General features: G+C 44.5%; 2 long non-coding RNA genes and 1 pseudogene across 2 annotated transcripts; 1 reads left to right on the forward strand and 2 right to left on the reverse strand.

Annotated features, from left to right (window-relative positions):
* Nucleotides 1-22149: 22149 nt before the first annotated feature.
* Nucleotides 22150-127796, reverse strand: LOC146177221 (uncharacterized; annotated as a pseudogene).
* Nucleotides 127797-183867: 56071 nt separating this feature from the next.
* Nucleotides 183868-189371, forward strand: LOC146177222 (uncharacterized). Its single transcript, XR_014701280.1, has 4 exons — nt 183868-184192; nt 185499-185608; nt 187637-187855; nt 189252-189371. It is a non-coding gene; the product is annotated as an uncharacterized LOC146177222 (long non-coding RNA).
* A 55654-nt stretch (nt 189372-245025) lies between these two features.
* LOC146177223 (uncharacterized) lies at nt 245026-262015 on the reverse strand. The gene is made up of 5 exons (XR_014701008.1): nt 261734-262015; nt 259787-259902; nt 255418-255533; nt 250570-250715; nt 245026-245096 (listed from the first exon to the last, which is right to left on the reverse strand). It is a non-coding gene; the product is annotated as an uncharacterized LOC146177223 (long non-coding RNA).
* Between the last annotated feature and the right edge of the window lie 26343 nt (nt 262016-288358).

Genomic DNA, 288358 nt, shown 5'->3' on the forward strand with positions numbered 1-288358 from the left:
ACAGTTCATCGTACAGGAAACACATTGTGGCTTTGGGCAAGACTGCGATAAAGAGAATCCCCATTGTGGGCAAATTCATTTCAAATAAATATTTATATACTCACCGGCGCAGCAAGGTTGGCCCATGTTTCTACCGATAACCAAGCTCTCATTTCAACTGCAAGCTTTCGATCCTGCTGTTTTCCACGCCCCCCTTGGGAAACTGAAATCAACCAGTTATGCAACCATAGCGCCGCGTATTGCAATTTTTTCGTTCCGCCATAAGTCGGTTATGTCTTTTTCCCTCGCATCTGTGCACGGCGTATCTTAGTAACCAATAGTGTCATGCGGGAAACTGGTGTGCCGCGAACAACCTTGCATCAATACAAACCAGCTGTGTTCATAGGCTGCTTGTAACAACAAAATATATTTTGTCCTATACGCAAAAAATTTGCGGATGGAAAATGTACAGCGCCGACAATACATGAGCGCTGTCAAGAGCTCAATCTTAATTTCGGTTATAGCAAATTTACAGTGTGGGTGCTTAGGAGTGATACACACACATATATATATATATATATATATATATATATATATATATATATATATATATATATATATATATATATATATATAGAGAGAGAGAGAGAGAGAGAGAGAGAGAGAGGGAAAGAGGGCTTAGCAGGAGGAAAGTAAAATGATATTGTCGGGGTAAAAGGCAGATGCAGATGGGGACTGATGAAACGTGCAAGTGGAGAGTAGAAAAAAAAAAGACGGCACAAGGGAGTAAGTACAGTAACAGGTAACAGAATACTGTACACGAAATCCACGAAAGCAGGCATTGTGTGGCCTTCATTGTGTGTATGGTGTAGGAGGCTGACATTCCTTTGAGCTTCTTGCAGTAAGCTTGACCTGGCATTTTAGGTGTGTTTGAGGAAGGAATTTAGGGGCTAACTGAACTTTTAACTGGAGAAATGGTGCCAGCGCTCTCATTCTGTAGGACATTAAATTTAAAAATAAAGTAAAAAATTAAAATAAAAAGGCCGGTATAGATTAGAGCCCTGGCATCCTTTTTCCGCTTTCATTCCTCCCCATCTGCACCTGCTTTTTACCCCAAGAATACCATTGTACTTCCCTCTTGCTAAGCCCTCTTTCCCTCTTTGTCTCTCCGCCACCTGTTTCTTTTCCGCTCTTCGCCTTTAAATCTACCCGCATCATTTACATTCGCACTCCTGATGAAGGCCAGCATCTGGTCGAAACGTCGAGTCCTATAAATGCTTCTTTAAATGAAGCATACACTTCGCTTTATAGTGTCTTAAAGCGGCCTAGTACGTTAAATGTTCTCGCATCCTACCTTCTTCAGGGGCCGCCACTAACGCTTCAAAGAACATCCTCCGAAACATTCCGCTCAACGCACCAACATGGGCTCTAATTGGCGATTCCCAGACGAAACATCTCTACAAGCACTTCGACGCATCTAGCATCCACTGGTAAGAACGTGGATGGTAAGAACGTTTTTGCGTCTGGTAAAGCCTTTCCTAATTCAAATGCCACGAAATATGTTCGAAAGGTTTGATGCAAAAGGGGAGAATGTAAGAGAAGTGTACTTCTAAGGTGTGATTATGCTCGATCCTTTATTTCAAAAATAGTCGCACACCAATGAACACATTGTCAAATGTGTATAAAGATGATTCGTGAAAAACACTAAGGAAATGGCAATTAAAGGCAACGTGTCTGAGGCGAACTTTCGCTGCTGCGCGCACCTCGCAATACTTTTCCAAAACGAACGACGAACGTTCTGTGAGCAAGTATTTCTATGCTCATCTGTTTGCGATTTCACGAAAATAATTAAACATTTCGAATTGGCTCTAGATTTTTTTTACAGAATTAGCGGTTGTATTAAGCATGCTATTCCATACGTGTCAGTCCGCTGAACCTTCGAGGGATTGCAACTAGTTTACCAGAATTTCAGCACAGGCGAAACTCTGCAAAAGGCGGGATAAAACCACTCGGAAGAGCGCACGCCAGCAGGCATAGATGCACATGTAAGACTGATCTACTGACAATGTTCCTTTTCAGAGATTAAAATAATTTACCATGTAGGTAGTTCGCGCATCCTGTTTAAGCTTGAACAAGTTATGAGCTCTGAGCTTGGGAAAAATGGTGCTTCCTTCCATACAAAAGTAAAAAAATACAAAACGAACATTAGTTAAATGCCGACCATCCTCTTGCCTTTTCCATGTTTCAGAGCGGCCACATTGCTATTCACCATTTTTTTACCTTACGTTTTGTTAATTACCTGCTTGCACGTCTCAATTTTGAGCAAGTCTTCCGCAATATTCAAAAAGGAATGATGTTCTCATCGGTTTATCATTTTATCATTCAAACGATAAACGATCTCCATCAGTGCATAAAGAACAACATTCTTCCTTTTGCTGATGACTGCGTTATTTAAACTCACAATTCTGAAGATAGTCTTAGCTTCCAACGGGACTTATCAGCTGCTTAAAACTGGTGCAAAATGACAAATGCCCAGAAACACTGCCAAATGTAAAGTGGTGCACTTTAATAGGCGCTTCAATTTAACTGAACATAGCTGCCTTCTCTGCGGGGCTCAATTACAGGATACGAAAACATATAAATATCTCGGAATACATATTTCCAACGATCTTTCATACTAAACCCACATTAAGCACATCACTTTAGCATCGAGCCGTTCCCTGGGCTATCCTCAACTTTCCATTATGCTCGCTTCAGTACAAGCAAAGTTATTGGCCTACAACACATTAATACGCCCTAAGTTATGATTGATATGCAGCCGCCGTTTGGAACCCACACCAAAAGTACTTTCCTGATAGTTTAGAAAATATCCAAAATCGAATCGTTAGATTTATCCATCCCGAGTTTTCATTGTGCACTAGTGTAACCGAATTAAAGAACCGTGCCGGATTACCCCTCTAAAGTGCTGACGAAATTTAGCAGGTTTGACTTTTTATTGATTCTGCAAATCCCTTCAGTCAAGCACCTACGTCAAAAACACTCACCATTTTCAGCTCGTCACAAAAATAGTCAAAAGGTGTCATACAGCCTTGTCTAAAAACCAAAATTTGTGCAGTCTTTATTCATACGGATAGCAAACGATTTTAACAAGCTTTCCAACATCGCTGAAACAATTTAAGATTTTACTAAACTTAAAGACACTCTGGAATCTATTTACGCACCTTAGTTTCCGGTGTCTCTACTGAAACATTTTCTATTGTACCTCGCTTTAAGTTTCCAGCTTGTTAAGGTTAAAGAAGAACAGAGCGAAAACGAAGACGAGACCACACAACACAGGCGCTGACTATGGCAAATAACATTTAACGTACTAGGCCGCTTTAAGACACTATAAAGCGAAGTGTATGCTTCATTTAAAGAAGCATTTATAGGACTCGACGTTTCGACCAGATGCTGGCCTTCATCAGGAGTGCGAATGTAAATGATGCGGGTAGATTTAAAGGCGAAGAGCGGAAAAGAAACAGGTGGCGGAGAGACAAAGAGGGAAAGAGGGCTTAGCAAGAGGGAAGTACAATGGTATTCTTGGGGTAAAAAGCAGGTGCAGATGGGGAGGAATGAAAGCGGAAAAACTCACTCGTTTTGTGACTAATAATTCCCTCTGTTCATAAATAAACGTCAGTTGCTAGCCAGCGCCTGTGTTGTTTGGTCTCGTCTTCATTTTAGCGCTGTTTTTCTTTAACTTCAACAAGCTGGAAACCAACTAGCCCGCCAAAATGCTCTCTTGGTTTCCAGCTTGTCCTTGTTTTCAAATGAAGACGAGACCAAACAACACAGGCGCTGGCTAGCAACTGACATTTATTTACGAACAGAGGGAGCAAAATGAGACAAGCTTCATTTTGCTGATAGTTTTAAATCTTGTCACACGTGCCTATTCTGCGTTAAGGAATCGTAGCCTTGTATCACTCTGATAACAACCTCACTCGTTTTGTGACTAATAATTCCCTCTGTTCATAAATAAACGTCAGTTGCTAGCCAGCGCCTGTGTTGTTTGGTCTCGTCTTCATTTTAGCGCTGTTTTTCTTTAACTTCAACAAGCTGGAAACCAACTAGCCCGCCAAAATGCTCTCTTGGTTTCCAGCTTGTCCTTGTTTTCAAATTGGTTACGTAGTTTTCCACCCATTCGCAGGGGTACCTTGTGTAACGAGGTGTTGGTGCTTGGCGCCATCACGGACCCTTAGCCCCATACCGCAGCTGTCTTCCGTACCGTGGCGAAAGGTTGAGAGGTGGAGGGAGGAAACCATGAACGGTGGCGGTCGAGGCCATGGTCGTCTCGGCCGATGGGCTCCTCGCCTGTCTACCAGGTGAGGGGCTCCGGGACCTTCCTCTGCGTATAAGGGTGAACCAGACGAGACATATATTAGGACCCCTTAGACTATCCATACTGTATGGAAAAACTATGTTGAAAAAACATGCTCGACCTCCGAAAAGGAGTCGCACCGAAGTTACGCAACAAATCATGGCACCAACTGATAACCTCCCGAAATTTCTTGTTCTGCGCTTTATAACAGAGTCTAAGCCTATACACGAGCTATCAGTTTTTGTGATTGCCAACTCGCTGAAGGCCATCATTGGGGCAAACTATGAAGCTAAAACACTCGGATCTGGTGACCTACTAATAGAGATATCAGACGAAAGCCAGTCAGACAAGCTCCTCATAACAAGACATTTGCTCACCTTGACGTTCAAGTATCACCGCACCGCAGTCTGAACAGTTGCCAGGGAGTGATTTCTGAATGAGACCTCCTAAACTAAACAGAATCAGATCTCCTTGAGGGCCTCCAGAACCAAGGTGCAACTGCAGTTCGAAGGATAACAATCAGATGAAAGAATGAGGAAATAAGACGAAACATATTGTTCTCACTTTCAACCGGAGCACACTCCCTGAATTCATCAACGTGGAATTCATCCGCTGCAATATTAGCCCGTACATTAGCCCCCGCAGGTGTTTCAAGTGCCAGAGGTACGGGCATGGCAACCAGACATGCCGAGGACGCCTTACCTGTGCAAATTGCAGCGCACACGACCACACAACAGATAACTGCAGTGCAACTGACTACAAAAGTGTGAACTGTGAGGGCGCTCATCTTGCATACTCACGGTCCTGTGCGGTCTTTCAGGCCGAAAAGGAAGTAATCAATATAAAGGTAACGGAGAAAATAACATACGAAGGGGCGCGAAAAAAGCACCAAATGTTTTCAATCGCTCCCTATGTGACGCAGCCCGCAGAGGGGCCAGGCCGCGTCTTGTAACGGTGGGCACACAGTGCAATACGGCTGACGTATTCCCACCACGGCTCCTCACTAAGCAGCTACCGGCTGTACCAATCTTTGCAATCCCGGAGGTCACTTTCTCCCAGACGTCGGGGACACCGAAGACATCTGAGAGGAACTTGGTTCCTCTAGAAAAACCTCCTGCCTCCATGCCTTCACCAGAGGCGATGGAGGTTAGCGTGGACTCCGCAGCGTCAGTGGCGCCTAGGGAGTTCGCCAACGAGAGGCGGAGCCTGTTGGACTGCTTCAAATAAAAAAACATACACCAGTTAATCCACCCGATAAGGGCGGCGAGTCTTATTCCTACTCTATATTCTTTCCACACCTACCAAAGTGCCTACCGAGAGCATCATTTATTGGAACTGTCGAGGACTCCTAAAAATCTGGATGACGTATATTAAATCCTCGCCGTACAACAACCAAACATAGTTTGTCTGCAAGAAACGCATATGAAACCAACAGACCCAAGGTTTCTCAGCAGTATTATGTATTTAGGAAAGATAGGTAAGGCAGTGCACACCCCTTCGGTGGCGTTGCCATTGTAACTCAAAAGTCAATTGCTTGTCGAAACACCTCGCTTAACACAGACTTAGAGGCAGTGGCAATACAAGCCTTATTATTCGGTAAGATAACAACAGTATGTTCGCTGTATGCTCCACCATATCACAGACTATGTAACAAAACTTTTGAAAACCTGATTGACCAACTACCAGAACCATGGCTGCTGGTTGGAGACTTTAATGCCTACCACCCATTATGGGAATGTACAAGAACGGACTTCCGAGGTGCACTATTTGAAAAGTTCTTGTTCTCCTCAGGATCATGTTTGCACAACACGTAAGCTCAGCGCATAATACGTACACAGCCATTGATTTAGCCATTGGCTCTCCGATGCTCTTGGCAGCTACAGAGTAGGTTGTTATTGACAATCTAAATGGAAGCGACCATTTGCCCATCTGTGTTAAGTAGACAGGCAATAAAAATGTAAATGTGTCTAGTCCCAGGAAATTTACAGAATATGCAGCCAACTGGGAGATGTTCAGGAAACACTCAGCTCTGCCCTGTTCATCAGTTACTGCCTTAGGCGTGGACGAATCTCAACTCTTGATCATACTGCACATTATAGATGCTGCAGAAAAATACATTCCACAAACATCAAGTAAGCCACAAAACAAACGAAGGCCCTGGTGTAATGCAGAATGTAAGACTGCCCGTGAGACACAAAACAGGGCATGATCGAAGTTACGCCGATCCGTCACGGCAGAAAACCTAATAGGATTGAAGCGCGCAAAGGCAAATGGCAGGCGTGTTCGACGCATCTCCAAGCGAGATAGCTGGTCATCATTCCTTTCTTCCGTGAACTCTTATTCTGATGCACACAGAGTATTCAACAGGATAAGAGCACTCAAAGGATATAACACTCTCCTAACACACATTGGCAGCACTAGTGGTGACTTTCTTGAACATCAAGCAGACACACTAGGGCAACACTTTGAATACGTATTCAGCTCAGCGCACTATACAGATTCCCTTTTGCGACACAAGGTAACTGAGGAGAGGAAGCCCATATGTGATAAGAGACCATGCACAGGAGGGTACACTAGCCCTTTCACCATGCAGGAACTGAAGATTGCACTAGGCACATGTGGGAACACAGCACCAGGTCCTGACAGGATTACATACGGAATGCTAAGGCACCTGCATGTGGACATGCTTGAAACCCGACTTTGCCTGTATAATAAAATATGGGCCACAGGATGCTTTCCTAAAGCATGGAAGGAAGCGATCATTATTCCGATATTAAAACCCGGAAAAGAACCCACTCTTGCTGCCATTTATCGGCCTATTGCTCTAATCATCTTCATCAAAACCAAGCTGGTTTTTAGAGTTGGGCGATCAACAGCTGATCAGCTCATTGCGTTTGAGTCGTATGCAAGGGATGCGTTTGTACACAAACAACATTGTTTATCTGCCTTTTTCGATTTTGAAAAAGCATATGGTACCACTTGGCGCTATAGTATTTTTCGCGACCTCTTCTCTGTTGGTATCACAGGCAACTTGTTGAATACAATACGAAGTTACTTGTCTGAACGGACCTTCAAAGTTTGTGTTGGCAATGCATACTCAAAGCAGTACATACAGGAAAATGGTGTCCCTGAAGGTGGTGTTCTCAGTTGCACACTTTTCATAGTCAAAATGAACACGCTAAGCAGCGTGCTGCCAAAATCCATTTCTTGCTCTGTTTATGTTGATGACGTCCAGATAAGCTTCAACTGTTGCAACCTGGCCATCTGTGAATGACAGATTCAACTATGTGTTAACAAACTGTCCAGGTGGGCTGATGACAATGGGCTTAAATTTAACTCTGAAAAGAGCCATTGTGTACTTTTGTCTAAGCAGCATGGCATCAGACCTGACCCTAACTTTACACTGAATGGTCAGAGCCTTGATTTTAAAAAGGAACATAAATTTCTTGGGCGTAATAGTTGACGAAAAATTGTGTTTCATTCTCCACATAAAACAGTTGCGACTGAAGTGTCTCAAAGCAATGAATCTGCTAAACATTATCTGTCACCGGTCATGGGGCACAGACCGCGATTGCCTTCTCAGCCTTCTGAAGAGTGTAGTTCTATCACGCTTTGACTATGGCTCGATGGTCTATGGTCAGCATCGTCCTCTGCTTTAACATTGCTCGATCCCGTGCACCACCTCGGCCTTCGCCTCGCCACGGGCGCTTTTCGAACTAGCCCAATTGCTAGTCTTTATGTTGAGGCGAACCGATAGTCACTGCAACGAAGAGAGTTTTCTTGTGTAATTTATGCTACGAAGGTACTATGCCAACTGGATCATCCATGTCGCCGGCTCCTGGTTGACACAACTAGCACATAACTCTTCTCAAGAAAACCATTACTAACGCCACCATAGCCAATCAGAGTTGCCACCCATATTCAACATCTGGACATTCCGGTTACCAGCCTTCATACAACTTCCATGAAACATCCATTTCCTTCTTGGGAAATACTCGCTGTTAATTGTGACCTATCATTCCTTAAAGTCGGGAAACATGCGTCACATATTGCCATACAGCAGCACTTCATGTCAATTCAGGCAAAGTACATATGCAATGAGTATTACACTGATGCTTCAAAGTCTGCTCAAGTCTCTTGTGCAGCACATGGACCACAGTTGTCACAGTCACAAACAGTGAACAGACATACAAGTATATTTACCGCTGAATGCCATAGTATCCTTTTAGCTGTGAGACACATTATAAAAAATAAAATACAGACATCGATCATCTACACAGGCTCCCTCATTGTTTTAACGGCCCTATCCTTTTGGAGGTGGCATAATAAGAGCTCAGTCCTGAATTCTCTTTATAACACCCTTATGTCTGCCCATAAACTAGAACGTATAATACACTGTGTTGGGTGCCAGGCCACCGCTGTATACCAGGTAACGAGGCTGCTGATAGGCTTGCTGCATCATCTGCCCTTCGAAACACTACATACATTGACAACATATCATATCAGGACCTCAAGCCACACATCAAAAACATAATTTGACAACAATGGCAAGAGGCATGGGACACAACAACTGAGAATAAACTACACACACTGAAACCAAGAATAGGCAGGCACACTGCAAAAAAAACGAAACAGATTAAAAGGAGTAGCTCTGTGCAGGCTGAGGATAGGTCACACATATATAACACATTCATACCTTTTAACAAACTCTCCTGCACCGCATTGTTCAAGATGCGGTGACCGGCTAACAGTGCTCTATGTTTTAATTGAATGTCCGAGACTTGAGCAGCATAGGAGATGTCATTTTCCCGAATTACACTTCAAACAAATACCCACACATCATCGATCATCCAATGTTCCCTGCAGAAAGAGTTTTTGAATATTTATTAAGAGTAGGCTTTTTATATGGCATCATTTATCAATGTTGGCGTCCGCCCGTTTCTTTTACTTAAATGGCTTTCTTTTAAAGAAATTGCTGCTCAGGCAGCTTAGCCTTTTAACACGTACATGTCTCCTTTTAATTTTTACTTAGACCACTATACACCGCAATTCAATGTTTTAGGCCCTATACAAACTGTTTTTAGACTATACACTCCGAAAAACCTTTTAGGCCCTATACACCACCATTTTTAAGTATATCATTAAACACCACACCTCGGACGTTTTATTAACTTCAGTTCACACCTCACCTTGTGTTTGGCGCTCTTTGGCCTAAGATGCGCTTGCGCCATAAAAATCAGTTCATCACCATCACATAGTTTTCCACCCAATGATCGTCGCCTGTTTATTTTTTTTTCTGTTATCGTTTTGTAACGGAAGATGTCCTACCCTACCCTTCGCGCCTTTCGCGATGCCTGAAAATGAGCGGCAGTGTCCATGCGTCAAGATCTATTTTCTCCACAGGGGCGCCGCGTGTTCAGCCCCTGGTGTCGCTCGCTACAGGGGACCGGGGGGAGGATAGCGATATCTCAAGATGCACAGGGTAGTTTCCTTACTGCGCATGCGCGCACCGCCGCGTAGAGCTGACCTAGTTGAGCAGGAAAGTGTCAGCTGGCATGCATGCATGCTCGCGGCATAGAAGTGGATTCTGCCTAGACTGCTGATGAACTTTGATGCGTTCAATGGAACGCTGGTTGTGTTCGATGCAGCGCTCGGTCGCCCGCAGCCAAAGCTTTCGTTCCACTTTCGATTGAGCAGCATTGAACTCATATAGTGGTAACTGTAACTGTTTGCCTATGTCCAATCTTTATTCAAACCCTTTTATACGCATTCTACATAATATGGTCTACATTCTGTTGTTGTTTTTGTTGTCAGCACCCACGCGTCATTTCATGCCCCTTATGAAGGTTTTGAGGTTACAAAAATAAATAAACGTAAGATTGCCGGAAAGCTGACAGAAATGTTTTGAAACAGTCAATAATATTTTCTGTGTGTGAAAATGGGGTTGCTCTTTGTTTTGTGCGTCTTTTACTATTTGAGAAAAGGGAAACGAACTATATAAAAATGTTAAGGGGTGCTCATGCTTCGCCCTATGAGCAGAAGCGAAGCCGCTGCAACTCCGTCTTTTAAGGCGAAAGCCTTTAATCGCTCATTCTCCCGTCCTTCGGTCCGTCCGACCGTCCATCCGTAATTACATCCAGCGCCTGGGGTGACTCATCGACGAGTAAAGCTGCCAAAAGGCGTCGTCATCTTCGGCGATAGATGGAGCTGCCGGTACGGTGACGTCGCGCGCTACTCCGTCGTCAGTTTCTGTGCGGCAGCAATGTCTCTCAAGTATGCAGCGATTTCGCGCCAGGTGATTCGGCTCAGCAGAGAACTCTCCAAACACGAAACGGCGAAAGATCAACCAACGCATGCGTGAGCGGCAGCTGAACGCCTAGCCGGCCGCAAAGCTAAGGAGGCTTAAAGAATGTATGAACAGCGTCAAGCCGCTTCGCCTGGTATCAAAGATGCATTAACACTTCTTTTTGGGCAATTTAGTTCCTTTTGACAATAAGAAAATTTTAAACAGGGCTACCATACAGAACCACAAAATATAGATGACCTACAAGACACGACCAAAGCTCAGGGCAATAAACATAGCGCTTACAAAGAAACGGTGTGGTCTCAGTGCTAACAAACCTATGCCGTCAGTGGCATTCGAAGTAGCCTGACAAAGGCTTTCGCATAGCTTAGTTTGGGCTGCCAAAGTGCCCTGTAGGTATTTTTTACATTGCTTGATTTGTTTTAATATTCCGTATTTAAACTGGTTTTTGGCGAAATGTGCGCGCCGTATCTATTTCTATTCTTGGTTTACTGATCATGAATCATAAGTGGCACGCGAAATGCTATGTCAGCCCCCTGAACGCTAGACAAAGCGTGGTTGCGCCACAACGTTGATACGAAGTCGGGTGCTTACTTCGTCGTTAGAACGCCAACGCTGTCTTTTCGGTCACATGGGAACCTTAACGCGAGCGGGTTAATATCTAACACCTGGATTAAGTTAGATATAGAAGCGTAGCTTGCAGCCAGAATATTACAATCTGTTTGTCCTCTTCACAACCAAAGCGTTGCAGGCATGAAAAAGAAGGAACTCTCCAGCCTAGCTTCACTACTGTCGTATACGAGACCCGCTCACTGAAGGTGGCCTTCTTTTGTGCGGTAAACGAGCCAACAGAAAAATCCAGAACAATGAACACAAGTATAAATAGTAGTTAACTATCATTGTTAATTGCCATACGGCATCGTCGAAAGTGAAAACTTGGGCAGTTAGGCGGGACAGAAGCACTAGAAAAAGTTCCCAAGCTGTGAAGAACCCAAATAACATCAAGACACGGGTTCCAAACACCACTGGCGGCGCCAACTTGACTGCAAAATTTCAGAGACGACTTCCCTCCGATGTCCTCCGCTTTAGAGTTACTTTTTAAGACTGGAAGCTGCCTAGTAAAGTGCATAATTGAGCACATATGCATCAAGAACCAAACAAACCACCCTCGACAACTAACAGCCGTTTGTATCTTAATTACGGCAGTTAAAGATAACTGTTTTTCAGAAAAAAATAAGAGTCAAGATGCACATAGGCGAGCTGTAGTGCAAGTGAAAATAGCTCAACATGGACATATCAGCACGGTATGGGCTGCATGAGCAGTCATGCTTCCCGTATCTGCCATTTCAAGAAAGTGGATACAGTTTCACTAGAACCGTATATATGCGAATGCAACATTCTGAAAGGCGAGCAGCAAGAAATGAGTGCAAGTTATACTGAGGTAGTTGGAAGTAAATGACGTGGTGTGTGTCTGGTTACGTTTTTCCAGCAGTTTCAGCTGTCTCTTTTACTGCATTTATACTTTTGGATGATTGGATTCATTGATAATAATAATAATAATAACAAATCATAATACAAATTGGAGGACGTTCTGAATTCGCCTTACGAGTCCTACACAATAGCGTTATTGGGCCCCATTCGCAACACATTCTCATGCTCTAAAGCCTCACAATGACATACTTCTCATGAGGCACCACTCCTTTTTGTGTCCTTAGGGCAGGGTGAAATTTCGCTGCTGCCTTGATTTTAACCTCCAATTAGATAATTTGGGCTTTATTACATATTCCTACCCAAAGTCTGTAGTATATTCTCTTTTTATCAGTTAAGTTCAGTCGTTCAGTCGTGTCCGACTCTTCGGGACCCTATGGACCATACCACGCCACGCATTCTGGTCTCTCATTATCTTTCTAGCATCACATAACTTCATCTCCAGCGCCCCGAGGATGCCATCTCACCATCGCGTTCGCTGCCTACTCCTTCTCCGCTGACAATCAACCTTTCCCAGCATCAAATCTTTCTCCAGCAACTCCTCTCATCTCATCAGATGGCCGAAGTAGCTGAGCTTTAACTTTAGAATTTGACCCTCCAATGAGCTGTCAGGGTTTATGGTTGGCAATATCGACTGATTTGATCTTCTGGCAGTCCAAGGAACTCTGAAGTGACTTCGCCAGCACCACAATTCAAAAGCGTCAATTCTTCGGCGGTCAGCCTTCTTCACAGTCCAGCACTGGAATCCATACATCACAACTTCAAAGACCATAGCACGCGCTATACAGATCTTAATTGGCAGACTAATGTCTCTGCTCTTTACTAGGCGGTCAAGGCTAGCCATGGCTCTCTTTCCCAGAAGCAGGCGTCTCCTAATTTCACGGCTGCAGTATCCTTCAGGGGTTATCTTGGAGCCCAAGAAGAGAAAATCTGTCACAGCTTCCACTTCTTGTCCCTTGATGCTCCAGGACTTGATAGTGCAAGACCCCATGATCTCTGTCTAACGTTCAGTTTAAGCCCAAAATTCTCACTCTCTTCTTGAACACACATCACAAGTCTCTTGAGTTCCACTTCATTTTCTGCCAATTAATTGGTGTCATCCGCATATCTAAGGTTGTTAATACGTTTTCCAGTAGTCTTTCCTCCAGCTGAAGGCTTGTCCAGACCGGCCTTCCTCATGATGCACTCAGCATATATGTTAAATAGGCAGGGCGACAGTATACAGCCTTCTCTCACTCCTATCTCAATCGGAAACCAATCAGTAAGACCACGCCCAATTCTGACTGGCCTCTTGCCCTTCATACAGGTTCTTGAGGAGACAGATGAGGTGAAATGGTGCTCCCATCTCTTGAAGAGCTTGCCACAATCTGCTGTGATCTACGCTGTCAAACGCTTTTGCATAATCAATAAAGCAGAAGTACATGGGTTTCTGGAACTCTTGCTTTTCCCATAATCTAGCGAAGTTTGGCAATCTGGTCTCTAGTTCCTCTGCCCTTGCGAAACCCAGCTTGCACGTCCGGAAGCTCCCAATCCACATACTGCTGCCACCTACCTTGGAGAATTTTCAACATCACCTTGCTAGCAAGCGAAATAAGCGCGATCGTGTGGTAGTGGGAACAATCTTTGGCACTGCCTTTCTTTGGAATGGGGATGTAAACTGACCTCCTCCAATCCTGTGGCCACTGCGGGGTTGTCCAAATTTGCTGGCATAATGTATACAGAACGTTAACAGCGTCAAGGTTGAGGTTCGAATGCCATAAATTCCACTAGCTTTGTTCTTAGCAAGGCTGGCTAAGGCCCATTCAACTCCACTCTGCAGGATGCCCTGCTCGAGATCAGTAATCACAACCATCTTATGTTGGATTTGCACGTCCGGGTCCCTCTTGTACAGTTCTGTGTATTCCTGCCACCTCTTCTTTATCTCTGAGGCTTCAGTGAGGTCCCTTCCTCGTTTGTCCATTATACCACCCAGCTTAGCACAGAAGCTGCTTTTGATATCCTTGATTGTCTTGTACTAAACTCTTGTGTTCCTCAGTTGGCTGTTGTCCTCAACTGCTTGGCGCTGTATGTTCAGTACCATGCAGTTTATTTATACACTGTAATAAAACCGCAGTGCTTTGAAAATGATGGATTGACATATAAGGAGTTGAATAGGGCGGCTGGTCGCGCCATCTGTTGCGGCAGCGCCGTATGATCGAAGGAATTTTCTGGCGACCACCGCATCTCAGGCAGGCAAAGCGCAAATGTTCTTTGCTACTCGCCTAACTATTACCTCCGTAATTAGTTTCTTATAATGACGCGTCTGAACATTAACTAGCAGTCATAAGGCAATGGATACATAAGGTCCGCCTTAATTCGGAGAGTTGCAATGCGGTTATGTGGCGGAGTGGTTGCGTGTACGCTTCGTACTGAAAATGAACCGCGTCCGATTCCGCGGTTTCTGTGAAACATTTATTGTTTCTTTACTTCTAATTTTGGCGTTGCATGCACAACGCCGACACCGGTTTTTCTGCGACACGGGGCCCTTACCGCTACCGGGTTAAAAATATTGTTTGTCACGAAAGAAAAGACGCAGTGTCTGTGACACTTTTTTTCGTGGACTTTTTTTTAAAACTGATTTATTTATAGGAAGAGAAAGGCGCGGTAACTGTCTCGCTTGTTTTTCCGTGGACACCGCAACCGCGCCGTAAGGGAAGGGAGGAAGATGGGAGTGAAAGTGGAAAGATAGAAAGAGCAGCCGTAGTGGAGGGCTACGAAGTAATTTCGACCACCTGGGGATCTTTAACGTGTGCTGACATCGCAAAGCACACGACACCTCTTCGTTTCGCCTCCATCGAAACGCAGCCGCCAAGGTCGGGTTCGAACCCGGGTACTCCGGCGCAGTAGTCGGGCGTCTTCGTTTGGACACCTGCACTGCCCCATAAGAAAAGAGAGAGAGGGGGAGTGAAAGCGGATAGAGAGGAAAAAGTTCATAGTGAAGAAAACTACGGAGTAATTTCGACCACCTGGGGATCTTTAACGCACACAGACATTGCACAGCACATGAACGCCTCTCTCTTTCGCCTCCACCTAAACGCAGCCGCCGGCAGTCTGGATCGAACCCGTGTACTCAGCCACAGTAGTCGGGCGTCTTAACCACTGCACTACCGCGGCTTCTACATCTCGTATGGCCTTGTTCTTTGAGCGTAAATTATGCATCGGTGAAGGTGTCCGGGAACTTCGACTGCGTGAGGTTCTTTATAGTAACTAACATCGCTTAACTTTCGCCCACTTGAGAAGGTGCCCGCCGCGACTGAGATTGAACGCGCATGCTTGTGCTAACAGGCGAACGCTCAAACCACTGCGATATTTCGTGCGGCAAGGTATCTCTCACTATTGCAGAGAAAAAAGGCTGAAGACAGACGTCTAACTTCGTGTTACACTGAACAGGTTGTCTGTGAGAGTAGTTATTTATTCTTTCTTCTGTCTGCTTGCGCTCCTTTGTCCGAAACGTTTAGTCCTAACTCGTTGATATATACAAGGCCACACGCTAAGTGTCGCCATACACAATGGATTATATACACTCTTGTGAGAAAATATTACTCTGTGGCCCCTTCCTTGAATTGGGTACTGGAGTTTCGTTTTATTCACAACAACGAAACGTGCTATGGCAACGCAGTTATCATTATCTCGTAATAGTGTTGTTCACATTCATGCCTGGGCTCTTTTTGTGCGTTCACTGCACCGTTCAGTGGTTCGAGCGAAACAACTGGGAATATCTAGCTATCAACATTTAAAACGTCTCACATCTCCTAGCTACGAACCACACCAAAATTCATCCATGTCACTGACACTAGGCGCACAGCGTCATTATGCATGCGTGTAGTTAGGCTGGTGGAGAAATCAGCCATAGCAATGTGCTGTTTTGTACTTAACGTTACTAGAGGGGAGCTAATTGTTGAATCAGTGAGAGATCATTTGGGTGCTATCGCATACAAAAAAATAATGAGATTCTAAAGTAGAAACAAGAAGTACAACGAAATACTTTTTGATCGTACAAACATGGCAGAGAGCATTTCATCCAAGCCTTCCAAAATCAGTGAACATGTTGAAATGCATTATAATAAAAAGGCGTATCCCCATTAAAAAAAAATCTGAAACATGAAGTTTCGGTGCCTTTGCCCATGGAAATATCTCATGTTGCTAAACTGCAGTCTGCAGCGCCTACCTTAACTCCATATGGTGAACCCAGAGAAAGGAAAGTGAAGCCACTTAATTTCTTTATTTAAATCATCAGCCAGTTATTTGAGCGACTGAACATTTGATCATTAGACTCTGCGGACGAGGAAGAAAACTGCTTACCAGGGGATGCTTTGAAGGCAGGATGCTCACAATTGATGTCCTCAGAAACAGCAACAGCCTTTATCTCCAGTGATTGATTGATTGAATGTCCTTTATTGAATGGGAAGGCTCATGGCCATGGATGGGGATAAAGGGGAGTAGACATAATCTTCATTGTTTAGGTCGTCACTCGAATCACATTGCTCTAACCAGGCCACTAAGCGAGCCATACTTGGCAAATATCATCTGTGTGTTTGCATCAGTTTCTAGAAGGGAACGGTAGTTCAGGCGGTAGGGTTCGATCTCGGGGCGTCCAGTAGAAAAAGCAGGGCATTCCCAAAGTAAATGAGATATGCCGCCGCAGGTTAGAGTCGTACAGTGGGGGCACGTAATCATTTTCTCCTTATACTGACGCCAGCGGGCCATAATACGTGGCGTGTAAGCCGCATGGGCGATGAGCTTATTCAAAAAGACTTCTTGACTTCGGGTGAGGTGGGTTCTTCTCGTAAAAGGTGGGTCTGGTGTGGCCACCTGCATGCGATGCTGACTGAGGCTACGAAGACTGGTCCGAGTATAGTGCATAAGGGCAAGAGAAGGGGTGAGTTGCCCGCCCAAGGTCGAATAAGGATGAAGCAAGGGGGGTGGGGAAGTAAATGTGGACATCCCACCTGCCAAGGCAGCCGCGGCGTGTGCCGCCGCATTGCCCCCTGATTCGTCCGAGGGACCTGGGGTCCAGTGAATAGCGACAGTTCTGGTCGCGAGTTGGTGGCGTTTAAGGAGGCGCTGTATAGCCGTAGCTGTCGCATCTTGTGAACCCGGAGTAGCGATTTCCTTGTAAGCTTCAAAGGAATCAGTAAGAATACGTAGTGACCCAGTTCCGGTGCAAGGCACTCCTGACAAGGCTCCCCAAATTGCGAGGCGTTCAGCGTGAAGAGGGGTACCCTGAGGTAGATGGCAGGCATAAGCGCCTGAAAGGGAAGGGTTGTCATCGCATACCCACGCCATAGATGCGAATTCGCTTGTAATGGATGCGTCGGTGTATATGTCAGTCGTATCGGGGATTCGCTCTTGTCGGTGATGGGCAGCAAGGAGCTCCCGGGGAATGACAAAATCGCGGTTTATAGGTCGGCGATGGACGCGTGTGACTACTGGCATCTCCCAAGGGGGCAGTGATGCATATAGGGCTGGTGTTTTGTCGTTACGCTGTTCATCCCAGGCCAGCAGGCGACGCCCCTGGACAGTGTTCTCTAGACGTATTCGATGACGCGTCTGTGACTCGGTAACGATGGTAGTGAGCGGTGGAAGAGCGGCCAAACGCTCAAGTTCGGCTATAGGAGTGTGCTTAGGTAGACCGGTAATAGTGCGTAGTGTAGCGCGATGAAGGCGTTCGACCTTAGCGAAGTCAGTCTTCGACAGTTGGAGGACCGGTGTGCCATAGAGGATTTTTCCGACCGCCGCTGCTCTGGCCATCGCACGGCAGGCATGCTGCCGCGCACCGCCGTGCCGGTTGGACAGGCGACGAATAATATGTAGCAGTGCTGGCCAAAGGCGTTGTAACTGACGAACCCATTTCTGGGGGCTGTTACAGCTTGATATGGGCAGGCCAAGAATGCGGATTTACCCATTTGAGGAGGTGATGGTGTTGCCTCCGATGTGAAGATAGATCTGCATACTGGGGTTGGTTTTATGTTTTCCGTCGATACTAATCAATTCTGTTTTATGTGGTGCGAGTTCGAGGCCAATTTTGGTTAGTGTATCTTCAAGACAAAGAAAGGCCGCCTGAAGTTCAGTCTCCATAGAATATTTGTCTACGTAATCCGCTGCCTCAGTCCAGACGGTAATATCATCGGCATATATAGCGAATCTTGCGCTTGTGCTGATTTCCAGATTCTCGGCGACGCGTGTCATGGCCAAGTTGAACAATATGGGTCCGAGAATGGAGCCCTGAGGTACACCCCTATCCAAGTAATAGGTTTTGGGCACCCATCCCGGAGCTTTGCCATGTAGCTGAATTGGTCTAGATGTCAAAAAGTTGCGGATCCAGATTTGGGCACGATTACTAGGAAAGCGTTTGGCGAGTTCCTCCAGGATAACCTCATGGCGAACATTGTCAAAAGCTTTGTGTATATCGACAGCCAGGAGATAGTCAGGTAGCGTTTTACGATGAGCTCTATTCAGAACTCTTCGCAAAAGCCAAAGGCAGTCATGCGTTCCGAGGTTAGGGCGGAAGCCGGCTTGAGCTGGATGAAATCCAGGACTGACGTATTCAATGTAGTGACTAATCCGGGTATGCAGCAGGCGCTCGATGAGTTTACAGAGATGTGAAGTCAGTGCAATTGGACGCAAATTACTAGGAAGTCGAGGGTTTTTGCCAGGTTTAGGGATAGGAAGAATAAGAGAAAGCTTGAGGTTATCCGGTACCGTTCCGGTCTCCCAGTAAGAATTAATGATGTCGAGAAGGGCATCCTGGGCTGCCGAGTCGAGATTGCTAAGCTCCTGCCAACTAACTCGGTCGTGCCCGGGTGTGGCGCGAGCTCGGCCTCTTCCGAGGGCTGCTTGCAGTTCTCCCTTTGAGAATGGGCGATCCAGGTCTGGATCAGGGTTTCCGACTGGGAAAATGGAAACTGCTGGTGGAGGCATTAGGCTGGCGTGTGGGAAAAAGGTGCGTATAACTTCATCTTCAACATCAGCCGGGTTGCCATTGAGAAGGAGATCGGCGAGAGGTGGTGCCCCGCGTGCCTTGCCATTTAGGCCACGAAAGATGCGCCAAAGTTGTGATAGGCCCGGTACTTGTCCAAGACGGTCGCATGTAGAGTGCCAAGCCTCACTTTGCAGGTGAAGCTGGTATGCCCGGATAAGCTTGAATTGTCGTCGAAGAAGCACGAGATCTTTGTGACGTTTTCCGCGTGTCCGAAAACGTTGCGTGAGGTGATCTGCGCGACGCCAAAGGTTAGCCAGGTGAGCATCCATGCCAACTGTGGAATCGTCACAGGGGATATATTCGAGAGCTTGAGTGCGGGCATCTCGGAGTACAGACAGAAAGGAGTCAATATCCGAGAAGGGGGTCGTAGTATTAGCACGAAACTTGTCCCAGTTGAAAAACCAACATGTTGTCCGAACGCGAAGACATTTACGATTGAGAGTGAGCAAGATGGGCAAGTGATCACTACCCCAAGAATTAGAAAGGACTTCCCAGCGCCGAAGAAGACGCGGTGATGAGAATGTAAGGTGCAGTGTAGTGTCTGCTTGAGAGGGATGGAGACCGATACGGGTCGGCACGTTAGGTTCGTTGCACAGGGTAAGAAGAGTTTGATCAAGGGCGTCATATAGGTGTTTACCACGTTGGTTAGGCTGAGATGAGCTCCAGGCTGCGTGATGTGCGTTGAAATCTCCGCCAATAAGAATAGGATAAGGGTGTGCTGCGTTTTCAAGGTCAGGGAGCTAGGAACAGGGTTCTGCCATGACGTTACCTGGCCGGAAATAGGCCGATGCTACGACGAAAGGTTTTTGGCCAGGGGGGAAGATTTTTACTGCAACAATCTCACGAGTGGAAGAGCAAAGGGATGTGTGTGAAAAACGTGTTCCTTCTTTTGTCACCGCAGCTGAGCGCCCCCCAACACACGTGGGGAAAGCGCTGGCTGGGAGAGAAGGTACGCACATCCCTGATGAGTCGGAAACAGACACGGGAGTGCCATACGAGACGTTTTCGGGTAATTAAGCAAACCGAAATGCTTTTTTTTTATCCTACTAGCAACGCGAGCGGTGGTAGTCGCAATCCTCCTACGGGGATACCAGTAGCGCACGGCTCTCCACATTTTGGTTCTGGACAGCGAGGCGACCGGTAAAATACCGTACATCCTCGTTATCTCTCATGGCCGGCACCGTGGATTGGCTTTGCCGGAAGAATGAGGCGCGCACAGGAGATTCCGGCTGCCACAATCCCGGTGCGTGCAAATGTTCACCGCCAAAGACGCACCCCCTTTTCCGCAGCCGGTCAGTCAGAAATCTTTACTAGCCTTCTCCATCCGAGAAAAACCTTGTTGATATATAGCTACCTTGACCGCTACGTATTATTTCAAACTGCAACAAATAACACAAGAGTTTTCACACGCTTTGCTCTCCCGTCCCTCTGTTTGCTCTTGCATAATCCCCCCGCGGGCCGTGAGTGAGGACACCGCATCCACGGATTGGCTACGGAGCAGGTGGATGCCCTCGTTATACCTCCACTCGTGGTAGGCTGTACTTTTCCTCGTTGAATTTGATGCAGCATAAACTGCGACATGGTTTTCTGAGTGGATTCTGGTGATCACATGTGCTCTATTCCTGTACTTCATGACAGCGCGTAGCTCCATTCCTTTATGTAGAGTGACAGTGGACGCTGCGGAGGCTTATGATCTATTTAAGAAACAAAACAAAAGGGGAGAGGGGTGAATTGTGCTAAGAAAAAAAAAGTAGAAAGGTTGTGATTTCTCGTCTTTCCCTTTAACTCCAACTTTCCAAGTGGCTAGAACACAATGTCGCACCACTTTGTGGTGCGCCTGAGTCTCGTAGATGCGTTTACCAACCGATACCGCTTCTTGGTCGCAACAAATTCCTGTACATCTTACAGCCCTTTCTACGTTAGTTTCAGCATGGATGATAGGTTGGACCATAGCCCTGTCCAATATGCCCTTCTTATGGCGTCGAGGCACAATCACGACACAGTGCATTGGGCTTTGTGCCTCTCGCCTGCAGATGTAATTTCTGAATGGGTCTTGCGTGTGTGATACGTTCATCTTGCCAAAATTCAAAATTTTTAACTAGGGTTCTTGAATTTATCTCGAATATCAATCTCCTAATGTGAGGTAACCTTCCAAACCGTTAACCACGCCTGGTTTACTACACCGCTTTATTTCTTCGCTATCTCGATCTTTCTTGAGCTCCCAATGTTTTTCTCAAGTATTCACATGCCCCAAATTTTTTACTCCGCCTATCTCGTGTAACAGCAAGTATCTTTGGCAGAGTCCTTGTCCTGGTCATCATCAGCATCTCAGACGGCGGCAGTGCACCACTGCAAGTAGTCTCTATTCTACCACCTCCTCGGGGTGGCGCAGGGGTTACGGCGCTCGACTACGGTCCCCAAGAATTCAGGATCGAATCATGGCCCCGGCGAACGCTTTTCGATAAAAGTGAAATACAAGGCGCCCGTATGATGTGCGCTGTAAGCGCATGTTAAAGAACTCCAGGTAGTCGAAATTTCCGACGTTCTCCACTACGGCGTCTCGCATAGCTTGACCAAACCAAGCCCTTATTCTACCCCGCCCCTCCCACCTCCGCCTCACCTCCCTATCCTTTTAGGGGGCTTTTTGAAATTTCAAGAGCAATGCGGAACTGCAAGTTTTACGAGTTCCGCGCAACGTCGCTCCCATTTCAGGTAATGAGCACAAAAGAATGTTAGTAATACGCCTTCCACGTCTCCGTATGAACATAGTCTTCTCAGTTTTGAAGTCGGCTAGCGCAAGTTTCTTTAAGAACATCATTGCTATAAGAAAAAAACACATCTCTTTCTGTTGTTCGCTATGCTCAATTTCAGGAGAGTTTGGTGAAGATTTGGTGAAGAACCATGGCTTTTCTTTAGTAGCATTGCGTATTTTCTTCAGCAAAATAATAGTCGGTTAGCGGACTTTCTGTGATGAAGAAAAAGCCGTGAGATTAAGGCCACCATTTTATTAACAAGTCGTACAATAAAAACAAGTGAGGAGACTCGTTTGTGCGTTCAAAGAGGCTGGACTCGTGCATCCTAATGTAATGCCCGTTATAAGGGAACCACTAAAACACTTTTCTCCGCCTCGATATTAGGTCCAGAACCATGCTTCACCTCCGGGACACTTTCAACCGAAACAATACTTGCAGTGCGCACATTTATTTAAAACTTGCAAAGGGTTTCAAAAGCGCAGTTCAGGAATGCACCAGTACGACGGCCAGAATAATCACCACGGACTTCCCAGTCCTGGAGCGTTCGGATAACGTGCTTTGTCCGGGAAGGCTTGCGTGCACACACCATTCACCTGCTCAAGCAGCGTGGTGTTGAAGCGGAGAGCCGGACGGTCCACTATCGAGGGCTGCTTGACACAGTCGAAGCCACCAAACTCACAGATGCGATAGTGGTGCAGCAGCGCATTTTCAGGCGCCACACGCTGTGTGGCCTGGTGGCGGTCTCTTGCGTGAAGAAATTTAGTTAAATATTTTGGCGGCACGAATTGTTCTCTTTAATCTATTGCAGGGAGAAAAATATGGTACGGCCTTAGAAGGCTGACTTGATGCTTTAGAGAGCACCAGGTTCCTCAGAATCCAACCGCGATACACGAAAAAAAAACCTCGCTGTACCAACTATGAAAGAAGGCAAAGCCCGTTAATTACAAAAAAGTCATACTATATTTAACGTAAGAAAGTAGAATCAAGTCGGATCGCTGGCGAACGCTAGTCAAAACTGTCCATTCGCCAAAAATAAAAACCCGTTACCCTTTCTTGCGCCCCACCTAGGATACATTTCTTGCATGTTTGCAGCGTTGCAGTATGATAAAAGCTTTTTTTTTAGCCACAAAAAAAAACAAAAAGACGCATACATAAGGGAGAACCACACAGTATAAGGGCTGGGATAACATGTATATGCGACTTTTTTGGTTGGCGGAACTCCTTCAACATGCCATACTAAGAGGCCCATCAATCAGCCTTGTGGCCGAACCAAACTTCACTGCTACACAAAAACGTTGATTATAAACGGAAACATGAACCCTTTTTACAACCACCCAATCGACATACCGTGCACATGCCGCATTTCTTTTCAAGGAATACGACATTCACAAATTTTGAGCACGAAATCTTGCGAAGCCTTCAAGAAATACCAAACGCTTCGGCATAACCAACGATGGACGTCTTAGCTTTCACCGAAAGGAAAAAAAATCATATCGTGTTTACTAATACAACGTAGCTCTTCATGAATGCACTAAACTTGAACCTAATAATAAAACTTGGATTAGACATCACCATTCCAGATATTCCATTATTTTGTTTCCAAATATATATATTACCGCACAACTGTTCGGTGTTGCAGTCCTATCAGTGAAAACAAGAGCGTATATTTCGCCCGGTATATGTATATGGGCCGAATGTCTGCACCGCGGTGTTCCACAGGGATCCATTTTAGGCCCTCTTCTCTTCCTTATCTATATTAATGACTTGCCAAAATGCCTCAACTACTCTAGTTCAATTCTTTACGCTGACAATACCACCATATTTTCTCACGCTAGCGACGTTTCTGTACTAACCGCCAATTTGAACGCTGACCTTATGAGTATTCACCTTTGGTGCCAAAATAACCATCTACTAATTATTCTAAAAAAGACCACCTTTATGATTTTTCACTCATGCAATAAAGAGGCAGTTCCTGCTCTTCAGGTACATTCAGGCACGGACACAATTTATCCGTCAGAATCTACTACATTCCTTGGTGTCGTCCTAGATAATCAACTAAAGTTTCATCAGCATACCAAATTCATTAAATCTAAAACAGCCTTCGGTATTCACGTAATAATTAAAGCCCGCCATTACTTTGACCTACCTACACTTCGCATGTTGTATTTCTCCTTCATACATAGCCACCTTTCGTATTGCATATCATCATGAGGTAACACATACAACATTCACCTTTCATGTGTTCGCCACCTTCAAAATCAAGCCCTCCGCATACTTACCTTCAGCCCTTACCGTGCATCCGTTTTCCATTATTATCGCACACTTAACATACTGCCATTGTCGCTACAGCTTAATTTTAGGTTGGCATCAATCATCTTTAAAACGCGTAATAAACATGTCGGCCTTAGTGGTTTTGAGTCATCCAAGCTTTTTAACAAAAATAACACCAGATTTGCTGAACATCACAATCTACTACTACCGAAAATCAGGACCAATTATGGGAAACAAACTGCATACTTCTCAGGCATATCTGTCTGGAATTCACTGCCTCCTGAAATTAAAGCACTGCGTACTATTCATTCATTTCATCGTTCATATAAAGACCTATTTATTTTCTACCTTGTTTTGTTCCACCGACTAAATATGTTTGTCTGGATCATAGTTTCCGTGTTTACATTTTATTTATTCTTGCACTAATAATCCGCTAATGTCTGCAATTCGTGCATTTTTTGTTTGAAGTTCCTGTTTATTTAGAATTTATTTGCACTGTTTCTCGTTAGTATTGTATTATAGTTTTTCTCTGCATGCCTGTATATTCTTTTCTTCACTGCCTAGTATATCACCTGCTAATCTTATCCATTCTGTCATAAGAGGTCCCCCGGACAGTTTATACTTCGGGACCTCCTTCTGTAATACTGATAATCCATGCACATGTACCTCACAGTGAAAATAAAGATGAAAGATGAAAGACGAGATCGATTTATGTAGTATAAGACTATGAATCCTAGACGGCTTCATAAATGGATAACGTTTTCCTTTTTAAACAGGCAGGGGTATGAAAGAGGATGTCCATGGTGATCTACATCGCTTCTGTATTTATACTAGCAGATATTAAAAAGTCCTCTCTTCATCCAAAGTTTATCGGGTTCGCCGTAGTCGCGAATGAAAGGGGTCGTAGAATCACGAGGGATAACTGTAATACAGTCACAGAGCAATGGGTATGTATACGCCCAGATACAAGAAATAGGGCGTCTACAAATTTAAGAAAAATGAATCGTAGAGTGCATGCTGTGGAGAATTGGCCCGTTTTGGCCGCATGGTAGGATTTCACATTGATTTCTTCAAAGTGGTTTTACCTAAACGTTCTTCTGTGGCTTTAATATTTTGTGGTTCTGGTGGTTTTTTTGTACCCGAGCATTTAGCAACGGTATCAGGCGTAGAGTTTTAAGTATAAAATATATAAATAGACCCTGAGTGACTACATTGAAGGTTACGCGCAGCATTTGTCAAAACACCACTTTTGGTGAAGCGCTTCTCACTGACATAGAACAGTGGCTGCGTATCCGAGTGACATGACCCCTGTGTAACTGCGAAATGTACTCATATTCTTACTCACGCAGTATTTATAGGAACCATGCGAGCGGGCTATGCCCATTTCATACATTATAAGAGAAGCTTATTTTGGTCGCCGAGTTTTTAAGATGAAGTCTGTATTGATAAGTGAAGCGAGTGTAGGTTTTGCAGAAACCTTGCGAGTACCAACTTTCATGCCTCCTTTTATCCTGTGTGATACAATGAAGAAATGGGGCATGTATGCATTCTCAGATGAACAGCATCAGGTACTCCTACAATTGTAGGGAAACAATAGAGGACCTCTAGGCTCACAGGAATCAAAGAGGACAATGCAGTTCTTATTAAAGAGACCATAAGAAAGAAGAGCTTGCAGGGAATAGAGGAATACGAAGCTCACCCAAATAAAGCCAGACGACGTGATTCCCTACTTCGACTGCCTCCACTGGTCGAACGATGCACGTGGAGCGGGAGCCGACGCGGAAGGCCTTCCTGGAGCGCCGCGTCTTGAACTGTGTCAGCATGTATGGCATCTCCGCGGGAGCTCTTTCAGGAGGTACCGTAGTACAAGTAGAAGAAGCTGTTGAGCAGAACGTAGCTCATGGTGCGTGGCGCCGAGCGCTTTAACCTCGTCACCATTGCCGGCAGCGTGTCCTCTTTCCGGGGCACGGCAAACTCGTCCAGGTCCAAGACGAGGACGTAATCGAAGTGGTCAATGCAGCGATAGACGCAGTCGTTGAGGGCAGCGAACAGACCCTCGGTGCGGATCTCCTTCTGGGACCTACGAACGATGCGAACGATGCAATGTCAATCGACAAGACTCACGAACTCCTACACAAATCATTGCGCTGTTCAAAAATAATAGACAGAACTGAGAAATATTTCTTCACATCGGCAAAACATCCCTACTGGATCCGGATTCAATATGCTTCACTACAATATGCATAGCGAAAATCGTTTTTTTCTTCTCGTCTAAAAACACTGTCACCTCCCTTAGCAAAGTAACGCGCATATAGCGTGACTTGAATAAAGGTTTGCCACTGGAGATTTCAACTTTCCTTTTTCATGTTGCCATGATAATTATCATAAGCTGGCTACAAACAGCCCATTCAGCCAGTGTTCGGAGAGAATGGCACTCGATAGTTTTAATATAGTATGCTGCAATATAAGAATAAGTCAAAATTCCGTGCAAAAAAGAAAGGAATGGCCTGCGGTGGCATGCTGATATATTTATGCATATCAGCTTCCAGTTTTCATTTATGATCTTCTGCGAAGCGGCGACCACTTTCGCTTCGCCATTGGCATACTCTAGCCGGCAGGATAACTGAGCTCCGCCGACACTTGCGTATGCGCCTATCACGCGAACAGCGGGAACAGCGAGGCGGTTGTCCAGGTACGCGGAATACAGAAAAACCCTAAGCTTCGTCCTCGGGTAAGTGTCCGTTGAGACCCAGTCTCCGTCTTTCGAGGGCTGTTCTTTAAACGTTTCATGAAGCTGGACATTTGGCGACAACGGAGATGAGATTGCTCCTTCCGACGATGACCGCCTAGTCCTAGGAGCTGCCGCCGAAGTGACCGCGATATAAGGTTTTGTCGAGAGCGAAATTATGACGTCGCCTACGTGGTCCTTTTGATCGTCCATGCCGGAAACTCGGTAGAGCGCTTGCACCCAGAATATTACGGTGAGCACAGCGACAAGAAGACACAGTGCTCGTATGGCTCGGAATGGCGTTTCTGTGCCGGTCGATGCACCATCGTCGTGGCCTCCATCTGATCCTGTTCTGGGGGCGGCATGGACATGAGCCCCTGCGGTCAGGAGACCGGTCCCCGTTGCGTTACGGCGACCGACGCGGGGGTAGGTCACAGGAATGGGACCTGTATGCCGTGAGAAAAAAAAAAGGCAGATCTTTGTTAGTATATTGACTAACAAGGTAGTAAGATCTGATTGACGTATATCACTATTAAGCTTCTTTGAGCATATGCTGATGAAAACAATCTTTTCCCTCCGTCAAACAGCCTACGACTTCCGATGCAAACAAGCAAAATAAATAAAAACCCAGGATAAGCCGCGAGGGCTTCTCCTTATACTCTAGAAACAGAGAATTGAAAACCCAAATTGCGAGTGAGTTTTGTATCGATGATGGCTGCCTTGATTTGAAGACAAACATAATCGTAATCTGCGAGATTGTATCAATGTACATGGCTGTTGAGATTACCGGGACACCGCCTGTAACACAAGAGAGCTTTTCCATTTCTTCGCGAATCATCGACGGTACACAAGTCAGTTGTAAGCTGCCGCCCATCGGGACATATATAAGGCAGTGGAAGGAGACATCGGTGCCTAAGGTAAACACCTGCAGGTACAGAGACATAATAGCTTTCCACTTGCACCGTGAACCATTGTGCACACATCAGCTTACGCATTCATTTAGCTTTCTTTGCTATTCATGCTGGCGAAAGGAAACCGCTCATTACAGGCGGCAACGCTACAAGCTGACGTGGGCGGCAAGGCAGTATGCCGAAAGTGAATTTGCTGGGAGACTGACCTTTGAGTGAACGTTAGGGCTATTATGGGTAAATAAAAGACGGAGAATGCTGCTAGTGAGGACGGCAACTGCAGTGTTACTGCTGCTTTGGAAAGCTTTCGACCCAGAACTCTCTACGGATAGGCCGCTTGTGGGGCCATTGCATGTGAAAACATTCTGCTAAATGCCTTTAGGGCTAATTTATTGTAACATATATTTTCCTTCCAGCAATAAACTCGGTTTTATAGCCTTGGCCAAGCGCCCCGGTGCGTGTTCTTGGTGAGGCTAAGCTCTCCTGGGAGGGGACAACAGCTGCGAAAACCAGTAACTTTCGCAGGTAGAGAAAATTTACAGTAAGCCGAGTCATTGTTGTCAATGTAATTGCTGTCGTTAACTAACGGTCAGTTAAATATGGATTCCTCATTAGTAAAGACCTCTGCTTATCTTTGAACAGTTGTCAAGGGAAGCAAAAAAAAAAAAAGAGGGAAGAAATGACGAGGTGTAGCGTATGTAGGAGAAAAGGAACAGGACGGTAAACTCTAAAATACTTTCATTTAAACGTTAATAAAAGGCTTACACTATGAGGACATCTATGAGAAACAAAGCGACTATGAAGCAAAAAGCGTAGTCAGACTCTACGCAAAACCGCCTCAGTGCGCGGCATGCAGGGTATAGGTAGCATTGCGGACAATCCAAGCAAAGCACGTTTCGTTTTATTGGTTAATCAGCCCATTTGTTCGTCAAGGCAGCTTTTTGCGATTAATTTGTTTTAAATGTTGGCCTCCATCTCCTTTATGCGCAAGTATTATAGAGTTCTAAACCGCCCGCGACAGTAGTGTTGCCGCCATGGCCGTGAAATGCACCATGCGGCTGAAGGAATTTAAACGCTCACCGCAATTGTCAGCGGTGCCGGCAAATTAGAATGCAGCTAAGGAGCAGAATGGCTCAAGAAAGACTAAGAAGGGATAAGAAATGGGATCGCCACTCATAAGTCCAATGGCGCAGTTGTGAGGCCACGTACAAAGATCAGAGTGCGTCCTGCAGTCTTCTGTCTGTCTTCGTGTCGTCGCTGTCGTCTCCGGTACTTCGTTACTTGCAATAAACCTGTGTGCATAGACCCTTTCACTGTAAAGGCGGATCTGTTACTCGTCGGTTCTGCGTCCGAGCTTTTTCTACAAGTGGTTTCACAAGGGCAGGTATATGCAAACGTTGAGAAGTCATGGCAATTTTTCTTCAGACATCTTTTCACATACACAACCGGGATAATGCCAATTAGGGTCTCCTTTTTAAAGTGTGCATAAAGAGTAATTTTCTAAAGATGGGTCATGTATATAACCATTAATGAAACAAGTGGCGATCGCCAAAACCTTATGTCCTGGCTCGTAGACTCCTACGTCGGAAGAAGATATTTACACTTGTATTAGAAGTAGAAGAAGGAGCGAAATTGGTACAAATATAGGACGCTGAAGAGTAGGCCCGTTTCTGGTGCCCTCGTTCCCTTTATCAGCTCTCTCGGTGCCCTCGTTCAGCCGCTGCAGTACTTTTTCAGTGTAACAACTGTTGCGATATTTTATGGCCCGTATAAGAGCTTTTCTTAGGACGTAGTGACAAATCTCAATTTCTGACTTCTAAGTCTAACGTTAACTAAACGTTAGTGATACTCAGTAAAACAAGTGCAATATTTCCTCCTGCAGCCTTATGCGCACAGGATATTATCCTGGCTTCACTTGGCCATACATTTTTTTTTGTCATCGTAAAAAGACGCAGGTTCTTTCAATTACGCACAAGATGCACCTGAGCTCTTTCTCTTAAACCATAATAGCTGCGTATTCAATACTGTGTCGTGGAAATTGAAAATTCAGCACTAAACGTGTACAGTACATGCGCTGGTTATAGCAGCTGCCTTTTCACATAAAAACGCAGTAAGTAGCAACGTTCTTAGAAATTAATTCCAAATTAGTATAGTGAGATAATTTTCTAACGGTTTTGAAAAAACGTTTTAAACACGTGGTATAACGTCTAGTGCCTATACAAGGGATTCGAAGCGCCAGTGAACAGTTTTCTTTATTGCAAAATATATACATTAAAAGTCTAGAAAAAAGAACTCCGTGTTAGGTTTTCTTCTGTACTTGAAAAAGAAATGCCTTTGATCACATAAATCACAAAGCCCCGGCGACGTTTCGAGCTTAATATAGCCTCTACGTTTCATTGAGTACCTAATATAATCATATCCGTAGTAATAAGTCTGACATGCGGCCAGTGTTTAAAGCAGCATAACGCCAGGAAGCATTCTAGGCCGACTGCTGTAATAAATGTAATGGAAATGTTAAATAATGTCATCCGAACAGATCACCACTCACATTTTGTTAATGTATTGTTGATTATTTATTATAATCTTAAAATCTCCGGGAAGGAGAACTGCATGAGGAGTGGGTTTTAAAGGGTGGCAAATATACATAGCAAATTGGTTTGCGGGGTTTAACGTCCCAAAGCGACTCAGGCTATGAGAGACGCCGCAGTGGAGGACTCCGGAAATTTCGACCACCTGGGGTTCTTCAACGTGCACTGACATCGCACAGCACACGGGCGCCTTGATTTTCGCCTCCATCGAAAAGCGGCCGCCGAGGCCGGGAGCAGTAGTCGAGCGCCGTAACCACTGCGCCATCCCGGCGGGGCTATACATAGCAAATAGCCGTCACTTGTGGAGGAGAGAAGCAAAAGCCACCACAGAAAGCAGCTCTTTGAACAAAAAAATGGCTGTGTAAAATTGAAATAATATTAACTCAGAAGCGATAAAAACGGCTGCGAATGATTCAGAAGATATGGAATTGACAAAGAATATCTCAGCAAAGATGAACATTATTAAGATGTACTCTGACTATTGCCCAAAATTCTGAAGAAAAAAACATTTGAGCAATGAAATACGCGAAGATGTGTATGAGGTAATATTTAGTTTGCCGGAGACGTACTGGGCGTACACGCGTACCGGTTTGCCGGATCCCTCCTGCGCACGCGCATTTACATGGGTGAGTGCAATCGCGGCCATGGCGTATTCGTGAGATGGGTACGCTAAATCGGTATACGTCTACGTCAGTACGTCTCCGGGAAGCTAAATCTCTCCATTATGAGGTGAAAATACCCAGCGAAAGAGAAAAGGTTTAATGCAAGGAAGAAAAATAATGATGATGCATTATCATCGGAAATTTATCAATAGGCGCACCCTTAACATTGTAAGTTAGCGGCCTACAGGTATATATTTCAGTCTGGAGAAACAGGCGTTAATGTAGTAATCAAAATTTACACTGTGGCAAAATTAGGAGTCTGGTGTAATAAAACTTGCTTCTAAATAATGCGCGCATTAATTGGTAAATTGTCTGCCTCGCACAAGCTAATTCTAAATGGCAATTATCCACCCTAAACGCCAAGACCACTGTCTGTTGTAAATGTAAATAACAATAAAATGAAGGATATCGATACAGTTATGCATCTTAAAGCCGTCGGGGTGATGTTCCAAAATATATTTCAAATAAAAGATGTTATTTCCAGCACAGGAGGAAGTATTTCTATCTGTCGTACAGCAACAGCTTAATACATTAATTTTAAGGGTTTGACATTGTGAAACATTTCAGACAATAAGGATGAAAATTACTCCACAACAGTCTTGATAACAAATAAATTTGTTTGCTTGATAATATTGACGACAGAGTATAACACACCGTAGACTAACCACCGCGTACCATACCAACCTTTCTTGCCTATAAGAGTAAATTGTGACTAGGAAATGAAAATTTATCAGAGCCCTACACATCTAAGCAATTGCCTTGAGGGATGCACATTTATCGTAGGTAGCAGCATCGCGTTTATATGAAGGGTCTTCACTGTAAACAGGATCCCTTGAATGCCCACATAATCAACTTTCATTCTCTCAATTGCCGATCACAGAGCACGCATTTACTATTGCTTTGCTCTCGTATAAGTGATTCGGAAGCTTATCATATGCTTATATTTGTTTTCTTCCTTTTTATTTGCTTACATGTGCCAAATAAACTGTACGCTACCACTGATAGCTGGAAGGGGACGAAAAACCTTGAATATAAATTTGTACTGATAATACCATAAATTCATTATAACGTCTTGTTAAATAAAATCGCTCAAAAGCTTTTAAGTGTAGTGAAGACATTGTGAAAAGTCTATTACAGCACCTTATATAGCCCAGTTATATAGCCCGGCTTATCATCAAGCAAGCCGCCACGTTCCTGTCTAGTCAATATAAAAAATAAAGCGTTTACTGTCAATGAAGTGTTTGAAAAAGAGGAGTATTCTATCTTGTACGAATGTGCGCCCATTTTACCGTCGCCCCTTCTCCACTGTCGATCCGAAAAAAGCAGCAACATATATTTGTAGTCCCTTTTTTAAATTGCCCCTTAAGAAACACCACTCGAAACAGGAAACACACCCCACGGTTTGAATGATTAGGCAAAATGAATAAGGCCTAAACTTTGTACAAAGCTGGCGAGCTCCCTTTTTTGTTCTCGCATTAAGAAACGCACGGAATGTAGTAAGCAAGTTCGTCGTATAAATTATTTTACTATCTCTGTGCTCCCTATCTCCTCAAGTGATTGTGGCTCACGTCGTTATCAGGATAAAGCGTCTATGAAAACCATGTACGAGCATGCAGACGCAGTATAACGGAAAGTGGTCCAGCTGAGCCCTTGAAAATTCGTCTTGGAAATAATCTGAGAAACGATACCAGGGCACAGGCCGTCACAAAAAATACGAAGCATTGCGTTCAAACTATCATGGTAAAATGGAGCACAAAATTATGTAGCGTAAGCATCGCTGGTTGTAATGCAGCCGCAGGCTTTGAGAGGAGTTGATGTCTACTGTGTTTACTTGGCTCCTTCTTCGCGCACTTGCTTGCCAAAAGTGGCTGAGTGAGTTCCTTTAATAGGGAGTCATTCTCACTGTTCTGCGCATAGTTTTCAGGATTGGAGTAATGTGATGTTTGCTCGAAGCAAATAATTTATTAGTCTCTTTTGTGCGTAAGGTCGTAGGTCGTGTCGCTCCCGCTGTTTTAATATGCTCAAAAAGCTTTAAGGCAGATAAGAACGCGAACTAAAATTTAAACCCCTGCGAATTCGGCATCATAAGATGTGTGTGGTGCAGCTCTGCGTATCTTTATTACCCTCACAACGCTGTCGCTAGAATAACAGATACGTGTCCAACGACAAGCGGATCGGATTTCAACTTTGCTCCCCTTGTGATGCAGCTACACCATTGCGATTGAAATGTCTAAGTATCACCTCATGCAAAAATATGCAAATCGTTTAAAATACAAAAAACGTTACTTAGTGTATGTTCATATATTCGAGGATTGAGTTACAAAACTTCGTGTAATAATAGCTCGGAGTTGCATGCCGACTCTCCACCGTACCTTCTGTGCAACTGAACTTTCCCAACGAGGATTAAATTAGATTCCCGTGTCGCCGCTTCCATCGACCGGCTCAGCCATCATTTCATCTCGAACTGCGCATCACTGGAAACCACTCCGTACAGAAATGCTCTTGTACATACAAACACATTGATTCCGGACGCCGGGAAATTGTATTAGTAAGGCTGAGGCGGGTCATACCGTGTAAGTTCAACGACACATGCCAGCGTCGCATAGACGATATTACTGTTGACATTCTGTCATCCCGCCACAAAAGACATGTTTGCGTGGCGTCGCACCGACGTGCAGCTGTTCTCTACACGACAAGTGAGCAAGCATACATGCAACGGCATGCCAACAAACAAAACCGAAGATAGCAAATATGAGAGGGAAACTTTTCCTTGGTCATCTTTGCAAGGCTTTCGGCACGGCGCGTCTCCCCTACACAACTAGCTCTGCAGTCTGAAGTCGGGTTTGAATATACTTTGTTCGATGAAAGCAATTTTTAAAGGCTCTTAGAGCTTTTCATAATTTACGGACAGGTACCCTGCATAAGTTCTACTCAGGTAGATTCTGACTGCTTTTGGCTTCTTCCCTGTTTTCAGCGTTCTGTTTTTTATTTCCGCTTCAACCGCAAGGCACTTTGCGTTGAGCGAAAAAGAGTGTACTGGCGGCAGAAATATGAGCACTTTAGACCCAGCAACCGAAGACGCTCTTCGCGTATGGTGGGGGCTGAAAGCATTTCCTTGTTTCAGCAGCCTCGGTGGATAAAATTTCCTTCTATCGCAAGTGGTGCTACCAGTGGAGAGTGTTTCCATCGCGTTGAGACGCAGTGGCGATCGCGGTTGAGATGGCAAATGTCTAATGTTTGTCTAAAGGAGCTTGTATCGCTGCACAAGGTTAAGACATTTAGTGATCCGATCAGCACCGAGACATTGCCTCCATCTACAAGAAATTTGTGGCACTCACTTACCGTAGTTTTCAAACAGAGCTTGTTGGTACAAGTTTCTTCTAGCAGCTTTCACAGATCAAAAAGCCATAATAACTGCATGCGGTTAGAATTGCGTGACCACCGAATTACGAAACTAGATTGAGAATGATTTAGAAAACATACGACAGGACGAGTGTAGACTAGCAACTGATTCATTGGAGCGACGCCTACTTCCTTCGAGAGCATAACGCATGCGCAACAGACTCATACCAGTACATCCGACAACCTCACCTTATCAACCAAAAACTTAAGTTCTTTCTTGTGCATATTAATTGATACCTCACTAACACTTTTTTCACGCCAATATATTCTGATGTGCAAAGCTTCAATTATTTCACGCTCCTTTCTGTCATTTGCGCGGTTTGCAATCTTTGTGTGATTGAAAAGCGGCGTGCATTTTTTTTCCTCTTGTCCTCAGTTATACAAAATAATTTTTTACCAACTAGCCTCTAATCGCTCGCTCCCCAAATTAGTTTGCAAAACAAAACCTATTGGCGGCCATTGCGTATTGTGGTCGTATAATCACGCTAGTAGCAAAATTATTCGGCCCTCGGTATGAGTCATAAAAATATAAAACAACGTTAATTAACGAAATTCCAAAGAACCGTTGAAAGCAACATTGTTCCGAGAGCAGAAACTTCTATGCATTTATTTCCAGCAGCCTCAAGCCTTCTTGGGAAGGTATTACATAGGGCATTTACAGTAAACCTAAAGCCTTCTTACGAAGGTATTACATAATGAATAGTACATTTGTTGCTCTTAAGGCACGACGTCGCGGCTTAACTGCCCACACGTCCCTCTTTTTGTCAATGCTGATATTTTGAACCACCTGAGGCCAACCGGGTAAAGATGTTTAAATATGCCTGCTATTTGATAAAACTCGGTTTTAAGTTCGTGCTTGTCCTATCCTTTCTTGTGGTGATCTATGTTTTCGGAACCTATCCTTCTGCCGTAACCAACCTATTTGCATAGCAATATATCCAGTGGGACTAGAGTCCTATGTGCGTTCTACATTTCCTTCTCAACTAGTCATACAAGAAAACGCTTCTTGTCAACATAAATATTACCTGTATGACGACACTACTGTCTACTCACCGCTGAAAAGGGTAAGGCTTGCACAACTTCGCCTTTCAAGAACGTTTGTATGACGGCTGTTACCGCCATATAACGTTTTAAACATACTCGAACAATTTTCGCACCTTCTTGCATATAGCTATGATGTGACAAATTAATGGCCGAAAATCCTGGTTACCATCATTTTCAGTGTAATGTAAAAGTGCCTGCCATTCAATATTGGGAACGTCAGTTGTCACATGAATTCACACTAAAGCTAACCTTAAAATCCTAAACCCGTATTTCATGTAAACGCTCATTTTATTGTATATTGATGCCATGTAAGACGATGCCATTGCTGACGTTTAAAGTTATTTCGAAAGTATTACCATTGATTCGACGCTTACCCATGAACTAACACTTAATTAGCGTCTCTCATAGCCTGAGTTGCTTTGGGACGTTAAACCCCACAAACCAACCAACTAACACTTAATTACTTTCTGAAGTGCATATACGGTACGTTATTTGCTCTTACAAATACGTTTGTTGGTGTTCTTTCCCTGCTCAGGAAAGCCACTATTGCCTTATCATTCCGCCCACTCGAAGAACATCAAAAGGACTATTGGTAAACGTATTATATAAAATACTCCAAAGATATAATATAGAGACTCCCAGCAGTCAAGCTTCGAGCTGCAGATTTGAGGAAGCCTGACTTTATTATGTTCGTGATGAAACGCTTGAAATTAATTTTAAGACGCCTCTTATCCAAAACGCCGAATCAAATAGTAAATCTAACAGGCAGATTGTAATGTTTTAGGTGCACAGGTCTGCATAAGTTCTTAAAGAGACGTTGGGAATATGGAAGATATCTGGCGGGTTTTTTCCGCCCATTTTAAGGTCAGTCGTCCATGCGCTCGAATCATCCTAAATTCCGATTGAAAGGAAAAAAGGGCTATGCGCACAGCACAAGCACTCCAGGTGGATTGCAAATTGTTTCTACTTTATCAGATTCCTCTTACATTACTGACAATGTTTCTATTGCTAATCGCGAGGGTCCTGTTTTTGATGTTGTTCTCATGGATCCAGTTCTATTTGACGTATTAGGCGTTCTGAATCTTACTGAAAATCTTAAGGTCTCCTCCTCCTGCGGTGTTTACAATATTAATTCTAAGTTTTTGATAAACACAAAGTCATCATGCTCCATAATCCTTACAAAATTATTTGATCAGTCTCTTGAAACAGGTTGTATTCCCAATGATTGGAAAGTTGGGAAGGTGATTCCTCTGCATAAGTCTGGAAATAAACATTCTCCTCACAACTTTCGTCCTATATCACTCACTAGTATCCCTTGTAAGATCATGGAACATGTTATATACTCGCATCTTGTTTCTTTTTTAGAGTCGAATTCCTTTTTCAGCATAACCCAGCATGGATTTCGTAAGTCATTTTCATGCGAAACTCAGCTAATATGCCTCACACATGACCTTCATTGCATAATTGATCGCGGGCTTCAGGCAGATTGCATATTTATTGACTTTTCTAAAGCGTTTGACAAGGTTTCTCATGCGCTTCTCTTCCTTAAATTAAATAACCTGAACATTGACCCTAAGGTGCTTGCATGGCTGAAGAGTTTTCTTTCAAACCGTTCACAATACGTTACAGCAAATAACATTGATTCACATTCTATACCTGTCCGTTCTGGCGTACCTCAGGGGTCCGTTCTCGGGCCCCTCCTTTTTCTCATCTATATAAATGATTTACCGGCTAACATTTCTTCTTCAATTAACCTTTTTGCTGATGACTGCGTTATTTACCGTGTAATTAATGATGATAATGATGCCTCTTGCCTTCAGTCTGATATTAACAAGGTTCTTGATTGGTGTAAGGAATGGAATATGGAATTAAATATTAATAAGTGTAAGCATGTGCACATTTCTCGTAGTTCCAGCATACCCACTACTTATCATATTAACAATGTTTCTCTTGAGACTGTGTACTCTTACAAGTATCTAGGTGTTTACGTTTCTTCTAACCTATCTTGGAAACCCCACGTTGACTATAGCGTAAATAACGCAGACCGCATGCTAGGGTACCTTCGGAGAAATTTCTCTCGTTCATCCAGTTCTTTAAAATTATTGCTTTGCAAAACTCTGGTACGCTCCAAATTAGAATATTCTGCATCTGTCTGGAGCCCTGGCATTGATTCACTCGTATCCGATTTGGAAGCTGTGCAGAACCGCGCCTGTCGCTTCATACTGTCAAACTATCACCGAACAAGTAGTGTAACTGCCATGAAATCAAGTTTGTCCCTTCCACTTCTATCTCACCGCAGATCAGTAGCATCATTATCCCTTTTTCATAAAATTTACCACAACAGCTACCTGAAAGAAAGATTACTAACAAGACCATCTTACATATCAGCGCGCATTGATCACCGCCATAAAGTTGGGGTTCCATCTAGTCACACAAAATGTTTCCATGACTCATTCATACCTAGAACTTGCGTCAGTTGGAATCACTTTCCCCATGATATCGCACGTATAACAGATAACGACGCATTTCGAAAAGCCATTGTTTTTCTTTGAATGTATATTGCTTGTTACTATGTTGTTTGCCGTTTACTTCCTGACATAGTTTTTACTTATCCCCACTGCATTGTGAAGTTTTGTTTTCCTTTTTCGTTTTGCGCATGTTTTATGTACTTGTAATGCATTTTCTTCTGTAACTTTGCTGTACGTACATTCATATACTTTTATGTATCCCACTCCCCTCTGTAATGCCCCCGGGCGCTGAGGGTAAATAAGTAAATAAATAAATAAATAAATAAATAAATAAATAAATGTAGAAAGACATACATATGGCAGGCTGTCCCCAACATACATATCCGTTTTAGGGAGCATGACACGTCAATTCAAGACAAGAAGCAATGTCATAAGCCGAAATGTTGCCTCGCACATAAATACAAGTTTCTTCCATAAAAAATCAACGTGGACTCTTTTTCGAACCCTCCTTAGTGCCACCCCTGTCCCTACCCCGACTCTTGCTAAAGTCGTAGCCACAAAGTCTCCCGATGAGGTTTTCGAACCCTTACAGATCTTTATCTCCCACCCCCTTTGTCCCCTTGTTACCATGAATACACAGGCTGTGCAAGCAATGACCTCGATGCCCCTTTTACACTGCGCGAGCTTGAAGCTTCACTTCTTGCTAACGCCACTCGGAATCACTTACTCCGTTCTTCGCAATCTTCCCGATAACGCCAAAGGGCACCTCTTCAAGCTCTATAACATCGCCTGGGAAGAAGGCGCTCTGCCATCGTCCTCGACTTCCTCACTTATTTCTCACATTCCTAAACCTGGTAAGCCACCAGCCCTTTCAAATCTCCGGCCCATTTCTCTGACCTCCTGTGTCGGCAAGACGACGGTAAGAATGGCGCTCACCAGCTTAATAGGCATTTGGAGGTTTCAAACTCGCTCCCTCATACCCTCATTGGTTTTCGTTCCCGCGTATCTGCACAGGACCTTTTCCTCATAGTCCAGCGCACTTTCTTCACCTGTGGTAGCTCTCAGCTTTTCGCCCTGGTCACAGTCGACGTCCGCAAGGCATTCGATTGCGTCTGCCATGACCATATTCTTACCTGTATTTCCAGCACTGGCTGCGGCTCCCGAATGTATAGCTACATTCGAGCTTTTCTTTCTAATCGCGAGGCCCGTTTCCGCGCATTGAACTTCACTTCTGCACCCCGCCGGCTCACCCGGGGTAACCCGCAGGGTGCCCTTATAACATGGAGGAAATTGAGCATGCTATAAAGAACGGGCGAAGCCTTAAAGAGGTGAGGAAGAAATTATTCATAGGCAAAACCCGATGTATGAGCCAAGGGTTAAGGCGAGAAACGTCATAAAGAATATGGACAAGGTAGTAAAAGTAGCCGATAAGTTCTATACTGATTTCTACAGTAGCTAAAGTAGTCAGGATGGTAATGAGATTGGCGTTAGGGAAAAATAGTCAGACGTTCCACCAGTGTCGAAGGACGTGGTTAAGAAAGCAACAGAAACTTTTAAAAGGGGGAAAGCAGCTGGAGAGGATTAGATAAATATAGATTTGTTGAAAGACGAGGGGGGGGGATATTGTGCTAGAAAAACTGGCCATCCTGTATACGCAGTGCCTGGTGTCATCGACAGTACCCGAACCATGGAAGAATGCAAACATTATCCTCATTCATAAGAAAGGGGACTCTAAGGACCCTAAAAATTACAGACCGGTCAGCTTACTGTCTGTTACGTATAAGCTATTTACTAAGGTTATCGCCGATAGAATCAGGACAACCTAAGGCTGTAATCAAGCAAGGATCAAGCAGGTTTTCGGAAACGGTACTTTACTTTCGATCATATCCATATCATCAACCAGGTGATAGAAAAATGCTCGGAATATAACCAGCCCTTATACATAGTATTCATTGATTACGAAAACCATTTGACTCAGTTTAAACCTTGGCGGTGATGAAGGCATTGCGAAATCAGGGGTTAGGTGAGCCGTACGTGAAAGTGCTGGAAGATATATATAGTGGCTGCACAGCAACCATAGTTCTGCATTAATAAAGTAACAAATTCCCATAAAGAAAGGTGTGACGCAAGGAGACAATCTCCCCAGTAATATTCACAGCTTGCTTAGAGGAAGTGTTCAGAGACTTATAATGGGAGCAGTTAGGGATACGAGTAGATGGAGAGTACCTCAGTAATCTGCGATTTGCTGATGGCATTGCCTTGCTAAGTAACTCGGGGGATGAACTGCAAAATAATGATTGATGACCTAGACAGGAAAAGTAGAACGATAGGCCTAAAAATCATTATGCACAAGACTAAGGTAATGTTCAACAGCCTCGGGAAGAAACAGCAGTTTACGTTAGGTAGCGAAGCACTGGAAGAAGTAGGCGAATATGCATGTCTTCTTAGGACAGGTAGTAACTGGAGACCCGGACCGAGGAAAGGAAATAACAAGAAGAATAAGATTAGGATGGAGTGTATTTGCAAGCACTCGCAGATTATGACTAGCAGCTTACCGGTATCGCTCAAGAGGAAAGTATACAACTTGCACCTTGCCTGTACTCACCTATGGGGCTGAAACGTGGAGGCTAACCAAGAGAGTTCTACTTAAGTTGAGGACAACTCAGAGGGCTATGGAACGGAAAATGGTACGGGGAAACATTAAGAGACAGGAAGCCTGTAGAGTGGGTGAGAGAAATAGCTTACGTTACTAACATTCTAGTGGAGATCACGAAGAAGGAATGGGCATGGGCAGGACATGTAGTGCGAAGGGAGGATAACCGATGGTCGCTTAGGGTAGCAAACTGGATTCCAAGGAAAGGAAAGCGTAGCAGGGGGCGGCAGAAAGTTAGGTGGGCGGATGAGGTTAAGAAGTTCGCCGGGGTCAAGTGGATGCAGCTAGCACAGAACCGGGTTAAGTGGAGAAATATGGGAGAGGCCTTCGCCCGGCAGTGGGTATAGCCAGGCTGATGATAATAATGATGATGATGGTGGTGGTGATGTGGTAGCTATTTCTAAGCGTGAATGAGAACTGCTTTCCTCTGATCCTGACACACTGGAGCCTATTTTCGCAAAATGCACATGCTGTATTGCTTTCTTTTCCTACCAGAGACGCTTCAATGCAAAATGAACCCCTTGTCTTGACGACACAGACTACCACAAAATGAAGCACCGTATAACGGTGTTTGAGGATCTAAATAAGAGGAAACAATAAACCGTAAAACGGTAGCTGCTTTCACAGCCACCTATATACTCACGAAACAGAAAGATTGAAAATTTCCCGCTGCAGGGATAAAAGCATTGACATCTTTTCTGCAATATTGCCTCTGCAGTCAAAAGTATGAGCAGACATCATTGCCCATTCTTTTGTTTTTTGCGTCTACACTTCAAAAACACGATGTCACCAACTTTGCTTTTTTTTTTCTGCGGTGAGTTAGCCACTGGTATATTGAGGGATGTCATGTTTCTGGGGCGGTTCAGATTTCTTTCTCAACCTTCTATGGTTGCACAACATGTGCCTACTGAAAAGGTGATTAAAAAATGATAAGGGTATAAGCGTGACTTGAAACTATGGATTTATGCGAGCGCAAGCTGTGTTAAGCATGATTTTGCAAGCTCGTACATAGTTTGACGGTTTGAATTCGGGAAACGCTCAAGCTCCTGCTTAAGAGTAGACGCAATAGGCTCTATTCTTTGCAGCGAAGTTTTTATATATTGTTGGTTTGGGCTGTTTTTCAGGTAACGGAAAGCGCAGTATTTGCCTCGCAGTCTCGGTGGATACCTGCACCTAATTAGGCTGAGATCCTTTGTTCCCAGCCCGATGAAATACAAAGTTACACCTCGTGTAATAGAGCGTGTACTTTAAAAACTAACAGGCTTTTACAAGCCCGCCTCGCCTTTTCAATGTTACCATTTATTTTGTGACATACGAAGTAAAAACATATATTTGACGCATTGATGCGGGAACATTAAAGGCCCCGTTTTGCCCATGTAGACTCCTGCGTCAGCACTGGAAATGAGACACAATGCCAACGAGATATCGGGGCAGGTGATAGTAGGCAAGTGTCATGGCCGAACAATGGTAGGTCGTCTCGTTGTGTGACGTCGCACGTCGCACGACCTGACGATTAGGCTTAGTTGAATGAAAACACCTTCGGCGGAAAGTCGCTTTATTTGGTTCGTGAATGAAAGTTTGAGGCGACACTAACAGCAAACAAAGTGGTTTCAACCGAACAACTCGATCGCTTCATCAGGAGCGGCTCCTGTGCGAGCTAGCACTTGTAAGCAGCGACACTTCGCTTCCCTTTTTCCAACACGTAGCGGAATTCATTGCTGTATGCGGAGGGTAGCGTTCCCGGATTCGTGTTCACTGTGGCTACTGTCCGCCAGATGATTAATGACTCGACGTGACACCTTTTGAACGGATTGGGCTCTACGATTAGGACGCGCTCGCCTGCTGGCAGGCGATATTGTGGTCAATGCGTTCGCAGGGCTCAGAGGTATACGGTTGCATTCTGATTTCATTAACCGGACGCCGCCGTCCTTGTTCTACCTGATTCGCCTATCGAGGTTTTTTGTTTTGTCGATATTTGAGGCCAGCCACTCGAAAATTAGGATTTTGTAAAGGACTCGAGCTCGGTCTAAATGACGTATATTGTTCGTAATAGAAACCGGCCGCGATTTTTGAAACACGTAGATGTGTTTCACGTATGGAAGCACAATGCCAGGAGAGAGCTTCGTTATTTCAATGGTGATCGGTTCGCCTGTCCTCCGAGCCTAGCGGCGGGAAAAGACTTGAATAAAACCGAGTGTGCATCCGTTTTTCATCAGTTGTTCAGCGAAAACGAAGGCCTCTTCCTCTTTTCTTTCCGCTTCGGAGGAACACACTGAGCTCTCCTCAAAAGGTAGGAGACGACGTAGGGCATGTAATTGACCAAATGATGCTGGAAATATAATTTAGTAGTGGCCTGCATGAGTAAGTAAGCTTCTTCTATTCATTGAACTTCAGGTCTTCCCCTTACCTTCTTATCAGGATATCATGAAATGGTATAACACATTGTCCTTTTTGCGCTCGATTGTGGCCTGGACAGATGACTAGACCAAGTTCAGGCGCGCAAAACATTTTCAACTTCTGATATTTCAGGATGCGAAAGCAGTCGTCGACGCAACGAATGAAAACAGTCATTGCTATAAAAACCAAAAATTTTATTCGTTACATCGACGACATCTTTTGCATTGTAAAAATAAGCCTGTAATTGGTTACCCTGATCAGCTCCTTCACCAGCGACTAAGATCAGACAGCGCGAGTATTTGAAATGGGCATCATTGCGCGAACGAACTTTCGTCTTTTTACGCCTAGCCTATCTTACCTGTATTTGAAAAAAAAAGTGTTTGCGTATTTTTCCGTACGTGTTTCAGGTCTCTAGGTCTCTGGGTCTCTGGGTTTCTGGGTCTCTGGTTAACTGCGAACAGTTTCGGAACAGCCGCGTGCCATTCCTCCTGGCACTGCTGCTACGCGCTGGTAGTCCAATCAATAAAAGCATAAAAGGAGGCGATGGTCTACCGGTTCGGCGACAGGTTGCGCGCTCCGTTTAGTACTGTCTCCACGTGTTGGTTGGTCTTTCCTTATGTTGGTTGGTCTTTCACGCGGCAGTGACAAATCTAAACAATGTTTCGATTTACAGTTTGAGATCCCTCCAGCGAAGTGTTTCAAGCTCGCTTCTCAATCGCTGTGCTTATTTAGGTGCCTCTTTTTTGCCTTCGTACAATGCGTAAAAATACCTGTACCATTAAAATATCAACTACATTCCCTGTTATTATTACAAAGGCATATGTATCAAGGAACCTTTTCTTTCGAGGGGTATAATGTGCTCGGAAATATTAATCATTGACATGTCACTACATTATTTAGGATTGCTCTGGAAGTGACGAGTTTACAACAAAGAATATTTAGCAAAAGTGGCTTGTTGGGCGAGTTGGGTGGACATTATGTTGGTTGGACATTAGCCAACGGGGGCCTGAAAGGGATCGTCAAGACGCGCGCGGGGGCGTATTGCCCCTACAACAGAAGCCGACGCTGCCGAGGGATAAGCCGGCGCCTAGCGTCCAGACAGAGGGGAATTGTTTGGTAAATCTTCCTTAAGACTCTGAAATAGAAGTGGGCGCCCTTCCAAGTTGCGTTCGGAGAAAGGTGTCGCGAAGCGTGGCACCGGCCCTTAATCCCCCGCCCCGTGACAGGAGCATGAATCGGTCAGCAAAGAAGACAGGCGTCGGCGGCAGCTGGTCCGACGGGTTAGTAGTGAATGTGCGTGGGAGCGAAAATCATCGCGGGTTCTCAAAGGGTCACTTTCCCCTAAACCAAAAAAAAAAAAAAAGCTGCCGTTTATCGCGGCCTTACAAGGAACCTGCGCTGGCTAGGTTGCGCTGCATTTCTTCCGCAGCGTGCCTCAGATATGTTACTGTTATCCTCTTGGTTCGCAATAAACGACCGAGAATATTCATCACTGGTATAGATAAGCGTTTGGCAGATAAAGTCCTTGTCTATAGGCGCTTTCGATGTAGCCCAGTTATCTGACACGCGATGCAAAGCTTCGACAGCACGTGCAATCTGATCCCTGTAAGCTCATTCAGTTGACGTGAAAACACCTTACGAAAGCACCTTAAAAGTATTGGCTGTTCTCGCTAGGTTATGTGTTACGGCACGGCGATCGATAAAGCAAACTTCACTGCAGGCTGCCTATTGAGCGTCTCCTATGCGCTCCAGCGGCAATAAAACTGCCTATTTGCATGCAATACAAGAGCGCAGAACTCAGCGTCGTTGTATTGAGTGCTGATAACACAGGATTGATGAAGAGGCTCCTTATGTCACATTGGATGGCAACCTAATGAAACATTAGATAAATTATGTTTGTCAGGTTGCACTATGACTGAAACGTCTGTACGGGATTCAATCCTGGACATGCATTATGCTTGAAGTAAGCTGAGACACTCAGGAAATGAGCCTGTTATCAACGATGGGACTCGCTTAGTACAAGTCATCGAAGCGGCATGTTCAACGCCAGCATTTTCGTTCCTTATGCTAAAACAAATTTAGAAATAAAAAAAAAACCATCAGTGCCCCTGTTAGATATCAACTGTGCAAAATGGACTCCAGTCATTTGAAGGGGGTCCATTAACGTTACCGCTTCATAGTGTTTAGAGTAGATTTCCCGGAAATTCCCGGCGGGCAATTTAATAACAGCGGAGTCAAGAGCAGCATGCACCCATTTTCAACGCGAAGGGGGCAAGATGCGCGTGTGCATTCAGCAGCCTCTGATTGAATTCTTTATGTCGGGGGCCCAGATTGATAGTGTTTATTTATTATACCTCAAAAGTCCCTAGCCGAGACATTACATGAGGGGTGGGCAAACACGGCAAATATATTTAGGAGGGAAGGCTTGAAAAATGAGCTTCGATTGAAGAGTTGAAGCGTGGCAGGTCACTGATGATTGAAATGTGGTCAGGCAGTTGATCACTATCTTTGGTAGTGCGGACGAAAAATCAGATTTCGTTTGTGACAGTGCGCATGCGCTTTGGGGTGGATATTGCGGGAATAGCGGTAGGGTGGTCTGAAAACGTCGCCGTCTGGAGGCGAGTGATACAGTCTACGAAAAAAACGAGACGGGCAATTTTACGACGGGATGACAGGAGGTAAGGCTGAGCTGTGCTTTTAATGCTATAATACTGCTGCTGTAAAAATAATCTGATAGAATAAATCTAGGTTAACGGTTTTGAATGGATTCGAGGAATTTTATTATGGTACTATGATGAGGGTCGAAAATAGCTGTAGCGTATTCTAGTTTCGGACGAATTAGGGTGTAGCAGGCAAGCAATTTACGAACAGGTGGTGCAAGTGCCAGATTGCGTCGTAAAAAGCTTAGCAACCGGTTGGCCGAGTTAATGATGCTGTTAACATGACCTGTCCAAGTTAAATCATTTTAAATACGGATAACTAAATTTTGCAGGAGACAAAAAGGACAGCAGTGTTGTTATTAATGTAATACGTAGGAGCAACATAGATACCACGGCAGTGGAATGATAGCTGGAAATTCTTACATTCACGCGTCGAGCCATTGGTCACACAATGTCAATAGCACTTTGTCAACAACTTCTTGCAGGCCTGAAGCATATGCATGATCAGTTATTGGTCGATATATTTCAGACGAGATGTTGTAAGGTAGGTCGTTGATATACGGGTATATTAGGAAGAGGCCTAAGAACAGATCTTTGAGGTATTCCGGAGAGAACTGGAGACATCGGAGAGGAATCTAGGTTTCGTAAACAAATTGTTGTCTATTAGCCAGGAATCCTCGAATCCATTCCACCACGAGCAGATATAGATTAAGACTAGACAGTTTAAGTATTAGGCGCTGATGGGGAACCTTATCAAATGCGTTTTCGAAATACAATAACAAGGCGTCAGCAGGCATGTTCTGGTCAATAGTGATGAAGGAAAAGAGTGAGCTGAGTGTGACAAGAACGTCCGTTTTGAAAACCATGTTGACTAGGGTGAAAGAAACAGATGAGAAAAATGTAGCCACGCTGGAATAAATACCATGCTCTATGATTTTGGAGCAGACGCTAGTGTTGGAAATAGGTTGATGATTATTTGGCAATTATCTGTTGCCTTTCTTAAATACAGAAATTATTTTGCCAATCCGCCAGTCTTCTGGAACATAACCAGGGATTAGTAACTGCTGAAAGAGGACAGAAAGGATTACATTGCAAATTTGTTTAGGGTTCTTTAAAACCTTAATATTGATGCCGTCAACCCCAACAGAAGATGTATTTTTTAACGAGTCAGTAATTTTAGTGATACCGCTAGGATTGAAGATTATGTCTACCATCTGAGGATAATTGTAACAAGGTGAATCAGGAGGATTTCAAAGAGGCTAATGGGTGAATAAGAAACAAAACACATCGTTTAATACTTTGGCTACTTCGGAGTCGGGAATAGGAGATTCGTAGAGGTCACAAAGAAATATGGTATTATACACAATGGGACAAATACGTTTCCAAAACCTTTTGGGATTATTATATATCATGGAAAGTAAGAGAGAAGAGAAAAAAGTTCGCTTCTCTTTTAATGCGCACTAAATCGTATTTCGTTAGCAGCAGAGTAATATTTGTCCCATGCCAGTTGAGAGTTAATAATTCTAGCACTGCGGAAGAGACGTTTTTTCTTATTATTTAGACGGTTAAACCAGGGGGACTGCACTCGTTCGGTTACTGAAATAATTGGAATGTATAGCGTAATTAGCCTTAGCATCTCCGGTTTAAAAAGGAGCCAGATAGATTCGGTTGAGCGAGAGTGCCAATTGGAAGCGAAGTTCTCATAAAAAACTTGATTATTGTTTATTTATGCTGGAGTAATCACCATGATCGTGTTTAGAAAAGGTTTTAATAGACCATACACATTCACATCAGACATTCACATGAGCGGCGACAAATGACCAAAACTGGAAATGCACATGATTAACAATCGAAGGAAAGTGCATATAAAATACATCCTAACGAACAAATACTTCAGAAATGAGTATTTACACACAGACTAAAATTTGGCAGTTCGTGACGATTATGTATACAATTTTGATTGGCAATATACATGAAGATATACACAGTGTAGAATAATTTGTCAAATAAAATAGATATAAACATATACAGCAATCGCATGTTGCACACGTGGGTTGCAATGGGAACAGCTTTGAGTGGATATATATATTTGCATTATGTTGCAGGTACCCAGGTCTGTTAAAAACCACTCAATACACGTCTATTCGACATGTTTCGATGCACATGTGTATTGCGTTGTTTACAGGAGTGAGTTGACATAAATATTTGCATTATATTACAGCTACCAAAGTAGGTTAAAAACTACCCGGACATGTCCATCCGACACGGAAACAAAAGGGCAAGACCATTGACGAAGGACCTCTTGCTCCCCAAGGTAGAAAAGTTCCTCAGCCAGAAAGCTTCCGATCTCCTTTCGTTGACGCGCCAGGACAGGGAAAAGCGCACGTCTTCGCCGGCTCGATGCGACTGCCGCACAACGATTGCGCCATAACGCGAAAGCGCCAGCTACAATCAGCAATCGTGCAAAGCGACCGCGAGAACATCTGCCATTTATCTGAAATCGGTTGATACCTAGACTTCTGAAACCGGCATGAACTGCCCTCCAGAAAACACGAGCAACGACGCATTGCTGGGCCATGTGACGATTGGATTCTTGAAGTGGGCAGTCGGGGCACTGCGATGTCCGCACAATGCTCCATCGTTGCAACAGATCTCGTGCAGGCAAAACCCCCCCTCCAAAAGTCATATAAAGTCACCTAAATGCCCTGGCAGAAACGACGCTGTGAGTGATAACCAAGAAGTGCAATCTGTCATTCGCCTACGTCCCGAGGCGCCAGCGGAAGTAGTAACGTTCCTATTGACTCCACTACTCTGTTCACCGAGATGTTAAGTCAGGGCTCACATGGCGGGCGTGGCGACGAAATGTCACTATACACGAATAAAAAACAAGCATCCGTAGAACCTGAGGTCCCCTGTTGAGTTGTATGTCAATGAAAAGCTCCCTCACACTTGTGCCTGAAAAAGAGAAGGCAAGCACCCGTGCTAGGCACTCACCACCCTGCAGCAAAAGAACAAGGTAGCGTAGAGCGAACAGCCGACAGCAGACTGACAAAGAAGGGAAGGCCAACCCACCCTTCGAACATGGCTGGCCGAGTGCCGCATGGCATACTAGTTCGGTGCGACCTGCCCCCAAAACATGAACTTACAAGGGGCTGAATGGAACGTAAAAATCTGAGAGCTGGATACGTTACATGTGCGAGTTACTATATTCGCCCGCAGTAAACAGTTTGGACAAGGTAGCGTTTCTCCAACATGAGTAGTTCAAAAGCACTGGCTTTAGTCACCTTGCTGCGCACCTCGTTTAAGACGGTAGTCCACACCAAAGCTGCTATCCCACGTGCCTTATAATCAATGCCAAGTATGCGGATGGTGTCGCTGTGCGTAATTGGTAGGGCACCATTAAGGTTTTGTGTAGAACAGCGCGAACAAACGACGGGGACGAATGAAGACAACAAGACGAGAGCTGACTTTCAAGTGACAAGTTTACTGCATGCCTGCATTCATATATATGAACACGTTAACACAATAAAAGAAACAAGAACAAACAAGCAATACACCAGAAAACGTAAGATATGCAAGAGAAACATCTGTCATCCAGAATTTCACAAAGCATCGTTTTCTCGTGTTCATAAATCTTACTTCACATTCCGATAACGCTATAGACGGGCTGCTGATACAAGTTTCCATTATTCTGTTGATTTCTTTCGCTTCTAAAATTTCCCGAATTGTCTGGTCACTATGCCTATTGCTTATTTTTGCTTCCTCTAGAAAGGGCTGACAAGCGTCGCTTTTACAGTCCCTGCAATGTATTCCCATAGTTTCTTTTACCATACCAAATACATTATGGTGATGTTCCAATATTATTTCGTTAATGCAGCGTCCCGTCTGTCCGACATAATGTTTTCCACAAGACAGTGGAGCAGAGTACACCACCCCTTCTGGCAAACCACATAAGCGTCATTGTGTTTTATGGTACAGCCCTGACCAATGCTTCTCGTACTATTAACTTTTTTGCACATTTTCCCTGATTTATCGAGAGCCGAAAGCACAACTTTCACACCTGCCCGATTTCCTATACGTTTTAGTCTATGCGAGAGTTGATGAATGCTCGGAATGACCGCTACATTTTCTTTTGTCCGCTGGTTCATGGATGAGCTCTCCATGCTCTCCTGAGAAGACTTTAGACTCGACAAAATAGTCTCCGCTACCGATACCAACAGCTGCTTGGGATATACTGCGTTTTGAAGCATCGAGTTTCATACATGAAGCTGTCTTAATAGAATGGATGCATTATTTTCTTAAAGCATTAATATAGCATGGTTTCGCTACGCTAAGTTTCACTAATTTCGAATGTGAGGACTCGAAGATAAGCAACGGCTTGCTGGCGCGTGGTTCATATGTCCAAAACGTGAGGTAAGGCTTAAAATTCACTTTAAGATCTAGAAACCTGATCATATTGTCCTACGGCCATTCACTGGCTAATTTTAGTGGATGCAAGACATCGCGAAAATTTCTTTCTACTTCTGACTTAACGGCTGCGAAGTTATCACTATCAGGATCTAACAGGACTAAAACATCATCTACATACCGAAAGCATCCTACAACATTCGAGTCTTCCAAAATTCGTATTATCGTCCGATCTTTTTCCGCCAGTTGCTTAACACCGGAGCTATGCATGACCCTATCTATGCAAACCCCTTGATTTAGCAGTAGTCACCCTGCCAAGAGGAGAAGGTAAACGTTAAATACATACGCAAAAGTTCTAAGAAGCCCCCTCCCCCCCCCCGACAGACCTGTCTCATTTTGAAATGCTACTGCCCCTTGCCGGTCTATGCAGTCTTCTATGCACGAAAACACTTCCTCATGCGGCAGGGAATAGTAAAAATCTTTAACATCAAACGAACAAGCCATGACTGTTTTGTTCATATGGGTTTATAAAAACTGGATTACTTCTTCTGAACTTTTAGTGTAGTATGGATCATCCAGAGCAAGCCTTTTAGGATTCCTTTCAAATACGTTGATACACATTTTTGCCACGTATCATTTTCAGAAATAATTACTCTAAAAGGACAATCTGGTTGATGGGTTTTGGCACTTAAGAACTGCTGTAAACCCAGACCCTTGCTTTTCTCGATAGATTTGCCAAGTGTTTCCAGATAAAGGTTTTTACAAAGTTTCTTAGCTTTCACTTTCACTTTCTTTCTTGCTTTCGGCCGACAAAGAAGGAGGATTTATGGCATTACCTTAACATCTGTACATAACTAAAGGCCACGAAGCAGGTCGTTCCTCCTTTAGTAATGCAACTAACTTCTCTCTAAAGAAGGTGAAAGCGAAAGCTAAGAAACTTTGTAAAAAACTTAATCTAGATGTCTGATGTTTTTATAGGTTATTTATAGATGCCGGGGTACCTTTCTTTAATATGGCAAGAGCATGAAATCTTATACAGTTTTGGGCAGATAATGAGAAATGGAGGCGTTCGAGAAAAACAACTAGCCGCATTGAGTTTTGCACTCTTCTCACCAAAAGCGGGAGTTAAATATTCATGGATCTTTTTAAGATTAGTGACACGCACAGTATTTGATGTCATATTTTAAATTTAAAGCCTTATATGCCCCATTGCCAAATGAGCAAGGCGTTGTCCAGGAAAGCTGGTCTTGAAACTTTAGATTGGTCCATACGGCGGTGACGTCATCATCTCGAAAGCTAATCAGCAGTTGGAGGCGATCATCTTCTACATAGGCGCTCACTGCCTCGCCTCTTTTGCTCTCCAATGCACCACGTTGCCTGATCTCTCGCCATTCTTCACTCACAAGGTAAAACAGCGCAAAAGCACACAGAGGACGCAGAAATGTGAGACGAACACGTTCATTTCCTCGGAGGTGTCAAGATTCCGAAGGCATCTGCGACGTTCTGTCTCGAGGTCTGAAGTTAGCAGTTGAGCGAAAGTGATCCGCTCCTGAGCTTCTGAGCTTGGTCCTGCAGTTTTCAAGACTCACTCCTGAGGCTGAAGTAGAACGTTGCGTTTCCGAAAGTGTGTATGTCCTGAACAGTTGCAAGTCAGCTAGCAAGCGGCTACCTCTCGGCAAGACTGTGGCCTACCTCAAAAGAATTAACTTTGTCTTCTTGCTGTGGACAAGGAAGGAGGCTTTACTGTGTTACCGAAGAATGAATACGTTACAAAATCTGTTGAAGCCATCAGTTCATCCTTCGATGAGTGCAGCAACGTGTCCTTAAACAAGGTAAAGAACAGGGCCAAAAAACTTTGTCAAAGCCTGAACCTACAGAAGTTATGTAATGCAATGGACCGCAGCAAGTACCTTTGCTTAGAAATGTTTTTCTCTCTTAAGACTCATAAGGTCAAACGTCCCTTTCATGTCATTGTTTCTGAAGCAGGGACATGGCAGAAATCAGTTGCATCTTTTTTACAAAGGCACCTTTCACTACTAACTATTGCCGACCCATTTTTGGTACAGCGCCTGTGTTCGTCTCACCTTTGTGCGCCCTCTGTGTGGTTTTGCGCTGTTTTACCTTGTGATGATCAACCAACTAGCCCGCAATGTGTTATCCTTTAGTCAAAAGCCCGTGCCATGCAAAGAAATGAATCTCTACGTATTTTAATATATAGGTGAAGACATCTGTGTTCAATCCAAACAGCTTTCTTGTTTTCAGCGTCAGAAGGATGTGCAGCAAAGGTATCAACCTCTATCTTTGCATTAATACTACAATCGGTAAGCATGAGCTATTGACCCCATGCTGGAGGACAGAATGAGCCCTACCCTGCGCTTTATTATCTAGTTTTATCGGCCTTATTTATTTTGTATGGCTCAAATAATATACGCCTGATAAAGTTTACTCCATTTTTAGCTCAGCTACCGACACTATAGGGCCATTTGTCTAACCTACACGAGCTACACCAGTGTAGGAAATCTGCTATACCTACTATGGACTTTTGGTGCACTGGTGTAGCTGGTGTATGTTAAAAAAATCGTCCTACTATTTAAAGATGATGCTGTGAGGAAAGCGGATATAAATAGTAAGGTTTTCATGCGGACGCACTATAAGGAGCACCTTTGTAAGCATGAGAGGAATAAGGTGGCTTTATTTCAGATTAATGTAGAAACAGCAGATAAATTGCTGAGAGCATGCCTTTTCACGCCATCTACCTGTGCCGACTACCATATTACAGTGCCGTAGCATTTTTAGCGCCGCGTGCTTCCCAGTACATAGCGGAAAAAATAGTTCTATGCGAAAAAAAATCGGAATGGAAAATAGTAATTATTTTACACACCTAATGATGAGTACTTTTTAAGCGAGTTTTCTCCCTTTATTTATTTCTTTCTCAAAAGTACTTGCAAATTGAACTAGACTGTTCCTTTTTTCTACAATATTGGAATTATTGGGAAGGTGGGGCTATATTTTGGAGTAGAGAGAAGCGATCAGTAGGTGTATGTTGTTTTCACGATTGCTCTTGCAGGCACGCTCAGTGACATCGGTTGCACAAGGAATGCTTTTTCGCTTCTATAACGACACAAGAAGCGCATTTTCACCCAGTTCTATTTTAGTCCGACGTTCTGAGATGAGAAACAGGCCATTCTCGGTCGTGTGATCCATACACACTTGGAAAAGAATGGAAGATGCGAACGCATAGTGAAACTGGGTTTCTTTACTGTGTTTTCAACCCAAGAAGAAGAACATACAAGGCGTCCGGAGACGCAAGTTGAATTAGATCTGGCGGCCCGCCCAATTTCTCCTAACCCTAAGAGGGACAACGAAGCTACAGAGGATGAGGAAGAAGCCGCAATTGAGCAAGTCGTTGAGAATAACAAATGCGCACTGCGGGTATTCACTATGCGCCTCCGAAGAGGGCAACGCAAACACGCCGCAAGAGCCGAGACTGGGAAACACTTTTCCTTGATATATTGGCCCTCCAACGAAATTGTGGCAGGCTCTTTCGTGTCAGCAGAAAGGGATTGCCGGATTCCTCTGCATTCGACCGAGGACGAATGGAGAGACGATCAGTCAGGAAGTTGCTGCTTTATCGCCTCACCCCTCGCCACCCACGCCCGCACAACGCACGCACGCGCCTACTTTCCGAGAAGACGGGTCACGAAGAGGCAGGATGTTGCTGGAAAGCGAACCATGCTCGTCAGGCGCCCGATAGCGAAGCGAAAAATCCATTCTGGCATCTGCCTGTAGGCTGAGCCCATCGTCACTACTGTATGCTCTGCGAATCTGGGTACTCCGCGCACATCTCTACTCAAAGGTTAGGCCGCCGGGTGTCTCCACCGTAAATGTATTGACTTAAGACAGGCAATCGAGGAGCGCTACGACATGCGCGAGGCGTTCATAACCTGCCGACGTTACCGGAGAGATTGCTGCAAGGTGTTTTCTTAATGTTCAATGTGCCACTTAACAGCGCATTTTGCCTTAAAAGGTTGGTGAAATTATCGTTTCTTGCACCGCTTTTGCAACAGCAGAATTATTGATTTATTTACAGTGTACTACAGGCCCTACATTAAGTCACAGCAAGCGGGACGTAAAATTCATAAAGCTGTGAAACCAGTGTTATCACTGAAAGCGAAGAAAATTACGTGCTCTTAACAAGAAAAAACATGCGTCATAAAAACTGTTAGCAACATTATCTCTTCAGTATAACGATTTCGGCTCCTGCTTGCGGTAAAGTACATTTATTAAGAGCGAAGACAGAGGCAGTATCTACCAAAACTGAACCTTACAGAATTAAGGTAACACTGTTCTACTAATCGTGTTCCAAAAGAGGGCGTACCCTCTTTGGAACACTTGCAGTAAAACTAACCACAACGAACTACAGCTGCACAACTACAGCTTGTAGTAAAGCTACAAATAAAACCTAGAAAATTGTTCGATGTCTTTAAAGATGCCTACAAGAAATAACAAGCAAAAGAAAGCGAAGCTGCAGGTATATTATTGTTACATTTATTGTTGTCACGTAAGAGGGGACTTAATGTGATTAAGCAAGGAGTAAGAACAAGTGCAACTGTGATACAATTTCACTAGACCTAATCACCATCAATTTACACACATTGCAGGAACCACAAGGGGCAATGCACTTTACTTTCTGCCGTAATTAGCAATGGAATTACCAATTAACAGCTGAGCGCTAGCTCATTTCACGACTTCTGTGACCTAAAATTGGGCCCTAAATCAGTGGCAAAGACTTGTTCCGTATTACAGCCCGTTAATTTACGGCCTATGTACGGTGTCGATGTTTTTTTTTAAATGAAGGCGCATAGTACTCATCTCCATATTGCGTCTAGGGTATAAGGTGGTCCAAAAGATTAGGTGCTTTATTATTAATGATTCCTACCAAAACAACTGTTCTTAAGCTCACCTATGATCAGAGTAAGAAAACAGGTTTTTCTTTTTGAGGCTGCTTGCCTTATGGCGTAACATTATTAAGTAATAAAACCTATGAAGGCGATTGCGAAGAGCGGCTAAGTATCTACGAATATTTAATCATTCCAACGCTACCAGAGACTCTTCCCAGAGTAAATAATGACAGTACCCCGACATACCCATGCACACTTACTCGCATCAGAAAGCTTTCGCCGAGGCCAGATATAAATTCCTATGCAGCTCTCTGGCTCAAAAGCGCTCCCGGAGGGCTGCCATTTAATTACAGAAAACAGCGCGTAAGCCTCGTACCCTGGAATAACTCGATGTTGTTAGCATTCCTTTATCGCCAATAGCGCCAGATATCAGGCCATGTAAGCTCTATGTACGGTGACAATTCAATTACGCTGAAAGCTCCGCCCGTCCGGCCCGTTACCCCGGCAGCAAGTTTGGGCTTGGGGAAAAACAGGATAGAAAAGGAAAGAGAGAAGAGAAAAACACTGAAAATGAAACAACGGACCTGTTTTCCCTAATGTGTGTGCTGAAGTGATGCACAGGGGAGGGGAGCAGCAGCGCGGGAGAAGGGGAAGCTTAACGGAGCGAGCTAAAATTCGATGCCTGAAGCTGCACCAGAGAGAACGTAACGAGGGCGGGGCAGGGAACGGATGCAGTTCGTAGTTGGCGCTGGGCTCAGCTGTGCAATTCGCTCGCTTGCGAAAGCGAAAAAAAAAACCCCTGAGTGTGAAAGACGACGATCAAAACCAAGCGAAAAAGCCTTTATTACCGGAGATATCGAGGTAGCACGCACTGAAAGGAGGCCCAAATAAATTAATTTAATTAGGCTGGTGCGCTCTACTGGTGGACGAAATGATTCCGCGAGAACTTTCTTAGTTAACGGGGGCTTCACTATGGGAAGAAAAAAACCGAAAGCCAAGACTCCCGTTAAGCGATAAAATAAAAGCACCCGAGGTCATCTATAAAACGAAAAAGTTAACGTGCTTCCTAGGGGCTTTTGCGATTGGATATCTCGGTTAGTGCTTTGAAGCGTTTTTTTATTAAGCGTAGTCACGTGCCACGTGAGAAACAGGACCAATTTCAGCTTGCTACTCAGTGCAGGGCTGAACTGCAGTGTTAGGCAAGCCTATATACCTCTCATTTTTTTGACATCTAGTATGTAACGTTTTACGAGTATACGAGAATATGGAAGGTAAGAAGCTTCTTGGGATATGTATCAAGGCAACCTACAGCGTTTTAAAAGACCGTTTACATCTCTCCTTTGTGAATTTCTTTCGTTAGCGCTCTCAGACGCCGAGTTACGAATGCTAAAGCCAGATACGGTCGCATTACCAAAAAAACGGAAACTCTAAGATATGGCGCCCTTAGGCGGGGACTATAGTCGAATTCAACTCCAGAAAAAAGCGCATTTTGCGCCATTAAGGAACTCGCTCCTACCAATGGCTTCGGGAAAGTCCCGCGAATAGTCCCCCTTTGACTTCCGGAAAACACAAGGTGTGGCACATTAAAGGAGGTTCGCCACTCCTTAATCGGATATACCGTGGCGTCAAGAGAATCGGGCGACTCAGGTGGCCGGAGGACTTCCTGTGAGCTGCATATCTGTCTACACTCTTAATCTGGTTCCACATAGGTTCCAATTATAAGTCAAACTTTAAAAAATGTTGTGCTTATAAGTGGAATATTTTAAAAGTTTCACTTATAACAGGAACCTATGAGGAACTAGATTAAGAGTGTACACTCCTAATATATTTCCACATAGGTTCCAATTATAAGTGGAACTTTCAAAAATGTTGTGTTTATAAGTGAAAAATTTTAAAAGTTTCACTTGTAACTGGAACGTATGAGGAACTAGATTAAGAGTGCACACTCTTTATATGGTTCCACATAGGTTCCAATTATAAGTGGAACTTTCAAAAATGTTGTGCTTATAAGTGAAAATTTTAAAAGTTTCACTTGTAACTGGAACGTATGAGGAACTAGATTAAGAGTGTACACTCCTAATATGGTTCCACATAGGTTCCAATTATAAGTGGAACATTCAAAAATGCGCTTATAAGTGAAAATTTTAAAAGTTTCACTTGTAACTGGAACGTATGAGGAACTAGATTAAGAGTGTACACTCTTTATGTGGTTCCACATAGGTTCCAATTATAAGTGGAACTTTCAAAAATGTTGCGCTTATAAGCGAAAATTTTAAAAGTTTCACTTGTAACTGGAACGTATGAGGAACTAGATTAAGAGTGTACACTCTTTATATGGTTCCACATAGGTTCCAATTATAAGTGGAACTTTCAAAAATGTTGTGCTTATAAGTGAAAATTTTAAAAGTTTCACTTGTAACTGGAACGTATGAGGAACTAGATTAAGAGTGTACACTCCTAATATGGTTCCACATAGGTTCCAATTATAAGTGGAACTTTCAAAAATGTTGTGCTTATAAGTGAAAAATTTTAAAAGTTTCACTTGTAACTGGAACGTATGAGGAACTAGATTAAGAGTGTACACCCTTTATATGGTTCCACATAGGTTCCAATTATAAGTGGAACTTTCAAAAATGTTGTGCTTATAAGTGAAAATTTTAAAAGTTTCACTTGTAACTGGAACGTATGAGGAACTAGATTAAGAGTGTACACTCTTTATATGGTTCCACATAGATTCCAGTTATAAGTGGAACTTAAAATCAGTGTTCCACTTATAAACGGAACGTATGTGGCACCAGATTAAGAGTGTATAAAGGTTGAGGGTCACCGGAGAAGGGGTAGGCAGCGAACTCGATGGTTACATGGCATCCTCGAGGCGCTGCAGATGAAGCTATGTGATGTTAGAAAGATAGTGAGAGACCGGAAAGCGTGGCGTGATATGGTCCATAGGGTCACGAAGAGTCGAACACGACTGAACGACTGAACTGAACTGAGAACAACCATATATCAGCACATGGCAAGTCACTGATGGTACTTATATGTCCTGACAATGCACCTTCTTTGGTATCCCTGTTCTCCAAGTACTCTAGAATAGCCCGCTTATGCACCGTAAAGTTTGAAACAGAGTCTCTCACTGTAGACGTTCGTAATTGTTTGACTTTTAATGACGTCAATACGGGTTAAACCCGCGGTGTAGGGGCAAAATTAATGCTTTAAACAGAATAGACTACATGAGTGAGCACGTTCTTCAGTAGGAAGTTATGTGATATCCGGATGTTACCGAACAAACTGCGCCCATTTCGCTCTTGTGAAGAGATAGGGGATGACATCTATATGTAAAGCGATTGGACAAAAGAATCTTCGTTGTTGAGTACGTTTTGCTTTGCCAAAACGCATATCCTGCACTTAGACAACTCAGCTTATTTTTCCATCTGGCTCCTACTATGCCCGCATCGACTTCCACGTCACATATACTGTCTGCCTTGTGTGAGTATTCTAAGTGTTCACGAGTATTTATTTTTATTATTTAAGTTAGCTTGATAAATAGATTGTCATCTGTGTAACCTTTATGCTTATTTTGCATTGGATTTAGGCCCGTCTCCCATTTGGCCTATCTAGCTACAGAGAACTTTGCAAGCATATGTTTCTCTCTCGTATTATATATTGAGTGGTCTTGCAACTTTCACTTTGATTGTATGATCATGAAATAGTTTCCTGGTTTGCGGAGGCTGTCAGCAAGGGTATAATTTCTCTTTTATGTCACTAAATATTCAACCAAAAAGGCATACCTCAAGCGCACTCAAGCCGCTAACTTGCTATGCTGTCAACGCACTAGTATAGAACAGTCCAAACTGCTCCTTTCTATGTAGAAGTGAGGACGATAAAATTGTTTTCGTCTTACAAAGGAAGACAGTGGGAAAAAGGAATGTCTGCAGCGGAAGTCCCAGAATTACGTTCAGAAATCTTCCTTCTGCCGCCGGCAACAATCTTCAAGCAATGCAGCAGAGGTCGCTAATGATCACTTCTGTCATAGTACATCCAGCGATCTAGTTAACACGCACTGTTCAGAGCAGCCGAGGATTGCTCACACAATTCTACGAGTGTCGGTGCTTGGGTCCTGAACCTCTGTTCCTCTGGTGTGTTTTATTAATACATTCTTGCTGCGTAGCCCTGTGGGTCTCCCATCCTAGCGGGACCAAGAATGTAGGACGCATTCGGAGAAAAGGGAGCAGAAAAACAGAAAGAAAGCGACAGGGTTTTTTATCGACGCTTCTCCAAATGCGGTACCGCGGATCAAAGACCTCATTGTTAAGCAGCCGCCGCATTCATAAATCTCTTCTGGGAACGATTTAGAGCGCCCCTTGCGGCGGGAACGGCAGCTCTCTCGATTCACAACGGCCGCTGGCTACAGGGGAAGTAGAGTATACCGCGTACTCGAACGGAAGCGCGCATTGGCATACGCGACGTGCAGACGCATTACGAAATCTTTCGTGCTGTACAGGCGGTCCTAAAATGTGCCTGTTTTGCAGCAGTAGAGATGAAAAGAAAATTAGGAGAGAAACCGTTTCGGTTCACGAGAAGCCAGAAGGCAGTCTTTATGAAAAGCTGCGTACTTTCATATTTGTACTTCTTTCGTTCTCTCTGGTCTCTGGCTTTTTGTTCTCGTGCATTCAGCAACCTGCCCCCCCCTGCCCCCCCCCCCCTTTCCTCTCCCGAATCATTTTCTTTTAGATTTTCAGTAGGTTCTGCTAAGTGCACTAGATGTACTTTGCCTACGTTAAACACAATATGCGTCGCTTCGTCAACTGGCTGCTCGTAGCGTCCAACGAGCACTCCTTATGAAACGCGTGATGATGACAGGTCCTGCGCCTACTGCTTAGCGCCTCCGTATCCTGCTTCTAGTTATTTATTGGCTCCTCTCTCGCACGTTGCTACAGCGGAATATGAAGGTCCCTTTCAGAAAGGTGGGCACGGCTTCTGACTAGTTCACCATTTATATCTGCGAATATGCTGTCTGATCAACCACAGTGCTCAAAGTTAATCGGAAGTTCCCCCGCCCTATCTTCTGAAATTGGCGCCCGAATGGAATCTCGGGAGACGGTAAAACTTGCTGTTATAATTTGTGCTATTGAAATTTATTTGAATGGTCTGCCGAAGAACATGCTTCGCCATATGCCCGAAGAAAAGTTTTCTTGGTTATTTGACGCTGACGACTTGTCTTTTTTCAGAGCTTTTTTTGGCTCTTCGTAGCTGCTGAGCATATCGTTGTCAAATTCAGGAGCGACTGCGAAACGCGTTCTCGCTTGGCCTTTTCATCACGCGGACCGCAAAGTCTTGTGCACAGTTGCAAGGAGGGTGCGTTCTTCTGAATCCTCTAGTAGTATAACGTTTTATCTTGTGCAGGCGTACACACTCTGCTAAATGCATGTAGCTGCAATACATTGGCTTACTAGTTATTCAGCGTGATTTGTTTGTATCTTTAGCGGCCGTATATTGTTTAAAAAGCGAAGGGGACCCATCTAATTCTTCCAAACTTTGGACTGCCAGATGCGCTAGAAAGGTCGACTAAATAGCTTGGGAACAAATGCTTTAGGCATTAAAATTTATTTTACGGCGGCTTGCATATGAAGCATAAAGTCAAAAACAACAGTGCTTACAAAATTCAAATTGGATTTTGAGATCACGCTTTGGCTTATTGCTTTTTCTCCTGCAAGCCTGTGCTATAATGGCACAGCCAGCCACCACCATTCGAGGAGCGGGACCACAGGGAGGTTGGCCGCTCTTCGCGCTACTTCCTAGTCAAGAGTAAATTCCAATGCTGATCTTATCCGGTACGACCGAGGCTAGAATGGCCAATACGCTACCATCGTTTTGCAACTCTCTACTGATCGCAGTCTAGGAAAGCGGACCTTTCCAGTATCAGTCTTGAAGCTTTACTCTTGCGGACGATAATACAAGCAGGAACGTCTCTTCTTGAAATGCTCTTTTTGCTTCAGCAAATTTGCTTCTTCCAAAATATTGCTGCCCTGTTCAGCTCATGCCCTCAGTTACTGACCGCGATTGACGCAGGGTGGTAAAGTGCAAGAAAAACAGCTGTCCGCTTTCCTAATTGTGTTTTCAGGTCAGTAAGGTTATATTAATGCACTTATCGTACTTTAAGAGATCACTGAACTCTCCAATCGGTTACCCACTAAAGAAGAGCATACAGGTAAGGCAATCCGTCGAACGCGCAACAGCAGCACGTTTTGCGTAAGGCACACCCATCCGAGTTCAGATCCGCTAAATGCCTTGCGTGACAGCTGCGCCGCGACCAAGCCTCGCTTTTGTGACTCAGTGCTCTAAAGCGAAAGCCAATGAATAGTGGGACATTCTGGTCGACGGATGATGGCTGCAAACACCAGAAGCGGACGATGGCTTTGAAAGATAATGCGCAGAAGTAGGTATACGCTCTTGAAACACTGTAGCGAGACAGGCGAAACGACAGGCGTTGTTACCGCCGATCTCGCAACAGCCCTTGCGGCTGGAAAAACAGTTTTTCATCGGGGGCGCGAGATGCAGACAGAAGACTTTATGACAAGAGCTTAGCACTTATGAACTTGTTTGTCCGTTTAATTCTGCTCTGCTCCAATTCACGGATAAGAACAATATAATATGCGATCCAACGACGTGGTACATTTCCTATTCTCTGCATGTAGCGAGGATTAGTAATATCAAAAGGGTTAACTGCTAAGCTTGTTGATTGTGAGACACCATGGCAGGGTATTTAACGCTACACAAACACTCTGAAGAAAGCCGACACCACGAGATAGCCGTTCCGTGGTGGTGCAGTGGTTAGAGCGCTGGACTGCTGTGCCTAAGGATGCTGGATCGAATTGCGGCCGTGGTAGCCGCTTTCTTGGAGGTGAAAGCAGTACGCCCACGTGCTGTGCGATATCAGTAGACAGTAAAGAACCCCGGGTGGTGGAAAGTTCCGGAGCCCTCCACTACGCCGTCTCTCATATCATGAGCCACAATAGGACGTTACACCCCATAAAATTAAAACGGAACAACACGGGCGCTTGGTAAGTTCGAAACCAACCGCCGGACACCCTGCGGTAAAAATGGGCAGAAGAGTACTTCGGCCTGGCGCCCTGATTTTTTTAAGGGTGCGCGCTTCGTAGAAGCTCCGTATACCTTGTTGTGCCTTCTCCGGCGAAAGCCCAAATTCGGATAGCACTCGCAGCCTACAAAGGTGGTGCGCCATCCTCTTCCTCACCGCCCTCTATGCCCACCAAGCGGGATTCACGGAGATGTATGCTCAAGAAACAATGAAATGAACACTACGGGACCCGCAAGGCACAAAAGGCGCAAGTTCTCTGAAGAAGACACTCTTAGGTACCGTTCCGTTTTTCATCGGGGGTGCGAGATGGAGACAGAAGACTTTATGACAAGAGCTTAGCACTCATGAACTCGCAGCACTGACTCACCATTTACCATAATGCTTAAACATAACATACAGTCCCTTGAATCTCGGCGCAGAATACACAGGCTAAAATTCCTCTTTCTACCAAAAATTAATAAATTATCAATGGCTCCTGATTTGTATCTTAAACCGGCATCGTCTAGGGCAACAAGAAATACGCACACCGAATCACTAACACCTTACTTTGCCAGAACTAACATTTTCAAATTTTCTTTTTTCCCGCGCACCATAACCGAATGGAATAACCTGCCATTATCATCCCTTCAGGTCTTTGATTCCTTAGAAAAGGCCGTGCATTGATTTGCTGTCTTGCTTGTACTTGTGTAAATTTTATGTTTATGTTTTTGCACTTTATGCTTTTCTGTTTTCTTTTGGAATTGTTGCCCATCCTGCCAGGACCCTTCACTGGGTCTGCAGTATGATCAAATAAATAAATAAATAAATAAATAAATAAATAAATAAATAAATAAATAAATAGATTGTAACAAAAAGTTAGCTAGCTGTATTCCACAAGGCCGGTAATGCGACAAAATGTTCCCATGTTGCCACTGATGCTTTTGTTTGTATTTAAGGAGTAGTTCTGAGCAGTTCGCAATGCTGCGAATAAAATAACCGAAATGAATATTCAGAGCTGTCTCGTCAGCTAGCATTCTTGTCTTTGCAAAACTTACGTGGTGCGCCGTCATGGGTTCTACAACGTAAAATACTTCCTTTTTCAGTTTTAAAAGCCACATTGCGCTTTGGGGTACGAAGTATTTTAGAAATTGGAATAAACTCAAGCCAACTCGATTTGCTTAACCTACACAGTGAACGTAGCACACAGTAGAGATGTCCACCTCGTCTTTATCAAACCTCAGCCGATTGCGAGGGACGGAACCCGAGAAGTTGATGTTTGTAGCAAGAAGACAAACTCAGTGTTCTATAAGGCAATTTATATAAACACCTATAAAAAGGTGTGGCTAGGATCTGTATAAAAAGACATGAAAACGGCAGTGAAAATGTTTGAATGAAAAATCTCTGTTGCCTCTCGTTTATTCTGTTAAGAAATTTCAGGAAAAGATAAGTACAAGCAATGCATTTTGCTCTCCGACACTTCTAAGCTTGAAAGGGTTATGGTGCTGGAACTTTGTGTGTCAAGATTAAGGGCTCCCGTCCTGGGGACAATCCACTATCGGCATCGACGTTGTCGACACTGAGCAAAAAATCCCAAGCATGCGTTTGGCAGACTGTAGGTGGCAGGTGCCATGGCCCGCACGGATTGGTTGGTTGGTTATTTGACGTCAATAAACCCGGGGCGCGAACAGGTTTATAGAAGATACTGAACTGGGCAAATTTACTAAAATAGGATGGTAACACTAGAATTGAACACGCCATAGCTTTGGTTCCCGAGCGAACTACCTGTGGGACAGTACAGTGCGCGTGAAATAACCAAGGCCTAAGTCAAAGTTCGATTGATTGCGCGAGTAAAACGAGCACATCCGCGTACTGGAACACGCAAGGGAGCCAATAATGCCATCATGTCATACCCCTGAAATCAGAGCTTAAATTTCATTCAACACTGCTCAGTGTGCACGGGCGAGCCCGGAAACGCGGTCGCTGGGAACTGACTGTCAACTATATATTTAAAGGAAATTTTACTTGTATACGTGCACGTGGCTTGAAACGCGAGAGGAAGGAGCGCCATGTTCCCTTATTGTTCTAAAGTATACCCTTATTCTGCAGTCATCACGCATGGGGTAATCCACAAATACATATCAAATATAAGGAGTAAACAGCCGAAGCCCTTATTGCGCCAAGATCCTAGATGGGCTAAGAAGGCATAAAACTTCTAATCAGTGTGGAAGCAAACAATAAATATTTCCACTATACAATATACGCAAATAGAAAGGGTGCTGCGGAGGATCCGGGATATGCATGTGTTGCCTGCAAAAGGAATAGAAAGCCGACGCAGTCTACACATGAGATTCAGCGCTCGCGGTCTCACCTCTAACCAAGTGCTGAGCTATTCCGCTAAGAGACACATTGATCCAGCAATAAAATATTATGATTGTCTCACACTGAGTGACACGAGGGGTGAAAAAACATCCAGTACTTCGCAGTGCAACAAAAAATATCGTTATTAATACAATTACTTTGATTATGCTCTTCAATCATACAGTAATCATCCTGATCAGATGGCCTATACCCACTTCAAAGAGAAAGCTTCTCATAATTTTCTCCAATATACCTGGTCCTGTGCCCCTTTGAAATTTGCGAACTTAACGTCATCCTCTCACCTGATGTTATGCGGCCTAATGTTAAGCTTTCATTCACTTGGAATCCAATTTGTTCACCTTGGCGACGATTTGTCCTGCTCTTTCCGCACTTTATGTCAGGGAGTGGCCATTTTATCTTCTTGATTACCACAAGAATGTAATTTACTCGTGTTATTTCTCTGATCCACTCTGCGCGCTTGATATATCTTTATGTAACACCTATCATTTTCTGTTCCGCAACTCTCTGCATTGTCCCTTACTTAAGTGCAATCCTTCTCGTTCAGTTCAGTTCAGTCGTTCAGTCGTGTCCGACTCTTCGTGATCCTATGGACCATGTCACGCCACGCTTTCCGGTCTCTCACTATCTTCCTAACATCACATAACTTCATCTGCAGTGCCCCGAGGATGCCATCTAACCATCGCGTTCGCTTCTCGTTACCATGCAGTAATTATTAATAGGAATAATAAATATTGCCTAATAAAAAATTTAACATTGATAATATTTCTAACCAATCAACAATTCACAACACAAGAAGCGCGCAAGATTGCACATTTGTAGAGGGAATCATTGATGTTAGGTTTATTTGGGTGCATAGTGTCTCCCTTTGAGGCCACTCCGCGGAATCTGATGAGCTGCGTTGCTATGTGGATTTGTGACCATGCTTCTGTTGCATGCATTCAGGCATAAGTACGTCTCGTTTTACGCTCGTTAACCTTTCCTTACTCAGTACCGATAAAAAAAAAAAAAAACTTTCTACGTCCTTCCGGCGACCCCCATCCGCCCTCCTCTCCGCGAGGCGCCAAGATAAGTGCACCCGTGTCGCTACGCCGGTGAAGGGGAAATATCCACTTCGTGAGCCAGACAAGTGAATCCCAACCACACCCAGCTCCAGCAGTGACACCACCAAATAAGCCACTTCTGACTTTGGCTAATGAAGGAGAAAGGCAAGAAATGGGCAGAAAATTAAAAGACAATGTTACGGCGGATGAGGTTCTGAGCCGTACCGGTGGTTCTTATTATTTTATGCTCGGATAGTGCTGGCGCAGAATATTGAAAGATAACGCGCATAGCCCCGTTATATTAATGGTCAACGGAAACCGGCACTTCCCCTTTCTATCCAGAACAGCTGGTGAGTGCTTTTGATTTCACGAGGGGTTTGAGTTACGTTTCGTCCTGCAATCTTTTTAACAGCGACATATGTGAGATGCAATGCTCGTCCGTGTGTGCAGCTTTACCTGCAGCGAAGCTGCGGAAAGAAGATCGCTATGTTCGCATGAACTATTCGTACTAACGATGCAGTCCAAGTATAAAAAAGTAGCAAAGAAAAAATCCTACAAGCCGCTTTGAGGGAATCCACATTCTTTGCGCGATTTAAAGAGTGTTGAAAATGAACAACAAAGACTACAAGAACGCGAACTTAGACACATTTTACTTTAAAGATAACATAACAGTAAAATTATGTTAGTACGTCGCAGTGCTTTTATTTAGAGATAGTTGTGTGATATGTGCTAAGCTATTTTAAAGCCGTATTACTGGTTCGAAAAGATTATCTACTCTTTAACAGAATGGGAGCCCTGCCAGGCACTGAATCGAAGGAAAGGCGAGGGTCCAGTCAATTTATATAGTTGTAGAGAATTCTCGGAATGTGCGTCGGTGACAGCGCCCAGAGAAAGGGGTCCTGAAAAATTGGCATGGCATCATGGGGACAGCCGCGCGTTCGCTTTGCTGGATACATGATTCTCTGTGTATATAAACCCGACAATTACTACTGCACCCGTTAACACACGTCATATATCTCCTAAATCAACCCATTGCACTTTCATTTACTTCTTAATTCACCTTAAACTTGCGGATTCACAGCACGCGGGCAGTCTTTTAAGCGCACTGCGCAACTTTTCACCATAACCATTTGCAAAAGAAGGGCCTATCGACAGGGCCTGTCCTCGCTTGTGGCTCGCTGCCTTTCCAAGTCAACGAAACTCTTTAGATGGAGGTCTAGGAGGAAAGTTGCGGCTCCTTTTATGATTTAAATCAAGCCGGCAAAATTTATTTTCTTGCAACAATTTTCGATGCCTCCTTCAATATACACACAAGAAAAAGACGCAGAGTCAATTTCAGTGATGGTTCTGTTCTTGGAAAGTTTGTTTTCAATGTGTGTTTCCTTTTTTTTTTCAACAGAGCTGCAGTTTTTCATTCTGTCACGAGCGCAGATGCCGAAAAAGCCACCGTTAAGGTTTTCATATAGGCGTGGGCGGATTACAATTGTCGGAAATCCAATTCTATATAATTGCTTTTTTTTTCTAGCTTCCATATGGCGACCTAAAAGTACTACGTGCTGCCCCTTATGAAAATGACGTCTCACACTGATTTGTCACTGTGAACTCAATCTAATACCCTCCAGTTCTCCACACACCAAGAGAAGGCAGAGGCCACTGAAAAATGAAGCGCATTGCTACAGCCGTATTTGGCTCTAAACGAATTCCCTCAGAACGCCAATAGGACGCGATAACTGAGTTTTACAGACGCCGCACTAGAGACTTCGAAAGCGAATTAGGCACGCAAACAATTTGTTTCAATATGGCCACATTTTATGTTTTGTCTAGGCAACATTTACTATGATTTATTTTTGTGAAATTCGCTCTGGAGACGTGCCCTATAGAACAACCGATGGATCATGTATCCATTCCATGCTGTGTCCATATCCTTGCACTGTTTTAAAATACCGTCAAAACCAATTAACAAAAAGCCTCGCCTGAGATTTTTTCGCTTGCCGCTACTGTAATGATTGTGAGTCGGAAAAAGGTTCGTTATTTTTCAATCTACTGCGTATAACAACATTTTTGCGAGGTACAAAATCATCGTTATAAGTAGCCGGCGATGCCCACTTTAGTATACCGCCAACATTATTGGCATTGGTTTTGATTCCAACAAATAAGAATGACTAAATATTGTTTTGTGCGCACTTCGAAAATTTCCTGGAGTCCTAAATTAACACTTTCAGACTGTTTGAGTGGATTCGGTTTATTTTCATCTGAATACATTCTGCTACGTCTGAAGCGCAGTGGCTGTTACGTATATGAATTCGCGACTCCTCAGAAATGGCTTTCCAGTGATGTAAATTCCCAAAGTTACCTGGAGAAGCAAGATAACACAAGAAAAAATATCCCATAATCTGCATCTTATGAACATCAGAGACGCACTACATTCATAATCCAAAGAGGGTCTCTGCATCGCAGACTTGTGTAAAGTGCTTCCAGACGCGTTAATATGTTGCGACTAACAGTTTACTGTCACAAAACATCGTTAGAAAAGAATTGTACAAGTGCCTAACTTGCTGAGTGCCCCGTGAGATGTTCAGGCCAGTTTAGAAATGGTACTTAACGAGAAATATACTGAAAAGGACACCACAATCCACCTAGACACTCAACATTGCACCCTACACAGTACATGGGGCACTATAAGAAACAGTGCAAATACCCACAAAAAGCAATTAGTCAACCCTTTACGCGACACATAATTATAGAGTTTCAGTTATTAAGGCGAAGGTTTTAATAAAACATGTGCAGTCTACTGTTTGGCCACTCAGTAAAGAAGTCGAGATTCTGAATTCATATTTAAAAATCATTTTGCAAGTAATGTGGGCCTACGAAATCGGCCTTCTAGACGAAATGGTAGGAAAAAGAGACAAGGCTCCAAGAAAACACTTTAGATTTGGTTTATGGAGTTTCACCACCCAAAGCGACTCAGGCCATGAGAGACGTCGTTGTGGAGAGCTCAGATATTTCGGCAACCTGGGGTTCTTCAGCGTGCACTGTCATCGCGCAGCACATAGGCGCCTTGCTTATTGCCCCATTCGAAAGAATGGGGGATTCGATCCGGCGTCTTCGGGCACATCAGTCCAGTGTCCTAACCACTGCTCCACCGCGGCAGGGCTGGAAGAATAGAGGCTGCGGAAGTTTTATTTTGTCTTAACGGCATGCGGCTCGGCGTGGTTATTATTTTCTTGCAGTTAGCTTGTGTACCTTATTTGTCATTGCCCTTTAGGTTACCAATCACATTATAATGAAGAGAAATGCATTTTCAGCGTGATTTGCTTGCGAGTCGACCTTGGAAACTGAGACTGGGTTACGAAAAAGGCTGACATTGCGAAAAGTAGCCAAAATTTGTGGTTCGCTTCTTATCCTTACGTATTCCCTCAAGATTAGAAGGGCTCCGCAGCTGTGGCGCAGGGGTTAGGGTGCTAGACTGCTAAGTCAAAGGATGCAGAATCAAATCCCGAACGCGGCGGCTGCTTTTCAATGCAGATATAGAGCAACACGCCTGTGTGCTGTGTGATGTTAGTGCAGGTTAAAGATCCGCAGGCAGTAGAAATTTTCGGAGTCCTCCAAAATAGCGTCCCTCATAGCCTGAATCTCTTTAGGACGTTACACCCTATAAACCAAAACCGAACCTATATATCAGAAGGCTTCGAAACATGGAAAAAAGGCTGTGCTTTCTCCGGAGAAATTTAGAGCGAGCTTGAGTATGGGACATGTGCTTCACTATACCAAGTGCGCCACTTCATTCGAAGCCTCTTCGGATGTTTGCGTGAAGCGAACACGCTTCCTGGGCGGAACTTCTCAGAAACATTCTCTTGTTAACACAGAGTTTATCTGCCTCACGAGAGTAAGCAAAACACTTCCAGCCAGCAACTAGATAGTTTGAGTCACTCAGCTTAGTTTAACCATATAATCTCCGTCGTTCTGATTTCCTTTCAGGACTAGGAAGCGTTCTCACGTTCATTTCAGGTATAGTACACTGGCATACAGTGATGAGTACTTTAACAGTCCGCCATTCTTTGCATGGCGGACATTGAAAATGTGTTCGTTTACAGTGTTTCGTAATCTGATAGTTTTACAAACCACTGTGGCATATTTTCCGAGGGTTTCTGCATTTGTTTTCAGGGACATAGCCTTGAATCCTTATTAGGCCGACATTAAAAAAAAAAAAACAAAAAAAAAACAGCTTTCACGTAGTGCGCGATGCCAGGTCACGTTTAAGAATCGTGGGTGGTCGACGGTCGTGCATAGTGTCAGAGGAACATCCAACAAGGCATAATAATGTTCATTATTCATTCAAGGAAACAGAAATTCAAGGAAACAGAAATATTCAGAAACAGAAATATTATTCAAGGAAACAGAAATAACTATTTTTCTTTTTCAACTAATGGCAGACATGCGAGTCTAAAATAAGAAAAATATATTTTAAAACTGCAGAATTTTTGCTAGCTGAGCTGTGGAGATGGGCGCAAGAGGAAAATAATTCGGAGAAATCGCCTTCAAACAATTAAATCTCGCCAGAAAGTTTAGGAAATATGTCCTGCTTTTCACAGAATGGTGTGACTACAAAGAAGAGAAAACTGGTGTCGTGTTCGAAATTCACAAGATTTCATAGGTCTACCCATATAAAATGTTGCGAATTTCTCCGTACCTCCTTGGCCGCTACTTCCTCGGTAAGCTTTCAAATATTTTATTTCTTAATATGTGCCACCTGTTAGCTTGTATTTGTTATGAGGATGAGCGCAATATTTATTTATGTAAAATGTTTAACTTTTTTAAAGAATGATGAGGCCCAGCATGTTGTACCGTTAAACTAAATGTCTATTGTTTAGTGACAGCAGTTACTATATTGGTGTAACGTATACACTAAGAATGAACATTAGAAGTTACCATGTTCGCTCGTTCATCTTCTACCTTGACAAAGACAAGAGTTGTCGCAATGAGAGTGCAAGTTACATTTATCACCCGTTTTAAAGCATATGTATTCAACATGATCTGGTGGGCGAGTTGGCCAGACATATTCCCAGTGAAGCAGCGCAACGTGACGAGGTCAGGAGTGAACAAGGGGACAGACGCAGAGCTGTACTCACTACAAATATTTATTATGGATGTTATCTGCATTCATTTATTTAATTATTAACAAACATAACAGAAACCGTGTCTGTCACGGAAACGAGTCGAAATCTCAGCAAAACAAAAAATAAAAGAGAAAAACTTACAGCACCGCAAAACTGAAATGGTTATTATACTCTAACATCTTAGAAATAAAAATGAGAAGGGTTGAACGCTGCTGAACAGAATGTAGAGCGAAAGTATTAGCTGCGGGTGACCTAGCGTTCTTCTTCGTCTTCTACTACTTCTTCGTCCACTACGACGTCTTCCATGGTCCCACGGCGGCACGCCGACGGCTTGAAAACCTAGCGCAGTTTAGCTTTCGATAAAGAACAAAATACAGAGAGACGTTTGGTTTGGTTTGTGGGGTTTAACGCCCCAAAGCAACTCAGGCTATGAGAGACGCCGTAGTAGAGGACCCCAGGAATTTCAACCACCTGGGTTTCTTTAACGTGCACTGACATGGCACAGCACACAGGCGCCTTGCTTTTGGCCTCCATCGAAAAGTGGACGACGAGGCCGGGACTCGAACCCGCATCCTTGGTAACAGTAGTCGAGTGCCCTAACAACCACCCTACTCCGCTGGGGTAGCCTCAGAGAGGAGCGGAAATGTTTCAAGTGGTTCAAACCCAGTCATTATGCGCATGCAGCTGTACCGCGGGTACATCGATTATGTCTTATCAGATAGCTGTGCTCTTTCAACGAGACGATAACTGAAGGGGTGCATACAGTTTGCACCCAGCTTCATAATTTCAGATACCTCGATTATCTCTCCTGTAACTTTGTCCTTGTGTTTGGTAAAAACTTGGCTGTGTTTGAACACTGGAAATCATGAATAATCACGACAGTGAATAAGTATGTTGCGGGCAGCGTTCTTAACTTTGTTTCCATGCTCGTTAAGTATTTCATTTAGAAAACGGCCTTTTTGGCCGATGTATGATCCACCACGCCACAAAGGGGCCGAAAAAATATCCACTCCAACCCTTTTGCTTATTCTTTTCAAATTGTGGGACAAAACATAGACATTGACTACTACTGCCAAATTGTTTTTTGTTTGGAATGAATGACAGCATTTCCGCCTTCAGATATTTCAGATTCCCTTCTGCTGTCATCAGGGATATGCATTTGTTGTCAGTTCAGCGCTGTGCTTGTCCATTCGCTCCCTCTTGGCTTCGTGCTGCTGTCCTGCTTCACTAGGAATATATACTCAGATGCACGAGAACAAACACGAATAGTGATAGCTAACGCTATGAAGACAGTGGAACCAATGTGGGAAATGTTAGCTATTTTCTTCTGTTGCAGAATCGTGTTTAATACAATTAACAAATTAATTACTTGCTGGATAGCTTGGATAAGTCGCCCGAATTAAAAGGTAAAAAACAATTATAACGCAAAGAAAATATCATTTGTGTAAACGGTGACAAGACGCAATATTCAAGTCTTTGTTTTTTTCAGTCTGCGGCAAAATAAAGTAAGGCTCGCGGACTTAGCAGAGTTGCAGCAGTAAAAAGGCGTGACGACATACTCGCTTTCAGAAGAAAAACACTTCCTTCGCGACCGCTGGACGGTCCACATGCAAATGGGAAAGAGCACATTGAAAATACCGCTTTTCAACGCAGCATTCCCACACTTTTTTGCATTGAAATGATCTGAACAAAACATTGCCTCAGTGCTTTCTTAACTTCTGTGACCTTGAACTGTACTTCTAGTGCGCAGCTTCTAGAACATCAAGAGGGGTTGTTGTATGGCTGTTCAGGGCTTGCTTAGGATATCGACATGTAATGAACGGGGTCGCACATACGCAAATTAAAATTAATCTTTTTACAATAAAAATTCACAAATCACTGGACAAATTTAAAAGAAAGGGAAGGAAGACGACACTTAAGCTCTATATTTAGGGTGGCGTGTCATGGTCGGCTATGCCATCTGATCGTGTTACGTAGCGCACCCACCGGCCAATCAACTGGCGGCGACAGATGGCAACTAACAGCCGCATTGAGCATGCTCCAAATTTTAATCTCACAGTGCCCACAACGCCAGCGCCGTATTTTTTTTATTTTTTTTTTTTTGAAGAACTCGTCTTTAGCGTTAAAAACAATCGAAGTAAGAGCGAACAGGTAAAACCGTTCTTTTCACCTGCGATCAAAGACAGTGGGCCTCGGGATGACTAAGTCCGCGGCAAGTATTCGGCGCGCCTTACCTGCAGTTGCAAGTGAATGGTGGGCACCTACAAAGGTACGCCGGAGGATGCGGCCTCGCACGCTTTGATGGCGTTGATCACACTCCCTTTAGGGCTTCGCGCTCCGTGCAAGCGCGCTTGGGTCGAGCAATAACAGGCCGAAAAAGTTCACTCAGCAGTTGCTTCGGTCGCATTTTGCCCAAATTCTGTTTATGCGGCAGCTAACCGCCTGTGACTACCAGGACTGTAAAATACAAACATGTTCAGATTAATGAGAACGGATACAGAGAAAAGAACCCAGAATAAAAATAATGCAAAATTTTAAATTTCTGGCTCGCGAATGCACATAGGTGAAAGCTAAATTATGCGCTCCAAACTTTCCTTCACTAAGTACAAAACACAACACTCAAAGCTGGCTCATAACCTTACTCATGGAGTATATAAAGACTATTTGCAATTTCCAGTCTGGGAAAACAGCATGGGTAACACCATGATAACCGAACAAAAACAGCGGCAGTGTTTGTGAGATAGGGATAACCTTAATATCCAGAATATCTGTAACTAGCTTTGAGTGCAGACCCTGGGGTGCAAGAGAATAGAACCTTTATGCCAAGACTACTACGCTAACCCTGTTCAGAAAGGTTGGTAACAGGAGAGAACGTTTATTGCTAACTTAAATTGGCCTAGAAAATGACAATGCAAAAGGAACAAGTAGGAAATGACGGGCACGGCCCATTACGGTTTTTTAGAGGATGGACAGAAGTTTGGGATACCGGTAATTATGGCTCTTTCAAACTAAGCGGTTACTTGTTTATGCAGTTATTCGCTCCTGTAATTCAGGACATTACATTGGACACCAGAATATTAAACCTAACTTATTTCCAGTGCGTATATTACAACAATACGATAAGAGCTCTGGTGCAAGCGGAAAGCACAAGTACCTGGATTGTTGAAAAAAAAATATTTTCCTTCTCAGGTTTCTAATATATTATGATTTAATTGCGTTTCTTCGTCCCATTCTGCTGCACTCTGAAGGGAGCGCAGCGGGGTTTACGGAGCTTCTCCCAAACGCACACCCCTGGAAAAGCCGAGCGCCAGGCCGGGGGACGCTTGTACCCATTTTTACCGGTGGGTGTCCGGCGGTGGGTTTCGAACTAACCACCTCCCGCAGCCGAGACGGGCGCTCTAACCACTAGGCCACGGCTGCGGTCTCGCAAAGTCAGACAGCCGGAAATCCGGACTTGCCATGGGACTGCAGTGATCTCTGAGAAGTGAACTTCATCAGTGACAGTGAACCTTTATGTCTTTCGACACGCTGGCTTAAAGCGTTTCGCACTTGAAACAAGGTTTTTCTGTGTTTACGCGCGTGCAGGACACGACTTGTTTACAGTTTTGAACCCCGTGAAACACGGTAACTCGAACCACCTTTGCAGGCTGAAGTGTTCTCAACTATTTTGCCCCAGAAGGAGCGCAGCGGGGTTTACGGAGCCTCTTACAAGCCTCCGCAAACCCCGGAGTTTCAGGTGAGGCTTAAAGGAAGTACCATTGCAAGACAAACTGAACCACCTTTGCAGACTGCGAGGTTCGAAACTGGGTTTGGGTCCACTACGGAGGAATGGCGCGCAGCCGGGTTTACGGAGCTTTTCCCAAACGAACACCCCTAGAAAAGCTGAGCGCCAGGCCGGGGGACGCTTGTACCCATTTTTACTGGTGGGTGTCCGGCGACGGGACTCATAAGTCTAAAATTTAATGCAAAAGCTGTAGTTGCTTTAAGGCATGTTCAAAGAATCAGTGCAATGTCAAGTTATACAAGTCAGTAGTTATTACCGCTAAAGCATCAGCAACGTTTTGCGCTATTATATTATTATGTTGCAAAATAATGCTCCTAAATTGAGTACAAACATACGGCACTACTCCGTGAAGGGTTATAGCTCGAAATTAGCGCGCGGTCTTGACTTTTTTGGCCTTGCAGGGGCGGAGAACAAGTGTGCTGTGCTTTTCGTGCTTAAATTTTGACTTAAGCTTGTTGTCTGCTGTGGTAAGCCACGTGTTTTTGACGTTGGTTTACTAACGAAATTTCTGAATGACAGATACGCAGTTAAAAATTATGCGTAACACTGTAGTAGTTGTATACATGAAACCTATTGGGCCTTAGCCGACGGTAAAGTAGTGCGAAGGGCAGCTTTTTTTGCACACGTACTCCGCCTGGTAACGGTCCATATTAAGCGCTCAGGAACTTAAACTAAAATCAGGCTTTCCTTTATTTATTCTACAGAATAAAACATTTCGAATGGTCATAAATGGCGGACGCTCAATATCCTCACTATCAACGTGGACCATCTACAGCATGCAACGTTCGTTTAACATCGTTGAGTACAATGATTATATAGTGGGCTAAGCAACAAACGTAAAAGGGGGCCTTCCGAAATCATAGCATGTCAATACGGTCTCCTCTACGGCGTCAGCGGAAAGTTTCCATGAAGAAAACTGCAGCGAGAAGCACGAGAGCGGTCTTCGCCTTCCTTTGCGTATGAGCATACACTGGTATTCAGCGCTGGAGCGCGCGCACAACACCGACCTCACCACACCCATTTGATCGAAGGTGTGGGCAGTGATCCAACCATGAGCAGAAATAGACTGCACGCAGTGATTGATTGGTGCACCGGGGAAAAGAAATCGAACCGGCGACTCAGGTTGCCTGTGCGAGACCGATCAAGTTGATTTCCTCGCATTAGAATATTGTCGTTGTTGCATGAGCTAGTAATTTTGAGAGGTTCTTTGTTTTTTTCTCTGGTCCCTCTGGATAGAGGCAAAAATGCGCAAACACGGCATGCTTACAGTGCACATTAAAAATTCTCTAGGGATCAGAAATAAATCTGGATGCCCCTACTATTGCCTCGATCACAGCCAATGTGCAGCTTTCAAACGCTAACCAAAGATATTAACAATAATGCACTCCTCAAAAACCTTTCGGCTATTACAGCAAGTACAATTATTATAATGGATTTTTGTGATGAGGTCACAAACAGCTATAGATATAACATGGTGGAGCCCACATTTTTACAATGCGTGCTGAGTATTTTTACTGGGCTCATATATGTACAGTCGTGTGCAAAAGTGGTACCCTCTGCGCGCTGCGAGAAAACTGCCCGCCAGACTTTTCCAACAGAGAAGCAGTTATTTCTGAGATACACTTAAGGTACCCTCCTTGCCATATTGTCCAAGCAATTTTGTCTGCCACAACTTTTATACAGAAAAAAATGCAATTGTTGCAGTTCGCGTGGAGTATACCACTTTAAATCACGGGTGTACATACCTGGATGCACGGTTTTATTGGCTCAACCGTTTTACGTAATACGGTCGAACTTCTGCAGCTGTGCAGTTTCATTCGCGTGTCTTTCCAAGGCAGAGCAAGGTAAGCCACCGTTCTAGAGCCCCGATAAAGGTTTGACGGTCTAGGCCGGAGGAGGTTACAAGGAGGAGTTCAAACAGGCCTGGGCGATTTTCTTTATAGAGTGAACAGGACAGCCTCTGATATCATCGGCGTATATGCGTAATGAAGGGGCATCATCACTGTGGTACGCACCGCGTTGCAACAGGAACCTTGGCCTTTTTCAACCGTTTCATGTTCTTTAGATTCCAATGGTTTGAATCCAGATTTGCTGATTCTCAGTGAGAAGGTATCGCACCCTGACATATCGTTACGATATCAGCCGAGGACAAGATGGGACTCAGTGCGAAATGAGGGTTCTTATATCACCGATGTGCTGCAGGAAGTTCGAAGGGCTAATTATACCCATCAACGTGTAGAAACCAAATAGAGTGCGAAACTGAAAACTGATTTATACCATTTAGGGTTTTTTTCACGAGCAGTGTGTCCAAGCATCGCGTGGAGATTTTCTGTTTCATCTCCATGGCAGTGCGCCCGTGCTGGACGGCATTCGATCCGGGACTTAGGAATTAAGATCTAAACTGAGCCTTTTAAGCCTAACATGAACTGTATACATCATCTGAAGCGCCAAATCAAAACAAAAATAGAAGATCAAATGTCTGAATAAAAGGCATGGGTGAAAAGGACCTCAAGCTTGAAGAATAATAATTGCCAAAGAAAACAAAGCATGGTCGCCTTCGAGCTGATTTTTCATTGAAGTTAGCGTAACTCATTTCTATAAAGTCTTAGAAAAAATATCGAATGCTTTTAGGGTTTGTAGTTAGTGAAGACTGGACATTATATGCGTTTTCTGGTATTGTTCTTGCAGAACCTGAACTTAAAAGCTATGTGCCTGGTGATTTTATGATAACCTGCATTATTTCCCGAAAGAGCTTGAAAGGTAAAAATTCAAGGAATTTAGCGACACCTTTGAGCATGTTGTGAGCTCGTTTCTTACACGCAGGCTAATAAACTGGATTTTTGAAGCACTAAACCGCTTAATCGATACACCATTATTCAGGGCCCAGTGATTCCAGCGTTACGTAATGGAGCTTCTGTAAGGAAGGACCGGGTCGCTTATGGACGATTAGGTTTTTAAACACCCTCCGCCGTGTTGGATAGAGTAAGTCGTTAATGACGTGGTCACCGCATTCAAACTTCATGAAGCCGGCAACACAAGACAGCTCGACATATGATTCTCAAGAAACCGCTCACTGGATTGATGTAACGAATAAGCCTTGTAAATTCCAGAGCATTTTCCACGGAGATGAAAGCAGATATCGCCTTTTCAGGCCACTGCCTACTTGAGCAAGCACAGCGCATACAAAATAAAATTCACTTAAGTCGCAAAATCCCCCTGGATGGAGCATTTTCACTTCATGAAGATCCGGAAAAAGCAACTTCAGTACACACATGAGATGTCAGGTGTCTACTATTGTAAATATGCTCAGAAAAAAAAAAGAAAACCACACAAGTAGAACCATGCGGAGATTTCTATGCTCTAGGCGCATTAGTGCATCCGCTCGATATCGAAACAAAGCAAGGACGTGGACGTACAAGCTAATGAAAGTAGCGCTACAGTGCTTCAGAGAAAAATGCAGACAAAGTGACGAGGCTCACGGAATTCACTGCTAATAGGCAAGGTGCACGCAACCGGCGGAGTAGCGGTGGAAACAGACAAGGAAGTTACGCTGTCCTGTTGAATACGACCGCACTAGAATGGCGGCTCGCTGACACAGCGGCGGGCCAGGGGTGTGTGTGCCGCGTTAAGATGGGCTTAGAGAGCTACTGATTATGCAGACAAGCCCTGGCCTATGATGGCATGGCAGGAAGTCTTTTGTGATGTCCCAGTGCTCCATTGCATGGAGAACACTCTAATCAGCCAGTGTCGGAAGGCAGTCGTTAGAATGTAATGTTTTGTTCAAGACCAGAGGGACCACCTCAAGTTAAACATGCCGCTTCTTTTCTTCCAGTGCTTTTCAAGGTCGTTTCTAAAGTGATAGTTTCCATGAAAATGAGTACGTTAACGAAACTGCATTTAAAAATGATAAAAAAAATGAAGAATGCGTAAATTGCCACAGGAGGAGAGACTGTTGCTAGTTAGAACATTGTATATGCACATTTTAGCCGCTCAGCAGTCAGGAGAATAGCATACAGAGTTTTTCTTTTATTTCAGGCCCGCCAGAAATAAAAGCGGGATATTTGATGCTCTCGCTAAAGGACACTTTGTTGGTTTTGGTTAATCCCCCAAGGTGGAGGTGATTCGTAATAAGGGAGCAATTACTCATTACTGTGCACCCAAGCGCAGTCACGCGGCTGCAAAGGAAGGCTAACAGGTTTCTGAGAAACATTTTTGTTGAACTATTTAAACTATTTAATTTGAGACAATGGTCTTAGCTTTCCTTCTTACCGTTTGGCTACGCTTGCGTGAATGTAAATGAGCAGTCGCAGTCTTATTTAAAGAAACGATTTTCGTAGTTTATAATTTTTATTTTATTCAACTCGTGCGCTGCTTTGGTTTATTTCAAAGTGAGCACACGGTTAAAGAAGATCGCCTCGATTCTTGTCAATTATAAAGAGATCCAACCTTACATAACGAGGTATAACCTTTCCTTCGTTAGTATTTTTACACTGATTGCTACCAACAGACTCGACTCTTGGATACAGAGCATATCACATGTTCATCATACTTTGATTTAGTGTCAGTAGCCGCCAGCACCTTTAGCATGCCTTCCCTACTGAAAACATTGTATGGGGCAATAACATCACAGTTTCTCACACAATCTCTCTCAATGCACAAAAGAAATCACATACAAGTCGCATATAATTGCATAAGGTCGCATAGTTTCTTTTACATTATCATAAATTATGTACGATATTTTCTGGCAATGATGTGCACCGTATGAGTGTCTATGCGATTAGATGAGATTTTATGAGGTTATTGCCCCGTAGAACTTTTGGTTTTTCAGTAGATTTTTACCGATCAGATCTTCATTTGCGCGCCTACTGCATGCAACAAATTTGTCATCAAAGTAAATGAGTGCTTTCTGTCGCAGTTCTGGTACAAGTGGTCGTGTGCTAGAACGCTTGCGTGCGTACATGCAGCTTTAGATTATTGAACCACGAGAACTGCAACTGAAATCCTTCTAGGTCAGTGGAAGTTGACGGATGTCACAACTGTCATTGGGTTCAGTAGTGCTCCTTGCGGATTTGCCAAAGGTCCCGAATCGCAGAATCACCCATTATTATTTTTATTTCAAGTTTCGTCTGAGCATTAAAGGCCTGTTTCTTTCTGCTTTCAGATAACTGTGGTAGACACTATAGCAGGCTTTAAGCAGAACAGTAATGCATGCGTGATCATAGGTGGGAGAGTGGCCTTAAACGTATTCTGTACGAAATGAAGTCTACCAATGCGCGTCATTGTGGACAACAAAGTCTGCAACAATGACTACGGCCCAGAAACAGAAATAGTCTTATCTCCAAACTTGAATACAACCTATGCGGTGCTAGTGCTCTCAATGGGGTGGTGTCAGATGCAAAATATCAGGCGTTTGTAGATTGTCGAGTGTTTATTTTCCACCATACAAATCCGTAGGAGAGGAAAACATACTAGGTCGTCGCCCGTTTAGTTACCCAGTGAGAATGGTCGCCCTACTGCGTGACTCCACACATGCACGCTTCCCGGCTTAAATATTTCTCCAATTAAATGTCCTCACCGACCATGACCGACACGCTGACACGGTAGTTTCTTCAACAAGCACTTTGGCAGCGCTACAATCTTGGAAAGACACAAAAAAAAAAGTTTGAAAGGACGATTGCTTGTCTTTTCCGTCTTCCTAGTTACCAGTGCTAGATATCACTGCGATTCAATAGGGCGTGAAGTTGACTTTACAATAACAGTAGTCGCACAATGAACATGCAATTTGCAAGTAACTGCGCGCTATATACCGTACTTTAATGTAATAGAACAAGACCATATCACGTTTGCTTGTCCTACACGTATGGCGGCTTCAAATAGAGAGTTAAAAAGAAAAGTATTTTGGTGATCCCCAAACCATTATTTCTTAGATACCTAAGCTGTCATAAACGTCTTGTGGCGAATAGCTGGAACTGACACCTGCACAAGCTTCAGCTCCGAACTAATTAGTTTTCTACCGAAGCTTACATTGAAATTCGCGGTTAGAAACAGCCTAATCTGAAGGTAGTCTGCACTGTCGGTCCATTACACAGTGGTGGCGGCAGGTTGATTAATATGTAAGGATGTATTCAAAATGAACTGCTTGTTTTAGAGACCCGCGGCATGGAGTAAAAGAAATCCAATCTGCGACAGCAATAGCAAATATCAACGCTTAGCGGGCATCTACATTTAAAGCTTTCGAGTGATGTATCTAAACATCTGATTGAACTCTCTGAATAAGCAGGGTATAGCGAGCCAATAATACACGTGATAAGTGGCGGATAGATGCGTAGTTATCACCGCCAGTAAAACTGAGCATCCTACCTGCGGGCCTCCATTGAGAAACACCCTAACGAAAAAAAAAAAAAAAAAGGAAAAAGCGACGCGAGTTTGTATACGAGGTCGTAAGCAATGTAAACGCTAAATGTAAATAAACGAATATGGCGAAAGATAATAGCCGTGTCACGTCGTGCAATCGTCACTGCGTTATTTATTCGAAATTACATTACTTATCGACTTTGGCCTCTGGCCTTATCACTGATTGGGACCTGAGAAGCACCAAAACACCCCGGAGCTGATACGGTGTTGCATGGCAGCTGCTACGCAGTTGGAAATAGAATACCTGTTTTTAGGACCTTATCTCGAAAGCTGGGCACGAGGGACATTGTGACAACCACGACAAATGTGCGCATATCCTGCGGTCGCCGTTGGGCAGTTTTCAGCTGCATGGTTTCGCAAGCTCACACAATGCATAGCTGGAGCTTTACGCCAACTTGTGTTGCTTAACAAACGTTACTCTCACCAGAATGACGTCAAGGGAAAAATTTGGATGTCTAGATAAAGAATGGATTCAACAACTCGTGCTTTGCTTTCAAGCAAAGTGTAAAATACATAACTGAGAAATTCTTATAGCGGCCGCTTTTGTGCATATTCAGGAACACAGAGGAGCGCTTAAAGGTACACGCACGTTCCTTTGCTGAATCTCTATATCTTTCGCTTTTCTGTATCTGCCTGAGAAAATTGAGCCCGCTAATACTGACTATCAATACGAAATAAAGAACGAAACAGAACTAAATCTCGTATACGCACTCTGATATTTCTAATCTTGCAATCTTTACCGTCTACGGTGTCTCGGGGCAAGTGAGGCAAATTCGGTTTATATTAAAAATGGCCTTTTTTCTTTTTGTGGTACAATCTGTTTTTATTTGCAGGAAAAGTACCAACACTTCAGTCAATTTATTTCCCTATCGCTGCTATTAATGTAACTTGGTTCATTCTATCACGTGATAAACTATTCCTAATGCACGTCTTATTCATGACAATGGCGAAATAAATATGAAATAAGTAGATACTAGCATCGAACAAATCTCAGTGCGTTTTAAAGCTTACCCAACAGCTCAGGCCGCCTGTCTTGTTCCCTCTATGTGTTGCGCTAAAAAGGAATCGACCTTGAATGCTCAATCGAATTCTTGACCTTAAACAAGCGCTGCTCAGCTAAAAGCCAGTGCAGCACTTTCTATACCTAGGTATATTGCTGTCATTCTCCGAAGGCAATAGTTCTGAACTGCTCTAGTGATAAAAACAATCAGGCTGGAAGTATCGCTCTGCACTCGGGTATTCTCAAAATTTGACGGCGCGATAGTGTTCTTCAATTATCTGTCATTTAAAATCCATAAAGGTAGCTCTATCGCATACTGCGACGCGGTGCCAATGCTTCTTATAAGTATTGTTTTGTACTAAACGATAATATAGCTTATTTTTAGGCATTCACGTTTTCGCTGGCTCCATGAAAAGATACAGACACTAGTGTGCTTACTTTTAAACTTTCGTAAAAAGGTATCGAGGGGGCAAACAGGGGAAGAAGCCCTTAAATATGCGACGGAATGATCCGCAATCACACGCTGTGGCATCACAAACGTGTTCAGTATCAGAAATTAGCACACTTTAGTGCATCTCGTGACTCTGTGTCAGATGAGAGGATAGGCGCACAAGATGACGTAAGTGGTAAGCCAATTAAAAGTGCACATCTTGCACTGCTGGCGCATTACGTTGACATAAAGTCATCAGAGCGGCTTAGGAGTCGCAGCATCAGCAGCCGTGTCTCCTCATTGTATGTATTGCGTGTTTACTCTCAATCACTACCAACTTGCAAAAATTATAGCCTTAATCAGCCATTAGCGTTGATGCTGCAACTAAATATTTCAACATGTACTCGGAAAACCTGTTATTTTTCATTGTACAACTTCAAGCTTATTTTACCCTCGTTTCAAACACATCAGATAAATGTTTGAACTCTCATTGAAACATCGTTTCCCTCCAAACCATTAATGCGTTTTGGGATGTTCGTAACAAATTGAGCCACGGCAAAACCTGCACAGGTTCTTTGTTCTGGAAAACAGCATGGCCCGGTACACCGGTAATAGTGAAGCGTTAACAGCATCTTAGCCAATACAATAAACCCGGTGGAGGCTCAAAGCGCATTTTTGCTTTGTATTTATCACCGTCAATACAAACGGAACTATTACTATAAATATACACAAAAACACTTGAAAAATAATATAAGTTATTTGATATAGACTGTAGCAAACTTCTCAATGAAAATGGCCATAATCGAAGCAGCATGCAAGTATACGAGACAAGTCACTTGAAAAACTTCCTGGCACCACCGCTGCAACCGGAAACGCGTGTCCCTCAGGAGTCGTCGCAACAACGCGAGCGCGACCTTAACCGCCGCAATCTTTTGACGCAGGCACGTTGTTGCTTACACCAGCCTTCGAGCTGTGCACTTTCTCTCGACTCTTCATGCAACAAAACTTCGAAAGGAACAACGTAGGCTGTTCGCAGCAGCCCCAGGGGAACTGACCGTGCGTGCTCCCGATGCTGACTGCGTGCTTCCTGTCAAGGCGCAAAGACTAGACGCAAAACCAGCGTCTATCCCGGGGTATAAGTGCACCGGAGGCAAACGTAAAGCTTCGAGGGGGCACAAAGCTTGGGCCTATCAACTTCTGAAGGCCCGGACGACCTGTGATCGAATCCACGACATCCAGCGGTTACAAGCCTGCAGCAAAATTGGTTCGGAACAACACGACTCCACTTGTTTTTTAGACCTTCTTTTTTCCACTGTGGTTTCTTTACCAGTAGCCCAGCAACTATGGGCACGGCTCCTATACCTATTCAGGCGCTCCACTCCCAGGCGGCCCTTATCTCTGGAAAGCCAACTAGAAACAGGACCCTTCTGCCTTAGAGCGACCGTTCCTTTCTCCCAGCAAAGCTCGCGGGAACACGGTCAAGTCACGAGGCCATGGGTAAGGGCTTTGTCTCAGGTTCATGAGCCGGTACTGTACCCTCTTGATAACACAGTGCGCCAGTTCTCTACCTAAAGAGGTTCCTAAGGAAAACCTGAAGCGAGGTTTTATGGAGTAAGTTCGTCGACTGGCCTTATCGTCTTTTTAACTGCTCAGAGGCGAAAAAGAACGCCTCCACGCTCTTTCAGTGCGAGTATAGGTGGCGATATTGGATACCCGTCCCAAATAAACGGTGGAGTGTTTATTTCGGGGTCATGTGCAGTATGTAGGCGTAATGAGTACACAGCTAAGTCGTTTATATTATTAAACACGATGCGTATAATGCTCCACATAGCGTTATCTCGGACGCTGACAAAGTTCTTAAAAGTAAATTGATTATTCATGACTCGCCGAGGTTGGCCGCGATCACTGGGTTGGCGCAGATCTCTTCTACCCTGCCTCTCGAAATAAAAAAAAAAATGAGGCTAACATTGGTGGCATACATTATGTGCCAAAAAATATAAGTCCCTCCTTGTGACTCAGTATCTGCCTAAGTTTACCATGAAGAGACTTAACAAACCTTTTTAGATGGCATACCACTGAACATCTCTACGCTAGCCTGTGCCATCCAGGCCACCGTTGTAAATGCCAATGAAACCAACGCATGCAAAAAGCGACCAAGTGCGGAAACTATTCATTAAGCGGCAGATTGGAGTTGATACTTCATAACAAGCGTTCATTTTACTTTACTGACAACGTACTTGAGATGATGAAAGTGGATATAGCCAGCTCAAAAGTCGCAAAACTGAACGTTGGTACAATGTCATCTTCTCAAAGGCGGTAACTTTGAATAGCTCACACTGTGCTAGCACACTGTACGTATTCCGTATATATACAGGAATTAGCAATTAGGTAGCGAAGTGTATAGCCTCATTTCCCCCCTAAAGCGCTCACTGTGCAGAGCATTCCGATGTAAGACAAAGTAGTTATACACCTTTACAAGACCTTCTCAATGGCCAAAGAAGCCATTAGAGAGATTACGACGTTACTGCTCTAAAGGATCCTGGTGTAACGGTTGCACATTACCGCTCTTGCGCTGCTCACTTCATCATAAGGTACTCAACGGCGGAGCTGTTCGCCAATGATAAAAAGAATTTTGGAATTTTGGAAATACCGTGCCGTTTGCTAGCCAATGAGCCAATGTTGTATAAGATCTGCTTGGAACGACGGAAGTGGGATGATAGCCCAATTTGGGGAGAACACGTGATGAACGCAAATAATTCACATGCAGCAACAGATGCGTGGCCTGCCGCTACAGGCGAGCTTCAAACACATCACACTGTAATAAAACTGCATGTATATAGAGCACCAGCAGGCTTTCTTGCATGCACTCTCTTTTGGCAGTCTTTTTGATCAGAACGTTTACGGCCTGTAGGGTCTTTGCTGCGTTATTTTCAGGAGACAAGCCATCATCAAAGTATATCTCCCTACTGTGTATATACAGACCACCATTACGTATTGTAATGAGGATCGTTGTTTCTGCATTCACTAGAACCTAATGACGACACTCAAGGCCAGAAAACTATGTGGCCGAAAAAGGCAGCGGAATGCAAAACTCTAATATATGACTATCTTTTCAAACAATCGCACTGTTCAGAACACACAACTACGCCTCCAGGAAGCTGATTCGAGTGCGCCCTAAATGCATAGAAATTCATCGTGCGGTGCAAAAAGCCGTGAACGCCTATCTCGCTAGTTTTCTGCCCATCCGTGAAGAGTGATGGCAAACAGGCGCTCGCTAACATCCACAGCCAGTGGTTTACATTTTTCAGTCTATGGTAATGTGGTTTTTGGGCCTAACGTCTCTGAGCAGAACATAACCACTGAGAGGCTCTGTTTTTGTGGTCTGCGAATATAGGTTTTCTTCACATAGAGTTCATCTACATTGGCATCTCACAGCAGATGGGCGTTTTGATCTCGCTGCAGTTAGAGTGAGGCCTACCTCAGTAGTTTTTTGGAACTTCAACCTTCTTCGGCTTTAATACTGAGCGCCCAGATTCACATCTAAACTGCGGGTTGAAGGCAAATAACTTAGTAATGATACACACATAGAAGTAAACACTTTTACACAAATGCTAGTCTGGTTTCAAATAATTTATAGTAAATTGTTATGCATTCTCTTCAATTAAGCATTTCAATTTTAAAACAAGTGCTTGCAGGAAAGGAGCAGTTGGATTGTCTCTCAACCAAGCGTACCTAATTCACTACAAAGATAGCTACACAGATAACACGTACTCTTTGTACCCTAACAATTCGTCCCGGGCAAAACTTGGGCCAAGGAAGTCCCTGGAGTCCGATTCTGTAGCTCTACAAGTTTAGCAACTGGCATAGCCAGTAGATCCGATAATATGCTACAGACAACTGAGCAACAAATTGAAGCAGGACTAGTGGATTCGTCTCATAGTCTAACATGGACCAGGAATAATTTTTCAACAGCGAAGTTTCTGCGAAAGGTGTGTAGCTGCCATTTGTAGGAAAGCTAGATACAGACGCAGGTGTGGCTGAGTGTGGGCGGACATTGATGTCTACTTATACAATTCAGTACTTTTCTTTCGCAGAAAAGAGAAGCTGAGGCAAAAGGCTGACTTGCTGGACAAAGGCCTCGGCACCTATGCATAGTCCGTGGAACAGCTGAAAAAAGAAACGAAACGAAACTTCACGTATGAGTTGAGTCAAAATACAACATGGAATAATTTACTAATTTTTAACACAATGATGCATCATACCAAGAAAACGTTTTCCACAGTCACCTATCGTCCTAGAGTTCACAGAAAATACAACACATTCACGATGTAATCACGTAAGCATCCATCAGACAAAGAGCAAGTTTTACAAAACACGCACAGAAATTACGAAAAAAATCAATAGTGAAAATTTATAGGAATTGAATTTAACGCGTATCAAGTATATTTTATGTTCTCAATGAATCCTTTGAAGATGAATAGAACTGAAGTGGTAGATACGAATTAAGAGCTGTAGGGGCTTGGTGTCGTGTTTCGTGACCATAAACCGACAAAAGCATCGGAAGTAGTTTACTTTTCGCTATGAAGTTGCATGTTGTCGACAAAATGTCAGGAAGGTTTCTATGAACGTATCAAAGTAATAAAAAAATTCTATTTGATATTCCCTACGAATACTATTTTAACGTACTTAGACATTGTGTTTCTGTGATTGGCCGTGGCATTTCTAAACTGCACTGAGAGTTCCTTTTGTATCTTAGCTTTCGCTACTTACTGGAGTACAGATTTCCCCAGATGAGAGTAACAGATCCAAGAGTAAACAACCGCACTACATAATGTCTTCAGGCATGTGGGTGCAATATTAGTTGGTGATGACAAACAGTTACTCTTAACCTAGAAAGTAGCCTCGAAATACGAATAGTTCAAGCTATCGTTGCTCGTAACCAAACACCATGAAAATAACGGCTTTTGATATTTTAATCCGACTAATAAGGCGAAAGCCTTTCTAGGCTCGTGGAACGAAATCACGTGCGAGAGTTGTGTGTGAGATTTGTCATTCTGTGCGCCTTCAAATTGAGGTCTGTCGTACACTTTGCGTGATGGCTTGCGTCTCCGAATTTCCAGATTTAATGCGAGCATACTAGAAACGCTTAGCTAAATAACTGGAAATGCCACTAAGACGGGGACAGGAGGGATGGTGCACCGTCCAAACACACACTTGCCGGAGAAATCGTGACATATACTGCGCCTTTCCTTTCTTGTAAACCAATGATAATTATATGCAGCACTGCAACGAACGTCAATAAGAGGCAAACGATTAGAGGCAAATCATAGGAGAGTAAGGGTAGGCTTCTAAGCGACAATCTAATTTTTTTCTTAGCGAATATTGATAGCCTGGCACTCAGACATTAACCGGCTTGAACGCGATTTACTGCGTTTGCGGAAGATTCATTGATAACCTGCTAGCCTGTAACCAGGAGGAGGAGGAAGTGTTGTTTAGGAACACTTTTGCCTTAACTTCCAGTGCACACAAGTCTCCTTCCTGAAAATGCATTCGTATCCTCAGCCTACATCAACGCGTAAGTCTAGCTGTATTGTATATATTTATAATGTAAGCCAGAAATAAGAGTGCCCTTGGAATTGAGCTCTGTGGTACACTTTGCGTGATGGCTAGTGTCTCCGAATTTCCAGATTTAATGCGGGCTAACTAGAAACGCTTAGCTAAATAACAGAAAATCACGGCTAAGACGGGCACAGTAAAAACTTTACTTATGTGTGAGAACAGCGTGATGAATACTGTCAAAGGCTTTTCTTACGATTTCAGCTTCAAAAAAGAAATCTATATTCCATATTGCAGGCAGCCCTAAACCTTAAACCAAGAGGTTGTCACGTTTCGGAGCTAGCCTATATCGTTGTTCAAGAATGCAGATGCGGATATATTTCAGGCTTAATTAAATGGTGGAGAATTTAGTTTACCTAGGTCTAGACCAGGAACGGCCTAATACTTATGTGTGAAAGTGTGGCGGAAATCGTCAGTTATAGAATATATTAGGTACCCAAGGTTGTTGGCTCCGACAGGAGCAGTTCAAGTCATATGCGGACTGTCTCATGCTCAGTCTAATACGTGGTCTAGCGCAAAAAAAGTTTAGTACGTTTCCTGCTGCGGGGGAGATATGTAAGTATACATGTCAACCATTAAATGGTAAGCTCGGTGGCAAGTCTTGAGGCTAAACGTTAAAAAGCCGGTTATTGCTGAGGTGCGGGCAAGTCGAATCAAAACACTTCAAGACACTGGAGAAAACAGATGTGTTTTTTTTTTCTATTTGCTAACCACCGAAACCACGTCTTATTGCACACAGCGACCTTCACTCTGGCTCACGGTCGTTACTATAGCTGCGTTAGGCGCTTCATTCATAACCGGAAAGTATCTGGGAGAGCGCATTCCGTACTTTCTCTTCGCTCATCATGACCACCACAACCGAGATGAATCGTGGTGCATTGAAGCATCCTTGTAGGCTCGGTTTTTGACGTCCATAAGTCCCCGATATGCAGAGTAGCCACCCCTTGGCGCGAGCTTGCTTCGTCTGGGTCAATTCACTTCATATATCGCCTGACTGACTTTAGCGAAATGGCGCCAATCCTGTTGCGATGAGTTATGTATCTCAGACCTGCCGGCGGTGCTTGTCTAATACCCTACTTCTCAATCTAGGCGTGGTTAGGAATGCGCGCTTGCACTTCCTCACGAGCTATATTGAGATATTACCGCAACGAAGGGCTACCGAGTTCGCTTCATACCATAAACACCATTGAAACTGATAATTTTGTTGCCAAGATGGCTCATAAATACTTCCAAGGCTGTTTAAGCGTACAGAATGCACCGGAAGTAGAGCATGGGATCGTCCTGTTTTACATGCTCTGTTTGTTCATTGAGCTTACAGCTTTTCGCACCAATCTGTGCAGGAATTTTTTCATAAAAAAAGCGAGTTATCAAAATCCGTCATTTGGGGTGCTCACGTTTTACACATATAACAAGTGTCTCCAGTTGTACCAAAAGGCAAAATTCGAATCAAGGACTCTACTGGCTGTGTTCGCTTGGTGAGACGAGCGTGAATGTGCGTACTCATGGCAAAATTGAAGATCAAAATTTTCTGAACTCACGTTTAAAAGGCGTGAATTGAAATGCTCCGCACCTAACGTCTACCACCGAAAGGCGGTGTAGCCTAGGTTAAGGCGTCAGTGTCGAGAACACCCTTGACGCACTGTATATTGCTCGCATGAGCATCTGGAGCTTTTATAGCTCGGCAGTTTCTAGGAGATTTAAACTCTGTTTTCAGTTAAAGCTTACTATTTTCCAAGAGGCTGTGGTTTATTAATGGAGAATAACATGAGTTTCTCGCCTGTATTCGTTTGAAGGACATTGATCACTGAAAGAGGTTAGCCGAGGCCCTCTGAAGTTCTCTGTTTATTGATTTTGATTTACTGACACAATCCTGAAATGGAATTGAGAAACGGTACTAAAATTCACGCTGAAACTGCTCGAGAATTAGATTCAGTCAATAAAGTCGGTCGTATTCGCACCGGGCATGGTGGAAGCGCACCCTACTCAAATAGATAAACACAATTCCTTCGTGGACACGAGACGTGGAAAAAGCGCTCACGGAACGAAGATTATCAGGGGTACAAAGAGCCCGCGGACGGCCGCTATGACCGAAACCGGATTTGAGGACTTTGGACAGCCATGAATCACGTCTCGCCCGGGGGCAGTCTCAAAAGAATACCGGGCTGTACAATAAAACGTTTGCGCCGGACGAAGACAAACAGAAAGAATAGGCGCATAAAGAAAACAGAAAACTGAGGAGGACGAAGCTCCTCCGCGGCGTAAAAACGGCGATAAAAAGAAATGGATCGCATACTCTCCGCAGACGCAGCCATTTTGAGGCTGGTCTTTCTCGTGCGGAGAAGACGCGAAAAGTTCGACATTGCGAAGGATCTGCGCATAGGGCTGTGTTGGCTTTGTGCTGAGCCTGAGCCCGCTTTTTTGCAGCGGCAAAATGAGGACCCAGAACAACCTTTTTTTTTTTCACGGTGGGCTGCAAAGGAGCGAGCATTGTTAAGTTGGTTTCAAGTGAAAGGCCCACCACAGCTAGACTGCCAACAAAGAGAAAACAAAAACTGGGCATGTATGTGTAAAGCTATCAAAAATGACAAGTAGAGTCTCTTTTGCTGAATATTGTTTAAGGCGAACAAAACAAAAAGATATCTGGCATTGTCTTATTGTGTCCCTGTAAGATGGCGAAACTCGAAAAGTGAAATTTCAGTTTAATGACAATCACATCTGAATTACTAGATTCATCAACGCGTCGCTGGCCGCGGAAATCTCCAGCATGCTGTAGACGGGAGCGGAATGGCAGCGGCAAACAACGTTACATGTTTTCATCTCGTGGAACCGGAGTCGTTATATAAAGGTAAGGTCTATTTTATCGACGGCGCAATTCAGAACTGTCCATCTTTCCAAAATCAGCGGTTTGGGAGGACTGCAGCCAAAGAAGTTGAATATAGTAAAGAAACGTAAAGGGGAGGCTTCCCGCTCTGCCTTTATTTTCGAGATCTTTAGTAGTTAGAGCGCCCTGTTCTTTTCTGACGCGAGCAAAATACGCGATTGCAGTAACTCGCGCCCTTATTTTAACAAATAAAAAGGAGTGAATTAACCTCTATATCTGCGAAAGCGACATACTATGAAAAAGAAAATTATCAGTGCACATAAGCACGGCCAAAGAAAATGCGCGGAAAATTATTTCCCTCTGTCACGAAACTTAGATGTTGGCTTCTTTCTTGTCGAATCTACCGCGTTTATGGAATCTAAAAGGAAACAAATGTAAAAATAAAAACACACAGGGCAGTTCCCCTGCCGTGCGAGTTCCGAAATAGTACCCTGCAAATCGAAAGCAACACACATTGCCAGATTCTCAGCATGAAGCGCTGTTTTTCTCACAATCTGCAAACAAGAGAAACCACGCGATTCTAGATGGAAACGTGATGGAAATTGAGCCAGAGGCGATACGTCGCTAGATGCGTCCAACAAAAAATAGCAAAGAGTTTCAACATGTGCCATTCCTTTTCGCCGATGGCAGGGCTGCTTCTCTCGGCACTCCATTTCCGAAGTTGGCCGCTAGTGAGACGAGAAAAAGTCGCTGCTGCCTTTCTCCTTCTCCTCCTGTTTCTCTCTTTCTGAACGACGCTGTGTTATTTCCTGTCATTCGTAAGACAGTACAAACTCCCCAAGACGATTGCTTTCAGCTCACCATATCACACTGGGTTCATTAATAAGGTCACCAGGGTGATTTTTTCTTATCCTCGCGCCCCGTCAGTTATTCGCTGCGAACACACGATCAATGCCACATACGTCGACACATACATAAAAACTTACTCTGGCCGTCATTAGAAATATTCTGGCTTCCATTAGGTATGTGTTCATCCATGACGGATTATGTTTGTTTTTTTTGCCCTCCACACTATTGCCTGTCGAGTAGTGCACTGCGGGACAAAGACAATTTTCGTGCCTTCTAGACTAAATCATGCGCTTCTCCCACATATTGAGCTGTATTAAAGTGCACAGACCGAGGACCGTCAAGACAGGCATTGAAAACTACTTAGGTGATTTGAATGTGAAAGCATTAAATAGATTAAGAAGTGTATTAGGAAAGAGTAGGCTGTGGTATATTGTAGATTAGTAGTAGCCGTGTAATGTACTACAATGACTATCTATAGAAACACTGCACCCACGATACCATACTCATAACGTCACGCAAATTTTCAGGGACCATCGTGTTCTGAACAGCGCCACCGGGTTTTGTTGATAATGGGGTATATGAGTCTTCCGCCTCTCTCGACTATTCGAGGAGAGAATACTGCGTAAGCACCAACTCACCAGCTTATATTCTGGCATAATAAAGATTAAAGTGCATAAAAGAATTTGTTAAAACATAGCGGTGGTTTGAAGCTCCTGAGAAGGTAATAAGGTTATTTTAACTGAGACGGTAAGCAAATGGTCTTGCGGAGAATGTATGGCATGGGGGTTCCGATTTCGCAAGTGATTTGTATTGCCGAACAGCATTCATTCACAACAATGACAATCTACATTACAGTCTGGTAGATTATGTTCTCGCATGCTGTTGTATTTTTAAACTAATTAGGAATATTGCCCAATTTTTACAAACCAGATGTCAAGCACCAGGCATAGGCTTCAATAAGCCTCGTGTTCAATCTTGGAGTAGCAAGTGCAAGAATACCCTCGCGTTCTTGCACGTATGCTCCTCCCTGCGCTGGTGAAAGTGGGTGAAGACAGACAATGATATCAAAAACACAGAACGAGACGCTAGCAATTTACCACGCGGAAATTAGGACTGCGGTGATGCCTGAGTTGTCTGCTGCAGCAGCAAGGGAAGCTGCTCTGTTCTCGTCACTGCGGGCCCGAAGCACACTCGAGGCCGGAAGGCACATATTTTCCCTCTTCCTACTTTCTCTCAGATAGTGAACAACGACAGATGTACGCTGAGATCTTTCTTCGTATGCCCCCTCTAAAGTTTAAGCAATGAAAGCAAACTTCGTGACTGTGGCCGAATGCCACAAAGCCAAGCGTTACAAGGCTGGCCTGTATCTGCTGGTGATATTTTAAATACTGTGTCTGTGAACTACATTGGCGTTATTCTCATCATAGTGCAAGGAAAGGAGAGCCTGCGAGCAACTCTTGATTACCTAACGATTTATATGTATTTTACAGCCGGTAACCCTGGTTTAATTTCTTTAAACACGCTGACTAAAGTCCTAATTTTCTTAAAATTCCGGCTTGATTTTCGGTGTCAATTTTAAATTCTTGCCTGATGTTCTGTGTCAATTTTCAATTCTTGCCCTCTAACAGATATGCGTTTATACTGGCGTAGCATGGTCTTATAGCCGGCGTTAGCGGAGGATGGAAGTTGAAGGTGCCTTAGCAAGACGGGCTTATTGGACCACTATCACATGTGCCTTAATCGATTGCTTTCTTTTTCGGACATGCCTTTTGAGTGTGAGGCAGCTGTGGAATAGTGCAGAGTACGGTTAGGAACGAGGCAATATACTATTATCCAAACTGGAGCAAAATCTGGCCTTTAATATTTGTCCTGGGCTCACGGCAGTTATTAAACTGCCACAGTACACGAAGCCGGTGCCTTTTTTAGGAAGAAACAGTAAAACTAAAACCGTCGTGAGGAGAGCCCAGCGGATATATTGACAGCTATGGTGCACCCTTACAAAACAAAAATCCATCCATAATCAACTTCGCGTATAAAATACCAATATCCTGAATTTCTATGTAGGTGTCCCCAGTCTTCACTGGCAAACTTGCGGTTCGCTTCTTTCCATTCACGATTCATTTATGCAGCCTATACAAGTAATTTAGAACGCCGCGAGTTAACGGAAGTGACAGAAACCATAACCTCAACGTCGAAAGCAGGTGAACTTTATCGCTTTACCGTTGTTAATATGGCACAGGGAGAAGAGAGGGTAAAATGATGGTTGAGGCAGTAAGCATGCAAATGGCCCCAGTGCAAATAGCGTCCAGTGACACACGTTGTCGAAAGATAGGTGTGGTTTTGTGTATAAGGTTTAACATCCCAAAACGACACCGAACGATAGGACTGAATAGCAACTTGTATTTTTCGAAGCAGTAGCAGACTGGCTCAACAGTCGAACTGTATATAGCCCTTTGCTTTGATAAAAATGGCCCGGGGCCAGTCGACAGGAGACGTTCACTGCCCCAATTCGCCCGCGGGATCGTAGACATGGATCCACAGCCGACCATCACGGAAGCACGCCAGTTGCGATACAGTTGCTCAGAGCCTCTGAACAGCGCTGCTGTCGTTTCAATGGCATACAAACTGAGCCGCTTATTTTGGCAAAAAATGCACCCAGCTTCACCACTCACATAGGAAAATACACAAGGAAGGAAACGTCCGGCAGGAAGAAATATCTCGCTGGCAATTGCCTACGTTTCTGACGTGAAGTGGTGCTGATTGTGTAGTAAAGGAATAAATTCTGAAGATGGCAAACTGGGGAGCGATCGGCGTACCAAATAATGCATCACACTTCGTGGAAACGTGAAATATCTCCCGAATGGAGAAAAGTCTTGAATCCGGAATAACGAGTAGATCATTAAAAGGCTACGTTCTCTCTCATGCCAGTACTCGCACTGTCAGTCGAGCCGCACTGAATCTGAAAAGGACGTAATTTAAACTAAGATCAAAATACGCATCTGAAATGGGCTCATTGCTCCAGTGGTTCCACACAAATGTAAGCAGTCGCCGAATGTTCCGGGATCGAAAATATGTTCCATGTCAACTGCGGTTAGCAAGAACGCATCGCCGAGTACAGCTTTTTTTTTTCTTACCTCTGTATATCCTCCTTGTTCGCAGTAGGTGAACAACAAAACAGAGACAGACGCAGTCCTGATTTTATTTTGACTCATGCCATGTTGCCGAACCGATACTCTAGCGCGCGGAGATCCGGTAGAGGACCGCGGTAGAGGACCGAGAGCGAGGCCTACTTCCGGATGAAGGGGCCGTGTACCGCTGCCGTTTCCGGCTGTGGATTTCCTGCCTTCTTCCGGAACTTTTGTAATCTGGCTTCGAGAGCGAATAAAAGTTTAAATAGATAATCTGTGCGGTGAAGTAGAACGGTGGTTTGTTCCCTTGATCTTGGTCTTGTGACTCAGCGCCATTTTAACATTGTATACTTGCTTTCGCTCAATCAGTGCCATTTGGTTCAGGATAACTTTTTATACAGTCGTCTATTCTCTGAGGGGATATTTCGCGCCTCACGGGCAAGTATACATGACGTAGATAGCGAGTAATGTATTTATTCTCTTGACTGAAACAACCAAGTTTAGATGTCTGTTTGTTTGTTTAAAATAAAAGAGTTAGTGTAAACAAATCACAGTGACGTCACACGTTCAGCGAGCAGCTTTAACAGCGTAGCGTTCTTCCTTAACTAATACCATAGGGAAGTTTTTCGATGTCTGCGAAACTCAAAACTGTCGCCCTGCACATGCGCGGACAACAGGTGCTTTTTAAAAAGCCATTAGAAAATGGTGCTAAAAGGAGTGAAAAAATATCTTGTAGTCTGTATGACCCTCTGGTTTCAAAGTATTTTTATTAATGCAACGCTTGTACTAAGAATCTGACGCAATCCGAAATAATATTTGCGATCAAACGTATTCTGGAAATAAATACAAGTAAAATTATTACACCGGTATATACTACCATGAACATCGTTACAGCACGGGACGAAGCTGACTGGAGGCATATGAGATACTATTGCGCAGTAGATTGTTTATGTCAGGATAACAATCTGCAAGAATATAATTGAAGAAATAATCATGCATGTGCGAGCAGAGATATCTCCGTCATTTCCCCTATGCCCTCGAAGGGTTGCGGGTGCCAAACCCAACATTAACCTAAAATAAACTAAGTCACTGCATTGATGGCTGTTTCAAAGCCAATGGATGAGTCGTCCGTAAATAAGGCGCATTCTCAATTGGAGAAAGGACACCGGTTATAAATTCCAGCATCTCATGCATTGCGATGAAGAAACAGTGAGGCATTTACAGGTCGGCGGTGTTTTAAAGGAAGTGAACTAAATTTGGTAAATTTCCAAATATTAGTATGCCAGCGACAATGCAATCTTAAGAAACAGACAGTGCTGCGGCGGCATGCGAAAACCAGGCTTACGTTCAGAAAGGTGATGGCACCAGGTGTGGAAGGTTTAACGCTCGGAAGCTGCTTTGGGCCTTTGAAGAGTGCTCTTTGTAAGGCGATGAACATATTTATGGCACCTGCACTTCTTTTTTATTATTTTCTGGTGTCTCACCACATAGGAACATGCTTTCTTGCACTTGTTGCTTACCAGCAGAAAAAGTTGGAATTTCATCTGGCAGTCTTGTGATTAGCGGGTGTGAAATAAAGGGCTAATTCTGAAGCTGCACGGAATGCCGTTTAGACTCATTGAAACTTGGTGCTTCGTGCCTGTCGGGTCAGCGATTACCCGAGTTTAGCAGAATCTAGGCTTCTGATAGCATATGTGCATAAATACCTTAACTACTATTATAGGTGTTTCTTTTTCGAAGCAATTCACTTGCCCGTACATTTCAATGCTGAGATTTTCACAGTTGCATTAGCATTTTTAGTTACAACAATAAGCTCAGTGAAGGAAATTCATTCTTGAGCGAGAACAAGGGATTTAATAAACTCACACATTATTTCCTTGTTTAATGCCTCAATCTATCAACAATGCATTGGCCTGTTTCGGTAGTTGTGGAAAAGAAATAGGAGTACCTATTAGTGCGGAAGCGTTATTCCGGAGGCTAATTCCCCGAGCTAAGTCCCGTATTATTTGTGGAGATATTCAGATTGGTGAAACAGGAATGTTACGGTATCACACACGAGATCAGTCGCCAAACGCTTTGGAATTTTATAAGATAACGAACAAGTTGGTTACATTAATTGGGCCAAAATTGATGTTGAAGAATATTAGAACGCACCCAGTCTCGTAGTTGCGCCAAAAGTTGGCCTGGGCACCACCATAATTTAGCCCTGGTCACCGACAAATTGACTCGCATGAATGCACCAACTGGACCAAGGTTTCGCGCGAGTGGCCTGTATAACCTTGGTAAAATGATGTGATGCTTTACCGAACGTCTACTGTAGGTGAATATATTGCCACGCGCCCTCGCAGAAAGTCGACGGACGAAAATAACGGTCGGACGGATCGTTAGAGGCGAAATAAGAGCAAGGGCAAAAGAATGTTTGTAGGCTTCGCCGCGGTCCTGCTTCGAAGTCTTATTCCTTTAAAATCTTCAATAAAAAAAGTAGGAGTACAGAGCATTTTACATCGGATAGAGCGCCAACTAAGCGCAACTGCTGCTGATTAAGTGATAACTAGATGACCTCACATAGTAATCCTTATTTTACAAATACCAGTGTTCTAACAATATTTTGCGTTTTGTTCATTTTGTTTTCGCAAATCATATATCTACTAGTGCCAATACAATTTTGCAGCCGGGAATTTAAGCTTTCATTATGGTATTGATAATAGGTATCCAGTAATTGATTACTTGCAACAACATTTGTAATCTATTGCTACAAATCGAATGAGATCTGTCATTTTAGTGTCGTCCCACCGCGGTGGGGAAGTGGTTAGGCCTTCGACTAGTGAACCCAAAGACGTAGGATCAAATCCTCTGGTTGTGGCTCCTGCTTTTTGATGGAGGAGAAAAGCAGCGTGCCCGTGTGCAGTGCGATGTTATTGTGTGGCGGACCATAGGTAATTGTGGTTCTTTGATACAGAGCGAAAGAAGCGAGTTATATAGCGCTACCTACTTTCCGTGTCCTCACATGAATAATTTAAGACTTGAAACGCGACCGCTGCTTCATCCTAGAGAGCCTACCTACAATGGGATGCCTTTTGCTATAAGCACGTAACGGACTTGATCGAAGAGGTCTGTCGCTTGTAACGCTACCTTCTACGCTCATTCACAGTGTATTATGCGCAACGTTGAGAACTGGAACTAAAGTCTGACAATTTCCATAATTACTCACCCTCGCATTGGAGCTCGTGGGATAATTATTACAAGCAACATTCCACTACTACGTCATGGGCACCCACTTACATATTCTTTCACTAAACCCGTTGTCCAATCAGCTAACTCTTCTAGGAGATGTTGTTAATTTACCTGCATCAGAAATCACTGCGCACTCTAGAAACGCTTGTGGTAAGTACAAGTCCAACTGGAATAACTTACTTTAAGGGGGCCTTTGAAGCCTGCCTCCTTGAACACTGTCGTGGCCTAGCCCTTCAACTACGCAAGCGTCCTAAGTGTTCAATGTTAGTTAGCAGAGGGAATTTTTTTGTAACTTTTAGTGGATAAAATGAAGTTTCACAAATTTTCATTTCAAAGGGCCACATAATGACCCTCGCTGGCCACATAACAGAGTGTCACCGATGAGCTGCTCTTGCTCACTCAGGAGTGGAGAAATATTAGTGTAATGTGGCGAGCAAACGTGTTTGTTGCGAGGCTTATGAGGGTATAAAAGATGAAGAGCTGGGTTGTTTAGTGAGGTCGTTTAATTTCAAGCAAAAGCGCAGTATTTGGTTGGCTACATAGAGGATAATGGAGAATACGGCGAACACCATTTTTATAAATGATTTCATTTTAGTGACACTCAGACCACATATATGGTTTTAAATATGAAGGTACACAATAAAAGACGTGAGCAAACGCACATGGTACATATCAATCAGACCTGAATTCACTGCCTGTACACGACAAATGTAGAAGAAATTACATATCACGCAAGCTACCAAAAAGACAAGTCCTCGTTTTTTTGCATGCTTGTTTCACGGAATGTGACGTCAAACTTGCATCAACGCAGGATTACCTCTAGTGTTTTGATTTGAAACAACAGCTAAGGGGATGTGGTCACTAGACGTCTTTCTGTAAAAAGATACCCAGCGCATAAAATATGTACTGCGTGAAAGCACAGCATGAAGAAAAAATACATCGACACGCCATTCGCAGTTGCTGTTCCTTTCATGACGTCCATCGTCGACGAAGGAAAAGCCATCAGCGCGGAGCTGATGGCAGCAAGTAAAAGAACACAAGGAAGCTAGGCAGAAGTGAAACCAGACAGATGCGGCGACAGCGCAACGTCACATTCGCTTCCATGCCCAAGCTGCAAAACTCGGCTGTCGCGAACACATTCCGCCGCCGAAGGGGCGGCAAGCGGGCAGAATGTGAGCCGCCCTTCTCTTGAGACAGGGCCCCGGATATATTGGGCTGCTGAAGCGCTATCGGAGCAAACCGGACGCCAGTGGCCGCGGGATGCCTTCTGCTGGCGACGACAGTAGCTTCATCCGGCGCTGAAGATCTCCAAGGCGTCGCTCTATATCTACGGTCGAACACTGACTGCTACGCTGAAGGAGCTCTGCGAAGATGCTTTCGCTTTCTCAGTGTCTCCGGTGTCTCCTCGGTTTCCGTGGCTTTGCGTTTCCATTCACATGGCCATCTTTTTGTGGCGAAAGACCTGGCGGCGCGTGAAATCGAAGGCGCGTGGCCAATCCTTGCTCACGCTTGGGTGCCTTTGCTAAACTGAGTAAATATTTGGTTTTAATTCCTGGCTTTCACGTTGATTTCGTCCATTGCTGCTCTATGCCTGTTACGAGCATTATTTCCGGCTGAGAAAAGTATTCCGCAATTAAAAGCCCTAATAAATGCCATATTTAACAAAATGCACGCTTCAAGGCTGCGCTCAAGATGTCTATGTCTTAGAAAGAACACATTTTAACGCTAATTCTAAGCCTATTAGATGTGTAACTTATGAAACGCCAGATAACTGTAGTTTGAGGCCCCTTATACTATTCGAGGGCACTATATAATATAGTCACCATAATTCTTCGAATAATTTTTTCCTAAGCAGTGGAGGACTTTACTATATTGACTGCAATGGCAACACGCACTGTCGGAGCATTGTAGATGCTAAGCAATAATGAGTGACTTGGTCGTTTCGTAAAATATCAGACAAATAGTCGCCGATGGCAACACAGGGTAAATTTTTTTCAGGTAGACAAAGTGGGTGAGAATTTGAAATCAGATAAGGACTGATGAAGAGAGTACAGAGAGTAAGGAAAACTACATTGATCCCTTGGCGGGATAAAATATCGCCCTGATAAAAGGAGAGTATGCAAGACATCTAGCGCCGTGTTAGTAGGCGTAAATTAGCGCACGTGTGCAAAGAGAAGGGGAAGCACCGAAAACGCTGTCTCAAGTCCCCTCTTGCCATGTCTTTCTACAAGCGCACTGTTTTGCCATTAAAATGCCGCCATACTAAGTTGTTCATCACACTGCACTTATAACACGCCTTGGCCCGCATTAGATTCGCTTTGGTGAGTGATATTTGTTTGTGCATTTCAAGCAGTGCTGCTTCTCAATCTGTCTAATGATCAGTTGGGCTGTTTTAGCTTCTAGCGCTGGAGAATGTAGACTGGGACGCCATTGTGTGGGAACTGCGGCTAGTTCCTAACAATTTCCAGAAGCAGTATAATTATTATTTACAGTTTTCTGGCACTGTAGTTCAAATCTGCTTTCAGGTATGCGAACTGACTTGGACACGATCCATCAGCGGCTGTCACTTCGCAGATAGGCAGTTCGATGTGTTTTCTGGACTCCTGAATAAACCATGTATGAAATCGATGTATTTTCTATAATTGTGGGAATTATCCCAAAAAGGTAAAGGGTAGGTGAATTTTATCATCCTTCCGATTCATGCACTGTATTGGCTCACGACTGGTTGGCTTCGAGGCACTCTCAAGCACTCTCAGTACAGCGTAGAGTGTATGTCACCACCAAATAGCATTCCAGCAGATTCCTGTTCTTGGTTGACGACTGTCCAGGATCAATTTTCGTCACACAGCAGTCGTCACATGCCGCGGCAGCTTATAAGTGATGAGGTAAATGACTAAGAGTGCAAAACTGCATTTTTACCACTTGGTCATGTGCATCCGATGCTTGAGCACCCTGATGAATATTCCACTGCGTCCTTGTCATGTGAGTGATACACTGAAGGGCCGATTTGTATAATTCTCCTCTCGGGCAAGCATTCCAAGAACATCAGGTGCTCGAGCTGCTATACGCTGCTGATTACACTCAAATCTGGAAAGACGTCCTCACTCAACGCCAGCTGTAGCAAATCGACAACAGTAGTTTTTGGAGTATATGCAGCTTAAGTCCACTTCTATTGGAATCAATCAGTGTTATGCATCGAAAGTTGGAATCTGCCCACACGAGCACTTTTGTAATATATATCGCAAGATCCTGTCGTGGAGTTTCTGGAAATTTCCCGGTTTTATTTCGGCTTCCGGTGGAAGGTGGTGACATTCCCGGAAACTTGCGCTTCGAAGGTGAGGACCAGACGCCATAGTTTATGCAAAACCGTCACCAGGGACGAGGTACGCCTCGCACGGTGAGAAACATTCTTTCCTAACCCAAGGCCTGTGGTGGAGAGTTGCGAAAACATATTCTCAAGCTCCCAGGGAAGAGATGGAGGCGAGTCTTCGCACGTGGCATTGCCGCAGCAGGATGATTTATTATCAGGCGGCAGCTGTTGAGTGCGATCAAGCACACAGCTTTGGTTGGGGCCAGAGATCAAATACAAAGAGGTATTCTTTAGCAAGAAGCAGATATCTCGTGCCCAATAATTAAAGCTAAAAAATTAATTTTTTGTAGCATGACCTTCATCTCTTAATGTTTGTGGGGGCCTCCTGGGATTAACCAGCTAAGAAAGACCAAAGCCGTGAAGCCATGAAACAACTGTTGAGTGTGCATGGTAGCACTACAGCATGCAAGTTATATGTAGATACACCCATTCGATGTCAGGCTCCCGGAAGAACTTAAAAAAAAAGAAACTTTTCCTGACCGATACAGCGGTGAGGGCTTCATGTCTTTTTTTTTTTTTGGCTCGCTGCTTCACTGCAGTGAGCCTCCGAAGGTATTTATGCTTTACGTTTTCTGTAAACAGTGCATTGTCGTTTTCGTTCTTAAGAGTTTGACCAGCCTTTACTCTCTGGATTGTACTATGTATGTACCTTGAAGGTATCAGAAAGAAATCTACAACAATGCCGAAGACCAGGGCTACGATGTGCGTTCGTTTCACATGCTTCCGCGATGCGGGGTCTCTCGTGCATATTTAAAAAAGGTGTCCTTTTCAGGCGCACTTTGAAATTATGTTTTGCCTCAGCAAAATTCCGAGCCATTGTTAATCATCGGTCGAAACACTAACGAAAGTGATGACGGTAGGCGTGGGCATGGATTTCTTCATGGTCAGAATGTACGGATTCTGGATTGTAGATGCTCGTTTTTCATCTCCTTCTTACCTTTTAGAATTGTTTTGGTGCACTCTCATGACATTCCTCTGAAAATTCCCCTATTTCTCTGCGATTACAAGAAGCATTTTAATATATTTCGTCTTCAGAAATGACGAAAGTTAAAATTTCGAAGCGGCTGTCTAAGCTGTCAACCGCCGTGCTCGTCTAAAGATGCGACGGTCTGTTCAACTCTTGGCCTTCGAAAAGGTTCTCCCTTCACCCGCCATGCTCGAATGCGCTGACCTGGGGTCCATTGAGGTGTGCCTGCTGCGCACCTTGAAGAGCTACTCGCAGTCGAACGAGGTCACAGATTGTTAATTGCAACTCGTCTCTTCTCCCCGAAATCACCCCTGACACCTCACTAAATAGCCTCGTCAAACCAAGATCACTACGCTCAGCTAAAGGAGCGAAGTACACTACCTAGGTGGGGCTTACAGGCTCCAGCATGGTTCCTCCTCACACCCGTATTGCTGCACGCTCATCATCATGCGTGCACCTTCTGTGGAGCTTGAATCCGCAGCCGGCGTCACGTGCGCCAGTGCCAGACAGCCCGCGTCTCGCAGAAATGAGCTTCGTGGCATCCGCTGCTCCTTTACACTAGAGCCCCCCCCCCCCCCCCCCCCACACACACACACACCGCAGATGACACCGAACCTGCGGTCGGGAATATTGCTGTTCGGCTTGCCGACGCGCGGCCGCGGTCCAGGGCCATGGAAAAAGAACGAAAAGACACGCACCGCGCGCAGGCTCTCAAGTGAACACAACACCGCCGCTGCGCTCTCGACGAGCAGGCGCCAGTCCAGAAGTCGGCGGTGTGGTATGTCGCGTTGATGAGCGTAACAACAAATTCAGAAATAACGCGCTCGGTGAAAGAGGGAGAGACGTCTTTAAAGGATATAATGTTCGGGATTTTTGCGTGTTGCGAGTGATCTGTGTGAGTATTGCGTAGATAGCCATTTTCTAGCTTGTCCCTCGTCGCGAATCTTCGAGGCCATTGTAAAACTCTCAAGGATCAAAAAACGGAGATATCTCTCTATTTGATTCTTCCGTTATTTCGCAATTAACCACAGAATATATTGCATCCGAACAATAACCAAATATGACCAACTGAAATCAATCTCACAGGGTTGCGGCTCCGCACAAAGTTAATTCTAACCGCCAGGATAAATCAAACACCAGTCAGGGACGAGTGAAGAGGACGTTGCAAGAAAAAAGGTAGGGAGGTTAACGATGCAGATGAGAACAGGGAAACATGAATGCTGATATCCTCCGGTATGCTCACGCCATAGGTGCAATTAATGGGAAGCAGAGACCTATGTAGTCTGTTGCCTTCACTAGGAGGTCTTCCGATGTCTTTTACTCAGGTGACTATCTGATTGAGTACTCGGCTCTAAATTATTTCAAAACCGAAACATGATTGTCTTTCATATCTCATGCGGAATGAAAATATAACCTTGCTTTCAAAAGGTTTTAGTGTCTTGGCAGCGATTCCCGAAACTTTGAGTGTATTTTTGCTGACAGTCTTTGTAATTTATCCTTACAGATTTCATTTCTTGCTCCTACATAGGCAGTCTGCAGGCGCATGAAGATTGTTTAGCGTACCTGTGCGGCTAGACAAATCAACACCGGATATTTTCAATTACCCTCATTATTGGTTGCTTATATGCTTAAAATTTGAGCGGGGAAGGTGTGTTTCTTGTGTAAAGATTTATTCGTAGTGAAATGTGGATTTAATGGTTGGCTGGAACGTCTAGCACTGGCAGTACTTCGGGTACAGCAAGGTCGAATTACCAGCCGCAGGGCACAGCTTCAGCGCGAGCGAGATGGGCGCCGGAGACAAGCGATGGTGATGGTGATGCCGCAGCGTTTTTCTGTTCTTTGTCTTCTTTACATTTCCCCCGCGTGAAGAAGTCGCCATCCTGGCGACTCAGGGAGAAGAGACGACCAGAGGGTTGTAATATGGCTTGAGGCGGCTAACGTGGACAACCTCGCGGCCGCGACGGCGGTGGTCGGAAGAAGGGGTGACTGGCTCGATGACGTAGTTCACAGGGGATGTGCGTTCCAAGACGCGATAAGGTCCGTGGTATTTGGTGTCTAGTTTGTTGGTGGCAGCAACGCATAGCCAAACTAAGCTGTCGGCCAGGAACGTGGGAGCAGGGGTATCGGTATCATGCTGATCTTTGCGATAGCCTTGAGTGTTGGAGGTAAACGTGCGAGCTAGCTGACGGCATTCCTCGGCCTTCTGTGCAATATCTGGCAAAGCACTGTACTCAGAGGCATCTGGATGGTATGGCAAAATTGTGTCCAGAGGACAAGATGGTTCACGGCCATATAAGAGAAAGAAGGGCGAAAACCCAGTTGTTGCTTGGGTGGCAGTGTTGTACGCGAACGTTACGAATGGCAGTACCTGGTCCCAGTTGGAGCTTCCCGATTCAGATGTAACATACATTGCGAGCATGTCCCCAAGCGTACGGTTGAAGCGCTCCGTGAGGCCGTTTGTTTGCGGGTGATACGCGGTTGTAGCCCGATGTATCGATTTGCAAGACGACAGGAGCTCTTGAACTACTTCGGAAAGAAAGACACGACCTCTGTCACTCAGTAGCTCGCGAGGGGCGCCGTGACGAAGAATGAAGTGGTGCAGAAGAAAATGGGCCACCTCTCGGGCTGTCGCCGCGGAAAGTGCAGCAGTCTCGGCGTAACGGGTCAGGTGATCGACTGCGACGATGACCCATCGATTACCAGCGGCAGTGCATGGTAGCGGACCATAAAGGTCGATTCCCACGCGATCAAACGGGCGAGCTGGACAAGGTAAAGGCTGGAGAGGGCCAGCGGGGTGGCGAGGAATCTTGCGTTGTTGACAGGCGGTACAAGAGCGAATGTAGCGCCGTACGAAATTGTACATTCCCCGCCAGTAGTACCTCTGACGAATTCGATCATAGGTTTTGAGGACGCCGGCATGAGCGCTTTGAGGGTCAATGTGATGGTGGGCACAAACCTCGGAGCGGAGGTGGCGCGGAATGACAAGAAGCCACGTTCTGCCGTCTGAGTTGTAGTTCCTGCGGTAGAGAAGGCCGTCCCGAATGGCGAAATGGGAGGCCTGTCGGCGGAGTGCCCGAGGATGCGTAGCCGCGGAAGTAGTGCCAAGGATATCCAGCAGGTTAGAAACCCAAGGATCTTGTCGTTGCTCGAAAGGCATATCCTCAATGGTGAGTGCTGACAAGAATGCTTGAGGAGGGGACGATGAGTTAGGCGAGTGCACCGGTGACCGAGAAAGAGCGTCGGCGTCAGAGTGCTTGCGGCCAGAGCGGTACACTACACGGATGTCGTATTCCTGAAGCCTGAGAGCCCAGCGCCCGAGACGGCCAGACGGATCCTTGAGAGACGCGAGCCAGCAGAGAGCGTGATGATCTGTAACTACCTCGAAGGAGTGGCCGTATAAGTAAGGGCGGAACTTCGTTACAGCCCACACGATTGCTAAGCACTCCTTTTCGGTAACGGAGTAGTTGGACTCGGCTTTGGTGAGAGCACGGCTTGCGTAGGCGACAACGTATTCGGAGAAGCCAGGCTTGCGCTGGGCAAGGACGGCGCCGAGGCCGACACCACTGGCATCGGTGTGAAGTTCTGTAGGTGCAGTAGGGTCGTAATGGCGAAGGATTGGTGGTGACGTGAGAACATTGCGCAGTGTCGCGAATGCATCATCGCAGGCTGGCGACCAAGAGGAGAGGTTAGGGGTGCCTTTCAAGAGCTGTGTAAGGGGGGCTATGATGGTTGCGAAATTCCGAACAAAACGACGAAAGTACGAGCAGAGGCCCACGAAGCTTCGCAGTTGTTTCAAAGTGGTCGGTTTCGGAAAGTCAGCGACGGCGCGCAGCTTCTCAGGATCAGGCAGAATGCCATCTTTACACACAACATGTCCGAGTATTGCGAGCTGGCGGGCACCAAAGCGGCACATTTTGAGGTTCAGTTGAAGACCGGCGCGGGTTAGGCAGGTGAAGACCTGGCGAAGTCGAGTCAGGTGGGTCGGGAAGTCGGTTGAAAAGACGACGATATCATCGAGGTAGCATAAACAGATGTTCCATTTCAGGCCGCGCAGTACAGTGTCCATCATTCTTTCAAATGTGGCTGGGGCGTTACAGAGTCCGAATGGCATAACATTAAATTCGTATAGTCCGTCTGGAGTAATAAAGGCGGTCTTAGGACGATCTGCCTCTGCCATGGGCACCTGCCAATACCCGGAGCGTAAATCGAGTGAGGAAAAGAATTCTGCGCCTTGCAAACAGTCTAGGGCATCGTCGATTCGTGGGAGGGGGTACACATCACGACGAGTGATTTTGTTGAGGCGGTGATAATCAACACAAAATCGTATGGAGCCATCCTTCTTTTTAACTAGGACCACAGGAGACGACCATGGGCTACAGGATTCTCTAATTACTCCGAGTTGCAGCATGTCATCGACTTGTTGGGCAATAACACGGCGCTCAGTCGGGGACACCCGATACGGCCGCTGATGGAGAGGTGGGTGAGCGCCAGTGTCGATGAGGTGGGAAACGGTCGTCGTGCGGCCCAAGGAAGATTGCGGAATGTCGAAGGAGGCGCGGAATTGGTGTAGAAGGTCAAGAAGTTGCTCGCGGTGGCGCGGTTCTAGAGCGCTGTCCACGGAATGGTCAAAAAGGTCCCGCTGTAGCGGATCTGAAGCCACACGAGTTGGAGTCAAGGCGTCAACTTGGCAAACAGGGAATGATACATCATCAAAGGTGAACAGAAGGTCCACGGGCTCGATGCGGCCGAGGCACTCCCCTTCGATCAACATAGCGGGAGACGGAAGAGGATTGGCTACCAGAAGTGTGCTAGCGCCGTTTTTCATGTCAAGGGCGGCAAACGGCAGCGGTAAGTGGCGGCGGCGGCAGACAACGTTAGAGGGCACAAAGAGGACTGTCGCAGCGGTGGTAAAAGAGGCAGTGAGGGGAACCAGAACAGCGCTAACGGGTGGGATGGTTGTGTCATGTGCTACGAGGAGTTTGGTCGCAAAACGAAGACACGGCTCGTGGAGCAGGGCATCAGACGGTGCATCACTCGATTCAATGAGCTCTACTTGAGGACTGGCGCAGTCAATGATAGCATGATGCTGGGACAGGAAATTCCAGCCGAGAATGACGTCATGAGAACATGTGGGGAGAACGACGAATTCGATGATGTACAAGGCTGCAGCAATGACGACGCGAGCAGTGCAGATAGCTGTCGGCTGTATACTGTGAGCGGATGCGGTACGAAGCGATAGTCCCTCGAGAGGCGTAGTCACCTTTCGGATGGAGCGGCAGAGCTTTTGGCTGACAACTGATACAGCGGCACCGGTGTCGACGAGCGCAAGAGTATGAACACCTTCAACGATGACAGGAATAACATTTGCGGGATTAAGACGAGGACTTTAAAATTCGGTCGGATACGCAGTTCGTGCCTCGCGAACTGCGGCGGTTAGTTTTCCGGCTGGGTAGCGGGTCGTCGGCGCATTGGCGAAATGGAGCGGCGACGTGGTGATGGCGAACGACGAGAGCGGAAGTCCGGAGGTTCAGGGGGTGCGGTTGGAGGACCCGATGGGACTGGGAACTGGGGGGCCAAATAAGGTGGCGCAGGCCGTGCAGCAAAGGCCATATTTATTCGGCGCCTGCAGTAGCGTGTAGTGTGCCCAGGGATGCCGCAGTGGTAGCAAATAGGCCTGTTGTCTGATGTGCGCCATGGAGATCGTGTCGGAAGCAAGGGCGGAACAAAAACTGTTGGTGCCGACCGCATGGGGGGCGAAGCATAGGCATATGCTGGCTCAGGCGGTGGACTTGAAGTGACTTCGGCATACGTGCGGCGCAACACTTGAGGAGGAGCCGGCGCGAATGCTGGAGCGTAGCTCAGTGGCGCAACGCCGGACGATGAAACTGTGGGCGTGAGAAACGGCATTGAAGGTGCGACCGGAGCTGGTTGAGGAACAGGATTAGGGAGGACTTCAGATACATGCTGTTGGATTGCATGGCGAAGCTCCGGAACAAGGCCAGTTGTTGACGACTCCTTAACATAGGGCTGCAGGGACAGTTGTCGCGCGACTTCCTGGCGTACAAAAGCCTTGATGTCTTCAGAGAGGCTAGATGGCTCCCTCTCCGCGGCTAGTCCAGCAAGTGATGTATGAGGCTGGCGAATCAAAGCACGCTCCCTCCGGAGCTCGTCGTAGCTTTGACAGAGGTCATATATTTCCTTGACCGTAGTGGGGCCTTTCGCGATGAGCATGTGAAAAGCGCCGTCATCAATTCCTGTGAGGACATGACGTATTTTAGCGGCCTCGGTCATGGTCGGGTCAACGCGACGACACATATCAACAATGTCCTCAATGTAACTGGTGAACGTTTCACCGGGCAGCTGCAGTCGCGACCGAAGACGCTGTTCCGCGCGGAGTTTTCGGACGGCGGGGCGGCCAAAGACATCAGAAAATTTTGTCTTGAAAATCGCCCAGGTGCCAAAGTCCGACTCGTGGTTTCGAAACCACAGATTAGCGACGTCGCTCAAGTAAAAGATGACATTGTTGAGCTTACGGTTGTCGTCCCAGTTATTGTGACGGCTGACCCGTTCGTAAGTGGTCAGCCAATCGTCGACGTCGTCATCGCTGCTTCCACTGAAGGTAGCCGCGTCCCGTTGACGAACGGCACCTGTGCAGGTGACTGGCGGAGGTAGGTGCAATGAAGTCGGCTCCGTCATTGGGGTAGTCAATGTTCTGCTGCGAAGTTCCAGGGCGAGATTGGTACAGGGAACCTCAGATTGACCTCCACCAAGTGAAATGTGGATTTAATGGTTGGCTGGAACGTCTAGCACTGGCAGTACTTCGGGTACAGCAGGGTCGAATTACCAGCCGCAGGGCACAGCTTCAGCGCGAGCGAGATGGGCGCCGGAGACAAGCGATGGTGATGGCGATGCCGCAGCGTTTTTCTGTTCTTTGTCTTCTTTACATTAGACACAAGTTTTAATGGACGAAGTAAACATGTTGTAAGCATGAGCCACAAAGATTTGTATTTTTGACGATAAAAAAGAAAAACTAAAAGCACGCTTTGGAGCACTGAAATCAATATAAGCGTGCAGGAATCATTTTTATATTTTTATGGTTAAGTGGCCAATTCTTCAATAGCGATAAACACTTTAGGGGTAAAAACAGGGCCGCATTTAGGTTTTGGTTAGTACCACTCTGGTATGATATCAACATTTTTCAGATTTATAGTGTTCCTTACTTGATCTATTTACTCCACAGTGTCCCCCTCCCCAGACTTCTAGCTTTTTTTTTTTCAGGTGTTTCAGCTTTGTTTCTCATTGAACAATTAGGAATGCGTCATATTTATAAGCACGGTTCTGGAAATTAGCGCCGTGAGAACAACAAATAAAAAATAAAAATTTGTGTTGTGCGCTGGGCGACTCCTTTAGCTTTCTGCGGAACCGAGATTAACCACCTGAAGCTACTGGGAGGAAGGAGGGCCGAGCGAAGGAACATCAAATTTAATGAAGTACAGAGCAGTGTGGAGCGATGGAAACCCCTCTGAACGATGTTTAGAAGGCTTCTGGGGTACGCACCAAAATGTAAGGAAACAGCACAGTTACATGCACTCAGCAAAGCTATTTTCACATGATATTTCGTTATTATTAACAACGCCAGATCAATGTCCTAAGAATGACCACAATTGCAGGGTGCAGCCAGACATCAAAATGTGACATTATTTTATCTTCGAAATTTTCGAATCAGCATTAGACTACATATAATTAGCAATCTGAATAACCTGTGGTGCTGCAGAAAAGAAAAACAATTCTGCAACTAACACTGAGCGTAAGTATGGCGAGAATCTCAACTCATTCAGACGGGCTCCAGATGCGCTCAGGAAGGGTTCAAGTGAGGAGTCTTTATTTTCAGTAGCTTGAAGATTGTGAAGATTTTACAGTGGGAGACAGGACGGCCACTTCCCGGTGTTTAGCTTAGATACTGATACTGATGCTGACGCTGATACGCGAATTACGCTGCGCCGCGCAGAGTTGCGCATGAGGTAGAGAAAAAAAGAGATGGAAGCGGTAGGAGTGGCGCAGTTACTAGCCTGGCACGGACCATTTCTTGTTTACATGCGTTTCTTGCCTATTCTGTAAACAAAGCGATTCCCATAACAATGTAATAAGTTTTTCTTTATCCTTGGGATCAGAAGTCCTCTGCCTGGAAAACCTCCCCGACTTGTCATCTTCTTTGCAGCTCCAGAGAAAGACCCGACACCTAGCATGGAGAACAGGGAAATGCCCATGGATGGCTGCTAAAAGAAAAAAACATTGCGCATGGCCTAGTGTCGGCTACCCGGGTTAATCTTTTGAAACTTCGGTTTATCTTGGTACCTTTAGGCACACTTGCAACCGTGGCTGACGTTGTACAGTAGGTATTATCACATCAACAATATATACAGCGAGTGTTACACATCTTGTAATTGGCGTAACTAGCCTCCTCTAGGGGGATGCAGCGTATATGGTTGGGTATATGGTTTTACAGTCGTAAAATCCTCATGCACAACTCTCTTCTATCGCAAATGTTAGATACAACCGAACGGGTACTTCCGGAATCCCGGTCAAAACACACTGTAACAGAACTAGCCAAGACTGGTCGCCGTGCAAACGTCTTTGCACAAAGGGCCGCCGCAGCGTCGACTTCCTCTGTAACCCGCCCGTCCGCCAACGCGCGTATTGTCTAGCCATCAGTTCCCTGTCTCCTCCTTTAGCTTCGTCTTGGTTTCGCTGAGCCACCAGCCTGTCTCCGACCCGTTCGGATGTATTGGCGGATAGCGTGCTTACCGAACTTGTTGGCATGTCACTTCGCAATTGACTGCCACACGTTGGCACCGACGTTTGCCGATTTGATTCACCACATGTCGAGAATTTCGTACGGCGACTCAAGATGGCCCCTATATGCGTTCCGTGCTCATTGTAACCATGGGCGAGGAAGCGCATGGCTTCGCCTTCCTTGCCCTCTTCAAGCAACTGCGCCGAAGCAAGGAACTAGGGCTGTGGCACCAAGCGAGGGAGGCCCAGGATCGAATAAAGTAAAGATAACATTGAGGAGAGGAATGGGTGAAGCGGGTCAGAAATATAACTCAGTTTAATGATATGCTAGTAAAAAAAGAACAAATAGGCATGAAGAGGGCATATAATATGAAGAGAGAATACTCGATGGTAGAAAAATGTAAAAAATTGAATACCAAGAGAAGAAAGGCGTAGCAGAGGGTGGCTTAAAGTCAGGTCGATGGATGACGTCAAGAAGTTCGCAGGGGTCAAGTGGATGCAGCTGAATTGCGTCCTGAATTGGGTATAGTCGGGTGGATGATGATGATGATGATGATGATGTGTGGACGAGTGTTTTTCGGGGGTAGCTCGTGTCCGGAGAAGGTTCTCACGCACGGAGAAGAACGCGATGCCTTAGGGTGGCTAGAACAGCTAATTGGAATAGTTGGCAAATAATACTTGCAATGGAGCACCGCGCATGGGCAACTTAAGAGGAAACAAGGCACCAATTAAGGCTGGCTGCGAAAACAACAACCCGACAACTGGCTATCGTTCAAGGCGAGGAAGAATATGAGCGGAGAAGGCGAACCGACATGTCAGAGCTGCGCACGTGCGCCTTATGTCACTCTTTAGCTGAAGTAGTTATGTGCAAGCATCCCTATAGACTGTCTAATGACATCATGCAGTGCCGGTCAGTGAGTAGCATGGAAGCGGAACCTTCAGTCAGCGGCGCAAAAAAACGTCAAATACGTGCCTCGAACGCGGGAAACCCGACAGCAAAATCTTCAGAAAGTGCGCAAGAGGCAGACGGCGAAGTGAAATGGAAAGATGCTTGTGTGACGAAGTACAAATAACATAGGCGTGAAAGAAGATGATGCTTGTTTTATCTTACCACGCAAAATAATATTTAAATTTAATCATAATAATATCGGACTGGCCCATGCCAACTTATTTTCCGCATGTCAACTAATCTTCAAATGAGATTTACTACCAAACTGACTTTACGACAACACCCCCGACAAATGAGAGATGCGGGTAAAAATTAGCAGCCTTCCTTAAACATTTTATTTTTTGTGAGGGGGGGGGGGGCATGTGTGTCCTCAGGCTAGCATGAAGTTCACCCGAACTTGCATTCAATGGTCGACAGAGAACATGAATCGGAAGTTTACACAGCGACGAAAGAAGCGGCTATATGGCATATATAAAAAGTGAAATAATTCCTTCATAACATAATTAAACACACAGAGGCAGTACTTGCCTCACTTCAGAAATAGGGATATCAGAAGAATAATGACTATTTCACAATAAACCAGAAGTTACAGGCTCTAAATAGCCGATTTGTTCATCGCCGTATCGATAGCCATATTCCCTACATATTCTCTAAATGCCAGTCGTCGACTGTTTAATCTTTTTCCAACTATTTCGAAATCTTTGGTTGTATTTCTTTCATTTTGCCTGTTTAACATTCAGGGCACCTGCGATTTCCAGTGTGATTTTTGCTGGTGAAATTACGCGGTTTGACGGCAGCTAGAAACTTTCCATGCCTTTGACTATTTCTGTTCTTGCAAACAGAGAATCAGCTTATTTAGGCTTTGTTTAAGAACCAAGGAGCGCTTTAATTAAGGAGCACTTTACCGGTATGAAATATGTGAAGAACTGACAAGAAGAACGAGCGCTTCTAATGAGAGAAGTTCAAAATACCTGAGGAAAGGAGAGGTTTAAAGGCACCTTTTTGAGATCAACGTACCTGGACGTTTTTGCAAATAATAGTGAGGTCTCCTTTACGCAAATAAACTCGAAGGGCAAAATATTTTACCATTCCCTAGGCTTGTTCAAGCTCAGCTAACTTCAAAGTTTTTCAAAGGCAAAGAAATACACAAACATGCAGGCAAACGGAGCATCAAAGTTACTACGACCAACAATGTTCAGGTAGGTCGCCCTATCCTCATCATCATCATTATCTGGACTATACCCACTGGAGGGCGAAGGCCTCTCCCACAATCCCACATTCCTCCACTCAACCCGGTCTTGTGCTGGTTGCATTCACTTGACCCCTGAGAACTTCTTAACTTCATCCGCAGATCTATATCTTTCTGCCAATTCCTGCAGGGCTTTTTTTGCCTTGGAATCCAATTTGTTACCCTCAGCAATGATAGGTTTTGCTCTCTGCGCACTGCATGCCCTGGGCATGCCAATTACTTCTTTTTGACTTCCACTAGAATTCCATTACCTGTAGTTATTTCTCTGACCCACTCTGCCTGCTTGCTATATCTCTTAACGTTACGCCCACCATATTTCGTTCCATAGCTCTGTGCGCTTTCCTTGATTTAAGTAGACCCCTTTTCGGTAGCCTTCATGTTTGAGCTCCATTGGTGAGTGTAGGTAAGATGCAACTGTTGTATACTTTCCTCTTGAGCGATACTGATAGGCTGGTAGATAAAATCTGCGAATCCTTGAAAAATGCGCTCCATCCCATTCTCCAAGTTATTTTCCTTTCATGGTCTGGATCTGCAGATACTACCTTGCTAAGCAGACATATTCGATCCCCTACCCCTTCCCGTGCTTCACTATCTATTGTGAATTGCTGTTCCTTCCCAAGGCTGCTGAACATTACCTTAGTTTTCTCCATATTGATTTTCAATCCTATCTTTCTACTTTTCCTGTATAGGTCATTAATCATTCTTTGCTCTCATCCCCTGAATTACTTACCAAGGCAATGTCATCAGCTAATCGCAGATTACGGAGATATTCTCCATCCACCCTTAACCCTAACTGCTCCCACTCCAAGTCTACGAATACTTCCTCTAAAGAAGCTGTGAAAAGTAGTGTGGAGATTATGTCTCATTGCCTAACACCTTTCTTGCGACATAAGGAAGAATAACATGGGCGAAATGGAGCATGCTCTAAACAGCGGGGAATGCGGTGAAGAAAAACTTGAGCACAGGCAGAAATCAGATGTATGCGCTAAGGGACAAAGCAGGCACTGTCAACTCGAATGTGGACAGAATAGTCTAAGTTCTACACTGATCTATATAGCAGCCGAAGTAGGCAGGAGAATAATTAGATATTCTGTAGTGAAAAACAGTCAGACGTTCCACCAGTGGCGAAGGACGAGGTTGTGATGTTACTTTCTGATGGGAACTTTGTTATTCTCTTTATGCTAAACTATGGTTGGTGTACAGCCCCTATATGTGTATTCCAATAGTTTCCCATAGGGCTCACCTATACCCTGATTTCGCAATGTCTGTATGACTGCCGAAGTTTCTACTGAGTAAAATGCTTTTTCGTAATCAATGAATGCTACTTGTAAGGGCTGGCTATGTTACGAGCATTTTTCAATCCCCTGGTTGATGGTATGGATATCATTGACAGTAGATTACCCTTCCCGAAAACCTGCTTGATATTTTTCTTGATTGAAGTCTAAGATCTGTTACCGATTACCTTAGTAAACTCCTTATATGTAACATATAGTAAGCTGATTGGTCTGTAATTTGTCAAGTCCTTAGCATCCCCTATCAAGATAATGTTGGCGTTCTTCCATAACTCCGTTACCATCGATGACACCAGGCATTGCGTATACAGGGTAGCCAGTTTTTCTAGCACGACATTCCCTCGTCCTTCAAGAAATCTGTACTTACCTGATCTTCCCCAGCTGCTTTCCCTCTTTTCATAGTTTCTAAAGCTTTCTTAATCTCGTCCTTCGTAACTGGTGAAACGTCTGACTGCTTTTCACTACTGCCTATCTCATTACGGGCCTGACTATACTTCGGCTACTATATAGATCATTATACAGCTCCTCGGTTACTTTGACTATATACGGTTCATATTCGTGTTGGCAGTGCCCGCCTTGTCTCTCAGCGCATACATCTGATTTTTGCCTGCGTCGAATTTTCTCTTCGCCGCTTTAAGGCTGCCCCCGTTGTTTAGAGCATGGTTATTTTCCCCATGGTATACCTGCTTATGTCGGCCACTTTACGCTTATTGATTACCTTTGATATCCCTGCCAGTTTTATCCTATTTGCTGGGATGGAATCTTTTAGCTTTGGCGTTCCTTAACCAGATCTTTCTTCTCCTTAGATAGTTTACTGATATCCTCTCTAACTATGTCCCCGCTTACCTTTACCCCGCACAGTACTCTTTATATTGAATGAGTAAAATGCAACCTATTAGATTTCAACTGGCGCCAAAGAATATCAAACCTCTCCATGTTAGATGTAGTATCACCCGCCTATCATTTCTTACTAATTCATGTAAACTAGGCAACTCAACATTTTTCAAAAGCTAGTAGAACTCGTCACCATCAACACCAAACTTGGTGCATGCTAATGCTTTTCCGAGAACGACTGACGATTGGAATACTCTGCCTTTACGAGTTATATCGGCTGTTTTCTTTGGAAAGGCCTTTCATGCTCTATTTTAGATTACTTATATACTATGTGACAATTTCACTGTCCTCTTTGTTTGACTCATGTAACGTGCCCTTGTTGGAAGCGATAGTTGTATTTTTCTGCCTTCATCGCGTGGACATAAATGAAGGTTCGTAGTATCCTGCATACAAAAATACAAAAGAAAGCACGCCCGGGTGAATACAGTATCATGAATCGCCTTTACAGGGCGGACCTCGGTTTGCCCTAGGATTATAGCAGCGGGATTTTGGGTACCTTTTCTAAAAGGACACCCGTAAGCAATATGGCAGCAGGTTCGGAGGCCGCTCGTGGCCATACTTTGTGTGGTGGCAGGAATCGAACCCCACCACCTGTGTGTGTGTGTGTGTGTGTGTGTGTGTGTGTGTGTGTGTGTGTGTGTGTGTGTGTGTGTGTGTGTGTGTGTGTGTGTGTGTGTGTGTGTGTGTGTGTGTGTGTGTGTGTGTGTGTGTGTGTGTGTGTGTGTGTGTGTGTGTGTGTGTGTGTGTGTGTGTGTGTGTGTGTGTGTGTGTGTGTGTGTGTGTGTGTGTGTGTGTGTGTGTGTGTGTGTGTGTGTGTGTGTGTGTGTGTGTGTGTGTGTGTGTGTGTGTGTGTGTGTGTGTGTGTGTGTGTGTGTGTGTGTGTGTGTGTGTGTGTGTGTGTGTGTGTGTGTGTGTGTGTGTGTGTGTGTGTGTGTGTGTGTGTGTGTGTGTGTGTGTGTGTGTGTGTGTGTGTGTGTGTGTGTGTGTGTGTGTGTGTGTGTGTGTGTGTGTGTGTGTGTGTGTGTGTGTGTGTGTGTGTGTGTGTGTGTGTGTGTGTGTGTGTGTGTGTGTGTGTGTGTGTGTGTGTGTGTGTGTGTGTGTGTGTGTGTGTGTGTGTGTGTGTGTGTGTGTGTGTGTGTGTGTGTGTGTGTGTGTGTGTGTGTGTGTGTGTGTGTGTGTGTGTGTGTGTGTGTGTGTGTGTGTGTTTGTGTGTGTGTGTGTGTGTGTGTGTGTGTGTGTGTTGTTTTGGTGCCTCCATAAAACAGGCCCAACAAGAAGGTCTCTTAACCTACCACCTCTCGCAGCAGAAGCGTTCAAATCAGTATCTAAGCCAAAAACGGCCTAATTGGAGCAAAGGTTATATATTGAGTCGATGAAAAAGAAAAACAAATCACGCTTCATTTACTGTTGCGGCCTCTCAGAAACACCACTGTTTATGGAATTATGCATTCAAGAGTGGAAGATAAAAGCGTGAACCTAACCACAGGAGAATAAAAATGTACGAACAAAAAATAACTACGGCTTCAGCCAATGTTTATTGTGCCCATTTGTCCATTGTGCCCATTGATTGAATCAACTAGAATTATGCAGACGTACTCTTCTTTAAAGGGCCCCAAAACCTAATGCACTGTTCGATGTGTAGAGTACTGGAACAAGGTCAAATAATCAATGCCATGCATTAAGCATATAAACATAGCTCCCAGGTCAGTTCTCTCTTGCTGCAGACTCTGTACTCATATTCGAATGGAAATCATTAAGTCGAGCATTAATTAATCCTTCGGCTTTGTAACCAACGAAACCCGATGAAGGGAGGTGAAGTCGAACCTTATTCTAAAAGGAGATATTTCTTATACATAGTCATAAGTGATTTCCTCAGCCATATGCTCTGAGTGCGCACATAGCAACAACTAGGAGACATTAACAGAAGTGTAACCTCGTTTTCAAGTAATTATTCCCAATTTGATGTATGCATGATTTGTTGTGTACGCGAACCGACGCACTGCCACACCGCCTCCTAGCAAACGGACGCACGGCCGCTCCAGTTGCAATGCCTCCTTGCACCTGCAGCCGGCCGCTTTGGAGAGACTGGTGAGGGTCCGCCCTGCCTGCGTCGACGACGACGCGCGGACGTAACCCGAGCCGTGCGTTGCCTCGGAACTGGACCGTCGTGGGACCATGTGCACGGCCAGGGCACGAGAAGCAATGGCTTCTTTACAGGCGCTCGCGCTTCTCTCTTTCCTTCTCTTCCTCTCTCTCCCAAATCAAAATAAAGTAGTCTCTACCCAGCGAGCGAATCGAGAGGTTCCTCGCTCACGGGGCTCCGACGCCCCGAACATAACATGGTCACTACATGAAGGGATGAACTTTCCATTGTTGATGTACAATTTTTTCATTGTTTTCGGTAGCATCTTCCCCGGAAAGAAAAGGTTAGCAATAGCATCGCTGAAGTCCTCGACGTCTTAAGATAAAGAAAGAAGTGCTTCAAGTTAACTTTTCTGCATGCACACAAACAGTGCCTTGAAAGAAATATAAATGTATTAATGAACCTTTTGCGGTGACTGGCCGCATGCGAGAGGCTGCTTATAGTAAATAAGCCGAAAGCACTGAAAACCAATCAAATGGAGAATGCATGCAGATATACCTGTATTAGCTTTGAGGTATGTGGTGTATTTTATTGGGCTTAATGTCCCAAACTGTTTCGAGGCCACATGGGACGCCAGATGTAGGATGTGGGCGTTAAGCGGACAGCATATGTACCAGTCAAAAGGGCGTAGCCATGCCTCTCTTCGACACATGATTTATTATGCGCACACCGGATTAATCGGCTCGAATACCAGCAGTGAATGCCGCGCCCTGCTAAACAGGAGGTGTTAGGGAAAAAAAAAAAACTTCTCTGCATAGATTATCCGCAGAAGGAATGGAGCCTCCACGTGTTAATCATATCTCTTTGTTTATCATGATTTATCACAGCGTTTTGATGTTACAAGCGCATTTTCATGTTGACAGTGATGGCGGCTATATTTAAAATTCCTTTTTAAGAGAAATGCAAGGCAAGTGCGCATCAAGACAAAAGCGTTGGTTTTGAAAATTACCGAACGAGACTATAAATTTCTGTGTAAATTTTATTCTACTTTGCGTCACGGGATATTTTACACATGAAATCATTAGCCTCTTTTAGTTGCTAAACCTTGGATTCACAAGGAAAGTAAATAATTATGCACGAACGACTTTTACATTTTGATATGGGTACAAATGGAAGAAAACAGAAATCTGCCGCCAGCCTTTTCGAGTTGTTTGCTTCGATTCGAATGAGCTAAAAGTGATTTTTAAATATGCATAGAAAATTTACGGGACTTTGTTCGCTGGAAGAGTATCAAGTGCATCTCAAATGTATCTGAAGTGCAATCTTTCAAAGTGCATACATAGAGTGATATTACAAAACGTGAAAGAAGCAGTGAAACATTCTCCTCCTTCTCGAAGCATGATGAATGTTCTTGGTCAGCACACAGCAGAAGTAATCCACTGGAAAGAGTCTCACACCTCTCCCAAGTATTGAAAAATCGACTGTAGACCATAATATAGGAGATGTATATTATGGTGATGCTACACGCAAGATCGTATTGCGTGTGCAGAGAAGCCACTTGAAAATGCTCTTTAAGCATTTCCGATAAACTCAGGCCTATTTTGAAACGGTCACGGATGTCCTTTATAAAGAAGGAATAGGCCGCAGGCACTGACGGATTAGCACACGCCCAGAGACCGGCTTAGAGTTAATCGGGAGATAAGACAGCGGAATAGGCTGGCGGCCCTTCCGCTTGGCGCGTCACATTGCAGTTGACACTTTTCAAACGCGCGGAAGCGCAAAAGCAGTCACGCCGATTTCTCGGAAATCGAGGCTGCCAGCGGCGACCGCAGCGGCGGGTGGCTTTCAACACACCACAAAAGACCGCGTGGCGCGAAAAGCCCGCGCTTCCCCGCCCCGGATCGAAGAGGCGGCGGTCGGCCTCAGGCTGTAAGACCGAGTGTTGCTCGAGTCGAGACGAAAGACTCCTAGACGGGCTGGGAGGAGTTAACCCCTGCCGGGACAGAGGAAGACCGGGAGCACCTTTGCGCATGCGCTGGATCGTTCCTCATATGGGACAAAACTGCGCTTCAATGAACGATGTGCGTCCGCGCTATTGGCGCTCGCCGCGTGGCGTGGGGAGATTGAAATGGGCGTGCTGTTGTGGCGCCATCTGTTGGCCAGCTTCTGAGCTGCAAGCGGTGTATCGCCCCACCGGCCGCGTTCGTGCCGAAGTGGTGTTGAGTTTTACAGGCTGGATAGTTAAGTTTTGAAGGAACACCATAACATTTGGAAATTAATACCCCAGCAGACACAGGACAGAGGGAGGTAACGACACAGGTAGTCGCGTCCCTCTGTCCTGTGTCTGATGCGGTCCCAATTACCAAATGCATCATAAACTGGCCTACACTGCCACCCCCCTTAGCCATAACATGTAGCGTTATTAACAACCCAGCAGACGTGGAATGTATATGAGTCCGTGTGAGATGAAGGCAATGGAAATGACGAAGAAAATAGTTTAAACTAGAGGTATTTATAAAGATGCCTCGATTAATTTAAAGTAGATATCGCTCTAAAGTGAGCACACTTTTGACGAAACACAATTTGTGAAAGGAGCACGTTATGCTTTGCTTAATTGAAAGGATTGCTACAATTTTGCAAGAAATGAAACAAGAAGAATACCATTAAGACGCCAACACAAAATTATTATGTTAACTACCGGAGAGAAAATGCAAACGAGGTTCATCAACTCTTCTGAAGGACGGTCGTCGAACCTAAAAACTGAAATTACCCTGTTCCATCGTTCGAAATTGCCGTGCTTATCTTCTCCTGGCTACGATGAACTCGATTTTATGTTCTCATTTCAGCCATCTTGATCGCCTTCCTTTCTTGGTCATAACCCAGTACTAGCGGATATATCAGCTTGCGAAAGCCCGGCAGCAGGCTCAGTTTCAGCGCGCTTTAAGTTTGTTCCTATTAAGGGAGTCACCTGGCACTCCTATTTCGGCCAGAGAGTGTAGAGAGTGAGGGGCAAATATAGCACTCAAATTATCAGCGTGTGAATAAAGAGCCTATAAAGACTAAAATATGAAAAAAGAGCAGTGCGAAAGGTCAATGGCAGTGTCCCTATTTTCAAAGTGAGAACAGCTTGATTTTGACTGAGGTAATATAGAAATAAACATGAGGGAGACGAGACGAGGAAACTTGATAGCTGTACAGAAAACATCGCACTCCCACGCTGGGAAGCTGGAAGCTCAACTGCACGGTTCTTCTTGGAAAATTCTGATGAAACACCGGCAGAAAAAGACCGATATATTGCGCAGAGTATCATATGTCTAAGCTTTCCTTTCCCGCGCTTTAAAGAAGATACTTCTATAGCGAAAAGGACTGCGTGACTTTATTTTGAGGTGAATGGCGCTTTAGCCTGGCATCTAAAGTCCCGACTACCGTAGTTTGCTGGGGATAACGGCCCACGATTGCAAAAAGAAATCGATTTTATTTTTAAGGTTTTTCTAGCTTGTAAAATGCTACTATTTATCTCGCAGTAGTGCCTTCGGTGACTGACAGGGATAATCTATATATGCAGCCCAGCTCTTAGAGTGCAAATATAGTCAAAGAAGGAGATGAGATGTGTTTCTAAAGTTTTGTGCCTTGGAAACAATCAGAGCGAACTAAACTCACTGTCATAGAGATAAGTAAAATAGAATTTCGGTATTGGCGGCGTGAAAAATCAAGTTGAAAAAAAAATTGAACTGACCTGTGCAAAATTTTAAATGACGTAACCTACAAGACGATATCTAAATTTACTATGATAATATTGAACTAAGTTAAACTAATTATTACGACGACACAAAACAAAAGATTGTCGCCGAAAGTCTCTCTTAACAAACAAGTAATCTGGGTGGCATTAGAAGAACTGCTGTTTCATAAAAAAAGAAGCTGCTTTCAAGGAAAATGGAGGTTTTATCGAGCATAGAAAAGTGGCTAAAATCAGTCCAGATTTCACCGCAACCTCCAGGTGTTCAAGCAAACAGCCGTGTGCCAGCACCCATTTCTCACTCGAAACCTATAGGAAAGACACACCCGACGTGCACCTCCTAACATAGATCAGAGAATGGTTTTCGATGTTAAGGTCACGAGTTTCTTGCGTCAACATTTTTATTTATCTTTGAAAATGGATATAAAGACATTCGCGAAAATCTGGGCAAATAGATAAATTTAGTAAGGTCCATAAAAGTTAGCAGGAAGCGTTGGTGAATATCGCAGCCTTCGACATCCTTTCAAAAAAATTAAGCAGGGTATGAGCAGTTGCAGCCTCCATTTCAAGAGTGTACCGCACAAATCCAGCCATCTAAATAAGAAGAATTTTAAACGCTTCACTTTCTGAACTTTGCCCGGGTGCTTCGGGGTAAGCCAGTGCAGTCAAAAGAGGTATATTTTTTCCTCTAGAATGAAACTAAGAGATTATAGACAATTTCGTATTCAGTGCACAAAGTTCCAGCCCCATACCTGAGGTAATGTCTGGGATCCACTTTTTTTAAATAAAATCGTACGCGTCATCGGAGATTAGCCGACACCTGTATGAAAGCGAGTGTTTTGCTGTGGAGACAGGTTAATATTCTTCATGCACATTAAGACATATTAGCATTTCATAGATAGCTGACAGCCGTCTCAGCCTCAATATTTATAGCATTCGACAAAGCAATGAATCACAAAAGTGCAGTATGCAAATCTTATTGGCAGCAAATATTCAATGGAAATGCCTGAACGTAAAAACAGCGAGTGCTCTCTCATCAGTCTATCATTTCAATACCGTTATTGTGTTGCAAAAAATATTGATTATAGGCTGTGCGCTTTCTTTTACGAATATCAGTGAACCAAGATTTTGATGAGTATCTTAAATTTAGAAGAGTGAACTGAAAACGAAAATGGTGAATAGGTATGCCTGTCTCTTTGTTGTAAAGCTTTATACATTCAATATTCTCGTTTTGTCTTTATGTGTCACAGAACGATTACTTTCCGACAATATAAAACATGATTTAAATGTCGTAGGCCAGCGTCTCCTTTATGTTCAGAAATGTGAAAGTGTAATACGAAGTTAACCACCCAAGTCTTTTTTATTTGCCATTAAATTCTAACCAGATCGCTGAAAAATGCGGCCTTGCTTTTACCTATGGGAAAATATTGTGGTTGCTGTTTTGCTTAGTATGAGTATTTAAAATGCGAATGTTGTAAACTTATGTTAAAGCCTCAAACATCAACATTCACCGCACGTTAGTATAATATCTTGCTTTATTGGTTGTTTTAGATTAAAAATAGTTTTTGTTTTGTGTTTTATCAACCTACACTTGTTTTGATGCTTTGGTGCTTCACAATACGCATACAGCTGTGACATACCGGAATTCTGCTACCTATCGCTACGAGATTTCACTACCTGCGCTAAGGAAGGTTGCCGCATTTTTCTCGTTGCTTTAGAAGAGCAACATATCAACTTAATGTCTTGGCCAGGAGCTACAAGCTATACAGCTCTTCTGCCACATCTCTGTCAGCACGTTAAATATAACAAATAGAGGCCAATGACACCAGAAGCTATTTGGCACAGAAGCCCAATTTCATGAAACGCTCAGGATAGCCCAGTGCTTCTTTGTGCAGTTTTCAATTTTGTGCGGAGGTGTGCAAAGATTTTACGTTGCTTTAATGAGCGGGACACCAGTACCTGAAACGTGCATCCATCAATTGTAGACTAGCAGCGCAATGTGAACGAATTGTCGTGTTAGTGCCGCAGCGCATATGAGATAGTCAGTTCCACCTTTCAGTTCCAAAAGAATAGCCTGAACTACCTTGCAATACGAAAGTATTGAACCTTGGCTTCCTTTCGCTTATTGCAGACATAATTGTACTCGATTGCGCAGCGCGCGCGCACGCACACACACACGCACGCACACACGCGCGCGCGCGCACACACACACACAGTCTACGTTTTGGCAGGAGCCCTGCCTTTCGTAAGACTGAATGTTCACGGTAATGTTTGAACAGTCAGGCACAACCATGAACATTCAGTATGAAGAAAAGCATGGCTCCTGCCGAAACGTCGATTAAAATATAAGACTGAAATGAGAAGCAGTACGAAGCATGATTTTAAGTGAGCATACCATAGCAAAACACTAAGTACGTCTATTGTTTACACCAAATATATACCACATATATATATATATATATATATATATATATATATATATATATATATATATATATATATATATATATATATATATATATATATATATATATATATATATTGCCACCAAGTGTCTCTGATGTTCTTAGGTGGCGCCTGGAAGAACAGGAAGCCGAAGGTTGCTTGCGTGCTGTGCGCGGAACTTTGCCAGCTGGTACAGCTTCGTCCCGTCGTTTTAGTCCCATCTGGTCCTGTTGTCCGTGACATATTTTAGTGCCAGTGCAGGGTATCGATCCCAGTATATGTCCCGCACTCCTCCGCACGCCCACGATTCAGGTCCTGTGCCCATCGACACTCCTGTTCACCGCGCTAGCCGGAGGAACCTAGGCCTACCACCTGAGCACGGGCCGTTGGAATTCACCACCGCAGCCGCCCCTCGACCTGTCGTGCAAGCTCCAAAACATTGCACTTTACAGAACCCACGACTGCCTAAGACTTTTCACGGCTGTCAGACGGAAGACGTCGACGAGTGGCTCGCCCAGTGAGAACGGGTCGCCGCATTTAATCACTGGGACGACGCCGCAAAGCTCAGGAACCTCTTCTTTAGCCTCGAAGATGGCACTCGCACTTGGTACGAGAATCGCAAAGGCGCCCTAACATCATGCCGGGAGTTCTGCCGCTGCATCCTGGACACCTACACCAGCCCGGATCGCCGAGAACGAGCGGAAAAGGATTTACGCTCTCGCATACAGATGCCGAACGAGACTATAACCATGTACGTGAAAGACGTGACCTGGCTGTTCCGACGATCTGACCCGGCCGTGCCCGAAGAGAAAAAGATGCATCATCTCATGCACGGTGTTAAGGAGCAACTGTTCGCTGGACTCGAGCGCAATCCACCGAGCACAGTTGCCGAGTTCTTTCAGAGGCAATCACGATGGAAAGGATGCTCCAGCAGCGGTCTACGGCCTACGACAGGCCGGTACTCGCCGCTTCGCTCACGGAGTCACATTCGGCCTTCGGGGCTACTTCGGATCTTCTTCGCGACATCATTCGCTCCATTTTGCGTGAAAAGCTCCAGACGCTTTTCGGTGCTCCCCAGCCGACGGTCGGCTCTGTCGCTAGTACCGTATTTCAGCCATCAGCACCGTCTGCTGACCCGCCATCCTTTTCCACCGAGTCCTGTCAGACAACGTATGCGGACATCTTGCGACGTCCTCCGCCTGATTCCACACAATTACTCCCACCTGACCAAGGATCACTGTATTCAGCCCACCCTGAGCCGTATATCGACAACCGCCGTTCACCCCACCGAAAGGCAGACCTGTGGCGTGACCAAAATCGACGGCGCCTGTGCTTCCACTGCGGGGAATCAGGTCATCTGTATCGACAGTGCCCATATCGACAACTGGGGCTGAAGGGTTTCCTCATCGACATGCGTCGCCCTCCATTAGGCCAACGACCCCCTGATATTGAGGACTACGTAGCCCAGCAGCGCATGACGACAACTTTTCAGCGACAGTCACGATCTCCGTCTCCACACCGACCATCGTCGTCGAGGCCCAGCTCCTCCTGGATGGCGCAGCGACGATCGCTTAGTCCGCGTCGGGAAAACTAAAGACAGCGACCTCCGGGGGCGAGGCCATTTCAAATCGACGAGACGAAGACCCTCCGACAACGCAACCTGTGAGTTACTTGCCGGCCCCGACGACAGTTCGTACACACGAGGATAGATTCTCGCTGGATATACCCGTTGTCCTCGACGGCTATAAGGTTAGCGCATTGGTAGACACTGGCGCTGATGTTTCGATTTTAAGCGGAAAGCTAGCAGCACTTCTGAAAAAAGTAGTTACGCCATGGTCTGGCACGCAAATTCGCACCGCTGGCGGGCATGTCGTAACTCCGAGTGCACGGCAAGAGTTCAAATTCGCAACACCACATTTGTTGCAATACCTGACTGCTTCCGCGACTGTATCCTTGGTGTAGATTTTCTCCGGGAGTATGGAGCCATTATCGATCACCGGAAGCGTACCGTGACCTTTTCGACCCAGAAAGCTGCCGATACTGACACCGCGGACCGCCAACGCCGCGCCCCCCTTCGAATTTCTGCCGAGAGCGTTTCTATTTCGCCACATTCCAGTGTTTTTGAGACTGTTACCTGCGACGAACGACGTGACGGCACGGCGGTCGCTGAGGGCAACCGGTCCCTTTTGCTCACCCACGGCATCACCTCAGCGCGGAGCCTCACCCACCTCAGTAACGGCCGATCTGAGCTCCTGATGACTAACTTTACGAATGAACCCCGTCATCTTTTCCGCGCTACTGCAGTTGAATTCGCCGATTCCTTGGCGGACGTTTCTGAATGTTTTATGTTCGGAGCAGTTGAAAATGTGCGCCCATCCCTTGACCGTCTTGATATTAGTACAGATCTCTAGGAAACACAGCAGCGCGAACTGCGTCTCTCCTGCTAGAATACAGCGCTTGTTTCGAGACCTCATCGAAAATTCGGCAAACGCCTCTTGTGCAGCCCCGCATAATTACTCCCGACGATGCCCGCCCTATACGCCAGCGGCCGTACCGCATCTCAACGACGGAGCGTGAAGCGATTCAGACACAGGTTCAGGAGATGCTTTGTGACGGTGTCATCCAACCCTCCAACAGCCCGTGATCGTCTCCTGTCGTGCTGGTAAAGAAAAAGGATGGGACCTTTCGCTTCTGTGTTGATTATCGAAAGTTGAACGACATCACAAAAAACGTCGCCCACCCGCTGCCCCGTATCGATTACTCGCTCGACACGTTACGCCCAGTACTTCGTCTCAATCGACCTGAAGAGCGGGTACTGGCAGGTTGAGGTAGATGAGCGGGACCACGAAAACACTGCTTTTGTCACCCCAGACGGCCTCTACGAGTTTAAAGTGCCGCCTTTCGGCCTATGTTGCGGCGCCGGCTACTGCCGAGATGGACACGGTCCTCGCTGGCCTCAAGTGGCAAATTTGTTTAGTTTGCCTCGATGATGTCATCGCGTTCTCTGAAACCTTTGCCGAACACCTTCAACGCCTGCGCACAGTGTTAGACGCCCTTCGTTCAGCTGAGTTAACACTCAAGCCAGAGAAATGTCACTTTGGCTACAAAAAGTTGAAGTTTCTCGGTGATCTCATGAGCGCCGCGTGCGTGAGGCCAGACCCCGACAAGACTTCTGCTGTCGCCAAATTTCCCGTTCCAGCAAACAAGAGAAGTTTGAAACTCTGCCTCGGTCTCTGCGCGTACTACTGCCGCTTCATCACCGTTATTTCCAAGGTTGCTGCCCCCCTGACTCGCCTCACACGCGATGATACACAGTTGTGTCGAACGCCGAGCAACAAGAGGCTCTTGCGGAGCTGCGCAGACGACTGCAAACAAGCCCTGTTCTTGCGCACTTTCACGAAGACGCTGGCACCGAAGTTCACACCGACGCCAGCAATATCGGCCTCGGCGCTGTACTCGTTCAACACCAAGCTGGCGTCGAAAAGGTCATCGCGTATGCCAGCCGCACGCTCTCTCGCGCCGAGACAAACTACTCCACTACGAAAAAGGAATGTGGGCAACCATGAAATTTAGGCCTTACCTCTATGGCCGCCAGTTTAAAGTGGTCACCGACCATCATTCTTTGTGCTTGCTGGCTAACCTCCGCGACCCATCGGAGCGCCTAGCACGATGGAGTCTTCGCCTCCAAGAATTTGAGTACACCATTGTGTATAAATCTGGCCAGAAGCACGAAGATGCTGACGCGCTTTCGGGCGCACCCGTCGGTTTAGTCGATGAAAGCACGGACGACGAGAGTGGTTTTCTTGGACTGGTGAGTGCTTCAGACATAATGACCCGACAGCGAGCTGACCCGGACCTTCGACCTGTCATTGATCACCTGGAGGGTAGCGCTGCAGTGCTGATACCCTTCGGCAATTTGCTCGGACCCTGTCTGCTTTCTGTCACCGGAATGGCGTTCTATTCAAACAGAACTCCAGCACTGTTTACCAAGCGTTCCTCCTTGCAGTGCCGGCCGACTTCCGCGCCGATATCCTTTTTACTTGCCATGATGGCCCCACCTCTGGCCACTTGGGCTTTGCACGCACGCTCGCCCGAGCTCGTCAAGCCTATTATTGGCCTAAACTTGCTGACGCCATTCATCGCTACGCCAGAGGCTGTCGTTAGTGCCAATGTCAAAAGGCGCCACCTCTCAAGCTAGCGGGTTTGCTCCAACCTATTGCGCCTCCCCGAACACTGTTTGACCAAATCGGCATCGACCTTATGGGCCCATTTCCGCTGACATCGGTCGGTAACAATTGGATTATAGACGCGACCGACTACCTCACACGGTATGCGGAAGCCAAGGCGGTGAAGCGTGCCACGTCATCTGAGATCGCCCGGTTTTTTGTGCAGCAAATCGTGTTGCGCCATAGCGCGCCGTCACAAGTAATCACCGATCGAGGCACGGCATTTACGGCACAACTTATGCACGACGTATTTGAGCTCAGTCACACGAGCGATCGCAAAACCACTGCCTATCACCCACAGACGAATGGTCACACGGAAAGACTCAATAAAAACGATCGCCGACATGATTGCAATGTACATAGACTCCCTGCACAAGGCCTGGGACGAGATTCTCCCGTACGCCACATATGCCTACAACACTGCCATCCAAGAAACGACGCGTTTTACGCCATTTCGCCTGCTCTATGGACGCAACGTTCAGACGATGTTGGATGCCATGCTTCCGTGGTGCACGGATAATCCTCTCATCCCAGACGCGGAGCAGTTTGCTCAGCGCGCCGAGGAAGCACGTTAACTTGCCCGCATCCACATTCAGCAACAGCAGGGCAAGGATACGCGTCGCTACAACCTTCGCCACCGACACGTCACATAGCAACCTGGAGAGCAAGTTTGGGTGTGGACACCGGTGCGCCGGCCCGGCTTGTCTGAAAAACGGATGTCGAGTTACTTTTAACCTTACGAGGTTCTGCGCCGTGTCACAGAAGTGACATACGAAGTCCTTCCAGCGGGTACTGTGCAGACCTCGCGTCAGCCACCACGCTCCGAAGTGGTGTCCGTTATCCGTACGAAACCGTATTTCACGCGGTAATGTGCAGTGTACTATGCGCTAGTTATGTTGTGTAGGGCACCGCCACCGTTTCCAATTCGGTTTCTGTACTGACTTGCATCGCACATCGCTCGCGCCCAGTCTGTACTTGCGTTTTTTTAGGAGGGGGACTAATGCCACCTGGTGTCCCTGATGTTCTTAGGTGGCTGGAAGAAAAGGACGTCGAAGTTGGCTCGCGTGCTGTGCGCGGACTTTGCCAGTACAGCTTCTATATATATATATATATATATATATATATATATAGAGAGAGAGAGAGAGAGAGTTGATGGCAACTAATAATACATGTAAAATGAATCACCAAGAGTTTAAAAACATAACGGTGGATTTATTTCTACGTTTTGACCAGGGTCTGGTCTTTTTCAAGAATGAAGTACAGGAGGTTACACGCATCTTCTTAAAATTATTCCCAGAGAGGGTGAAAAGGGGGAGGAAACAGTTGAGGCAGAGATGTTACCTGCCGCGACGACAACAAATAGTATATACAGGCCCACCAGGAGATAGGGCAAACACCAACCGTAGCGCGTTTCCCCTTAAAAGAAAGAAAAAAAAAAGGTGAAAAGGAGGAAAGGAAAAGGAGGGGTTGGGGGAGGTTCAGCATTCTACAATGAAGGAAGAACGGAGGCGCCATGTGTGGGCTACCATGGAGCGACCACGCCGCCGCCGGCCCCGTCAGCGTTGTGGTCCGTCGCGGCGTGAAGAGAAAAGCACAAAGGGTAAAAGCATCTAAAGTGGCTCCAGATGCCGCCACACGTGATGCACGAAACAGGGGTGGCACGCAGATTAAAAACACATGTTGAGTCTCGTTATGCAAGAAAATGCCAAGGTAATAAACACGGATAAGTGAGCATATCCCGCTGTTGCAGCCACTAAACTATTACGAACCGAGGGCGCGCTAGAAAAGCTTCGAAGAGGATACGTGCAAAGCAAGATCTATAGGATTGTAAATTGTCACATAAAAAGTAATAGCAAAGACTTGGATAAAAATGGATAAGTTACAATTAAAGCATAAATATCACACAGTGGAACAGCATTCGGCCAGATTCGATCTCAAATCTAGCGCCAAAAATCGATATAGTGGTTGGCAACAACAAAAACATAGTGGGAAGCCATAGCTCAAAACATTATTTCAAACAGCCATCTTATTGTGGTAGATTCATGAACAACACCACCATGCTGATATAAAGGTGAGCCACCAAGCAAGATATAAACATATTTACTGCATGATATTTTGTGTTACCCTCAAGGTCTGGAAACGTTTAAAATATTTATTTGTCCGTTATTGTAGTCATGTTAGACCTGCCTGACAGGGTTCAAGTATGAAGGCCGGACAACTTTCCTACTGATTAGTTGATAACGTGGTTAATGTGATTAATGGTTTTCACGTTATCCACGAACCTGAGCGCCATTTACGTGCTCGAGTGATGGCTGCAGACGGCCTGCACCCAAGCTTCGAAGGAGTTGGACTTATCGCGGAACATCTGCAACAGATCCTGCTCCAAAGATCTGTGAAGGCACCGCCAACGTGGTCCGACCACGCTCACCGTGTTCCCGAAGGACCACCACTGCCATCAACATCCAGGCCCACCTCAACGACATCTGAGCCGGCCCCCACACCTGAGCCATGGGCGCGCTACAGGCTTCAGAGCTCCTACGTCGTCCAAAATTCAGCAGGCAACTGACTCACTGCAGGGATCGAAGGTGAAGTCTTCGATAATTCAGTATGTGGACATTTTTTTTAAATTGAGAAAGGTTGAAGAGAAGAGAATGAGATACCAATACCATGTCGAAACCTTGAGCGTGTATTGTAAAGCAAATGTTGTTCCAAAAGGCATGAAAATTTATTTAAATCCATCCACATCAGACATGTATCCCGATCTAGAATCCCTTTGGCAAGAAACTCTCTACAAACCTTCCAGGCAGCTGATTGATATTGTCATCGCACATTATAAGTCTACCCATGATGCCTTGTGCGAAAGAGAAGCCAAGTTGAGTAATGAAGTCCCTCTAACAGATCAGGAAACTAGATTTAAAAAGTCATTTGTAGAAAAGAAAAAGCGCTCAATAATAACTCAGAAGTTACTTCGAGATAGAGTTGCTCTTCCACCCTGAAAATCAGATTTAAAAATTGATGCACCTTTTCCAAATCCTCTACAAAAGTCAACGTCCGATCTGAAGATCAGTTCACCGCCTTCAGGTCCACATGGCTCGACCTTACCAGCCGCCAAGCCAACTATACCCAACAACGTCGTACACCTTTCCTCTGTAACGCTGTCAGACGATGAATACAGCAGCCTTTCAAAGGGCGTCAACTTCGGCCCCGCCAGTGGCAAATTGAATAATTTCAACTGTACAAAGACCTTGAAAAATTTTCCTGAAACTTGAGACTAAGAGAACACTACCACGGTCACCCTCCAAAACCGGAAACTGGTCTAAAACTTCCATCCATAACTCCCTGGACACCACCTTCACAGCGCGACAAGTGTCTTGATTTATATATAAGAGAGGTGCAAAAAGATATCCTTCCGGAATTTGAGAAACGGAGCTCTTACCGGCCGAACCTGTTGGTACAGGGGTGCAAAGCATTGCAGGCCTTTGGCGGTCGATCGGACATTGTAATAAAAGCGGCGGGTAAGGGCGGAGCCACAGTAGTTATGCATAAAAGGGATTACCTTGATGAGGCCCAAAGACAACTGAACTAATCCACCTTTTACAAAGACCTTCCCACTAATATCCCACAGCAAAGTATAAAGACGAGTTTTCTGAAACTATTATATGTTTGGCGAAAACAAACAAAATTCATGGGATGACTGCACAAGCACTAATTTCTTTGCATTCAGGTTCTGGCCGCTTCTATCTCCTTCCCTCAATTCTTAGCGCCAACAACCGTGGAAGGCCAATAGCTCTGGTATTGGCACCGTTACTGAAAACATATCCAGCTACGTTGACGGCCTCATCGGGGATATTCCTCCTTTACCCCTCCTATGTTAAGGACACCACGCATTTTTTGAGAGAGATTGTCGACTTAGTCATTCCCGATAATTTCCTTCTGATCACCCTGGATGTCGCTTCACTATACACCAACATACCGCACGCAGATGAAATCGAGGCAGTGGTGTTGTGCCGGTGGAGTTATCACATAGTAGCCCACCATCAACAGGGTTATGCCAAGAAGTTGGTTGCGTAGCACTCGTCACCCGTTTCGTGAACGAGGGCTGTAAGCTCCCTGGGCGGTAGCGATGAATCCGAGTAGGCGCTGGTGAGATGAAGATAAAGCTTTATACACTATTTACAGGCATTTACACAACGAGTTCGGCCCTGGGGCCGAATGCTAACTAGCCATACGCGACTCTCCTCGCGCAGCGACGGCCGGGGAGATTTCGCCGCGTCCGCTCTATTACGGGGCGAACTGCTCCCGATGGACGCTAGTGACGAACTCACACTCGGAGTCTCGAACGGAAGCACTTGAGTCTCCATAACCGAGAAACCGTTGACGCTCAAAATGGTCCAGTCCGACAGCAGCACTTTCGCAGGGCCAATGGGAGAGCTTGCTGTGCTCTTGCTTCAAACATGCCGCGGGGTGAGAAGGGGTCCACCGCCAGGGCCACGGCGCCGTGCTGTCTGGATGCTCAGCTCATGTTGAAACACGTCGCTTCTCTCGCTTTGGCACGGCTCGCCTCCTGTGCACTAATGATTTGCAGAGAAGTATCGGGATTTTGTGAAGGCGGCGTTCGCCGAAGAAGTTTGGCGTCCGGCTGAAGTTATGGGCGGCTTTGGCCGGGCACAAAAGCACCCCCGCTATCACACAATGCGCCGAGAAGACGAGCTGCTCGCATGTGGCTCGGATGCTGGGGCGCGCTCGTTCGCCAGGTTCCTCCAAGCTCACGTCCAGTGTCCGGGCGCCAGGTAGCCTTACGTGCCTCGGGTTCCACTCGCCATGTCAGGATCTCTGCCGACAGCCTTGTAGTCGGGGCACGTCGATCAACTTCAATCGTGTCGCTCCGATGCTCTTGCCTCTCGCCACTGGTAGTGGTAGACTGTTCTGCGCTTGCAAAACATACCGACAACAGGCAACACCCAACACAAGCAAGTACCCTCGGTCACCCGTCAAACACCAGACAGAGGCAAAATTTGAAATTCAGTTAGCTAAATTGTTGTCCCCTTTTTGCTCCCACTACAACAAGTGACAAGTGTATAGGATACAGTACACAAGGTTCAAACAACAATTTTGCACATTAACGATACATTAAACAGCAGGGGAAATTAATAATCAATAATGAAAAAGTTCCATTGAAATCACTTGGACCGTAGACCACAACTGAGGAAGCAAGGAGGTCATACAATTTTGCCCCGATCTGCTTACAGCATTACCGTTAGCGATGAAACGCTCGTCGAAGGTAGCTATGTCTCGAAGGCATGATTCAAAGCATCCAAGTTCGCACTGTGCTGCTCTCTTCCGCAAGCGGCAGAACGCGTAGCAGCATTCGGGCGGTTTGGCTCTCCTCCCTCCGCTACAGCCTCGGCAGTCCATTTCTCTACGAGACCTTTCTTTTTACTTTATGCTTGAAAGAAGAGACGTGCACAAGTTGCTCGCTTTATTGAAAGATCTGTCTCGTTCCTTACGCTTTGCGCACCAATCTCGCATTTTCTCAGCACGGGTGCATTTGTGCCGCCGGGATCGCCGCTTCTTTTCCTTTCACGATCGTTTGAGTTTTCTCACCTTTCGATGACTGCATTCTTTCATGCACCTGCCTTTCCACTCTTTTCGGTGGCAGCGCTTGAATGCATGTTTTCTTTCTTTTGGTGCAAGCTCTTTCAAGCTGCCGGTAACGGGAGCCGCTATGGCGCTGGCATCGTCGCAGTGCGGCGCCGCACGTGCGTTTCGGCCAGCAGCGCATGACTCACTGCCAGTCGCGTCCGAGCAAGTCTCGCTCACGCCAAATACCGAGCTAGGCATATCCTCTGCAGGCCCGCCACTCAAGTTACTCTGATATGCCGGTGCGCCGCATCGCTCAGCGCTAACCGGCGCACGATCAAGGTCGTCTGACAGCTGGGGCGCTGCGGATCGCGTGAGGTCCATGCTCGCACTAGGGTGGCTGTTTTCGCCAATACAGTTGAGCGCGTCAGGACAGGAAGATTCATGGCTTCTGTCTAGGCGCTCGCTATCGACTTCAGAAGTGTGGCTCTCGACAGCGTCCGCATCATGGGTGTGCCTTCGCTGTTCAACACTCGCGGGCTGCGCAGTTTCCACGAACAGCCCTTCATTTTTCCGCGAGTGATGATCTACGACAACGCTGATCTCGGAAATCGCCAATTTGCCGTCTACTAGCCTGACTACATCTCCGCCACGCCCGACCACTTCTGCTTCTGAGTTATCAGGCGGTTCATTTAATGCCAGTTCCCCACTCTCGTTTGGAGGAATGCTTACAGCTACGTGGGGCGGCGTGCAGGACGGTGTCACTGCGGATTTGTCGCCGATGGAGTCGGCTCCAACCGTCTCAGCTGCCAGTGGCTCGACCAAGGTAACCCCAGATACTTCTGTTCGAGGCTCAATCGACTCGCTGCTGCGGCCGCGTTGCTCGGCCGCTTCCTCAAGCTGTGTCTCATTCTCTGGTGCAAGTACAATTTGCTCCGAGACTTTCTGACTGTCTAGCCATTCGGTTATAGCGGCTTTCAACTGATACGCCAAATCCAAGAACGTTTTGGTACAGCTTTTCTCACGCAGATATCTGTCCCTATACTCCAATGGTGACAGCCGATGTCTTTTCAGTAATGACTCTTTCAGGTAATCGTAACTAGTGAAGCAGCGCAACGGCACAAGGCCAGAGGAAGAAATGGACAAACACAGCGCTGAACTGACAACAAATGTTTATTCCGGATGCTAAGCATAAATATATATACTTTAACACAATCGAAAAAACAAAAACAGTGGAGGAGCGGAAAAAATCAACCCAGTCACTGTGCGCATGCAACCGCTTCGCGTGTACAATGGTTATACGATATCAAATAGTTATGCTCTTTCAACGAGATGGCTATGGAAGGAGTTCTGATACAATTATCACCCAGCTTCATGATTTCAGATGCTACGATAATTTCTCGTGTAAGTTTATCCTTGTGCCTGGTAACTACTTGGCTGTTTTTGTATACTGGGAAACATGAACAATCACGACAGTGAATACCTATGTGGCGGGCCGCGTTCTTAACGTTGTTTCCATGCTCTCTAAGTCTATCATTTATACAACGGCCAGCTTGGCCAATGTATGAACCACCACACGTCAACGGGACTGAATACACCACGTTTTCTTGACATGACACATACTTGATCTTGAGGTTTTTCTTGCATTCATGACCAGAGTCTGATCTTTTATCTGGGCCATTTACCCTCGCACACAAGCCATTCAGTCTTACGGGTGCCGAAAAAACATCAACTCCAGCCTTTTTACCTATTCTCTTCAAATTATGGGATACATGGACATAGGGTATTACTGCCAGATTTAGTTTGGAATGAGGGACATCGCTGCCCCACCTTTTTAGCTTTTTCAAAATCCCTTCGTCTACTGACGCCAGAATATGAAGGGGGTATTTTGCGTCTGCTGGTCTATCAACATGATTAGAGAAACTATAATCAATCTCGTGTGGACAGGATTTTTTCATGGTATTTTGAAAGCATGACGCCACAATGCCTCTTTTCACGAGCTTCGAATGGGCTGAGCTATAGGGAAGTAAAGTCTTTTTACTCCTAGGTTCAAAACGCATACATGGAAGTCTGAAAAATATAAGGTTAGATCAAGGAACTTAATGCGATCGCTCACAGCCACTTCATGCGTAATCGTAGTTTTTCAAGTCAACGTCTAACACGCGCTTGATTTCTTCCGACACCTCAGCGGAGAAAAGTGCTACCAATCTTTGTGCCCAAGTATCTCGCTCGAAGGGCTTACTTTTGCAGACAAGCTCGAAATCTGCCAAATACTCTGCCATATCCTCGGCGATGAGGAACGGTTCCAGACCCTCTCGCGGCTTTGAACTGTTACCTTGAATGGCAATTGAAAGCTTCGTGCCTCTTAACATCTATTTCATGTGCCGCAAGCTCGAGCTGCATCAGCTTCTTTAAGTGGGAAAACCGCTTTTCGCGTTCTAACCTTCCAAGCTCATAGCACGTTTAGAGTTGCCTTTCGGCTTCCTCCTTACTTTTTCCCTCTTGAATATCATCCGAGACCTCTGCGGCTTCCTTAACCGTCACTTCCTCTGCCTGCATGACCTCAAGAATTTCCTTTTTTCTTTTTATTTAGCCCAAATCGATGCCCAACTCATCACAAATTTGGAGAAGTCCTTTGACCTTGTAACTCTCCATAATTTACACCGGCCTCTTGTTGTTTGCCTTTTTAGAATAGTGTACTAGACGTTCGCTCTCTCGCTCCTAGCAAGAGACGCGCAAGCATTTCTCCCACTGATTGCCCTCTCAGCACCCCTTGGTTTTCAAAACACTTCCTGTAGGCTTGAAATGCAAGGTTGAAATACAATGCTACGCTCAGCCTTTCTCTAAGCTACCCTGTGTGTCAGAGAAAGTCTGGCGTTTGAGGGAAACTTCAGGTACTCACTGCGCCGAGGTGCCCGACGCGGTCAATCCCACCGCTGCCACCAATGTTGTGCCGGTCGGGTTATCACACAGTAGCCCACCGTCAACAGGGTTGTGCCAAGGAGTTGGTTGCGTAGCGCTCGTTACTCGTTTCGTGAACGAGGGGTGTCAGCTCCCTGGGCGGTAGCGATGAATCCGAGTAGGCGCTGGTGAGATGAAGATAAAGGTTTATACACTATTTACAGCCATTTACACAACGAGATCGGCTCTGGGGGCGAAAGCTAACATAGCCATACGCGACTGTGCTCGCGCAGCGAAGGCCCGGGAGATTTCGCCGCGTCCTCTCTCTTACGGGGCGAACTGCTCCCGACGGACGCTAGTGACGAACTCACACTCGAGCCTCGAACGGAAGCACTTGAGTCTCCGTAACCGAGAAACCGTTGAAGATCAAAATGGTCCAATCCGACGGCAGCACTTTCACAGGGCCAATGGGAGAGCTTGCTGCGCTCTTGCTTCAAATATGCCGCTGTGCTGGGCGAGAAGGGGTCCACCGCGAAGGTCACGGCGCCGTGCTGTCTGGATGCTCAGCTGATGTTGAAACACGTCGCTTCATTCCCATTGGCACGGCTCGCTTCCAGTGCAGTAGTGCGCTGCAGGGAAGTATCCAGATTTTGTGAAGGAGGCGTTCGCCGAAGAATTTTGGCGTCCGGCTGAATTTCGGGCGACTTTGGCCGGGCACAACAGTGGTCAATGCTTACGAGCGCTCCCAATGTGAAAAACCTATCGAAGGCAAGGCTCTTGCGGGGCTCTTGAAGTTGATACTCCAGTTTAACAATTTTGAGTTCAATCGTCAGCACTACGTGCAAATAATCGGAACGTCTATGGGCATCAGAATTGGGCCAAATTACGCCAAGATATTTATAGCTGTCCTTCAGACGGATTTTCTTAACGGTTGTCAATACAAGCCAGTCTTTTACAAAAAGTTCATCGCTGGCATATATTTGGTCTGGACGCATGGAGAGGAAACATTGTCTGAATTTATCGCCGCCTTTAACAACGCACATGCGATCATCTCATTCTCCTCTTTATAGTCGGCCACCACAATTAATTTTCTTCATGTCCAATTTACTATCAAAACAAACAAACTTCAGACAACTGTTTACCGAAAATCGAGCAACAGACATCAATACTTGCACTTCCAGAGTTGTCACACAAGGCACTGTAATACCTCCATTCCGTACAACCAGTTTTTACGCTTTCATAGGATTTGCTCGAAAGAAAAAGATTTCAAGTCATACGGACCTAACACGACAGAAATACCCAATGTCATTCATTGACGATTCAATCTAGAAAGCCTCGAAACATAATCGACGCCAACTCATAGACCACCAAATGCAGGCACCAACAGGCACTCATATTATCTTGATTCTTACTCACTGGGCATCTATTCCAAACGTTAACTAGGTTTAAAAAAAAACACCACAACATTCTCCTGCAAGGCGAGAGGATGAACAAAGTGATCCCCACTCCGCCGCGCGTTTTGTATAGGCGTGGACGGAACACTCGTGATATAATCACATCATCTACCGTTGCTAACCGCATGTTCAGCGGATCTGCCCCATGCAACAAAGCAAGAATCAAACTTTGTCCCATGATGGCAACAGCTACCTCTGCTCAAAACACAGCATCAGCCTTCACATAACAAATAAGAGGCAATTTCTCTTTCGACAGCGGTAATGTTATCTACCTTCTGGAATGTGGCACTTGCATGGCTCAGTACGTAGGACAAACAGCGACACCATTCAGAATTGGAATTAATAAACACAGATCACATGCACGAACACAGCCAGATCTCCCTCTTTCAAAACATATAAATATATTTGGACATCAGTTCGATAACTTCACAGCTACTGTACTCCAATCAGGGTTCAAAACACACTATGACAGCGAAAGTTGTGGATCATACTTAATCCATAAATTCAACACCCTCAAAAGCGGTATCATTGAATCAGTAGGAACGTTGTCCTGTCTTCATTCTTAAGCCCTGTCAGGCAGGTCTGACATGACTACAATAACGGACAAATAAATATTTTAAACGTTTCCAGACCTTGTGGGTAACAGACAAAATGTCATGTAATAAATGTCTTGTTTATATCTTGCTTGGTGACTCGCCTTTATGTACGCATGATGCTGTTGTTCATGAAACTACCACAATAAGATGGCTGTTTGAAATGATTTTCTGAGCTATGGCTTTCCACTATGTTTTTGTTGTTGTCAACCACTTTATCAATGTGTGGCGCTAGATTTGTGATTCATCTCTGTTTGACTTTGTAATGTGTGCGAATAATGTTACACTGAGTGAAATTTGTGCTTTAAATGTATCTTGTTCATTATTATCCAAGTCTTTGTTATTACTTTTTATGTGACGCTTTACAATCTTTAGAGCTTGCTTTGCATTTCTCTTCTTCCAAGCTCTTCTAGCGTGCCCTTTGTTAGTAATTTTTCAGTTGCTGTAACAGTGGCATACGCTCACTTATCCGTGATTTTTGCCCTGACATTTCCTTGTATTACGAGCATTACCATGTGTTTTTAATCTGTGTACCACCCCTGTTTCGTGCGTCACGTGTGGCGGCGTCTGGAGCCACTTTGTTTTTTGTGTTCACGCCGCGACGGACCACACCGCGGTGACGGGGCCGGCGGCGGTGTGGTCTCTCCATGGTCGCTCATAAATGGCGCATCAGTTCTTCCTTCTTTGTAGAATGCCTCCCCCACCTCCTCCTTTTCCTTTCCTCCTTTTCGCCCCTTTTATTTTCTTCTTTTTTAAGGGGGAAACGCCCGGCGGAGCGCGCTTCCCCCCTCACTCCCCCCTCTCCTGGTGTGCGTGTGTATACTATTTGTTGTCGTCGCGGCTGGTAACATCTCTGCCTCACCCGTTTCCTTCCCCCTTGTCACCCTCTCTGTGAACGGTTTTAAGAAGATGCGTGTAACCTCCTGTAGTTCATTCTTGGAAAATATCGGACCGCGGTCGAAACGTCGAAATAAATCCATCCACCCTTATGTTTTCAAACTCTTTGTGATTCATTAATATATATATATATATATATATATATATATATATATATATAAACGTCGAAATAAATCCACCCTTATGTTTTCAAACTCTTTGTGATTCATAAATATATATATATATGGAAAGATGGGGTTTATTGAGCAGATCAGCAGGACTGGGTAGGTCCGCGAAGAACACAGCGACAGCGAATACAGTCAGGTCCAAAACGCGCAGCGATCACGATGCAACTGACTGGAATGATGTTCCTCGTGCTCTTATTCCTCTTTACAATGTTGTCGACCAGAGACGCCACGCACTTTCGGCCAACGGACGGAAGGCGCGCAGACCCTCTCCGGGGTCCCGCCTCGGACTCGACGGGGGTGCTCAGCTCCGCGCTGCGAAGTAGCTCTCGGGTTACTCTGCCACTCCGACCCCGGACATCTGGTGGGAGAGGGTGTGCGGAGAGGGACCGAGTGACCGTGCCGCCACCGAAACGGACCCTTTTCGGACAGGGTGTGTTCTGTACGCCGTGCGAGCGAGTGTTGTTAACGAAGGGACAATAAATCTGTTCCGTTGTTTTGTTTTTGACGACTGTGTCGACTACAACAATATATAATATCTCACTCACACCTAGTTATTCCGGTTACAAAGCACCGCAGGTTACCTCAAAAAGAGCGAAATGTGGCGGCTTGTAGCGATTACCTTGTGGTGATAAGATGCTAATAATGGCAGAGTGTAAAGGCTGCAGCGTCTGAAGCACTGTCTGCGCCCGAGCAATTCCCCGCGATATTGATGCGAAAGTCAGTCATGTTGCACCGACCTTATTTACTAGCAGTAATCAACCCCATGTATGTCGTGGTTACGTTATTCCACGACATACAGTAATAGTTTTCCTAGTAATCTTGGCTCAACCTAAGTAGTCGGTGCGCGCGAAAAACCTGTAAAGTCATTCGGACGGAACAATTAGAGTTCCCCAGAAGGTCATCCGTCCAAAAGTAAAAGGCCACGCGGATCGAAGTAAGAAATGACCTGAGTCATATGAATAATGAAGGACACCTCGCCGGACAACAGCACCGCAGGGTCGAAATATCAGTTCTTATCTGGTCACTAGCCAAAGAGGGATATAGCAATAGGGCTCATGTTTTCCCCAGCGCCTGATCATTAGCGCGTCAGGACCCCCGCTGTGAGTCCCGTTTTGTATTTATTTTCATAGGACTGAAACAATGGGCGTGCGACCACGTGTCTTGTGGATGAAACGGAGAGATGTTTGTATGACCAGAGCTTAGTTACTGTGGTCTATCTTTTACGAAGCTGCTGCGTGACCCATTTCAGCTGCATTAAAATCCGACATGCGGTATCATGTATGAATCTCTAGTTGCGCTGAACTATGCAAAATACACTGATTACGAAACAAAAATGAGGAATTAAAATAAGGAAATAAGGAAATCATTCCGACAAATATAGGATCAGTAGCTACCTTGAAAAACGGCAAAAAAAATACGATATGAAGCGTGCTCTTCCAGCATACAATCCGTGAACTTTGATAAATCACCGACCACGGCGTGACATTCGGGGCATCATTAGCTTCGTGTTCGCACCGTTGATAACATATAACGCAGCACTACAAAATAGCACGCTAAATGAAATACTTTGGATGCGAAGATATCCTGGCGAAAAGGAGGCACTACTGGCTGCTCTGTGCCATCATCTAAGTGAGCACCAGTCAATTTTAAAATGGCTTAGAATAATGCAGTGACGGACATAATTCACCGTCCAGTGTGCCCTTTTGCACATACTACAGGGGTTTTGAAGGGCACAGGGGTTGGGCAGAGGAATAGCAGACAATGAAAAAAATAATAACAAGCCGGTTTCAACTAAGGCGGCCACCTGAACCACAATAAAGGTAGCGGATTCCAAACAATGATATCTGATGAAAAACAAAAACAAAAAAACACGGAATGCACGTGCCTTCAGGGACAATCACAGAGAGCGTGTGTCATGGAAGAGTGGGGGAGGCTGGGGTTGCTGGAGTTAGAAAAAAAGTTAGACTTCATGATTATTAAGGGATGTATGGTCATGTTTATTTTTGGACCTGAACAATTTTTTTCAGTTTAAGGGCTCATTCCTTCAAGCAGGCGTAATGGCAGTCTGGAAATTATACCGTTGTAGGCTAAGTGTAGCATTTAGGTGTCAAATTAAAGAAAGGCGCTTTTTTTCCACAACCTAGCCAAGCTGGATATAAAAGCCGCTTCCTATACCATGCACCACTAAATACTGAAAGGCGGTCACTCCTCGTGCCAATTATTGCATAGAAAAACTGTCCCACATCCTGCGTACTTTCCTTAATGAGCTAAATAGATATTTAATTGATTTACGTCGCACTACCTTTCGCGAGCTACGCCGCTTTGTTTTTATGAATTTTTAACAACTTTAAACTTTTATTATTTTTGTCTAGCCATGAATAATACATTCGCATAGTGTGTGTTCCCTTATGCCTTTGCATCGCCTTGCATAGTGGACCGTGGGCTCTTATCAAGCTGTGTTTCAGCTTTTACCCGCGACCCCCTTCAAATTTTGATGGAAAAATAAACCTTATTATTAATATTATCGTTTTGTTTTTGCTTTCATTTGTGCGTACTGTTCGCCTCTAGGCCAGTGAAATTGTACTGTGATGAATTAGATACTAAATAGATGAAAAGAAAATAAGGCGAAGAAAATAAAGCACTCAGTTGGAGTTGATAGAAAACAAGAAATTAACATTCATTTCACGAAAAATCAGTGCAAATTACGCCCTTTAAAACACTCGATTTTCTGAGCCACCTAGCACATATTGTGTTTTGTCAACCTTTGGCTTCGCTTGGAGCGATAGGGACGCGTAAGAATAAGAAGGGTTCTGCTTCGAATAAATTGCTAGAAATGCTTTAGAATGTAAGATATGCGTTGGTACGCGTTGAAATGCTTCGAGCACAGTTGCGGGAGTGTCCAGACAGCATTCGAGATTTGGTCGACTTTCCACACTTTTCAGGGTTTAGCACGTGAAGCCATCGACAACAGTTGACCGATGCGTATTCAGAGCGAATTCACATCTACTAAATTAACTCACACACTTTGCCAGCCAATAAGCTGTCATTCACGATTCTTCTGAGGAATTAATTTAAGTTAATACTTATCCCGTAAACTTTTCTCGTGGACAGTACACGTGCTGCGCTCAGAGCACGACGCACTCTCTTGGCTGCATCGATGGCCCCCCTTCATATTGTCATTTTTGCCACGTCGACTATTATTGCTTCATCACATCTGCCGCAGTTCCTAGTGCGTTAGCGCGGACGATGACACGCTAGGAACACATTGTAAAACGGCTCAGCGGAGCTGAACTTTAAAGCGCATGCATGGTTATGTGGTCTTGCAACTGAGTACGCTGTACATTCATCAGGTCAGAGGACAATATCGGGGGCTGCCTGGCATTGTCGCCTCTTCACTGCTCAGTAAATTCTTGACTTTCAGCAGTCTTGGCTGTTGCCAAAATGTTTTTTATTTGGCTAACTTGCCATCAGGCATACAGAAACTTTTTTGTGCTGTTCCTGATGAAATATTGGTGACGATGAAAGTTTTGAAGATTTTACCTCCTGTGTTCACTGCGATGCACATACTAGCATTGCTGTGCTGAGGCGCATTGCGTATGCCTTTATTGAATGCTGAAATGCCTACAATCAATGCAAATGGCACTGCTAATGCGATGCGCCGATCAAAGTGTAGTATGCCCTCATGATTAATAATTACCGAGTGCCGATTGTTAGCTTAACAAGCGGCCCGCGTTATATACACGCCAATACAGCTTAATGCTTCTAATTCCGGACGGTTTCCGTGTGTGAACAGCGTCTAGCATGTTTAATTTGGCTTATGCACTGGAAACACGTTGTATCCATATGGCATATTTATATTTTGTGGACGCCTACAAAGCTTCTTATAAGGCACAGAATTTCTAATCCAAGCGCTTACAAAATCTCCCTATCAACGTAAGACTGGCAAAAGAAAAGACAATTTGATTTCCGGGTCTATCAAACGCCAAGCACATAGGTTTCTAGGGGACCAGACTTCTGTCATGTTTGTTCAACTGAAGATGCTGTCATTACCAAAACAATGTTGAGAATGAGTACCAAGCTGAGGCTTTTTGAAGAAAAGTGATTTCTTGTGAAAACGCTTAAGGCATTTATATGACAGACAAGAACTACGAAAGAAAAATGTAGATAATTTAACACAGCGCTAATCAAAAGACTGCATTCATTGACTTGAAAAGGCAATAAATCAGTGCTTGTGTCCGCGCCAGTCAAAAAACGGGCTCTGAAATTCGGCTCCAACAATTACTGCTTTTCTGACCCAAATAAAGAAGCCGCAATGTTTCACAGAACAAATAACACGCAGTGCTTTGGCGAAAAAGCATGTGACAGTTAAGGTAACTGCAAATGTTCCTGCGGTGTCTTCAAACTAGTGAGGTACGAACAATTGCAGTCAATCGAAACGGAGAGTGGTGCGGCGTTCTGAGATCCAAGCACACTATAAAAATACAGCGGTCGAACAATGAGCTCGCTGTTGTATCAAGAGAGGGGAGGGGCGTTCTCAAATACCGGCGAGTTGTGGAGCTTTCCCAGAATTTCTTGCTTGAGTGGAATGTATTTAAAATATAATGATGAATTTTTCTGGTTTTCAACTATATTGATTAAATAGAGGAGGAAAAGGCAACCTACATGTTCAGGAAAACCGCAGCACGTTTTTTCAGTAAAACGCTCACAAACCTCCGAGATAAAAAAGTTGAAGCAATATAGAACCACATATTTGAAGCACTGTTAATATGTTACATTCTCCACGAAGATATTGCTATCCACTTTACAATTCTGCTCAAATCTGCAATAACATTAGGGGCGAAAATACTGCATCAGGGGTGTAACGTACGAGCAGTGCTTTCCTCTTTTTCTCTGTCTACCGGCCTGAAATCAAAATGTTGTTCTGCTTCCAAAAGAAAAGCGGCAGTAACTGTGGCAAACCGGATGAAAAAAGACTATGTTTCAGAAAAGAAGTCAGCAGTGCTTACCTGTTTACTCTGGTCATAGAAAATGGCTGGGAATAGAAGCTTAGTTCTGTGAAATCATCTCACTGAGGCGTTGGCCCTCATCGATGAGACCACGTCTAATGCGACTAATGCCTAATCTGTATTCGGCACCATTTCAGGCACCAAAAAATGGTGCTAGGAGTGCGGTTAAAATTTATGAGACCGCAGCGTCGCGTCCGCAACGGGGCGCAGTGGACAATCGCAGTTTTCCTTGGAGCAAAATCAGTCCCACTGAGTTCAGAACGCATACATGTTGCTGACAAAGGTACGCTGGCCGCTTCTCACTTTTCAACCACCTATGCCAAAACTCTATCACCGGTTTTATGGCTTTGTGAATGGTGATACTTGTTTCCTTTTTCTTGGAATCGAGGGTCAATTTCCATTCGGCAGAGCACGCTGCTTCAGAGCTTCCGGGTTGTTTGCGAACGTGATTTTTCATTTCACCCTATTACTTGTTTGGATTTTTTGTTTTAAGCATCTTAAGATTTCCTGGCACCTGCAAGATTAGTTCGAATTGCATTTGAAAACGAAGGATCTGTAGCATTTATTCCGTGTTACTATTTTATCCTGCTTCGTTTAATTCATTCATTAAACTAGAAATACTGCAAATCTGATGCGTGTAAATGGCCATGATTTGCATATGTTTCGTTTTCTTCCATCTTTCAAATTGTCTAACTTACGGTGGAACATGAACAAGGGTTGAGAGGGAGCCACAGTTTGTACGCCGAGCCCACGTTTCGACGAGGGGTCTTGACTTCGTATGAACAGCGCGATCTCCTCTATAATGGTGCAACAGCAATTCTTAAAAGAAGAATACGTTAGCGCGATCAATTAAAAGTGCGCGAACAGCAACACGAATGTGTGTCAAGAAAAGCGGTCAACTTCTTGAAGTTATTCATTGCGGAGAAGTAATTTCTGAATGAAGTTCAATCACTTGAGGCCTGCAGTTATATTCATTTTGCGCATGCCACTTTTTAATCACTAATGTGTTAATGAAGTCATGTTTAACCTTGAACGTTGCAACGTTTCCACGAGACGTCATGTGACTGCGACGCCATGGCCGTGTAGACCACTCAATATCACTTGCGCATGGTCAACTACATCGACAATGACAACGCAGGCTTTTCTGTTGGATGGAACGCTTGCAATTTCGCGTTAAACATTATTTTTATTTCTGCTTCCCCTGTTAGTCTTTGCATCATGCTGCACTCTTCGATAATAAAAGTGTTGTGTTCAAAGTGCTGTGTCGTCGTCCGTTCTGTTGTGATTAGAGCACTGCGAGTTAATGGACAGGCCCCACAGCCCTCTTTGCGCTTCGCCAGGAGGATTCGCCGTCTGCCTGCGCCCAGCGAGACGCCCCCCACGGCGGGTTCCCTCACCCTCCTCTAGTTCTGGGAAGCAAGCCCCATCCCCGTACCCGTGCTCCGCTCCCTCCATTCTTCGCCCGACCAGTTCGGCTTACGCCTCGGCCGACTCTGATCGCACCGTCTTATATGGTGAATAAACAAAGTTAACAGTTTCACAGTAGCGCGTACGTCTTTTCTACATCGACAGCGCGCAAGCACAACAGTGGCGACGAGGAAGTGGATTTGACCCGCGCTACGCAACGCTATCGACAAGCCATGGCTACGGGCCAACCTGCTAACGCTGTGTGGCGAGCAGACTTACGACACTGCCTGCGCCCTTATTCAGCCAAGCACACCAGCGGAAGTGCCCTACGAAGACATTGTTGCAGCCCTTCCAAAGCACTAGGCCCCGTGGCCATCAGAAGTTTCCAGCCGAGCCCGCTTCCAGCGACGAGGTCAGCTGGAAGGCGAAACTGTGAGCGCCTGCGTAGCAGCGCTCAAGAAGCTTGCAGCTGACTGCAATTTTGTGACGTTGACCACAGCCAGGATAGCTGCTGGGCATCATGAAGACGCAGCTTCTAACACCACCATGCTTCCATTGAACGTCATGTTACGTGACAGATTTGTGTGCGGACTCAGTGACGAGTAACTATAGCAGCGCCTGTTCGCTGAGAGGGACCTCACGTTTAACAAAGCTAACGAGCTAACATTGCCGTTCGAGCGGAGAGTGCCGGTCACGAGCAGAGAGAGATGCGCCGGAACACCAAGCTGGTACACAAAACAAGCAATCAGGTACGCAAATCTTCTGTTGTTCCGAAATCGGTCAAGAATACACAACGCCGCTGGCGGTGTGACATCCAACACATCGCCCAGGGATGCTGATTCCAGTCAGCCACGTATGTTTAGCCACAGGCGAGGGCATATTGAGAAAGCGTGTTAAGATAAAGTCACCTCTTCAGCCTAACCACAGCGTCGATGCCTCATAGAATAGGCCGCCATCCGATGTCCAAGGAGCATTATCAGCAGTATCAGTAGTGTTGTATGATCTAAACACCTTGAATCTCGGCACGCGACTGAAGATTTTTGCCGAAGTCACAGTACATCACAAACTGATTAAGTTCGAAGTGGACTCCGGCGCAGCCTGCACTCTGATAATTGAAGACACGTTTCGAACTTTGTGGTCATCAGATGCACCACTCTTACAGCAAGACGACACGCACCTGCGGACCTGGTCAGGACAGAACCTGCTACTATTGGGCTCTGCCAACTTGCTGGTCAGTTACAACGGCCAGACTCATATGCTACCTCTGCTTGTTCTGAAGGGATCAGGATCAAGCCTTCTAGGGAGGAACTGGTTTTCTCCATTAGGGGTGACGATATGCGGCATACACCAAACTTCGAGCGACAACTTCATTGAACAATCGCAGGAGAAATACGAAATAGTATTCTCTGAAGAGATTCCAGGAAATGAAGGGCCCCCAGTCACACTAGAGTTGTTAAGTAGCGGCAAACCGAAGTTTTTGAAGACCATGTTGTGCCATTTGCTCTCCGAGCTTCAGTTGAAAGGGAGTTGAACAAACTGGAGCAGAAGGTGTCATCGAGCCCACAAAACATTCACAATGGGCCACACCACTCGTTGTAGTTCGCAAAAAGAACGGAACCATGCGCCTGTGTGGAGAGTACCTGAGTATCGTAAATCTTGCGACTAAAGCGTCGTCTTACCCTCTACCGATAACTGGGAAAGTGTTCAGTGTACTACGCGGCGCAAGAATCTTCAGCACACTAGAACTCACCCAGGCTTATCAACAAATGAAGGTGAGCGAAACAACGTGAGAATTACTGACACTTAACACACTAAAAGGCCTGTGCAAAGTTAAGAGACTGCCCTTTGGCGTAGCTGCCGCCCCGGCCATATTTCAGAAGTTCATGGAGACAGCACATCAGGGAATCCCAGCAGTTTGTGTCTACCTGCACGATGTCATCATCAGTGACGCTTGCACGGAAGAGCATGCAGCGCGCCTAGAGCACGTCCTTGAAAAGGTAGCGAACGTAAAGTTTTGTTTAGGCAAAGAAAAATGCTTTTTTGCGGTGTCAGAGGTGCAATGTCTGGGACAACGAATTGATGCAGAAGGCATCCACCCGACTGAAGACAAAGTGTGAGCGATCACCGAAGCACGGGCACCAACAAACAAACAAACGGGAGCTACAGGCGTTTCTTGGGCTCTTAACGTTTTACGACCGTTTCTTAGAACAGAGCTACTGTGGCCAACGACTTATACCAGCTGCTGCGGAAAGATGTGAAATGGACATGATCGCCACGCCATCAGCAAGCATTCGACTCCCTGCAAAAGCTGCTTCGAAGGTGCACAGTCCTCAGGCACTACGACGAAAGGAAGCGCCTGCTTTTGTCTCTACGGAGTCGGCGCGATTCTTTCGCAGACTGATGACCAAGGAAGGGAGGCCCCGATTGCCTTCGCTTCACGTACGCTGTCAGAAGCGAAGCGCAACTACGCCCTACTGGACAAAGAAGGGCTAGCTATCCTCTACGCGCAACACATTTTCACGAGTAGATTGCCGGCCGAAAGGGGATATGTATAACGGATCACCGACATGCCACCGACATTGTCTCCGAGAATGACACGTTGGTGCATCAAGCTCTCAGCGTACGACTAGGATCTGGTCTACCGCAATGGGACTAAACATCAGAATTCCGACGCGCTAAGCCGCCTGCCACTGAACGAAACAATTGACGAACCACCTCCGCCCGGAGACGTTCTTATAATCGAAGGGATGCCAGAACCTTCGATTACAGCATGCACAGTTGCAGCACCAACGCAGAAGTGCGAAACTCTCCGGCAAAATTACACAGCAGTTCAACAAGGCAACGTGCACAAAGTCAAAGGGGACAACTTCGACGCTTACCTCAGGCGGGCTAGAGTTGAGCACTCACCGCGACTGCATCCTATTTGGATCCCGATTTGTTATTCCGAGTTAGCTACGCGCACAAGCTATGCCTCTCATCCACGCTGGACACAGGGGCATCGTTGCAATGAAAGCGTGTGCCAGAAGCTACATGTGGTGGCCTAACAATGACCACGACATTGAAACAACAGTTCGAAATTGCAAGCTGTGCCAAAGCAGCCGGAGCAATCCGCCAAAAGCTTCTCTCCTAGAATGGGAAAAGCCACACATACCTTGGCACACCCTGCACATTGATTTTGCAGGCCGAATTGAAGGCTGTACTTTCCTTGCGCTTGTAGATGCCTCCACCAAATGGCTTGAAATAATGTAAATGCGACAGACGACTTCGGCAGCAGTCATTGACAACCTCCGAGCACTGTTCGCAACGTTCGGAATACCCAGCAAGATAGTGTTGGACAACGGAACATCGTTTCTGTCTGCAGAGATTCTCAAAGTTTATCGCGACAACGGGATCTCATTAGTCACATCGGCCCCTTACCACCCAGCGACTAACGGACAAGTCGAATGCTACGTGGCTGAGCTAAAACGTGCCATTGAGAGAGACCAGACAGGGACGCTGCAGCGCCACCTTGCACGTTTTCTTTTAAAGCAGCACACGACAGGCCAGACCCCAGCGAAAATGATGTTCGAGCGAGAAATGCGAACGCAGCTCACAGCCATTCTCCCCGAGCCAGAAAGAGAGACGACCCGGGAAGAAAAACCCACTCCACGCTGCGGACTCCTTGTTTAGGGGCAGCGCGTCCTCGCCTGCCAGTCTCTCACAAAACCACGCTGGGAGGAAGCTACTGTTGTGAGATGTATAGGCCTGCGCTCTTGGCTCGTCAGCATAGATGGAACAGTGGCACGCCGACACCTCAACCAGCTGCGTGGATTTACGACGCCTTCCGAGAGCGGTCCGGCAGCAGCGAGGACATCTGAACCATCCTCCCAGATAGCCTGGCATCTCACCTCAGAAGAGACAGCACCCAGGGCTGACCTACAAAGCATAGCGGGCAACATCCAGCCTACAAGTGTTTCTTCCCTGTGCACACAGAGCCAGCGCGTTTCCACGCATCATCGCCGACCCTCTGCACGCTATTAGGTAACTTTTTAAGGGGGAAGTGTGTTGGAAGTGCTGTGTCCTCGTCCGTTCTGTTGTGACTGGAGCAGTTCGCGTTAATGGACAGGCCCCACACTCCTCTTTGCGCTTCGCCAGGAGGACTCGCCGTCTGCCTGCGCCCAGTGGGACGCCCCCCACGGCGGGCTTCCTCACCCTCCTCTAGTTTTGGGGAGCAAGCCCCATCCCCATCTCCGGCCTCCGTTCCCTTCGTTCTTCGCCCGGCCAGTCCGGCTTATGCCTCGACCGAATCTGGTCGCACCCTCTTATCTGGTGAATAAACAAAGTTAACAGTTTCACAGTAGCGCGTACGTCTTTTCTACTACGACGGCGCGCAAACACGACCAAAACGATAGCTGCAAACCTGCGACATATTGTCCCGTGTCAGCCAGCAGCATGCCACCGAAGACAAAGACGATGGCTCTCGCTCAAGCTTCGCTCTCGGTTCAAGTTTCGCCGCCGCTTAAGTTGCTGTTTTACTCAGAATTTAGAGAGACCGGTGTGGACAACCTATGCCCTCAAGGCGCTCCTGAGGTCGCAGCAATATTACGTTCCATCCTGTTTCTCCTAGTGGAAGGCAGGATAGATTAGTTTATACTTATGACCATATTCTACCACACAGCGTTGTTGACTGGCTAAAGGCTCGAAATTTTCGTTTTCACATTCAAGAGTGCTTCCACTGATATTTCAACTAGTATTACGTTGAAATATAATTTTTGTGTACAGGATCTTGTGGCTTACACCGTCACTACGTCACGACAACAGGTGGGCAATAAAATGCCAGCAAATAAAGGTGCGAGCGCAGATGTGAGTCGAGTCATGTCGTGTCCCTTCGAAACTTTACCCAATCTCGTGGGTGCATATTGATTTGCTCAGTGTCTTATTTTAGTTTATTTTATCCTCAGCTACTACCACCTGCCACAATCAAAATAAAGGATAAGAACAGTAAAACTCTTTTTCAGATATCGCCTAACGGCGGAGTGAAAGATGTGATGCTAGCCTATTGAGAAATGTCCAGCTGTATGACGCTGGTTAGAAATCTTTGTAACACATAAAAACTCTACTTAAAAAGTTAAAATGATGCTTATGCTACAATGGACTTTTTTTTTCTTGAACAAGATGGAAGCTAACTTCATTAGATTTAGAAAGAATATTTCTCCAGCTAAAAAGGTCTTATATTTTGTGTATTTTGTGTCCAAAAACGTAGCATTTTCGCATTTTTTACCCCAGAAAAACCTACAAACTCTATTAGCAATAGTAGAAGATCCCTAAGCTGTTAGGGACGTACAGGACTTAGCAATATTTGAATTGAAGTCAAGCAGAAGAAGCAAGTGGAAAAATTAAGAGTCGAAAAAAGTGGGATTCGTAGCTTGCCGAATATAATACGTTGCCCTGATGAAAATAGAAAAACATTTCGCTCCGTACACGGCTAATGGTATTGTAGGTACGTTTACAGGAATTTGCCTTAATAATTTTTGCTTCAGGTCCAAAAAGCTGTTGAATTTGACTGCCATCAGTACCGGGGATTGTTCTTCCGCCTTGCACTACACTGTACCACGCCGCAATGGAAAGGCTCAAAATTACAATCTGTAACGTACTCTCAGGCTCAGGTGTTCCTGCTCTCATATCTTTAATATAGTCGGCGCCAGCGGTTCTCACGAGCCGCGCCTACATGAGCAGTGGAGTGCACGCTGAGCTGTACCTTTATTGTGTCGGTGGTAGCGATCGGCTGGAGTCGACACATGTCAGCGGGTCCTGAAATATGCAACAGCTAGTTGTTAGTCTAGTACAGCACGCGTACTCTAAATATGCAGGGGATTGTGGCGTTCCATTTCAGCATCTAACCCGGTAAGGGGCAAAAGAGATTTGTAGGACAGGTGTTGGTATTGGCATTTGCTTTATTCTGCCAGCTTCACTGCTTTTAACAAAACGCCGCACTAGTATATGAGAAAGAATAATGCGTTTAACGTCATGAGCCCGTAATAAAATTAAATTGGAAGTCCCTTTTCCGACTGGCGCAGATATGTAGCGCAATAGAGAAACGACTGGTTAAAACGGCGGCGCCAAAAACACGAAAACTAATCATCCGCACTGATCATGGGTGCAGCGTATTACATCCAACTTGCTGTCACTCTCATAGAGCTACTTCTCAGCTATATTACGAAGTGGCAGGCTGCTTCCCCCTCCCTCCTCTACACAAACATACAAGCGCACGTACAATGTTGGCCCCAATGCAACCAGTATTTTCTAAGCTATGTTTCCCCAGCTGATGCGATTCAACGGAAGCCGCTTTTGTATCGCAGAATGAACCGATTTTTTAATTTTGTTCTCGCCCCTTCATATTGCGTTGCCTACTGGATCGGGCTTCGTTACTTTGCAACAACTCAGCTGGCTAGACATATCAGAGGTCTTTAAAGCCTGTGTAGTTGCTGTACGTTGTTGGAGCTTGTTGTGTGTTCTTTCAGCAACTTCTCTAGAATGGTATGCCTTAGTTGCAGAAAGGTGGAGACAGTAAATGTCGGTAATTGCTTTTCGACGCTCATCGATCACGTGCTTTGCTGCAGCTGCCGCCTTTATGTTCTTTCCTTTCCAGTTCCAAGTCAGCCAAAAGTAACGACAATGTTCTTGCCTCGTCAGTCTGCAGGTTTCTTTACTAAGTTGTCACCACCGTGTGAGAAAATGATGGCAGTGTACACGTGCACAATAGAACGCTTTAGACATTCGCCAAATAAGAGCGTTGTATCAATGAGAGAACTCAGGATAAGAGTTTATTTAGCTTACTGAGGGCCCTTAGAATATTTTCATGCTTTTTTGTTTGCTTAGTACTTCAATAAAAAGTGTCGCAAATATGAAGAAATACCGCCTCAATAAATTGTAGCCGTTCTCTTTCATGAGACCTTTATGATCATCAGACTTGCCGTGATAATAAACGTTCACGGTTTTTTATGTAATGCTGTATTCAGGGCCCGCGGCAATAGCAAAATTCAGCTGGAAGGCAAAACGCAGCAAGATGGCAACAGTTTTCAGGCAAGCGACGCCAACTTCCGTCGTGCGGGGTATCAAGGAATGGGAGGAGAATGGATGGCAGCGTCGCGGTCACGCTTCGAGGATGCCAGCCGCGTGACACCACGCACTAGTGAACTCTTGGCCACAGTCTTGGGCTGCCCAACAGCGGTCAATACGCCAGAATCCCTGGCGCGAAGGTAAAGCTGCCCGTCACGTTCTGCGAGGAGCCTCTGCGCGCCGCCGAGCTTTTCGGAGACTTCCCCCCCCCCCCCCTTTTTTTTATCCTTCCTCTTTTTTGACCCTTGCGTGCTGCATTATACAGACGGTTCCCTTTTCGGTAGTTTTTGTAATGTCCCTTCGCTTTTCGGTAGAGCTTGACCGTTGTTGTGTCGCATAGCGAAAAAGAACGGCCGCGACAAACACGTAGCTTGTTTTTATTTTCTTTCGGTGGAGAGAAAGGCAAAGTGGCGGAGCCGAAAGGGTGCCATTTCGATGTCACACATCGGTGAGTCGGTTCAGGGTCGACACGCCACAACACAAGAGCAGTGATTTTCTCGCATGTGGACGGGCTGTAGCTGATGATTGCAGAGTTAGTGCAGGGAAGATAAGGCTAGAAACATGTCCCTGCAATGGCAATGTCGAAACTCTTGAAGGATGTGTACTGGGGATGTTATATGATCACTTTGTTGAAATGCTTTGGAGCATCCCCACTCCAATACTGCCAACGTGATAACTCCGCATGGATGATCGTTAACGAAATAAGTGATAACATCGTACTGATGTGCGTAGCTTAAGTAAACCAGCACTGACTTTCGATATTTGCGCAAAAAAAAAACCTTATTAAATGTAACGGGATAATGCTTGTGCATTTAATGGTAGCCCGGCGAATAAAACGCGGCATGCCTTATCGCCAAGGCAATAATGCTTTCGAATTACTATGAGTTGGTGAACGGCGGTCGACTCACAGACGTTTACAAGTAACGGTCACGTGAATAATTGTTCCCGGCCTCCAACAATGCTCTTTATGACGCACTTGGAGTGCGTGGTAACATTATCATATTAGTTTTTCTCAAAACTTGCTGCCATTGGTGACCGCTTTGTATTTAGTTGCCAACCTATGTCCTCCATCTTTACTCTTCGTTTTAAACTGTAGCGTAAAGCTCTCCTGTTACATAAAAGTCGAATAGTCCTGATTGGTCGACAGGGCCATTGCGTAGCAGTCACATGACCTTACACGAGAATTTATAACGCTTCACGAACACAGAATAAACTTAAATAAAATATTGGATTTATATATAGAAAAACTCGTCGCATATGTGAAATTGTTTGCTACGGAAAGAAACTATATTTTCCGCAAGACAAGTTTTAAAAACCCAGACATGGTTCAAAGCCACGGTCCTCCTGTTTTGAGCAAGACACGCTACCGACTACGTAACGCACAGCACGCTTGTACCAGTTGGAAACCGGTGCAGTTTGTGTATTCGCCTGCTTGTGTATTTGCCTATTTGTTTGTGTATTTGCCTATTGTCGTACAGGTAGAGCGTTATCTCATGACTGGCATTTGTGTGTAATAAGAAAGTAAAAATCAACGAGGCAATATCCAAGTGCTTAGCAAACCTCATGGTGCCGTTTCTGCCCTACTGTTTCTATTTGAAGGTGTAAGAATACTTTAGGTGTATTACCGGTGCTTGCGCTGATGTGGGAATCGTTATGGCCAAGGCTGCGAACTCATGCCTCCTCTGTTTCTTGATGCGTGCTATTAGCAGGTCTAGCGACGTCGGCTTTGCATCGCACGTGCGGAACAAAATTAATTGTTGACGGCACCTTAAATGAATCTGCCTTTTTAGACTTGCAGGTCGTGGTTAATCTAAGGGTGTGATATTGCCGATTATATTTTTGAAAACTTTGCGGGTCGTTTAGAAATAGAAATCTTACTTCATTTTTTTAGCGCTTATTATTTTAGACAAAATATTTACCGAGTTTTGCGGTGAAGTAAATTTGCAGTCTTTCTTTTTTGATTCGTCAAGCTTCCTACGAACCAAAGTAAAAAAAGGAGGTGGAATTAGGGCAAAGTTAGAAGAAGGAGTGTAGACTGGTCTAGCTTAAACATTCAAATTTAATTTTCAAAAATTTAAACCCGCAGTCCTATCTTGTCGAACGTAACTTTGACTGTGCTTTAGAGCGCACTACTTATGTGCGCTCTAAGCGATTGTGCCGTATTGTTGTCGGTCACCGAGCAAAAGAGAGCCAAGAGAGAGTAATGAGGCATAGAGAATTTCTAAGAAGAAGAGACCGAAAAGCCACGAGCTATGCGCAGCTCAATCCTGGCTCTGGTTTCTCTGCTTCTGAGCAAAAAAAAAAAAAAAGAGAATGCTTTGCAGCTACACATATACAAGCATCTCTCAACTTCTTTGCCTCAGCAGTGGGATGACCTTCTAGCCGACTCGGACGCACAGCATCAGCTCATGCTGGTGCAGCGGGCTAGAGCCGCTGCTGAGGCCAATGGACTCGTGGACGGAGAACTGCCGACTACTGCTACTACCCACTACCACTAACCCCAATTTTCACCAGTAAAATTTATCAATCAATCAACCAATCAATCAATCAATTTGCCTCAGTATATTTGAAAACGTTGAAATAGGGTGTGCAAAATTCGCATTAGAGGGTATTGTAATAGTGCAAATATTTTTTTTTTCAGCATTAAGTTTTCAATTATCTGTAATTTTCTAGAGCATATACATATTTGAAGGCTCTCAGTGACGTGCTATGAGAGACGGAGTAGTGGAGGGCTCCAGAATAATTACGACCAACTTACCAAGCACTGTACTTAATTTTGCATTTGGAAAAATGGATGCACGAGCGACTAGCGTTTCACCTCCATCGAAGCGTGCCGCTGCTGGCGGGAAGGAACTCACCATTTCTGCCTCCCAGTGGAGCACCCTAACCACTTTGCCGTTTTAGGGACGCTAGTAGACGAAGTCAAAAAGGTAAAGGTAGTAACTAAGACAGAGCTTGGATAAGGAACCACTATAGTAGTTGATAAAACAGTGCAAGTTAATTAAAGTAGTCTTGCAGATCAAAGCGTACACTGTAAAAACAAAAACACCTCTTTAGGTGTTTTCGCATGTCTATAACTAACACCCATGCACCCTTGAAAAAAAGTGGCTTCAGTACACCCTCAAAGATGGTGATTCGGTTGGTCATAACACCCTTCTAGGGGCCAATGCACTGGGGTGTTTTCATCACCTTTACACCCTATTGCAGGGTGGGAACAGTGGCATTGCACCCTTACAACCTTTGAAAAAAATCAGTGCGGATAACCTGCATATATTGCATTCCCTAATTAGGAATTACCTTTGCCACTACACGTTCCTTAATGCTTTTCCTATGTGCACATTTGCAATCAAGCTTAATGGTATACCTGGTAACCACCTGTAATGCCAAATGAGCATGTAAAGAGATGCTGCACGCCATTATTTTGACACCTCGAATGGCCCATGCCAGTATGATTGTTTTCTCAAATTCACAGAGCATGTTACGAAAAAATGTCACAGCTTCAAACACAGAAGGAACCTGGAAGTATTTTATTCGGCATAGAAGGGTCAGGGTTCGTAATAGTGGATGCTCGGGTGCTAGTGGGGAAGGGGGTCAGGGGGGTACTTGTGTTCTGTTCCTTGATTGATTCGCGCTATGGAACCCCATTTATTTAACAATACGGCCGCTCTCAACAGAGAGCCTAGCAGACGGGCAAAAACATACATGTTATGTACGTAAATACCTAAAAAAAATGAAAGAAGCAAAGTTCTAACAAATGCAGACAACAAAGTATACAATTTTTTTTGAAAAACATATCCGAACAATGCACACAACAGCATGGTGACATTTCTTAAAAAACAACAAAAAATGTAGTCGCATGCAACAATAATCGGAGTACACAATAATAATCCTACGCTTTGTCAGTGTCAACGCGTGCACTTGCATAAAATTCGGCCTTGTGCGATGAACTAAAGCGTCGTGCAGCGCATCTTGACTTTGACACACATACGCCCAAGAAGAGGTGCTCTATAAAGCAGCAAACATTATCGGACGCCTTGTCATATCACGGATTGGACAGCCAAAATCGACCCATTTTTGGAACAATACCCTACGTAGAGTCGATGACTCGAAGAAGCTTCCGCTGCTCAATGAAGAAGAAATGCTCTTCAGCTTCTTTGATGCTGCCCCCAGTATATCCGACGCACGGCGAGGCAGGCTTTTCTTCCTGTTCCTTGATAAAAATGTGAAAGAAGTGCATAAGAGAGCAGCTGTATAAATGTGCATTGCGCCTGAGCAAATTCAACATATTTTCGACTCTATATTTAGAATACACCAATGCCCCTTTAATGTATAGCAGTGTGCTGGAAAAGGGCCCCATCAGAATCCACTGGTGGTTATCTCACAATTAACAATGCAGAGTATACTGTTATGGTTGATTCAGGAGGCACAAAGCTGGCAGTGTTTGATCAAGTCATAAATGAGAGCACGTAAGGTCAACACATTTGTATTCATGCAGCATACAGTTGCATGGTATTTTCAGTTATGCAAGCTATTTTGTTGAATAAAAATGGCTACACTCATCAAAAGCACCTGGGTTAGAGAACTTCCATGCTGACATATAAACTTTTCATTTCACATGAACTGGAATGTTTAATATGATAGTTAAAGATGTAAATAACCAATAGCTTGTTAAAGTATGCAGAAGGAAAAAATACCAGCTGGATTTCTACCACTCCTAACAGCAGTCGAATGATTTCAATCGGAAAAAATTGTTTTAAAAATGGTAACAAATTAAAAAAAAAAACTGGTAATGCAGGCCAAAAGGCAAAAATACTGCCTTGTATTTTACATAATGGTTTAACAGCATTTGTAAATTGAACTACCCTATTACAGAAACCACCACCTTCCAGTGTGGAACCAATTCTTTTTCACACATTTCTGTTGGGTACGCTGGTGGTCTGCGAGATTGAGCGAAGCTGTGACGCGAAGACACTGGTTGCACTTGTATAATGGGAGAAAATACTGACATTTACTTTACAACGATGCAGGTGCATTGCTGGTATCCCACAATGCACTGAAACAAGTGCTGAATGGATGCTGGGGCTGCACTGGTCCCAGTATCATTTTTGAAATAGGCAGAGAAATGGGGCAATTGAATAACAGTGCCCCAGTAAGCACTTTCTTGGAACTCAATGTGCACTTGAATATAAAATTAAGGCAGTTTCTTTTTTCTAGCATTAATGGGAGAGCATCGTTACTAAGCAACCATGATTGGTACAGTTCTGATCCTCACTTTACCCACTGCTGAATATTTTGCAACTGAAAATAAAATTAGTTATAGGCTACCTTCAAAATTTGTCATGATTTGTTGACAGCACTGGAACACGGTGTTTACTACTAAAATATTAACATCTGGCTCAATTGAAGGCTTCACACAAGGTCTACAGCATACCCTGCACTGGCCAAGTAGATACTGCAGAACCAAACAAAGAAACGTGGAAAGAGCATACTTAGTGATGGGGCACTACAAAAAAAAAAAAGTGCATGTAATACATAACACATAATGCATTTCTGAACTTTTGCACTTCTTCTTGTGCTAAGTACAAACCAGCCAAGCCCTAGGTCATCGCAATGCTTCCTGAAGTGTTTACATTTAAGGTTTAGTAACAAGGAAAAAGTGTTCTCGCTGCTCTATTGTGGCAATTCTGAAACTTCATCACACATTATTCATTGAAAGTGTACACTGGAGCTTTGAGTTGAGCGACAATTACATGTGCAAGAGCACAGCATTACCAAACAACCAAACAGCAGAAGCTCTAAAAAATGTCAACACTGAAGCATGGCATGATAAAACGTTTTCCACGCATAGCACATTGTATGCATAGACACCCAGAACATCAGTGGTGAGCCTCAAGAGGCAGCAGAAAGCTCAAGTGTTCAAGAAGTTGTAATCGTTATAGCGGCACATTGAAATACTAAAGGTTCGAATACTAAAAATTATGTAAACTAACTTGAAATGCAAAAATAACAATTTAGATTTATTGAGAATGTTGACTATAAATGAGAATGTCTATGACAGTGCCACATGGTTAATGCATGAAATGTTAGCATCTGTAGTTGAAGGCATTATATTTATACAGCATGAATCTTGAAACACAGCAGTATTTTCTTCCAACCAATGTGGTAAACCTAATATCAGAAGAATTAAAATTATTACATCATTTCAAACTTGGCTAGAAAACTACAGGATTATTTTAAAACCACTATTAAACTGCATCACCCACCTTCAGAAGTCTGTAGGATAAGACAATGTTTCAAATTTTTCTTTTGAAGCAGTCTCAGATTTATATATTCCAGACATTAAGAACATGTTAGGTACTAGCATGCATGATCATGTTGAGAGACCCCTTGCTAGCAAATGCTAAACCCCACCAAGCTGTCTGCAAGAGCCATCTGATAAAGCACTGCTGGTCCACTGCAGCAGAGTGCTTAGTCAAATGGCACACTGCACCAATCTTGACATTACCAGTGCTTCATCAGGTGACTATGTATGCAATACGACGTGGTAAGCATGTGATGGCAGGAGTCTCTTAAAAGTGCTTTTGATTGCACTTACAGTGCAAATAGTCCTTTCACAGGAAAGAATTCACGGTTGTGATGAAAACCTGTGTAGTATTTCTATTTTAATTATGAATCACTAATATATATTACAAGTTAGACTGTAAGCCATTTTAGAAACAAAGGCTGCACCATTACAATGGAGAAGAGCAATAGGTAATTTAAATTTTGCTAATGCGAAAATTGTTACATATGAAGAAATGCACAGGCTAGTTATGGTTTTATTATTCTTTCTGATGCTTAGCCATGTTTTCAGTATATCTATAAGGCAATGCAAAATGGCAAAAATGTGGGCATTTAGCGAAAAACTGCCAACTAGATAGCACATGCAGCAAACAGAAGGAAACAGCTTAATACTTACGCTTCTTCCTCCTTTCACGTATTCCCTCAGAACATACTTCTAGCATCCGGGCAATGTCCTTTTTTCTTGCACGAATGGTGTCCTTCAAAACCAAGACAAGTCTTGTTAAGGCCAATTTCAACTGCCTCTTTGCCGTCCTTCTTGATCATTTTTGAAGTCATGTAAGAACTGCAAGTTTGTGTGAATGGTAGCCATAAAGAATTCATTTTACTCAATGTTTTAAGTAACTGAATATTAAAAATCATCGTACAAAAGCTAAGGCAATTGATGCCTTTGTACATATCTGAAGAAAAAAAACTTGCCTTTGTACATATCTGAAAAAAAAAACTGGCATCAGCAAACAGCATTAAACAAATATTTACTAAGGTTAGAAAACTGCAAAAACCATCAGTATTTTGCCACTCATCACCAAACTGCAAGCAATATTAAGGAAGGTCTAATATAAAAAATAACAAAGCAAAAATTATGATCCTCCTCCCCTCAACTTGGCACGCGGCTGAATGGCAATAAAATATGTAATATATCTCTAAACTAAGGGTCCACGCTCAGCTTTAAAAAGTAGGCTTCAATTCTTAGGGACAATCTACAGACATGCATCGTTAGCATTTGAAAGTCAAATTGTTTTCTGGGCCCTTTAAATCAGTAAACTGCTTTCAACACATACATTGCAAATTTTTTAATAACAGTAAGTCACAAATTTGCCTGCAATATGCGCGCTGTGAGGAGCAAAGCAGGTAAACATATGCGACTAAGGCTATGATAACCGCTTCATATGTTAATTTAAGCAAAAGACAAAAAAAAGTAAACATCTGGTCAGAATCAAACTCTGTAATAGCAACATCCGGTACAATATTTGACCACAGAATTCAAGCTGTCGACCTCTACTTGAATGCTGAGGCATCAGTATCGAATAGCCATTTATTCTAGTCTAATGACACTATAAAAATCAAGTAATGCGGTCAAACGGTTATCTTGAAATGTGACCACAAAAATAATGAAAACTGGATGGTTTGAACCACATCAGCTGACTTAGCACGTGTACAAGTGCCTTAATTGAAGTCTTGCTGAAAATAAAATACGTACCTAAATGATTCTTCGAGAGCGAAAGTAAACGCCATAACAAAAGCAGCATAATGAAAATTCAACTTCACACTCCATGCAACCGCAAAATATGGTCCCCGTAAAATTAAAAATGCTCCCATTGTGATTAAAAAAGGCAAATCCAGACGCGGGGAAGTTAACATAGGCTGATGATAGCGGCATATAGTTTACGCAGTTTGGAATAAACTATTATGCAACCAGGCCGGCCAACCGGCGCACTTAGATTCCGAGAGCACAAGCGCAGAGGCGTGCCATGCTAAACGGCCGCCGAGAACGAACATAGCCTCCTCGAACAAAAAGTCAAAAAGTGCTGCGGGAGGACGCTCCCCGAGCAGCAGGACGGCGCGCGCCTACGCTCCGTGTAAATAAAATAAAAGAGGGGGGGGGGGGGGGGTCGCAGCGCTCCGAGTGAAAGGAGATGACGAAGCATGAAGGAGATTTCAGGAGAGCGAGCGCGAAATGTAAAGATAAGTGAGGAGGGGGAGGGGGGAGTCGAGAGTGCTACGAGAATTAAGGTAGTACACCAACATGACCTTGCCGCACGAACGGAAACGGTAGAACAAAACCGAGTCGTTGCGAACTGAGCGCAAGTATCAAACTGTCAAGAAACGAAAATCGTTTCGTGAACCTCCTGCGCGTACAAAATGCAAGGAAACGTAGCACATATATTAATTCTGTTCAAGAAAGTTGAGACTGATGTTCTTGCGCGAAATCTGCGTAACTCGCCGCGACATCTACCACATGTGCGATGTCATTTTGGCAGCCAGGTGAAAAGAAGCGCTGGTCTCACGTTTTCATTTCAACAAATTCTGGAGAGTTCCGGCAGAAAAAGACACAGAATGCAGCAATCCGGTAGGACACTGCTCTCACAAAGCGCAATATGCGTGAGAATATGCTTACCTTTACAGGCGATTGCGTCAGCCGCGCAGTACGCTGTCCGCCTTCGTATCACCGGCACCGAACCAACCAGTGCGATTTCAGCGCGAGTGCAATGTAGTCGGCGCATATACGCAGAAAAAAAATCGTGCATGCCTTCTTCTTTCGAACATCTCAAACATAAAGCGGTGCAGCAGTCCTTCCGCCTGAGCAAAGCAAAAAGAAGCCCGGACACTTGCCGACACGATAAATGCCCGTTTGCTTTAAACACCACATGTAGAAGGCACTTCACAAGCGTACACACTTCTGTAACACATACGCATGGGAAATGCAACACATTTCACGAGGGTAAACAATCGAAGAAGCACATTCAGCATTCGCCGAAACGTGGTCGAAACGCACCCCACAATGCTAACGGCCATATTGTGAAATTTGAAAACAGCGTTCGTAGCTACCGGCGGCCTCCTGGCGGTGAAATTTTGTTTCAGTTTTTGTTTCATTTTTTAGAAAGCACTCGTGTGTAATTTTAATTTTAGCGTTACTTTTGGTGCTTTATTTAGGTGTTGGGTTATATTAGCAGCGCCGCTTGTGTATAAAAGGCTACGAAGTTATGCAGCCATATACCCCCAGCATGTTAGGTGATATTGCTTGCCCGTAACACCCTAAGGCATATTCTCCAACCAAAGCGCCCCTTTGGTATGCAAGAGGTAATTTCCAATGGCACGAACACCCTAGACTCAGGATGTAAGGGTGTTTTGAATCAGACAAATGCCCAAAAAGGTGTTTTTATTTTTACAGTGTACGAGCAATTTACTTCTAATAACTACATCCACATGCCGGTACTTTGTAGCTGCTGTGTCGTGAGCTGGAGGGTGGGGCGTCAAGTGGTTTTTGTATTGACGACATGTCGAATACTCGTTCTTTTTCGCTGGTTGTGAGGCATATAGTCTTCAAAACGCGCGACCTTTTTGTTTTGTTCAAAATATTAATAGCATAATTACAGTCATCGCAGTCAGTGTACCTAACTATGCTTTTTCTGTACGATTTGTCGTCAAAATTATAAAGCGCGAGAAAAATGGTGCATGCCGCAAAGAACCGTATGCAAAAATTACGGGAGAGGTGAAGCCCTGGCATGTGGTTTTTTGGCATGGTGACAGGTCCTGGCACTGATAGGCGTGTTGATTGTTTGACCATCGCCAGATCACGTGTCATGGCAAGAGCTGTCAACTCGCGCAGCCACTTTGAGGTGTAGGAGGTTGAGATGTCAAATTAACCGCTGGGAGACCTGGATCCCAAGTCAGACACGTTGCTATAATAGATCACGCATACACGTTTGCACTCCTTGGTTACGCAGAGCTTTATATTATGTGTATTTGTCTTTCATGTAGTGTATGAGGTAACGATAGTATGGTAATGAGTACGTGTCTGAGGATGCTTGTACCAACTTGCAATGAAATAAAACCAATATGGGAGAGACCAAGCATTGCAGCTATACGGGCACTTTACATCTGAGAGATCTGAAAATCCAAAGCATCTACGTTGACTCAACAGGAGCCATAGCAGGCTTCAAAGGCAAGGCGCGTGCATACGCAGACCTGTTGAGCCGCAAAACTTGAACGGCATAATTTTTTTTTCGTTCTCCAGCCTTTGCAAGCCAATATTCTCGCTGTGTTCCGAATTCAGCGGCAGGCATGCATTATGGTGGCGCAAGATGCTAACATCATTGAGCTATAGTCTTCTTTGCAGGTACTTCTCATGCTATGGCTGCAATTCCTTGTTCTCTATAAATATCGCCGCACCATCATATATATATATATATATATATATATATATATATATATATATATATATATATATATATATATATATATATATATATATATAGCATAAGTAAATAGACGTACTTGGTTGCTAGAGGTTACATACAAGTGAAAAATTGCTTCATACTGTTTCCAAGTTTATTTGTAGTCGACGTTTCGGCAGGAGCCCTGCCTTTGAGAAAGGCAGGGCTCCTGCCGAAACGTCGACTACAAATAAACTTGGAAACAGTATGAAGCAATTTTTCACTTGTATATATATATATACCGGGTGTCCCAGCTAACTTGAACCAAGGGTTACAAAATAATGTATTTGAGGTAGGTCAGTGAAACCAAATGCATACAACTGCCAGCCTGTTTGCGCACTACAGGCAATTTTTTTCTTTGCATTTACTTAATGCTAATTATGTTAATTCCTCTAATTTTTTAAATATCGACTTTAGACCAAACATGTGAATTGGAAAGTTGTAGATCACCTTCAGAAACCCCCATTCCATTAACTTCGATAAAGAAAGTCTCACGTGTATCTTTTTTTTCCGGGCTCAGAAGAAAGCGCGCGAAATACAAATAATACCACGTGACTAGCGCATTTGTGCGCCGCGATTGTGGTGCTCTCAGTCGTGGTTTGAGTGAACGAGATAACCTGCGGCTGTGACCCGATGGTCCCGTTGCAGCGGCAGGCAGAAATGTTGGCGATGGTTCGAGCGAGCTCGAGCTCGCCCGTCGCCACCGCGATTTTGGCCAGGCCTGCGCACCGCAGCAGCCTACATCACGACAGGCGGATGGCGATAAAAAACCGGCAAATGAAGGTGCAGCGCTAATTTTAGTCGAGTCACATGATGTCATCTCGCCTCTTTACCCAAGCCTGTATGCGCAGATTCAGTGGCTGATACCTTATCGCTCATTCGTTTGTCGTGACGTTCGCTGATGGGAGAGAAGGAGGCCTTGTTATAATGTCGGTGGTGTCGGCTCGCCGCTCTGGCTGCTACTGCACCGTCACGTGGGCCGGCTGTCTGACGCGGGCGAAGAAGCCATCGCAGGCATATCGGCCTGCCGCTTTAACGGGGCCAAGAAGACACGGCCGCAGCTGATTTCGTTCGCTCAAACCACGACTGAGAGCACCACAATCGCGGCGCACAAATGCACTAGTCACGTGGTATTATTTGTATTTCGCGGGCTTTCTTCTGAGCCCGGAAAAAACGATACACGTGAGACTTTCTTTATCGCAATTAATGAAATGGGGGTTTCTGAAGGTGCTCTACAACTTTCCAATTTACATGTTTGGTCTAAAGTCGATATTTAATAAATTAGATAAATTAACATAATTAGTTAATTAAGTAATTGCAAAACAAAAAATTGCCTGTAGTGCCCAAGGAGGCTGGCAGTTGAATGCAATTGGTTTCACTGACCTACCTCAAATATATTATTTTGTACCCCTTGGTTCAAGTTAGCTGGGACACCCGGTATATATTGTGAGCCTTCCACCGACCGATGTCACCGTGGAACTGAAATTGTTCATGTATCTCGCTTGAAGCCGTTCGTGCGCCGCGGTACATCGGTTGGTTAGGAGCGGCCAGGCTGGCCGCTTCCAACCCGGATCACGGAGGAATCCGTGAGCCCCCCACGGATCTTCTTTCATTTGTACATACCATGATCTTCTTGTTTCTCTTGTATATACCACCATCATCGTCCCGCGGCGCCGGCTCCGGCACGCGCTTGGTTTTCTCCATCCGATTAAACGCTGACACAGCATACCTTGCCTTGCCTTCACAACCTTGCCGTCTGGACCTGGCCTTCATTCACAATATATATAGAGACAAGATTTGCTTCTGCCTAATGAGCCAGGGAATATCAAACTAATGGATGTCCCCAAACTTTCCCGATTATCCCATTCAATTCAGTGCTATACCCTGAAGAAGGACGGCCACCGTCCGAAACTGTTAGAATAAAATAGATAATCGGGAAAGTTATGTGACACACACACACATATATATATATATATATATATATATATATATATATATATATATATATATATATATATATAAATATAGGGAGAGGGGTCAAGCTCGAATGGGTCCGGTGGGGCATAAACGTAAAGGAGATGACGCATGGTGGTAAAACAGTAAACCTTAATCCGACATCTCGGCCGGGGTCCGGACTTGACAAAAGCCGGACCCCGGTCGGAACGTCAGACTAAAGTTTACTGTTTTTCCACCGTGCGTCATCTCGTTTACATTAATATATATATATATATATATATATATATATATGGAAACCTCCATGACAAATTGAGCCAGAAGTCCAAAGTCAAAAGTACTTCGGCCGCGAATTGAACCTTATACAGTACGTTACAGTAACACATGCTATGTTTTATTTTCACTTCAGGTAATCGATAATAATGTTAATTACCTAAACGTTTTAAATATTGCCTCCAGATCCGCAGTGTGATCCTCAAAGTTTAGAACACCTTTAAAAACTTCAAGACTAAGGATTCAGGAGTTAAATTCGCGGTTAGAAGTGCGTCCCTCCCCGTCCCTTCAACTTAGCGCACTATGAACCCGTAAAAATCTGATTTCATTGCCGCTCTTTAATCTTTCTCCCTTTGCTCCCCTCCGCACGTGTAAGGTAACCTAATGAGCATTGCCTATAGTTAACCTCCCCGCCTTTCCGTTCGTCTGTTTTTCTTTCTCTTTTCAGCTCGAATTCAGGTATTATATATGTGAGGATTTTCTGCAAGTCAAAGCTCGCTTTCCTTGCTGGGCGTCAAAAAAAAAAAAAAATGCCCAAGAGGTATAACAAATAAGCGACTCTAAAGGGTGCTTGCGCGCTACTGTTGCGCAGCTGTCAAGAATGCGATGGATATACACGTTTGATGACGGTGTGTCTGTTTCCACGCTGAAGGAAAATTAGTTCATGACCGCTGCTAATTATCTGGGTTGGCGGCTCTTGTCGCATGACAGCGCCGATCGTTGAGAAGTAATTATGATTGCAAGGCTGCGAGAGATACGAAGAAAGCGGCTTTTTGATTTTGCTTCAGTGAAGAAATGCTCGGGCAAGTGCACTTATTTGCGCCCTCAAGGTGCCAAAATAGGAGAAAGAGACACCTCCATCAGCATAACTGCCATTTTTGTTCATCCTGGCCGCATTCGCATTGCCAGCGTCATTGTTTACTGTCACACACTTGAGAGTAGCATAATAGCAGTCCGCAAGCGCACCATACCGTGGTTATTATTTTGAATATTTCACGGGCTTAATTCAACGCGCGGTAGATAGCATTACCAGAGAAATATCTTTCAGGAAACAAGTTAATAAGATGCTTCTGAAGGTGCAGCTGAGGTCGGCACCAAAATTTGATAAGTTTAGAGCATAGCCACCGTTGCTTAAATAAATTAGATAAGGGGGATATGATAAAAAAGCAGACTTACAATAGACTAGTGCCAGGATCATGCGTGCGGTTCAGGTGGCAGTCGAATCGTTTCGTTTCTAGTTCCTCATTTTCAAAATGGGGAAGGGAAAAGGAAACAACCGACTCATTGCAGAAAGAATGGAGACGCAAGTGTTCTTGTTGCGGTCACCTTAGAATGTCGGGGTTCAGGTCTTTTACATCCGTTTAGTAGCTTAAAGACAGCAAAAGGAAGGGAGGCACGTGTGCTCATCGTGGCGAAGCGAGCAGGTCACGGCGCCAATCTAAATGCAAAACCGTTCCTACGAAGCTGCCTCACGTCGGCCACAAATTCTCGTTTAGTCTGCGTGCCTCGAATTTCGGTTATACATTTCGCTGCATACATCATTCTGACATTGGTTTGCACACTTTGAGCGTGTGGAGGGGCATTTTATTTTAAGCTTTGGCCCCTTCGGGCTAGTGTTGGACCTCTATTTCTTCTAGCTTTGGGACTAGGTTTTATTTCCCTTTCGAGCCCAGCCATACACCTAACAACAGAGCATTATCATTTTTTGCGGCTCCTATACAGAGCGTCTAGAAGGTATACCTAAGAAACAACAATGAAAGCATCTAAAAAAAAAATATCGAGCCCTCTTCACGTAGGATCGAAATAGAAGCCGCACTGCTGCATTCAGACCCAGGAATTTGGAGTTGCGGGCACGTGTCTAGACGCTCGTTCACGGGCATACATGCACGCTTTGCCCATGCTTCGTACACCTGAGCCGAGTTGGTAAAACTGACAAGCGGGTTTCATATTTTTTTCTCTTCTCGTTTGCATTTATTTTCCTACAAGGCGCTGCTGCACTCTATCACTTCTGGGAAGAAGTTCCGTTGTGAGTACGTGAGGCAGGAGTATTTCCGGAGCGAGGGCGTGCACGGGCTTCGCACGTACTGTCCCATGGTTTGGATATGAGGGCTTCATTCGAGGAGCCTGAAATCTTTCGCGGATGCATCCAGACATTTAATATTCCCAATTATTTGTTTTATTAGAGCTTTCGTGTCATATCTGTCCTAAAGACGGGGAAACTTCGTTTGGTTGGCAGCTGAAGCTAAGGAATTTTTCGAGTGAGGCAATCTGAAATGCAGTTTTGAGCTATGGGGCATCACAGGCCCATGCCTTTAAGAGAAATTTATGACGCCTCCAGAGGGGAACGCGAACGTCTAAATTCCAAACTGTAACCAAATGAGAAAGCGGATGTAATGGATTGGTTCCTCGAGAGAATGCGCGATAGAATTTTCACATAAAAGATGTCTCTAGCGGAAGCACGGTATAATGTCCCTTCAAACAGCGATGCATTAAGTGAAAAAAGAAAGATCCATATAAAAAGGGTAGTGTTTGAATGGAGAACTCTAGCTGAAGCTGTAGAGATTTCTTTTAGATATATTTATTGAAAGGAAAAGGCAGAGAGGTTGGCCGGAATAATGCAAATCTGGCCTGCTACTCTGCACTGGGGAAGGGGAATGAGAGAAGAAAGAAGGTCATGATGGGTGACGATGTGGGAGAATGCATATGAAATACATACACAGACACAGTAGCCTGTTTTACAAGCGCGAATCAAGTCCGCTGGCGCACAAAAAACGGCAAAGAGCACGCACTGCCTGGGCACCCTTCCCCTTGTCCTGCCAAGCGCCCAGCAGCAGTTCCTCCGACAGAGGCCTCTTGTCTAAACGCTTCAAGGAAGCCGATAGCACACTTCTTTCTTGCGTATACGCTGGGCACATCAATAATATATGGTCCACAGTCTCTGGGATGCCACAAGTTGAACATTCCGGCGAGTCAATCTGTCCAATTAAATGTAAGCACTTGTGCGTGAAAGCCACGCTTAAACGAAGTCTGTGTAGTAAGCATGCCTGATGACGCGGAATATCATGCGGAACATAAAAGTTTAATGTTTGATCGAGCCTTCTTAAACGAATGTGTCGGGCGTCTGGCTGGGCCAGACGCCCGACACATTCTGCTGCTGCTGTAGCTGCTGTAGCATTATTCATACAACTCGTAGCTGTAGGTTTCAGGACTACTATCCTGAATCTCTAAATTAGCATTTCTAAATTAGAGTAATTAGAAGCTGTGTTCTGCTGTGAACTGGCAGTACGTGACAACAATGACCAGTCCTTCAGCAATAACCTTGGAACTTTTTTTCTCGTCACACAGAATCAATAATGGGCTACCAGCTAATTGTATTTTTCAATAAGCGCCTCTGTGTCAGTTTGTCTTCCGAATTTACACCAGTACGCACTCTCCTGTAAATGTGGCACTTTCCTTGTATGCTGTTGATATCTAATTATGTATAACCACTTTTAATTCCGAGTAACTAATGTTAAAGCAAATGGATATACAAGTTTCATAAGGCACATAAATGTTGAATTTTGCATTCTGAGCTAAATAAACTTGAAAAGGAGTGTTCTGGCATTTGTATGACGCATATCAATGACAAGTGTAACCTTTTCGCGTTGTTCACAAACTGGTTCAAACCCCCTCAAAAAAGAAGTACTTTGTATCTTGTTATGTTTGGACGCACAACGTTTTGCACTAGCTTCAACAATTCAAAGAACTTCCTCAGGATACATAAAATGCTTTGCTAGAGGCAATAAGAGAAATTGTTTAGATTGTTCATTAAAAGCCAACAAAAGCTTCGAAAGAAATTAGAGAAGGTACAGAACAAAAATCAAAACCTTGTTCGTTCAGCAAGTAATGAATTTAGTGTAATTATTTTACCACAGAACTATAATTCGAAAGTAAAGTTTTTTGTGCTGTGATGAAGTATGGCTGCGGCATGAAGTTGATTATCACATACATGTATATGGACATATTACTTGTTTTTTCCGTACCTTGCTGGCACACCTCTATGGTGGTGAGTGTATATTCCTGAACTTAGACGGCAGTGACTACTGATGCAGCGAAAGGACTTTGCTATAATAAAGCAGTGAAGCTTGTTTGGGCCACCTTGGAACACAGGAGGAATGGAATAAGGAGCATCATGTAGCTGCTTTTCGAAAACTTGTTGAGTGCACTCTCAAAAAAAAAAACAGAAAAAAAGCCCCGACCACTGTCAATGTGGCAGCTATAACCAATCAGAATTTGCTTTTACACCTGTCTTTTTTGCTGTAACGCGTTCGCTCGTTTCCATAAACATAGTACGCAACCTTAACATTCATCAAGTCTGCATGTGTTTCAGTGTACCTTTTCCTCATTCCTTTGAGTTTAGCCTTTCATGACTCTTGACCAATTTCAAAAATTCGATCTAGCAATGAATTAGACTAGCATTCTTTCTTTTTGAACATTTGTCTCATTTTGTTAGTTTGTAAGTATATTTTTATATCAACAAGAATCCCAGTGATGTTCATCTGTGCAAACTGATGCAGAAGATGAGTAGGTACTGATGCGATCAGATTTAGGGGCCAATACTTCGTGGTAGCGTGATCAAGCGGACAAGACATCGAACGGGGAGCAGTAGGCGAAGTTGGAAAAGAAAGAAGTTTTTGTACAATTCTTACATGTCGGGTTAGGACGAGAAACTCGGACGAGAAGAGAGCTGTTCGTGAATACAGTTCCACGTCTTAATATAGCGTCCGCAAAACGCAGGTAAGTTGGCCTAGTCAAATCTGGTGGGAACACGCGGTCAACAAAAGCCCTCCTCACTGCCAGGGGCGTCACTGGAATCTACTCGCAGCTCTTCTGATGGTGGGCGACGGTCAACTCCGCTGGTGGTGATGTCGATATTGGGCCTTGTTAACGACAGAATTTTGGTACCCGAAGAAAGCAGGTCGTCTGCTGAGGTGTCCCGCCACGTGCTGTCGTTATGGTCGAAACTCTTGACCTGTCATTCCGCTACAGAGGGGAGGGGGTGAGAAGCGTACATCTCCCACTTCAAGGAATTGGCCAGGTTCCGCTCTCGGCTTCCTCCGTCGAGGAGGATGGTTGACGCCCTTTGTCAAGGAGGAGCCCCTGGCTGGTCGTGTCTGAGGTCGCTTCCCCCGTTCCGGTCCGGTGGCATAATTGACCGCTGGAGCACGTGCGGACAGAACGCCCGTCATCGTCGCCATCCTTGATGGCTGCCGCTTGGCTCCCGCCGCGTTCTGCTGGAGCCGCGTCAACCTTGGCTGAGACCCAAATCATAACAATACTTACACTGCTGCAGTGTTGAAAGACTAACAAATGAAATCTGTGCTTATCATGAGATGAAGCTACAGATGTATATTTAAAGAAATGAGTAAATGATACATAGGAAAGGTTTTGTGTATTGTTTCTCATGTCAACCTAAATATCTTGCTTAAAGGGCAGTGAATTTAACAGTAGATGTTAGGAGACAATAACGAACGAATAACGACGGCTACTCCTATCACACCGCCCTTTCTCACCTGAAAAAAAAAACTGCACACCCTCGTCTTCCCTTCCGAGATTTGTCAAGCACCGTCCTATCATTCCTGACACTTGACAGGTATTCTCAAGTGATCAATAAGACTTTGGAAGCAATCGTTTATTGCACCGCGAGCTCCCTAAAGATAGCAAGCAGTGGGTGCCCACAGCGCAACTAGGGTGAATGGCAGAGATCAAAATGGGACTCTTTATAGGAATAGCAGCAGCCAGAGATGCGAAACAGTATTGGCCGCGAGCGCCACCACTGGAGTGAACGGCGCTAGCGTCAACATAGGGGAATAAGTGGGATCTCATGACTCCTCTTGAAGCTGCTGCAGCAGACGCTCAATTGAATTAGTGCGTTAAACGCTAATAGTCGCATTGTTTTCGGTATGTTTGCTTGATAATCAGCGCCAGCATTGTACTTTTGATCTTGCATTGCTGCTGGGGTTGTTGAAGTTTATTTAAGCTGTTGCCACGGTCCGTTATTGCTTTGTATCCGGACATACGCGATGGAATCCGGCGCAATAAGCTCCCCTCGCTACCTGTAAACAAAACACAACAAAAAAACCTCACGGAATATTCCTTATTCAAGATTGTAATGGGAAAAGAAGCGAATGGTCATTCTCATGTGTGTAGCAGACATTTCAGTGAGCAAGATTTTGTCCGTGGAGTTCGCGCTAAACAGTTTAGTGATTAGCGGTAGAAATAACGGCGTGCACATTTTATTTTTTGTGCTTATCATTTGTGAAGCTAACGACGATGCATTGCCGGCAAAATACAAGTTATGCTGTTTTCACGGTGCAGTACGCTTTCAGAACAAGCAAGGATCGTGCGAAAGACAGAAGGTCTCTTTCTTCTGAACGAAGGTGTTGAGACGTAGTCTCACTGAAGTGAGTAAAAGATGCTGCAGCCACGGGCAGCGGTATGCATGATGAGTAGTCTCATGCAGTGTCTGCAATGCTGTTCTATTTTCAAATGTCAGAGTACGTGAAAAAATTGAAAATAGAGCATTTCAAGTTGCGATACGTTAAGGTGTGCGTGAGCAAAGCTACTCTGCGCAGGAAAAACAAATATGCGCGCCCTAACCATGATTGCCAATAACCGGTAGTCAGTGCGCAAGAATTCGCTGCGTGGTAAGTAAGTTTTCACACTTGCTATAAAATTAAACCTCGTATTCCCCACACTGTATCTTGTCTGTTTTAATATATGCTCAGCGAAGCAGGTGAAAGGAACCGTTTCCGACGCCGCTATTTGAAGGCGGTCAGCATCGGTCAGACACGTGGCAGCTCTGCTTCTTCTAGCAAAGGATTCCTATAATTGAGGTTCAGTGGCAGCTTTCTGCTGACTTGTTGTGTGGAAGCTTGTTTCTTCCATAATGGCAACAAAGCTGACCAGTCTGCGTCCTCGTCCAAGTAAACTTATCGGCCGGGCCGACGCATCGGCAGCATATCTGGCTCGATGAAGGGCTGTTTTGCTGAATGAATGTGCATAATACCCGAAATTAAGCTTAAACAAGCCCAAAATGAAGTCTAAATAAATACGTATGTGAATGCATCATTAGCGCGCAGCTAAACTGCATAGGAAACGATCGCACCGCAGCAGTTCAACGCGAGTTATCCCAATTAGGACTTCACGCGGGGCTGCCGAGAGGTGGTGCCACGGTATGTCCTTGCGCCCAATATTCCCTTATAAAAATGAGTTTAGAATTTCGGTTGACTAATCATTGATGACTTATTGAGATCACAGAAATTCAATGCAAATTCAATATGTGTTGTGCCTAAACAACACTCACTCACTGGAATTTCTGTGCACAAAAGTCAACATAATTTTCGTTGATGATTGCTCTTGAGATTCTGTTGCTTTCCAGTGTTGTTTTTATGATGTGTGCCACTTTGTCTCGTCATGAACTATTCAGACAAGAAAAAGGGACTTTAGCGACTAAAGTAGTGAAAGGCGAAAGCCTGAGGGCGGCATTTGTGCTACGCAGCCGGAACTAATTATTGAATAAACTTAATCAATTATCAGCAGATTACCTAATTAAATTAAGTGGGCAGTCAGTCGATGATGAAATAATAATCAGTTAATGAATTGCTTAATTAGTAATTGATTGGCAATTACATGATAAATTCATTTATTAGTAATTTATCATTGATCGACGTAATTTGAAAGAAATGATCAAATACACTGTAAAAAATATTCGTCACTTTGACGGCCTCCCTCTACTCAGTTTTGATGGAGCGCTGACGCCAACAGAATAAACTGCCGCCGAGGAGTCAAATAGCGGGAGAGAGTGAAGAGACCAGGAGTCCTAAAAAACAAACACAATGCGGGCAGATCGTTCGCCGCCGTTTGGGTTACGTCACACAACCCGTGATCCGCATTTGGCCTATCGCAATGTTTTGTTCGGCGTCGGGCGAGACCCAGCCTGCCGCTGCGTTGACTGCGTGCGAGGTCGACGTCTCCTGCACTGTTTTCGTCGGCTTCTCGTGTTCCTTCTTCCTTTGTGTGTGTTGCGCCATTTTGTATTGCACTTTGCAAAAGGACGGCGTGGTTCGGAGTCAGCCCCGCACACGAAGCTGCAGTCTCCGACCAAGTCCGCCTGATTACGGTAAGTGTACTGCGTGTTTTTTATTTACTTGAAGACTTTGTGGAGCTTGTGGTGTAGGATACAAGCGCGTGCGCCGAGCTTATGCGAAACACGCATCTGAAGGCAACTGGCGTGCGGTCGTATTGGGCTCCACATAACGACAGAAGGCTGTCCGCTAGCATTCGTTAAGGGAAAGTTGTAGGCGCGATATATTTGTATAGAAAACGTGAATTTTTCACGGGTATTTGTGCAAAGTGTGTCCATGGTTTGGTTTGTGCGGCTTAACGTCACAAATTGAAAAGTTACGTATAAGAGGTGATTAGGAAGGAGTTGCTGTGGAGATGGGGTTGCTGAATATATGTGATAATGGCGCGGCTCACGGCCAGGGAGCTCACGTGGCGCATTGTGCAAGTAATTTTTAAAGCGCGCATGGACCGCACGTTGGGCGTGATACAGGTGCATAAGTTAAATGGTACGTTGTTCTCGGTGATTGAAGAGCATCAGTCAGAGAGGGCTCTTGCGTGTTCAAAGACACGAAACCCAGCAGCGGGTTGAAATATTGTGGTGTTGACGGGAGGGATGTCACGAGGCTCATATTTTCAACGTGTGCATTCGCCTATTAAAAGCACGGGACAACGCTGGCTGTTTTTTTTTTTATGTGCTGTTTTCTTTATATCAAAATGCACGGATCAATTTTGAGTGTTTTGCTACTTTTGGTGACTGCAGACATTGAAAGGATTAACATCCGATGCCTCGCGAGCTGCCGTCTGTTTGAAGATTGTTTTATCTCTCTTTGACGCCTAGCCGCCAGGGCAGGGTATGTGGCGTGCGCGGAAAATTTGGAAGATGGCGTCTTGCTGGCGCTCATAGTCGATTTGCTCAAGCGGCGGGGCCTAGCGCCCGCCTGAACACCTGTGTCCTTCGGCGCTGCTCTTGGGAGCTATCATATAACTCGTCGCTGCGGGCCACAGTGCGGCCGTGGTGCCCCAGCTTGTCTTTCGTCTACCGCGTGACCACCTGCAGTCCGCAGAGAAAGGTGTTTGATAACAATACCTTCTGTCTCTTTTTGCTTTTTGCTGGGACGATGTTCGCTGAAAGCCTCAGCCAGCTCTTCTCTGCAAGTAGGCGAACGTACGCGCGGAAAAAACCGCGTGCCAAGCGTTACACGACTCCAGTCAACATCACAGTAGAGCAGCCCGCTGCTGCGTTTTGCCCAGAGAGCCGTCTGCGTGGCAGCCCCGCCACCATGGTCGCATGCGCAGGGAAAGGTGTTTGATAACAAGATTTTGTCTTTCTTCGACCGCAGGGGCATCTTCTCTTGAACCAAAACAAAGTCAAATATAGTATGAGTTCGCAGTGCTATTCCTTTTAAATAATTTTGTTTCTAGAATTAGAAGATATTGTAAACATTTTTTTTTATTTAGATGGGCAAAGTTGTAGCTGTAATCCTTATGGTCTGTCAGTAGTCATTTTCCAATCGAGTCTATTCTGTGTACATATATTATTATATTTTCTTGTAATAGATAGCCTCATTTTGTAGAAGCAGTGCTCTTGCTAGAAAAACTTGTTTTAAATCAAGAAAGGTGGGTTGCACCATGCTGAGAGTTTTTGCTCATCTTACAACTGGACAGTTTATATTAATATAGAAACAATAGTCCTGTATGTTATTATTCTTGAGATTCATTTCATATTTGTCTGTGTACTTATGCAAAGTATGTTGCAAATCATAATTGTTTTGTGTGCCCATGATGAAGTTTTATGTGAAGTAATGTGGTTTTCACATGCAGGCTCAGACATGGGGGACATCCATCGAGTTGTGCTGGCAGTAGATGAAGAAGAGTGCTTTAGCATTGCAAGCATGGAGAAAGCAATGGCACTACTACTTGGAGCGTTCTTCGTGTTCAATATCTCCTATCCACCTGGCGCCCTCTTATTATGGTGTTTTTGCAGAGGTAAATGAGTTTCAAGTGATGGAAAAAAATCTTTTCATCAGGTGTTGTAATTTCTGTACTGGTTACATATTTAAGACATAAGTGTTACTATAAGGATAAAGCCCTTTAGTTGCTAGGAAATAAATAGAATTTCATCTCTAGTTTTTGAGCAATTTAATCATTGCTGTGGCTTTGTATATATTGGGTTCCATAGAACAACTTGCACAATTGATATTTTTTATTTTGATGACTAGGAAAGGTGAATAAACACTGTACACTTGGGTCAACCATGCCATCATGAAACTGTTTGATGGCAATTGCTGAAGGGACTTGTAGAGAAACTGCTGGTTCATTCTTTAGTTGTGCCTATCATGCGTAAAAAAATTACTTAGCAGGTATTTAGCATGGCAAGATGGCAGTCTTAAATAATTTACACTAGTAAATATCATGCATCTTAGTAATGCATTTTACATCATGTGCTGAATACATTTCTGACTTGCATAAAAATTTCTGAAAATGTACTGTCGCACTTAATATGCACTACAACGCACAAGATGCAGTAGGAGCTATGTTCTTGGCACACACTGCAGCCTTGCTCACAATTTATTCATTCAGTTGAAGAAATGGATAACAGAGTTCATTTATTATTTTTACTAGTTGCATGCTCTCCCTAAATGCTCACTAATTTATTGTTGCATGGATGCCAGAATTGATTCACTCGTGATGCGTTGCAACTCGTATTGAGCATTACAGTACATTCTATTTACTTTGTTGAATAGGAAGCAACTAATTTGTTATTGAGATCTAATAGCCTCCTTTACTGAACTCTAGGTGATGTCCATGTAACTACCTGAAGGTTTTGAGTTCGCGTCCGGTGTTTTGGGCTGATATTTAAGGCTTTCACGGTAATAATGTGAAAATGTTTCATTGCTGTCGCTCATCGTCATATGTAGAGGCTGCTTCGATTTATTTAGCTGCATCTCGAAGTAAGTTGTCTTTTGCCCTAACTGCAACCTACCACTATTGAAGATTACCCTCTTTTCCTCTTGAAGCATGTATAGCAGGAAATGATTCTGTATAATTGAGCATATTAACAGTGTGAACATGTCTGCCATCAGGACGTCCCAAACATGTTTCTCTTCACCACTTGAGCATACTCAGCCTCAAAGAAGATTATGCACTATAAACATTCAAGGCATTCTAGACAACTATATGCCAAAATATATGAGTCACATTATATATGACATAGAAATGAATTTTGAGTATGTCAAGAATGATTTTCCTTGCCCCCTCCTAATTACTCTTGCTTCGTTAGTGTTGCAAAAATGAAATAATTGTTAAACCTAGCTTGCCATTATTTTGCAGGTATATCATGGGCACATCTTCCATATATTGTTATAAACTGAAGCGAATTCCCATAATTTTTTTTCACCTTTCCCACAATTTTTTAGTAGCCTGTATCTATGCGTAATCAAACATTAAACACTATGCTTATCAACAAAAATATTGATTTATTTATACCACGCATTACTTTTGATTAGGATAGCCCATGTTACCCCAAATATCTCCATCACTGGCCTTGGTAGAACGAGAGAAAGAAGAGGGTTTAGACGGTATGATGGAGAACTGAACAAAGGTAAAGGGGGTACGCCTCAGTTCGCTGGTTGAGCCAACGTTTCCACAAGTGGACTTGTCTTCATCTAAGAACAAGGGTAAAGGGGGCAGAACTTAGTTCGCAGGTAGAGCCAACGTTTCGAAAAGTGGGCCTGTCTTCGTCTAAGACCAGACGAAGACAAGTCCACTTGTCGAAACGTTGGCTCTACCTGTGAACTGAGGCTTACCCCCTTTACCCTTGTTCAGTGCTCCATCATACCGTGTAAACCATCTTCTTCCTCTCGTTCTACCAAGGCCGGTGATGGAGATATTTGAAGTAACGTGCTATCCTAATCAAAAGTAATGCGTGGTATAAATAAATCAATATTTTTGTTGAGCATTATAGTGTTTAATGTTCGATTATGCATAGATACAGGCTACTAAAAAGTCGTGCGAAAGGTGAAAAAAAATTATCGGAATTTGCCTCAGTTTATAAGAATATATGGAAGATGTGCCCATGATATAACTGCAAAATAATGTCAAGCTAGGTTTAACAATTATTTCATTTTTGCGACACTGACGAAGCAAAGTAATTAGAAAAGAGGAGGCAGGGAAAATTTTTTTTGACATACTCAAAATTCATTCCCATGTCATATTTCCATGTCATGCCAGACGAAGACAAGTCTATTCATCGAAACATTGGCTCGACTTGCGAACTGAGACGTGGCCTCTTTTGCCTCGTTCAGTGCTACTTCATACCGTCACTGGCCTCGCCATTTTTAGGCAAATTATTGAGTATATGCTGGAACTACTCCATGCATATCTTTACTTTCTTGTTTCTCCCACCCCTCTGCTTTTTAATGAACCATTGTTAGCAGCGTCGCTCACCAAATCAATCTAATTTATTTTACTATTCATATTTTACAGGTACTTTGGAAAAATAAACCTTTTCAAGGGCCGAGGAAAAGGGCCAGCCAGCGGTATTTCACCGAGGTCGTTGAGACTGCTACGGGTGTTTTTACACTGGTGAGTTGACCTTTGAATTGATCACTGTCACTGTTATGTGGCTTGTGCTACTGTGATAGCTTATAGCAGTGTCTAGAGTTAATGCACATCTACACAATGCATTAGGATTTCCTTCACTCCTCTTAGCTACATGAAAGGCTTTTTAAAGAAAGTGTTGTTCAGTGTGACTTGATTGATGCACCATTAGACATGAAAGGCTAAGTTGCAAATTGTGTAGTGCATTAAGATAGAATTCATTTGTATTATAAATTCGTCTGAGAATAAGGCGAGGAAATATTCGGCGGCAGCCGGTAGTTGCTGTGGTAGTTAAAGTAAATGGCAAAAAACCCTTTACTGTGATTATTTCTTGCAGCTCCAAAAATTTGAATATCTATAGTTGCTGAGATTTGAAGCAGGCAATGTGCAAAACGACCAACTATGTAGCAGTCAAAGGCGAAATTTCTGACCTGTGAGTTTTCCGACTCTCGATTATTTCGACATTTTCATGGAACCACAGCAGTAGTCATAGAACCAATGTTCTAAGTTTTTCAAACCTTTTATATTCGCCGCAGTGCTGCTGCAAAGAGCCGAACCACTATATAATATGCAGAGTGGAAAGTCAATAATTCAGAATTCAAGGGGGCCGAAAATGTGGTCAGACAGAAAATTTAATCCAGAAAGGGGCCTAATAAAAGCAAGTCTATTATCATCAGTGGGTTCATTCAGTACATACGAATGGCTGCAAGCTCTCACTGTTCTGAGATATCGTCCACTGCCAAAGCTTGCACTGCTCAAAGTTCGCAGAGCTCACATGTGCTTGCTTTTTTCGCAAATACAACAATCTTGATTAATTCATCATTAAGAGATGAGGTAAATGCTTAGAATTTTTGAATAACCCTATGAAACTGACAAGAACTGCCAAGAACATACAGCATCACAGTACTTTTGCCTAATGAACGCTCTGAATATTATTCAAAATATGGGCCAAGGACCATTTTTTTCCATTTAATCTAGTGTTCTGCTTTTGCACACATTCTTGGAAATGTTCAAGAAATGATTCAGAATTGTGAGTGCCTTCGCACACATTTCTGCAGTGCAACGCAGTAGCAATAGTGGCTTTTCACAGCTATACCTGCCATGTTTTGAAAGTGGTTAGCCACATGAACTACAAGACTATGCAGGGAAGTGTCCCACAAAATGTGGTCGTTCAGGGAGCTCAAAGAAAAAATGTGTAGCGCAAAAAGACATGGACACAAGTAGGAGAGACATGCAGTGCAACAAATGTTTATTTTAGTAAAGAAATGTTTTTATATCTTCATATCACAGTGGACCATCAGGCATGCACTAGCAAAGCGTATCTGACAGATACACAAGTTCCCTTGACAACAGTGCGACCGAAGGGTTGCTTCCATAATTTTCTTTCGAAAGGGACGATCCACTGGGCTTCAATTATTTCACGTGCTAACCTGTTTTTATGCACTTTTAAAATCACACGTTTTCTGAGATGGGGAATGCATTCACACACATGGAATTGGGTCGATAAACCTTTCCCGCACATGCTCTTAATGCCCAGCCCATGGTCCCAAAGCTTATCACTCAAGCATCTGCCCACTTGTGCTACATATTGTTTGCCACAGCCCATAAGAGAGATAAATTGGATAGACAACATTTTCAGTGCAATAAATGGATTTTTCTTCAAGCTTCATTGTGCAGCTAACTGCCTTATTGAGTTTTGAAAACGTTTTCGTGCACAGATGACTCAACTTATAAGGAGCCGAAAAATAGAACTCTGCCATTGTGTTGCTGGGCTCAAAAGAAAATAGCGCAGTGATCTAGCAGCAGAGCGGGTTTTTCGGCTCCTCACAAGTTGAGTCGTCTGTGCACAAAAACGTTTTCAGAGCTCAATAAGCCGGTTGGCTGCTGCACAAGGAAGCTTGGGGAAAATTTTGTTTATTGCTCCGAGAATGTTCCCTACCAAATTCCTCTCCCATGTGGCAAACAATATGTAGGAGAAATGGGCAGATGCCTGAATGATAAGCATCGGGACCATGGGCTGGATGTAGAAGAGCATGTGCGGGAAAAGTTTGTCGACTCACTGCCATGTGTGTGAATGCATTTACCATCTCAGAAAGCCTGTGGTTTTAAAAGTGCATAAAAACAGGTTAACACATAAATTAATTGAAGCCCAGTGATTGTTCCTTTTCAAAGAAAATTGTGCAAGCAGCCCTTTGGTCGCACTTTATCAAGGGAACTTGTGTATCTGTCAGAAATACTTTGCTAGTGTATGCCTGATGGCCCACTGTAATATGAAGGTATAAAAACCTTTCTTTACTAAAATAAACATTTGTTGGAAGTTCGCACTGTGTGTCTTGACCGTGTGTCCATGTCTTTTTCTGCTATGCTTCTTTCCTTTTATACCACGAACCAACAAGCCCAAGCATCTACCCTTGACTGAACTCACAGTGGCAGGTTTATTTTGAGTCTAAACTTCATTTAAGCCCATGTTTGCCCTAGGCTTGCAGAACCACTACAGCCATTGTCATCGATTACTGCTTGTCGTCTATGTAAACAATGTGCTGAGACAGTCAAGCATCAGAACGGAAACAAAACTGCGAATCTCTTGCTCCACCATGTTGGCAATTGGAAGTTTATGTAAAGTCATGTTTTTGTACAAAGTTTGATTTTTCTAACCTTCCTGCAGCCCTAGTGAATCTGAAAAGTTTGTTGTCGGTCTTGTGGCGGTTGCAAATGTGCCTTGCGGGAGGGACAATTTGTTTCTCGGAGCTGGCCAGTTGAGTGAGATGGTACTGATGCATTCAACTAAGAAAGTGCCTAAATTGCAGCATATGAAGTGCCCCATAAGTGAAAGTTTGACCTTGAGGAATTTTAAGCGTTTGTGTTCTTTAACTGAAAGAAGCAGGCAAAGGAAGAAAATTGACCAATATAGTTGCCTTCACATGGGAAACATAAACGTAATTGCATGAATATAATCTCAATGGCTTAGAGATGAAATGGTAATGAAGTGAGAAAATGAAGCCAGTCCTTCCGACAGTGTAAAATGTTTACCTGAACTACGGTACTACAAAGAATTTGACTGTCATCTCAACTTTTGTGGTTCATCTCTGTTCAAATTGTTTATTTTCTAAGGCTTTGGGAAATAACAGCTGGGATAAGTGGACTTGGAAACTGGAATGTCGGGCTAGCTTGACAAAATCACAATCTCTCGCAGAATCAGGGAAGAGGCTGGACAAAATGACTCAAAGTTCATAAATACGAATTGGACAGATTTCTGTTGTCTCATTTTATAGAAATTACTGGTATGCAATGATGGTAACAGAAGTTGCCCACGTGTTGAATGTTTGTATTTTTTATATCCGAAGTTAGTTTCAGCATATGTTGGATGCTTTTCTTATGGCCGCATATTATTTTATTTAAATACCCTTAATATGATCATGTATCTAATATGAGTATACGTCATATTCTGTTTTCTCGATACACCATGCATGATTTTGGGAAGAATCTGCGAGCAGCAAGCTGCAAGTTCAAAGTGTATTTTTACATTACATTTTAGCGCATTTATAACAATAAAGGTTGTTTTGAAAGTGCTAATTTTTGTGTCTTCTTTAAATATATTCTGCGAGTAAGTCTGCAGCTTGACAGCAGCAGCAGTGGAAGTCCTTGATTAAAAATAAAAAGGAACAGATCCAAATGACAAAGAGAAGCAGTTGAACTTTGCTCTTGAGGCTCGATTTCAGAGCGGCACAGTTTAACTTAAATTTTGCTCAGCTTCTTACAACCGAGGCTATAGGAAATTCTAAATGTGTTTTAGATTCAAATAGCTGAAATGATATTGATGGATTCTTATAGGTTTATATTGATGGCTTAAATATGCTTTATGTTGAACGATAAAAAATGTTGAACTGATGCTGTACTGTACAAAAAAGTGCTTAATGTCATTGGACCGTGAAGTGAAAACATGTCAAGTTGTCATATTGACGCTTTAAATGTATTTCAAACTGACACAGCAACCGTCAATATGACGGCACATTGTACAATGGCACATTGATGACTCCGTTGTATTCCTGGTTCACAAGCAGTACGTCAAAATGATTAACAGCACCATCATGTGGGAATGACAGCCAGCCATCATACTGACGGCATAAGTGTATTATACCAAATAATGAAATGAACCGTCATTTGAGAATGACGATCAACTGTCATATTTACAACTTAAGTACATTATATCGAAATGAAGAAATGCACAGTCATTTTGAAATGATGGTCAATTGTCATATTGACGGTTTAAATGTATTCCAGTTTGACAAGTAAACATCAAAATGACTAAAAGCACCATAAGTTGAAATGACGGATAATGCTTGGAAATAGAGCTGCCAAGAATTTTCCGTCATTTTGACCAATTTTTTTTTACAGTGTAGTGAATAATTTTCTTTCCTAGAATCAAGCATTAATTGGCTCTTCATTCTGAGCATTGCCCCTTTTTCTATTTTTAATTTAATTCACCAATTAATCAAGTATTAGAATGATTTCGTTAACTCGTCACCGCCTATCGCACGCCAATCAATCACTAGAACCTCTAATTACTATGGTACAACTTTTTTGCGCAGACCCCGATTATTTCCGACATACCGTGCCGACTACTACGCCGACAGCATATAGTCGGACGGGTTTTAGACCGAACGAGCATGTATGCACGCATGGGCAACACCATTCAATTCACATTATTATTCACCTCGACACGAGGTTCGAAACACAGATCACAGTACGCTAAAGAAAACACACTACAAAGCCTTTCCGCAGCTCACAAGAAGAAACCCGGCATTGCAAACAACTCCGAGCAAGAACACTGGCCAAAACACACTGACACTAAAAAAAGCTAGAGCGACAGCTACAGCAACAAAGCTTGCTGTGTCCTTTTAATCGTTTGCGATTGCAGCGCCGCCATTATAGCGAGACGTATTTGTGTTGTTTTTTTTTTACAAATGGACGCATAATCATTTTTTTCTCCAAATCCCTTTTGACAAAATATCACGCATGTTTTGTTTTTATTCACGAAAAATGAACGAGAAGACATATATTTATTTACTTTAAATATGCGTGCCAAAACATCTAAGCGCATGCGACTTCAGCGCCATTGATTCACTTGCAACGAACTTGTCAATGGCACTACTGACACTTACTATTGGCTGTTCAGCGTTTTCACGGTGTCGCGAGGTGTTGCGTTGCACACACGTGGATTTATTTTTTCGTAGCGGTTGTATGGACTACGTGGCATCGTTTTATAACTGATGCGGGCAGACGTTTACAGTATAGAAGCCTCCGACGTCCCTCATTCTAGTGAAGTGGGCAGAAGAAGAAGAAGGGGATGTTTACCTCGTCACTGCGATCGCCGACCTGGAAATAGGCCTAGCTCCGTCTTTTGACATAACGAAATAGATTCAAGGACCTTCAAGGCACGGTTTTCAACATCTGGAAAGCCGGAAGACGAACAGCACCGGCAGAATTTCTTGAGCTGGGTCAGTATTCTTGCTTTCTTTTTTTGCGTGTATGGGCGTGCATTTTTGGGTCTGCGTTGACACTGCTGTTCACACTTCGACTCGCGGAGCGACCTCCGCAAGCCGCGAGTGCGACCGTTTTGGTCGAAAAGCGACAGTAGCGGGCCGTTCGGACACTGCTCGATTTTCCAGCCGCGCGGCTACTAGTCGCAAACCGGTAACCAATCAGCGGCTCAGGAACATGGGTTAGCTTTACTCTGTGGTGAAGAGTCTAGATTGACAAAATGTTGAAAGCAGGTCGCATTCGCAAGTGTGAACATCGGTCGCGCTACGCGACTCTGGTAGCATGCAACAGCCGATCGCACGCCCTTCGCGAGTCGCAAGTGTGAATAGACCATTCTTTTTTCCACCGTGTTTCCTGTTATGTCCGACACTCAAAAAAAAAAAAAGAAATGGGACAGATTTCAGTACCGAGGGAGGAAATGCTAATCGTAATTCCCGGCGTGTCATTAGTAAACGGGCATTGACACAAAAAAAAAAGTTGGCAGCGCCGTGTTAGCTAGGGCAACATTCCACCTTTCAACTTGTGTTGCGTCTCCTTTGGTCAGTTTCCTCTAAGCTTCTTTTTTTATAGCATTCGCGTTTATTGTGGCTGGCTTGAACGCTTGTAACACGGAGTGGTACACAAGAAATGAGTGAATTCCGTGGTTTTGATCAGTGATATTGCCTTGTGCTCTAGTGCATTCGTCGTGACAACCCTTTATGTGTGCCGTATAGTGGCCGTAGATGAATCTCATGCAGTGATAAATGTTTAGTAATGTCGTACGCATTATTCTAAAGCAGGAATACAGCGAGAAAAATGTCATGTCTACCTTTTTTTTTGCTTAAACCTTGTTTGTGCAACATGAGGAAAAATCTCACTTTGGTTACTGAGGCCGCCTGTTTGAACTAACTGGAAGAACTTCTGTCTCTAAAGGGAGCAGACTCCATGCAAACAAAAATAGGTATATCAGGCATTAGTAGCCAAGTGCAGTGTGCAAGACTGTGCAGGTTGGCACAGATTGATTGCCCCATTCCTTGGTTTGGATATCTGTAAAAGGTTTTAATGAAAAACTACAGTTCAAACGGGCAAAGGACAAACCATGAGAAGTGCGTAAAACAAGTACTGTGTGTTGTACAGGACTAGTAGGCTGTGCGGCAGCCCGTGTGCCTGAACTCTTCAAGGCTACTGCCCCGCATCTCTGCTTGGATGAGCGGCACTTTCATCTACTTGTCTTTGCTGTCGGCGAAGTTCCCCACATTACTATACTTTTTAATTTATTTTCAGTACGACACATGCTGTGACTGCCATGGCTAAAGAGCTGGAAGCAGAGCTTTGGGGAGTAGCAGCCTAAAAAGAACTCTTAAAATGCCTTGTGGAAGCTCAAAAAGCATCTGGTAAGCCATAGCTTGGTGCATTTGTCTTCAGTGTGGTATATGTGGGCGTAAAAAGTATGCATTTTACAGTGTCGTTTATTATTAAAGGGATGACATTTTGAGCTTTCAGAAAAGAAATAAGGCAACAAGCACACTTATTCCAGTACTGTTTTGTAGCTAGTATTCCTCTTGCTGTATCATAAATTCACTTGAAACTTAAATGAAGAAATAGAAATGATTTCGTTTTTTTTTTTCAAACTGATGGTACCCGTTCTTACTGGACAACTCTGCATGTTGCATGAACTAGTTTTTAAATTGACTGCATGATTTGGTCCCAACGAAACAGCTAATGGTAAACACATCTTTGCTGTGTTACATTCCATAAACAAGCAATGAAAAGGGTCCATGAAAAAGTATTTGTACACGTTGGGGGCTTCTGATTTATCTACAGCCTGATGCAACCCAAGTAAGACAGACAAATATATTTGTTCTTCATAAAGGAGATCCAGCCATTGGCATCAACTGATTGTTGTGAGGTTGACGTAATCTTGTTAGCTGAGAGTAATCCCTTGTCACTATCGAGTGCCTATGCCGGGGGTCTCTTAACTTTGGGCCACAGCAGCCAGTAGAGCTATGGTGTGGACTGTTGGCTCAAAAAGTTAAGGCTTTGTTCCGAAAGCATGTGCCATTTCTGTGAGCCTATTTAACAGCACACTCATTTTCAAACTAAAGTCGATTAAAATGCCTCATGCCCAGGTGGCATGTGTCCTTTGTGGGAATGAAGAGGCATATTGGCCTCTTAATCTGTGTGATCTTTAGATAGGTGTCAGCTGCCTTGATAGCCCAAACATTGCCATGGCACAAATGAATGGCACTAACCATTCATTTTTTTTAGGTATCGTCACCATAGATGGGACAATCAGCTGACTTGGATTGCCAAAATCAGATTGGCATAATTTTTTTGTCTCACTGGTGCCTGTCCCAACTGTCAGTCAGTTGTTGTGAGGTTGCTAGAAAAATTGCTAGCTAATACCTTTCATAAATTGGCAAATGGGTGCATATTATACTACCTTCATTGAGCTCGTTACATCCTTTTTCTTGCTATATGTAATTGCCTGAAATAGACCGTCGTTCATGCATCGAGATAAAAAAAAAATTAAAGCATTGCAGATTGCCTGAGAATGAATGGCAATAATCTCTTCTTGACGAAGCCACTCTTGGCTACAAGGTTGTGTTTCAGTGGAGTTAAAATACAAAATGTTTATGAACTGTTCATGTCCAGTGCGTTTTGAAGAACTGAAGGGGATCTTAACTGTTCCAAATGCTCACCTATGCTGTTCCTCATGGCCTTCATATTGCTTTAGGCCATTCAGCTTAATATACCAATTTTCTTCCTTTGGAATTACTTTTACACTCAGAAGCCAGGTCTGTGAATTCAATATATTTTACCACGTACAGTCTATTTGTTTCTTTAGTTGAGATTGTGCCATCAAAGACCACATGTTCAATGCATTGCATATTTTCCAGTCATTTTCCTTGATATACATGCATACATTAAGTTGAGATTACTGATTCACATTGTTTTTTATCCCTCATTGTTAATCTTCATCGATAGCGTCCCAAGTTGCCTTTAGTCTTTCAGCGAGGCATAATCTTGCTTATTGCAGTATATTCAGTACATTTTATGTGATACCAGTTTAGTGGGGAATGAATACTGATTTAATCTTGCATTGTTATTTGCACAGCCTTTCTCTAAATCTTGGCAGTGGAGGGATTTTGTTAGCCGTATAATGATACTCTTGCAGCATTCTTGGAAGTATCAAGCTTGGAAGGGAGAGGACCAGAATTCCTCCAAGCTTCAAGATATTTGGAATTGTGCTCATTCAGATGGGTTACATGGCTTGTGTTGCACTTTGTGTAAACGAGTGAAAGCATGATTTTTGGCCTTTGTTGACCATTGTGTCATTTAGCCAGTAGTAATACATGCCAGATAGATAATTGTCACTGTTTTTTATACTGATGCCGCTTATTTCTGAATTGTTCTTGCAGGTAGACATTGAAGGTGTGGCCCTGCTGGACAAGGTACTCGGAGCACCTTGAGCACCCTTGCGGCCATACAAGTGCTGGAAGATTTACCAGACCCCTGTTGCACCTTGTTTGCTGCAGAAGAACTAAAGACGAAATCCCTGTATGGGGTGTGGAGCAACATCCAAAAGGATCGCATTGGGAAAGAGGTGCTCGACTTGGTGCACCTGGAAGCCGCCATATGTAAGTTACCGCATGCGTATAGATCATAAACAAATGTAAAAATATGGATAAAGAGGGAAATGATGCCAACTAACTGTTGATTTTTTTTGTATAATCTTCTTATGCACCTTTGATGCAGTAGTTAGCCAACGGCACACTTCGTAGCAGTTACATTGCACTTCATTCTGTTGCATAAAATGAATGTGATGATGTGCATGTAGGTTGTTGCAGTAATAGAGAAAGTTGGTGATGGATGTTGTTTGAACCGCATGATGAAATGGATTTCACCTTGCTGGAAGTAAGAGCTTCGTGCACCGACATTCTTGGCTTTGTTATAGTAGAGGCTGTGCTCACAGCTGATTGGGTGGCAGCAATCCCCCAAATGACCACTTCATCTATTCGCAGCTGCAGATCATCGGACTGTTGTGGGTTCTATCATTATCACATATAGAAAACACTTGATGTTCTGAGAAGCAGTTCTTTATCTCTTGTGCTGCCAAATTTTCACGGCACAACACAACAACTAAGTTAGTTTTTGCAGAAAGTAGGACTGCAATTCAAATCTACATGCAACTTCTTGGAATTCTGCAGAGGGAATAATTTAGCAGGCGAAGAAAAAAGTGTTCTCCTTTGGTAATCCAAGACAGTATTTGAATGCTTATTTGGGACAATGCATCTGTCTGTTCTTAGAACATTTTAACCTAGTCATTATGCTGCCAGTTTCGTGGGCAGGGTCTGTAGTGCAGTTAAATTTGACCCCTTGGGCCAGATTATTTGACAGTTAAGGTTTCTCTGGTATTCAGTATGAGAGGCACTGTGTTTTAGCAATTTTCTGTGTCTGAGGGAAGTTTTGCTAGTTGAAAACGTGTACATAGTGCTATCTATGGTTGATACAACGCAAGAAGTGGCAAATACCCATCAAAGGAGGCTCTCCATTCAGTACAGCTGACCTGTTCATGTGACGTGGCGTGGTGGTTAAGCACATAGTGTGAAATAGTAGTGAATACTGTATTCCGTCCCTCCAACTCGCCTTACACCACCGCACCCCTACTGTAAATAATATGTTCCAAGGCACAGTAAAAAAGTGCCTCCTTCCCTATTACGCCTAGCTTCCGCTGTAGCACCACGAAGTAAGCTGCCCGCAAGATTAGCCGCAACAATTGCAGGCAACACCATTGGATGGAGGGCCTCCTTTAATGGGTATTCGCTGCTCCATTTTGAGTTGTGTCCAACTATAATATAGACAGCCAGCCTCATGTATGTGGCACGATGCATGTGTGGTGCTACATTAATATCTTCAACCCTGCCACTCATACCTACCTTGTCTGTGCACTACACTGCTTATGAGCTGAAATGTGTTCTTCATATTGCCTTTTTATGAAAAAATTAAGACATCTTCATTATACAATTTTTGCAGCTTACAAGTGCACCAAGTACCTGGCCGCTTCTGTGGGCCACAAAGATCAGCCTGGCCTCCCTGCGAGCCTGGAAAGCCCATTAATTCACGAAATAAAATAAACTGGTCATTCTGAAAAGGTTTGCTTCACTTGTACAAATATTTCGGAAAGTACGCAGCGTACTAGACGGAATGCGAGCATGCGCAACTGAAAGCCAACACATTAATCACATGTTACTTTTAAGTTCATATACAGTGTATAATCAACAGAATTTCAACGGAGCACATAAACCACATGTTGATTTTAAGTTCATATTCGGTGTATAATCAACAGAATTTCAACACAACACATTACCAAATGTTGCTTTTAAGTTGATATTCAGTGTATAATCAACAGCATTTCAACACAAAAATTCACAACGGAATTTCAACTGAGACACAAAGGCCATTTTTCAACACATGCTCAATGTTAATCAACAAAAATGCCACAGAATACCCACAGCATTTAAACAGTGCTTATTGAGGCAACTTCACACAAATTCTACAGAATTTCGACACCAGTTTTTGAAAGGGTTAAATCCGCTCATAAATGGCCAAATGTTTTCACATTTTATATTATTTCGGTGTTTGCGGCTCGGATGATTGTTGTGAAACCTGGTGAACTACCGTTGGAAAGGCCTCAGTGAGACTGCTTTTAGAAGCTTATCCACAAAAAGGTAGAACTTATGGATCTAGCAATGTTCGCACGCATTCTCATATGTCTCGCTGTAACCAGCGCACCACTATCACTATAGATCCCCAAGGAAAGAAAATATTTTCCTCTATGGATATCTTTACTGCCGAAATTTTCGTGCACTCAATTCAAAAGTTGCTAACCCTTACAAAAATGAGTTTTGAATTTCAGTTGACAAATCATTGAGCACTTGTTGAGATAACAGAAATTCAATGGAAATTCAATGTGTGTTGTGCCAACACAACACTTACTCAATGGAATTTGTGTGCACAAAAGTCAACATAGTTTTTGTTGATCACTTTTGTTGAATTTTCATTGTTTTTAGAGTGCGCAGTCAGAAAGGGAAATGTTCAAGTCTAAATTTTTTTGCAATGATGGGTGCCAATTTTGTGAGTGAATTATTCAGACAAGAAAACAACGTTATGTTACAAATTGCCTACTACTTTCACATAGTCTGTGCATTATTATTCAACCCCTTATGTACCTACCCAACTTTTTAATACAAAGACTATATAATGCAGGTAGTTACTAGTTTAACAGCTGTAACAATACAGAAAAGAATGGTAAAGGTACAATCTTGTATTAACACGATGCTTCCATGATTGCATTATAACAGCTATCAGAGGCTAGAGTTGGTTCAGGAAACATATAATTAAAGAGTAGTATATGACATTGTACTTTTGAGCACAAATTAAATGTATTGACCTTGTGACAAAGCCTCCATTTTTTGTCATTCATTAAAGTTAGTTGTATAGACCTTTGCATTGGGTGAGATTGCTGGTGCACCTCCTTTCCAGACTTGGAAATAAGTCTTCCAGTTGGCTGCTTCAACTGTACCAACATGATGTGTACAATAGAGTGCACTGAAAACAATGTGGCAGCACATAGGAAGCCCTTGTTGTAAAGGTCTACACTAAGCTACCTTCGGCCTTGAGTAGCATCTAGTTTCAGTTGATCAAATGCACTTCCACAATAAAAAGTAGATGATAGGCCAGCTGAAATGTATAAATTCTTGACTGTACAGTTCCAGTAGTTCTGCTTTCTCCTGATGTCAAAGTAATACGAAAATGGGAAGCTAATTTTCTGAATAGGTGTGCATATAAATGCCAAGACTTACCAGTAGCTGTAGTTCATACAACTCAAGAACAAATTGGCAGATGTCTGTCAAAAGAGGCTCTAGTAATTGGACTCGACGAATAGCATGATGTCACAGTTAATCTGTAGTTATAAAGCCTTTCTACTTGCCATGCCCTGTGATGCCAACAGATGCAAGGGCATTATAGCAGTGCCTTTGTCGGAGGAATTGCTGCTGGGTGCTTGGCAGGACAAGGGGAAGGGTATCCAGGTAGTGAGGGCTCTTTCCTGCTTTTTGTGCGCAACCGGTTGCGCACAAGTTGCCGTGCCTGTATATATATTCATATGCCTTCTCCCACCATCGGCACTCACCATAATCTTTTTGTTCTCCCCTTTCTCTTCTGCAGTACAGAGTAGCTGCCAGACTTTAATCATTCCGGCCAACCTTTCAGTCTTTCCTTTCAATAATGTATCTATCAACCCGGGATACCGTAACCAGTTGAAGCCTTTGGTGGTAGGCCTTTTTTGAAGGGTATTTGCTACCTTGGTTCTAGAGTTGAGCCTGTAGTATCATGCATACTCTTTACACGGTAGCCACTGTCACAATAATATCACAACAGAATATGTACAACACTGGAATGACTGCCGCATGCAGCAGCATGTTGTTTAGAAGCATGAATCCAGTTTGACACTGAAGATAGGATTATGACAAAAGACTGAAGCACAACATTGAAAATGGGTTTATTTCACACCAGTTAATTCTTCAAACACGACACTCAAAATCGAGTATAGCTCATAACATTCACAGTATTATACAGCATTTATACAACACTACAAATCTAACTGCTCTTCATTTATATAATTAAAAACTATCAATGGGCAATATACAAGCCAGGCATAATACTTAACACTGCAGTCACTGTCCCAATAATATCTCAACAGAGTAGGTAGAACACAGGAATGACTGTCGCATGCAGCAGCATGTTGTTCAGAAGCATGAATCCAGTATAAATAAGTGGAGATAGGATTTTTGACAAAAGATGTTATGGAAGCACAAGGTTGAAAATGGGTTTATTTCACACCAGTTAATTCTTGAAATATGACACTCAAAATCGAGTATAGCTCATAACATCATTCACAGTACTTTACAGTATTTATACAACACTACAAATCTAACTGCTCTTCATTTATATAATTAAAAACAATATCAATTCTATTTACAAGTAGGGCATAATATTTATAGAATAAATGTGCATGCATATTGTTCATTCACCCCCACCCCTCATACATACATCTGAAAGAAATGCTTACATGACACTTCAGTAATGCGCTTTTAACATATCTACTCTCAAGAGGAATTTGAAAAAATATTACCATATCTTTTTCAAGTTCTGGTATATTTACAGGGCACAGAATTACGAAAGTGAATAAAGTGAAAAGCACATATTTTAGAAAGCTATTTATATTACCAAATATATGAAAATTGCTCTGGTAAATATGGTAGATGCGGATAACACTCAAGCTACATGTCTATTAATTCAGGACAAAGATAATTTTAGCAGGTCAGAGTATCATTCGCTACAGACAGTGGTCCATAATATGTGCTCCTACAAGATTGTAGGTTTTTTTTTGTCCCAAAAGGGGGTCAGCATAACCTTCCCTGCTGATAGCTGGGCTCGGAACTTTTCTGGTTGGACATCACACCTTTTGCAAGCTCCTGACTGACACATAGCCATCACCACACTGGACCGAGACCATCTTTCTGTGACGGATTTAGATTAGTTTCCAACTTTCACTATTCAGAATCCAAATCACCGAACGTTGTTCCTATGTGGGCGATGGCGCTACTGTGTTAGCCATTTTTATACTTCCCTATACCGATGCTTTTGCATCAACAACTGCCTACTAACTTACAAGCCACAGGCCCCGTTTTTTTCTTTTTAGTGTGCTTGCACTATCAATGTCAGTCTGACAATAAGCAAGTGCGAATAAAATAAACAGAGCCGAACTGTGCTGATCATGAGTTTCGAACCCGCAGTAATGAAAACAAATTAGTTTCACTGGCCAGTGCGCAGAGCAATATGCTATTGCTACAACCAATTACCCCTTATGGCTAACTGCCACTCTATCGTGCTATGCATTGCATTTTGCCGTCTTCATCAACTTCCATTCATGAACAATGGATACAGAAAGCACTGCTATTGCATTGCCCTCCTAAGGTGTGCTCAGTTCAGTTCAGTTCAGTCGTGTCCGACTCTTCATGATCCTATGGACCATACTATGCCACGCTTTCCAGTCTCTCGCTATCTTTCTAACATCACATAACTTCATCTGGAGTGCCACGAGGATGCCATCTAACCATCGCGTTCACTGCCTACCCCTTCTCTGGTGACCCTCAACCTTTCCCAACATCAAATCTTTCTCCAGCGGCTCCTCTCTTCTCATCAGATGACCAAAGCAGCTGAGCTTTAACTTTAGAATTTGACCCTCCAATGAGCAGTCAGGGTTTATGGTCGACAATATCGACTGATTTGATCTTCTGGCCGTCCAAGGAACTCTCAAGAGTCTCTAAGGTGTGCTAGGCGGTCCTAAAATGTTATAGTAAACGACCACTAAGGTCCATAGTCACCGATTTCTCATATCCTCTAAAACAACCAAACCAAGCCAGAACTAAGCAAAATTAATATGCACTTACACAGACTCCAGCATTTGATTTTCATGCACTACACACAAGTAGAGAGACTTGGTATCATCCAGGCATATGTACTTTGTTAGTGACTTGGCAGCAACAATGCAATCTTGTGAGCTAGGCTCTGCCTCCACAAAATGCAAATTCATATCCAGGGGGACAGTGCTAAATGTTGCGTGCTTTACAGTCAGGACATTAATGCATACTTTAACTTGTTCAGTTCCACTTGAGGAATTACTGGAAAGCAAGAGGATTTTTACAATTCGACCGAAAAGCCCATTTGTGTACACATAGAAATTTTTTCTCCGAGATTTGTCAAGGCCTGCAGTGCAGAACCGGAATGACCCAACCAACATTTTTTGAAACACTGTGCCCCCTTCTCTACATTCACATTTTCCTAAAAGCAGCACATGTTCCACTTTAGTGAAGTTCTTTCGGAGTATGTACCCTCTGATCAGAGATTTGAAGTCGGACTCCAGACTGTGGTGCATTTTTCGTGTTACAGATTTTGAGGACCATAACTTTGAAAGTGCTTGCAAGATACAAAACTTTTCCACAATCTGAAAGTGTGGGTACCGTGTTCCCTTGACAAACCTGCTCAGAGTACCATTCATAGATTCGAATGGGAAAAGAGAATAACCCCACAATGGGCCCCAGTTTTTTGCACTTTCCACAAGATGAACTAGCAGATGAGAGTTATAGGTCATATACTCTGTCCTGTAGAAGCTTTCATACTCCACAAGAAAATTCAGCATTTCCTTCTGGATACTCATGAGGTGTTCTATGTGAACTGGTGGGCCAAGAAGATAGTGCATCATTGCAACAAACTTCAGCCAGTGCTTATATTGTTTTTCAGGTATGTAGTCCTTCAGCACGACAGGGGAAAAGAACAACATCCAGTTCTTCCATTCTGACGCCTTCCATTCTTTGATGTCAGACAGAGACCTAGGTAACCTAGACATTTCCCATATAGGGGTCAAGCTCAACAGTAGCCTATTTGCATCGTCAAGGTGCTGACGCAGTCTGAAATGGCGACAGCGCTTTGACTTCAGCCACATAAACAAAGTGCTTCTAACAAAACCTAAGCAGACTGAGTGCATATAGTCTACTGCAAACCTTGCTCCAAATGTAAAAAAAATGCAAGCATTGTTAAGACACTTGTGCCTTTAATGCCACAGCTTGCTTGCTGATTAGACCTTGCCTTCCTGGCATGGTCAATAAATGAATTGTGTGTCCTCGCTTGGCTGTTAAAGTAGCTGGTGGATACACACGGCAGAATTCATTACCTTTCGCCACAACTTGGCCAGGGTCCTCACACCAAGCACACCCACTGGCCCCATTAAATTGCGTCATGTTCATCATTTCACACCTCGCAATGCTGTCTACTGAACACGGGCCAGGGAACGCTTTAGACAGTCGAACATTTCCATCCCTGTCGTGCCATGTGATTCCCTTCGCAGACAACTCATTCATAACTTTCACAAACGGAATCAAAAAAGTGTTCATGACAGGTTTACAGGAGCCTGTCCACAGGCCTGCCAACAGAAGCTTTTCAATTCTGTGCTTGTATGGGAGCTCATTCACCATAACTAGCAGTGGCCACATGCTCAGATTAGAGCTCTCAAAGAGGGGGACGCCATCAGTGTTGAAGGCAAGTGTCACGTCCCCTTCAGACAAGGGCAATTTGTGATAGTGCATGCTCTGCGTAATATTTCCCACATCATATGAAACTGCAAGCACATCAGTTCTCTCCACTGCAGACTCAAGTAGCTCTCGAAGCTGACTTTTGAGGTCCATGACCAGGAAGAAGGAAGAAGACTTCAGGAGGTCCTCATGCATGTGTAACAGATTACACTTGTTACATGTAACGTCTCCAGTCGCCTCGCCTATGTATTCTTTGCAAGCACTACAGTAGAAGTGCTTTTTGTACTCTTTCTCACAAGCAACAAAATGCCTAAAGAAGGCGTACTTTGATGCCGGGTATGTCACCCCTGAAGGCAAGTGGGCACCAATGAGTCGTATCAGGCTCTCTGTTGCCTCCTTGGAGCATCCATGGCGCAAGCTGTGAGCCATGACCATCAGCAAGCTTTCTGCTAGCGTTAGGTGTGATCCTGGAAACAGCAGATCATCCTAAACTAGCAGATGAGAGTTATAGGTCATATACTCTGTTCCGTAGAAGCTTTCATACTCCACAAGAAAATTCAGCATTTCCTTCTGGATACTCATGAGGTGTTCTATGTGAACTGGTGGGCCAAGAAGATAGTGCATCATTGCAACAAACTTCAGCCAGTGCTTATATTGTTTTTCAGGTATGTAGTCCTTCAGCACTACAGGGGAAAATAACAACATCCAGTTCATCCATTCTGACGCCTTCCATTCTTTGATGTCAGACAGAGACCTAGGTAACCTAGACATTTCCCATATAGGGGTCAAGCTCAACAGTAGCCTATTTGCATCGTCAAGGTGCTGACGCAGTCTGAAATGGCGACAGCGCTTTGACTTCAGCCACATAAACAAAGTGCTTCTAACAAAACCTAAGCAGACTGAGTGCATATAGTCTACTGCAAACCCTGCTCCAAATGTAAAAAAATGCAAGCATTGTTAAGACACTTGTGCCTTTAATGCCACAGCTTGCTTGCTGATTAGACCTTGCCTTCCTGGCATGGTCAATAAATGAATTGTGTGTCCTCCGCTTGGCTGTTAAAGTAGCTGGTGGATACACACGGCAGAATTCATTACCTTTCGCCACAACTTGGCCAGGGTTCAGAGAAACAGTAGACAACACTTTAGGTGCCACACCAATTGAGGCCATGCAACAAATGAGCACACAAAATGCCCCTGTCACATATTAAACATAGTTAAAGGTAAATCTTTTTATCGAATGCTAATTTCATGAGGGATGAAAAATAACAGCCTTTATAGTGGATAAATGCTTTACTAGTGCAGATCATCCAACAGCTAAGCTGTACACTTCTGACAGCTGGTATTTAATATGCTACTCCTCTTTTTCATGCTGTGGAACCTATTCAGTATAAAAAAGCAAGCTTACCAGTTCACCAGTCCGTTCGTCAGACGGGGCCTCGCGACTCTCGGGTTCACACGGATCAAGGTCGCTCTCATCAGATGTTGAACTGCCGTCGACATCATCCGATGAGACATCGTCGGAAGAATCATCTTCCAGAGACTCGCAAGGATGTGAGTGGCTATACGCAGTCTCCTCAGCAAATGAACTGGATCCAGGATCTGTAATGCCGGCTTTTTGTTTTCCATCGCTTACACAAGCGCTCCTTTCATCACCCGATTCATTTGAGTCACTATCAGCTTGAGAGGCTGGTGGCGCACCAAGTAATTCCCGCTTCTTAAATCTGTACTTAGAACGAGGTGGAACTTCGGTGCACGAGTCCCATAAATATCTGCTGTACTGCCTCTTTGGAGGCATGACCACGATCGGCGACCTAAGCAGACCGTATCACGCAGAACGTGTAGAACCGATGCTTCTTCACCTCGACTAGAGATTTGAAACAAAGTACGCCGAAGAAGTTACAACACAGCACACTGCAAAGCCTTCCCGCAACTCACAAGAAAAAAAAAGATTCGGCGTTGTACACACGATGCAAGCACTAGAGAATGGTGAAATACGTAGGCTAAAGAGAGACTAGTTCGGTAAATGTGCAGCAACAAGCTCACAAACCCACTTTTAATCGTTTTCGATCGCAGCGCCACTAATAATATATGCGTGTGGACGCCTTTTCTTTTTCCTAAATTGCTGTTGGTAACCAAGCTGCGGAGAAAAAAAATAAATACATTGTTTTTATACACGAGATATGAGCAAAAAGTTTTTATTAATTTATTTGCATGTGCACTCGTTTAACTGGTCAACGCGTTTAAGTGCATGCGACTTTAGCGCTGTCGCATCGTTCGCATGTGATTTGGCTGTGTTATGAGTGGCACTACTGGCGATCATACTGTGAGTTGTGTGCGGTGCGCGTCGTTATAGCGTCGTTGAGAGCTCACGTGGGATTTGTTTGAAACGCGCACCGAAAGCACGTGCAAGGATGTCAGCTTCCGATATTCCGCACATATTGGTCAAATGGGTGGCGGAAGCCAAATGGGATGTGTATCCAAGTACGGCGATTGCTGACCCTGCGGTTGGCCTCCGTCTCCTCACCGAAGAGAGTTACATAAAGGAGGTTCAGGGCTCCGTACTGAACGTGCGATGGAAGGATGGCGAGCCGGCTGCTCCAGCAGAGCTTCTTGAGCTTGGTAAGTATTTTTCCTTGTGTTCATGCATGTGCATTTTTGGCCCTTTGTTGACGTTGTAGCGCTTACGTATTGTCTCTGATAGGTAAACTCCGTGTCGTGGCAAAGAAAAGGGACAGGACAGCAACCGCGTATTTGCTGGAGAATAATGGCGGCAGCTCCGAGGGAGCAACGGCGACCGTAAGTATATCTTGTTTTAAGCCCTGTGGTCATAATCGTTGTTTGCTTGAGTGAGCGTCGTATTTTTTTTTTCATTCATATAAATGGTGGCTGGCTTGAACATTTGCAGCACGGAGTGGTATGACCAGAATTGAGAGTGAATTATGTGGCTTTGGCCAGTGATATTGCCTTGTGCTTGAGAGTTAATTGCAGCACGGGCACATAGGCTTACACCGTGGCCTTGGTCGTGACAGCTTCTTTGTGTCGTTCGTCCTGTCCCCTAAGGTCGCGAAATTGAGTTTTGACCGCGATGGCTGCATTACTGTGGAGGCGACTTGCAAAAACGGCCATTTTCTGTGTTATGTCAGTGTAATTCGGTAAGGTATCCGTGTTCAAATTAATATGCATGCCGCCAATGCGCAGTCTCGCACGGGCAGTTTCGGACATTGTGGGCATATTAAAGGACGTAATCAGTCAGTAATCATACCAACGGTTTTGATTCCACTGGAGGCAATATTCCAGTTGCTTTTAATATTTTTATACTGAATGCTCTGGGGTTGCGGTGCTTTTTCTGCATAGTTATGACGAGCCTATGAGAATGTGATGGGGCTGTGCGGCATTTCCAGTTCTGTAGTTCCATATTTGCATACATATAGGTTTAGCTGTTGCTTTCAAAATCCCACTGTTCAAGCTAGGGATCAACCTACATGGGGCTCACATCCAGTAAAAGGCACAGGACTAGCTTTAAGGTAAGAAAAATAAAGGACACTTTTGATGAAAGGCTTGAATTCTGCCTCCTTGAACCTCATAAATGACAGCAGTTTCTGCTAATGTTAATGCGCAGGGGTTTCACATCTACCTTCTTTTGAGAGCCACACAAGAGGTTTTCAAAAAAGGCGAAAGCAAGGATACAGAGCCCCACTGCAGTGTGAACACATTAAGTGGATACTTTCGAGTCATTGTCATAAAACCAAACCTGTCGCCCTGTCACTTGGTGAGCAGTTTGTTACATGGGCACTTTCAACAGCAGTTGACGGTCAATTGGAATGAATGGCACACCGGTGCATGCATTGCACTTTTAACTAATCAAAGGATTATTAATTACTCGCATGTGGTGGGATCACGTGATTCAGACATTTAGTTGAGCATGGTCCAAGTTTCACGACAAGTTTCGTGTCACTGCAACCGACTGACGTTCATTCCAAGGTCAGTCGAGAAGCTGAACTGTCACTTAACTGAACAGCAGTTGAAACTGCCAATGTGACATGGGTGTAATGTCTTCTCTTTCCAAATATGGACGACCGTTCTTGGTGTTAGCATTCGTTCTAGCCACCACTTTATGCACAGGTGTAATAAAAAACATATTAGGGGCTTTTCGAGCCCCGCCTTTAGAGGTGGGATGCGACAGTGTTAATGACCCCAGTTGTCCAGCTCTCCTTGTGGATCTTTGGGCATATGCATAGACTTGGCTACTCACTTTATTACTAGTCTCTTAATTTGTTCCTCTGTTATTTCACACACACATACCCTTTAGCAACAAGAAGATTAATGAAGGGGAAATGAGGATGCTCGTTATAATACATGAAGGAAAGAAGCCAACAGTCGGTGAGGCCAAGGAAAGCATTGGGCATTGTAAATTGTCTTTTTTTTATTTTTACTTCTATAATCGCATAAATTAGTTATGTAGTCTGTTCAGGGGAAAGATAATTAAACGCAAAGAAGAAAAAACAATGTGCCGATGGTGGGAACCGAACCCACGAACACCGAATATCGCGTCCGGTGCTCTTCCAACTGAGCTACATCGGCCGCTGTCCCCCCTGGCACTTTCTTAGGCATTAATGTTGTTTGTATACGAACCTTGACAGTGTTCACCAGCGCCACCCTCAACCATCGCGGCTGACGTGGAACGCCCTGTGTTACCACTATCGTCACGTACAACATGATCAAGAGTGAGGGCGAAAGCTGTACTAGAACCCTCTTATGCTACCTATGGCTTCAAGACTGCCAGAACCGAGACCCCCGTTAGCTACAAGAACATAAATGAAGGGGAAATGAGGGTGCTCGTTATAATACATGAAGGAAAGAAGCCAACAGTCGGCGAGGCTCCTTGATCACGTTCTATGTGACGCTGGTGGTAACACAGGGCGTTCCACGTCAGCCGCGATGGTTGAGGGTGGCGCTGGTGAACACTCTCAAGGTTCGTATACAGACAACATTAATACCCAAGAAAGTAGCAGGGGGACAGCGGCCGACGTAGTTCAGTTGGAAGAGCACCGGACACGATATTCGGAGGTCGTGGGTTCGATTCCCACCATCGGCACGTTTTTTCTTCTACTTTGCGTTTAATTATATTTCCCCTGAACAGCCTACATTACTAATTTATGCGATTATAGAAGTAAAAATAAAAAAAAAGACAAATTACAATCCCCAATGCTTTCCTTGGCCTCGCCGACTGTTGGCTTCTTTCCTTCATACCCTTTAGCAGTTACATTTGAAAGGCCATCCTACATAGAAATAAAGCCCTGTTTAACCAAGGCATACAAATTTGCCCGCATGGCCTAAGGGTAACATGTCTGATTCAGAATTCAAGAGTCCTGGAAGGCTGATTCTGATCTCACCCACCATTGTGAAAGGAAAGGCTGGAATTGACAGCTCCTGCCAAATCAGTCATGTCGGGGGCACATATCAGATGAGCCTGCGATTTATCAGTACCCAGGCATGCCAGCCACCTGCTACCACAGAGCCATGCCCGATAAGTGCTGGATTTGTTTTTGAGAATAGGGAATTAATTCGCTATCGCATTAAAATCTGAGTGGCAGTTGAACATGCGGGCACACCTTTCTGGTGGTGCACTTCTCACTGTGTAAGCTGGAGCCCCAGTACATATGATGCTCTGTGGACCTTTGTTGCATATTGTGGGAATGAGTTTCTGGCAGTCTGTTAACCAACACGACATTCCACCATTTTAACGTGGTAGTGTCCCATTCTCCAGGAAATCTGGCATTGGTGCTGTGAGCAAAAAGCAATGGGCATGGCAGGTGGTAGCTGCAGCAGACATGGCTGAGCACTGATTGGTCATAGGGTTGTGTGACATGAAGGATTTGGCAAGAGCTGCCAACTCAAGCGGAATCGAACTCTTCAGGAACCTTGCAGATTTAGTCGGGCATGCTACTGCAGGCACGTTCATATGGCTTTGGTAAGCAGGGCCGTATATCCACGTTGGCTGGTCTCGAAAGCTCAATTTATTGCCTATTATTGACTTTGAGGCCGGAAAAAGTCATGAATGCTTTTCTGCACCGCGCTGCGCTTCTGTGCTAACAGGTCCGCCTGAATTTCAGCGAGAGTCGTAGTGTCGCCGTAAGTCGACGAAAGGGTTGAGATTGCTTACATCAGCTCAGCTTGCATCGGCTTTGCTGCTGCAGGTGAGTCGTTGTCGTCGCTCTCAAACTTCGCAAGTACTTCGCGAATAATTTCTGCATCTGTGAGTCCAGCGCACAGTTTCAACTCTTGGTACACGTCTGTGAACTCTGAAAACGAGGCGCTGAATGGAATTTTGACAGTACGAAGGCCGTCAATTAGCTGCTCACTGCCTGACAGCTGCTTGACGATGCTCTCCTCGTCCAAGGCAGCCGACTCGTCATTCAGCACAAATCCTGCATGACGGGAGCAATTGCGCAGCGTTGTAGGTGGCACCGACTTCCACGCACAGAGGAACAGGCAGTCGAAGCGATCAAGCTAAAAGAAAAAAAAAGCAATCCGGCAGCGAGCAACGACGTTCTGGAAGGTGAAGCTGCTAGGCAAATAATGTAGCCTCAATCCAGCGTCAGTTTAGCTGAGGAGCGGCACATAAAGCCAGCATCAGTTTTGAGGCTATCGGAGGAAAAGAGAAACAGACAAAATGTCGGCGACACCGCTCAAAATGTGTGGCAGTTGGCGCGGCTGATGCTTGGAATGTCCGAAAAATCAAATAGCCCTCCCTAGAGTGTCCGAAATTTTGAGCCGCACAATACATTGACTTTATAAGGTATGTCCTGGGGCCGGGAAAAAGACCCAAATAATCAAGCATGTCCGAAAAATTGGGTGTCTGAAAAATCAGTCGTCGACTATGTGTGTATATATATATCGGGCATTAATAGTGAAGTTGAGCGTGCAAGGCAGTGCAAGTTGACTCAGATTGGTTGCCCCCCTTTCTTGGCTTGGAGATCTCATAAGGTAATATTTTGAAAGTAAAAACACAGTGCAAATGGGGACAAAGCATGGTAAATGTAAGACACAAGCACCGTGTTTTATACACGAGTACTGAGTGTGCGTTGTGGCCTGCACCACTGAGCTCTGAAAGGCTGCTACCCAACACCTCTCTCCTCTGCTCATATAAACGATACTTTCACCTATGCGCTTTTGCTGTCCCTGCAGTTCCTACATTATTACACTTTCTCATTTGTTAATTTCAGAACAACACATGTGGCTGCGAAGGCAGGCTCAAAGAGCTTGAAGCTGAACTGCAGAGAGTCACAGCCGAAAGAGACGAACTACAAAAACGGCTTGAGGAAGCTGAAAAAGCTGCCGGTAAGCCAGAAATTGATACCTGTACCTTCAGTATGGTGCATGTGGTCATTTAGTATGCAGCATACATTGCACAGAATCACTCAGTATGAAAGGGACAAAGTTTGAGCATTCAACAAATTATTACAGGGTAATTGAGTGGGATAAGCAGACATCCTGGCTTGCTAGTTAGAATTTTTCTTGGTTCTTTTAGACTTTAATAGAGAAATAATGAATGATTTTGTTTTATTTGTGAACTGGTCACTCCCTTTCATGCGGAGCGATCCTGTGCATGTAGTAGTTTTTTGACTACATGATGAGTTGGTTAGAGGGAAACAGCTAACAGTAGACAAAGTGTTCCTGTTACACGCAGTAAACAAGAAATGGAGAGGGTCCATGAAAAGTATTGTGCAAAGATTGTGGAGACTGAGCATTGAACTGGCCACAAGACCTATCTATAGTCTGACACAACTCGAGTCAGGTAAAATTGCTTTTGAAGGAAAGGACATTCAGCCAATGGCATCCAGTATTTGTCGCGAGATTGACTTTATTCTTATTAAGCCGAGGTTAATCCTCTTGCACATGGGCTGCATGCAGCCAGTAGAGCTCTAATGTGGCCTGCTGGTCTAAAAATTTCAGGCTTTGTTCTGAAAGCATGGGCCAGTTTCATAATTCAGATATAAGAGCAGACTTATTTTTTCTTTATTTATTTGAGTGCGTACAAATCGCCTCACTGGGCATTAGAGTACGAGGGTACGCAAAGGGAGAGGCGAAAGCACTGGAAATAGATGTGCAGTACATTCACATTAAAAAAAAAAAGAGAGACCTAGCAACAATTCAGCTAAGAACAGTAAAACACACTTGGGAAAAGCTGTTCAAGTCATAAGAAAGTTAAAATACATATATAGTGGAAAAGTAACATGCAAACGCTCCCTGTTGAAAAGAAGAGCAGTCAATAGCTTATGGTGCATGGCACACTGATGCATCAGTTAGTCCCCGTAAATGTGTTTTAGGAGCGGCTGGAAACCTGTTGTCATCTAATGAAACTATTGCATTTGGGAGGCTGTTCCATTCACTTATTGTATGTGGGAAAAAAGCTGATTTAAATACAGATGTCCGACAGGCAATTTCGCATGTTTTACGGATATGGTCTCGTCTATGGGAAATGTATGTGGGGTGTGCAAGGTAAGCATCATGGTCAATGCAAATTTTTTTGTTCATGATGTCGTTTAAGAAGACTAATTTGAAGAAGGTGCGACGGAGCTGAAGGGAATCCGATTCTAAATGCTTCTTTAACGCACCGGCACTGCTTTGACGATCATAAATGTTTAAAATGAAACGTGCTGCATGATTCTGTATCGCTTCAAGTTTCTTGATAAGGATTTTAGTAGCTGGATCCCACACTACCGTTGCATGTTCTAAAATTGAGCGCACGTTTGAGATATATAGAACTTCTTTCATGTCATTTGGAACGTTACGAAAATTTCTTTTAATGAAGTTGAGCACGCGACCAGCCTTCATTGCTATGTAATCAACATGCTTGTTCCAGGTTAAATTATGAGAAAAATAAACGCCTAGGTACTTTAACATCTTGATATGTGGCTTTTGATGACTATTTAAAAAGTAACTACTCAAGACATGTACCTTTTTTCGGCTAAAACGAATATGGCAGCATTTTTTAGGATTTAGAGTCATATTCCATTTACAGCACCATGCTATGATCCGGTTGAGGTCTGTTTGTATCTTCCCTATTTTCTATATTTCTATACAATATGCAATCATCTGCATAGTCTAATTGTAGAAGTTATACCTGAAGTCCGAAATCAGCTAAAAGACCTCGTCCCCACATGCTATGCTTTCTTTATGAAAATCAAAAGAGGCATTGGCCACTTTATCTGCATAAACTTAAAACGAATGTCAGCTGCCTTGACAACCCTGCCGTGACAAACCTACACATAATTGCAATCTTTACTGCATGCACTTTAGACATGACACTGGCTATTTATTCCTTATGGCTTGTCACCCTAGATGGACAGTCAGCTGACATGCCAGAATCAAAAGACCTGACATCAATTTAATTGTTTTACCATGCTGGTGCCAGCTGTCAGTCAGCTGTTAGCATCAAGTTGCTGAAAAGAACATTAACTTATGCATTTAATGAGTGAGAAAAAGGATGTGTATGAAACCATCTTTTCTGTTCAAGCTCTTCCGATATTTTGATTTATATAAACGCCTGGCGTAGACCGTCACTCATGTTTCCTTCATGTTTTGCAGAGCCAGGCCGTATGGTCAAGAAGCTTAAGAAGGCCTTAGCAGAATGCCATAAGACCAATGAAGAGCCCCAGGTTGTACCAGCTGCAAAAGTATGTAACCTCGATTTGACTTGGCCACTCCTGGCTGCATGGCTGTGTTTCAGTGGAATTGAGATGCAAGATGTTCTTGTACTGTGTGATGTCAGTGAATATTCAAGGACCGATAGTTACCTATGCTATTCCCAGCACTCTGCTATGCTATCCCTCACAATCCTTGTATGGCTTTAGGACATTCAGTTAAATTTACCAGTACAGTAAAACCTCTTTACAAGAGACAATCAAGGGACACGAAAAAGATCTCTTTTAAGCAAGGTCTTTTGTAACCAAAAATTCTAAAGGCACTGTGTTGATCACTTTATTGCACAAATGCATTCACATGCATTAACAGGAAATTGTTCAGGAAAGCTTAGTCTTTCATACTAGCGTATCTTTTTGTGAGTGCAGAGTGTATTCCTTCTTGTTCTTCTCATATTGGCTTTATCAATTAGTTGATAATGTACCATTAAAGGGATATGTTCTATGCATTGCATATTTTTCCAAGGTCCATTTGCTCTTCAGAATTTCTGCTTTCTGTATCTTGAGATTGTTTATTATTTGCAGACTCATTTTGTCCATCAGTGTTACCCTTCTTCGATAGTCTCCTTAGTTGCCTCTAATCTTTCAGCTAGGGGTTATTTGTACCCGGTGATATTTTGCTCAGTACAAGTTTACTTTCCTGCACCTGTGCAGTGGTGAGCAGTCTTGCCTATAGTGCACTGACAGTACTGTGTGGAGCAAGTCAGTGACATGTAACGTTAGGCTCAGTTTCAGTTATGCATCCTGTGGTCATGCGAGGCAGACCAGAGGGATGCCTGCTCACCGCTTCCTTGTCCAGCCTCCATCTTTTGCAAGTACCGTTCGAGGTGCTAGGGCGTCACCATGCTGCTGTGTTTCTTGAGTGCAACGAGGCGGCCAGGCAACCAAGCAAGCACGAGTGATAGTACATTAACGTGCGTTCCTGCATAAGTACCACTCGCCGCTCCTGTGCTTTTGGGTGGAGGAAGTCATCTCTACAGATGCCAAATTCGCTCTCCCTTGTAGATAACTCAGAGTAAGGACACGCCATCAAATTGCCTACAACGGAGTGTATGGCGGAAACCTTACATGGAACAAGACGAAAACAGAACCAAATAACCAATTAGACCCCTTTTTCGCACTCTTAGCCTGGTGGTTGTTCTTAAATCTCTCAATCATCCGTACCAATTAGACCCATTTTTCGCACTCTTAGCCTTGTGGATGTTCTTAAATCTCTCGATCATCCGTTATCACTTGCATTTGATTTTTAAGCTAGTGATCACCCAATACCAGCTGCACTTGCTTGCCTAGCTGCTTCGGGATTTGCGCAAAACGCTGGCTTTCAGACCACTGTTACAATCGTTAAGCATGTACCTCGCGGCATGAAGTGCAAGCACTGAGTGGAAATGAGGCACCGAGAACCCACGAGCAGGCACTGCTTTAATTTGGCTACGCATGCACATGGGGTGCATAACTCAAACACAGGGCCTCATGTTGGGTGGCACGGACCTCCGCAGAGCACCGTCGGCACGCTGTAAACAAGACTGCTCACCGTCATATACTCTGGGTGATACCAGCTATGTGATAAATACATAAAAATTTCTTGTAGATGTGCTAATCTTGCATAGCCATGTGTACAGCTTTTCTCTAAAGAATAGGTTCTAAAACCTGGTTCCACAGGCTGCTCTCTTGAGTTTCTGCAACCTCCCGCTAAACTTCCCCTCCTCCCCAGTGCCCCTGTCCGATTTGTTGCTATGCTGGCACACCAGACACAGTGCATGGTGTGTTGAAACCCATTTCAGAGAATTAGATCTTATACTAGCGCATTCCTTAGTTTCATGCTGTCAGTATAGGCATCATCCTCAGCACAGACCTTGGCATCACCCCAAGATGCTGCATGCCAGCAGCAGCGGTGGCCTGGCAAACTGCGCAGCATACTAAGTCGCTCAGTTTTTGTTTTTTTTTTATATATATGTCGAAAAGTTTGCTATTAGGCATAGTGAAAAGGGAGTAGGAGGAAGCTAGAAGAAAGAGTGTAGACAGGTCTTCCTTAAATCGCTTAAGTTGCCGATAAACTGGCTGTTTAGCGTCTACTTCCTGTAGTAATAGTCAAGGTCCCACCGCAGGCCTACTTTCCGTAGGTAACACTGTCTAACGGATGCCGTAGCTGGGCAGGTCCGCAATAGATGCTTCACATTGCACAGTTCTGGTGAAGCACCACAATGCGGGCACTTTTCGGTCACTGGAAAGCATTCGTCACGCCACCGATGACGCACAAAAGGGGTCAGAGCCGCTCCTGCCCGAATCCAGTGCACAGATACCGCCTCCTCTAGAGTGAGATTACGGGGTAGAGGGTATGAACACGGGGTAATTAGAGCGCGTGTTTGCTGGCGCAAAGGTTCTTTCTCGGAAACATGTGACATTAGTGGATCAGGGAGAAGAGGGGAAGGTGGCGGGATGTCTGATGTGCCAAGGTGTGTCATTTTATCCACATGGATTTTATGTAGAACGTGAGCATGGCCACGATTCCTGTGTATACACACAGGACAGGGGTATTTTTGCAGAGCTGGTGAACCGATTGTGGAATTTTTAATGTGCGCTGAACAGCCTTGAACTGCTTATGGGTGGCTAGGAAGTCAGTGTAAATATGAACAGTATCAAATGTGGGTTTGAGTGGGAGGGAACTAATTGTGTTGTGTATCGCCTGAAGCTCGCTCCAATGCAAGGAGGGGGCATGTATCCACGCTATACGTTGCGCGAGAATTAAGATGGGGATGGGAGGCACTACGCTGTGAGTGATGTATCGGTGTATATAACGCACCCTGGAGGCAAATTCGCGGCTGTGGAGCGTCTGTAAGTTGACAGTACGACCAAGGAGGAAGAGTGTAAGCGATGGAGCTGAAGCGACATTTTTCGTTCTCTGCTTGTCTTACACTGGTTGATGAGTTCAGCTAATGTATTAAGTTGGGTGTACTCTTGCTATCTCGTCTTACACCAATACCCGTTCTGCAAGTCGCTCAGTTACCATACATATATCTGGAATGGTGACGCAAAGGTGCAGAGGGTCTTATGGCTCATCAAGAGACACTTGTTTGGGTAGGTTCCCTGGTGTGCACATGAGGACTGAAGACATTTGAAGGCACAAATCCCATAGCAGAGTTAATTTAGTCAAGTTGAGACAGAAATGTGTGCACGTGTAGTTTAAGTGAGAACCAGGCGTATAATAAAAAGCAGGTTTCCAAACTTAAGAAAACGAAAGGAAGTCACAAATTATATCATTAGGTGTTGATGCACAAGCAACATCACCTGATTGTGATAATCGTGCATAGACACCAACTAGCCCAACTTTGTACCTGATTGTGACATTGGAAGCAGCGGGGAGGGGGGGGGGGAGGTCCTTGGCACATATTAATGGCTGTTGGTGTTCCTTGAGGCAAGAAGGTTAATATTTTGAGAACCCCTGCTCTAAAACTTGCCGACAAGAGGTTAGACTGTAAGCTATTTAGTGACTTAGTAATACTTTTGCAGCCTTTATGGAAGTCGCAAGCTGGGGAGGGGGAGGACCAGAGTTCCTTTATGCTTCAAAATATTTGGACTGTACCTAGTCAGATGAGCCACAAGGCTCGTGTTGCCATCTGTGTCAGCGACAGAAAGCAAGCTTTTATTTTTAACCTGTGTTCAGCTTTGTGTCATTTGCCATTAAGGCACTCGTAAGATATGCAGGGTAGATAACCGTCACTGTTTTCTGTACTGATGGCAGCTTTTTTGTGAATTGCTGTGCTTGCAGGTAGACATTGGAAATGGAGTTGTGGATAAAACACTCCTGGAGCGCCTGGAGCGCAGCTCTGGACACACCAGTGCTGGCAAGTTTGCCAGGACACTTTTGCGCCAGGTGTTCGCACCTGACGAACTCAAAGGAAAGTCGCTGTATGGTATTCGAAACAATGTACAGAAAGACCGTCCGTGTAAAGAGGCCATGGACCCTGTGCGTCTGGAAGCCGTCATATGTAAGTTACTGCATGATTATGCCTCGTACACAAATATAGTAAAAACGTGAATAAAGAGGGAGGAAATGCTGGCAACTAACTGTTGAAATCTATTTGTAGATCTGCTTATGCACCTAATTTGCAAAGTAGCCAATTAGCTTGCATAAATGAGTGCTCTTTGGCATTGTTATGACCGACATCCTTGGCAATGTTGTGGTGGAGGCCGCTGTGTTCATAGCTGAGTGTGTGGCAGCAGAACCTTGAAGGGACACTGCGATGGTTTTCAAATGGGCTAGTAATCTATATTTTTGAAGTAGGTTATTTGTTGATCATGTCTGTGAAATTATTTTTTCGATTACACAAAAAACACCTGCGCAATCGCGGACTGAAAACGCGCACTTCAAATCTCTCGCGACTGCTACAGAGACAAGCAGAGAGGGAAACCTCGGCTCCTCCATCCGTTGTGATGTCACTTTGCAGATTCGGAGGCATTCAGAGCCACCCGAGGGAGCTTTTGGCATTTGCTGTTGTCTTGCAGGCTTTGTGGGCATACAAAACTTGTCAACTGAGTGTTGTGTGCCTGATGCAACACTGCTCTGCATGCATTCGGATGTACAAGCAGCTGTGGTCGCGACGAGGTCGTCTTTCAGCATTTCTTGCAATGTCAAACGCTTGCTGCGCTATGTGATGCTGCTGAGAAGAGATAAATTTAAGGTGAGTAAGAAAACATTCTACTCGAAGCATTTTCGTGACTGTGACTACATACAGTTTGTTCCTAATGCAATTTCTATAGGCCTTTGTCAAAAAGGCATGGCTGAACCATGACGTAGTTCCTTCTATTTCCTCACACAAAAGAGTTGTGCTAGTCACCATTTCCTAGAACCACGCTTATTGAAGAAAGAAAGGGGAGACAAGGCATGCACTTCTGACTAGTTCCATTACTTTCTGAATATTCAGGTCTCATTCGTATGTGAACCATCACGTTTAGTGTTGATTGTGATCGGTTCAGAGTGCAATCTCATGGTGGGATGGGCAGGCAGCACCTGCGTGTGGTTGTAACTGTGCGTTTTGTTTTTTGCTCAAAGGTGTGCTTAGCGGCTTCTTCGCTAAAAATCGGACAACTAGCCGCACGCGCTTTTTGCTAAACATCAGACAGATCATCAGCCACACGCGCTGATGATCCTTTGCAAACGAGCAGATGATTAAGGAGAGCCCACTGTTGTGTTGCAGCTAGGTAGTGACAGCTTTACGAGATCGTTTCCAGCATGGCACGTGCTTGATATGTTTGGGGGAGACCTATGGGAGGGTTATTAGAAGGTAAAGTGTGTACCACTAAGCTGAGTATGGGTGCATTTAAGTATGGAACGCACTGAGCGACGTTTCCTTCAATGCGTCCAAGCAGCAATAATTGAAGTTGTTCATATATTGCCTCGTGATTTTGCACCCGTTGCTGCCTCATTTTACATAGTTCTGTCTTGTTTGGGAATGCAAATGAAATTAGAAAGGAAACCGATGAGGCTCTTGTAAGAAAACATTTAAGAACATGGTCTCCAGCACAAAAGCTCCGTCAATGCCTCGCGTGCATCGCAGAGCTCGGCAACAGCACTCTGCTTACAGTTCATTTGTCTGGTGGAAGCTGTGTACTGGTTCACCCTTTTTTCACAATGACTTCTGGCGGGGCGGGAGGCCTGAGACGGAAGTAGTCTGCTACTGCATTGTTTGTTTCCCTTCTTTCTCAGAAATATGCACGCCGAGGGTTTCTTGAGGGCCATGTAGATTCTGATAATTACACACACTACTTTTCAAAATGCCTTACTCTATACCACAGCAAGATTTCATGCAAAGCCTGTGCTCCCCACAATGGAAGTGCTGCATCGTTTATGGGCCCATCTGGTACGGATACATGTGGTGAAAAACCCGATGGTCATTCGAAGCTACTGATGCGGCCCGATGGTCATTCGAGCCGCATCAGTAGCTTCTCCGGTCCTCAAAATGTGCGATGTTTTGGCCAATCAGAGGCGGCGGCACAACCCGTGGTGAGCCCCATTGCGAAGGCTCCGTATTTCTGCTTTTTCTGGCCGATTTTAGTCTGATATTTGAGTTCGCAGCATGAAAAACTGTGGGTTTCTGCTTAAAGCCTGGTTTTTGCAAAAAGTACTGCAGTGTCCTAACAACCTCTTCATCTGTTTACAGCTGCAGATCATTGGACTCTTGTGGACTATGTCATCACATAATGAAAACATGCCGAGTTCTGGGCAGCAGTTTGTTCATCTCTTGTGGGGGTGAATTTCGCACTGCATAACACAATAACAAACTTAGTCTTTGTAAGAAACAGGACTACAGTTCAAATGTGCATACATCTTCCTGGAGTTCTGCAGAGGAAAATGTTTAATGAGGCAAAGAGAAAGGTGTTCTGGTCTATGCTTTAGTAACATTTTTTGTGATGCATGCTGTGTGTTGAATTATAGACGTGTGAATCATGCACATTGGTCATTCATGACTGTTTCATTGCTTGTTTAGCAAAATGCATCTGAGCAAAATCCACAACAGTCTGACCTAGCCATTATGCTACAGTTGTGTTTCGCCCCTTGGGCCAGGATATTTTCAACAGTAAGGTGTTACTTGGCATTCAGAGGGAGATGCACTGTATTTTAGTAATCTTTATGTCTCCGAGAAGTTAGTTCGTTGCATGTGCAGAGTGCCACATAGTATCGACGGTCTCACATAGGTTAAAGGACTTGTATGGCGCTACAAGTCCTGCGTTGATATCCTTACATTGTCTCATACATTTTCTGTGCACTTTTGCTCAAGGAAAGTAAGACATTTCTTTTTGCTGTTTTTTTTCAGCGTTCACATCGGCCAAGTACCCGGATGCTGCTGTCAGCCACATCAAGAACAGCTTAGCATCATTTCTGGCGCGAGAAGTTTGTGAATAAAGGTTGGTCAGTTCCAAAATTGTTTGCTTCACTCGCAGGTGCAGGCATTTCAGAAAGTACAAAGCGTACTTGATTGATTGCCAATGTGCACAACTAAAAGTCAACAGATGAATCACATGTTGCTTTTAAGTTTGTATTCAGCCTATAATCAACAGGAAATCAACACAAAATGCATTGCCACGTGCACAACTGAAAGTCAACACATGAATCACAAGTTGCTTTTAAGTTTGTATTCAGTTTATAATCAACAGAAAATCAACACAAAATGGATTTCCCAGACGCAACTGAAAGTCAACACATGAACCAAATGTTGATTTTAAGTTTGTATTCAGTTTATAATCAACAGAAAATCAACACGAAATGACGCAACTGAAAATCAACACATGAACCACAAGTTGATTGTAAATTTGTATTCAGTCGGTAATCAACAGAAAATCAACACAAAAATTTACAACGGTATTTCAACTGAAACACATAGGCCAATTTTCAACACATGCTCAATGTTCATCAACAAAATTGCCACAGAATATCCACAGCTTTTAAACAGTGCTTATTGAGGCAAGTTCACAAAAATTCCACAGAATTTCATCACCAGTTTTTGTAAGGGAACGCATATGATGCGTTTACATATGCCGATAAAATAATTACAATGGTTAAATCTACATGTGCCAAGGACTATATGCCTGACCTTCATGTGGGCCATTTAACTCCTCATGAAATTGCTATGCTGCTGAACGGGTCGCATAAGATTTACCCTTTGGATTATAGGCGGAGAAGACCTCATGATAGTCATTTGGGTTTATCCTTTTGTTCCAAAACGTCGCCATACGCAGGGGCTACATGTGGTGCTAAATGATGCTAATTGTTTGTTTATGGGGTTTAACGTTCCGAAGCGGCTCAGGCTATGCATATATGCCGAAGTGGAGGGCTCCAGAAAATTTGACTGCCTGGGCTTCTTGAGCTTCCCTTGACATCGCACGGCACACGGGCGCCTAGCTTTTCGCCTCCATGTAAATGCGGCCGCCGCAGCCGGGCTCCATCCCGCAACCTTCTGAACAGCAGTCGAGCACCCTAACCATGGACAACCACGGCGGGGCGGTGACGCTAATGGTTGAAGCTTTTGCGATAGACCTCTCTGTCAGCTTCTTTTCTATCAATATTCTTGAAAGTCAGTTCAGATATCTGCACTGTTATTTTGCTGTCATCCGTGATTGTGGACGTCGCTCAAGCCACTGCGTGATTTGTTTGTTTTGTTTTATATACCTTGTTTCCTTCCTCTATTCTGTCCGCCAGCACTCCTCAAGAGGAAAATTTGGAACATCTCTTTCCGCTCCCTACTGATACCTCCTACCCGCAGACGCGTCTCTAGCACTCTTCTCTTGCCTCACTTTCCCATTATACGTGCACGGCCGGAAGAAATTGAGGTCATCGTACGTAGTTAGTGCTCTTTCCAGAGCATCGCCGTCTACGCAATTTCTACATTCCGCGCCGCTTTATGGCAGGCCTCTTAGGCAGGCAGTCTTTTTTCTCTGAGCGCTGTCTCCCCCATCGCTCATGACTGCAGCGGTCAGTGCAAGAACGTGGCCCACTCCTATATACCGCGATGCTGCATGAATATTTTCTGGGAGTTGCGGTGTTGTGCCTTCCAAAGCATGGTATGGCCGTACCATTCCAGTGCTTTTTGTTGCTCTGTACGCTGCGTTTACCCGCATGGGGGAATGTGGATGCTGTCTCCCGCGCCTAGCTTTGATCCCGCTTTTAAAGTGCTTCCTGAAGAAGAGTTCAGTGAGATCTTCTTTCTGTTTCTCGAAAGACGTGCTTTTCTGTCATCTCTTTGCCCCTTTACCTTGAGCCTCTGCCGGAAGTTCACGCAATGCCCATATTATGACATATTAAGCGCACCAAGAAGCATGACAGACTTCATTATTGGGGATGCTTCAAATTTTAGCTGCATGCCAGAAATTCTGTAAGTCACCCGATTCCGTCAAACAATGCCTCGCGGCCTTTAACTTTGTTGCTGTTGGTTTTCTTCCTTACTGCAAACATTTATGCCTTGGAAATAAATTGCCCTAACAGATGACGTCATCAGCGGCGTTCCTGATTGTCATCGCGCGCTGCGGAAAATCCTGAACGCCACAATAGTGGTTACATCATAATATAAATTTAGCAATGAACGACTAGGCATAACTTTTCAGCAGCCTTCACATATTGGTGTCCTTTTACTGAACTGAATTTTAAAGTCACTTTGGCTGATCATTAACGAGAAGAGAAGCAAATGAACGTCAACGTTAGTGCGAACCCGCAAAGAGGTGGTCGCTTATTTCTAAGTTCCATAGCACCTGATTCGGCCATCATCGTTATAAGCAGCCTGCCTATACCCACTACAGGGCGAAGGCCTCTCCCATATTTCTCCAATTATCCCGGTTCGGTGCTAGCTGCATCCACTGGACCCTGCGAGCTTCTTAACCTCATCCGCCCATCTAACTTTCTACCGCACTACATGTCCTGCCCATGCCCATTTCTTCTTTTTGATTTCCACTAGAATGTCAGTAACTTATTTCTCTGATTCACTCTGCACGCTTTCTATCTCTTAATGTTACCCCTACTATTTTTCGTTCCATAGCCCTCTCCGTTGCCCTCAAATAAAACCCTCGTGGTTAGCCCCCCCCGTTTCAGCCCCATAGATGAGTACAGGTAAGATGCAACTGTTGTATACTTTCCTCTTGAGCGATACTGGTAAGCTGCCGGTCATAATCCACGAGTGCTTGCCAAATGCGCTCCATCCCAATCTTATTCTTTCGGCCATGTATTGAAGTAAAGTGGTTGGCCACAAGAAGCATCACGTCCAGGACCATCTGTTTCTGCTCTACTTTGCTTCGAATGAGGCGCGATGGGACGCAATGACGCTTTGAAAAGAGCAACCAGAAGGACACCTGTTCGCACTGAGAACGTACCACCCTTTACACATACTCATAATGATCGTCGAGGGAAGTCACAGCCGGGAGTCATCAACACTGTCACGCCATACCACTCCAAGCAGATCTTAGGTGCCTCCATCGGTACTTTTCCTGAATAAACCATACTTATCTGAGCTCGCATGTATTGTACAGTTTGTTCTTTCTGGTCTAATTTCTTGTCTAGTATGTTAAACGCATCAAAACGTACAACTTACAACCATGTAACCTACATTGTTACCTTGCTTACTGCTGATTCACTTACACAGAAACTAAATGGTGCTCTTGTGATCGCACTGGACGCCAGAAGTTTTTCCAGTGACTATGGTGGGTGGAAAGCAATTGCACACGCTGGAATTAGTATCATTTCAATGCTTCATTGATTGTCTTGCCGTTCTGCCTTTCGTGTAGCCGACACCCGATGCTCGAACTGAGAATAAAATAAGCAATGTGTTTTAGCGGCTTTGGCTTCTGAATTGAGGGTCATGAAAAACAAGAGAGTGAAAATACGCATAGCAAAAACAGTATGCAGCATCGCCGCCTTAGTCTGCCCATGTGTGCCGGTATTTTGTGACTTGTATTTCCTTGGCTGGCTGGATGACATGTCATATACGAGGTGTACCTGCTATTCGGTGTACATGACCACATTCTCTTATCCAGGACGTTTTGACTAGCAATCGTATTCGCATATACCGTGCTCAAGGCAGAGGGTCAGGTAAAATAATTTATTTCATTGTTCCACTGACATCTCCGGCTCTGAATCAGCTCACAACGAATATTACACAATTCGCGCTTATCTGGAATTGAAGACACATGTTTCTCCATTTCTGGCCGAGGATACATGCATTCTAAGTCGTGAGACGCTACCTCCCATTTCATTTCAGTCGCAACGCCACGCCTTCAGCGTGAGACACTAGCAGTTGAGCTTTAACTCTGACACATAGCAGGCTCAATTAGTAGCGATAATGCCCACCCTGGCTGACACACGCGCCTATATATATATATATATATATATATATATATATATATATATATATATATATATATATATATATATATATATATATATATATATATATATATATATATATATATATATATAGGTTCGTATACAGACAACATAAATACCCAAGCAAGTAGCAGGGGGGACAGCGGCCGATGTAGCTCAGTTGGTAGAGCACCGGACGCGATATTGGGAGGTCGTGGGTTCGGCTCCCACCATCGGCACGTTGTTTTTTCTTCTACTTTGTGTTTAATTATCTTTCCCCTAAACAGATTACACTACTAATTTCTATGATTATCCAAGTAAACATTAAAAAAAAAGACATAAAGTACCATCCCCAACGCTTTCTTTGGCCTCGCCGACTGTTGGCTTCTTTCCTTCATGTATTATAACGAGCACCCTCATTTCCCCTTAATTGATCTGCTTGTAGCTTACGAGGGTCTCGGTTCTGGCAGTCTTGAAGCCATAGGTAGCGTAAGAGGGTTCTAGCACAGCTTTCGCCCTCGCTCTTGATCACGTTCTACGTGACGCTGGCGGTAACAAAGGACGTTCCACGTCCGCCGCTTTGGCTGAGGGTGGCGCTGGTGAACACTCTCAAGGTTCGTATACAGACAACATAAATACCCAAGCAAGTAGCAGGGGGGACAGCGGCCGATGTAGCTCAGTTGGTAGAGCACCGGACGCGATATTCGGAGCTCGTGGGTTCGGCTCCCACCATCGGCACGTTGTTTTTTCTTCTACTTTGTGTTTAATTATCTTTCCCCTAAACAGATTACACTACTAATTTCTATGATTATCCAAGTAAACATTAAAAAAAAAGACATAAAGTACCATCCCCAACGCTTTCTTTGGCCTCGCCGACTGTTGGCTTCTTTCCTTCATGTATTATAACGAGCACCCTCATTTCCCCTTAATTGATCTGCTTGTAGCTTACGAGGGTCTCGGTTCTGGCAGTCTTGAAGCCATAGGTAGCGTAAGAGGGTTCTAGCACAGCTTTCGCCCTCGCTCTTGATCACGTTCTACGTGACGCTGGCGGTAACAAAGGACGTTCCACGTCCGCCGCTTTGGCTGAGGGTGGCGCTGGTGAACACTCTCAAGGTTCGTATACAGACAACATAAATACCCAAGCAAGTAGCAGGGGGGACAGCGGCCGATGTAGCTCAGTTGGTAGAGCACCGGACGCGATATTCGGAGGTCGTGGGTTCGGCTCCCACCATCGGCACGTTGTTTTTTCTTCTACTTTGTGTTTAATTATCTTTCCCCTAAACAGATTACACTACTAATTTCTATGATTATCCAAGTAAACATTAAAAAAAAAGACATAAAGTACCATCCCCAACGCTTTCTTTGGCCTCGCCGACTGTTGGCTTCTTTCCTTCATGTATTATAACGAGCACCCTCATTTCCCCTTAATTGATCTGCTTGTAGCTTACGAGGGTCTCGGTTCTGGCAGTCTTGAAGCCATAGGTAGCGTAAGAGGGTTCTAGCACAGCTTTCGCCCTCGCTCTTGATCACGTTCTACGTGACGCTGGCGGTAACAAAGGACGTTCCACGTCCGCCGCTTTGGCTGAGGGTGGCGCTGGTGAACACTCTCAAGGTTCGTATACAGACAACATAAATACCCAAGCAAGTAGCAGGGGGGACAGCGGCCGATGTAGCTCAGTTGGTAGAGCACCGGACGCGATATTCGGAGGTCGTGGGTTCGGCTCCCACCATCGGCACGTTGTTTTTTCTTCTACTTTGTGTTTAATTATCTTTCCCCTAAACAGATTACACTACTAATTTCTATGATTATCCAAGTAAACATTAAAAAAAAAGACATAAAGTACCATCCCCAACGCTTTCTTTGGCCTCGCCGACTGTTGGCTTCTTTCCTTCATGTATTATAACGAGCACCCTCATTTCCCCTTAATTGATCTGCTTGTAGCTTACGAGGGTCTCGGTTCTGGCAGTCTTGAAGCCATAGGTAGCGTAAGAGGGTTCTAGCACAGCTTTCGCCCTCGCTCTTGATCACGTTCTACGTGACGCTGGCGGTAACAAAGGACGTTCCACGTCCGCCGCTTTGGCTGAGGGTGGCGCTGGTGAACACTCTCAAGGTTCGTATACAGACAACATAAATACGCAAGCAAGTAGCAGGGGGGACAGCGGCCGATGTAGCTCAGTTGGTAGAGCACCGGACGCGATATTCGGAGGTCGTGGGTTCGGCTCCCACCATCGGCACGTTGTTTTTTCTTCTACTTTGTGTTTAATTATCTTTCCCCTAAACAGATTACAGTACTAATTTCTATGATTATCCAAGTAAACATTAAAAAAAAAGACATAAAGTACCATCCGCAACGCTTTCTTTGGCCTCGCCGACTGTTGGCTTCTTTCCTTCATGTATTATAACGAGCACCCTCATTTCCCCTTAATTGATCTGTATATATATATATATATACATATATATAGTATATATACAGTAGTCAGGACAGTAATGAGATTGGCTTTAGGGAAAAACAGTCAGACGTTCCACCAGTGACGGAGGACGAAGTCAAGAAAGCATTAGAAACTATGAGAAAGGGGAAATCAGCTGAAGATCAGATAAATACAAATTTGTTGAAGGACGGGGGTAATATCGTTCTAGAAAAACTGGCCACCCTGTATACGCAGTGCCAGTATTGATGGGTGTCAATTGGGTGATCACTGTAATCACTGGTTGTGCAATAGTACACTGGTCGGTCATACAGTGTTGGCGGACGATGGGAGCAGGGCGGAGAGAAGGTTGGTCTTGAAAGTACTCGATGCCAGGGTGTCGATAAGAGCCAGGGTCGCGCTGATGTATAAACCTGGTTGGTCAGGTCTTCGTGGGCGAAGGTCGTTACGCTGATTAGAATGCCTCAAAAAAACAGGGCTTGCGAAATGTTGCTGCGGCCATTCATTGGTAGAGGCAGGGTGTGCTGTCCGAACAGAAGGGTACTCAGGCTGTAACTGCAGCGTGTAGACGGGTTCGCACGGAAAAGATGGGTGGGAGGACACTGGTGAGGTGTGCCGGCCGTAAGAATGGAGTCAAAGCAGCTCTTCGCGAATTATTTGTAGGATAGTCGATGTAAGGTCCGCCGAGACATGCTCGTCAACCCTGACGACGTTTGTTATATTGGCCAGTCTTCAAAGCTTAGGCGTTATTCAGCCAGTCTTCAAAGCTTCAAATGTGCGGATGGGGCGAAGGACAGCGGAGACTGTCGAGGTATCATCTTTTGCAATGAGGACCTTATAGACATCAGGACCGAAAGCTTGCAGTTGAAAAGAGCTTGGTTATCGGTAGACACTTGCGTCAACCTTGCTGCGACGATGAGTTTATTTTTTATTTTTTTATAGATGACATTGCCCACAGTGAAGCGTGCAGAGTGGGTCAGAGAAATAACTCATGTTACCGACGTTCTAGTGGAAATTAAGAAGAAGAAATGGGCATGGACAGGACATGTAGTGCGATGGGAGGATAACCGATGGTCGCTTAGGGTAACAAACTGGATTCCTAGGGAAGGAAAGCGTAGCAGGGGGCGGCAGAAAGTTAGGTGGGCAGATGAGGTAAAGAGGTTCGCATGGGTCAAGTGGATGCAGCTAGCACAGAACCAGGTTAAGAGGAGAAATATGGGAGAGGCCTTCGCCCTGCAGTGGGTATAGTCAGGCTGATGATGATGATGATGATGATGGTGCCCAAAGTGGCATTCTCTTTATAGCAGTCTTCTCCAAAGCCAAAAGTTGTTTGCTCTACTATGAACTGTGAAATGCTTTTAGAGCATAAAAAATACAAGCCACCAGAGAGTATTCTACGCATACCACAGACACGTTTACTTTTCTGCAAAACCTGAACGTAGCACAATTTCAATCAGTTAAGTTGTTTTTAATGGTAACCAATTAAAAAACGAAGTACTGCATGCGAAAAGATCAAAAATATCGTTATGTGGCGTCAAGAAAAGAGGACGGCACAACATGGCGACAGGATGAACGATGATTTTAATGATTGGTCTGGCGTGGGGGCTCCTCTCGCGCCCCTGCCGATCTTCTTCTTCGCAACACTTCCTGGGGCCACCGAGCGATCCTTCCGATCGGTTCGTTAAAGTCGACGGTGAAGTAATGGTGTAGATGTTGTAATGGTGTAATGGTGTGGAGAGAATGAGAGGGCCTACGGCGAATTATGACATGGCATTAGAGACATCCGAGCTCTGGTTGGACAGCATTGGATAGAGTCTAAAGTGTCCGACAAATTTTCGGCGCGCATCAGAAAGGGGGCCGTCAGACCGGAGGCAACGCGTCGGAAACATTTTTTGTCTGTTCTCTTTGTTTCAAACCGCCCAACGTTATGGCGTCTTCGCAATACAGGGTTGCCACACTGCCCCCTACTAAACCAAATAGAGATTTGTGTCTATACGTTAAAAGTAATTATACTCATGTGGATGGGCTCTTGTCACGTTGTAAAATGAAGCACCCGTCCGAAAAAGGGCCATCCAGACTGAATAGAATGAAAACCCTTTTCAGTATGGCCGCGTATAGGCCGATGCTGTCTATCCGAATGAGAGGCAACGAGGCCTCGGTACGTTATTGCACCCAACACACTAATAGACAGGCGTCCACTAGCGGCGACGTAATGCGTGTAATGTGGTTCAAACCTGTAACGTAAAAAAAGTATAACTACATTATTGTTGCCCAGCAGCTCAATGCTTCTCTGAAAGTTTTACGGCAGAATTTCAATCAGAAGTAAATTGCTTCGCATCAGTTTTAGGAATTTACCGGGAATATAATAACAGAACAAAATTAAATAATCAGAGTTGCGCTGAGGTAAACTTGCGACCAATTTCTTGTTAACAATATGGTAAAATAAAACATATAAGAATAGAAGGCATTGCTTTATGTCCCTTTATACCGGCAAATTCGTGAACTATCGGGCGCAGTCAGACCTCCAAACACGGTGCTGTTGGTTCCACTTGCGAAATGCCGACTCATCCGTGAACACTACGTTCAAGCAGTCTTCAGTGTCCATATAAGTTAGCAACTGATAGAACTGCAACCGAAGCGTCTTGTTCTTTTTTTTTTTTTTAGTCTAATGAAACTTCTGACAAGACGCCCTGCTCTGGAGCCCGACTGAACCAAGGCGTTCTGTGATGGTTAGAAGAGATACCTGGAGGTCAAGGTCCTGTTGTATCTCCTTAGCACTAATAAAAGTGTCACAGCAGGCTGCTGCCTCAGTCAACCTGTCTTCCTCGTGAATTTTCCTTCTTGGACGGCCATCTCAAGCCGCGTTCGAAACTCTTGCCTCTTCTAGGGATGTGACTTTGTTCCGCGGGGCCGTACGGACTCTGTTCTCTTACTTTTGTTTTAATAAATGTTGGTCACCGTCACCATCTGAGAAAGCCCAGAAAATCTACGTAATGCTTCCAAGCGAACAGCCATCATCATCAGCAATGCCCATCCCCGTTCTCCCTTTTTGAACAAGGGTGAACATTTGAACTCTCATTGCCTGGTCGATTCGCTGTATCTTATGCCCTTCCGAACACATTTTTGCGAACTTAATCTACTCATAATATTTTAACGTCCTGAGACGTAGGCAATGCCCCGGTCGCTTTCTTCAGTACCCTGCCTAATAAATATTTAAAAATGAAAACTGCTGTTAAGATACCGCTGTTCGTAGCGGCAGTAAAGATAAAAGCCAAACCACGTGCGTGGCTGTCGGCGTTATTGTCGGCGCATGATTATGCTTATGAGGAGAGCACGAGAATTAAATTTAGGGTGCGCTCTTTCTAATAGGCCTTCATCGCCACAAGTTGCTGTCTGCTGGCCAACCCTGCTTTTGAAACTGGTACTGGCTTGGCACTATCGTTAGCTGCGAACATGTAACAATAGCGCCGCGTAGCGCAATTTTTGGCCCGGTCATGCGTCACTCGCGCCAATTTCTTTTTCGTCGCACCTGTACTGTGATGTAGCGTTTCATGCAACAGATACATGCGGCAGCGCTCCTCTCCAATTAACAATGGTTCAAGCCCGAACCTTCAGGACTCTTAGCTGTGATAAGATCAGCAACTCCCTAGGCCTCCGAGACTGCATTGAGCAATGCCAAACTTCAGCACAAGCGTGTTGTTGGAGCCATTTTCGGGAAGCATATTATCAAGTATATTATAGTTAAATTGCACCGGACATTCACTAAATAAAATCAGGCAAGGGAGTACTGCTATATTAAAAACTAAGTGTGTCAAGCGTCTTTTATTGGAATTTCCTCTAACAGAAGTGCTTTAACATGCTGCGGCCTTCATGCAGGGAAAGTATTAAAGTATTTCAATGACTATTGTTTGTAACACGCATCTAAAACAATTTCTTTCGATTGAAAAAAGCCGGACGTCTACAGCGTATGCACCACAATCATCTTTAACATTGAAATGGGTGCAAAGGGAGACCAAAATATATAAAAAGGGAAAGTATCAGTTTGACAACTGCTTACACAGCGTGAATCGCTGTGGCACAGAGAAGGTCTGCAAAGATTCTTGCGAGCGAGACATTAATTAGCGCTGTGACTAGGCCGTAAGCCGCGCATAACGCTGCAAACAGCGCGAATCGTTCAACAGGCTAATTTGCCAGTCACTGTTTGCTTTCCAAATAACCCCTAATGATGTGCGCACTGAATCATGCTTGCTCAGCTAACCTACCAGAACGCCGCAACGAAACCAAAGAAGAAGTCAATATTTTGTGAATTCATTGACCCTTGTTCTGTCCCTGATTGGGACTTACTAATTGCCACCCTTTCACAGAGCTGCGTCCGCCTCGAAGGGCTCAGACGGCGTTAAAGGAAGATACACGGCAGACTGATGTTTTGAAAGTAAGTTTCATCCGGCACTGCCATTCAGATACCTTCTCGTCGGCTGACACGACTAGTGTCTACCCTCTTCTGAGAATAATCAGGCGTTATTGATTATCAACCATTACGCAGCGCCTTTGAAGTGCAGAGAAAGCTTTTTTCATAAGGAAGCTGTCCGCTCTTGGACATACAAAATACCTTAATGTAAGTGTTCACAAGCATACATATAATGAGAGCCATATTTACGACCGCCGTTCGGGGATCATTGGTGAAGGATGACTCAACGCCAGCGTAAGCAAATCCAGTGCGATGAAGGTAAATCCGCATGGAACAAAACTTCTTCTAAAAATACTTGTTTTTGGGCAAGGGTTTGATTCCATGCTTGCGAGGCTCAGCGCACAAAGATGGTCAGGTTTGTTAAGTGAGCTTTAGTTCACTTTCTTGGCGTACACATATAAGTTATGCAAAAATTTACCATAGTTAGTTTCAGGCGTATGAAGATATCGTTTTGAGTCCTGTTGTAAATCATGAGTTTACTCTCTGTAGACATGCGCGCTCTTGCGCTTGCTGTACGGTACCTAAACTAACGTTTAGGTTGGTTCTTATATGATTTTCGTGGTCTTGTGGCCCGATAGGGCCCCTCCTAAAGAAATATTCGCCTTGTTTTCGGAATGAGAGTTGTTAGTTCAGCCCTTCTTCCTGTCGTTTTTCTTGTTCTTGTGCTTCTTCTTTTTGCACTGAGTCCCGCAAGCATGAACACTTGGAAGAAGGCTTAGGTTCACCTTAAGACCTAGGCACAGTAGCATTACCGGGGTGCTACCTTGGTTTGGAGTCGTCTGCAGAACTCTTTCGCAGACAGATTGACACGGGCTTTGCTTTCACGTACTGCTTTTATTATGCTTTTGGAAGGAAAACTGCCATGACGGCGAATGTATAGCCTGTCTTGCTCATCATTTATCGGGGTTCGAGTTTAACACCTCAATACGCGTTTCCTTTCGTTAATGAGGATTGAGGCTCAGCAGACCCAATCAAGATTTTGTGTGCCTCCGATGCCGAGCCTAGTTTTACGCCGAAAGAGACTTTACTGCTGTCGCAATAAAATTCCAGCTGCGTTTTGTTTCTAAACGCAAGTGCAGATGATTATTGCCTCAAACAGATTAGGGCATAGTAATATTCACGATACTTTTGAGAACTACTTTTTACAGCGCCAAGAAAACGGCAGTACGAATAACCAAGGAATTTCACAAAGTACACTAAACTCAGAAATGCCGAAAGAATTGCTAGAAAGAGCAAATTTCTGCTTTACTGCTCATGTTCTGTTTCATTTCGCTTTAGCACCATACTCAATGAATTCGGTTTTTCAATAGTGATAGTTTACTTACGCAGTGCCAATTGAATTCCACAATGCGCTTCTGAAATGAATATGTTTTAGCCCTAAAGCGGCATCTGTTTTGCTTTGTTGGTAAAAGCTCTATTTCACAGGTTAGAGTTCGCTTCGACTACAGTTTAAGCGGAATTCGCAAAGGCAGACTTGTTTAGGCCATAATTGAAAATACTCTTCAACGCATTCAAGGAAGAACAAATTGCGAATAAGGAAATTATGCAATGAGACAAAATAAGCCTTATTTAGATTTTCATTATCAGCCTCACAAGCGCGAAACATATTGGAATGTTTTGCTCCATTTGAGGCCCACTATTGCCAAGAATTCTTTGAAGTTGTCTCAAGCTACAAGCATTCCTTGAAGCTGCTTGGGGTTCGGAATTCGGATTGTCGGACAGGTTTATAATATACTCCTCCATACCTGTCAAGCAGGCGCCTTCCTTTTGAGAGCTCAAATTGCCGATTACACGCCTTAGCTCCGGTATTGCATTGGTTAATAAAATTTCCTGCGTAATTTTTTATTGCCCAATTCTCTATTCCTATTTCTCTGACACACTGCAAAATGGGCATGGTAAATAACAAAGAACCAGCAATAACTGGCAAGCATGATTGCTAAAGTATATTAACTTTAACATTTTAACTTACACTGCACAATTTTCGTTAGTCTTCCATCTTTCTTAACCCAGATTGCGCTAGTAATATCTGAAACCAATTCTAATACAATGACTGCTGTTCACGCTGATATGTTAGACGACGACATACAAAACTTAGATATGTGGAGCAAGCAAAGTTTGGAAACATCGCCTTCAACATTGCAAAAGAGTTTAAAACAAGTGGTTTTCTTCAGCCAATATGGGAAAAAAAAAGGCCAGCACGGCTTCTCACCGCTGCGGCTGCGCTGCCTTTTCTTCGTGGGTTTTGGGTTTGCATACATCATGCGGTGGTGACGTGAAATGCGATAAGCTTATTCTCAAAGCGTATAATAGAAACGGTACAGTAGGGTCGCTGCTTGCGTGAAGCGTGGAAGTTGTATGTGAAAGTGCCATTCTTGGTAGGTTTCATAGTAAGCACTCTGCGAGCATCCCTTGCAAAGCTATCGGTGACATCGCTGCCCGGATTGATATAACAGTGGGATTTGCTGAAATGGTAAGACAGCTTTCTTGTAGTTATATGGGTGAAGTTCGTCGTTCGGAGGCATGTTCTAACGAGTGATGCCGCCAACCAGAGATTCATCCCAACATTTGTGCGTTCCAAACCACGGTGCCCGGTGTTTCTCCCTGCAGGTACATCTTATTCTTGCTGATGGAAGGAGAGCACTATTTTCTTTCTGAACCTCCTTTCCACTCACTTCATCCTTGACACTCGCTCTGACGGGATCCAGCCATGTTTACCCGCTATGCTTCAATTCCACTTATTTGTTTACGCTGGTTATTCTCCTGGAACATATCGCCACTGCAGCCCTGATGCAGGTGCAGCGGCTCCTTCATCGACTAATTTTAGTACACCGCGTTGCTATGCCGCTCCACATCCACCAGGTAGAGCTCTTCTACTGAGAAACTACAACAAAATTCTTGCAATTTCGGCTCTCCGCGTTTCCTAATTTTAACCAAACAGCGTTTAAATCTCCCTTCTCGAGAAACTTTCTTGTAGGCGTCGTCGTTGTGAAAGAAGAATCATGGGCGTGGCGCTGTCGGCTGGCAGCTGACGTGGCAAAACAATGATCAGTCGTAGGATTGTGGAAAGTTAGGCACTCATGCGACATGACTAATTTCGAAGAAGCTGCCAACATGTCAACGTAAATTGAAGGCTGTGGGAGACGAGCTTACACAGACCGTCGTATTCAGAGTCAGACATTCTACCGCTAGTCCAGGAAAGCGCTCTCTAACGGCTTATGTAATCAGGGATTTATATCGATGCCAATTGGCATTTCACATAATATGGTTCCTTATGTGAATGTGAGAAAGTGTAGGTGCACAAGCTAAAAGATTAGTATGCCAACCAGCGTTCGGCTCCATCTTGAAGTCCAGCTCTTTAAAAAGCAATACAATTGTAAGGTCTCTAAATATCTCTCTAATCTGACACTGGGCACGATGGACTTGAGGAATCGGACTTTATCGCAATCTCGGAGGTCAGTTTTTGATGGAGGCGAAAAACAAAGAGCCCATGTACTATGCGATGTCAGTGCATGTTAACGAAATCACGGTGGTTAAAATTTGCAGAAACCTTGCGCTGTAGGATCTATGCAGACTCAGCTGCATTGAAATTTTATTATAGTATTATGCACCAAACTAAGTGCTATTTAGGCCGTTGGTTCACATATCCCGCGTTTGTTTGGGTGATAATATTGTCACGTAGTGGTGACAAGCCCGTTGACACCAAAAGAAGACACAGGCTTCATGGTGCTGAGATTAACTCTTTATTGGGAAAAAGAACTAAGCAACTCGGCGGCGGCGATAGCAACAAAGAATGCCCGTCACATTCGTCAACGCGCAATTTAAAGGCTGCTCAGAACAATCTAGATAACGTCGCAAACTGCTACTAGTACAACTTGGAACATTGTAGAAACATACGCAAGTGATCGGAATCTTCGATACAGATCTCATCGTTCGCGACAAAGAAAATGATAACGCGTCGTGTCACGACAACGAGCATGAACAAACATGGGATACAAAAGTGATACGCGACCCAAAATCAGAGTGATAAGGCCGCATGCCGGCGGCTGTTAAAAAACAACAAATAGTTTTGAAGGTTTCGCGGCAATATGCATGTTTGTGTGATGGCGCTTCAAAACTTTATTTTTACAGATCGGTAAGGGTACCGCACTTTCGTATTTAAGCTTGTACGTGTAACTGCACGAGTGCTCTTGTTTTCGGTCTTCAACACGGGTGCAAGTTTGCATATAAGATGACAACCAAAGTAGAGCGCAAGAGAATGGCACTGTACGATAACATATGCTAGGATGCGGCAGTCATTTAGTAAATGAAGTACTTATTGAAATGATGGATTATCTTGTTAAAATGCGTGTGCATCTGTTTTGATTACACGCCAAGTGATTTCACAGAAGTACTCTTTCATTTTTCGGAACAGTTTATCTAGAAAAGGAGGTGGCGATAGCACAGCGGCCTGACACAGTGGCCGAATAATTTAATTCGTTCGCGCCGCAGCGTATGCATTTCATTGCGACCCGTGGATTCTTGATTCTTAGATTATTGGATGCTTTATTTAATGTGCTTTCACATTGTATGTGACGTCACACTATGCTCACGCCATCTATAATTTACTGGGTCATCAACAGATAGCACTTAGTTTCCGTACCAAAGCGACTTCTGTGCAGTCACAAAATAAGTACACAACATTGGGCGAGTTGTCAGTATAATGTTCCTTTTACTCTGAAAAACAACCCCATGTCGCATTTCGCTGGGTGTGTAGGCTCCTGCAAGCCCTGTGTTCGTTATAAGAACGCAAAGAGAAAACATTCCTAAACTTTGGATGCGAGCAATAAAAGAACTAAAAGGGGACACTTGTCTCATCGCCGTGAATTCGTAAGCTTAAAGTGTTACTATTTCGCTACTGCTGCGCGTGTTTTTTTATCCGAGCTATATGGGCTTGCCTCTGCTATGCTTTGTTTTATATGATGTTTGCATGCTTTATTATGTGACTTTGAATTATACTCGTTGAGGCACCTAGCACGATATGTGGCCTAACGTTGTAGCCCAAAGTTCGATTGTTATTCACAGTTAACTAATGCACATTTTAAACTATATCTGTAATTAGTCTAGTGCGATTCTACTAATGCAAACTGTGACCTATTATATATGACTGGGTGCTATAGCGCAAAGTTCAATTACTAAGCACAACTGCTCAGCGGTATATGTTGAGGACGTTCGAACAGTACACTGCAAATAAATTCGACATAAGCTATCCAACGACATATGTAAGGAGCTTAATGCTGTAGCGTAACGCTCAATCTTTATTCACTGCTAAGTAATGAATAAATAATTATGACCTAAATTTTGTTACGTGAAGTTATACTCGACATAAATTAGCTAACAGTATGAGACATAATGACGTACCATGAAGTTCAATGTGATGTCATTGACGGTAACTAATCGCGCCCTACAATTAATCAAGTGCAATTATGCACTACATCAGCTAGCCAGAAGTATAACTCTGGCGGTTACTATACTCTACACAAGCTACACAGACACTGCGGAAACTTCCTTTGTGCGCATTTAATATGCACATTGCGCACGCTTCGCCCATGACGCAAGCGAGGCTACGCAAAAATAAAAAAAAAATAACATCTTACGTGCCACTTAGGGCAGTAAGTACCAGTGCTGAAGGTTATAATGACTTTTTTTCTGGCAGTGAATATATAAGACTAGCACACAAAGCCACAAAGGAACGTTTCTGGCGATAACCAAACTACAAATTTAAAAGACGACCAGTGGTCTTGGAGATGCCAAAATTGATTTCAATAACGTCTTCTCTTTCCAAAATTCGCTTATTCCTAATTCGCCTTTTTCACAAGGCCTCAGTGCGCACGCGTGTCTCTGCCCTGTTCGAAAACGAACCACCAGCCCCAGCTGCACATAAGCATTTCTAGGTCTAAGCGATCGGCGCCGCCAGTGCTGATCTCGGCGGCCATGCTCAATTCATATTTGTGACAGATATGACATGACATATTTGTGACAGCTACAGAGAGCGGTAGCTGTCAAGTGCACACATCGCTGTTTCGCAGGCGGCTGCGTCTCTCAAGGACCTTTTCAACCAGTTGCAGATAAAGTTACAATCACTTCCCAGAAGGCGCCACATCTTTGAAAAAAGCGTTTTCGCTGCATGTTGGATTCAAACACGAATCATGTGAGCAAAAATAAGCATTATCGCAAGCAATTCCGTGAACGAAAATGACGCAGCCAATTGATTCTCTGCTTCAAGCTTCTTTTCAGTGGGTTAGTGTATTGCGGCCAATAATTAGACGTAATTCGGTGCAATACTGTACGCAGGACGTTTGTTGTGTTCTTAGTTTTTTTTTTTGTTTAATCCAGACGCTATCTTTGACGGCCCTTAGTGTATAAATTTTTCGTTTTGCATTCATTTGCCTGGTTTGAAGGCCGGCTATTGATATTCTGATTCTGATATTGCTCAGGGTAAAATTATTTTTATGATATGATAACTTTAGGCCACTATGCTTCTTTGTGGGGTCCCTGATATGTTTTCGCTCTGCCCCTTGCCCTCACAAGATCATATTCGCCGTTTTCGGTTTGCGCAACTGCCACCTCGCCTTTATATTTAAAGGCAAAACTTTTTCCCATGTCGCCCACTCACACTGTTGTGGGGTGCAATACGTCTTTAGTGCTTAATTTTGAGCTCGCTGTGAACAAACCAACCCTTCTATGAAACCACTTTGGAGCTGTATTTTGCATAAGCAGATAGCGAGTCGCTGATACCGAAGGATCATTGATACGAATTATTGCCGTGGTAGAGCAGGTCTCACTGCTCTCTGTGCGTGCACATATTTCTGGAGGTACGCACTTTGCTTTGTTTTGATTTTCGTTTCGATAAAAGCTACCAGAAAGCAATTATAGGGGAGACTGGGCTTTAAGCTAGATTGCCCGACACACGAGCAGTGGGAGGCGGCCCTGACCAGCGACAACCTGGACCAGCAAACCTGGATTATCCAGCTAGTCCGCAAGTCAGCTGCTGCCAGCGGAGCCCTGGACTAGGGGCACCGACCACCCAGCTCCTGCGAATTTTTACTGATTATTATGCTCATTAAAATTCTTCTCTCTCTCTCTCGACTGAAATGTATGCAAGTGGCCCTATCTCCATATTAATAGCGTTTGGGATGCAGGAAAGGGAAATAAATAGGATTTATTTTGTGTGCAAAGAATGCATACGGCTCTCTCTGAGCTAAATGCAATCGATCACCATGTGGGAATATGAAAGAGGGGGCGGTCAACTCAACAAACGTGAACGTTATTTCAATGCGTTGATCATCAATTCAAAATGGATAGCGAGATGCACGAAATCAGAGAGTATAAAAACCTTTAGCAAGTACATATAATCACATGTAGCAAAAATACAATGGAAGAGAAGCGACCAGTTCAAGTTTGCATTACCTTCAGTAAACTTCTGTTTGATGTTTCTTGAAGTTTTTTGATTCTTCTCGTTGGTTATGGTCCCGTCTCCTTGCTTCGCCGAAAAAATTGCAATGGGCCGAATTAAATTAACAAACTGGTTTAATTGAGATAATGGGTTGGTTAGATAAACAAGCACAGAACAGTCGAAATAAAGAACAAATCAGACACTGAGTTGGGTTGCCCTCCGGCTTAGGACAGTCCGTCGTCCCAAGCGAGCGTACAGGAGAACGTCCGTCTTCTCCCTCGCTTGGGCCGCAACTCCCGGCCCACCCCTTGCACCTCGTCGTTTTCGCGCGGTCCCACGTTTCCGTGAAAACGTCCTGGTGTCCGCCCTGTTCACACAGATTCGTGGAAAATCGTAGCCGAGGTCCAGTTCGCCGAAGTGTCCCAACCCCGAACCCTTCACCACTGGCATTCCACTCTCGAAGACGCGCACGATATTTACGGCTGCCTGTTACACATACCAAAGAAAAAAAAAAAAACAACACCCAACGGGCGCTCGACGGGGTCCGCCGACGGCGTTCGGAGCCTCGCGCGCTAACCACCAGGCCAAACACACAACGGCCGAGCGCCTTTCAATACGCGAGGCCTCCCGCCCCTCAAGAAAGACATAAAACAGACAACGCGCACACGCAGGGACACTTCACACTGTAAACAAAAACAAGAAAAAGGTCCTCCCTCCCTGGATACGGGCGCCGCTCCAACCGCGCGCCTCGCGGGCCGGCTCTCCGGAACGGCAGGAAACACAAAAGCACACACAGAAAAGAAAACCCGAGCAACATGCACTATTGAGGACCTTACACCTTCCTTCCGGGGCGCGACTGCGATGGCTCAGTGCATAGGTCGGTCAACTGCTGAACTATAAAACGCAGGATCGAATTCCGACCACGACGACCGCTTTTCGATGGAGGTAAAAAGTAGAGAACTCGTCTGCTTTGCGGTCGACAGTGTTAAACAACTTCAAATGAGCGAAATTTCCGGAGCCCTCCACTATGGCACCTTTCAGGGTCTCAGTGGTTTTGTGAAGTTAAACCCTATAAACCAAATGATACTTCCTTTAGAATTGAGACTTTGCTTATGTTTGTATATAGCTATTTGATGCTACATAAAAGGCCACCACAAAAAAATTGCATCGCTATATGAAAGTGCTTTTCCATACTGGGAGAAAAATAAAAACACAATTGATTTTTTATTGAAGTATTATCACAGAACTGATGCATCTTTTAAACGACACTTTTAGGACAAAAAACAAATTGAATGCTTCTTCATTATGTTGTAACATTTCGTTTCGGTTTTCTGCATGTGGCGTAGCACCAATCGAAACTCAAGCAATAGCTGTTGAAGCAAACCACGAGTTAGTTACGGCAGGTTTGTATTCATTGTCACCGCTAGCTACGCTGAAACCGCTGCATGAAGCTCTTATTATCTGCGCAGATTATGCTTGGGCAATTTTTCGACCCTGCCCCTGACTTGCCGGACAGTTGATTTCAGTTGAAATGAGGGTGGCGCCGCGAAATAATGCCGGTTAATTGGTAATTTCAAGTGAGCTGTTGCGCATCATCGTTCGGTGGCGTGCAGGAAGGAGGGTGATACCTCATGTGGACGGTGCAACCGCTGCATCCGATTTCGGAGCAGTGTCACAAATTCTGACGTCAAGACATCTCTTTTTTTTATGTTCTTAAGTATGCGGCATCGGTCCGCCAGTGCAGCAGTATGACTTGGAAGCTTTTATGCAAGTAAATGAAGTCAACGATGTCAACAACGTGACAATATTCTCGATGACCTGCCTCTATAGTAGCAAGACCCATTATACCTTGAGCTCCACATTGACTTCTACCGATCGGAATTATTTCAGTGCAATCGCGCTACTAGTCGCTTTACCGCAGAATTTCCGCAGTATTCTTTCGAGGTTAATTCGACGTTCGATCCTTGTGAACGCCAACGGAATGAAAAACTCGACGTCCATGGCTTTTTAATCCAGGGAAGACGAAAGGGTATTGTCATCGCAGGCTTTTGCTTGGGACCATTGCGCAATTTAGGCAGCTGGTATCGTCTCGTATAACTCGTGTTGATGACATTCTTGTGGAAATCAAGAAGAAATGGGCATAGGCAGGACATGTAGTGCGAAAAGAGGATAACAGATGGACGCTTATAACAATTTGGATTCCAATGGAAAGAAAGCGCAGAAGGGGCGGCAGAAAGTTAGGTTGGCGAATGAGATCAAGATGTTCGCAGGGGTGAAGTGGATGAAGCTAGCACTGGATCTGGTCAATTGCAGGAATATGGAAGAAACGTTCGCAATGTAGTGGGTATCGTCCGGCTGATGATGATAATCGTCGATTTCTAGGCTCTCAGGCTTTCAGTTGTGCTTCGGTTGTCCCAGTCCCTTCATCTCCTCTGCCAAAGTTTCACTAAAGATCGGAATATTTGGCATTCATTTTGAACCCGAGGTTGCATTTTAACGCACGGCCTTTTGGGTGCGCAAGGATAGGACGGCGGTAGTGACTTACGCCCGATGTTGGTCTCCAAAGCCCAGGTTCCCTACCGAATTGGTAGCTGTAATAGAAAAGCCGCGTCATATCACTGCGCACACGGGATTTGTTAGGTTTGTCTGACTGATTCGGCACAGTTAAAGATCGCGCAAGCTATTTCGATGCGTTCCAGTGGGAACGAAGTTAACTGCCAGCGGTGACAACTGACACAAAGTCCTTAACATATTGTAGTGCTACTGCACAATAATCCGAACTTAGCTCTGCTAAGTAATGCCGTAAGTTGGGCGAGTTGGTGAACGTTCATGATGGAAAATAGCGCAAAACGTACACGAAGGACGGAAGGACGATACGGACATGCGCTTGTCCGTGTCGTCCTTCCGTCCGTCGTGCACTTCTTTCGCTATTTTCCATCATGTTAGCTCTACTAAACCGTGCGTGTTCTTTTTTTCCTTCCTGGTGTAATAAAACACGGCTCTAAACCTGTTTTTTTTTTCTTCAGAAAAATGCGACCAAAACAAGCAAGTTAGGTATAAGACGCAGGAGCAATATACCGACGTTGCGAGAGCTTGTTAAGGGCTTACGAACCATGATTACATTCTGAACTTGGCTTCGATGAATTTGAGCAGGAAATTCCTAACAAATGATCGGGTTCTCGAGGTTAGGCTAGGCCTAAAAAAGCATTCCGAACTATTATGGATCGGATCTTGTTCAATGGTGTACACCGTGCATTCTCAATCGGAATGAAGCCATGCTTTCTTTCCGGAGCAGAGATGTACCGTCTGTTCAGTGCTTTTATGTGCGATTGCTCCTCTCAGGAAGTTCAGATTCATCCGGCGACTCAAGTGTCAGCTTTCACTATGATAAAAAAATTCCCCTACACCCCTGTAGGTATAGCCTTTCCCAAGATGTTGTCCCTATTTTGTAAGGTTGTGCATAGATAGAATATCCATAGCCTGTTTATTGTCAGATTTCAACAGAGTCTGCATGCGGCTTTTTACTTCGTATATTCAAGGATGAACCTGGCTACAAGAAGGAGGCTTTATTTGTTCTGCCAGTCTGTTTGTTTTATTATGAGCAGTGCTACTACCACCGCACGGTGCCTTTCTGCGGTCGTGTAGTGGATTCACGCATATAGTCCTCTTGATATTCAAGTTTATACTTCCTACTAGGGATCCGTATTTACTTCTATTGTTTTGCCTGCACAGCTTCTAGTTCAGCAGCCGCCAACCCAATTGTTTAGGCAGTCTGAAATCCCTCCAAGCTCGCAGTTTCAGCCTTGTGTGATCCAAGACATCTAGGCTTCTATGTGCTCCGTGATGCGTGTTTGCGTATTTTATCAAGGAAGTATTGACGTTTTGTTGTAATCGACAAAAAGAGCTCGAGTAACACCTGTAGTTGTCTTCAATAATTTATTTAAAGTATTTGAAAGATAAGTGGACACCCTTGCTTGAAGCCTTACTCCGTCTATTGGCGAAGATACATCGCTGCATGCAATGAACTAACGCTAACCGAATATCAGGCGTTAGGAAAAAACCTTTAGCCCTTTGTTCAGTGCCTTTAAATCATAGACTTCTGGACCCAGCGTAGAAACTGCTCAAAGGAAAGCCTGAGCTCAGCCCTCATGCTATTAGCTGGACATGAGCCCTAAGGGAGGTCTTTTTTATGACTGTTTTTTATTCGAAAAAAGGACAATTGCGCAGAATGCCAGTTTTATTTTCTTAATATCTTTGGTTCGCTTCATACGAACTTGCATATAAAGTACTGTGAAATGCCTTACAGCGATAGGAAGACCGAAACTGATTTTTATGTTAATTGCGCTAAAATAGGGCGACATTAGTTCAACATGGCTTGTTTCACAAGTCACTGCCGACAACAAAACAAAGCAGGTGCATGAACCGATTTTCGCAGCTGCGACCGTCGCGTGAAACGATTGGGCGATAAAAATGCCAGCGAATAAATCTGCGCGCACGGGTATCACAAAGGTGGCAGGAGAGAGGGAGGGAAAATCTGGTGTCTCGGCTTAGATAAGCGTTAGCAGGTGCGTGAGCTTGCCCTTTGCACTCATCCGGTGTTCGTGACCTTCGCTGCTTGGATCTTGACTTGCGTTGTCAAGGTGGTGATGCTGACGCTTCAGCGCTACTGAATTCAGGTAGAAGAAGCTGATCACACATTTCGTCTGTACAGAACAAAGCTTTAACCTCAGTCATATATCGAGATGTTTGTTCACGCTTTTTTCTGTACAAATAACATTGTGGCTATCGGCGTCTCTCAGCTTAAGCAATACAATTGTCCCTCGACTGCAGTGACTGTACGGTGAAGTGCAAAGTTGCGGCTCAGCAGAATGTAGCCAATAGTCTAGTGTAAGCAGTCACCATCAGGGGCATGATAATGCGGGACGTAGTGCTAGGAACAATGTAGCAATAGCGATCACAAAAAAATTTGCTGGTCGAATAAAATCCGAGAAAAAGAAACAAGATTTTAGAATCGGTGAGTCCAAGGTCGAGGTGCAGGACGCTTTGCGGGTAGTCGATCAGTGCTCAATACTCTAATACGAAATCTAGGTCTAGGATTATTACAAGAGCACAAGGGTCCAAAGAATAAGATGCACCGAGAGATCATGGCGGTCAAGTTAAGTGAGCAGAGCACAGTTCGTCAACTCCAACCGTTCGACTGTCCACAATATGCGCTCGAAAGTGAGGTGTGAGGACTTTACCGAGGCGATAGCGAAGATTTACCCTGATTAGGAGACAAGCGGTCCAGTGTCAACAAGCGCACGCACGGGAAAACTATCTACAGACATCTTTAATGGGCTCTCTCTGGAGGTCTCAGTGCTATCCTTTGGGTATTCTGGCGGGTAAATATAGGAGTTTGTAATGCTTAGTGAATCTCGCTATCACCTGGTTGATAGTGTGGCTATGCTCTATTGTCAAATTTTCAAATAGTGGTTATGATCACCTATCTTGTCTTTTGTTTGCTTGAAGCTGTACTGGTTTTAATAAAGATTGTCTTAGTAAGCACCTTATAGGAACTCGACAGTACATTAATTGGTTCTAAAATTTCAGGTTGTTGATTCCCCCTTCTTAAGAATAGATACAACATTAGCGTTCTCCAAACATTCCGGTATGCTCTAGGTCATATAATGAATAGCGTATACAGAGCGATTTGCTTTTTATGAGCGATTTCTCTACAGACTTTCAACAGATCGGCAGCTAGGTGATCTTCCTCTCGTGCTTCCCCTTTTTCATTACTTACAACGCATTTTATTTTAGTGAAGTTAATTTATGAAGGTAGGCTTAGGTCGGAAACTAGAATTAGTCTTGCGGGAAAACAGTCCGTGTTCCTGTATAGACGGTATGCAGTGTTAGCAACCATACGGAGAGGAAATATGGTGAAATAAAATTATTCGAATGATTAGCGTAGGACACACAGCATTTGGCACTTAAGCTGCACATGGTGCCCTCTGTTTATCAGAAATGAATTATCAAGCACTGGGATACTTGGTCGTAAAAGTTCATTCCATTTCATTTATTTGGGCCCATTTGCAAATAAAAGGAGGAAGCCAAGGTAAAAGCTGCTTGTTTGCAGCTTTAGGGCTCCTTGGACTCTTTTGCAGGTTGGACCCCAACGTGGTGGCGCAGTGGTTACGGCGCTCGACTACTGTTCCCAAGGACGCGGGATCGAATCCCGGCCTCGGCGGCCGCTTTTCGATGGAGGCGAAAAGCAAGGCGCCTATGTGCTGTACGACGTCAGGACAGGTTAAAGAACCCAGGTGGTCGAAATTTCCCGAGTCCTCCACTACGCCGTCTCTCATAGCCTGACTCGCTTTGGGACGTTAAACCCCACAAACCAAACCAAACCTTTTACAGATTGGCGGACAGTTGGCAGAGAAACTCATTAACCAAAAAAAAAGAAAGCCATATTCATAGTGCCTTATATTAATTTAAGTAATAGTTTTATAAGGCAAATGATTGCCGATGGTGTTAATGTATGAGTATACATGCCGGTCTCTAGACAGGAATTTAGTAGTAGCGGTAAGGTGTTTGTAATCATTTGGTGGCCATAATTCGTCCTCGAAACAGGAATGAACCATTTTTCGTGGCTTAGATTATTATATTATTTAGTCTGACCTAGGGTTGCTATATATTGTAGCGGATGAAATGGTTTTAATGCAGGTGAACGTAAAATGAAGGACGTACGCACACGGCTGAGAAACACGGATCAGTCTGCGCACGCCTCGCTTCCTCTGCTTCTTCTTCTTCTGCTTCTGCTGCTTCTCAATAAGCCACTACGTGGCGTAACAATTCCCCCCGGGAAAATGCTTCTCGTCCTCGACAAAATTAGGCAGATCGAAGATGGCAGCGCTTCAGGCGAGCCACGTGAATAACTTGTGTGTTGCGGGATCGGCGGTTATCCGTCGTGACTTTGGCGATGACGTAATTCACGTCATTCAGTCGGTCCAACACGACGAAGGGGCCATCGTACTTGCAGAGAAACTTCTCATATTATTCTCGCCTGCGAATAACGTGAGGAGTTCTTGCATAGAGTAAACAGAAAGGAGAATAGCCGGTAACTGCATGATTTCCAGTGTTATAAGTGTACATCACATACAGTAGCACTGCATCCTAGTTGCGATGGTCAGACGAGATGTACATGGACAGCATGGTTGTCAAGGTGCGGTTGGTGCGCTCGGTGAGACCGTTGGTCTGCGGATGATACGGGTGTGGAATGTCGGTAGTGTAAACCACAAAGGCGGAGCATTTCTTCTAGGACATCAGCAGTGAATTGCCGACCACGATCACTTACAATAACACGGGGTGCCATATGGCGAAGAATAACGGAATACAAAAGAAACGACGGAACATCAGCAGCCTTTGCGATAGCGAGAGAAGCGGTCTCAGCGTATCTGGTAAGATAGTCAACGCAGACTATAATCCAGCGGCAGCCGTCTACAGTCTTTGGAAAAGGACCGAGCAGGTCAATTCCAATCTTTTCGAAAGGTGAGATAGGTGGCTTGACGGATTGTAAAGGTCCGGCCAGCTTGGTGGTGCGTGCCCTAAGTCGTTGGCATTGTTCACATATCACAACGTATTGTTTGGTTGTCTTAGAAATTTGTGGCCAGTAAAAAACACTGGCGAGTTCGGTGCAGGATACGACAGAAGCCTAGATGTCCAGAGGTAATATCGTGCATGGCATGCAAAACTTGTGCACGGAGACTTTTTGGGACGACCAAAAGGAGGGCAGAACCGTCAAATGAGTAGTTCTTGAACAAAACACCGTCTTCGATAGTAAACTGCGTTGACTCTGCTCTTCTTTCTGCCTCTTGTATAAGAGGCTGTAGTGACCGGTCGTTGCGTTGTTCGCGCCTAAAGGTCGCCATACTAGGAAACGTCGACGCGATTGAGGCTAAACACCCGTCAAAACCGTCTTCATTGTTAACGGAAGCCGGCAATGGGTGCCGTGACAAGCAGTCTGCATCACTGTGATGTCGTCCCCTCTTGAAAGCGACACCAAAGCTGTATTCTTGTAGGCGTAATGCCCAGCGCGCCAGACGACCAGATGGATCGCGAAGTCCGATGAGCCAGCATATAGCGAATGGTGGTCAGTAACTATGGTGAAGTAGCGTCCCTCCCATCCGGATGAAGTGCTTCGCGATGCTCCTCGTCGCGCTTCTGTAGCCCCATCTCGGCCTCCAAGGGATCCTGAAATGAACTACCAGAGCCGCCAGATACCCGTATGTTACGGCTGGGGGGGGGGGGGGGGAAGGGCAGCGCACATATCTCCCGCTTTTGCCCGCGTCGTCAAATTACCCGACCCTCTGTCCAACAAGCACCACGCTTCACGAATGGTGCCCAGTTGGAGCAGCAGCCACCCGCTACCTTCTATCGGCCCCTTCCTCTAAATATGCGTAACAATATGTTAATAAATTATTTGCATGTTGCTTTAGAGAAAAAGAGTACGTAAGAGCTCTCGATTGTCTATATGATCACATTTCGAACTGTTGTACTTGAAGAAAAGGCCTTCATTGTGTGAATTGTAAGGTACGTTTACAATAGCACGCATTATTTTCTTTTGCATCAATAGTATTTTGGTTAGATTGGAGACTGATGTGGTGCCCGAAACAAGATGTGAGTAGTTTACATGTGATGCAAAGAATGAATTGAAAGTGACCAGCCTAGCTGACGTTGGTAAGATTTAGCGATTTCGCTTTTATTTACCTGTTATGGGACTTACTTTCTAAAGTATAAACTACGCGTGTATGTCTCATTGCATTGTGTTTGTGAAGTATACGCCAAGCACTTTTACGGAGTTGACAACTTCTATATTATCTGAGTTAAATATATTGTGTGTCATTGGGATACACAAACGTCATGATTTGAAGACGACAGCTTCTGTCTTTTTGAAGTTTGCCTTCAAAGCATTATCCTGGCTCCAGTTCGAGAGATGGCTAAATAAATTATTAGCTGCCCTAATAAGGCCTGTATAAACGAATTTAGCGATAGGTAAACACTGGTATCATCGGCATAGTTTGCAAATTTTGTCTCTTGCTGAATGAGAAAAATGTCGTTAATGTACAAGTTAAAGAGAAAAAGACTAAGGATCAAGTAATGTTTTCTTTGTGGGAAAAACTTTATTCTTCTACATATTAGGAAATTGCCCCGGTCATTTTCATATTAAGTAGTTTATATCTACGAATCGGATGCATCACCTCATTTGTTGTTCCCGATTTTCGCAAGGGAAAGGCGAAATTGTTACGAGCACGTTGTACTTAACGTAAAGGGAGATTCGGCAGGCATTATGGTCTTCCATGAGCTTGGAAGCCAAAAAGGGGCCGTCACATTACTGCCCAATACGCAGCTGCCGAAAAAAAAGATTCTTTAGGCTTTGTTGAGAACACGTTTGAAAAGGCGAAGGAAAGGGAATCTATTGCCGTTTCGGCCGCCGGATGGGTCTTCGTATATATATATATATATATTGTGTTTGGCTGCAGTGTGCGACCAAGGCTTCAGGTAAAGCCCATCGGGAGTAGCGAATGCGGTTTTTTCTTTGTCGGCTTCGTGCATCGGTATCTGCTAGTAACCGGAACGCAAATCCAAAGTGGAGAAATATTCGGCGCCCTGAAGACAGTCGAGGGAGTCGTCAATTCGTGGCATAGGGTAAACATCTTTGCGAGTGACTTTGTTAAGTGCGCGGTAATCAACGCAAAAACGCACGGACCCATCCTTTTTTTTTTGACCAATACAACCGGAGATGACCAGGGGCTAGCTGAGGGCCGAATAATGTCTCTTCGGAGCATATCATTCACATTATCTTCTATGATTTTACGTTCTGATAAGGAAACACGGTAAGGGCGGCGGCTAACAATAGAAGTACCTTCTGCAATAATGCGGTGCTGTGCAAAAGACGTTCGGCCCAAGGTCGGAGAAGTGACATTAAAGGAGGCTTAGTGTTTTCGAAGTAATTCCTGCAAAGCTTGGCGGTGAGTCGCAGGAAGGTTAGGATTGATGGTGCCAAAGAGAACACAGAGAGAAGCATCGGAAGAAGCTGCTAGTGAGGAAGAGGGGGCGGTAAGGGTGGTGAGGGACACCGGGTGAATGTCCAGTGCACAAGGAAAACATGTCCCTTTAGTCCCCAATTTGTCCATGATGGTGGCGAGCTGCGAGTACGCGATGAACTCGTTGGCGAATGTCTTGATGCCGATCAATTCGCCCACTGTGCCGCAGTCCCTCCACGGCACGCCCATTATGAACGCCAACGGTGTGAAGATTTTCCCCAGCAGCCACTCGAAGGTGAGGAAGTCCAGGGTGACAATGGAGCCGAACCAGAGTAGCGTGCTGTTGAGGAAGGCGATGAAGGCCAGGAAACCGACCAGGTTGGACACGATGTTGCCGATTATCAGCAGACCCACGTAGGTGCCATTGGATGCCGCCTCCAGAACATTGCTCTCCTCGCTCTTGGGCATTTCGATGTTCTCACATTGCGTCTTGCTCTCCTCGGTCTCTGGGTAGAGGAGCTTGGAGAAGGCCAGTGCCGCTGGAGCACTCATTATGGAGGCGGTCATCAAGTGGGCGGGACTCACCCCGAATGAAATGTACGCAGCCATGACGCTGCCGGCGATGGTGGCGAAGCCGCCGGTCATCACCGTGTGAAGCTCGGATTTGGTCATCTTGGACAGGAAAGGTCGAACCACAAGAGGAGCCTCGGACATGCCGAGAAAGATGTTGGCCGCCGCCGTCATGGACTCGCAAACGGTGGTGCCGATAGTGAACTGCAGGAAGCTGCCGACCAGCAGCACCAACCGTTGCATGACGCCGTAGAAGTACAGGATGTTCACGAAAAAGCTGAAGAAAAATATCACCGGAAGTGCCTGGAACATGAATACGGGCATGAGTGACTTGATGGCGCCGATGGTCTCGATGGTAGCGTTTTCGGCGCTCAGCGTCCTATTCTCCCTCGGCACTGCCGTGGCGAGGTGTCCGAGTGCGTCGGTGAGGTTCCACCCTGACGCGAGGTGGCCGAAAACAAAATAGGAGCCGCGATTCGTGTAGTCCAGGAAGTTCTTGACCTTGTCGGCGAGACACTGGAGCGCGTCTCGGCCGAAACTCCAGCGCAGTACGCCAAGTCCGAGCAGGAACTGGAGAAGCAGGCCCCACATGACCTGGTACCAATTCACCCGAAAGCGATTATTGGAGAAGACAAATCCGAGGAAGATGAGTACGACGATGCCGGCGATCGAGATGAGTCGGTGGCTGTCGCCGATCGAGTCGTACACCAGGAATGACAGTAGGCTCAGCCACAGCAGCAGCCACAGACAGGGGCGCATCCAACGGTGCTTTTGCTGGGCGGCCGTAATTGCGTCGAGGACTTCACGGCGCACCTTCTGTCCACCGCAGCGGTTAATCAGCGCGGCTACCACCTGCCACAGTAGGAACAGGTAGACGACGACGGTGACCACCGTCAGGAATTTGACGTCGTGGCAGAAGTCCGGCGTTCTGCTCCACGTGAGCGCGATGCCCGTCGCCAGGTAGACATGGAAGAGCACGGCGGCCGCTACTTTCAGAAAGAAAGGCAGGTGCCTCTTCCAGGGGCTCTTCTCGGAGAAGGACGGCACCCAGTCGAAGGCAGCGGCCGGCGCCACGGCGCAGGGAGTCGGGGGCTTCGCAGGCTGCATTTCCATGGCGTGCACATCATCGGCGACGCATTGCCCGTTCTCGTCAGTGAGGAAGCCCAGGTTCACAGTTCCCTTCGCGGAAGCCGGGGACAACGGGATTACCGACGAGTCGCCTGTGGATGCAACCGCCGCCTCACGCCCGCGGCCTTCGGGAGAGTCAGATCCGCTGCTTGGAGTCGGTGCCATTAGGTCGAAGGTCCGCTGCCAAGGACCGGGCATTGAGATCGGGAGCCTGGCCGAAGACGGCCGCAGTTGAGCAGGGCAGCAGAGCGAGTTCCCGGCTGTGCCATGCTCAAACCGAACAAGACTTGGTGGTAGCGCGATTCCACGGGTCAGAGGCGATAAGAAGGCACGATTAGCACATCTCCGTTATCAATGTCAGTAGAAGTAAGCGCGACAAGTTGTTCGCATCCAGGGGGCAACACTGAGTTAGTAGCGGCAAGCAGGCGATGACGGGGCACGGGAGGTTGTAAATGACCCTGTAGGTCATTTACAACCTCCATTTACCTCCAAGGTGTAAATGACCCTGTCGTGACACAAAATGCTGGCTGATGCGGCAGACAGAAAATCCCAGCCTAAAATAATTGGGTGAGCGCACGGTGACATCACGGCAAATTGTACATGGTGGCGGACCCCATCAACAAAAACTCGCACAGTACACTTAGCAAAAGGCCGAATTATTGCACCATTAGCTCCGCGGAGTTCAGGTCCATCATAAGGCGTTTTCACTTTTCTTAAGCGGGAGCACAAGTCAGTGTGTATCACAGAAACAGCGGCGCCCGTGTCAACCAAAGCCTCAACAGATAAACCTTCAACCCACACTAAAATAATGTTTCAGGGACGTTCCGGAGGATTTTTGGGATGGCCGAAGAGTGCAGTTTTTCCTCCTAAAACTGCAGTGGTCAGTTTTACGATAGGCGGGGGGTCGTCAGAGAAGCTTGACGGAGAGGCGAGGTTGAGCGGCGAAAAGGCGGAGAACGGCGTCTTGAAGGCCTGTAACCAGCAGGCGGAGCGGGGCTTTCTGGCGGGGGTGATGAACGTTGCGGATAATCAGGGAATGAACGGGGGTTAGAGCCGGAAAAGCGAGGAGGGTAGTCTGCTTCAAATGTGTCGTAGCCGCGGCGTTCATTCTGGAACCTGCGACGACAAAAGCGGGAAATATGGCCTCGGTACCCGCAGTAATAACAAACAAGGCGGGCTGGGCGCCAGTTGGGGTAGTATGTCGGCGCCGCGGCAGGTGGTGCCAATGCAGCGACATGAGCAATGGTAGGCGCCTGTGGCGTAGGTGCTCCAACTGCAGGAGGCAAGGACGTGACCTGGGCGTACGTTGGCACCTGACAGATGGTAGGAGCGACCGATGTTGGGAGGGAATAAGACATTAAGGCCAGCTCTTCTTTGACAATGCTACGCAGGCCGGCACTTGAAGGATGTGGCTCAGATGCAGGGCGGCACAAATTACCTTGAGCCGAGAGCTCTTCACGAATTAATTCGCGAATAAGCGCACGGAGGTCAGCGTTGGCAGTGAAACCAAATAAAGTGGGATCAGGCTGCAGGCGTATTGACTGTAGTTCGTCAAGGCGTTGACAAGTCGATATGATGGCGTCGATTGTGGTAGGGTTCTGCACGGCCAGGGCGTTGTAGGCGAGTGGCCCAATACCTTTAAGGACGTGCCGAACCGGCTCGGCCTCTGACAAGGTGTCATTTATGCGCCGACAAAGTGCAAGTACATCTTCTATATAAGAGGTGTAGGTCTCATTGGACCGCCGAAGTCGGGCTTCTAGCTTCTTCTTGGCAGACTCCGTCCGAACAGTAGGAGCGCAGAAAATCTGCCGTAACGTTTGTTTAAAGGTAGCCCAGTCCGGAATCGTCGATTCATGATTTAGGAACCACGTTTTGGCCACATCCGTCAAATAAAAGGACACATTAATTAGTTTAAGAGAATCGTCCCACCGGTTGAAAGCACTGACCTGGTCGTAGCTGTCGAGCCAGTCATCAGCATCGTCGCCGCGGAGACCGCGAACATCTGCGGGTCGCGCTGACGACTGCTGACTGTCCAAGTGGCAAGGAGAGCTGGAGTCCAGTTGGTAGAAGCCGATGTAGCGGAGTGGCCCTCTTGAGTCATGACGATGGTGGTCGGGGTCAAACGGCGGCCATAACGAAGCTCCAGGTGGATGCAGGTGACGAAGCAGCGGGGAAATCAAGACGCACCTCTACCACGTGTAAGGTAACGCGAAGGTCAGACTTGGGGTATCAGGCTTTATTGTATACCTGAAGCCTTGGTCGCACACTGCAGCCAAACACACTCCGCGATGACGATGAGTATCTACAAGAGGGAGCAGGATGAAGATGAAGCAGCACGTTCAGCCGTGTAGAAGATGAAGCGTCACACAGTGCTCACACCATATATATATATATATATATATATATATATATATATATATATATATATATATATATATATATATAGGATGTCACACAACTTTCCAGATTATCTATTTTATTCTAGCAGCAGTTTCGGACGATGGGCCGTTCTTCTTCAGGATAGAATTGAGACGAGGTCCTGTTCTAATTTCCTTAGCCCATTAGTCGCACGCAAACTATATATATATATATATATATATATTTACATCTGAACTCGGAAATGGCCCAGTCAAAAAATACAACACAAATCTAGCCTGTCGTAAAATGGGACCCTGTTGTCTGTTGTAAGTTGCACCCTGTCGTCTGTAATATTGTTGTCTGTTGTGTGTAGTGCTGTTGTCTGTTGTATGTTGTACTGTTGTTTGTCGTAAAATAGGACCGCTGTTTGTAGTACTGTTGTGTGTTGTATGTCGTAACATTGTGTCGTATTGTTATCTGTCGTACATTGAGTATTGTGTCGCGGCATTGTTTTTCTATCATGCCTCCAGTATTTTCCGTGGCAGTGTACGTCCTAAATCTGTGGCATCTCTTCAATTAAAAAAATTTAGATTTTGCTTTTATTCACATATAATGCTAGAGCAGTGCACACGTGCGTCTACAAGGCATCATATTTAATTGTGAAATAAAAGCATGCCTTTATGTACGGAGTATAAGAACTGGGACATATATGCAAGGCTACTTATCCACTTTATTATTGTCAGCTGGACCTGCCGCAGACCACGACCACCTTTGAACCTGCATGGAAGCAAGGAACACAAAACATAAGAATCAATTTAAAACCCATAAAGAAGTATAACCTGCTTCCTGATTCTCAAAGCTAGTTAGCACTCATTTAGTCAGCATGCCGACAAAGCATATAATTTTTAATTGACGTATGTTTCAAGGTCAAAGCTGCTAAATGCCTACATTGCTGAAAGAAAAGCAACAAGAAAAACAGGCAAGAGGAGAAAACATTGGAGTAATATTCCACTGAGTAGGTTGAGAATTAAGCCTCATACCGCAAGTGTACTGCTCATAAAAGGCCCCTTCGTCTACCATAGACAGCAAGGTACTCTGCAATGTTACAATTATGACACAACCAATTACTGGATAAAATTCAGAAAAATGTTTGATTCCACCATGTTTGTTTCAAAAAGGGCATTTAATTTTTCCCAATTTTCATGCAGTGTCAGCTACAGAATAACCAAATTTTTATTTTCACGAGGTGAAATAACTGGAGAGAAATTCTAAGTGCATCCTTACAATAGACATTCCTAGTAATTCCGCCACGCTATCGAGTGGCCACGCAAAGCACCCTGGGAAAGCGAAGTGTTGTCACGCTCACGTCTCTCTGACTGTCATTTCTCGGGCTAAGTTTTCTCTGCTATCTTGGCATTCTTGCTGCGCTGCTGCTTCCCGCTGTTTTCTTTTTTATTGTGTCCACCATTCCTTTGCATCGTGTTGCCCAGTTCGATGTTGCATTCTAAATCCATGGATCATCAGTCAACACGAAGTCTGACATTCGCCCACTGAGGCTCTCCATAGTGGCACACGAAGGCACAGTAGGAAACCCTTCCCCCCTCTGTGCCGTGCATATCTGGAGCCCAGCAGTGGAACACCTTGGAAGGGCGTAGATGGATGCCATGGTCACGACGCGTTCGATGTGGCGGCGTGAACCCCACACGGCAACCTTGGCTTTACATGACATAGTGAAGCTTTTGCTTCAAAAGTCACGGAAAATTGCAGACTAGTAGCTAATTATCAAAGCAATCCGGTGCTTGCTGAATTTTGCAAGGAAGCACCACCAATGCACACGAGAAGACACATGACAGCGGAAAGCAGCGACACAACACGCTAACATTTGCCAGCAGCCGACGCGAGAGGCGATTGCTTCTTCCATTGTGCTTTGCGCAGATCTGCCAGAGGATGGCGGGGCACTTAAATTTGTGTAACTGTGTTATGACGGGCCATTTCTGACTAGTGCGATTAGCTTAGCAAGATGGAGCAATTTGTAAAATCATTATCCAACTCTCCCCATTGGATGGATGCTACATTTAAAAGTCACTGACTGCTGATGAGGCAAGTCTTGGCAGGTTTGAAAAAATCCATGGTTAAGCTTTACTATACAGTTTTTGTTCATGGCAGAGATAATAAACCTGGCGTTGTTTTCTGTTACAAGTTGCCCTGCACTCATCTTAGTTTATAAAAAACATGAGGCATGGTATCAACTAAAAAATAGAAATGATTGTGAACCATAAAACTGAAAAGGTTTATTTTTAAAACTTCGGGGACAGCGAAAATAAAAAAAGCTAGAGAATATGCATTTCAGTTTTTTTTCTTCTACTGTGGTTTGACATTCTCAATCACGGGATCTTATCTTGCTCACAAAACTATGTTTTAATGTCTGCGAAACTGTAGCTGGTGTGCGATAGCAGCTCCGAAAGAGCTCAATTCAAAGTCGTGACTACAATCAGCCCATGCTCAAAAAGCCCAGAAATGAGCACAGTACCAAAAAAAATGTTGATTCAAAAGCAAATATGCAGGCAAGTAACAGTAAAACCTTGTTACAAGAGACACTCAAGGGACCCGAAAAACATGTCTCTTGTAACCAAAAATTCTAAAAGCACCGTGTTTACTGCACATCAGCATATAAATGCATTCACACACATTAACAGGAAATTAATCAGGAAAGCTTGAAGAAGTTATTCATACTAGTATGTATTTTTGTGAGTGCAGAGTGTATTCCTTCCCAAATTCTGGAGGTAAAGCACTTCACTTTGCAAGCCTTCTTTTTGCTTTAATACCTTTGAGGCACTCTTACATGCTCGTCACCCTCAGATGATTCACAAAAATGTTTCTTATAACAGTGTCTCTTGTAACGAGATTTAACTGTATTAGCAAAGAAAACTTCAGCGAGCACATCTTAGGCCTGTGATTATGCTTTCTAGGGACTGGCAATGACAGATATTAGATTATCCATTTCATGCGCAGTGCAGACGTTATAGCATTTCAATGTTCTAGCATCTGTAAATGTTAATTTTGGCAGTCTTGGGCTCCAATGCGATGTTATGGAATTCAAAATCTAAGGTTGCTGCATGTTTCCTGACCTGCCGCGCCCCCCCCCCAAAAAAATAAAATTACCTCCTCCACCTCAAAATATATTTTCACAAACACAGAAGCCATATTTGATGGCACCTCTATCTGACGATGGGAAAGTGAGTCTATCAACGAGACAGCACAAAAACAACCCTGCTAACATGAATGGCCCAACTACAAAAAAACCTCCAAGAGCCGCACAAAAAAAAACCAACTAGATATATCTGTTAGAAGCATGCAGCACAAGCATGCAGCACTTAAAACTCAGCGTAGAAGCATTGCTCCAAAATCACAAGCCGGCCCTTTTCGCAGTGCGATGCAATAGAAGTGCTGCCTCGTTACAAATGGCCACATTGCTTTAGAGGGATGCTTCACTGCACGGACCGTTGCCTGTACAGTGAAGCATCCTCAAACCACTACGGTTCAGCATACTCGAAGCGCGGAAAAGCACGTCGATGCAAGAGAAAAATAAAGGGTAAGCATTACGATGGCATGACGTCATCTCAAAATAAAATAAAAGGCCAGTGATGCATGCTGCAGTATATGAAACATCGCAATTGGTCATATCACAACAGAAAGCTTTCCCTGCATATGGCCAACTTTTGCATCTAGTCGGGGCATTTTGGCACAATATGGCGCACATTTAACGAATTTCGCACTTATGGCGCAGCAACATGCAGCTGTATCAATAAGGCGCAGTTGGCGCAGCTGTTACACCCCTGCTGTTGTGCCTCCACTGACTAAAAGTTATGAGTGCCCTTCGGGCACCACTAGATCAGAAATTGGCACAGAAGCCCAAGAAAATTGGTCGAGTATATTGCGATGCTGGCAGTATGCATACAACAGCAGAGGCGAATGCAGATTCCAGAGAGAAAACAAGTGTGGCTACCGTATTACTAGGAGGTTTAGTAGATACGAAGGAGCCGGCCCCAGAGGAGAAAGACGAGCATGTGAGTCCACAAGATGGCTCAGAAAACGGCGAGGCCAGTAGCGATAAGATACCAATGTCAAGACCCACTATGTGTTTAGCAGAGGCAGAGCCTGCCGTGCTGTTCCCAACCATAGCTACTACCGCAAAGTTACATGTAGATTTAGCAGAGGCAGACATTGTCAATGTCAGAAACACACAGGTGTCATTGCTATCCATCGCAGGGGATTAGAAAGATGAGAGAAATATGCCAGATGATGGCCAGGCCGGCCAGTGGACACAAAAAAATCCTGCCAGTTGAATGTTGCAGTACCAGAGCAGGTGAGCCCTGAAGAAAGCCCCAAGATCATTCGGAATGAGCGCCTCCAGCAATGAAACTGAGATCTGCATTTCGACCACAGCAGGTGCCACGTTAACCAAAGGAGACGTTGAGCAGCCAATGCAAGCGCCAGGAAGAACAAACAGAGTGCAAGAAGCTTGCGGAAATGTTAGTGGTACGCCAGCTATTTCCTTGCTGCAGGAGTTACCACCGATAAGTGGTGACACACTCATCGCCTGGCGGCCATAAAACCTGTGAGCGGGGTCGGGTTTTTGTGGCGCTACTTAACATAAAGTTAAAGTACTGTGTTTTCCTTTTAGACATGGAAAAGAATGCACTCATAAAGCGAAATCCGGAGTGTGGGCACAGTGCCCGAGAGTCGCTGGCTGGAGCTAATCTGTGTGATATTGCACGCACGCTGGCTTGCCCTGCGTGGTGGCTTCCACAGACGATGGCGAACTTGTGGGGGAACAGCGTGTTGCATGCAGTAAGCTGGGGGGTACCAGAGGGGCGGTGAAGCTGTTTGTGCATCTGTGCTGCACCCCACACACCAATGGCTTGCCTGTCGCTCGTGGGTTACTAACATCTTCAGACGAGCGGCACTGTCGAGGGAGCACATTGTTTTGCTTGCCCTACGAAGGGATATTCGCAGTTAATGAAGGGTATGCCTTCTGAGGCATATTTTAAATTACGGTTCTTAACTTGTTGGGAAACTGCAGGCAGCATTTGCTTCTGCAGAGCCGAATTCAGTGTGCATGCTGCAACGCGCTGTGAAGAAACACGAATGTTTTCAATTCTCCCCCGAGCGCTCTGATGGCCAGAAGCCTGCTCGTAGGAGTTCGCAGCTCTTAATTTTGTTCTGCAATGTATTCAGTTGTCTGTCAAAGCCAGGCAATAAAAATAAAACCAAGCGACGAAGGGTGAACATAGACCTCACACCAAACAAGCAAACCGAGGTATTCATACCATTTCTCTAAGCCTGCCTCATGTTCTACGTAAACTCGTCACCAGCAGTGACTGTTGCCAGATGCAGAAGTGTTTTCTGCCATTTTTCACAGCCACCTTTTTTATCCCGCCCGCAAAACAAGTTCCAATATACTGTTAACATTGAGGTTGCTGGCAAAAGTTTAGAAGACTCGACATGAAAAACTGAGCATTACACACTTCAGCACGCAGTTTTCAGGCAAAAAGTTCACCTTAATCTCGCTCCCATATGTACTTGCACTGCTTCGAGTGGAGGACATATTCTCAAAGAGACCTTGTCGAAGCAAACGCCGAGGGGCGTTCATGAATCTGAATTGGCCCTGGGAAGGAGGAGCAGCTGTTTTCTCCACTCAGTGGAGTGGAGGTGGAGTGTTGAATCGAGGCGCGTTTTTGAATGCAGGTATTAGTAATGTCAACTGATGCAATATTACTTCATAAGGATCACTGCATTTTGCCTTTGTTTACTGTAGCAGTGCCATGCAAATGACAGCAATGGGCAACACGTCATGTGGGCAGAAGCCATAAATACATTCAGTACTTCCCTATCACACTGAACTGCTGAGTAAGCGTTCTGATAACCTGTTCCCACTGCCTCTCCTTATCAAGACATCCACCAAGCCACGTCTGATGTTTTTACCGGAGCTGAGATACAGGCATGTGAAAGTACTGCTGTGATCGTTTTGGTGTGACTGGCCTAGTGTTCCTTAGCTGATGTCTGGACACAACTGGCCTCGTTAACACGTCATTTTGCTGAAAATGCTCAGGAGACTCGGCAATAAAAAATGCAGCACTTTAAATACAAGGACAGCAGACTGGAAAGTGTGAACAGTCACATTTTTGAGAATGTCGGTTTAAGAATGATTGTTACAGTTCGAAATGTTAGGAAGCAACAAAACACTCACCTCTTCATTGGCTTTGAGCAACGCCTGCTGCTTTCAACCACTCCGGAGCCCTAAGCAGGTGCTTCTCTAGATGTTCGAAGCTGAATTCCTCTTGCATCCTTGGCCACCTCTGCTACACGAAATCCCCCGGGGATAGCCGAGAATTGCTGAAAAATAGTAATACCAATGACTATAAAATAGTATGAAGACCTGAACAAGGGTAAATGGGGTGCACCTCAGTTCGCAGATGAGCCAATGTTTTGACAAGTGGACTTGTCTTCATCTGGGCAAAGTGATCATCGCTGGCAGGGGTTTAAATATGCTTTTGCTTCCGAAGAAGAAAAGCTGGGGAGGGGAAAGTGGGTGCGAAGAAAGTAGGTGTGAAGGAGTGGGGGGAGAGGACTGGTGAGAAGAAAGTGGGTCATGAAGTGAAAGCAAAAAAGAAAAAAAAAATCTTCAGTATGTATTTATCAGTTTGGAACCAAGGATTCTGTGGCCCGCAAAAGTAAAAGCAGCAGTACAAGGAAAAACTACAATACCGGGTAGGTGATTAGTCACCACTTAAACTGGTTTGGTACAGATATGCCTTACAAAGGGACAGGCTATGCAAACGGCCCTGATAAGGCATATATCTAGGGGGACAATTCTTAAAAGGTAGGGGGAGGAAAGGGGGAGTACAGTCACAGGATAATAACCACACAGTGAACCACAACCGACCAAAAAAAAAAAAAAAATTTAAGTACGTATCTCAACCTGGAACCAGATTCTGTGGCCTGCAAAAGAAGTAAAAGTGGCAGTACCACGAAAAACCACTGTACAGGATAGATGATCAGTCACCAGAAATATTCCTGCTGGTTCCAATGTTCTAAATTTATGAATTAGATATGCATTGGAACCAGCAGGAATAAATATATCTAAGGGAACGTTAGAATCCCTTCGGTATATTCCCTCTGCATCATAACTATTCGGGAAAACAATCCCACATAGTGTGAATTGTACAGTTTATTCACACCACATGTACACTCTAATCCCTTCCATAATAGCATAACTTTACATGTTCCTCTAAACACATTTTCTCCTTGTCACTTGTTGCTTGAATTTGTCCTCAAACTTTTTTTATGAATAATATATATTTTTTTTTCATGTCAGTTGTGGTTCTCCCCCCCCCCTCACCTTTGTAGAAAGATTTAGGAATTGTCCCCCTTAGACATATGCCTCACCAGGGCCCTTCGCAAAGCCTGTCCCTTTGTAAAGTGTATCTGCACCAAACCCGCCTAAGTGGCGACTAATCATCTGCCCGATACTGTGGTTTTTCCTGGTACTGCCGCTTTCACAGGCCACAGGATCTCTGGTTCCAGGTTGAGATACATACTTAAATTTTTTTTTTTCTTTCATTTCATAACCCACTTTCTTCTCACCCATCCTCTCCTCCCCACTTTTTCACAACTACTTTCTTCGCACCCACTTTCCCCTCCCCAGCTTTTCTTCTTCGGAAGCAAAAGCATATTTAAACCCCTGCCAGTGATGATCGTTTTGCCCAGACGAAGAAAAGTCCACTTGTCGAAACGTTGGCTCATCTGTGAACTGAGGCGTACCCCATTTACCCTTGTTCAGTTCTTCAACCGTGCAAACCCTCTTCTTCCTCTCATTCTACCTATAAAATAGTAAAGCTGTCAAATTCATGCACTCAAAATAAAGCTCTGCTTTGCTCTTTTTAAGGCTCAGTCATCATCAGCGAATTGCTTTTAGCACTTCTGTCAAAGAATACGAGATCCAAGTTGTTTCCTGCTTTGCATCCCATAATGCAATGACATCACAGAAACAATGCACACAGCTTTACTGCTTTAGATGTTCGCTCTGAAGAGCAACATGCAAACACAACTTCCTCTAATTTGAAACATTCAGCAGTACTTAAGAAATAGCTTCATGCAAACTATGACGACTTGTGAAAAACTGCTAGTTATTCGTCTGAAGCATTCAAGGGTGCCAAAAAGCACAGCACATATGGAAGAAATTGTAAAAGAGTGTGAATAACAAATTACTCTCTTTGCAAAAAAGTATGCATTATATGCTTTTTGCCACCACATGTGCAAAGAACGCATCAATGCATCAACTATGGCATAACAGTGAACTTTTAAAATGTGCTGAGCCTTTCACCATGGCAAATAAGTACTGCGGACACACAGGTTACCTTTCTTGCTAATATAGAAGGCTTCAATAAGTTTCTGCGATTCTGTATTTCTGCTCATAACAGTAGTACACATCACCACAGCATGCCTTATGGGACCTCACAGGACAAGATCCAATATGCTGTGGTGAATTAGAGACCATTTTCTTTTGCTCAATATTTCACTAAGTTCCCAGACTCCTTCATTTGCACAGTGCGTAGTTTGTCCTGCACAGGAATGGCTGCTTGAGAGTGAAACTCGTACACTACCATTTCTGCATGTTTCATGAATGACCGTCTATTGTTGGTACCAAAAGCTCTTTCGCCTTTTCCGATGTGACAGCAAAGACCACAGCTTCATTGGAGATAAAGAGGGAAGTGGACTGTCATGCATGCTCACAGCAATGTTCAAATTGTGGGACAGCTTAGGTAGATATTGCATAACTGCCAGTCTCGCCTTTTCTCAAGGATCCTGCGACGCAATGCTGGTGAGGAAAGCTGACGCAAGTATGCTGATAGCAATATTTGAACAGCAAGTATAAGCAAAGCACTGAGTGCTCAATGAATCAGGTATGCTGGTGTTTTGTTCCACATTAAAAAAGGGACTCCTTCTAATTGATTTTCAAATAGATAAAATTTAGTGAAAGGAATGAGTGACTGATTTATTTTTTTTGTGAACCTGTGATCAGTAAGTCATGTGTCCCCAAGCTCCATTCTAGTTTTCAAATTCAATTGGCTAGGCTGACTTCAGCTGGGGCCCATTGTGTTTGCTTTTGAAAGGGGTTACAAAAGACACCCAGAAGTGACGGGCTGTAGAAGTTGGTGCAGATGAGCCTAGAGAAAAGGTGAGACCAGTAGTGACATACCCGCACATGCTATCCCACAATGTAAACAAGGTAGTGAGCAGGCATGACATTCTGCTAGTCTTTTTAGCCCCTCCAAAGCTTGGTTGTCTTTCCTCTGGCTTCATAAAAGGACAACTAAAAGAAAGAGGCTCTGGTAAAAAGCTTCGATGTCCATTCAAGAGATGCGCTGACTGGTCAGTATATGAGTTGCCCTCTCGTCAGCTCATTCTTATATAGTAAACACTGGGTGTCATGTCACTGAGCAAATCAAGGAACATGAACAGATTGTTGAGCAACAAAAAGTGTAGTGCAAACTGCCAAACCATTTCTGATCTTGACTTCATGCTCTTTAATAGCATCAAGATAAATAGTCTGTCAGCAAAAGTTATCAAGCTACCTAAAGACGAGCTGGAAACAGTATTGTGTGACTGGGTTACAATGAAGAGCTGAAATGATTTTCTTTTCGAGGACATGTTCTATTCCATACAATATTGTGCATATGCCAAGCACAGTTTAAAAGTAGACAACATGAAAAAGCCCAGTCACAGCTTGCGAGTTGTAAAGGTATTGCGACAATGTGGGCTTAAAAGGAACAGCTGCTGGCCAATTGCATGCTGCTCGATTCCTTGGAGCTGCTAAGAAATAAGCAGCGCCTCGGATGTAATGAATGCTTGTTTCACATCTAGGTTCTCATTACCTAACAGCAAGACCAACTGCCCTTTTAGAAGATAAAGCGTAACAAAAGGAAGCACATAAAAGGAATGATGGGATATACATTTGATATACAAACATGCTGCCCTATCACGTTTTACTGTAATACTGGCAACTCTTGAACATGACGATGCCTTGTGGGATGGTGACCAGTTGGTTACACTTATAATAGCCCACAGGTACAGTTGCCAGTACGGCTATTTACAGCGCTCAACCGAGGCGCATTTGGCTGCACTGATGGCATCTAGTGGAAACAACTGGTTTCGAATAGCCTGCATCTGAGAATGTGCTGACATACTGATGGGAGTGCCTTCACGTCTGTGCCTAGTCTGTATACAGCTTTTACCACTTGTGACTGTTCACAAAGGTACTGCAGAAACACAAAACAATGTGTAGCTAGAGCATTCAGGCATGCATGTGCTGTATTATATATTTGTGTGCTGCAACATTAATACACCGCATTCACTTTTGCTAACACTCGTCAAATGTATTATTATTCGTAGTGCAGAGATCGTTTCCTTTTGGTACAGAACAACTCCCCAATATGGTTTAGCTTGATATTTAGATAACTGTCACCTACTGTGTCATAAACGTGATGATGACATTAATGGACAAGATAAAACAGCTCAAGGAAGCTCTATCAGTGTGGGGATGCATGATAAATGCACACTATCATAAAAGAAGAATTATTGGCAGATGACATCCATGCAACCCAAAGTACACTATCTGAGTACTCTAGATTGCCATGCTGATGACTGCACAATCAAGTTGCTCCCTGGTTGCAAATCATAGCCATTTGCATGCCTTTTTGCAGTGTGAGACCTAAATGCTCAGCAAATCCCCCGACGCTGGCCATTTTGTGCACTCAGACTAAAAGCAAATACTTTTTGAAAGCCCACATGTCATGACGTTATTCATGATTTGTATGTTTTAGAATACTTTCATCCGAACTGCTGTCCAGCAAACTGGCAGAACATATTAAAATACTCATTAAGCAGCACAAGAAGGGTTCTCTTTCAATCAGTTCATCCATTCTGCAAAATTTTAAAACATTTCACATTGATTTTGTGATGTCAACTGTCACGTATTGCTACTGTGAATTAAGCACGGCTGCTTCAATGTGCAAAAAAAAATCTCCGTACTTACGTCTTTTCAAAACTGCCATGAACTGGTAATTGCATGGAAAGCCGCCTCACAGCAGGGCTGTGAGACATGCCGGTGCTGCTGCTGGCGAGGGCTCCTGCTTTGCCTGCATAATGTGACTTCGCGACAAAAAAAAAAAAAAAAGGATTAGAAGTAGAGCTCTTTGACTATGTTCGGAAACTTCCTTTGAGCCTTCCTGCATACGTCTGACGAAGGGCTTTTCACACTGATTTTGTGATATCAACGGTCACGTATTGCTACTGTGAATTAAGCACGGCCGCTTTTTTGCATAAAAAGAAATCTAAAACCCGGCAAGCCGCCGACCTGTCCTGGGAGTTACAGACCTATAACGCTAACTAGTTGTTTAGCAAAATCTTTTGAAAGTATTTTAAACACTAGATTAACCTTTATTTTAGAATCAAGTAAACTTCTTAATATTCATCAGTGCGGTTTTAAGAAAGGATGCTCAACTACGGACCACCTAGTACGCCTCGAAAACACTGTCCGCGAGGCGTTGATACATAGACAGCATTGTCTTGCTGTTTTCTTCGATCTAGAAAAGGCATATGATACAACTTGGAGATTCGGCATCCTACGTGATCTAGCAGCTTTGGGCATCCGTGGTCGAATGCTCAGTGTTTTAAAAGACTCTTTCACATCGTTCATTCCAAGTGCGCCTCGGTACCACCTTGTGAAGAAGGTTCATTCAGGAGAATGGAGTACCTCAGGGGTGCATTCTAAGCACGCTTTTTGTTGTAAAAATCAATTCCAAATTCCATTATGTGTTCACTCTACGTAGATGACCTCCAGATGGCCTACACCTCTTCCAATATATCAACGTGTGAGAGACAAATACAAATAAAAATAAACTAGTGGCATGGGCCGACAAAAATGGGTTAGTTTTCCCCCCAAAAGACGGTGGCAGTTATGTTTTCACTCAAACGGGGTATTCAGAACAACCCTGTCTTGCACTTAAATAGAACCGAATTACCATTAAAAGAAGAGCACAAATTCCTAGGCATTACTTTCGATAAAAAACTCACATTTCTACCTCACATAAACACACTAAAAAAGAAAGCCTCAAAATCTCTTAACATACTGAAAGTTCTTTCGTGGAAACATTGGGGTTCCGACAGGGCATGTCTTTTGCATGTATACCGTTCTGTTGTACACTCCCGCGTGGACTATGGGAGTATAGTGTACGGTTCAGCTAGGCCTTCATATCTAAAAAAACTGGACCCTTTACATAACTTAGGTCTGCGCCTTGCATGCGGTGCATACAGAACATCCCCTATAAGCAGCCTGTATGTAGAAACAAATGAGCCTTCACTGGAAGACAGACGAATAGCCATCACATGTGCTTACATTCTAAGAATAAGGTCACAGGAAAAACACCTCTGCTATCCAGTTGTCACAACTTGCCCCTCTCGATTAATTTTCACAAATAAACCTAACACAACAAGACCACTGATCATGTGATTCGAAGGCATGTGCAGTGAGCTGCAGATCCTGGACACCTTGCCTGATGTCGCACAAAACAACAGCCCTCTAACTTCATGGTACAGTCTCCCTGAAATCTGTGACCTCACTCTCACACAGTTTCCAAAAACCAAAACCTCACAAGAGCACATTATTCAGGAATTCCTAAACTTGCAGGAAAAGTACAAAAACTTCACAGACTTTTATACCGATGGATCTAAAACTGCTGTGTACACTGGAAGTGCAGTTGTGCAAGGAGATTCTGTGGAAATCATGACTTCCACACTGTGCGTCTATTTTCACTGCTGAATCCTATGCCATTTCTGTTGCCGTAGAGAAAATATTAAAAGAGAATGTCATAAACAGCATTATATTTACAGACTCTCTAAGTGTTCTCACAGCTCTAAATTCCAGAAATGCAGCTGCTCCTTTACTTGGAAACATAATACACAATATAACAACAGCCATAGCTCGAAGATACAACGTAAAATTCTGCTGGGTCCCGAGTCACGTGGGCATTAAAGGGAATGACAGAGCAGACACATGTGCTGCTGAAGCCCGCGACAAACAAATAAAGAGTATAGGCATACCTTACAAAGACTGTACGAAACTTGTACATCTCAAATTAAAAGAAAAATGGCAGTCTGCCTGGGACAGTGAAGTGGGAAATAAACTACACTTAGTAAAGCCCATTTTGGGAGAATGGATGTCGTGCCGGCATAAGGAGCGTTTTATAGAAGTGATCCTATGCCGTCTCCGCATTGGACACACGCACCTGACACACAATTTTTTGTTGAAAAAAGAAGAGAAACCACGATGCGAAAAATGCGGAGAGGAACTAACTATTAACCGCATTTTATTCACATGCACAAGTCTTGAAAGGATAACAAAAAAATTTTTTGCAAAATTTTACAAATACATTCCTTTTCACCCTAAACTGATTTTAGATGATGATGGACTTGTTGATTTATCTTGTGTTTTTAGTTTCATAAGGGAAGCAAATGTTTTACACAAACTGTAGGAAAAAATGAAACATACGTCACTAAGAGAAACTGAAACATTGTGCTAGGCACATCATGGTGTTGGCAGCTTAAGCGCCATTGGATGTAAAACAACCCAAGTTTTTAAAAGGAGAGTTTTTAAACAAATTAGTTTTTAACACACTCATTTTCCCATTTCTTGCAAAACAAAACTTTCACCTTGCTCGTGGCGCATGATAGCCTTAGTTGCTTATGCGCCAAAAAACCCAACACAACACAACACATATATAGTAAACACTGGGTGTCATGTCACTGAGCAAATCAAGGGACATGAACAGATTGTTGAGCAACAAAAAGTGTAGTGCAAACTGCCAAACCATTTCTGATCTTGACTTCATGCTCTTTAATAGCATCAAGATAAATAGTCTGTCAGCAAAAGGTATCAAGCTACCTAAAGACGAGCTGGAAACAGTATTGTGTGACTGGGTTGCAATGAAGAGCTGAAATGATTTTCTTTTCGAGGACATGTTCTATTCCATACAATATTGTGCATATGCCAAGCACAATTTAAAAGCAGACAACATGAAAAAGCCCAGTCACAGCTTGCGAGTTGTAAAGGTATTGCGACAATGTGGGCTTAAAAGGAACAGCTGCTGGCCAATTGCATGCTGCTCGATTCCTTGGAGCTGCTAAGAAATAAGCAGCGCCTCGGATGTAATGAATGCTTGTTTCACATCTAGGTTCTCATTACCTAACAGCAAGACCAACTGCCCTTTTAGAAGATAAAGCGTAACAAAGGAAGCACATAAAAGGAATGATGGGATATACATTTGATATACAAACATGCTGCCCTATCACGTTTTACTGTAATACTGGCAACTCTTGAACATGACGATGCCTTGTGGGATGGTGACCAGTTGGTTACACTTATAATAGCCCATAGGTACAGTTGCCAGTACGGCTATTTACAGCGCTCAACCGAGGCGCATTTGGCTGCACCGATGGCATCTAGTGGAAACAACTGGTTTCGAATAGCCTGCATCTGAGAATGTGCTGACATACTGATGGGAGTGCCTTCACGTCTGTGCCTAGTCTGTATACAGCTTTTACCACTTGTGACTGTTCACAAAGGTGCCACAGAAACACAAAACAATGTGTAGCTAGAGCATTCAAGGCATGCATGTGCTGTATTATATATTTGTGTGCAGCAACATTAATACACCGCATTCACTTTTGCTAACACTCGTCAAATGTATTATTATTCGTAGTGCAGAGATCGTTTCCTTTTGGTACAGAACAACTCCCCAATACGGTTTAGCTTGATATTTAGATAACTGTCACCTACTGTGTCATAAACGTGATGATGACATTAATGGACAAGATAAAACAGCTCAAGGAAGCTCTATCAGTGTGGGGATGCATGATAAATGCACACTATCATAAAAGAAGAATTATTGGCAGATGACATCCATGCAGCCCAAAGTACACTATCTGAGTACTCTAGATTGCCATGCTGATGACAGCACAATCAAGTTGCTCCCTGGCTGCAAATCATAGCCATTTGCATGCCTTTTTGCAGTGTGAGACCTAAATGCTCAGCAAACCCCCCGACGCTGGCCATTTTGTGCACTCAGACTAAAAGCAAATACTTTTTAAAAGCCCACATGTCATGACGTTATTCATGCTTTGTATGTTTTAGAATACTTTCATCCGAACTGCTGTCCAGCAAACTGGCAGAACATATTAAAATACTCATTAAGCAGCACAAGAAGGGTTCTCTTTCAATCAGTTCATCCGTTCTGCAAAATTTTAAAACATTTCACATTGATTTTGTGATGTCAACTGTCACGTATTGCTACTGTGAATTAAGCACGGCTGCTTCAATGTGCAAAAAAAAAAATCTCCGTACTTACGTCTTTTCAAAACTGCCATGAATTGGTAATTGCATGGAAAGCCGCCTCACAGCTGGGCTGTGAGACCTGCCGGTGCTGCTGCTGGCGAGGGCTCCTGCTTTGCCTGCATAATGTGACTTCGCGACAAAAAAAAAAAAAAAGGATTAGAAGTAGAGCTCTTTGACTATGTTCGGAAACTTCCTTTGAGCCTTCCTGCATACGGCTGACAAACAATGAAGGGCTTTTCACATTGATTTTGTAATGTCAACAATGAAAACACGGGGGCCAGTTGGTTGATCATACTGGGGAATACGGCGCTACTTGATAGACCGGGGACACGTTCATTCGTGTGTTGTCCTTCACCTGTCCCCCATCTAGCAAGTAGAGCTGTATTCCCCAGTTTGTGATGTCAACGATCCCTTATTGCTACTGTGAAATAAGCACGGCTGCTTTATTGTGTAAAAAAAAAAAAATCTGATTACATATGTCATTTTAAACCCGCTATGAACTGGTAATCGCATGGAAAGTGGCCTCGCAGTAGGGCCATGAGACTCCTGCTTGGCCTGCATAATGTGACTTTGCAAAAAAAAAAAAAATTAGAAGTGAAGCTCTTTGTATGCTGGTTCGGAAACTTCCTTTGAGCCTTTCTGCAATTGGCTGGCAAACAATGAAGGGCTTTTCACATTGATTTTGTAATGTCAACAATGAAAACACGGGGGCCAGTTGGTTGATCACACTGTAGAATACGGCGCTACTTGATATACCGGGGACACGTTCATTCGTGTGTTGTCCTTCACCTGTCCCCCATCTAGCAAGTAGAGCTGTATGCCCCAGTTTGTGATGTCAACGGTCCCTTATTGCTACTGTGAAATAAGCACGGCAGCTTCATTGTGTAAAAAAAAAAAAAAATCTGAGTACATATGTCTTTTCAAACCCGCTATGAACTGGTAATAGCATGGAAAGTGGCCCCGCAGTAGGGCCATGAGACTCCTGCTTGGGCTGCATAATGTGACTTCGCAAAAAAAAAAAAAAATTAGAAGTGAAGCTCTTTATATGCTGGTTCGGAAACTTCCTTTCAGCCTTTCTGCATATGGCTGACAAACAATGAAGGGCTTTTCACATTGATTTTGTAATGTCAACAATGAAAACATGGGGGCCAGTTGGTTGATCATACTGTGGAATACTGCACTACTTGGTAGACCGGGGACACGTTCATTCGTGTGTTATCCTTCACCTGTCCCCCATCTAGCAAGTAGCGCTGTATTCCCCAGTTTGTGATGTCAACGGTCCCTTATTGCTACTGTGAAATAAGCACGGCTGCTTCATTGTGTTAAAAAAAAATCTGAGTACATATGTCTTTTCAAACCCGCTATGAACTGGCAAGTGCATGGAAAGCGGCCTCGCAGTAGGCCATGAGACTCCTGCTTGGCCTGCATAATGTCGCGAAAAAAAAAATAGAAGTAAAGCTCTTTGTATGACTGTTTGGAAACTTTACTTGAGCATTTCTGCATGTCGCTGACAAACATTGACGGGCTTCCAAATCACAAGAAAACGCAAGAAAACGCGACGAATTTTGAAATGCAAACAGTAGTTCCTCACGTTTCACGAGTCCTACACTACAATCGATGTTTCCGGCATTACCTTGAAACGCACATATTACTTGCGCAAGAGAAAACTAAGCTCCGTTTCCTTTCATTCAGATGTTCATTATTTTAGGCTGAACACTGACTTCGGCATTTATATCGAACTGCTAGTAGAAGCACTTTATTAAAAGGAACTGCAAATAGCGATACAAATGTTCTACGAACACTGGGTTGTGCAAGGTGCACCGAAGAATATAACAAGGACCATCGCTGCGCTACGCAGTTAAATCTAAATGAGGTATCCAGCCACAGATGCTCGCGTACACAACAGTGCATCGCAAGCGTTGCAGCACAGGCAGAACAACTACTATAATGAATGCTTTACCTGCAAATGCGATGACTTGCCTCAAGTGCTTCTTTTCCGGTGCGGTTCGAACCCGGCAGACGCTTGCAGCGTTGAACGTGAACGCATTGCCAGGTACGGGGCTTCCGCGCTTCTCAAGCGTTTGACGTTACCGCTCGCTATATCAACCAACAACTCCAACCGTATAGAACACTGCACGCTGGACGCACAAAGCAAAGCGCAGCAATCATCGACGAACGCAAACACCGGCTTTAGCGAAGTATTTCAACTTCAAAAACGAACAACTGACATTACGACGCCGCCATGCCCAACGTTTTTAGATTCCTTTCAGTTTGCAAGCTCCCCCGAGTCACTCCCGAGAAAGCGGCTCCCGTCCGTTTCCACTCGCCACGCGGCGCTGCTGTCGCTGTCGGCCCGAAACCGCTCGCACTCTGTGTTGGTGTGGTGGCAGCCTTCGCCGGTTCTCATCCGCGATAAAACTGGGAACGGACACGTAGAGCTCAAATTTGCTGGGCTTTTGGAGCTGTCACGTTAAAACTTCAGTCTCATGGTTAAAAAAACTGTTTCGCCTGATGCCTGTTCGAAAAAAAAAAAGATCGTTTATTTGCCTCGCGCTTTATCGCATCGCATTTGCGACGTTTATCCTAGACATTTTAGTATTTGTTGGAGTAAAGCTATCAATAGTTATTCGGGAGAATGCACGACACATTAAGAAATGAGAACCAGCGATGTTCCGTTTCTAGATCGCATTCACGAAATTCCGCGCTGTTACCAACAGAGCACCGCACATACGAGCAGCGTTTTCACGTTTTTTACAATGCCAATTTCACTGGACACAAGTATTAAATGCAGACACACTTAGCCGGATACACGGAGGGAATAGCTGCAGAAGACGAGCTTTTTATTTGCAATGATCGCACAGCCGGGAGCAGCGTTTTGCACTTTAATTTTTAGAATAATAATTTCAGTGAGCATAGGCAAGCATTAAATGCAGGCACACTGAGTTGGAAGCACAGAGAGAATGGCTACAGAAGGCAAGCTTTTTTATTTGCAATGGCAACCTTTTCTCTGTTTTCCAGCCGGGGATTCTGGTCTCGCATAGAAGTGCATGCGTGTAACTATGACGAAATGCAGAACCTGGCATGTAAAAGTGGCCTTATGTTCTGCACAACCAAGCCGGGCAAGGTTTTGGAATTCCAGCTCATCAAGCACATCCCAAAAAATGTCCCCAAAAACTGGACCTCCTTTCAAGGAAACCGAAACTGCTTTGTTCACAATATTAGTAAACTCTAGCATCTTTTTTGTGGGATGCTTTAGGCATCCTTGCTTGAAGCTTTTGTACACTGTAAGGTATGAGTCTTTGCCAACAACTGGCACATGAGAGCTGATATCTTCCATGCAGGAAGTGCAAGTTGAGGTTTTGGAGAATTTGTGGACCACATAGCCTGAAAAATAGTACAGTATGCTTTCATCGACTTCTCCTTTCGAGTAAATGTGGTCACTGTCACTGTGATCGGGCGTGTCAACGTCAGAAGTTAAGTCGAGCATCCTCGACTCAATCAGTTCACGCAGGTGAGCTTGCTTGCATCGGTGTCACCATTAATCTGGTGCACAAAATGTTTTAGTACATCCTCGTCGTGGAAGTGTACGTCACATACAACGCAAGAGCTCGAAAGCTGTCTGTCCAGTCGGGGAATCATGCGCTGCCATTCTAGGAAATGTACAGGGTCACTGGGCGGCCGAAAAAAATGTCTTTTCCCGGTAGCAGGTGTTTGGGAGTCATAACCGCTTTTGCAGCCGGGCACGAAGCAACGTGACATGTTCGCTACTCACTTCGTAGACATAAGCTAGCGGCAATAATCACGGCACCACACACCACAAACACGCACACGTGCAAAACCACTGCGAGCGCAGGTACAAAGGGCCGCGCCAGTCGGGCAAATCAACGTTTTGGGGCAAACAGCGTGGCGAACGCCACCGCGCGGCAGGAAACGGAAAGGCGACACTCCCCGCGCCGCAGCTTTCAAACTGAAAGGGATCTAAAAACGTTGGCCATGCCGCTGTTACTACGCGTCACGCATGGATGGTATTAGCAAAGTAAGTGCAGCAGACTACGTTTCAGCGGCTCCACTCCGCCACTGACGAACAACAGGAGGCGCTAAAGTCACCTAGCAGAATTCGTCAGCAAATGCAGTTTGTAACTGCCAATTTTCAGCGTGCCAGACCATGAAAGTACAAAAAACTATTTCCGATTTTGTATCCAGCGCGTGACAAGCATTTTAGGTACAGAATTGTTACAAAGTAGACTTTACACAAAAGTAAGCTGCGCGCATCTAGTGGCATGGTAGAAGAACAAATGGTAGCGTAACTCCCATAGAAGCCTGCGTGTCGACTCTGAGCGAGGCTTTAGTTTCCCAGCGCCCCCTGCGAACTGTGTGGCACAACAAACACGTGACGTTGCTTGTGACGTCACAGTGATGTACTTTTGGTGGGGAATTTGATTGTCTTTTAACTTATGAACGAAAAACAAGGCCAACAACGACGGAGGCAGAACGATGCTCGGATAAGGCAGAAAAATGGACACCGTAACTGTTCAGCCAACTTTACTTGACATGGATTTGATTTCTACTGTCAAGTTTTACGTTAACTGAAATGTTACGGCATCTAACCACCTTATCATAGCATCGTTCTGCCTCCGTCGTCGTTAGCCTAGCCTTTCGTCGCGCGTCATGTAAACGCATTCTGGGGCTTATTTCTTCGGGCACGTTTGTGAACAAGGGCCTTCAAGTGAATTCGGCAAGCACATGGATAGAACAACATGGCTTGAGGCATTTCACTAAGGGCATAAATGAGTGAAGCTGCGCTGCACAGAAAGCCAGGCTTTATTAATTCACGATTACTTACATAGACGCTTCACGACAATGAAATCTAAGTGTAGGAGAGCGACCACCGCTCATTCGTCACGGTCTTCATGAAATCCTCGTGATAACAAAATGACCTGAGCGTAGGTCTCCAAACGAGACGCGGTGAGATTATAAAAGGGTAAAAGATCTTGCTAACAAAGTATACATATCAGCGTCAAAGAACAAAAACAAACGAACGGAATAACTAACGCTAGCGCTAGAACGCCAACCTGTAAGAGCTTAGGTAAGCAATTCAAATTGGGATTGCTAGTATTTAGAAGTTAATGCGTCTGAGAAGTGAAAATATCTCCGATATAGCTTCGCTCCAATAAATCTTGCCCTGTTCATGATTCCCATATTTTACTCGCGCTTCATTTGCCACTGAAAGGAGTCAATGTGAGGTTACAAATTTACAACTTAAAGAGCAGCTGCATCACTTTTCGAGAATTTTGCGATATTCTAGGATTCAAATCTACATAGGCTGTAGGCAATGCATGCAAAGTGTTTTTGCGCTAGCATTCAAACTGATGGCGTAATCGAAGATTACCCCTCGAGCTTCGCCTCACAGCACTAAAGTTCTGCGGAGAAGTTCAGTGATGACGTCACGGACGGTACTATTTCTGATGTTCGTTGCCTTCGCCCACGTTCTGCTGCACACTTTCTGGCGGTGCTAATCAACATTTCTAGGGTTTTGTTTTCAGCAGCCTTCTTTTCATGTCTTCAAACCAAGTGTGTCTATGCAGAAAATGTACCGGTACCGTCAATGACGTCATCATGCGTCGCTGTGCAGTGCGGTGAAGCCTGATAGCCGTGGCAATTTTAATCGCTAATTGCGCCATTGTTTCAAATGCTAGCGCCAAGATATTTCGCATGATTTAAGTACAAGTTAAATTCATTCAACCGCTCGAAACTTATCGAAATCTAAAACCGGTGCACCTTCCCTTTAAGCATTTAACATGTTCATGAGAAAGATCCCATTGACAATAGGAACATCACTGTAATAACAGCTAAAGCACGTTCAGCGAACGTTGGTGCGGTAATACGACGCAGTAAGCAAAACACGCAGCAAGGGGAGCGGAACGGAAGGCTTTGAAAAATGCGACACGCTTCTTGGGGGCAATAAAATCTCACCTTCACCGCTCAATTAAAACATGCAGCGATACGCCGCTCATGCAGACGTGTATCCGTAAAGCAAGCCACCACTTTTGCGACGTGCCTGGGAGGCCGAGCCGAGCCGCCGAGCTGTGACGCAGCATTGTCCCATCGTCCGGAAATGCGCACATGCAGCGGCAATCAGTTTCTCATCGAGCACAGACAGTCTTCGCCTTGCAGTAAAGCTCTACCAAAACCAGCAGAATGAAATACTGACTGTTTGTTACAGATAACCCACTCTGTACGCAGCACGCAACGATGAACGTTGAACCGCAGCCGACGACACACCCATTACGCGGATGAAAAAAAGCTTATCTGAGCTTTGGGCAACTACGCAGCGGATAATAAGTGGCCGAGAGAGGCCGTTAGAAACGAGTTAAAATATTATTAAAAACGTGACACGTTTTTTCTTACGCAAGAAAGAAAAACTGCATTCATTCCTGAGCGCGAATATTATGTTTACTTTCTAGTTCTTTGGAGTTCTGGCAGATCTTATTTTCTGTGCGTTAGTAATTTGCCTCACAGTTCGCAGGAGCCCTCATCATCGAGTTGATGCCGCTGGCAGTAGGCAGCTGCACGCGTTTTCTTCCGAGTTGCGCGACCAGTTGTACATTGACCTTGTCTAGTGGCGCTTCAGTCGAAAGTAGATGAACGCGGCAGTTTCACTAGTCGTATTAGGCCACTGCAACATTGTGTCTTGCCGAAGTTAATGAAATGATGCGATATCCTTGCAAAGGGTAGTATGGTTTTCCATTAAACAAAATTAAAATATTGTTAGCTATGACATAAAGCGCAGTGTTCTGGGTCAAATTGTTTGACTAAATTACATAAAAGCTATCTAGCTGCAATAACGAAACTGAAACCTTGGCTCCAACTGCCAAACATCTAAGGTGGTGCGAAGGTTGTAGTGCAGTTATCTAGCTGTATTCTGCAGTTTCTACTGCTAAGACCGTTAAAAGGACCTCGTTATTTTCTTTCTTTCGGCCTTGTTCAGCATTGCGAGCGTCGTTGCTCGAGATTTGTGCTTTTTGATACTTCCGCGTACTGCTACAACGATGTGCAGCCTTCGTTATGAAGAAAATTATGTCGCAGAGGGGTCATTGCCGCTCGAAATCTTCCGTACATGTGCTATCTGAGTCGAAACAACCCATAAATCAGCGCCACGAGAGCCCCGCTGAGGCCCAGTGCCCCTAGGCGTTGCACACTAATACTGCATGGTACGCTGCCTTGGGCTCCACTGGTTATTGGGAAAAATAGGCCCTGGCAAAAATGAGAAAAAGATAAATCATAAAGTATCAAAAAATAGGCGGAGAAAAGGGCAAGCCAAGTCAGAATTCGAGTCCACTCTCTGACTATCTTGCCAGCCTGGAAGACAAAAGCAAATGGACGAAGAGCTACATTTTTTTTTTATGACCCGCAGCACACTTCACATTCGTGGGTTCATGTCTCGATGTGGATAGTCTGAGGCAGCCGCTATGATAATTAAGATTACCACTGCTCGAACACTGAAGCTGGTTGCCGGCATTCTAGATTGGACACTGATGTGGATCTCTAGGTGCCACGGAGAAAGGAATACTTCCTCCGTGCTAGGCGCTCAGAAGCATGGAGTTCCAATTAGTTTAGTCACGCTGTTCTGGAGCTGCGGCGCGAAACCTAATTAAGATGGAATTCGTGACTATCAAAGCTTTAACCCTGTGCAGGGTCCAGAGACTACTTCGGTCTAAAAATTGATGTGTTATGTGATCGAGAAGTCAGATGCATGGTTTATATATGTTGCCTTTGGAAGAGGGAAAGAGCTAAAAAACAGGCAGGATGTGCTGTAGTACAAGTGCTGTGTGCTTTCTTTTCTTGCACACTAGTTTATATTACTAGGTAGTCTATGCTTTCCTTTGTTTCATTCTTTTTGCATTGCTTTCCTAGAATGCACAGTTATATTCACTGCTTTGTCTACCTTGTTTAAAGCCTAAGATTATACAAGCAGTGCATATGACGGTGGTAATTACATCATGAAGACTTTGCCAATTTTTTATAATAGCCTTTCTGATTCATTTCACCTTCATTGTCTTATCCATTTTACTTGTTTGTAGATGTGCTTTCTTAATATATTACTGTTTGGTTAATTTACATATCCACAATGTAAAGTTTTGTACTGTATAATTAATAACTCATGATTTCGGTTTTTCCTTGTGCATTATTTTTATTATTTAACATGCATTGTTCAATACTTTCTGTAAGTTCATGCTGGCAAAATTAAGTGCCCAGGATGTGTGACTATATAAGAAGTTCGCAGCTTTGCTGTTAGCCATGCAGTGGTCTCAGACCGCTGTTGTTGAGCTGGAAGCTAAACTATTAACCTGTTGTGGGGTAATTTACGAAACGAGGTGATTATGTGTACAAACAAGAACAGCCTAGATTGAATTCCACGTATAATATGAGAAGTTTTGTCTTCCATAACAGATGTTAGCCTTTGCTATATGTGCTGTTTTTTGCTGCTGCTTTTACTTTATTTTTCCGCTGTCTGATTTCTTTAGACTGTTTACCTCAGTTTAATTTAATTTATAAATTTGCCTTTTCTCATTCCTACCTAAGCGGTGGTAATTATGAGTGCCACACCTGGTGTTTAAGAAATTGAATGATAGTGGCAAGAGCCGCATCCACCTGCCAAATCTTTTAGCCTTTTGCTGCTTGGTGTTTGGTGCCATGCAAACTGTTCATTTAATGGCAATATGTGCTTTGCGCACAACATTGTATGACATTCACCAATAGAACTGCTTCGTGTTGCTGTATAATTTTGTTTTGGCAAGTTTTGTCCTATGTTATCTCATTCAGCTATGCAATAACATTTGCCTTTAACGTTCCATGAATTCAGCCTATAAAAAAGGTACTTAACAATGAAGCGATTTGGGCACCACATCTTCAAAATAGACTCTCTGCTGATTAGTATAGTTTCTCTACACATCTGCTTGTTTCTCTGAAGGCATCTGCTTCGTTTGTAACAAATATTTTATTTACACATTACGAGGAATTTCGTTTAATAGTGCTGAAAGATGAGCATGTATGCAGAGAGCCACAACACCAATCGCTGGCTTGTTGTGAAAGAAACCATGACTTCGTACAAAAATATGTACAGTGAGTGTGGCGACTACCCTAGCTATTATATGTATGTTACTGGTGTGCACCAATTATTATGGTTATCTAATATATTATAGTGCAAAATTGCACACTTTGCAGCACTTTGCATCTCTGTAATATGTGAGTGGTGTTGAAGAGCAAGTTGGTTTGATAACGTCAACTGCTAGTCGCCTGAAATGCTGCATAGATTCTCCGCACATTTTACACAGTCCTTGGTAAATTCTGCATAATTTAATTCTCAACAAGTTATTGTACTTTAGCTTTTCTGTTCAAAATACACAGCCTTTGTTCTTTCATGAAGTAATTGTTTGCTTTCTTTCTCACGAGCATCGCAGTTATAAAAGCTGCAGTCCTCACTGACACATTACCAGAAATAAAAAAATAAAAATGAATTCCGCTTTTTTACCATCTATGCCCTCCTTATAGATTTAGAAATTTGAACTCCTGGCAAACCACTGCTGTTGATAATTTTCTCAATTCGCTTGTTTTAGAGCATAACTAAATAAATGAAACTTGTGCCATTAATGCATGGCAGGTATGTGTTGCATGGATATCATTGTGCTTACTGACATGCAAAATCAGCAAGTGACAAATTCCAATTTGAATGCATGATACCTTAATATCAGTATAAAAAGCTATTTTGTTTTTAGTTAAAAATGAGGCTCTGAATAATTTCTGGAGGTGGCATGATGCATCGCTCAGTCAAAGTCATTGATTACAAAAGTAGAAGATTGGTCGTAATGTCGACAAAAAATGTGTATACCAAAATTATTTGCAGTGGTTGCCCAGCTTATGTTGAGTACAATCTATCTCAAATAGTTTATGTTAAGTGTAATTGTAAGTGTCTAATTGTAGGTCTCACTTACTGCTAGTTGGTTAAATGTGACTAAATTGAGTTTATTGCATTACTAAGTCAAATATCCCTGAATAGCTTATGCCAAGTATATTTGAATGAAACCAACCCTACACTGTGATTATAATTGGTATTGTTTGTATATTGTGATTAGGTATGAACTAAACACATGAAATGATAAATTGTTCGATAGCTTACATTATTTAGCTATGTGTTTCATTATATATGGCTTACATTGGGTACCATTGTGCTGAATTATTGCAGGTCAAAATTAATTTTCATAGCTAGATAGTAGTGTTTATTATTCGACATTACAGTGCATCAAGTCATATTTCTGGAGAGCTTATGTTGAGTATATTTGCACTAGACTAATTGCAAGCCTTAATGAAGTGTCATTGGGTAAATGTGAATAAAAATGGAAGCTCAGGCCATGAAATCATCACGTATGAATGAGTAGCTTATCTCAATATTCACCGGAATTATTGCAGGTTCTATTTAAAAATAAATTTCGTCCTATGAAATAGGAAGGTTTATATATCATTTAATAGCTTATGTTGAGAGGGCTAATTGTAGGTCTTAATTATGATTTGTTAGCTATATGGGAAATACATTGTGCTTGTACATCATCAAGTTATATATCATTAGATAACTTATGCCATGTATATTTGTACTGAAATATATGCTGTCTATTAACATGCAGTACAGGTAATTGGTTTAATGATAAGAATAAAAATTGAAAATCCTGCTGTATATATCAAATCATACATCTTTGGATAGCTTATATCGAATTCAAATGCACTACATTAATTGTCAGTCTTAAATAGGAATCAATTAGCAGTGATGCAATTAACAATTCAACTTTAGCCTCTCAAGTCACATACCATATAAAATTTCTCGAGAAGTACATAATCCAAAATCAAACAATAAACTGGGCAAAAACATGTACAAGTAAAATTTAGCATGTTCAACTTTATCAGATAAAGAAGCAACAAAGGTCACAAAGTACTACTTAAAGCTATGGATTCACCACAATATGCTTGGAGACCTAATTACAGCCCCCTAATAGTGTTTTTCCCATGTTCATTGCAATATACATATTTTAACCTTGCGAGATGGAATACATGTGCACGGCAAGAGCTCTCAAGTACAACACACACACACACACACCTATAAAGATTGACCCACACATTTTAACATTTGAACTGATAGTTCTCAACTGCATGCATATAATGATATGTGCTGTTTTCGGGCAACCTTCCATGTGTGCAAGGCAAATGAAATTACGGTTATTTAAAGCTGCTTAATTCAGTAATTATGACAGAGATTTTTTAGGTCGATCATTAGGACATACAACAATCATCATTAATTATTCAGTGACCAATAAGACATATGTATATCCTTTTTCTGCTTTAAGTTGCCCCCCTCCAGAAAGAGTGCATTGAAGTACTGATGGACCCTTTTAAGGGGCGTAAGCAAGCAGCATTGCACCCATGAAAGGTTGCATCTATATGTCAAAACACACATATAGATGATGCGAGTTAGACACAGAAATTTACTTTATGGATATGCAATTCATAAGCAGTGCAGAACAGACCAGTTTGTTGTACAACTCAATTTGTAGTACAACAGAGTTGCGCTCTGTTGTAGAGTGCTTTGTTGTACAACAGACCAGTCTGTAGTACAACAGAGCAGTCTTGTGTTGTACAACAAAGAGCTCTGTTGTACAACATACTTTCCTGTAGTACAACTGGACCGTGTTGTGTTGCACAACAGAAGTTCGTGTCGCACAACACAAAATTATGTCGTACAATAGAAATTCCTGTTGTACAACAAAAAATTCCTGTAGTATTTTTCGACTGGGGGGTTTGCAACTGAATGCATGTTTTTTCTGAGAAGTGCAAGTTGTGCCCCATTCTTAACTCACGGTTCAAAAGATCATTTTTCTGGCAGCGCATTTGCTACATATGAAGCCCGGGTTAACGTTATTACACCATATTAAAATGTACATTCATTGAAAAGATGGGTAATTTTTTTCTGTTTCCAGGAAGGGATGTTAAGGTGAAACATACTGACGTCTAAGTGCCCGAATGGCGACACAAATGTAAGATTATCGTTTCAACATCATCAGGGCTCGGCGTAAGTCGCTTGCAAGCGGAATCTAAGGAGTCCTTTTTCTTAGGAACCATTTATCAGGCCACAGTTTTAATAAGAACGTTTAATAAGATCGTTTTAATAAGACGGGCTCCAAATTTTGCTTCTTATTTCTTTATATCACCAATGCTAAAGGAACTGCCTAAACACCTCTCTCGCAATGCTGATTGTAGGTAAATGCAGCGCTGAGCTAGTGGCTGAGACCATGGCGTGATGCTTGTTATTCCCGCTTTGTAAAGCACCTAATCACGTTTGGAGCGGTCCTTACATTGTATGACAATGTTTGGAGCTGCTTTAGCGATTTTTGACAGCGTACGAAGTATTCCAGTCATCATCATCACGCGGTGCATTGCGAAACTTTATAAATATTGTGATGAGTTCTAGGCTCATAAGCGTCGAAACAGAGAAGTGGTAGGCGGTTTGTCAGTCTTGCTGCTGAAGGAGACCACAGGACATTGAGAACGTTAGAAAACTCACCGCAGCCTCTGTGATGAGCGTCCATAATGAAGCAACTGACAAAAACAGTCAAGCTGCTCTTAGTTCCAAGATTGCCTTAGCAGACAGAGGCGGAAAACACTGGTGGCAGGAAAGACTAAATCATTAGTAGTACATTCTAACCGAAATTTTTACTTGTCAGCCGAATTAAAAGCAGAAACTGGAGGCAGACGTAGTGCTTACCTGAATGTGGCTGACACCTCAGCACTTATCGGGTTTATACCGAAAGGCTCCACCTTGAAGTAAAATAGAAGACGAGCCGACATAAAGCAAAAGAAATGCAGAAGGTGCTAGGAAATTATTAATGGCTGTTCTCTAGACCCGGCTATCCGCTGAGAAAGGGCGTTGAAGGTAAGCGATGGGAATATATTGGCAGAAATTTGCATCTCGGAAGGAAAGTGGCGATGCCAATATGGCACTATACCGGAGCGCCTCGGTGGGGCTCGAATTCACTGACGTGTCTGTCTGCTCTCTGTATTGATCGCGACCCAAACAAAGCGATGTGGCGGGAGACGTAGGTGAAGCATACTTTATATATATATATATATATATATATATATATATATATATATATATATATATATCCGTATAAAGGATAAGGTATGTGCACTCAGCGGAGGACTATTTGCATTGCAAATAAGCCTCACACGCTGCACTCATGGAGGTAGTTCCCGTTTCTACTCCAGCAAAAACGATTCCTTTTTTTTTTTTCATGAAACGCCGGATGGCGAAAAACGTTTGGCTGGTACTTAGTGACGCTCGCGAAAGCCCTACTAAACACTCGGTGGTTGTGTGGGATTAGGGGTACGAAGTCCTGAAGAAAAGGTGCTTGCTACGAGCTAGGTTTATGCTGGCCTTTCGAAATGAAAGGGAGCGTACTATATTCCTTAGATACTGCTGGTGATAACAAACTACAGTTAAACGGAGAAAATTCCAATCAATTTTTAATTCCTGAGGAGAAATTAATAATTAACTGGCTAGCACTGTCTCCATGTGTCACAAATGAAACTCCTTTGCGCAATCAGGCATCATATGCAAAGCACCTTCATCAAAAGTGGCCGATTTTGTGTTTCGGCTGTAGAAGGACTTAAGCTGATTTATTGAGGTAACGACGACAATAGCGAGATTGGGAGTAATGAGATCCTATCGCGTAGGGGGAGGGGGAATGAGGGTGTGCAAGTGCGCATGCCCATAATGAAAGCAAACACCCTTCGCTCTTTCAGCCTTCTGCGCATGCGCACTCGCGCCTCCTCATTCCTCGATTCCCCTGACCAATAGGGTCCGCTATCCAAAAACTTGCTTAGTGTTAAAGGACGTTATTGCAAGCTAGTTGGTGCAATTCTTAAAGTATATTTTAGGCGCATAGCAACGGGATACAAGAAACAAAGTAGGTATGACAAAGCGCGACTAACAACTCGCAATCCAACGCTACAATCGCGCCACAATCATGAGTGGTCAGCGTCGGGTGATGAGTCTGAAGTAACGTAGCCGCAATCCCATACCCGAAAGTTCGAGCGTTTCGCTGTCTCTTCATACTCGTCGTTGAGAAGTAGTAAGTACGTGTTATCGCATTGAGTGTGGAACAGCGCGAAAAGACGAAACACAAGAAGAGACGCACAACAGACGAGCGCTGACTCGCAACTAATTTTTTATTAGGAAGAAAGCGGATTCTTATACAAAAAATGTTTGGTCTTGCTTGATAGTGTTTTCCACGTGGCTGATGAAGGAAGAAGATATCTCTTGAATTTTGCCTGGTCAAGGGTTTCGTTCTTTGTAAAATCATGTGACATATTTTTGTATAAGAATCCGCTCTCTTCCTAATAAAAAATTAGTTGCGAGTCAGCGCTCGTCTGTTGTGCGTCTCTTCTTGTGTTTCGTCTTTTCGCGCTGTTCCACCCACTATGCAATTGTACCAACTCGCCCAACTGTCCATCCTACTTTTATTGCATTGACTAATTTGAGGGGTTGAAGGACATTCGTTGCCCGTAAGATATGCACCGGGTCTGGTAACGCTCAGCACATTTCGTTACATCACAGCTCTGACCTCCGCCTTAATTATTTGCTCCGCACACTGAGGGCTTGGACTAATGTACTGTATTGTGAAATGCGCAGCAAATCAAGTTTGCTGGCAGCCCCTTCGGTACACTGAGTTGGTACCAACACGATTAAAGTGTAGCATTGGGCGAAAATAAGTCAGTGGAAGTTTCAAATTAGGACATTTTGCAAGCATAGTGTTGCCAGAGCTGCCGCCCAAAATATTAATTGGCGGGTTATGGGAGGGGTCTTTGTCGAGCACCGAACTGAACTATGCTGTGGCCGGATATGAACATTTTGACGAACATCTACACATTTGCGTGCTCGTGGCCATCCCTGCCGAACAGCGTATGGGCGTTGCCTGAGGAATCAATCGTGAACTCGAGACCGACGCAATCCGCTGCTTGACTAACTCTGCCGTAGTGCGCCGGTGCAGTCATCGCGATTGCTTTGCTGGGTGACACCCGCATGCATTTTAGCGTGGATTGGCATGCAGTCAAAGGAATGTGTTTTTTTTTTTTTTGGTGCCGATAGCAGTTACGAATATAAGCAGATAGGCAGAAAGATAGGCAGACCGTCACTCATCAAAGATCAACGACGGCCTTAAAACCGAAATTTTCGTAGCATTTCTATTTGTTTGGGTGTCACAAAGGTAAATGAAAAATAAATGGAAGCAAATTCTGGCTATCAGAAATAAGAAAACAAGTGCAGTCTGCCCCCAACCTTGCTCCTTGCTTGGCAAACGCTCAAACGAGGTATGCAATTTGCAATAAATTAAAGTTGGGGTATTATCAACGCTCACGTTCAATGAGCCGCGCAGCCTGGCTGCGCTTCGATGTGCCACTTAAAATTCCCGTTTTTTTCGATTAGTTCGGCTTTCACTTGGTATTTGCGTATTCAGCTTAAAAAACGCTCACTAGCAATATAAAGAGCGAAGCTAAATGATTCGATATTGTTCAATTCCCCACCGAAATTCTTTCTCTCCTTTATTCCTAATGCAATTTTGTCTTCTGTAGTTCTCTAAGAGAACATGTTAGGGAAGAACTTCCATCCAGAATTTTGATATTGCGTCCATGCACATTAGTACTAATGCCTCCAAGAGATTTTTTTCTTACCTCGTGTTCTTAGGGTTCTATTTATACCGCAGGTTTGTTCTCGCAATTTTACTGCATTCCTCGCAATGAGCGTTGCCTGCAGTTAGCGCACGAGGTCAAGGGTTGATTTATCGTTGTCTCAAATCCAAAGAGCAAGGCTTGTTGCCGACATCCAGCCTTTTTCCTTAGGACACATTTTTCATCCACTAATGGAGCTTCTTTTCAACAGGACGTCTTTTCGTGCAACCTATAGTTGTGGTGCATTATGCCCCCAAAGAAATCTTTATGCGAAAGAAGTTCTATTTGAGAATAGAGAGACATAATATTTCACTTACCATAAAGGGAGTTTTGCGAGCTACGCCCTCGTTTTCAGTGTTGGCACATCAGTGGCCTTTTTGGTAGAGCATCCGTTTCTGATACGGGTAGTGCTAGGTTCGAGCCCGAGTGACGCAGGCTAGTCGCATTGATAAAATGGGGAAATATTTTTATTTCGACCTCGGATCGGATAAAAGGTTGCTAAGAAGGGCTTGGAATACAGGCAATTTTTTCGACGTTGGGTACAGGATAGCACATTACGCTAAGATGCTGTTTGACAAAAGATGCCCTAGCGCAATTTAAATCTTGCATATTCGTCATAACCTTTAGGTCGAATATTATGTAGTCAGCTTTGGTAAGCTAATAAGCTTGCTTTGCTTTCATAGAAAACGTCTTTGCCTTGAAATAAATGGAGACGATGAAAATGTAGGCCAGTTTTCTTAACCTCCTTCCACGTGTGCCAAAACTCCGACCAAAAATAAGCCGAAGATAATTTTCAGCAGGCTCGCTGATAAAGTTTGAAACACTCGTAATTTGCGTTTCGTCATTGAAAAATCTTTTTATTCTGGGAATGGTTGCTACCTTCTTTACTTCTTTCAATGCATCAAAACCCCGCCCAGAAACAAAACTCAGAAAAGCAACTGAATGAAGAAATGCTCGTTTCTAAACCAGAAACAGAACACAAGACAAGCATGCAACTCAATGAAAAAAAGCTACGTTTCTAAACTCATAAACAAGATAGTCCTCTGCTTGTGTTCTCCATGAAAAGTAGCCCTGCTCACATAGTGTGCCTGAAACACAACATTAGGCCCTTTCGTAAACCTATAAAATGATTTGATGAAATGAGGAAATGACGCAGTGCGTAAGGAAATAGGGAAACTGCTGGTACGACTAATTTCCCCATTGCGCTTCTTCGATCAAATCTACGGATTTGGCGATTGGACACAGTGGGTGCTGTCCAAACTAAAGATGGCAATAAGGAATATTTAAAACGTTTGAACCCATTTACATTTTGAAATGCATCTAGCAGATTATCGGTACCGCTGAAGCAAAGTATTTAACATAACTTCATCTTACCTGTACTCTCCTATGGGGCTCAAACGCTAACGTTAACGAAAATAGTTCTACTTAAGGTGATGACAACGCAGTTTGCAATTGAACTGAAAGTGCTAGGGTTCAACATTAAAAGATACTAAGCGTGCAGTGTGAATCAGAGAAATAACTCCAGTTAATGTCATTCTAGTGTAAATCAAGAATAAATGGGCATCAGGCGGACATGTAGTGCAAAGAGAGGATAACCGATGGTCGCTAAAGGTAGCAAATCAAATTTCAAGAGAAGAGAAGCGTAACAAGGGGCAGCAGAAAGTTAGGGGGACGGGCAAGGTTAAACAGTTTGCAGTGATCAAGTGAACGCCGCTAGCACAGGACCGTGTTAATTAGAGAATTTGGGATAGCCTTCGACCTGCAGGTGTTGTAGTTCGGCTGATGAGGATGTCATTTATAAAATATTCAGAGTTGCACGCAATCATGGGTGCGCGGACTGTAGGCAGGTTTCGATATCCTCCCTCCTTCACCTACAAATTGTTTCGTTTCATTACCTGTGTCACAAGACCAATGCTGCAAATGATGCTTCTTTTCACATACGCCGTATGTTTTTTCTGGATGGTAATTAATCTAGCGCTTGATTGCAAATATACCACTAAAGGAAAACAAAGGCAGTGTTCTTCAAAAACAATTATACTGTAAGGAGGCGTTTGTTTGAAAGGGTGACCTGACAATAAATATTTTAAAATTAGGTAATATATATCGATATAACATCACTTACATCAGCATGATATGTGGTGTATTCGGTGTAAAATAATTCAGGTTACATTCACTTGAGAAGACGCTTTTGCTTTTGCGCTTGTAATTTAGCGTGACGGTGCGAGTTGCGCATTTTTTCGTTCACTAGAAGAGAAGTCTAATGACGGTCCACTGTTTACTAGAAAGGAAAGCGGGATTCTATATATCAGCTTTGAAATATAAACCAACTTTTAAATTATTCTCAGTAAACACCTTTGTACTAAAACATCCTTATCTTATAAATAACCTAGCGTTTTGACTTTATGAAGAGAGAACTTTTGCACTTCTTTGTGCTCTTAATACCTGTTCGCGCTTTTCCTTTGGACGGTTATGAACAGTCCGTAAGTTACACAGTAGATGCTGGTACATTGCTTTGGAAAATAATACACATGTTAAGCGGATAAATATATTCTAGCATGCTGTGGGTAAGAGATAGTGGGTGTACTTGTATTTACATAGCTCAACAAGAAAGAACGGACATGACAGAAACGCTGACATAAAGCGGACACTTCATTTCATGCCCACAGAAGTTCTACAAGGCCGAGTGTGATGAAAGATTAAGATGTTTTTGTTTCGCCTTTTTTCGTTTTGTTTTTCGTTCAAACTTTCATTCGTCTACAGTGTATGTTGTCAATCTTCATCAGTCGTAGTTAGCTTTCACCAAAATAACCGCTTGAGGGGAAATTTGGTGCTGCATAGTACCCAGAAATGTGGCGCAACAAACACAATCACATGAGAAGAAACACAAGACAGGCGCACACTACGCACACTACCAACTGTAATATGGATCTGAAAAAGCCCTTCCTGTTCGCAACTCGTCCTCTTGTACACCCAAGTACATTTTCTTTACACACTTCTTCTTTTCCAAGGAGGTAGTATCACTTTCTTCCCCACGGAACTCAAACATCGTCCGAGTATGACAGTCATGTGAGCCATTATTTAGCAGGCATAATAATTTAGTCAAAAGTCGAGACAAGATGGGCCGCGAAATTTTAGAGGCGTTCTGGATACAGAAGAAAAGACATATGTGTTAGTGAAGCCTCGCTGTGTTTACGCAGGAAATAAATTACTTTTATTGAGGAATCTTCCTGTGTAATGGAAAGAATTCAGTTTATTCTTTTATTGAGGAATCTTCCTGTGTAATGGAAAGAATTCAGTTTATTATCGGCCCTAAAGTTATTATTATTAGACACCTTTCGTGTATTATGGCCATATTTGTATTTTGATCCTACTTTCCCTCAAGTACATTGCTTTTTAGACATACCGGGCAAGTTACAGTTCCTTTTGTTTACATAGTACATGTGCTCAATGCTCACATTGCTTTTTAGACATACCGGACAAGTTACAGTTCCTTTTGTTTACATAGGAACACATACCGGACAAGTTACAGTTCCTTTTGTTTACATAGGAACTTCACAAGTAAAGTGTTTTGGATGGACATGTCTTACTGCATATCAGTGGTGGTTGTTTGCTAGTGTGTGTCTATGTGGTGGACTTTGTTACGGTCCTGCTTGGTTGATGACTTCTTTTTACTGGGACGATTGTGGTAATAGCTGCTGAGCACAGAAGAGGTGTGGGGAGATGTACTTGGGTGTATAATTTGTGACTGTCATGCTTGGACGATGTTTGAGTTATGCGAGGAAGTGCTGCTATCTCCTTGGCAAAGAAGAGGCGTGAGAAGAAGCACTTGGGTGTAAAAGAGTATGATTGGTGAAGAGGAAGTGTGTGTTCAGATCCACATTATAGTTGGTAGTGTGCGCCTGTGTTGTTTCTTCTCATGTGATTGCGTTTGTTGCGTAACATTTCTGGGTACTATGAGCTTTCACCAAGTTTGTACATGTATAAATTTTGTGCGCATCGGAAAAAGCGTTTAGAGGAACCACGCGCTTGTATCTTGTCACCTGTCTTCTTTTTTTTTCTTTTTTTTTTTAAGTCGATATTTATTGCCTCAGGGCATCAGTAGGTTATGAGATGAAGGATGAATAAATGATTAAATGAATGGAAAAAGGTTGGCTGATTTTATGAAGTCCAGAAGTGAGCGATGATGAGGTCCCTGCGTCCAAGTGACGTATGAGGCAGGATTGGTTGCTGAAAGGCCAGCTATTCTCAGGTGCCGGAATCGTGTTGGCTTGAGTGCTGGGCAGTCCCACAGCAAGTGGTGGATGTCGGCCTCGACATCTTCGTTGTTACAGATCGGGCATCCTGGGCGAGGATATAAGTGTTGGAAGTATGACCACGTCCTAGTTACTGCTGGTGTAAGGGCAACACCGACCCGGATCCTCTTAAGCACAACCTCCTCTGCACGGGTGAGACCGCGGGGAAGGGATATCGCACACGGAGGGATAAGTGCACGTGTGCGGCGCCGGAGGTGCTCCTTTCTTGACAAAAGGAGGGTAGCGTCGTCGACTTCGAGAAGCTGTGGGATTGATGCGTCTTGGTTCACGAGGAGGGTTGCAAAATCAGCTTGACTTTGGGAAGGCAGCAGATCCCGTGGGACCCACTCAATGCGTATTGACTGTGGGATGCGCGCCGCAAGCTGGTGGATGTCCTGGCAAATTTTAGGGCAGCGGCTGACACGTCGGAGCAGACGTACTGCTTGAAGTGCGTCAGTGCGGATTACAATGTGGGCTGTAGGGAGCATGGTTATAGAAGTCACGGAGCAGAGTGCCTCTTGAACTGCCACAAGCTCAACGCAGAAAGATGTAAGTGGTTCCGAAAGCTGAAACGTAGTTGTCTGATTCAGGCTAGGCCTCCGTGGACAGTGGATTGCCGTTTTGGCTTCACAGCCTTGCAGGCTTCCATCTACGTACACTACTACGGAATCCTGAGGCAGGTTAGCATCGTGCTCTTCAAATCTCTGGCGTAGCAACGATGCAGAGTTGGCAGACGTCGGTCTGCGGATGTCAGTTGGCTTGTTGTCTCCTAACTGTATAAATTTCCAGGGAGGGAGAACTGGCGTAGGTGGCTGAAGAATAATGTGTGACATTGCATACGCCCTCAGTGCTTGCGTGGAATGTGACAAAGTGGCCTTGAGTCTGCGAGCATCTCGGCGCTGCTGCACCAGTTCATCGATGGTGTTGAGCTGCGCATTCTCCTGTAACGCTACGACCGGTGTGATTCGTGGAAGGCATGTTATGGTCCTCATAGCTTCTCGATTTAAGGCTTCAAGGCGATCCCATTGTGCCCTTGTAAGATGCTGGAACTGGGCCTGATAAACAATACGGGGCTGCAGAACCGCCCTCACTAACTGGCGTGCAACAGACGAGCCAGCGCCACCCGTTTTAGGTGCAATTCTTCTTATTAAACTTATAGTTTGAAGTGCTTGCTTTTTTGCCTGAGAGAGCCAAGCAGTCGCTGATCCTGATTGGTGAATTGTTAAGCCCAGAATTTTCAGGCTCGAACTTTCTTGTATTGGGGTGCCTGATAGAGAGAGACGAATTGGATTTGAGGCAAGTTTACGGCGTCCCCAGCGGTTGGCGACTGACGTGTATGACGTTTTACACACAGAAAGTTGAAGGCCAATGGAGGAGGCGTAATCAGAGGTTACGTCTAATGCTGACTGAAGGGCGGCCTCTTGAGTGAGAAGATCATGGTGAGTGCTTCATACCGTGATATCTGCGTACTGCAAAAACTTGATTTCAGGGATATCATGTAAGCGCCACGCCAATGGGATGAAAGTAATATTGAATAACGTCGGAGACAATACTGATCCCTGGGGCACGCCACGTAGTGAAACGAATGAACCAACAGTGTCACCGCTGAGACGTATTGCAAATTTTCGTCCATCCAAAAATGATGCGACAAAAGTGCGTACTCTCGGAGGGAGATGGAGCATGTCAATGGCATTCAGGATTGCAGCATGACTGATGTTGTCATATGCCTTTTCAACATCCATTGCTAATATGGTACGTACATCGCGGCTGCGGGTAGATGACAGAACTGCTGAGGCCAAGACAGCCAACTCGTCCTCTGTACCTATGTATGGACGAAATCCAATTTGAGCAGGGTGATAAAAACCGTGCTGTTCAAGCCACCAAGAAAGTCGTGTGGCTAGCATTTTCTCTGCAAGCTTGCAAAGCGTTGATGTTAAGGAGATTGGTCGCAAGTTGGCGAGGTCCGTTGGAGGCTTCCCAGGTTTGGGAATAGGGATCACGACAGCGGTTTTCCAGCTCTCGGGTACGACACCATCAAGCCACACTTTGTTTATGGTGTCTAGTAGTTGAGGAAGTGCAGCAGTACTGAGGTTCTTGTAAACCTCATACTGAATTTTGTCCAGGCCGGGCGCTGTTTTCCGTTTCGCATCGTCAATTGCAGCCAGCAGCTCGCACATCGAAAAGGGGCTCGCAATTCCATCTGCGTCGGCAGCAGATGGTAATTTCCATGCGTCTGCAGGGATACCTGCCAAATTAAGGTTTACAGCTGAAGGAGGCAGTATATCGTATTTTGGGAAAAATTTTCGAGCAGCTTCTTTGGCGAAATCACCCGGCGACAGATTAGCCGCAAAGCATGCTGTTGCTGCTGCGTCAGTAGAACGACGACCATGTTCCATTGCACGAAACGTTCGCCATAGTGAGGCATTCGATGATTTATTAGAAAATTGTTCACACCATGCATGCCACTGGCGTCGCGATAGATCGCGTTCATATCTCCGAGCCTTCGCGGTGAGATAATTCAGTCGTGTACGTGCCTGCCCCGAAGTAGGGTCTCGTGTAGCAGCCAGCTCAGCTTGACGGCGGGCTGCCCACAGGTTAAGCAGGCCGAGATCTGGTGCCGGTCGACCTACATCAATCCAGGTAGTAGTCGTAGCGCTGTTTAGTGCTCTTTGTATACGGTCAACAAGGAGTGACGGCGAATCTGAAGACATACTGTCGAGACATGAGCGAAAGCTGTCCCAGTTTATCACAGAACATTTGCGGCGTAAAGGGCGGAGGCGGGAGGGATGGAGACCGATGAGGATAGGGTGGTGATCACTTCCCCAGCAGTCCGGCTCCATGTGCCATGAGGGAGTTCCTGCGCCCAACCACCACGTCAAGTCTGGAGCATAAGCAGCACTATGTATGTGACGCACAGGCCGTGTTGCTGTCCCAGGGTGATTAAGCAGAACAAACAGGGCATCAGTGAAGGCGTCCCGCACACGCCTACCACGAGGGCTTGCAGTCGGATACCCCCAATCTGGGTGAGGGGCGTTAAAGTCGCCTCCGACTAAAATTGGACACCCGGGGTATTGCTGACGAACACTTAATAACCAGCCAAGATTAATACGGGAAGAGGCGCCTCCAGCTGGTCGAACGTAATAAGAAACAAGAACAACTGTTCCTTTCAGAAGTTTCGCAGCAACTGCTACTACCTCTTGGTATGATGTGCACCAGTTTTCGAGAGAAAGGCGTACATGAGGAATACTCGTTTCGACATATATCGCCGCCTTTCCCGGAGGAGAAGCAGTCTGCACGCGACGGTCGGTCATTGAAGGGGACACGTAGCCGCTGAAGCCAGGAATAGATGGCAAGGCGTTCGTTTCCTGAAGTAACATAGCCCACACCCGAAGCTTGTTAAATCGCAGTCGGGTCCTGAGCTCGGCAACCTTCGTGGAAATGCCTCTACAGTTCCACTGTAGTACACCAGGACGACCGGATTTCGCCATTTTTGTGTGCTAGTCCAAGCGCTGTAGTATCACAGATGTCAGGTTGGATAACTGGTTGACCATATAGCGGAGCAGCGATGTTGCAGAGTTATCATTGGGCATTGTGGTACACTGGGAAGAGGCAGCAAATGGCCCTGTTGCGCGGAATGAAGGCGGTTGTGTTGGGCAATTACTAGATTTGGCGGTTACTTCTGCAACTCGCCGACGTCGAGCAAGCATTTCGCGGTGTTGTCGGAGCTTAGAGACCTCTGCTAAGAGACGATTGATTTGCTCATCCACTACAGCCATATCGTCGTCTGGTAGATCAGTACACTGCTGTATTGGCTGTTGTCGACGGCGTTTCTTGAGCACCGTATCATTAGACTTTGTCTTAGCTGGAGGTGCATTCGAAGCGGGCTCAGGAAGCTCTGGCCACTCGTCATCATTCCACTGAAGAGCTGCAAAGCGATTGGATGTCTGCACCGGCGTCATATCCTCTATTGGCCAACGCTTAGTGTTCCGAAGACGAGCCTTCTGCGTTGCCTTTTGCTTTGTCGGACAACTTGGAGATGTTATCTCGTGGTCGTCCGATTTGCAGAGGCCGCATCGGTACGTAACTTTTCCTTCAGACGCACCTTCATCGGCAGTAGCAAAGGGGCAAGATTTGCGCATGTGCCCTGCCTGAAAACAGTTATAACAGTAAACCACACTCGGTTTATACGGCCGTGGCCTTAATATGCAGCCGTAGTAGTACAGACAAGCTGGGAGTGTCGGAGGGCCTTGCAAGGTGATCATGCAGGAACGCCCCTTTCCTATGTGTCGGGCCTGTATGACTCGGTGCGTTGGGCAGTACAGCTCACGTTGAAGGGTGGTTTGATCATCGTTTATGTCGACGTTGTAAACAACGCAACGCTGCAAGTCGGAGCCTTCAACTAGATACGCTTGCACAGGCACTGAGATCTCACTTGTGACTGAAATGTAACTAAGCGTTTGGACACGTTCCACCGCAGTAAGTGTCGGGAGCCACACAGCTATAGTGTTTGACTTCTTCCTTGCCGTGAAGCCCCGAAAACCTCTGGTTCCGAGACACGCGTCCAAGTTGGCCTGGATGATCCTGTTTGGTATATCGGTGAGGCTTTTGTTGGCAAGAGATTTAATCGCCACTTTATAAGATGACGATCCCGGTGTAGGTGCAACCTGGTTTTCGATAGTTAAACAGGAGCGCTTTCCTTGATAGCCACCACTTGCCGAGGACGAATTTGGTTGATTATCTTCCGAAGGACGCTTGTGAGGCGCACGGGTGCTCGTTGATACGGATGGTGGAGCCGATAGGTCCATTGAAGAGCTTGTCTCCTCAGGACGCACTCTTGGATGTGCATCTCGTCGTGTTAGCTGAGTGGCCATAGCCGTGCTCCGCCCAGAGAACAGTTCACTTACGGGCTGTTGTCCATTTTGGGAAGGCTGAATGGGCGCTGGTGCTGAAGAACCGGGAGCACCAAGCTGGACCTGAGGCCGATGGTCAGGTTGAGGTGTCGACGGCAGGGCAGGAGTTGCAGCGAGCAACTCCTGCGAAGCTGCCTCTGCCAGCGTGGCTGCGGCAGCACTAGGCCTAGCCTCCGTGCCGACCTGAGCTGCAATCATGCATGAGTAGCATGCGCCGGAGGTCTCGCAACCTGACGCGGAGAGGACGTCTGGAGCTTCCTCGGAAATAGAAGATCCACTTCTCTGGAGACAGGACAGGTGCTTACAGGAACGGCAAGAATTTTCAGAGGAGCGATGAAGCCACCTTAGCAGGAAGATACTTCTTCTTCTTTTTTTCTCACCTGTCTTCTAGTTGCGCTATATGGAACATCAAGAGGGGGAAGCAGGTTATGGTTAGAATGCTTGTACGGTTGAGGAGTGAGAAATATCAACAAACCGAAAGGGGGGTTGGGGGCACTAAAGGGAGGAAGTTCCTAAGAAAGACGGCTTAAGCATTGGGACACGAAAATAAGTTTTCTGATACTGAAATACGCTGACTTTAGGTTCTGCTGGAGACTTCATATCGCTTATGTGGGCTTGCTGTGAGTGTAGGTAGAGCCCGGAATATCGAATCAATAGGTCCTACTGTGCTTTCATATAACTTAAAGACGAGCACCCTACCGAATGTGAGTCCTTGTGAGTGCATTGTTGCTGAGACCGTGCGTCATTGTGGCTCTAACCGTGCGCCAGAGGCACGGCGTATATGCCTCTCACGAATCCTTTCCCGGTTTTCGTCCAGGCAGTGCTTTTTATCTGCCCGACACCTACAGCCGCCGAGGCACGCTACGGCCCTTCTGCGGCTGGGGCGACAGAACGATGTATCTTCAAGCCTACCGGTCCACAAAGATGCGGTGTCAGTGACAAGCTCCGGACATGCGCACTTAGGCATCACTACCTGCGAGACTTTCTTCGCCATCATCGGTCAGGTCAAAGTTCTGGCAATAGAAAAGATCGGCCATTTCCCGGATCTCGGCCAGTGTGTGCGGCAGAGGCAGAGCGACCAAGCCGCTCCCGAATCCTTTCCTGTTTTTCGTCCAGGTGAGAGGCTATCGCAATGAAATGTTCGCATCTTGCATCTTCCGTGCCCACGGTCGCTGAGTGATATGCTTACTATAATTTACCATTGCTTTGTGAACCTATTGCCTTCCTTGGAAACGAACCCGGGACCAGCTCCGGAAGAGGTGCTTGAGATGAATTTCTGACGTTTGAGAACTCAAAGAAACAGTACAAGCCACTAATAGCAAGTCGAGTGAAACGTGTATTAAGCTGTCTTCAGTTGATACGAAGATTGACGGCATATATTCTACAGTGGCTGACTACACGTGCAAAGTTGATGAGCTTCAGTCAAATGTTGAGAAACGGGCTCTAAAAGTAGATGATTTGGATAATAGGAGTACACGAAACAACGTGATCGTATATTGATACAAGCTATAGTCGACAACGAAGCGGAGACAACCAGTGGCTAGTTGACGTAGACGACGAAGTGGTTGCTGGTTGGCGTAGACGACGATGTTGGTTGCCTGGAACCGCGCTCAGACCGCTGCTCGGACCACCCTCGGACTTCGGCAGTCTTTCAGGCTCAGGGCGTTGCCTGGACGTTTGGCGCAATACTCGTTACAGTCTGGTTGAGGTGCTGGGTTCGCTTTCCCACGTTTACACGCTTCACGACGGATCTGACTTCGGTCCACCAGCGACTCAGTCAACGCCTACGCGGACAGTCGCCTGAGGTTGGGCCCCTTTCCACCCCTACGAGGATCACGCAGCCGCAACTCTCGAGCCACCTCGACATGACCACTGATCCCAGGCTCTCAGATCCGATCCTTTGCCACCCGCCGCGAACACCACCATCTTTTCACGGCGACGTCTTCGAAGACGCTGAGGATTGGCTGGCGACCTTCGAGCGAGTAGCTCCGTACAACGGCTGGAGTGCCGAGCGAAAGCTCAATAATATTCACTTCACCCTAGAAGAGTCTGCGCATACATCTCATAAAAACGTGATAGCAGAATCGCATGAAATTATCCGAAATGACTGCAGCTCAAGAGGGGGCGGGGTAGCGATTGTAATAAAGAAAGGGACAGATTATACACTTGTACCGCACTATACAAGGGCAGAAATGATTTGGATCCGACTACATGCTTGTAAATTCAGTACTACAGGCCTTCAAATGCCTATGCAGCACCGTGTATAGGCCACAAAATGCAGATCTCATTACACTTGAAACTCTCTATGACTTCCTGAATGAGCACAAAAGTCATTATGCACACGTCATTATGTGCGGTAATTTCAATCTGCCAAAAATAAGCCGGAAATCATATAGCGTCTCATCTTTATGTCGTCATTCTGATTTGCTACTCGATATTGCTTTTTCTTTGATTTCAAACAGATGGTGCTTGAACCATCGCGGGTCACCGCAACCACGAGCTCACTGTCACATCTTGTATTTTCGTCTAATGCTAATGAGAAGCTTGGAGAAGAGTTGGACTGTGAAGAAGGCTGACCGCCGAAGAATTGACGCGTTTGAATTGTGGTGCTGGCGGAGACTCTTGAGAGTTCCTTGGACTGCCAGAAGGTCAAATTAGTCGATAATGTCGACCATAAACCCTGACTGCTGATTGGAGGGTAAAATTCTTAAGTTAAACCCAGCTACTTTGGTCATCTGATGAGAAGAGAGGAGTCGGTGGAGAAAGATTTGATGTTGGGAAAGGTTGAGGGTCGGCGGAGAAGGGGTAGGCAGCGAACACGATGGTTAGATGGCATCCTCAAAGCGCCGCAGATGAAGTTATGTAATGTTAAGAAGATGGGGAGAGACCGGAAAGCGTGGCGTGACATGGGCCATAGGGTCACGATGAGTCGGACACGACTGAACAACTGAAATGAACTGAAATAGAAGCTGGGTTTTTCGGTGGATATTATGCCTGGCATATCCGACCCCAAACTAGTGCTTTTTAAAGCCTATATGGCGCAACCAATTACACACAAAGCAAAAAAACATTATGACTTCAGTGACGCAGAGAACGAGAGCGTTTTAGATCTTGAAAGGAATATGACAGTATTTCTACAATACACAATGACGGTCGCGAATGTGTTGTTGGGAGATTTTAAAAGTACGGAGCACAACTGTATTCGTAGGCCCTTCCCACGCAGGGAAAAAAGAGTAACGGCCAGAGTCCGTGGATAACACGTAAAATATTTAACCTGAAACGCCGCGTTAAGTGACTTTCCCACAACATTTCAAATGGCGGACGCAATACTCTGGCGTCACTTCGCAGAAACCTAAGGAATAAATTAAAGCTATCAAAATTTCAGTTAATTAATGTAAAGCTGCAGAACTTTGTCGTTAATGACCGGCAAAACTTCTGGACTTATCTAACGCAGAAAAATGACCAAGTAAATACACTGACAATAAATGATGTGGACGTAAATGACAGTCATGAAATTGCGGCATTTTTTATTGACTATTTTTCATCCGTGTTTCTGCGGGGTTGATGACTGGTCTAGCGATTTCAGATCGATCAGCTTTCAGATACCTGATC

This window comes from Amblyomma maculatum, chromosome 10 (assembly GCF_055883805.1).
Source record: "Amblyomma maculatum isolate TAMU_Amacu chromosome 10, ASM5588380v1, whole genome shotgun sequence".
Lineage (NCBI taxonomy): Eukaryota > Metazoa > Arthropoda > Arachnida > Ixodida > Ixodidae > Amblyomma > Amblyomma maculatum.